This window comes from Xenopus tropicalis, chromosome 7 (genome assembly GCF_000004195.4).
Source record: "Xenopus tropicalis strain Nigerian chromosome 7, UCB_Xtro_10.0, whole genome shotgun sequence".
In the NCBI taxonomy this organism is placed as follows: domain Eukaryota; kingdom Metazoa; phylum Chordata; class Amphibia; order Anura; family Pipidae; genus Xenopus; species Xenopus tropicalis.
The window spans coordinates 30687762-30976119 of NC_030683.2; the positions used below are offsets into that span (position 1 = coordinate 30687762).

The 288358-nt window shown below is 39.0% G+C and overlaps 4 protein-coding genes across 7 annotated transcripts; 1 reads left to right on the top strand and 3 right to left on the bottom strand.

Annotated features, from left to right (window-relative positions):
* Nucleotides 1-41605: 41605 nt before the first annotated feature.
* On the bottom strand, nucleotides 41606-61735 carry LOC101731243. The gene is made up of 7 exons (XM_004915856.4): nucleotides 61437-61735; nucleotides 51902-55266; nucleotides 51021-51173; nucleotides 48960-49101; nucleotides 46744-46880; nucleotides 44160-44264; nucleotides 41606-43322 (listed from the first exon to the last, which is right to left on the bottom strand). Exons 2-7 carry the CDS (start codon nucleotides 55229-55231, stop codon nucleotides 43161-43163), a joined length of 4029 nt encoding a protein of 1342 aa, XP_004915913.3. The 5' UTR covers nucleotides 55232-55266; nucleotides 61437-61735; the 3' UTR covers nucleotides 41606-43160.
* A 14488-nt stretch (nucleotides 61736-76223) lies between these two features.
* poll (polymerase (DNA) lambda) lies at nucleotides 76224-93737 on the bottom strand. 2 transcript variants are annotated; one of them, NM_001100246.1, is given in 11 exon segments: nucleotides 76224-77674; nucleotides 77825-78347; nucleotides 78827-78995; nucleotides 81101-81229; nucleotides 81664-81837; nucleotides 82529-82840; nucleotides 85612-85792; nucleotides 87849-88146; nucleotides 89962-90081; nucleotides 91809-91916; nucleotides 93708-93737. In NM_001100246.1, coding segments are annotated over 8 exon segments (1734 nt in total). In that variant the 5' UTR covers nucleotides 90071-90081; nucleotides 91809-91916; nucleotides 93708-93737; the 3' UTR covers nucleotides 76224-77674; nucleotides 77825-77985.
* A 79-nt stretch (nucleotides 93738-93816) lies between these two features.
* On the top strand, nucleotides 93817-105406 carry dpcd (deleted in a mouse model of primary ciliary dyskinesia). Its single transcript, NM_001102805.1, is given in 6 exon segments — nucleotides 93817-94083; nucleotides 98703-98783; nucleotides 98886-99010; nucleotides 99830-99963; nucleotides 104826-104928; nucleotides 105194-105406. Coding segments are annotated over 6 exon segments (612 nt in total). The 5' UTR covers nucleotides 93817-94019; the 3' UTR covers nucleotides 105299-105406.
* A 4523-nt stretch (nucleotides 105407-109929) lies between these two features.
* On the bottom strand, nucleotides 109930-235847 carry fbxw4 (F-box and WD repeat domain containing 4). 3 transcript variants are annotated; one of them, XM_002936770.5, is made up of 9 exons: nucleotides 235121-235847; nucleotides 212852-212947; nucleotides 212168-212353; nucleotides 205823-205955; nucleotides 201804-201898; nucleotides 156504-156569; nucleotides 121583-121723; nucleotides 113945-114086; nucleotides 109930-112514 (listed from the first exon to the last, which is right to left on the bottom strand). In XM_002936770.5, exons 1-9 carry the CDS (start codon nucleotides 235309-235311, stop codon nucleotides 112377-112379), a joined length of 1188 nt encoding a protein of 395 aa, XP_002936816.1. In that variant the 5' UTR covers nucleotides 235312-235847; the 3' UTR covers nucleotides 109930-112376. The 3 variants fall into 3 exon arrangements, with proteins under 3 accessions (XP_002936816.1, XP_031761869.1, XP_004915914.1); XM_031906009.1 differs by lacking the exon at nucleotides 235121-235847 and adding an exon at nucleotides 213432-213573; XM_004915857.4 differs by lacking the exon at nucleotides 156504-156569.
* Between the last annotated feature and the right edge of the window lie 52511 nt (nucleotides 235848-288358).

Genomic DNA, 288358 nt, shown 5'->3' on the forward strand with positions numbered 1-288358 from the left:
ATCCTAAGGAAATAAAGGCCAAAGAATACATGGGATAACACGTGGGACTCCAACCAAGGCAACATTTGGCACATAGAATAAGTGCGGGGATATTCTATAAAGAAACTTCAGTACTTTGAAGAGCTCAATTCTTAACTGAGAACCACAACAAAATGCATTGAACCAAAACTGACTTTATTGCAGACTTCTCTGAACTCAGAGCAGGACAGACTGGAACCCAACCAGGAAACTCTCTTAGTTTCACAAGCAGTTACACGCACACGTCTCACAGTGTATATCTCTTGAAGACTTTAGAGCCCCTGTCTTCTTACAGTGTCCAAGCTTTACACACCTGTCTCTCTACAGCTTTCCTACAAGGTTGCTACCCTAATCCTACACACTCATAATCCCTATCCGGTGTACAATCACCACTGGGGCTCTACCTTAAATACTGACTCCTTGTGGGAACCCAAGCTGCCCTTACTAACTAACCAGTCTAACTCTCATTCCTAGAACATGCTAGTTGTCACCCTCTACCTTTTCTATCTACCCTAGTAAGGTACGGGTGGCTCACCTGGTTTAACTGGCATCTGTCTGCAGATCTTGTCAGGCTGAAAGGGGAGGTGCATAGCTTATACACTGCCTTATATAGGCTCTGTGGGTGGATTTGGTCCTGCACACTGCTAACTATTTACATTGATAAAATAATTATTTATTTTACCTCCTTACATGCTATTCCTAGTTCCAATCTTGCTCCAGGCTTGTCACTTACCAGAAGTCATCTCTTCTTTCTGCCACCACTTGATAAGTTAAGTTGGCAACCACAGGGGCCGCTAGTCCAGGCCCCCTACAGATCCAGTTACCTGATTAAAAGGTTCATTTGGAAATGTATGCAATGTAATTTTGAATAGTTATGCAATTGGATAGAGTCACCTGCATAAGTATTCAAAATTACATTTCATACATTTCCAAATATACCTTTTCATTAGTTAAGTGTTTTTCATTGTTTAAACCTATTTAATAAAAACAGCAAAATAAAAAAAAAAATTATTTTCCCAATGTTGCTTCCATTTTAGCACACCACACTCATGCTAAAATGCACACAATGGTTGATGTATTTGTCTGCAGCAATGTACCCTTTCAAGAAGAGGAGGGACTGCCCAGATACATATGAGAGTAGCCTGGATTACACAGGGAGCCATGGACTAACACAAATTTTGTTTTAAAATCCTGGGACTCCCAAATTGCTAGCTTGGGTGACAGATAGGTACAAATGCCCTTGGGTCAAGATTTCTATGTCTTGGTGTAAAAGAGAAGTGGATTCTGGGCAGAGGGGAAATATTCAGATTGCCTCTGTATAAGCACTCTCATAACACAATTTTCTTGGAGTGACTAAGGAAAGCTGACACCCTGGCCAACTACATAACTACTAGGGAAATACTTTGACCAAGATAGGGAAACAGCACCCCCACCTAAAACAGCAAAACTTGATCAGCCCCAGTTGGTTCAACCCCCATGAGGACGGCCTGAAGCAAAAGTGAGCAAAACCTTTACCCTCCTACACATGGTGTCCACGTGTCCCAAGGCAGTTTACTTCTGCTCACAGATTTATGAAATAATTCATTTTGTTTTTTTAGAAAACCCCTTAAGAAGTGTTCTAGTGGAGACGCTAATAGGCAGCATTATTCACATTTACGTTCTTGGTAGATAAGCAGGCTATTTCAAAATCCTAGGATATGGGCAATATCAGTTTGGGCAGTATAGAGATATCTGATCTCTGTGGTTTTAGTATAACAGTTAGCCAAGCACTTCTTACCTCTGAGCTTTGACTCAAAGCCATCTGGTGGCTGTAGGGGGCAAGACAGTTTATCCATCTGTTTTTTTCATTTACTTCTATTTTTTTTATACTTGAAGTGGGAAATTCTTCTGTACGTTATTTCTACAGAGTCTTTTATTAATAACAAAATAGTATTATGCCTTTATGTGTTTTTATGATCTTCCAGGCTGTCAATATTGAAATGCTTCATAAAAACATTGATATTAAAAAAATATATATATATTTTCTAAATACCAAAATGCTTGCTTAAGTTTTTGAAAAAGAGCATTGTCGAGCCTGGAGTCACAGAATACAAAGCAAGTGAGTTGCTCCCGCATAACTAAAGTCATTCCTCTTGCTGATTTATTATCACATCTTTTTATTTTTTAGAAAGGCGTTGAAGCGTTTAGAAGCAGATTATGACATCACAGAGGCTTTTACAGGTGCAATAAATCACCAGCTGTCTTTCCTAAACTAGCTTTCTACACCATTAAAAATCCCCTGCAGCATATCACTAATCAGATCACACAACCCACCTGTTATCTCCTGTGCAGTTGTTTCTTTGCTCAGACGAATGGCAATCAGATTGTTCCACTCTGTGAGGCATGTGAGATTCACTGTTTTAACTTCATTAAAATGGAAAGCAAAGTGATTATCAAACACCTGTTTGTCTGAAATGAGTAGATGTTCAATAGGCATTCTCCATCGATCTGCGCTCGTGCCAAGTCTTCTTGCATTTCTTTACAAACCCATCATCATTTTATAGCAGTTTTGCACCAAACGCGGTATAAGGTGAGTTATTTTTCTTTTTGGGATATGATTAAATAATTTCAGATACACAGTTCATCATTTTCATTCACATGTACTAGGTGATACACCACACGGAAATCAAATGGTTTTCTTGAGGTTATGGAAGAGGCGTGTTAACTAAATGTTGACTTGACTTGTTATCTATAGCCTCTCAGAATGATATGCCTGGTGCATGGAGTTCTGGGGAGATGGTATTCCCCTAAACTGAATATGCAACAAATAGAAGAAACCAGCACTCAAGGCAGATGTAACAGGGAACTGGTCCTTAGTGTTTCCGACGAAGGGGCTCACCCCTGAAATGTTGTTTGATACTGTAAGATACGATAAACACCTGGGACCAGTTCCCTGTTGTATCTGCCATGAGTGCCGGTTTCTTCAGTTTGGTGTTTCAATCATCCACCATTGGGCACCAGGCCATATCTTTATCCCAGCCATTGGATTTCAGATTGTTCATTGTGTACTAGGTAAAAGCAAGGCTCCTTTTGAATAGGAAAAGCACTGAGAGCCACTGAACATTTCCATCTTGTTGCTTGCAGGGCCACCAAAAAAAAAGCATTGGATTTGGTACACATGAATTCCAGTCATGTCTACTATGTCTCACCTCAGTCAAGCCCTTCATAAAAACACAGGCTGTGAATTTAAAAACTGTATATGTTCTGGCCATAGAACCCATGGCTCAATTGACCAGTTCTAAGAGAATAAGAGCTTTATGTTGACAATATGGCACTGTTAGCAGCAAATCCTACTCAAGCACCAGCTATGATATTTTATAGAATTCGGATTTGATTCTGGATTTGGACAAATCTTTTACAAAGATTCGGGATTCAGCCAAATCAGTGCATCCCTATAAATACATGACATCACAAATGTAAAAATAAAACGTAAACCTCCATCATCAAATGGTTTATGCTGTTTGGACCAAGCACATGGTGATTTTCCTTTTAAAAGACTAAGGAAAGCTGGCACCCCTTGACAACTACAGAACTACCAGTGAAATGCTTTGACCTGGATAGGAAAACAGCTCCTCCCTCCCAAAACTGGACCAGCCCCCGGTTAGGACTGCCTGAGGCAAGGGTAAGCAAAATCTTTACCCTCCCACATGTGTTGTGGACCTATTGCAAGGCAGTTCACTTCTGATATTAGATTTATGGAATAATACATTTTGTTTTTTCACAGAAACCCCTAAACAGAGTTCTGGCAGAGGCCCTATAGTTAGGAAGCATTAATTATTATTCCACGTTCTTAAATAGCAGTCTATTCACTACTAGTATTTCTAATAAGCAAGTTTATAACGACCTGAGAAAACATCACTGGTTATTAGGGATGCACCGAATCCAGGATTTAGTTCGGGATTTGGCCAGGATTCTACTGTCTTTAGCAGAATTAAGATTCAGCCGAATCCAAGTGCCTGGCCCAATCAAATCCTTAAAATTAAGTGAATTTTCGTCACATGACGTTGAACATTTTTTTACTATGGATTTGGATTTGGTTCAGGATTTAGCTAAATCATTACCAAAGGATTCGTCTGAATCACAGAATGGTAGATTTGGTACATCCCTATAAACACATGGCATTACAAAAATGAAAAATTACATTTAAACCCCCATATGTAATAAAAGGCACAAAGAGTGTCTAGTTGCAGTAACCCATAGCAACCAATAAGATGTTTTCTTTTAAATGTGTGATTTTAAAATAATTTGCGCTGGTTGGTTGCTATGGGAGATTAGACCAGTAGCAAACTTTGTGCTGTTTATTACATTGCCCCATATTTATATGTGCAATACCTAGCACAACAAATCAATTAGCCTACTTTATAGTCTTCTAACAGGGGACTTAAAAGAAACCAAAATGTCGTCCCATCTCCAGTGGGAAAACACATAATTTTACATTGACATCACAAAATTGGGAAAAGAGAAGAGAGAATAACTGATAAAGCCACAATATCAGTGGTGCTGTCAACCACATTGTATCCATGCAGTATACACAGCTACCTGATAAATGTTGGCAATGCCACAGGGGAGGTTAATGCACATTTGGCAAAACACTGATAAATCAACCCCCAATGTACTAATCAGTAAACCTTACTTTCTGCTCTGTATTGTATTTATTAATCTGTTCCATTGTATTTTGACTATTATTGCTTTTTGAAATATACTACAGCAAGAATGGTTTAAAATTGTTTCTTCAAGATCAACACAACACAGCCTCCCTGGCAAGTCATATCCCTGCCTTAAAATGGGATTTGCATGTTGAGCCACCTTTCATAAATGATTCTTCAACCTTTTATTGCCCTAAGACACTGGACGATGTATAGGGTCGGACTGGGCCACTGGGGCACCAGTGAAAAACCCAGTGGTGTCCCTCCCCTAATGCGTTTCACTCAGGGGAGGACGTCAGGTGGGTGGCTCAGGGGGGGTTAGGAGGATGCGCCAGGGGCCTCTCTGGAGGGGGGGATGCAGCTGGCAGGGGCACCTTTGTTGGGCCCCCAGTCCGACCCTGACAGTGTCACTGTGATGGGATAGGGGAAGATTTGGGTTGGATTTCTACGTTGGCTCTGCTTCTTGACCTTGGGCAAGTTTTCTACTGGTGTAGGTACAGGTATGGAATGCCTTTTTCTGGAAACCCGTTATCCAGAAAGCTCCGAATTACGGAAAGCCCGTCTCCCATAGACTCCATTTTAATCAAATAATTCAGAATTTTAAAACTGATTTCCTTTTTCTCTGTAATAATAAAACAGTACCTGTACTTGATCCCAACTAAGATATAATTAATCCTTATTGGGGGCAAAACAATCCTATTGGGTTTAATTAATGTTTTATTGATTTTTTTAGTAGACTTAAGGTATTGAGATCCAAATTACAGAAAGACCCCTTATCCAGAATGCCCTTGGTCCCGAGCATTCTGGATAACGGGTCCTATATCTGTACTATAAATGTTGTTATCCAATTTTTTTAAAGGGGTTGGCTGAGCGGAGGCATGGTTACATTGTATATGACCTGGAATTCAGACTCATATTTACAGGTATGGAACCTATTATCCAGATTGCTTGGGACCTGGGGTTTTCTGGATAAGGGGTCTTTCCATAATTTGGATCACCATACCTAAAGTTTACCAAACTATCATTTAAACATTAAATAAACCCAATAGGATTGTTTTGCTTCCAATAGTATTAATAGTATTAATTATATCTTAGTGGCTTTATTATTACAGAGAAAAAGAAAATTATTTTCACATTTTTGAATTATTAGATTAAAATGGAGTCTATGGGAGATGCACTTCGAATAATTCTGAGCTTTCTCGATAATGGGTTTCCAGATAACAGGTCCTATACCTGTAAAAAAAAAGTATATACGATTTCATGCATGTTTTTTTATATTTGTGTTATTTTATGTGTGATTATCAGACATACAAAATTTACTTTGAGAAGTAAGTGGTTTCTAAAAGTATAGTATTATAACAGGTGTATTTATCATGGCAGATAACAATTCCTAAAAGTGAAATGAAACAATTTACATATACTCCAGTGCTTATGTGTGCTGGGCGTCACAAGGAATTAACATCACTCAGAGTTTAGATATTGAATTATATCTGTCACTCACATTAGATTTTGTGTAACAATCATATAGTTAGCAAAGTGTAACTGCCAGACTGCTACTAAAATATAATGCTCGTTAATAGCAGCTATTAAGAAATAGATTTAGTAGTATTGACAATTTATTGGATGCATACTAAAAAAACAATTTGATCACAGACTCATGATACCACTAATGCTGCATATTTAGAAGACAAACACTCATGGCAATGTTTGCCGCACAAAATACATTGGAGCTAGGACAAAAAGAATAAAATATGTATGTACTAACATATAACTGTGAGGTATTTACTTAGATACCACTAAGATGTTCTGTTTCTAACAACTTTACAACTGGTCTTCATTATTTATTTTTTATAGTTTTTGAATTATTTGCCTTCCTCTTATACATCTTTCCAGCTTTCAAATAGGGGTCACTGACCCCCAGCAGCTAAAAAACTATTTCCTCTGTGAGGATACAATTGTATTGATATTTGTACTTATTATTATTTCTATTATATTATTACTTATCTTTCTATTTAAGCCCTCTCCTATTCATATTCCAATTTCCGATTCAAACTGCTGCCTGGTTGCTAAGGTAGACAAGACTCTAGCAACCAGATAGCTGCTAAAATTCCAAACTGGAGAGCTGCTGAACAAAAAGCTAAATAACTGAAAAACCACAAATAATAAAATATAAAAACCTAATGCAAATTGTCTCATGATATCATTGTCTACATCATACTAAACGTTTGAAGTTGAGCTACTTGTTTAAATGTCTGTAGTAAGGTGCATGCAAGCTGATTTTTGGTGAGACTGTCAGTTGCATCATGTAACATTTTAATCTGATTTGATCAGATTTCAAAGACTGAAAAATGTATTGAAATTTGTGTGAATAACATGTGAATAAGGGGGATGGCTTTATGACTGGATGGATTCTAGCATATGGCTGAGGGGCTGCTGTAAGATGCCATAGACAGTCACTATTTATTGGGCTGGGGGGGCTGTTTGGGCCTCTGTGTAAATGAAATGCCAGGGCCTATTTTGAACCTAGTTACTGCCCACAAGGAAATTTTCCCATTGTTGATAAATGACCTCCAGTGAGTGTCGTGGACATTCACCAACCACAAAGTCAGAAGGGCCCAGAACAGTCAAGTGGCTCCCTCTGTAAATAGGGTATGTAATCCATATTTACTATTTTCTAAACCCAAAGCTGTAAAGAGCACACCAGATTTTTTCACCAGGTACGGTGGCACTAGACGCCATTTCTTGATGCTGCTGATTCTTCATTTTTGAATGGTAAGTTGTCAGGGCGGCCATCAGGGGTGACAGGGAGAACAGTCATTCCAGTTCTCAACAAAGTGAACGAGTGAAACATACTCTGGGAGATGGCAAATTGATTAAGGTGTGCTACACAATGGACAAACCGGCTAGTTGTAGCCCCAGGTGCAAGCTGAACCCTCAGCCAGGGTAAAACAATATCCAGAATAAAATGAAAAAACAGCAGCACTCCAGAAATGTTGTAGAAAAAAGTGACTTTACTCAAGTGCACATCATGTGCACTTGAGTAAAGTCACTTTTTTCTACAACATTTCCGGAGTGCTGCTGTTTTTTCATTTTATACTCTGGGAGATGGAATCCCTGGTGAAGGTGGAGCTGATGTGCTAGAACTTACAGAAAAAGTTATGGCCTTTGTGCAGCAGGTTTACATGTTGTTAAAGGGCCATTGCTCCCTCATGGTAGGTACCTGTGCTACATCAAATAGCATGGTGTTATCACTGGCTGGCTTACATGCAGGCCTACATACTTGCTCCAGCCAGGTGGAACTTTGAAACGAGAAGCCGGGAACGATGTTACTCTCCCCTGATGTTGCTTCATCCTCCTGGGGTTCGAGGAATGACAGCTTCTCAGTACATGGCTGGAACAGATCGGGTGATGGCTGCATTAAAAGGGAAAAAATATTTTTTGAACAAGAGAATGCTACAATGCCCCTAGTGGGCATAAATGCTAAGAGCTTTTTCTTTTGTATGGAAAACTCCATTCTCTTTTTGTGACATTGTGGGGCTGATTTTTTACAGATTAAACTGAGGAATCAAGAAGGTTCGGTGATTTAATCATCTCATTACCTGCCCCCCCCCCCCCATAGAGCATCCCTTCTGCCTTATGTGTATAGGTTTTCCATGGGCTGCCATGGCTGTGTGAGTGTGGGGACTTGTGATTTTAATACTTAAATATAAGTTCCATAAACTAAACCCACTGCTTTCTGATTCACCTATTTCACTAGTCAGTGCTATTCACCCAGGGTATAATCATTTGTGATTTGTATTCCCCAATCATATACTTAATGTTCTCGGCTGGTAGGGGGGTTGTAACTCTCCCTCTTCCAGTGCCACCCAATCGATGCCTTTGTAGAATGGGTGGCTCCTGATGTCTCCCCGAACACCAAGGCGCTGCTTCCGATCCTTTTGTAGTAGCTAAAGGATCAAAGGACAATAATTTGAATCCCAGTAACTGAGCGGAAATGGCACATAAATATATTTGTAAATGTAGCAATGCTTCTATCCCACGGTTGTACCCACCTTGCCCAGAAGATGCATTAGATCTTGATCCAGCCAATGGTAGCTAGGTATCGCTGGCTCATGGATTTGATGATACTAATAAGCAGTTTGCGGTCAGTGCTGTAAAAGGGCGACTGTCCGGTGGCGATTTCACAGATGGTGACACCAAATGACCACCAGTCTACTGCTGCGTTATAGGCTTTTTCATGTAGAATCTAGAAAAAAAAATACCAACAGTAACATTTACCAGAACCCAATAATCTGTATGGGCAGAACTCAGGCACAGGTAAAAGAAACTGTATCAGCAAATATAGGTGATGCCTGGTACAATGTAGGTGGCACTAAAGCTCTGTAAGGCTGAGCTAGTAATGGAAATGTTTATCATATAAGTAAAGTCATTTGATACAGTTCAGCTGCTTTTCTTCGCAGGCCAATTATGTACCAGTACCTACAGTGTATTTACTCTTGGTATTTTGATGTACGATTTAGCGGCTATTTAATAGTCTATAATAAAAAAAACCTGTGACGGTGAATGCTAACATGTAGGTATATTCACAGATACAAAATCAGTACCCATATAAACATGAACATGGCTGTTAAAGGACAAGGAAAGTGTAATACACAGAGGAGATTCCATATTTTAGCCCCCCCCCAGTGTATCCAATTGCTAACTTTCTTACCCCAGACTGGTGCTCCTATTTTCCTTTTAATATTAAGTGTCCCACCACCAACTTTTTAGTACTTCCTGAGCCTCTCTTGCATATGTACACTTTGGTAAAATCAGGAAATGTAACTACTGTGTGTATGCACAAGTCTAGGGGTCTGAAGATGCCACAAAGGAGCCTTAGCTCTGCAATTTTTTTAAAACAGGAGCACTGGTCTGGTGAAAAAAGTTTTATTCCACACTTTTGTCCTCCTGTACTTCTTTCTTTTATCTGAAATAAACTGAAATTGCATGTCTCACCTCCGGGGCCATATATCCCAGGGTTCCGGCCCAGCCAGTCGTGGTATTGCCCTTAAACATGCCCTGCTTTGCCACGCCAAAATCCGAGATTTTCACATGTTCTTGATGGTCCAATAGGACATTCATGGGTTTAATGTCTCTGTAATATAGAGATTAAAGGAGTTACAGAAAAGTAGGGCTGCTGATTTGCAGAGCAACCTGTGTGAGGCCTCTGCTGTAGAATGTTACAGACATAAATCTATACTGACCGATGGATGATCCCAAGGCCATGGAGGTATTGCAGGCCGCAGATCATCTCCGCGGAATGGAACCTTTTAGACAGGGAAATAATGGTTAACGCCATGAAGATTCTCCTGTAATACATTAGCTTTCTTTTAAGAAAATGAGATAAAAATTGTCTACTAAATTTTAATCTATTGCTCCCTAGTGCCAAAATGTACATATTATATTATCCCTCCCTCTTATAGGTGCAATTGATATAAAGCTATGTATTAGTGATATTGTACTAGCACCATGTAATACTTACCGTACTCTGTCCATGGGTAGCATCCTGTGCCACTTCAGCTGATCCTCAAGGCTGCCCCCACTCAGGAACTCCATCACATAGAAGGCGTGCCGCTGGTTACACAGACAAATGGAAAGAGTCAAAGGGGGGAAGAAATGGCAGAACACTTACACAACATAGGGTAGTACCCACTCCTGTACATGCTGCACAAAAAGAATAAAATGATATACAGGTATAGGACCCATTATCCAGAATGCTCGGGACCAAGGGTATTCCGGATAAGGGGTCTTTCCGTAATTTGGATCTCAATACCTTAAGTCTACTAAAAAATCAATAAAACATTAATTAAACCCAATAGGATTGTTTTGCATCCAATAAGGATTAATTATATCTTAGTTGGAATCAATTACAAGGTTCTGTTTTATTTCTACAGAAAAAAAGGAAATCAGTTTTAAAATTCTGAATTATTTGATTAAAATGGAGTCTATGGGAGACGGGCATTCCGTAATTCGGAGCTTTCTGGATAATGGGTTTCCGGATAAGGGGTCCGATACCTGTAATAGGAATATATGGAATCAGCTTGATAATATTGCGGGCAGTTGATGGGTTCCCTGCATGTTGTTATTAATCTCTGCAGGCAGAATGCAGTACTGGATATATAAATCCTGCATGAACATGTATGGGGAGTGCAAGGCAAGCAGGCCGTATATAATGTGTATAATGGCATTAGGAAGGGTTTTGGGATTGTACTCCTAGAGGAGAACAGAGATTTTATTTACAGCTCATGGAATAATAATAGTTAATATAGCTCTGCCATAGTTAATAGTTCAGTAGTTAATAATTCAATAATTAATAATAGTAGTTATTTATATGCCCCCCCCCAAATGAACCCCAGAGCAAACTTACTAACATTTTGCCTATGCCCCATAATAAGCAGTTCATTTAAAGAGTTCTGTTAATGAATGTGCTAGTTGATTTCATTGGGGGTCAGTGGAGTTTGCCCTAAGTTTAACCCCTTCCCACCTACCTGCCCCTGTTCTGCATTGTCATTGCATGATATGGAAGTAACATACGTTTTGTTTTATGTGGAAGTAGCATAACTTGTATTAATTTCTGGGCCCTAAACAGTGATTGCCCTAGTAAGTTAGGGGCAGTTGGCAATCATGTCGGCCATTTCTTTTCGCAGTTTAGCCATTTTTGAGTGATTTCTTACCTTCATCAGTCTCCTTTCTTCTCCGTTTCTCCTCCCTGCAGCATTCATCTGGCAGTTGTTCCTCTGAACTTCTCTCTCTCTTCTTCTTTAACTTTTCTTTTTCCTCATCTTCACTTTCTTGTCTTCTTTTCTTCACGTTTAAGGGTTCAGGGTCCAGGTCTCCAAAATCAGAAGGTCTTTTCCTCCTCTTCAAATTTTCCCCTTCATTTTCTTGATGTTCTCCACTGCTTTTTTTCTCTTTTGGGGACTGGGGGTCTGAATTGCCAAAATCAGAAGGTATCCTCCTTTTCTTCAACTTCTCCTCTTCGTCTTCTTGATGTTCTCCTTCTCTTTTCTTCTCTTTTAAAGGCCGGGGGTCCAAATCGCCGAAATCAGACCGGATTCTCTTCATTTTCTTGTGTGGCGCTGTCTCCTGCTTCTTCTCTCTCTGAATGACATCATCACCTGGGCACAGGCTGTTAGATACCATTGCAGCCAAGAGCCGGGTACATATCCCAACCTGGGCACAGGCTGTTAGATACCATTGCAGCACAGAGCCAGATACATATCCCAACCTGGGCACAGGCTGTTAGATACCATTGCAGCACAGAGCCAGGTACATATCCCAACCTGGGCACAGGCTGTTAGATACCATTGTAGCACAGAGCCAGGTACATATCCCAACCTGGGCACAGGCTATAAGATACCATTGCAGCACAGAGCCGGGTACATATCCCAACCTGGGCACAGGCTGTTAGATACCATTGCAGCACAGAGCCGAGTACATATCCCAACCTGGGCACAGGCTGTTAGATACCATTGCAGCACAGAGCCGGGTACATATCCCAACCTGGGCACAGGCTGTTAGATACCATTGCAGCACAGAGCCAGGTACATATCCCAACCTGGGCACAGGCTGTAAGATACCATTGTAGCACAGAGCCGGGTACATATCCCAACCTGGGCACAGGCTGTTAGATACCATTGTAGCACAGAGCCGGGTACATATCCCAACCTGGGCACAGGCTTTTAGATACCATTGTAGCACAGAGCCGGGTACATATCCCAACCTGGGCACAGGCTGTTAGATACCATTGCAGCCAAGAGCCAGGTACATATCCCAACCTGGGCACAGGCTGTTAAATACCATTGTAGCCAAGAGCCGGGTACATATCCCAACCTGGGCACAGGCTGTAAGATACCATTGTAGCCAAGAGCCGGGTACATATCCCAACCTGGGCACAGGCTGTAAGATACCATTGCAGCCGAGAGCCGGGTACATATCCCAATCTGGGCACAGGCTGTTAGATACCATTGCAGCACAGAGCCAGGTACATATCCCAACCTGGGCACAGGCTGTTAGATACCATTGCAGCACAGAGCAGAGTACATATCCCAACCTGGGCACAGGCTGTTAGATACCATTGCAGCACAAAGCCGGGTACATATCCCAACCTGGGCACAGGCTGTTAGATACCATTGTAGCCAAGAGCCGGGTACATATCCCAACCTGGGCACAGGCTGTTAGATACCATTGCAGCACAGAGCCAGGTACATATCCCAACCTGGGCACAGGCTGTTAGATACCATTGTAGCCAAGAGCCGGGTACATATCCCAACCTGGGCACAGGCTGTTAGATACCATTGCAGCACAAAGCCGGGTACATATCCCAACCTGGGCACAGGCTGTTAGATACCATTGCAGCACAGAGCCAGGTACATATCCCAACCTGGGCACAGGCTGTTAGATACCATTGTAGCCAAGAGCCGGGTACATATCCCAACCTGGGCACAGGCTGTTAGATACCATTGCAGCACAGAGCCTGGTACATATCCCAACCCCTGGGCACAGGCTGTTAGATACCATTGCAGCACAGAGCCGGGTACATATCCCAACCTGGGCACAGGCTGTTAGATACCATTGCAGCACAGAGCCTGGTACATATCCCAACCCCTGGGCACAGGCTGTTAGATACCATTGCAGCACAGAGCCAGGTACATATCCCAACCCCTGGGCACAGGCTGTTAGATACCATTGCAGCACAGAGCCAGGTACATATCCCAACCTGGGCACAGGCTGTTAGATACCATTGCAGCACAGAGCCAGGTACATATCCCAACCCCTGGGCACAGGCTGTTAGATACCATTGCAGCACAGAGCCAGGTACATATCCCAACCTGGGCACAGGCTGTTAGATACCATTGCAGCACAGAGCCTGGTACATATCCCAACCCCTGGGCACAGGCTGACAGATACCATTGCAGCACAGAGCCGGGTACATATCCCAACCTGGGCACAGGCTGTTAGATACCATTGCAGCACAGAGCAGAGTACATATCCCAACCTGGGCACAGGCTGTTAGATACCATTGCAGCACAGAGCCAGGTACATATCGCAACATGGGCACAGGCTGTTAGATACCATTCAAACTTCACCCATCCAATCCCTGTGCTGCTCTACTGGGACGGTGACCAGCAGTACAGAAAGCTGTGTGGGAAAAGAACATGGAGGCACCTGAGCTCCTCTCCTTCCTTCCCAAGTCTGTAGCTCACTGACAGCAAAGTGGCCGGATTATCCAAGTAAGTGCAGCACGGCCAGTCCCCCCCTTAAGTTATTCTTAAAGGGGAAGTAAAGTAAACAACAGAGAGCCCTAATGATCACGGGTTCTCCATTAAAAAGGTAAAACTGTTACTAATAAACATTTATTAAAAAAATAATGTTGCAATCCCTTGCCTACTGCATTTCACTCCACTAAATCTGATATCTGATCGCACAAATCCTTTGGAGACCACCGGCTGGACTACAGTGAAAGTATTGGGGATGCAGCACACGGGGTTGTTTCATGCCTTTGCTTTTCACTAACCTTGGTCACAAACAACCCTTTCCATTGCTTTCCTGCAGGTCAGTAATGCAACCAGCACCACCAAAGGATTTGTACAATCAATAATCAGAGCTAAGGGAGAGAAGGGGGGAGCTACGTGCAAGGGATTGTGTTATTTAATAAATGTATATTAAAAGTAGCCTTCTTCTTGAATGTAGAACCCGGGACCATAAGGGCCACCAATGCATGTTTTGGTTTTTAACCACTAGGCTCCTAAATTTTGTTACACTGGGCCCCATGATTTCTGATGGCAGCCCTGTTGGAAGGTACTTTGGTTAGCAGGAGATAAACTATTTACCAGAAATGGAAAACAAAGTTTTTTTTATACTCATGATAGTAAAAGGTCATATTTCCAAAGAGAGACTCTTTGGAAATAAAAGTGCTGTAACCGCCTATTATCAACATATTTTATTTTGTACCGGTGTTAATCTCTTTAGCCAAGGTTCTGCTATGAGGTGCTGGGCCCTGACCATGGTGCACAGGGAGCACACATGTACATTATGTAGGTCCCTGATAAGTGTCAGGTTATATTGGCCAGTCATCCACAGTAATTTATCCTTTTATTCCCCGTGAGAATGAATTTGCCACAGGTAGAAAATCTGGCAGCCTTCCCTAGTACAGAAATACCTTACAGAATGTCCTTACTAATATGTGTGTCCTTTTTGCCTTCATGTTTGGTGTCCATTCCAATTACCGTCAACAGCATCCTTGCTCTGTGGATTTCATAGCATTAAATATCATAGAACAGAGAGGATGCAGCTTATGGAACGTGGCAGGGCCGCACAATGAAAGCATCACGTTACGGAACACACAGAACCCTTCCCAAGCACATACAAGCATGGATATGGAACACACTAACATTTTAATTAATGACAAGACATTCTTTTCTTTTTTTTTTCATAAGTGCTTTAATGTGTGTTCATTGCAGCACTAGTCCCCATAGCCATGGAAATATTATGTTGACGGATGTGCTCTGTCGCCAGTGTTCCCTCAACGGGGCCAGCTGTCAGCTCGAGATGATGACATTAACACGGAGAGAAAGTGATGACAAATGCCCGTTATCAGCGAACGAGGCCAGTGACAAATCGAATGGAGGCTCCTGAGCAGCCCCATTACGCTGTAATAAAAAAAGATGGATGGCTCTCTCTGGCGGGGCCCTGCGTTAATGCGATTTTGGCTGGTCTCTCTGGGTTCCAATTAAGGAAGAAAACAGAGAGAGAACAGGAGAAAGTAAAAAAAAAAAAGAAAAAAATCCAGCCATGCAAGCTGCACTAATTGAGTCTGAACAGCCAACGGCAATCCCATACCTATAAACTGCAGTCAAGTTGCGCTTCTAGCACCATATTCCTACTCAAAATCCACCCACCTCTAGCTCTTTCATGTGCATGTGTGCGTAGCCTCTCTATTTACTCACCTAAAAGGAAATTATATGTGTGTGTCCGTGTGTGTGTGTGTGTAGTGTGTGTGTGTGTATTTGTGTTTTCATAATACTGTGGGAAGCAGTGATTAGTAAGAGGAGCAGAATAGCCCATAAGCAGGAATTAATCAAGCAAAGTGTCAATTAATTACAATACATGACACAGTAGGGAGAAGGTCCCTGCCCCAAGAGCTTACAATTTATGAGGACATGAAGATGCACAGAAGAAAAATTACTGTTTTAGAAATGTATTTGTGTGTGTGTGTTTTGCATGTATATGTACTGTATATGCATGCGTGTGTAAAGGTAAGGCCACTCGGGCTTACATACAGGCTGAGACAACCTCTCTGCTCCTATTTGAAGCTTCCTGTATCTGCTCCCAGAGTCACTGCAAGAGTATGCATTTCAGTGCTGAAATCCACTTGTGTGTTTGCACCTGGTCTGGTACAAAGACTCCGGGTGCAATAAAGGTGCCCATACACGGTAAGATCTGCTTGTTTGGTAAGGTCGCCAAACTAGCAGATCTTCTTCTAATATCCTCACCTAAGGTGGGCGATATTGGGCAAATTAAACCGGCAGGCATAGGCACAGTTGGACCACATCAACAAGCTGATATGGTCCCAGATCCAACTGAAAATCAAACCTGCCCGATCGAAATCTGGGCAATTTTAGGCCATATCTCAGTTGAGTAGGCCCGTTGGAGGTGCCCATATGTGGGCAAATAAGCTGCCGAATCGGTCTGAAGGACCCGAATCGGCAGCTAAAATCTGCCCGTGTATGGCCACCTTTTGTGGATGCCTGTAGATCAGCCCTGTGTGGCATTAGCCTAAGAATGTGCAAAAGTGTTGCAGAAGTTACCATAGCTACTAATCACCAGTTCCCTTTAAACAAGCTAGCCATATACATTCTGATAAAATATGTTTTATATGGTTTTTGGTACATGTGTACCTGCTGCTTAAATTAGAACAATAGAATGTTTACCATACTGTGGGCCACTTGTGGTATCTGCCCTTTTGTCCAAGCCTGATAGGTCAGATATCAATGAGTATTGGCCAGTCTTTGGCCACCTTTAGTCGAAAGCAATCCGAATTATAAACACAAAGATTTGATAATTGTGACTAATGTCTTCATCAAGCGTAGGTTGCATAGGAGAATTCAAAAGTAATTGGACAGATATATTATATGCAAAAGTTATAACCATCTTTAAATGATATCCTTATGAAATGCTTATTCCACGAACGTCCGAAAAGCGTCCGAATGCGTTTTTTTTCGTTATGATTGGTATTTTTGCGATTTTTTCGTCGCCGTCGCGACTTTTTCGGCAATTGTCGTGACTTTTTCGTCGCCGACACAATTCGCGAAAAAGTCATAATGACGATGAAAAAGTCGAGACAATTCGCGAAAAAGTCACAACGGTGACGAAAAAAACGCAAAAAATATGAAAAAGTCACAAAACGTTTGTTTCCAATCCGTTTTTTTCCCATTTGTGGGTTAGTAAATCTCCCCCTAAGTTGTATTCTGTGCCAGGTAATGAACCTTTGGTCAAATCAATTAAAAATGTATAATGTACAAAATAATGTAGTAATGTTATAATAAGTCACCCAGACATGTCAACTCCCTGTATTATTCTCCCAGATTTAATACCTCTCCCCCTGATCTCACAGATTATCAGGTCCATCTTCGCTCTCAGTAATTTCCCCCAGAAATGTAACAGCCTCTCCACTGAAATGTGGTGCAGCAGAGAGCATGGCTTCAGGTTGGCATCTCAGGTCATCTCAGATTTCATAATCAATTGCACTCAACCTACAAATTCATGCCCTTTTATTGTCTACTGAGCTTCAACGAGACTTCCTAATATTATAGAAAAAGATTTAAAGAGATGTCTAATGTAGAGTCTTGCAGTGGGTTGGGAAGTCATGGAATACGCACAAAGCGGTTGGGGCTCGGACAGAATATCTTGTGTCCCAACAATGCAGGTGGTCTGCAGGCACCCCTTAGTTGCAGGTGGGTAGTTGTCGGCAGCCATTATAGGAGGAAATTGTACTTTATCCTGATCTCCCATATGAAGTAATTTCTGGTTTACATGACATTACTTCTGGTATACCTAATGCTCACGGTGGGGATGGGTTGGGTATAGCAGGTGTGGGTTAGGTAGGGGTTAATCAGGTACGAGTTAAGTGCAGGTCTGCAGAAACACACCCATGCAAGTTTTTATTCTAATGTCCAAGTATTATAGAATAACATTTACATTATTATTTGTATACCCAAACATGTCCATACACGTTACCATCAATGATTCAAATAGACCTTTTCTCATTGTTTATAATGTGAAGGACTCAACATGGTACCTTTTCCCAAACTCAAATACAATGTTATCTCCAATACCATTGTTAGCAACCAAAGCTATGATATCTCAAACACAGCTACTGTATTCTAAAGCTGGCACGTACCGATAAAACTAGGTTGCATACAATTTTCAAACCGTGTGTGGGCTCTGAATTATCCCTCCTGATAATTTTAGTATCATGGTGACCAGTCATTTAGTTGTTCGGCAGGTTAGAAAATTTTGGTCTGCCAACTATTTCATGTTCAGAACATCCTCTGATTTGTATTTTAGGGCTTTATTCTACAATTTCAGTCTGAATGTTAGTTTCAGTTCGTTACATTCATATGTACAACCAAGATCTAAATGTTGGTTGGAAGAAGACTAAAATCTGAACATGTATGGCCAGCTTAGCACAAATGCAGGCTGCCTTTTTATTAACAGCAGGGTGACTACATGCAGCCTCCATGTCTTGATGTTTAATGCAGGCTATCATGGACACATAGCTTGCAATTTTAAAGCAGGTGGAAATAAAAGTCTCCCCTAATTCATCATGAGTGAAAAGTCACTGTTGTGATATACCTTTATATTAGTTACCAGTGGATTCTCCCAATGAGCCAGGCTGTGCAGTGTTAATATCATAGAATGCATTAGCCAGAGACCTGCTGGGGCATTTCCTTGGATATAAGGAATAAGCATCCAGAGATCTGTGGGAATGTCAGTGAACGTGGCTATGATCAGATTTTGTAAAGAATAAATTGCTTTGGGAATTTAAGCCCCAAAGTGACATTCTTTGTTGTCTAGTGAAATTCATGAGCGGTCTTTGTAGAATGCCCCTTGTAAGATTATTGCTTTTGATGCTAAGAAGCCTCCTTTGGCTACATCTGTTATCTGAACAAGCTTTTGTGATGTCAAGGCAACATGTTTTTTATTGATTGCAGATTTCAGCATATTGTGCTTTTTGGTTATCTAAATGACAACATGATTGCCTGCTGAGAAATAGGGGGGTTTGGATTCCTGATGAGCTCTAATTTTAGCAAGGTAATGTGACCAAACATGTAATATGGATTATTGGAATGCTAATAAATGAGACAGGCTAAGCTGCAAGCTTTACCATATTATTTAGTAGCAACAATGAAGAACCCATACTGTTCTCAGTAAGTGGGAGAGGGTGCCGTTGGATTCTTTTAGCCTTTGGCAAATTGACATTTTGGTTATTTATTAATAATTTAGCTCACCTGCACTAACCAATTACAATCAACAATAACACCAGAAATGTAATTTAAAGGAAAAAGGAAATAATTAGTCAATGATTATAATCACTGACCTTAGACCCCGAGCCAGTGTTTCTCTTCATTAAAAACTGACCTGCCCAGGTATTATCCTAGGAACATCACACTGCCATATTGCCATCTTTCCTAGTGCCCTTGTGGCTTCCCTAGGCCATGCACATACGCAGTGGAGAAGACAGTAAATGCTGTGGGGTTTTTTAGCGGAGAGGTGCTCTCGCCCAGAGTCTGAGGTTAGTGATTTAAATCAATGGGGATGCCTAACAAATTTGCACCCTCCATGACTAAAAATGTTTCTGTCTTTTACAGAAGGATCAAAAATCATCTATCTATTTATGGAATCTATCTATCTATCTATCTATCTATCTATCTATCTATCTATCTATATATATATACTGTATATCTGTCTATTATCTATCTACCATCTATGGAATCCATCTATCTATATGTCTATTATCTATCTATCTATCTATCTATCTATCTATCTATCATCTGTCTATTATCTATCATCTAGATCCTAACATGTCACCAATTTGCAATGCGCTACTAACACACAGCATGCTTAAGTTGTTGCAGTAGGTAAGGTTGAGAAAGCAAACAAATTATTTATATTTTGAACATTATAAGGAAAAAAAGAATTAAAAAATCTATTTAAAAAATAGTTTAGGTGCTTGCTTATATCAATTTAATTCCCTTTATAACATTTGCCCAAGTAAATCCTTCCTAACATCAAGCTTATCCAGAAGATGGCTAAAACTCCAATGTGATACCATCTTTAATTTGCCTCAGAATGGGAAAAAATCCTTCCTGATACCTAAAAGGCAATGGGACCAGACCCTGTATCATCACTGTACTAAGGGCATACACTGTAACACTGTATTTTCTAAAGGCATCCAAATCTTTTTAGAAACTATATAATATGTATGAAAAAAGATTTAACAGGTCTGTTGTGTCTACCTCCTTGTAAGGGAATAGCCCTCCAAAATTGTCAACTTTTACTGTTTGCATGCACCCTGTAACATTTCTGCAGTCATTTTTTAACTATAATTTTGAGTTTTCTCTTGGCACTTGTCTATAAAGGGAACTATAAAGGGAAAGATAAATATTGCCCTATTTAGCTATTGCTTAAAAGTAATGTAATAACAGGTACAATGCAACCAATTAGCAAGCAGCATCTGTTTGGACACTGTGGTTTACTAGACATTACTCCATATTTCATTAGTCTATGCATGAGGTGTGGTCATGGAAGACCTTGAGTAATGGCAGAGAGCAAGCCATGAGAGACAGTAACAAGCCCCAGGCCCTGACTGGTAATCTGTGGAATTTGGCAAATGCCAGAGGGGCTGCTGTAAGATGCCATAGACAGTCACTATTCATTGGGCTGCTGGGGGCTGTTTGGGCCTCTGTGTACTTTAAATGCCAGTGCCTGTCTTAAATCCTAGTCCAGGCCTGACAACCCCTAAGGTTGCTATTAGCCTGTGCAGATGCAGAACATAAAACCTTCTAAAGTGTTTTTTGTAGCATTTTCAGGTTTGCATCTTCATAGCCTTGTCCTGAAACCTACACTTTCCTGGCATGGACTTTCTATGCATCTAGCATGGCTCTCCTAGAGATTACCACAGGAGACTTAAAAATTGGTGGGGCAGGATTAGCCTAATGGGGCAAGACCAAAACTTTCTGATTGCTTTAACTGGAATGGTAGATATGCCAGTGGGCTACTTAGGGCCGTAACAGACGGGGAGATTAGTCACTAATCTCCCCAATATGCCATCCCACTGGCTAAAATGTAAATTGCTGGTGGGATGGCATACGTGGCGCGGCGATTTGCGGAAATCACTGAAGTTGCCTCTTGAGGCAACTTCAGCGATTGCGCCGCCGCATATGCCATCCCACCGGTGATTTACATTTTCGCCAGTGGGATGGCATTTCGGGGAGATTAGTCGCCCGCGAACAGGGAGATTTGTTGCTCGATGACTAATCTCCCCGTGTGCCACAGCCCTTATAAGTCACTGTCCACTATCAGGGGAGGGAATGAAAGCATTAGTGATAAGTTGAATATGTTTTACTAGTTATCCATTAAAACTGCATGTTTAAAGCTTCATTTTTTACAAAAACTTTGTTTTAGTTTGAGTATGAAACATAAGTCAGCATTCATTCCCTGCAGAAAAAAAAAATTGTCATTGGCGCATAAGTGCAGAGAGCATTGGCACATGCATCAGTTGTGTTAAAAAATAGATTGCAGCTCTCCATCCAGCACAGGTCAGTGTGTATTGCTGACACACACCAGGGAGGAAATCTATAGCTATTACATTGTGGATGAAGCACTTTAATTTAAGATGTGAATTGCTCAAATCAGAGGGCAAACTGGTCCATTTCTCTGTGGGAAATTATTAATGTGGAGCTCCTTTATCTGAAATCATTTAAGGAGTCCGGGTGCCTGTGTTTCTGAGGGACATTTGAGTGCTTTTGACTCCTAACAGACAGAAATTATGTCTAACAGCTACTGACATTACCATAGGCTATTCTCACCTTTTGGGTAATCGTGTACTGTATACACTGCATTTCAATTAAGCCAGATTAGTAGTGCTCTATGGTAATGGTATTGTCTATATATCATACTATATATCATAACCCCAAAGCTTGTGCCCTAGCCTTGCCACCAAACACATCACCCAACCTGTGAGCGAGTAATCTCATTGGCCTGGGGGAAGAACAATAGAAAGGAGGATACTGGGAGGTCTCAAGAGATTTTTAGGAAGAAAGAAGATGCCTGGCCTCATATTGTGGACAACCAGAAACTCTAAATGTCCCTAACCCACTCCAAAGGCTACTTGTAGATAGACAGACTGTCCAGGGAAACAGTGAGGGTGCTTCTCCTGCTGAGATTGTTCAGGAGGTAAGATCTGGAATCCCACCACTTCTCAGAGCGACCAACCCACTACCTGACAACAAACAATAAGATGCCTAGCAGGTAAGTGAAAATGACAGCACTGCAGAGCTGCCTGTGAACCCCAATGTGCCAGCCCTGAGAGCATACCTATGAGTAGACCATAATTACAAGTGTGTAACCTCTGTTTAAGGACAGATCTTACTATGCAGGAACAGCTGCTTTCGTGCAGGAGGTAGTTAGTAGTATCTGAGGTATAAGAGATAGTGCTACTTGGGGTATAAGAGCACTTGTGAATGGACGCTGGACTAAAAAAATTAACTGTGCCTTTATATATCCCACCGGCAGTTAAGGTCCCCATACACGGTAAGATCCGCTCGCTTGGAGAGATCACCAAGCAGCAGATCTTCCCCTGATATCCCCACCTACGGGTGGGCGATATCAGGGAGCTTGAAGTTAAAAAAAATAATAATCCGATCGTTTGGCCCTGGGGCCAAACGACCGGATTATGTGGGCGGCAATGGGGCAGTCGGTTCGGGGACCCCATCAACGAGCCGATGTGGCCACCGATCAGACTGAATCTTTTAACCCAGGGCCAATTTCAGGCCAGATATCGGTCGGCCAGCCCGCTCGTTTCTGCCCCTACACAGGCAGATAAGCTGCCGAGTCGGTCCAAGGGACCGATATCGGCAGCTTCTATCGGCCCATGTATGGGGGCCTTTAATTGTGGTCACAAGAGATTGTGTTAAGGTGGCCACACATTTCAAGATCTGCTCATTTGGCGAAGTCGCTAAACGAGCAGATCTTCTCCCAATATTTATCAGCAAGTAGGTGTCCTTCTGTTCTAGAAGGTTGTAATGGGGGACGGTACCATTGAGACAAAGGCAAAAATCTTATTAGTGAGCCATATATCCGCCCCAAGAAACATGCGTGCTTTCCTTAAACAGATGAACTTGAATACAGTCTGTTCTTAATGAAGTAGATGCACCTCGCTAAACCATAAACCAACTGCCATGGGAGCAAACAAACCATAATCCAAAAATAGGAACACCACCAGAAAAAAGTAACCATTTAAGATACCAACTTTCTAGTAGAAAGATCCCTTAGGAACATTTGTTCTAATAAATATTGATGCATGTTGTAGAGTTCTTCCAGTTTACTCAAATGAGGTGTCTACCATTCAGGGGAAATATTTAGTTAAAAGTTATAGCAGAAGGTGCCTCTTTTCTAGTGGGGCAAGGGCAAAACTACTTTAGGGTATTGAAAACTACTTCAGGATTTATTGAAAATAATAATTATAGCCATTCTAGTGTCTTACCATTTCATTATTTTCTTCTTCTGTAAAGGCTCAGAAACTGTAGACACATGGAGCTACTTAGTAGCAGCTACTTTTTCATGGCTACTAAATGCCAGAAAATATCCTGCCATAGACAATACAGTAAATGATCAGCTATGTCTATTTTAGTAGCTGTGACAAGTAGCTGCTTCTAGTAGCTCTGTGTGTCTTTACCCTTAAGGGATAAATGACCCAAGGGCAGAGGTTCCCTAACTGTGAAACTGGCCTCCTGGATTGGGAGGGGTGGAAAGGGGGCTCTGCATAAAGAACAATTATGGCGCGATTTGGTAATAATGCTTATTTTCTGTCCTAGCTGTCTCCTGGCATCAGATTCAGCTATAAAAATAGGTCTGTGGCCTTGATCAGTAGGGTAACACTTAATGAAGTATTTCTTAAAAATGGGGAAAAAAACGATGCTCCTTACATCTCTGAGATACCGTTCTTCACTAGTTCTTCACTAGTCCTGAGTCAAGTCGAGGGAACCTGTAAGTCCCAAGTAATATGTTTAGCAAGGCTGCCTGTTAATCAAAGTATAACTTACAAAATCCTTTTGCTAACAAAAATCTCTTTAAGAAAAAACTCACATTCTACCTTCTGGAGCACTAAAACATGATGTTGTCTATTCCTGTGTTAAAGGGCCAATGCCCATACTTTGTGCACTCTTGCCTGTATGTTACCCAACCACTTAGACTGTAAGCTCTACGGAGCAGGGACCTCCTTCCTACTGTGTCTCATACCACCTGGCACTTTATCTCTGTGTATTTATACTTATTTATTGTATTAATTATAATACGTCCTTGTGACTCCCTGTGTGTAATTTTGTATTCTGTAAGATTGTTCAGCACTGCATATCCTTGTAGTGCTTTATAAATAAAGTTATACTTACATACATACATATTAGCACACCTTTTATCTTGGATAACTTGCCAGACCCTTCATTTTAATCATCTGGATGAGGTCCACAGGTATTGTTATTTTAATTTCTTTAACTTTTTACTTGTAGCATCACCATTTTGTCATGTATCTGCTCCCAGGGTTGTTGGTCAAGGGCGGCACACCTGGGCATCATGTCTACTTCAGTAAGTAGACATTTTTTCACTGCCTGCCAGACTATATTGAACTTCACAGATTTCTTGGGGCAGTGGGGGGCCCACCAATGAAATTTTCCACATATCCTGCTGGTACCTTATAGCAGTCCAGGCAACATTAATGAACTTTCTTCCCCCGTCACTACTGTAAAAATATCGATAAATAGGAACCCTGTTCCCGGGAACTGAGACTGAATTTAGTATTGTCTTTATTTGTGTAACTTTATAACCCATGCACAGCAACCACATTCTTCAAGGGAAGCTGCAAAGGAGCCAGGCAGATATGAATTCAAGTCAGTTTGTAGAAGCAGTGCCTCAATTAATTGCCACCTAGCTACCCATAGCAACAGGGCTTGTGTACCCCTTACTGTGCATCTATATTATGTTCCCCAGTAGGCATCATTGTGAAGCTTCTTGATGCAAGTATAGACTATACGTACCAGTAGATATTCCCCCAGAATATATTGATTGCTATGTGCCAATCAGCTACTGTCAAAACTGTACGTAAATAATCAGCACTACTCTACTCAGTATCTCATAAACTTTTTATAGAGTTAAAATGTTACCCATTTATGAAACAGACAGCTTAAGCATCTGGCTCATGAAACGATTGAATGCATTTTGCCCATGGCAATTTTTCCTTCACTTAAATAAAGGGTCAAAAGCCTTAAAATTGCCCCTACTGGCGGTAAGTGGAATTAAAGGAAAATGTCAGCATGGATTATTTCACATAGTAACATAGTAACATAGTAAGTTGGGTTGAAAAAAGACATACGTCCATCAAGTTCAACCATAATGCCTATACCTAACCTGCCTAACTACAAGTTGATCCAGAGGAAGGCAAAAAACCCCATCTGAAGCCTCTCTAATTTGCCTCAGAGGGGAAAAAATTCCTTCCTGACTCCAAGATGGCAATCGGACCAGTCCCTGTATCAACTTGTACTAAGAGCTATCTCCCATAACCGTGTATTCCCTCACTTGCTAAGAATCCATCCAGCCCCTTCTTAAAGCTATATAATGTATCAGCCAGTACGACTGATTCGGGGAGGGAATTCCACAACTTCACAGCTCTCACTGTAAAAAATCCTTTCCGAATATTTAAATGGAACCTCCCTTCTTCTAAACGGAGTGGGTGCCCTCGTGTCCGTTGGAAGGTTATTATATGATCCCCTTATATATTTATACATAGTTATCATGTCACCTCTTAAGCGCCTCTTCTCCAGTGTAAACAGACCCAACTTGGCCAGTCTTTCTTCATAACCGAGACTTTCCATACCCTTTACCAGCTTAGTTGCCCTTCTCTGGACCCTCTCTAGCTCAATAATGTCCCGTTTGAGCACTGGAGACCAAAACTGAACAGCATATTCTAGATGGGGCCTTACCAGTGCTCTGTAAAGGGGAAGAATAACCCCCTCCTCCCGTGAATCTATACCCCTTTTAATACAGCTCAGAACCTTGTTTGCCCTTGCAGCTGCTGCCTGGCATTGCTTGCTACAGCCAAGTTTATTATCTACAAGGACTCCAAGATCCTTCTCCATTATGGATTTGCCTAGTGCAGTCCCATTAAGGTTATACGGGGCTTGCATATTTTTACATCCCAGGTGCATGACCTTACATTTATCCACATTAAATCTCATCTGCCACTTAGCTGCCCAGATTGCCAGTTGGTCAAGATCCTGCTGCAGGGATGTCACATCCTGGATAGAATTGACTGGTCTGCAGAGTTTTGTGTCATCTGCAAACACTGATACATTACTCATAATACCCTCCCCTAAGTCATTTATGAACAAATTAAACAAAAGTGGACCCAGTACAGAACCCTGAGGGACCCCACTGAGAACCTTACTCCAAGTAGAGAATGTGCCATTAACAACCACCCTCTGTACCCGATCCTGTAGCCAGTTTTCTATCCATGTGCAAACGACTTCACTAAGACCAATAGACCTTAGCTTAGAAAGCAGTCGTTTGTGGGGAACGGTATCAAATGCTTTGGCAAAATCCAAATAGATTATATCTACTGCATCCCCACTGTCCAGCTTCTTACTTACCTCATCATAAAAAGCAATTAAATTGGTCTGACATGACCTGTCCTTCATAAAGCCATGCTGATTACTGCTCATAATGCCATTCTCCACTACATAATTTTGAATGTGATCCCTTAACAAGCCTTCAAATAACTTGCCCACCACGGATGTCAAACTTACAGGCCTATAATTGCCAGGCTGAGATCTTATTCCCTTTTTAAATATGGGAGTGACATTCGCCTTCTTCAGTGCACTTTTTAACTGGAATGCACATATGCATATGTTTTTAAGCAACTATTTTAGGCATTCCGAGCAGAGAGAATATTTGTCAAAATTCCCAAAATAAATACCATAGGCCTAATAACCTGCTTTTCCTTTAAATCGAACCAATAACTCAGGCTGATTTATGTAACTATAAAAGCCGATACATTATTCTTCACTGTCAGTAATTAAATGACTTACTGTTTACATATTCAGTGTTAGAACCTTATTCGCTTTGTGGCTCCCTGTATGAGAACAGTTGTTTCACATTGTACATTATGAATGCAACCATAAAACTGGCTTGATAGCCTTTGGAAAGCGGTTATTAAATTGCTTCTCTATTATACCTTGCTAAGCATTCCTGGTGCTCCAGCCTAAACGGTAACAATGAAGGCCGTTTTAATTCCGTATATATTTTTCCTCCCTTCCTCCATGTCCTTCATCCTGCAAACCCAGCCCCCACCCAGTTCACTTTTACAGTAGCTTTATTGACCTATCATTAGTTATAATGCCTGAGCTGGAGTGCAAGGTCAGAGCAGATTGGCCTAGCTATAAATCAACTCAATACTGGAGAACAGCAGGGAGGGGGGGATAGCAAAGGTGACAGAGACAAGGCCAAACTAGCATTGTTAAGATGTTAGCTGCCGGTACATTTATATTCTTTTAAACAAAAGACAAACAGTAAAGCAGTGATAATCCCTTCAGACGGTCTAAAATTGAGCCTGACAATCTCTGGCAGGTTATTTCCGGCCACAGAAATTTCCATTTGTACTGATCAGAACGTGTTATAGAGCTGTCAGCCTGACACATCTCAAGCGGGTGACAGCTATAGCAATTCTTCCGACTACTCTTTCATAAGCTACTTTCCTAAGCAGCAAATAAAGCTGTCTCCATCACAGAGCAACATAGCATTCAAATGAGAGTGGCTGAAGCTCTATACAGCTTGGAAACACTCAGAATTTGGGTAGAAATCAAGGTACAAACAAAAAGCCAGCATTTCTTTCCTGCACACTAGATGAGAAGAAGTGACCTATTTGAGGTATATATTGGAAAGCCAAATGCATAGAATCTTGCAGGATCCTAGCCCTCCTCACTACCCATGGCCAAGCTAATAATAAATCATGTGCAAAGACACTGGTGTCATTTTAGCAGTTTCATCATTAATCCCTTGGGCACCAAATAGGTCTTCATGGCTCAAGCTGCAGTTGTTCTAGATATTGTCGCCATTCACGTGGCTAAAGGGCATAACGTTTGGTTAATAAAGATGTGGCATGAGCCAATTAATGGAAAAAACACATTCACTTAGCAGTTTGTTTGTTTTTTTAATGAATTGCATTTATCAGTTGCTATGTACTACTGTAAAAGTACAATACTCTCCTCTATCATTATTACTCTTTATTTATATAATGCCGGCATATTCCATAGAGATTATACACATCATCATTCACATTTGTCCCAGTGAAACTTACAATCTAAGGTCTCTATCGCATTCACATCAGGGGTGTAACTCCCGGGGAACAGGGTGGTACCCGCGCCCCCTAGTGGCCTGCCAGAAACCACATTGCATCTTCCCGCAGAGTGAAAACATAAATTTGGGGGCCCAGTTGCACTTCCTGCACAGGAGGTCCTAGTTAAGTAAATGATTTATACATAGTTTTATTAAATGCCAATGAACCTGTCTGTATGTTTTTGGAGTTTGGAGGAAACTGTAATACTTGAAGGAAACTCACAGAACCAGAGGAAGGCAGTAGCGCTAACCATTGTACCACTGTGAGTTTAACTGCCCATGGCGTTCTACTCTCCTTCATCATAATATACAGCAACCTACTAAAAAATAGGCCCATATTTAGGTGGTGGCAGAGCCTGGATCTGAATCTAGGAATGTGGCCCAATGGAGAACCCATGAGAACAAATAATTATATCTTTAACCATGGAAGGAACAGAAAATATTTGTCTGAAGGGCATATTCACGCAACTTACATGAAGGCATTGTGGTGTATAAGTGATTGGAGGAAACTGGATGGAGAATTTAGTGGTCAATTGGGAAACAGTTTGGTAAGGGAAGCGGCCTGCTCCAAGGTTCCATAACCCTTTAGCTATGACTCTGATAATAGTTTTTGAATTGCTTGGTTCAGAGTTGCTTTGCAGATAAAATATTCATATGTAGTCATTTCAAAGTCATTAGACCTTTTTTGGAGTCAATGTAAACAGTCATTATTGAGTTAGAGAGGGTCCAGAGAAGGGCAACTAAGCTGGTAAAGGGTATGGAAAGTCTCAGTTATGAAGAAAGACTGGCCAAGTTGGGTCTGTTTACACTGGAGAAGAGGCGCTTAAGAGGTGACATGATAACTATGTATAAATATATAAGGGGATCATATAATAACCTCTCTAATGTTTTATTTACCAGTAGGTCCTTCCAACGGACACGAGGGCACCCACTCCGTTTAGAAGAAGGGAGGTTCCATTTAAATATTCGGAAAGGATTTTTTACAGTGAGAGCTGTGAAGTTGTGGAATTCCCTCCCCGAATCAGTCGTGCTGGCTGATACATTATATAGCTTTAAGAAGGGGCTGGATGGATTCTTAGCAAGTGAGGGAATACAGGGTTATGGGAGATAGCTCTCAGTACAAGTGAGGGAATACAGGGTTATGGGAGATAGCTCTTAGTACAAGTGAGGGCATACAGGGGTAGGGGGGATAGCTCTCAGTACAAGTGAGGGAATACAGGGTTATGGGAGATAGCTCTCAGTACAAGTGAGGGAATACAGGGGTAGGGGGGATAGCTCTCAGTACAAGTGAGGGAATACAGGGTTATGGGAGATAGCTCTCAGTACAAGTGAGGGAATACAGGGGTAGGGGAGATAGCTCTTAGTACAAGTGAGGGAATACAGGGTTATGGGAGATAGCTCTCAGTACAAGTGAGGGAATACAGGGTTATGGGAGATAGCTCTCAGTACAAGTGAGGGAATACAGGGTTATGGGAGATAGCTCTCAGTACAAGTGAGGGAATACAGGGTTATGGGAGATAGCTCTCAGTACAAGTGAGGGAATACAGGGGTATGGGAGATAGCTCTCAGTACAAGTGAGGGAATACAGGGTTATGGGAGATAGCTCTTAGTACAAGTGAGGGAATACAGGGTTATGGGAGATAGCTCTCAGTACAAGTGAGGGAATACAGGGTTATGGGAGATAGCTCTCAGTACAAGTGAGGGAATACAGGGTTATGGGAGATAGCTCTCAGTACAAGTGAGGGAATACAGGGGTATGGGAGATAGCTCTCAGTACAAGTGAGGGAATACAGGGTTATGGGAGATAGCTCTCAGTACAAGTGAGGGAATACAGGGGTATGGGAGATAGCTCTCAGTACAAGTGAGGGAATACAGGGGTAGGGGAGATAGCTCTCAGTACAAGTGAGGGAATACAGGGTTATGGGAGATAGCTCTCAGTACAAGTGAGGGAATACAGGGTTATGGGAGATAGCTCTCAGTACAAGTGAGGGAATACAGGGTTATGGGAGATAGCTCTCAGTACAAGTGAGGGAATACAGGGTTATGGGAGATAGCTCTTAGTACAAGTGAGGGAATACAGGGTTATGGGAGATAGCTCTCAGTACAAGTGAGGGAATACAGGGTTATGGGAGATAGCTCTCAGTACAAGTGAGGGAATACAGGGTTATGGGAGATAGCTCTCAGTACAAGTGAGGGAATACAGGGGTATGGGAGATAGCTCTCAGTACAAGTGAGGGAATACAGGGTTATGGGAGATAGCTCTCAGTACAAGTGAGGGAATACAGGGTTATGGGAGATAGCTCTCAGTACAAGTGAGGGAATACAGGGTTATGGGAGATAGCTCTCAGTACAAGTGAGGGAATACAGGGGTATGGGAGATAGCTCTCAGTACAAGTGAGGGAATACAGGGGTAGGGGAGATAGCTCTCAGTACAAGTGAGGGAATACAGGGTTATGGGAGATAGCTCTCAGTACAAGTGAGGGAATACAGGGTTATGGGAGATAGCTCTCAGTACAAGTGAGGGAATACAGGGTTATGGGAGATAGCTCTCAGTACAAGTGAGGGAATACAGGGGTATGGGAGATAGCTCTCAGTACAAGTGAGGGAATACAGGGTTATGGGAGATAGCTCTCAGTACAAGTGAGGGAATACAGGGTTATGGGAGATAGCTCTCAGTACAAGTGAGGGAATACAGGGTTATGGGAGATAGCTCTCAGTACAAGTGAGGGAATACAGGGTTATGGGAGATAGCTCTCAGTACAAGTGAGGGAATACAGGGTTATGGGAGATAGCTCTTAGTACAAGTGAGGGAATACAGGGTTATGGGAGATAGCTCTCAGTACAAGTGAGGGAATACAGGGTTATGGGAGATAGCTCTCAGTACAAGTGAGGGAATACAGGGTTATGGGAGATAGCTCTCAGTACAAGTGAGGGAATACAGGGGTATGGGAGATAGCTCTCAGTACAAGTGAGGGAATACAGGGTTATGGGAGATAGCTCTCAGTACAAGTGAGGGAATACAGGGTTATGGGAGATAGCTCTCAGTACAAGTGAGGGAATACAGGGTTATGGGAGATAGCTCTCAGTACAAGTGAGGGAATACAGGGGTATGGGAGATAGCTCTCAGTACAAGTGAGGGAATACAGGGGTAGGGGAGATAGCTCTCAGTACAAGTGAGGGAATACAGGGTTATGGGAGATAGCTCTCAGTACAAGTGAGGGAATACAGGGTTATGGGAGATAGCTCTCAGTACAAGTGAGGGAATACAGGGTTATGGGAGATAGCTCTCAGTACAAGTGAGGGAATACAGGGGTATGGGAGATAGCTCTCAGTACAAGTGAGGGAATACAGGGGTAGGGGAGATAGCTCTCAGTACAAGTGAGGGAATACAGGGTTATGGGAGATAGCTCTCAGTACAAGTGAGGGAATACAGGGTTATGGGAGATAGCTCTCAGTACAAGTGAGGGAATACAGGGTTATGGGAGATAGCTCTCAGTACAAGTGAGGGAATACAGGGGTATGGGAGATAGCTCTCAGTACAAGTGAGGGAATACAGGGGTAGGGGAGATAGCTCTCAGTACAAGTGAGGGAATACAGGGGTAGGGGAGATAGCTCTCAGTACAAGTGAGGGAATACAGGGTTATGGGAGATAGCTCTCAGTACAAGTGAGGGAATACAGGGTTATGGGAGATAGCTCTTAGTACAAGTTGATCCAGGGACTGGTCCGATTGCCATCTTGGAGTCAGGAAGGAATTTTTTCCCCTCTGAGGCAAATTAGAGAGGTTTCAGATGGGGTTTTTTGCCTTCCTCTGGATCAACTTGTAGTTAGGCAGGTTAGGTATAGGCATTATGGTTGAACTTGATGGACGTATGTTTTTTTTCAACCCAACTTACTATGTTACTATGTTACTATGAGCTTGCAATATTAGGCATATTCGATGATTCAAACTGAAGGCAGCACAAAGAAAAAAAGGCAGGCCCATATTATTTTTCTTTGATACAGATAGAGCATTATACTAGCTAATCCAACACTTATTGGATACCCCTGCCTAATGCTTTTTGCTTCCATTTCTTCTTCCACATTGTACTAAAATCCTGCTACCTAAAGTTTCCCAATACTCCTACTTCAAGGAAACACCCCCAATGTTCCTTAAACAAGGAAACCGTTATTGCATGCAACAGGTTCTTACTAACCCTATTCTGTAACTGCAAGGAACTGTATGGATGTCTCCTTACATGCGGTTTGGCTCTTGATGGGCTGGAACCAAATGACATCAATACAAAACAGGTTAGGAATGTCAAATACTTTAAAAATAAATTGGCTAACTATACTCCTGGCATTGCTGCCCTTGAACACTCTGGCTCTTATAGTACATACCGGACACTAGTCCATGCTCACTGACCAGTGATAACTCAAGTGCCTTATAAAACCCAATTACCAAGGAAACATACACTCAACCTTCTGCTGATGGGCCTGTAGAGACCCATAGGGTTTAGCTCCCTTATGGATTTAAATCCTACCTCTTAATTTATTCTACTGTTACTAGGCAGAGTCCTATGTATCTAGTTTGCACTTTACTTTATATCCCATTGGTTTAGTCTGGTTGACCACTCCCCTTGCAGACTGATATACTGTCCAGCAAGGAGGAGTGGCTTCCTCTTTGGCTGCCTGTCTGCTATCTGAGAACAGCTCCACTGAGCCTGGGTGCAGCAACAGGCCCCAGTACAGCCAAGATTACCCCAGATACCAATATCTTATCTGGAGAAGTCGGCCCCATGAACGAGGTTTATATAAATTAGCAGGTTTGTTATAGCACCGTCTAGGAGGAGTGAGAACAAGATAGTAAGGGCAGCTGAAGCCCCAACTAGAAGACAGCTGGAAGTATTTCTTCCACTAGGCAATGTTGCCTTAGCTCAGGGCCACAGACTAGTGACAGGATACAGGTTAGTATAAACCCTGATCTATGCCCAGCTGTAGGACCCACAAGAGTTAAAGGTTATCAACCTGAGGATTGACTTCACTATCCACTCTGCCTTCCAAAGTGGTGCCCAGCTGACAGGTACTTTACCCTGCCCATACTCCAATAGAGGTGGGATAAACCGGTGGTACCCTCCTTTGTTATCCTAAGTGGGTCCTGCAATTTATATCTTGTTCATGTGAGTATTTATCTACCTCGGCACTTATAACATCTGTCTTGGAAAATAAAGTCTGTATCATAGTTCAACTACAGAACCTTCTGGCGTCCTATTTAATATACCTGCATTACACAGCCTGAGCGAGTTGTAGTTCAACCACATCCTCCGCTCTACCCAGGTATCTTCCACCTAAGCGAAGGCCCATCCTGTTGCATGAGAGTCACATGTACCCCATGTTCTACCAATAGCCTGGTATTTAGTGCTTTTTAGCCAAAAAGCCTTATTTTTCAAAGAAGAGGCTGACCCAGATATGTCACTGGCTACTAATGAGGTTCATGAAATACCCACTGAAGACCTTGACTTCAACTAATAACAGGAAAATATAAGTAAATTAAGCAGCCCTTTTGTTTAATCACACTTTTCGGTACTTACTGACATACAATGTATCTCTTTAAGGAAATGTCTACTGTTTTAGAGAAAATTAGCTCATTACCCATTTCTTTATAGGGCAGGAGTCAGTGGAGGTACCAGGGGAGGGGGTCGATGACCCCTCACCGCACAAGCCTGTGTCAGCCTGTTGAAGCTCTGTGTAACCCTGAGTACTGCCAGTAGGGGCTTCTAAAGCTACAGTGCATGTCTGCTTCCTGTCTCTTTCTTCCTGCCTCTCCTCTGATTGGCTGCTGAAGTTACAGGCACATAACATGATCCAGTGTTGCTGCAGTCTCCTGCTATGAGTGTTCAGCAGGGTCGCCAGGTTGGCGGTTTTACTGCCAAATTGGGCTACTAATTTAAAGCCCAGGCGGGTTTCCAAAGTACAAACCCGCCAAGGTACAGATTTGGGCTATTTTTTGGAGCCTTGGCAGGTCTGTAGTTTGGAAACCAGATGTGTCTGTCCCACTGCATGCTGGTTAATGTAGTTTGTCTCTAACAATTAGCCTACAGCTAGAATTAATATAAAACTACAATACCCAGCATGCAATTAGACAGTATAGACAGAGGCTCCCATTTCTATTCTATTCAGACTTAACCTGTCTGCTCTACAACCTGCTCCCTGCTCTGTATGGTGTGAGATTGTACCATTATTTTCTACTGGGATGTGGAGGGGCTGCCATTTGTTACTTTCTGCAGTTGATCCTTAAGGTATAATTCTCAGGATCTCTTGGGGCTTCTGAGAGTTGTAGTTCAACGCACCCATATGTATATCATGTCTGGGGTTAATGCAACATTCTGAATCCATTTCTGAACCAGCGCTGCGGAATATGTTGGCGCTTTATAAATAAATGTTAATAATAATAATAATAGTGACTTCCCAGCTGGACTGGACACAGAGGGTCATTATCAGTCATCCCTGTAACTGGAGAGGGGGCACAGGGCATGGGTAGTGAGTATATGCTTTAAAAAAGTTGTGTTTTCCCATATATACTTTTATTTTTTAGAATTTCTTTTCTTTGCGCACATTGGGCTATTTTTTGGGCTACTTTCGAAGTGGCTTTTGGCTAGTTTTGGGCTGGTTTTAAAACTGACTTTGGTTTGGAAAAATAAATCTGGCAACCCTGGTGTTCAGGGAGGGAGGGGGAGGAGCTCCCAGAAGAAACACTCCTCCTCCCTGAAAAGGTTTTCTGATTTCTCAGTGTGAACTGCAGCTATTACAGTAAGTTTTAAACAGCTTATTCAGACACATACTGTAGATACACAGTCACATGACACATATTATCATACTCGTTTTTTTTGGGCAGCACTGAGAAAAGGTGGGCAACCCCTTTAAATGCCTACAGGTTCAGTTCCCTTAGTTGCTGGGGGAAGGGAATGTATCTAAGTGAGTTCATTAACATGTGTGCTATTGGCTAGCAGGGATGGTGACCACTTCCTGCCTGTTTTACCGACTAGGTTGGTCACATACCGGCCAGGTGGTAACCCTACTTCTAGGCCATAACACTGGGTCTTTGGCACCCATTACTTATATGAGGGGATCACAAACCCTTAAGGGTGTTAAATCCAAATGTTGCATGACTGCAACCTTACTGCATACCAAATGTTCATATATATATATATATATAAAACCATATTTATATGCATATATATGTATACCCAAGGGAGCACTCTGATCATAGAGGCCTAGTGAGAATGCCCTCCCAGCCCTAACCTTAATCCCCTTGTAACTGCCACCACTGTATATGAATGATGAATCCATATCTATCATGTATTCTTAGTCACTTTACTGTGAGGTCAGTAGATCATGTGAAATTCTGGGGGCACATCAAGAGGATCCATCTGGAGGCCCTGCACTTATTTTTGTGACTGGGTAACCTTAATCCGCCATGTAATTTGTTCCAATTGCCAATACATGTGCAAGAGAAAATAGTGACAGAAAATCATTGTGTGAGTAAAAGGCCCGAGAGGTATTTAAGGAGAAGGGGTCGCCAACTGGAAAAGGCGTCTTCCTCTAAGTCTAACTAAACCAAGTTAAAAGAAACCCTTAGGGGCTGATTTACTTACCCACGAACGGGTCGAATGGAGTCCGATTGCGTTTTTTTCGTAATGATCGGTATTTTGCGATTTTTTCGTATGTTTTGCGATTTTTTCGGATTCTTTACGAATTTTTCGTTACCAATACGATTTTTGCGTAAAAACGCGAGTTTTCCTATCCATTACGAAAGTTGCGTAAAAAGTTGCGCATTTTTCGTAGCGTTAAAACTTACGCGAAAAATGCGCAACTTTTCGCGTAAGTTTTAACGCTACGAAAAATGCGCAACTTTTTACGCAACTTTCGTAATGGATACGAAAAACTCGCGTTTTTACGCAAAAATCGTATTGGTAACGAAAAATTCGTACAGAATCCGAAAAAATCGCAAAACATACGAAAAAGTCGCAAAATGTTCGTTTTCAAGTCAGAACTTTTCCAATTCGGGTCGGATTCGTGGGTTAGTAAATCAGCCCCTTAGACTCAGCATCAATATGATACTGGATTCCTGTAAGGCCTGCCAAGGAACAACACTCCCGCGGAGTCCAAATTGCTGTTCTTGAGCAATTACAATGAAATGGTTCAGCCAAGGAGGGAAATTGGCAGGAATATAAGGCAGGGATCGCCAGTCCACAGCCCAGCATTTGGATGATAGAGCAGGCTGGGAATTGTAGTACAGGTATAGGATCCATTATCCAGAAGGTTCCAAATTATGGGAAGACCATCTCCAATAGACTCCATTATACAATTCATAATTTTAAAATGATTTCCTTATTCTTTGTAATAATACAGTGTCTTGTACTTGATCCCAACTAAGGTATAATGAATCCTTATTGGAGGCAAAACAATCCTATTGGGTTTAATCCATGCTTAAATGATTTTTCTGTAGACTTAAGGTATGGAGACTAGGGATGCATCAAATCCAGGATTCGGTTCAGGATTCAGACAAGATTCAGCCTTTTTCAGCAAGTTTCGGATTTGTTTGAATCCATGGTCCTGGCTGAACCGAATCCAAATCCTTAAAATCTGCCTATACAAATTAAGATTCAGTTCAGTATTTGCCCAAATCTTTCACAATGGATTTGGGGTTTGGCTGAATCCTAAAATAGTAGATTTGGTGCATCCCTAATGGATATCCAAATTACCCCTTATTCGGAAACCCTTAGTCCCAAGCATTCTGGATAATAGGTTCCATACTTATACATAACCAGAACCAGGGACACCCCTGCTATAGGTATATTTTTCTTTTAATAATGTAAAATTATATTTATTAATATTATTCTGCTATTATTATTCTTCTAACATTCTTCTATATTATATATTCTTCTATATATATATAGTTTTCGTAATATTTTTATGGCCATATTGCTTTGATAAGAAGAGTCAGTTTGTGGTGCTGAACTGGTCACTTCATTATGATCATTACAGGGGTTGCTTGGGCGAAACAGTTGTCTTTAGACATAACTATGGGGCATATCTGCACGTAGGCAATAATTGTCATACCTGAGAAGATGCCAAACTACCCCCAGCCCAAGGTGCTACTAAATGCCAATAAATTAAACATGTGCCTCCTTAAAGCAACATAATATTGCAGCCCAGAACCTTGGCCCCACAGGAATACCCCATACAGCACGGGATAAATGAGACTGTGCAGTAGGATGGGCTACATACCAGTGGGGCAGGAAAGGTAAGTGTAACTATAAACCTCACCCCCCAATGGCAACCCAACTGAATGGCAACTGCAGCCTGATTCCCACTGGCTCTATAGTGGCAGTAATCCCCCTCCCCAGCCAATGGGCGGGGATGCTGTCAGGGGGAGTGGGTGCAGAGCCCCAGGTAGTAATCAGCCCTCTGAAAATGTTTCGCTTGGGGCCCAGAGCCATTGAGTTGCGCTACTGCTGCTACCTTTTTCTTATGGCGGGGGGGTCTCCCATCAATGCTGTGGTCAATGACAATGGTCAGCGCATGTCTATATTTAAGGGGGCTCTTGCCCACTGTTTAACAATGATTATACAGGATCTGCAATGTTTACATTGTGGCTGGAAAACTGTCATTGGATCAGCCAATAGACAAACTTAAAACTCTTCCCAAACTGGGGAACCTCTCCTAGTGCCTCTTTGCTGTGTTATATTCTCAAACTCCATATTTGCTCCCAGCTGAACTCTGGGTCAAGTTGCCTAATCTATTCTTGGCCACAATTCCAAAAACGTGGTATGCATGTGCTATAGCAAATACCCTTGGTAGGAAACATTTGAAAATTATTAAATTATATTTAAAGAGCTAAATGTCTTTTTATGCAAGTTTGGCCTGGGTTGTTTGGAAACATCAGTTGCTCTGTTCAGTCTTAGCATTACTAGGGGCTTATTCCCCCCCTCCTTTGTATTGAGCCATTGGGGCCCTTGCATTACTGCAAAGAACAAGTGCAAAGAAACAAATTATGCAGCAGAAAACATACAATTCCTCCTTCTAAACTTACTAACAGAAAAAGAAAGCAAAAAAGGATGCAATCTTGAGTCCATACAAAAATATCTATGTTCCCCTTGTAGTCATGCCTTGCCCCAGCCATACTGACTAGGCTACAATGGGCAAGCATATAATTTATCCAAACATGTTATATGGCTTTAGATGGTAATGATTGATTTCCTCATATTTAATACACAGATTCACAGTACTGATCTAAAAAGTTGTTTCCCAGTAGTTCTTATTTTGCAATTAGCTTGTGCTTTGGTGCCCTCTGCTGGCCATTTATTAAAACTCACACACAGATAGCAGTAATACTGAGTAAGAAACTGTTGCATATTTGGGCAAGTATTTTGGCTGACTAAACCCAAACCAGATACCCGCTAGGAGAATAATAGCAGCTGCACAGTGTCCTGTTTGAAATTAAACATTTATGGAAGGTTACCTATCAGCAAAAAAGCAAAGTTTGTACAATGAGCCTGAAAACAACATGTGATGTTTGTGCGATGTTATGTGAAATAATATGGGTAGAATGATTTCTTTTAATTTTGGGGGAAACTTTGTATTTATATTTGAATCTTTTTCATGCACATTCAGGTATTCAGATACCCCCTCGCTCAGATACCCCCTTGCTCAGATATGCCCTCGCTCAGATACGCCCTCGCTCAGATCCGCCCTCGCTCAGATCCACCCTCGCTCAGATACGCCCTCGCTCAGATCCCCCCTCGCTCAGATCCCCCCTCGCTCAGATCCCCCCTCGCTCAGATACGCCCTCGCTCAGATCCCCCCTCGCTCAGATACGCCCTCGCTCAGATACGCCCTCGCTCAGATACAGCCTCGCTCAGATACGCCCTCGCTCAGATACGCCCTCGCTCAGATACGCCCTCGCTCAGATACAGCCTCGCTCAGATACGCCCTCGCTCAGATACGCCCTCGCTCAGATACGCCCTTGCTCAGATACAGCCTCGCTCAGATACCCCCTCACTCTGATACCCCCTCGCTCAGATACTCCCTCGCTCAGATACCCCCTCGCTCTGATACCCCCTCGCTCTGATACCCCCTCGCTCAGATACGCACTCGCTCAGATACGCCCTCTTTCAGATACGCCCTCGCTCTGATACGCCCTCGCTCAGATACGCCCTCGCTCAGATACGCCCTCGCTCAGATACGCCCTCGCTCAGATACGCCCTCGCTCAGATACACCCTCGCTCAGATACCCCCTCGCTCAGATACGCCCTCGCTCAGATACGCCCTCGCTCAGATACACCCTCGCTCAGATACACCCTCACTCTGATAAACATTCACTCATTTCTTAAGTCTCAGTCTTGGCAAATCCAGGGGGGTTCCATTAATCCTGCAAGAGCCGTACTGAAACTCCAGCCAACAGTGTATCTCAGAAATGTATTTCAATGCCTTAAAAATCTGGTAAATATTCTTAAAGGCCAATAAATGACCCAAGAAAATATATAAAATTCACGTTGTTGGTATAAAGGCAGCTTATGTTTAACCCCTTTGTTTATGTTTATGTTCCTGCAGGTACAGCCCTTTTTCATATCTTTGCCTTGGGCTACATTCATTGCACTTTAGGGTAGTACACAGTGCCAAACATCTGTAGTTGCCCTTTAAGCCTGCTTGTGGCATTAGAAAGTAAGACTAGTGGGAAGTCTGTGGGGTCTGTGACTTATTTCTAAGGCACCATGACAATAAGGATCACAGACATATTGCCAAGCTGCAGCTGCAATGCCAACCTAGTTCATATACATGGAGCCCAGGGCTATAGATCCCTAAGCTAGTTTTTTCCCTTTGTATGCTTTAGAAACACACTATTGCAGGATAAAGTACATTCACAAACATTTCACTGGCCATAAGGTCCCTGTTACTCCGCTAACAGACAGGAACTGTATGCAGAATTGATTGAATTTATACAGTATCAATCTTGTCCCACAAGATCATATATATATATATATGTGACAACCATACAACAGACTGTGTACTAATACCTTCCATTCAGGTGTATTCTGCAAAGGAACATTCACTTACCTTCCCAGTTGTTGTATTAACAGAAGTGTTAAGTAAAGATAATTGTTAATATGGTGTTAGACACCATGATTTTGTCTTTGCATTATCCATTTAGCATTATCCAGCTTGTTACAGTGATTTATGGTTTAGCCATTTCCTGCATTGGAAACTAGGAAAACAGTCAGAAAGGCGCTTTGAGATGTTACTTGTGTCAAATGCCCCACTTAAATTGGAGTATTATAAGAAATAATAACAAAGTATAAAGACAAGGCCCAGACTGGCAATCTGTGGGTTCTGGCAAATGCCAGAGGGGCTGCTGTCAATATTTCAATATAGTCAATATTTATTGGGCTGGTGGGGGCTGTTTGGGCCTCTGTGTAAATGAAATGCCAGGGCCTATTTTGAATCCCAATCGGTACATGTAGAAGTCACTGGCCAAGCCAGTCGAGTGCCCTAAGCAACCCAGCCAGCCTGAAACCGCCACCCCCCCATGCGCATGTGAGCGTGCAAGTGCCACACTGAAAATGGGGGTGGGGGACAAGGGCCCAGACTAGGGTAGGGGAGGCAAAAAAGGTAGATGTCTAGCACCCCCCACTATTAGGTATGTGCCTCTTCTCCCTACTCCTAGTTCCAGCCCTGTACCTGCTATCTGTATTTTCATGCCGCCATCTGGAGTGAGTTGTTGAGCAATGGATGGGGCTACAAATGCAAAGAGTATACACATTTATTACACATGCATTATACACATTTATTTACAGAGATGGAAAAAATATAATGTGGATTGGTTTTTTGACTCGAGCAGCCAAGTTGAAATGAAATGATGCTTTTCAGGTTAATAAACCAGTTTATATGCTGTCAGTGTGCTTAAGAGGACAAACATGTGGTAGATACTGCGGCTGATTTATCATTCACAGTATATCAATCTGGGGACATTGACACAAACCTGATGCGGTGTCCCCCACTCTGACTGAAGGGAGTTATAGTTCCCAGCACCCCAAGTGCCTGTCTGAATCCTGATCCCGGATGCTAACCCTGAACCTCCCTCTGCACCCCAGTGAGTGTATGATAAGGCTAACTGTAAACTGTCCTGGGGAAGAGAAGAAAACAAACATTCACACAGTTTAATTTCATTAGCAGTTTTTTTATTATAGTCCCCAAAAATCATAAATGCAGATCCAGAAAGAAATGACTGATTAGTTCATTTTAGCAGTTGGTAAAACAATACAATGGGATGCAGTTAGAAGTCAGTGCTACTCTGTGAGATAATGAGAGATTTTCACCTGAAGGTCTTGAGAAAATAGGCCTTTGCCGCTGTCCTGCTAGAAACCTGGGGAGACCTTAACAGCAGGTCACTATTTATAAACACATTCTAGCCACTGATTCTATCTGTATAAGGAGCTCATTTACTATTAGCCTGGGTGCAAGAGCGCTTTAGTGCCCATATACATAACACTTGCACCCAGGCCAATACTTGTGCCCAGTCTGTGCAGCCTACTATCTGCACTTTGCACCACCAGGTCACTGTTGCCCACAAGGCAGCCCTATACTTAAGACCCTCACCCTGCTACCCCTGGCACTTCCTAGATTGCATGTCTAAATAACACCCAAGCTAGGGGGTATTTTAGGGGATGCACACTGCCCACCACCAGTCTCCTCAAAATAATTGCAGATCCAGGCAATGCTGTATTCAGAACAATGCACAGCTCTTTTATTCTAGTGCACAAAAAGTTGTGCTAATGGCAGAACGGGCCCCCTCCAGCAAAAACAATCTCACGCACAATCTGGTTGGCTGACGCCCCGCAACTCACTTACTTGTGGTGAGCGAACTTTAGTTCACAGATAAGGGGGGCTACCATACTGCAGACCCTTTGTCCTAGCCCCCCTGTCCCCCATGCTCCAGCCACAGGGCCTGCTGCTTGGTAGTTACACCACTGAGCTGTGCCTCTGGGCAAGGTGCTAAGTACTAAAAACAGGGGTCTTTGGGCTCCTTTTTTTCACCTTGCCCACTGTTTTGTCAAAGCTTCTCTTTCTTCTAACACCAAAGACGCCATTTGAACAAACAATTTGTAGTCATGTTCTATATCCTGGGGCAGGCAGAATGAAAGAATTTTGGTTATCATTATTAATGCATAGTTAAAGTGACAGTATAAAAATCCAGTTGAACCCGTTGTCCACTATAGAGCAAGAAACATTAAGAACATTATTTTACAGACATAAATCCACCAGCCAAAGATTGATCTGAATAGCTAAGTTGCTAGCTAGTTTGCCCCACACAATAATCGTTTTAAGGCCCCCTTAACTTTGGGAATAAGACATATATATTGAACTGTGTATCAGTTATTGCCCTCCCTAGGGCCCAACAAGCAGTCCCAGGAGCTGCTGCCTCTACTGTTAGGCCTCTGGTTACTTTGTAAACAGTCCAGATATGTCAAACTCTTGCAGCCCACATGATAGAAAGCGACACCCTGGCACCCCTATAAAAGCTTTATAAAAATAATAGAGTTTTAATTTCAATATTAACAGTTTGAGTAGCAAAGTCAGATTTAAAAAGATTATTTGCAATCAAAGAACTATTTGAGCAATTAATTCAATGTTTTATATGCTGATTGTAGATTGTAGGAATTCAGGGTATAGTATAGGAAAACCAAGGACTCTTATTCCGAATGTCTATCTATTCAGTTTCCTGCTGAAAAACAAGGAAATGAAAAGGGTATAGGGCCGGCTCTCTGTAGGGAAAGGCCAGTGTCTGGGACCAGCTGCTCTGGCCACCCCATGTCGTCCTCCAAGCACTGGTATGCTCTCTCAAGCAAGAGTTCCGACTCTCGATCCAAGTGTTCCTAGAACATAGACCACATATATTCAAATGTATTTATAGTCATTTGCCAATAAAAGTTTTTCGTATTCATAAGTCCTGTGAGTGCGGGATATTTTTTCATAATGTCTATGCTTCTGACATTCTGCACCCAGGCATCTGTGACCCATTTATGAGACGTGAGTGCCTGATTTTCTGTGTCTGCAAATGTATTTATATATACATATATACTTCTAGAGTCGCTACAAACCCAAGGCTGGTGTAGTGAGTAATGATAGGGCTCCAAATAAGAGCAGTTACTTTTTCAAATCCTGAGGGAACTTAAACATGCAGCATGTCTGTGGCATTTATTTACAGCTCGTGAAATAGTCTGCCCACAATTGGATGTAGTACCCAATTATACCTACAGGGTACCCGCCAGAAGATAGGATATACAGGGCTCCTTTTGCATAGAAATAGGTACAAGTGAGCTACCACCTGATCAACCCACAGTCTGCCCCCCTTTGTCACCAGATTCCATTGCACCTCCATTTTTCTCATTAGCAGAAGGAGCCAAAAGGCTACAGAATGCCCTGAGAAGAATGTAATTATAGGAGAAAAACACAGGACAATGCACTGAAAATCTCTCTCTTGCCAAAATTCAGCCCTTTTGAAAAATAAACCCCTAGTAAAAGTAGAAATGCACCCGAAGTATTCCAGAGTAACTATGTATCCAAGTATTCCAATGTAACTCAGGGGATGTGCTTATTTAGAATTATATTGTTGTTTTGTATTATGTGTACACATTCATTAAAAACTATGGAGGATGCATTTAGGGGTGAGGAGCATGAATAGTAACAGAAAGCAAAATGGCTGAGCATACCTGATGTTCACTGCCCAAGAAAAGTAATAAAACACTTTTAATACTTTTCTTTAAAATGCAGGGATCTTCAGAATTACAGAGCCCGCTGGGATCAAAACAAACTCCCTTAAAGAAAAAAAAAACATTTGAATCAGTTTGCATAAAAGTGGTGCAAATTCAATAACACGTGTATGAGTTCTGTGTAAGCAAGGTACACTATATGGCCAAAAGCTCCTGGATACCTGGCAGTCCAACATCTGATTCCAGAACCAAGAGTATAAATATGGTTAGTTTTCTCTTTGCTGTGCATACTGCTTTTACCATCTATTCTTCTAGGAAGGTTTCCTCTAGATATTGGAATATTGTTGGCTTATTTGCTTTTATTCATACTGTATGTAGAAGGTTGGGCACTAATGTTGGGATTCAGGCCTGGCTTAAATCAGTGTTGCAGTTCCCCCCACAGGTGTTCAGTTGGGTTGAGGTCAGGTCTCAGTGTAGGCCAGTCAAGTTCTTCCAGTTCCATCCCAGCAAACCCATTCTATATGGACCTGACTTTGTGCACTGTGGCATCGTTGTGCTGAAATTGGAAAGAACTAGGGAGAAACCAAATCCGAGCCATTTTTACCAGAATATGGATTCGGACAAATCCAAAAGCCCGACCGTACCAGTTTAGAATTCTATGTAATGTAAAAAATATTTTTCCTCCAACATTTTCCACTTTATTTACCACACTTCTGGCTTCCTCTTCCAGGTCTGGATTCAGTTCGGTATTCAGCTCAATCCATATCCAAGGATTCGGGGATTCCACCAATACTGAAATGGAGGGTTTAGTGCATCCCTAGAAAGGACATTCCCCAAACTGTTGCCACAAAGTAAGAAGCATGGAATTCCCAAGAATGTGATTGTATGATGTAGTGGCACCGGTGTTGGCAATGACAGGTGTGACTTTAATAGAGAAGGTGTACATATACTTTTGCCCATATTGTGTACCTACTACTGTAACTCAACTGCATCATCTGAAAAGGAATAGCATTATATAACAAACCAAACTCCATTTAATTTAACCTAAATCTCCACAAAATGAGGGGTCAGCAGACAATACTTTATTTTGATCTGTGCATGAGGTAATGAATAATGAATATTTAGGGAGACTTAAGGTGGCCACACACGTGGCGAATTGCGATCGTTCGTGCAACCAAAAGATCATTAAATCACACGAAAGATCATTAAATCCGCCACTAACCTTCAGGACTGAAACGGCAGATAAGGAGGTAGAAACAATAGGATTTCTACCTCCTTCTGCCGATTCAGCCCTGACGGCAGATTTCGCTCAGGTGCCTTCTATGGCGCCCGATCAAAATCTTTTAACCTGCCCGATCGGCGAGTCGTCCGATATCAGCAGACTCCTGCGATATCGGTCGACTCGCCGACTTGCCATACACGCACCAAATATCGTGCGAAACTGCTATAAAATCACAAGTAAGTAAAAATTCACTTGGGTCTATGAATAACCGTAACTTACTTTATCTCATGTATATTTGTATCCAGGGTTGGACTGGCCAGACCCATTCCCTGCCGACACTCCCCTTCTGATCTCCTTCCCCCCAGTCGTGCCGAAGATAAGTATAATGTATGTACACTGGGGGTGGGTTACTCGGGCCATGAGAGCCCTGGTAGGGTTTGAGGGCCTCCCAGGGCTCTGTGTATATATATAATGCATACCAAACTTTCTCTAAAAAAATGTTGCTGTTCTGGCCTTGGTTATAGGGCCTTAGCCTACACTATATTTGCACAATACAATTGAAATAAAAACAAAGCAGTAAGTGCTAATAACTTTACAGATGAATGAGATGCTTACCTGAACACCCCGGCCGGTGCTTCTTTCAGGAAAAAACTGCACCAGCTGGAGTGTACGTGAGTGAGTGCTCCTCTTCATCCTTCGGTCTTCACGCATGCGCAGTGGAGTTTAATAAAACTTTAATAAAAAATTAGGCTTATTCACTCAACTGTGGATGCGCGGGCCCCGGGAATGCTGCAAAAGGAGAAGGCAGGAAGAGGATCGCTTGCCTGCATTTCTCCTAATAGGAGCACTGCCCGGGGGTCTACAGGTAAGCGATAACAATCATTGGGGGGTGACATTTGGCACCCCTTAGTGATTTAGCCTTTCCTTCTGCTTTAAGTTATAAAGAATTGGGTAACAATCACTGGTGGAGATAGAGAGAAGTAGATTAAGGAGTTAATGTCAGCTAAAGGCTCTATGAGAACATGCGGGGAGACAAGTTTTTAAAAGAAACAGGTGATTATTCCTAATTATTGATCTAATTATCATATATTTTGTCAAGGTCTTTCTCATCTAAGGGCTGTCAGAGTAAAAGGGTGGAACCCTGGTGGTTTCCCAGTAGTCTGAATCACAGGTACGCATATTCAAGTCAATTTCAAGTCAAATTTATGAAAAACTTTCCTGTCTTTTTTTAAATGTGTCAGTAGGTCAGAAATTCTGTTTTTTTTTCTATGGGGTGTTAAAGTTTAGTAATATGAGGAAAAGTGCATGCTTCTGGAATTGATTTTTCTTTATAAATGATTAAAATATCAGCAAAAGAGTTACCTGTTCTGTGTACAGTATTATTTCTTGAATGTTGGGAGGAAACAGACCATTTTGTTTGCAATAACTCAAAAACGCCACCACCTCCCAAAACGACTTTTCCTTATCAAATTGGCGTCCTGGTGGGGGTCTCCCCATTGCTGTAAACACAAGATTTATGGAAAGATACCTGTAAAAATGACTTTGTATTTTGTGTCTGCAATAAAATTCTTTTCATTTGCCTGAATAGGATAGAAATGAAGTCTAGGCAGCTTTAGCAGCACAAATTAACCCAGTACTAATTAGATGCACATAAAAATAATTTGTAGATATTAAAAAGATAGAAAATTAAGGGCTGATGGTATAAACATATCCTCATAGCCCATTGTGTGCCTTTGTTTCATTGAAAAGATATGGGATTGCAAAACTGCTTTTCTGTTGCTGAGCTAGAACCTGGATCCACAGCTTGCCTTTGGATCACCTAGAACACTGACCCCACACCCCAACTAATGGCTTAGTTTTCTACTTTCAAGCTGACAGTGTTTAGCTCCTAAGGGCACAGCGGCAATATATTTTGCTGCGATACACACATTTTAAAGACAAAAATAGTGTTTAGCCAGTTAAGAGAAAATTTTCTAGGTTATTGGTCCACATGGATCTAACCAACAGCCAACAAAAAGCCAGAAATGCAACATTTTGTATATTGAGCTTCTGTACAAGTTTAAATCCACCACATCAATTTAACAGGTAAGGCTAATGCCACACGAGGCGTAGGGCTGAAATTTTCGGCAAGCGGAAAAGTGCTTGCTGAAAATTCAGCCCTACGCCTTCTACTTGTGCCTGCACCCGAATGAATGAGATACGCTCGGGTGCTAGCACATGTAGCCGATATACGCATGAAAACGCGAGACTTTGCATTCTCTCACGTTTCCATGCGTATATCGGCTACATGTGCCTGCACCCGAGCGTATTCCATTCATTCCAGTGCAGGCACAAGTAGCAGGCGTAGGGCTGAATTTCAGCCCTACGCCTCGTGTGGCATTAGCCTAAGATCTTATAAAACTGATTAGCAATTAATTCAAATTTGTATTACCTGGCAGCACAAAAATGAGCAAATTGTCAATTGTAACTTCAGTCCTGCAGCACCAGCCTCTGACAGATGTAACCTTACTTTTTGCTAACGTGTTAATGATTTCCCACAGCAGCCCAGAGAACACTGAGCATGTACAGTGTCAGTGACACAGAAAATATGGTCTAACAGGATCAGAAATGGTGAGCTCCTGTGTATATTTTTGAAGGCATCCTTACTAAGGTGGCTGAACCTGCAAGTTTACTATATAAAATGCATGCAGAAAATACAGCATTTCTGGCTCTTTTAGTTCTACACAACATGATGAAATATTGTACAAGCTGTTGCCACTTACTGTAGGTTCAGATAGTATGGATTTTAAATATTTTAAAAATGTATGCCTATTCTGGCCTGAAACGAAATGGTTTTAAGAAGGACACATTTTGCAAGGATCTGAAAGCAGAGGGCAGTTCAATAGAAAACTTTTGGTAGGGAGTGAAAAGAGAATTGTTTAAAGGGTAAAATGCTGTCTTACAGGTATTGTTGCCACCTGTCCATTTTTGGTTGCCACCTGTCCAGGCAGGCAGTTTTGAGCCAGACAGCGCTTCCGAAAACTAGGTTGGCTGGGTCAAAACTGCCTGCCCAGTTACCCCAATAAGGAAATCCGGACAGGACTATCCTTGACTGACACTACGATTGGCCAATCCCTAATTGCCACATGATTCCCCCACCTCTTTATGTCACAGTCCTGCCCCTGTGACATCACATTCTTGCCCCATGACATCACTGCCTGCCCACCTGCCTGGAGTTTCAGCAAATGAAAGCTGCCAACCATACTTACATACTTAAACTTTAAACAGCAACAGAAAGAGACTGAAGACAAAAGAGTGAGTTTTAGGGGCAAAACAAAAGCAACAAAAAGCCAATCGTCTGCAAGGGCCATAAGAAGGAAGAGTGAGGCAGAGGAAAAAATGAAAGTGATGGAAGGGAAGAACAAGGACAAAAAGTAAAAAGGTGGAACAGTAAAAACCAAAAGCAAAGTAAGGAAAGAAAAAACAAAAATGTGAATATGGTTCCATGTGAGGGATCCATTTTAAAAGACATTAGTTTGTTGATGATATTCATTACTAAATCAACATTCTAACATAGTTTTTACTTTCATGAATCTCACCCAAGACGTGCTTGTATTCCATGAGATAGTGAATGGATCCATTTCTGTCATACAGCACAGCATATGGGACCAGGAGCCGGGGGTGATGCAGGAGGGACAGGAAATTATTCAGTGGTTTTCCCCAGCTGGAGGTAACTGGGACCTGGAAATAATCACACAAATTTTAATTACAATGGCCACCTTGAATAGGAGCACTGGTCATTTATCTACAAATCACGGGTTTAATGTTGGAAACACTTCACACAAGCCTTGTTTTGAATCAAGGAATACATAAAATGACGGATAAAACAATAAAATGTATACCTAATTAGCGTGTGGTTTAGTGCCAGGTTTGGATTGATAGGTAACTGATACATGAGGAACGATACCCTCACATCTGTGTGCCCACTAGACGCTTCATGTAGAGCACACAATGGCACAAGAGAATCGAGAGGATCCGTGTCCTCGTTGCCAACATGGAGGAAAAGAGAACTAAACTGGTTCTCAACTTTGCACAGCATTAACTGCTAAAAACTCCCTCCGCTAATGAAAATTACAAGACATATTTCACTCCCCGTAATCCATACAAAGTACCGTAATGTCTGCTTTTAATCAGCATTAAAAAAGGGACAACTATAGCCACCAGATAATCTGAGAATCTCAAATTTTAATTACAAATGCTCCCTCCCTCTCAACCTGCCACACTCCCGTCGGGCACGAGAATATCCAGAAGTGATGGTCTCCATTAGCGCCGAATCTGTCAGCAGGTTTGCTTGTTAATAGCGGTGCTTAATATTCATGAGTAAATATTTTAAAGAAATAATCACGGCAAACAGCCAAATGGTTGCTGAGATGAGCAAGCGATAACAGAACTTCTCTTTCCGAGCTCTGGTGCCAGGGATGGGGAGAGAATATGAATATGAATTTATCATGATTAGGGAAATGCAGTGGGAGATGTCGTTATGGAGGAGGAGGGGAAAAAAGATGAATTTAAGCAATAATTTTAAATAAAGGAAGCCAAATGGAGTTGTTTCTCCCGTAGATATTCCATTTGCTGAATGTTCTCCTTCTTACAATTTATGATGCTAATTATGAGATAAACTTCTGCGAAAGTTCCAGTCTGTTCTGGGAGTTCTACACAAAGTAGCATCACCTTTTTATTTGCTCAAAAGTGAATTTTGGACTGCTTTTCATTGACTAAGTGGGTGGGCTACCTTTTAAAATTCAATTGGAAGGGTGCAAATGATTTCCCATCATGCTGAGTGGTTTAACTGGCTTGCCTGGGAGTTGCCATCCCCTGTCCCCACCATAAGCGCCAGGGGTTTGGCTGAGGTTTGAACCAATTTCCCCTCTGCCTTATTATTAAGCCCAGAGCCATCACAGGGGACATCATTAACTCTCTTTCTGCACTTTCCAGGCAAGTTGCCAAGCAGCTAACTACAGGGTTACAGATTTTAACAACTTACCTGGACTCGTTTTGCTTACCGCCTTTAATAAATCTGCCCTAGCAGTTTTAAGATATATGGCATATGATGTAGTGCAATTTTGCACTGAAAGTAATGATCTGGGAGCTACTGTACAATTTCTCATATCTTTAGGACACACAAGCATTTTAAAATATGTTCCCGTGCAGTGGTATTTAATGGCTTCCACTGAATAGGAACATATGTGTAAATGGAGCCAATTCTTTTTTTGTATTCACAGGACCGTGCCAAACCACTGAATGCAGGTGAGACGCTACATGTGGCAGTTCAGCGCAACTCTGTGAGTACAAGAATGGCTCCATTAACATGTGCAGTGTCGGACTGGCCCACAGGGATACCAGGAAAACTCCAGGTGGGCCCAGGTGTCAGTGGGACCTACTGCTTCTAGCCATTTGGCCTAATTCATGGTCATTTCTATTTCTTTATGGGGATAAAACAACTAAATATACAGAAGAATAGATTATAGTATATAAAGATAAAAAACTAGGAAAATATAGAGACTGAGTAAGATGAGGATGAAAAATACTTATTAATTCTTTCTTTGGAAATAAAACCACAAAAATATATGTGATGGTATAAATATACTGAATCATTGTACCTTTTTCATGAGCATCCTTTCTTGGGTTATTCTGTCTTTTACACAATACCAGTCCTCGTTCAGCTGTTCAGTAATATAAAAATGGAGTCCCAAGTTGTAATAGAGGAAAAGACCAGATATGGGAATTGCCATTGCCAGTTTTAATCCATTTCTCTATTATATGGAAAAATAAATAATTATAATAGTATTATGTCTTCATTAATTAATATTATAAAGAATATATCATATAGCTTATAGAATATAGAAGAACATATAACAGGAGCTGTAAAAGTTGCACCTTATTTATTCTCTATATGTAAAGTTGGTATAGAGATTGAACTTATTATTATTTAATTATATTTATAATTATATATTAATCATATTATCATCTGCCAGAGCCTAAAGATCCCTAGAGATGAATGAACATGCTGCGTTTGGGTTTGCCAATATATTTGTTTCAGAAACTCCAAATGTACAGTTTTGGCACAATAGAGGAATAACATGACAGCCCTGTTTATTTCTGCACAGTAGCTGTTTTATGAGCTCTCCGATGGGCAAGCAACTAATTCTACCCTACAAGCCTAGACAACAACCTGAAGAAGCTTGGACTTAGGCTCAGTGAGGTAGTAGTTCAGGGCTAGTTGCTACATTTTCTTTGTGAAACATTTAAGGCAATGGCATCCAGGGTAATTTGGGGTTGACTGCCGCATTTTCAAGTGCCAATTGCTATGAGTACACCCATGGGTCCAGGCAATTGCCATGGTTGAAAGGGGAAAAGGAGAGCAAATATCCTGAATTGCCCCATGTGCTGTTGTTCTTACATTTGGTTCATTTGTCTGTGACTTTTGTAAAGTCTGGAAATACTATAGATTCATAAATACCTCATAAGAATAACAACCTACCAGTGCAACAAAAGCAATATTTTGCTCTCTCTGATTGTCCTCTCCAGTTAAAACCATTCCAGAATCTAACAGGATGAACCCATGACCTTCAGAGTCTAAATATTTTCTCCTTAAATCTTCTAAAAGGGAAAGTCCTCTTTCCCGAATGATCTTTCCATATGTATCTTGTGTTGGTGTCTTGATAAAAACATGAGGAGTTGCCATTTCTTCATCTTTTTTATCTGTCTTAGATGTTGATTGATCTTCAGCTTGGACTGTGCACCGGCTAGCTGAACCACAATCAATAACCGACAACTGAGCACTTGTAATAATATTGCTTTCTTCCAGGGATTTAACTTTATCATCTTCAGTACCTGGGCCTAGTTCAACAGGACATTCGGTGAAGGTACTATGTGTGTCATTCTGCCCTGTGTCATTCTGCCAAGGGGTAGGTTGGTCTTTCACAAGTTCTTTTCCTATTTCTATGTCCTTCAACTGGTCACTTTTATCAGTGGTATTATCCTTTGTGTATATGTTCTCATGTTCTCCACTTTGAGTCTCTTTGAGCATTTCACTTTTGATAGCATGATGATTTGTTCTGTGTAAGTTCTTAGCTTCCACTTGGCCTTTATTCTCACCTTCTATGTCACCTTTATTTACAGAATGTTCCTTCCTATGTATGTTTTTTTGTTCTTCATCGTGAGCCCCCTCATACATGTCATTTTTACTGATATCATTAGGAGCTTTTCTCTGTACAGTCTCTACTTGCCCCCCTTGAGTCTCTTCAAACTGAATACTCTTATCTTTTCCACAGTTTTCCTTTCCATTAATCTTTTCTTTAATGTGAATTTCTTCACATTTGACACTTATATTACCAGTGTAAATATAATTTCTGTGTACATTATTATCTTCAACATCTGGGTGTTGGTTATCAGGACTTTCATTAAAGGTACTATGTGTGCCATTCTGCCCTGTGTCTTCAAGCCAAGGGATGGGTTGGTCTTTCACAGAATCCTCTACATCTTTCATCTCTTGCAATTGGTCGCTTTTATCAGTAGAGTTATACATTGTGTGTATATTCTCATTTTCTCCATCCTGATCTTCTTGAAACACTTCACTTTTGAAAGCATGATGATTTGTTCTGATTAAACTCTCAGCCTCTTGGTCTTTTATATCTTCCGTCTTGCATTTGTTTACAGAATGACCCTTTCTCTGTATGTTTTTTTCTTCTACATCCTGAGCCCCGTCATACATGTCATTATTACTGATAACATAATTATCCTTTCCCTCAACATTCTCCATTTGCGCCCCTTGAGTCTTTTTGAGCTGAATACTTGTATTCATTCCACACTCATCCATTTTACAAACCTTTTCCTTAACTTGAGTTTCTTTATCTATGGCACTTAGATTAAAAGTATAAATATCAATTTTGTGTATATTATCATCTTCAACATCTGATTCTACTTTAACAGACCTTTCAGTGAAGGTACTATGTGTGCCCTTCTGCCCGGAGTCTTTGAGCCAAGGGATGAATTGGTCTTTCACAGGATCCTCTTCAACTTCCATCTCATCCAATTGGTCACTTTTGTCAACAAAATTATTCTTTTTGTGTCTATTCTCATCTTTTCCACCTTGAGTCTCTTTGAGCATTTCATTTTTGCTAGGATGATGATTTGTTCTGTGTGAATTCTTAGTTTCAACTTGGTCTTTATTGTTATCTTCCACATCACCTTTATTTACAGAATGCTCTTTCTTTTGTATGTTCTTACCTTCTCCAACCTGAGCCTTGCCATTTATTTTATTTTTACTGAGATTATCATGATGTTTTTCCTGTACATACTCCACTTTTCTCCAATTAGCCACTTCAAACTTGGCTTTTTTATTAACAGCATTAATATAATTTCTGTGTTTATTAACATCTTCAACATCCAGGTCTAGTTCAACAGGACAGGTACTATGTGTGCCCTTCTGCCCCGTGTCTTTAAGCCAAGGGATGGGTTGATCTTTCACAGAATTCTCTCCAACTTCCATCTCTTCCAGTTGGTCACTTTTATCAACAGTATTATACTGTGTGTCAATATTTTCCACTTGTCCCCCTTTAGTCTCTTCAAACTGCATGCTTTTATTCATTCCACATTGATCCTTTCTATAAATGTTGTCCTTAACTTGGGTTTTTTCACATATGGCTCTTGTGTTAACAGCATAATTATCATTTGTCTGTATAACGTCATCTTCTTGAACATCAGGCTCTTCACTCTGAACACTTTTGTTTTTACTACCGTGTAGCTTTTGGTAATTATTTCCATTTTCTTCAATTTTAGTCTCTTCAAATACTGTCCTTTTATTAATACCGTAATGATCATTTTTGGGTGCTTTTTCATTAACTTCAATGTGAGTTGCTTCATACAGATTATTGTTGTCATTCTCTTGGGGTATGCTACCATACACGCTGTTAGGCAAGAAATGTATTTGCATGGATTGTTCTTGTGGATTCAGTCTATTTGTTTCAAATTTATATTTGGTGTCTGAGTCACTGGTTATTACTTGATCTTTTAATAAATCAACACATTTTTCTCCCTTTACAAACTGTTCTGGTATTGTAGCAGTTTGGTTTTGTTCATCAGAGACTGTCTCTTCTCTTTTAAGTGTTTGATCCTGATAGTTTACATAGGTTGGGGGTTTCATAATTCCCCCATTATTATCATGTTCACCGCAGTACAGGTCAGGACATTCTGTCTTGTCAATGGGTATTATTTTAGGACCTTCAGATGTCATAAAGGTTCTACATTCTCTCTGAAGACTTGTCTTATCAGTATTCTGCAGCACGGAAAGGATATCTTGTGGATTTTTTTCTGCCTTAATATGTAAATCTGAATAATAAAAACCAAGCTCTTCAGATATCATATGCTCTGGTTTACCCAAAGATTCAGCATGTTCCTCACATACACCTGGTTTCTTTGTCTGCTTCTCTTCAAGAAATTTCTCTAGTGGGACGCCTTCCATAACTAGTGAACCCAAGTGTGTTCCAAGACTAAATGGTAGAGTTGAACTGCCATTGGTGTCTTTCATAGCAGGCTGCATTTTCAGAAGTAATCTAGGCTTGTCTTGATGGGAATTGATTGGTGGTAAGGCAAAAGCAGGAGGCTGTGTCTCACTGACTGCGGTCCTCATGGCATGATGATGGCTTTGAATACCTCCAGATGGCAATAATACAGCAGTAATATCAATATCTGTCTCAGTAGTGATGGGATACATTACACTAAGTTCATCCACTGAGCTTTCAGCTCTGGAAAAACCTGAAGCAGAAGGTGCTATATCTGTTCCTTGATTTTTTAAGCCGCTCGGATGCATGTTGCAACCTGCTCTCACTGGATTCTAATATACACCTGTAAAGAAACATAAGAAAAACATATTTTAAGATCTTGGTACCAAAAATAACCACATGCTTTTAAAATCTATGCTAAGTCAGGTGATCACACAAGCTTAAATTCAGCAGCTTATCAGCCCGTGTAGGGGCACAAATGACGAGCCTGCCAGACTGACATCTGGCCTGAAATCGCCCACATATCGATCAGGCAGGTCAAAAAATTTAACAAAATATTTGCCAAGGTGATTAAACATTTAGCAATAAAAGATTCATTTATTCCAACTCGTTGCTTTACATTCTAGGAATATGAAAGGTTGCCCTCAGGGTGTAACATTCTACACAAGATTAAAAGTGTAAAAAACAGGGCACCATTGCCCTCATAAATGAGGCTCAGAGTCCTTGGTACCATTTTGTATCTAGCACAATGCTAATAAGTGAATTTTCCTGGCTTTGTGAGCAACGTAAAGTTTTAGCTGAGCAACCAGACATTACAGCACAAAGAGAACACAAGAGAAAAACAAGCTGATGAATTTCACCGTCAGCTCTCCTGGGTCTCGGTCTGTGCTGAAGTCTCTCTTTGCAAGTCCATCAACCAAACAAACTAATATCAGGTTACTTACAAATTATATAAAGAACAATTAAAAACAGATCTGTAGGCAGCAGAAGCAAATACAGACCTACAGAGTGTCAGCAAACTATCCAGTAGCACTTTGATTTAAACCCAGATCAATGCCTTCAGGTGACGTTGCCTTGTCTTATTCCATGGAGAAATCCTACACAGTCAACTACCATTACTGCAATGCACAGAACCTGTTGATAATACTCTGTCTCTTACTCGCTTTGCCTCCTTTCTTAAAGCAGAACTGTCACGTATAAAATATGCACCCAAACTGCACTGGATACTTATTATTTGTCACAAATACATTTTATTATACTGATTAGACCATTTCATAAAAAACGTTGTAACCTGTAACCTGAACTGTAAGTAGTGCTTTGGAGTCAGAGTCCTGCACAACCAATATTCTTCAAATAAGTGTATAAAAGCACTGAGCTGGGTGCAAGACAACCAGGCCGGGACTGTAATTAAAAATAGGCCCTTGTATTTTAGGTACACAGAGGCCCAAACTGCCCCCAACCAGCCCAATAAATAGTGACTGTCTATGGCAATGTTCCCTAACCAGTAGCCTGTGAGCAACACGTTGCTCCCCAACACCTTGGATGTTGCTCCCCCTCAAAGTAGGGCTTATTTTTGAATTCCTGGCTTAAAGGCAAGTATTGGTTGCATAAAAGCCAAGTATAATGCCAAACAGAGCCTTCTGTAGGCTGAAAGTCCACATAGGGGCTACCAAATAGCCAATCATAGCCCTTATTGCTACCGGCAGGAACCTTTTTCATGCGTGTGTTGCTCCCCAACACTTTTTCCATTTAAATGTGGCTCACGGGTATAAAAGGTTGGGGATTACAGCAGCCCCTCTGGCATTTGCCAGAATTCACAAATTGCAAAATCCACAAATCTGGGCCATTATTATAATACAAGTATTATATTGTTCCACACCAGACTTTACTTGAATAACATATTTGTTCTCAAGTCAACAATTTATTCTTGCACTTAGTGGAGACTGGAGAAAATGGTCTGACCTGTAAATGCTGTTGGCTTAATGAAAAGAGCAGGGATAGATAAAAGGAGATGCGCAGTATAGTAATATATCATGCACGGGCACTCACATGATAAGTGGCCCACCTTAAGCAACTGAGGGTCCAATCTATACTATTTAATCTCAACCAAATGCCTTAACATCCCACAGACTATTTTCATGGACAGCTGGAGCAAGAATTAAATAACAAAATACCAAATATATATTAGTTATTAGATTAAATCATAATGCCAATCCAAGGTGTATGAAGAGAGATGGCAACTATGTAATTCCCAATCCAAAGAGACAGCACCCCATCTGTATTTTAAACTGGGGACATTGTTCCACCCAATCCACAGCCTTTTTACCCACTGACATGCCCCCTACATCTAGTCTATGCCCCTGACCATGTTTCCAGCTCTCCCTGTTTTGGAGGATTTCAGAGCTTTAGGTGCATGTCAATGGCAGGGGGTAAGTAAAATTTGTGTGAACATTCTGAGAGCAGGTGGGGTACAAATCAGGGTGACTCCCAATAAATAAGAATAAGCTGACATTTGGGCTTACTTTAATTGCCTGCAGGCAGAATGTAAATAACTATGAGCATGGCCAGCTCCCTCTCATTTCCGCTCAGATTTGCTCATTCGGGATATCAAACAGATCAGTGCTATATATAAATGCAGACAGATCTCCAAATCATTCAGCATTCAGCCTTTAGCCTAATGATGTGAGGGACAGATATCTTCTCATTATGAACCCAGCCTAACTCATCCCAGCCCCTCCAGAGACAGAAGGGTAACTGTTCTAGCTCAGAGTCCCTGTTCCATTCATTGATCATTACCCCAGCCTGCAGACAAATATGGTAAATAGTGGTGAACGAATCTGAAAAATTTGAAATGGTGAAAAATTTGTGAACTGCAAAAAATAGCATGTGTCAAAAAAATGAGGTGTGCTGCTAAAAAATGACACGCACGCCTTTTTTAGTCGCTTGCCAAATTTTTTTCATAGTGAATTTTTGCACCCACTTTGCAGAAAAATTGGCCAATGGCAAAATGTGGAGATTCACCACAAATCTATGCCTGCCAAACTTATTTCGCTCAATACTAATGGTAAGTGTTCTGGGGCCAAAAAACTAGTTTTTAGTTAATGGTCTGCCCCCAGCATTACCCAGCCCACTCTCTCTCCAGATCATCTTGTAAAGGGGTTTGTGGTAGATGCAACCTTGTCCCAACCAGTGATCCCCAACCAGTGGCTCGTGAGCAACATGTTGCTCCCCAACCCCTTGGATGTTGCTCCCCGTGGCCTCAAAGCAGATTCTCATTTTTAAATTCTTGGATTGGGGCAAGTTTTAGTTGCATAAAGACCAAGTATAATGCCAAACAGAGCCTCCTGTAGGCTTCCAGTCCACATAGGGGTCATTAAGTAGCCAATCATAGTTCTCATTGCTACCCCCAGGAACCATTTTCATGCTTGTGTTGCTCCCCAACACTTTTTCCATTTAAATGTGGCTCATGGGTATAAAAGGCTGGGGATCCCTGTCCTAGACAATGAATTATTAAAGCTACAAGAAACCAAAAAACATGGCAGCTGCCTTCCACAGAGAGACCATTTTATCTTACTGTAGTAGTAAATGGATATTCTTAACAGTTAAAGTTTGCTGTCCCTTTAAACCTGAGCCTTGACTGCATGATGCAATAAAAATAAAGTGTTTACTTCCTGGATATATTTACATATATCCTCGTTGCATCTCTGCCTGTGTATTAATGAGGCCTGACAGAGATTCCTTCTCGCCGGTTTCTCCACTGTTTGACGTATAACTTATTTTTAATACATACTCAAGAACCTGTTACCTCTACCTGAACCACAGGAATTACTGCAACAATTAATTTCAGGGTAATTAAAATCGCCCATAATTAAAGTGCGAGCAAGATGTGCAGTAATGGAAATATTCCAGCCATAGTAGGGTGATGTCAGGCAGGCTCATCTGCTCTCTAAGGACAAATTAAACATGGTGGTGATCATAAATTCTACAGCAAAGTCGGGGCTCAAATATCTTTCATTCAGAGCAAACGAGCCTTTTAACATTCTAACATTAGTAAACATAAGCAGCTTGGCTCCTATCTAGCAGCTAAATACCCCCGACAAGGCTGTATTTTGGTCCAGTGCTACAAAAAAAGAAAATCTATTATAAATCTATTATCTGTTATATATAAATATACCCCAACCTCCGACATGAGTGCCAAAGCACTGAGGGACCCACATTGCCCCTGTTTTTTGCACTTAGCAACCTGCGCTTGCTATATATTAACTAACCCCCCCATTGATCTTCCATACTCACTTCCCAGCTGCTGTCTGGTTGCTAGGGTAATTACAGACTAGCAACCAGATAGCAGTCTAAATCCCAATCCTGACGGTGGCAGAACAAAAAAATGTAAACAATTTAAAAATCACAAAAAAAAGAGCACTGACTGATAATTATCTTAAAATACTATGATTTATGAGTCACTAAGTTCATTTTAAGGGGAAGTGCCCTATAAAAATACAAATAGTTTTTTTCTTCTAATGACAGTATTCCTTTAAATCCTGCTTACTACCTTCCCTCCCTCCTGCAGAACTGCACTACTCCGGCCCCCATAACCTGTCCCAATCACTGTAGCTGGCTCTAAATAAAGCAGTAATAGGCACAATAGGGCCAGGCCATGTAATAATGGTGCTCAAAGCAATACTACTTTCCCCAGTGCCTTGCCCACTGCCCCACACCCTGCTGCTTTGTCTGCACCCCACTCCCGCTCTCCTCTAGCTCCCTTTTCCCCTGCCAACCCACCACTCCCAATTGCACCCACAAGCCTACGTTGCCTTCCCTAGTGCCAGCACTGGGCACCAACTTCAGCTGCTTCAGGTCCTTTTCTCTGTGATTTTCCATAGGAGCGGGCAGAGTTTAAGCCAATCAGAAGCTGTCTACAACCGAATATGATCCTGGTTGGGGCAAGATGGCGTCCACCACCAACCCTGATGTGTTTTTGTGCCCTACTGCTGTAGAAACACATCAGTAGTTGTGTATTTTGTACTGTACCTATGCTGACAGCTTTAATATTTAATATATATATATGTAAAATAAAGGAACTTTGGATGTTTAATATAAGGAATAAAAAGTGACAATAATAATTAAATGGTAACCTCACAAAGCAATAGACTTTTGGCTTCTGGGGTCAGTGACTCCCATTTGAAAGCTGGAAATATGTAAAAGAGAGAAATTACTCAAAAACTTTAAAAAAAGAAACAAACGAAGACCAGTTGCAAAGTTTCCAGGAATAAGGTATTATAAAACATACTAAAAGTTAGAGCCCTGCGCCCCCAAGAACATTTAACGCCTAAACTTTGGGAACAAGACATTTTCCATAAGCATTTATTCACTCACAGTACCGTTGGGCCCCTTTTAGTTCCTAGGCACCCGGCAGTCACAGGGTCTGTTTCCTCTATTGTGGGCCCAAAATGTGGGTACTACATGCTTGTGTTCATGGGGGGCCCCAGACAAATAACTAGTATAGGCCCTGATGATTTTCTCCCCTGTGACATCACGGCCCTGCCTCTTCCCCGCCCCCATGACTCCACCCCCTGCCTGGCAAAGAAAGCCGGCAGTGGTAGCAACCCTAATTATCCGTATTACATGAGGCAAGTTGAGAATCTTCCCTGGGGGCGGCAGGTTACTAATGTTGGCAAAAAGCTGCTCTGATTAGTTTAAAAAATAAAATCTGGTTTTTAGATTGGAATTTTGGCTCTTCTAGTTCAGAGAGGGCAATTGGAAAAGCCACTTTGGGGCGGCACAGAGGCAAGAATTACCCCGATTACATCTGTCTTGGAACATGCGCAGGCACAATACAGACAACTACTGTACTGGGCAGGTTCACATTCCCGGACAGCCTAAGGGGCCATTGGGAAGCAGCCAAAGATGGCGGTGCAGCACTGTTAGGCGTATACCCAGGCGCGGTGCATTTACCTGCAAAGAGGAGCACTGGCCTGGGCAACAGGGTCAGCAATTGAAATCACTGGAGGTGCCTGACAAATAGCCCCCCCCCCCACTGATTTTCTCTTTAACTGTCCTTAAATAAACAGCACATTAATAAGTACTTTGGACATTTAGTCACACAAAAGCCGCAGGAGCCGAGAGTTAACTACAGTTGTATTTATAGAATAACCCACTCTACATAACCCACTCTAAGTACAAAAATAAAAAATGATTGGTGAACTTTGTATAAAATACTTGCGAACAAAAGCTTTAGCTCCTAGTTGTTGCTCTGTGCTGCAACCAAATACAATTGTAGAAATCCAAAAAAAAAGAAAAAAGCTTCAGCAGGTTTACTGCAAAACATTTATTGTGGGTAGTGGGAACTAATAAATGTTTTGCACTAAACCTGCTGAAGCTTTTTTCTTTTTTTTTGGATTTCTACAAACCCACTCTAAGTAGTTGATGTTTAGGTCCCGACATACAGGTTAATAATCCCTGTTGCAGCACAAATGGCTCCAGGCGAATAAGTGACGGGCCCAGGGCTCGGCTTACCTTGCTGCCGTCCCATCTCACACAGGAGCAGATCCAGGCCTGTAGAAACAATGCACATTCTCTGGATAAGGAAGTGATTGCATTCACTGTGCTGTTTATGGCATTTCCTCCATGTAGTTGTGGAAAACACAAAGGAATTTTCGTGAAATTGTTGCTAGTAAATCCTGCGGGAGCATACGGGTACAGTCAAATTAAAGGTTTCTGTATAAAGTGACGTGAGAAATCACTGTAACATCTCCATGCAAGAGATCTACAGGAAAATGAAAGTAGTTTCGCTTTACTGGGCATGAGCAATAGACCTTCCCTATGTTCTTTGGCTGCCGGCCCACTTAGCCCTGCAACACAACCACCCCACACACACACACACACACACACACACATATACAGTACATGGCATTCCTCAATGAACAAACAACAAGGGTGAGACCTTCCAGGGCTGTCACTCACGCTGCCCTCTAGTATCTATTTAACTACAACTCCCAGCATGCCTGGCTACTGACAGCTAAGCAGCTATAAAGTCTCTGTGAAATTTCCAACTACCGTTAGGGCTCTGGTACATGGGGAGATAAGTTGCCTGCGACAAATCTCCCTTGTTGCGGGCGACCAATCTCCCCGATATGACATCCCACCGGCGAAAATGTAAATCACCGGTGGGATGGCATACGCAGCGACGTGATCGCCGAAGTTGCCTCTCCGCAAATCGCGCTGACGCTTATCCCATCCCACCGCCACGTATGCCATTCCCATCATATCCGGGAGTAAACTCCCTCGTGTGGCAGAGCCCTTACACCACAAACAAAAAAAAATAAAATCTAAAAATGAAAGATATGAGACCAATTGTTTTCTTAAGATATCAAATGATTTACTTAGAGCTGTCTCCTCTCCAAGAGGAAATGATAATATGGCATTACAAGTGATAAAACAAATACTAATTGTGAAATGAGATCTAATAACTTCAGGAAAAAGATGAGGAGGTGTCGGTCCACATTCACCAAAGGGTGTTATTTAAATGTAATATTCTTTGACAATAGGGAGATAGCACTCTTGGTTAGTAAATATGGACACTTGATAAGTGCCCATAAAGAGAGAATCTCTGTCACACTGGGCCGTATTGGTCCCTGGCTGTAAATAATGATAATGTGTATAGTAAGGCAAGGTGGTGCTGTTTCACATGCAGCTTTAAATTGTTGTTGAACTACAACTCCCAGAATCAACTGACAGGCTTCTGCAGGTTGCAGGATAAGTAATGAGGCTCCACAAACAGTATGTTGCCCCAGACCTGGTGACTAATAATATAACTACTTCCTTAATAATATTAGTGCTTATATTGTAATTTAACATAATGACCTACATAATAATAATAATAACATTCTACATGAAAACTGGTCACATGTTACAGTAGCCATACAGTTTGGTGCAGTGCCGGTATATTGGTAACTGGCTGGCTGGTAAACACACACACTTAGGGCTGTGACACACGGGGAGATTAATCGCGCCACGAAAAATCCAGCAATCAGTTTCCTTCTGTTAATAATGATTCTATTCACAATTAGTGCATTTTTTATAAATGAATGTTAGAAAAAAATATTGATAAATATAATTATTCATTAATTATTATAGATTTTAGTGGCACAGTAGGTGAGATGTTGCTTGTCTAATCTTATTCACCCGTTGCAGACACAAACAGAACAGTGCATACCACCATTGATCCCTAGATAACAGTTCTACTGGGGCTATTATGGCCTGTACTGGCACAAGTGCATTTAAGCGCCAAGCGCAGGTGAAAAGCAACACAATGTGCCCCTGAGTTCAGTACAGTAACCAGTACAGTCAGTAACCAGTGGGTCTGTATCCATGGATGCATTCCTTTAGAAAACTTCATTTAATATTTTTACTGGTTTTAAAGCAACTTTACATTGTTTATAACTGTTATTGAAACCAGCATCCGTCACTTTATATTGTTTAATACTCTTTATATTCTTTGAACTGCTGCTTCTGACTGTATTGACATTGTTTCAATAGTCAGAACCAAAGAAAATAAAGGAATAAACTGCTTTCAGTCACAATTACATTTACAAAGAATTTGAAAGAAACTTTGAACATACAACTGTTTCCTGTGCATAACGCCTGATTCACACCACTTACAGATAAGTGACCCCTGTGCCCAGACTGGCACCATAGCCCAGCGCTGTACAACTTGGCACAGCGTTCATTTCAATAGGAACATGTGCTAATGAGGGGCATGAGGGGAAATTGTGAGCAAAGGAACCTAAATGGCCAATTATTGGGTATCGAAAGCCACCCATAGATTTACTGCATTTAAAAGTAACGCAACACTGAAAAATATGAATCCATAACATTGCAGATTATTATTCTTTATTTATATACAGATATTATACATTATTCTGGTCAGTCCCTGCCCCGTGGAGCATGTAAGGTCCCCTATCACATTCATACATAGTATGAATGGGTACCCAGGTCAAGTTTTTTTCCCTTACCCTTCTGATTGGCTGCAAGGTGCCAATGCCAACCACAGAGACACATAAGGGTTGATTCACTAAAGTGCGATAAAACGAGTGCTATTTATAGCATGCGTTAAAAATTTTATTGCGTCTTATTTTTCATGTCTTAACACACAATTCACTAAAAGAATACTTGCGTTAATTTAGACGCGATGCTGTTTGCGTTATTTAAGTCGCGAAGACTATTTTCGTGCGGTATTTGACTCAACGCGCGCTAACTAACACAGCATGCACAAACTATCGCCGCTTGCGAAAAACCGCGCGCCATATTAGCCATACATGCCAATACTTTCGGAAAATTACTGTACTGAAAATGACCATTTCCCTGAAAACTGGCGGCTGCATCACTCTAGGGCCAACACAGACTTGAATAAATCCCACTGCAAAGTCCATATTTTATTGCCAAAAGCTCATGAACTGTACTTTTCTATAATTACCGCCTGCCCCAAGTAGGTGTTCATTTTCTAACAGACTCAGGGCCGGATTTGTAAGCCGGTCGCCCCCTGTCCGTCAACCTCTCCCCGCACCCCCCTGCGTGCATGTGCGAACGCCGCGCACACCCCCACGCATGTGCGAACTCGCGATCGCGCAGGTCTTTTCAATCGCATGCGGAGCAGTGTGGGAGAGGTCCCCATTGCTCCGTACACGGGAAAAACGTAAATATTTTGGTGCGGCGGGGCATGCCGCCCCCAAATTGTGCTGCCCTAGGCCCGGGCCTTTGTGGCCTTTCCACAAATCTGGGCCTGCATAGACTAATGCGAAATTTAGCGCATCTAAGTGTTTGTGAATCATGCGTTAGTATTATTTCTGCGTGAGAATTAATGCAATGCGGTAAAATTAACGCATTCAGTTGCACGCTATTCTACGCACGTGATATGTGACAACACATGTGTTAATACTTTAGCAAATCACGTGTTTTTTTTTTTGCGTCAATTTTACCGCAAAAAAAGCATGCAATAACGCTTATCGACCTTTAGTGAATCAACCCTTATGTTTCCACCATAAGCCTTTATAACCTTGATCCCATTTGGCGCTGTCCCTACCTCGGAGACCCAGTTGACAATGATCAATCCCCTTTCTCTGAGAGAATCCTTTAGGTATTAAAGTATGAGATTAAGAAGAAAAGCACTTGACATAAGCAATAATGTTATTTAATTTAGTGTAACCAGCCTAGAGACAGACACACTGGGAAAGCCACACTGTCTATAGATCCTTTTGGTCCTTGGTCTTCTTCACTGTCCTCTCACATAATCACTATCCCCAGGTTCCATTATTATATAGGATTGCTGAAGGATCATAACCACAGGGGCCGGCAGGCTCAAATTTAGAAGGTAATGAAATAATAAGAGCAAAGTTTGCTCCAGGTTTGGTAACCCACAGCCACCAACCACCATTTTATTTGTAATGGTCTACTTTTTAAAAGGCAAGATCGGATTGGCTGCTATAGATTCCTGGACCAAGGGCAAGCTGAGCCTGTTATATTACCTATGCTGGTAACCTATGATAGTGTCATTTGCTTTTGAGGTGTGGATTCCATTAAGTTTCCTAATGACTTCATTGAAGTGGAACAGTAACGAGCAGGATGAGAATTTCAGTGGAACAGAGGAGGAGGATGATGATGAGCCAGCATGTTGGAGGGTGAAGCCTTCATAGCCACCTGTCAAAACTGCAAAGGAAATGAACTGCTGTTTAGCTTGTGATATTGCCGCACTGTACTCATTAATCAATAGTCTTTGTACAGCACATTTATCACTGTTAATGTTCTGCTCGGTTACTTCTTTCTATGTTTTTTTCACATTAGCAGAGTCATTAGGAAAAAGAGTGCATATGTTTGCTGTTTATGGGGAGTAAAAAACACAATATTTTAGTCCAATAAAGGTTTATATGCACCAAAACTTGCTGACAACTCACACTGCTTTATATCATTTGCTAATGACACTGTGCTTGTTGTGTACCTTAATTCAGTTTGACAGTAGCAGGGTTGGAGTAGCGGGGCTCCGGGTAGAAACCCAGTGGGCTCCATAGCCCCCGCTGACCCAACCTGCATCTCACCCCCCCAAGGAACTGCGTGAAACAGTGCTCCAGAGTATGGAGTGTGGTGGGGCCTGGTGTAAAGGGAGGGAGAGCAGGAATTTAAGACTATGGGGGGGGGGGGCAGGCCAGTGGGCCCCTGACACCCTAGTCCGACAATGGACAGTAGTAGATTGGAGGGAGGTTTGGGGAACGGTACCCAGGTGCACTTGTGAGCACTGTGTGTTTGTAGGGAGCGAGTGGCGTAACAATAGAGGAAGGGGGGCACCTGCGGGCACAGTAGGGTTTGCGCAACTCAATTTGACTTGTATTTACCCATACTAAATTTTAAAGGATGCACCCAATACAGAGCCTAGCAATAGTATTCAAGCTCTGTAATTGTTGCCTTTGTCAATACTGAGATTACTGTGGCCCCAGTCCCAGCCTATCATTAAGGAGCATTCACACAGCTCAGATAATAAATAAAGCGGCTGCTACAGCCCAGATACATTCCTCATTAATCAGATAACACTTTACATTTGAAGGATTTTCTGGCGAGCCCCCCCCCCCCCAATACAACAGTCACATCTGAAATTGTCCTTACAGCAAAGAGCTGAGCAATGCTTATTCTATCACTTGTTCTCTTTCTTGGGAGCACTAGCGCCATCTGGTGTTGCAGCAGGCACAGCAGACATAGGGGTCTATTTACTGTTATGTGATACACTAAAATACTTAGTTCTGTCCAACTTATTACATGCAGCCTGCAGGTTATCTCTCATATTGAATGTTCGAGGGTCGGATTGTATTAAATTAATGATGTCACACAATGAAGTTCATGAAGCCCTTGTGGAGACTGGGGGCCATAACAACTCTTTAGGGAGGTCACATCTGGCCCATGGGCCTCCAGTTGGACAACCCTGTACTAAAACATTCTGCAAATGAAAAAACTAATTTTGTACAAAAAATTTTTAGGGGAAAGATGCAAAAAAAAATATTATCCAGCAGAAATATCACATCAGGCAAAAAAAAAAAAATCAGGAAACTTCCAAAAAAATCCAACCAGAAGGCCTGTGCCAATTGCATTTCATTTAAATGTGACTTTATGATTGGTGCAGCCCAGCGGCTTGCATCCCTGATTATTGGAAGCCTTCCTCTAGTACAGTGGTGCCTCTTTTAGTCCAAGCCCCCACTGAAGTCCAACCTTTGTTCAGGGCCCCCCTTAGTTCATAGCAAGGTTACAGTATAGGTATTAGCCATTCAGCCATAGTAAATAATATCAATAGCTGCTCACCCTAAATGATCGTCTAGTTGGGTTCCTGGGTATCTAGGAAAGCAAATAAGCATGATCCCTAAATCTCACCCCAAATGATCTTCTAGTTGGACTTGGGGTATGTAGGAAAGCCCCTGCCGCTGCCCAATGCACCACAATATGGGGAGCTGCTTTACTGCTGTAACTTTGTCCCCAGTAGTGCTAAACCTGCCGCTGGCGTATTCACCTCCCTACAATCCTTCCTGCATCCAACATATTAAACTTACACCTTAGGCAAGTTTATAGCCTAACCCTCATTAAAAGAGACTCTTACCATAACTTGAGCATTAGGGCTGTTAAACTTTTTGCAGAGCTCTTTTTTAATATGCCTTGGGCATTAAGTATTACTTTTATTGGCTTGGCTCACAGAGTTACATAGTTACATAGTTACATAGTTACATAGGGTTGAAAAAAGACCTGTGTCCATCAAGTTCAACCCATCCAAGTAAACCCAGCACACCTAACCCACACCTACCAATCTATACTCACATACATAAACTATAAATACAACCACTAGTACTAACTGTAGATATTAGTATCACAATAGCCTTGGATATTCTGATTGATCAAGAACTCATCCAGGCCCCTCTTAAAGGCATTAACAGAATCTGCCATTACCACATCACTAGGAAGGGCATTCCATAACCTCACTGCCCTCACCGTGAAAAACCACCTACGCTGCTTCAAATGGAAGCTCCGTTCCTCTAATCTAAAGGGGTGACCTCTGGTGCGTTGATTGTTTTTATGGGAAAAAAGAACATCCCCCAACTGCCTATAATCCCCTCTAATGTACTTGTACAGAGTAATCATGTCCCCTCGCAAGCGCCTCTTTTCCAGAGAAAACAACCCCAACCTCGACAGTCTAACCTCATAGTTTAAATCTTCCATCCCCTTAACCAGTTTAGTTGCACGTCTCTGCACTCTCTCCAGCTCATTAATATCCTTCTTAAGGACTGGAGCCCAAAACTGCACTGCATACTCAAGGTGAGGCCTTACCAGGGACCTATAAAGGGGCAAAATTATGTTCTCATCCCTTGAGTCAATGCCCTTTTTTATACAAGACAGCACTTTATTTGCTTTAGTAGCCACAGAATGACACTGCCTGGAATTGGACAACTTGTTATCAACAAAAACCCCTAGATCCTTCTCCATTAAGGATACCCCCAACACACTACCATTCAGTAGATAGTTTGCGTTTATATTATTTCTACCAAAGTGCATAACTTTGCACTTATCAACATTGAACCTCATTTTCCAGTTTGCTGCCCAGTTATCTAATTTTGTCAAATCGCTCTGCAAAGCGGCAGCATCCTGCATGGAACTTATAGTTTTGCACAATTTAGTGTCATCAGCAAAAATAGAAACAATACTGTCTATGCCCACCTCCAGGTCATTAATAAACAAGTTAAACAGCAAAGGCCCAAGGACTGACCCCTGCGGTACTCCACTAACCACACTGGCCCAATTAGAAAATGTTCCATTTACAACCACTCTTTGTACTCTATCCTTCAGCCAGTTCTCTATCCAATTACAAATATTATGTTCTAGGCCAATATTCCTTAATTTGATCATTAACCTTCTGTGAGGTACTGTATCAAACGCTTTAGCAAAGTCCAAGTAGATGACATCAACTGCCATTCCAGCATCAAGGTTCCTACTCACCTCCTCATAAAAGGCAACTAAATTAGTCTGGCAAGATCTGTTACGCATAAAACCATGCTGGCACAAACTAATAGTATTGTGAACTGCAATGTATTCAAGTACCCTATCCCTTATTACCCCTTCCAAAAGTTTTCCTACTACTGATGTCAGACTAACAGGCCTATAGTTTTCAGGCTGAGAACGGGATCCCTTTTTAAATAACGGCACCACATTAGCAATCCGCCAGTCTCTTGGCACCATGCCAGACCTCAATGAATCCTGAAAAATTAAGTGAAGAGGTTTGGCAATCACAGCGCTCAGCTCATTTAATACCCTGGGATGAATCCCATCCGGCCCTGGACCTTTGTTTACCTTTACATGTTCAAGTCTCTTTTGAATTTCCTCCCGAGTGACCCATGCGTCAGTAGCTAAACTACTAGAACTGGGCATATTACAAGGGAAGCCTTCATTATCTGGCTCCTCAGATGTATAGACAGATGAAAAATAAGAGTTCAAAATTTCAGCTTTTTCCCCGTTTTCATCAACCAACGTACCCCCCCGTGATAATAAAGTTCCCACCCCTTCTTGCTTCATTTTTTTACTATTCACATAATTAAAAAATAATTTTGGATTCTTTTTACTCCTAGCAGCAATATCCCTTTCCATCTCTATTTTAGCTTGCCTGATAGCTTTTTTGCATGCTTTATTTGCTTCCTTGTACCTGATGAAAGTTTCCGCTGTCCCAGCTAACTTGAATGCCCTAAAAGCACGTTTTTTCTTACCAACCTCGACAATAACACTTTTATTCAGCCATAAAGGTTTTGCTTTGCGATGCCTCTCCTTGCTTACTAGGGGGATATACTGTTGCGTATACCTACAAAGCAATGTTTTAAAGATGTTCCATTTTCCTTCTGTGTCTAACCCCATGAAAAGCCTTTCCCAGTTGACACATTGCAGAGATGCCCTTATACTGGCAAAGTCTGCACGTCTAAAATTGAGTGTTTTAGTTACTCCCTTATAGCGCTGTCTCTGCAGCATTATCTCAAAGGAGACCATGTTGTGATCACTGTTCCCCAAATGCTCACCCACACAAATGTTAGAGATAAGTTCAGTATTATTAGAAATCACCAGGTCCAAAATAGCGTCATTCCTAGTGGGTTCTTGAACTGCCTGAAATAAAAAGTTGTCATTTAGCATATTTACAAACCTACTAGCTTTTTCTGACTTAGCCACCCCATTACTCCAGTCAATGTCCGGATAATTAAAGTCCCCCATAACAACAACTTGACCCAGTTTTGAAGCCTCCTCCATTTGCAACAATAGCTGGGCCTCATCCCCCTCATCTATACGGGGGGGTTTATAGCAGACACCAATGATCATTTTCTTTGTGACCTTCAGCCCTACTGAAATTTCTACCCAAAGAGATTCGACGTTTTCATTGGTAATGTCTTTATTACATGGCTTTAAGTCTGACTTTACGTAAAGACAAACCCCTCCACCCTTTTTAATCTCTCTGTCCCTCCCAGAGTAACAGACAGGTGACAGCCCCTGGAATAAAAACAAAACTAATTTGTTCTTTCCCCTTATAATCTCTTATAGGGAAACAGAGAAGCAGTAAGAACAGTTGCACATGGAGCAATTCCAATTATTTTGTCCCTACAGCAATTAGTAGCTTTGTGGGCAGGGGTACAAATCATATGTAAATCCCCCTCCCCCAATCACTTGAAACACTTTGTAAATATTAACTGCAGCAAGTAGCTTCTCTCATAGCAGGGAACAGTTGTAAATTTATGGTTCATACTGTCGATAAAACATCAGCACAGAATCAGTGCAAAACACAAAGCTGACACCATAAATACCGAGTACTATAAACACCATTGCAGTGAAGTCTATAAAATATCCACCAGAGGGCGCCAGATACCCACAAATCACTCAAACCTCTGGAATCGCTAACCTATAAGAAGACCAGTTAATGAAGTTGGGACGTGCAATATCGACCATATTTAAATTGTTTTCGAAGTTTTGAGGAATTTAAAAAATTGGAAGCCTTGTGGGGGAAAAAGTTGCATTAAGTGAGCTGTGAGTTTAAAGTGAGAGGAGTTTCAAAACTACATTCCACTAAATCCCTAACCTCTAAATATAAAATAGTGGCGCCATGATTGCGGTTTCTAGCAAAACGATTGTGCTTTCCTTAGATGTAAAGGGAAAAAAACTTTTGGGGGTGGGAATGGAAGCGTCGCTATACAAATAGGCTTGCCACCTCGCCCCTCAAGTACCGGCCATGTATTAAATCCTCATCCTGCATGGCTAGTAAGCAATTCATTTAGATTCATGCTGCAGACTGAATGGCTTTATGTACAGCCATGTAACATGCATTTAAATTAACTGCTAATTAGCCATGCAGGATGTGGGTTCAATTTGTGGCTGGTACTAAATGGGTGAGGTGGCAACTCTATGTGCAAAACAGGGACAGGGGAGGGCTGACAAGGGTTGGATGGAAGGGGTATATTTTTCTCCTGGCATCGCTGTCTAGTTTCAGATAGGGCCACTTCACCATTAGGGGGGTGAGTCAATAAACTATTTATAAAGCAAGTTTGTCAGGCATATTGAATGTAACTAATCTTATATGGTGTGAATCTGAGTGGACCATGGAAGGGGTTAGCACTAAAGGGCTTTTTCTTTTAAACCTTGCCCTAAAGACAAAAGTTTCCAGCCCACCCCTAAGAAGGAAACAGTTTAAGGGGATTTTTCAACTACAGTGATGTCTGTGTGTAAAGATCTCATGACTGTAGACTGCTTGTGTTCATACTATGAAAGAATTCATTGATTTGGCGAGGTACCAAAGTAGCAGATCTTTACCTGATTTGGCCACCAACTAGGGTTGCCACCTCTCTTGCACAGAACTCCAGGCAGGGAGGCACCATCACTGGGTGGGACCGTGATGTCACAGGGTGGGTCATTGATATCACAAAGGCTATGACGCAACAATCTTGATTGGCCAATTGTCGCATTAATCTTGAAGAAACCTGCCCCGTTTTTTTTAAATTGGGAAGACCAGACAGGCAGTTTTTGGGTAGGGCTGTCTGTGTCAAAACCAGACATGTGGCAACCAACATGCTGGGCCAAATTGGGATTTCCCTATTGTTTGTCCCCTCCTGGCCATTGGGAAAGGACTGTATCAGCAGTGGAATTTTATAAGCTCCCTGTTGGGCAGGCCGTTGGGTATGTATGTATGTATGTATGTATAACTTTATTTATAAAGCGCCACAAGGGTACGCAGCGCTGTACAGTCTTACAGAATACAAAATTACACACAGGGAGGATGAGTGATATAATAAATAAATACAATAAATACATATATGTATATATATATATAAGTGCCATGAGGTATGAGACACAGTAGGAAGGAGGTCCCTGCACCGTAGAGCTTACAATCTGAGTGGTTGGGTAGGCCTTTTACACAGAGTAATAAGCTGCAGCTTGGTCAGGAGGGGCTTTTACTGGCCCATGTATGGCCGCCTTAACATTGCTACTCGAAAGATGTGAAGGTGCTACAGGCAGCTAGGATCTGGTAATGTGCTGCAAGCCAGACCTGAGTGAATGTATTTGAGGCAAGGTATCTGCCAAGTAATAGCAGCAATTCATTCCAAATCCAGGCTATAATATAAAAATGCTAATTCACTTCCATTCTAAACCAGAAAGTCAAATATTCCCATTTGTACATGACACTGCTTCGCAATCGGAACATTTTCCACATATTTAAGAGGTGATTTTTTTCCCTTAACTTTCTATTTTCAAATAAAATCTGATATTGCTAATTAGTACACAGAATTACTTCCACAATGACTGCCTCCAAATTCCTTTGATTGGAGCTAATGTGGCGGGGGAAAGTCATGTTTTCTGCATCAGAATATAACAGAAACGGGGAGAGGAACTGGAAAAGCAATTACCCACGTTTTGTTAGAACATTAAGTAAATAGAATCGGGACTTTAGTTTAGGTTGTCTTTTATAAAAATGTTAAGTCAATTAGCATTAAGCCAAGGAAACTTCTCTAGACGGTCTCTTGACATTATTTTATTTAATTCTTGCTAAGTGCAAACCTATTCCGCAGCCGTGCAGCTGGTTGAACAGAAAGACATCACGGCTGAAAGTCTACATGTCCAAACCAATTCAGAGGACTGGTGTTAGTAGCATATATTGCAGGAGATATCATGGGGAGTTGGGCCAACCAGAGAACCTGACATCAAGGGCCCATTCATAACCAGGCCAGGCGATATATGTGTTTGAGCAGGCAGCCAACAGAAGGCTTCCCATTGGAGAATTATACAGTATATAAATGTATAGCAGTTGATCCACTTTTAAGGTGGCTAAGCCAAGTATCCATGTACTGTGGATGTCGGCCGGTTTAACAGTCTGGCATGTTTGGAAATCTTATCTGCAATGGCAATAGCAAGCACCATGCTGTGTATGGCCCCTTGTACAGTATCCGTTGGCCCCCATGCCTGGTTAGCAAGCTTATTGTTGACTTAAATCTTCATTAGTTTTCACCTATTCTTGCAACAATTAGGTACAGACAGCTAATGTTATAGGTGCCACATAGACCAATGGTGGAAATAAAGAAGGAAGGTTGGTCAGATAGTTGGATGCCCATTGATCTCTATGGGCTTTAAACCCCTATGGGTATGCACCCTAAGAATTAAGCTCATTCTTAAAACTAGTGATGTCAGCTCCTGTATGAGAAGTGCGGTTTAGAGTCCTGAAGAAGAACCTCTCCAAGCCAAGGTATGAGGAGCGCGCTTGCCCAGTCTCTGTATAAGGAAAGTGTGTCTCAAATATTGCAGCACAGTCCTGCTCCCTGTAGGTTTTAGCATTTATTTTGCCACTATTATATTTGAAACTATATAAGGGGGGCTGCATTGGTAACACCCCTCTCTTTTTTAAGCCAAAATAATGCATATTGGAGAGGCCTGTTAGGGAAAATATTAATTTATTGCCCAGGCTAATTGCTGCAACATATGCTATGATAGATTCAATCCAAAAACACAACTGCATGTTTCTCAGGACTTTTTTCCTGAACCTCTCACATTCATGCCATAGTGACTTAATGGCCACCCACAACACCAGCTTATCATACACTGGCTACCTAGACCCAAAATGAACATTTATTATTGAAATTCTGGTCATGCATTAGGAGGCCATCGCTCCTAATATATTTATGGTTTAGATCTTCAACAATGCCAACAGGGACCTTAGGTATTAACAGCAGTGTGAGATTTTGTGCTGGGTGTAGGCGCATTCATAGTTTGTAGTGCAGTACAAAGGTGGCAGAGTCCTTCATACTCTACTGGCTGGAATTTATTAATGCAAATCAGACAGCCTGGCTAAACAGCAACAACTGCACCTTTTATGCAGGATCCATTACAAAAGACAGAGCAGACTCTTTGGGAGGCAAAAAACCTCCATAAAATATGCACTTTTTATTGGCCTATCACGTGAATGGGCTGAGTGAGATCCTAACCTCTGCCATGATCCTCTAAAAAGCATTAAAGAGCTGCCACCTAGTTGCCAATTTATGCACCTGGATCTGAACTTTTTGTTACGCACAAATAAAAGCTTTAGTTACATTCCCTTGATCTTTGATGAGCTATTGTTTGCTCGGCTAACACAGGCTTGCAAATGACATTTTTTGACACTCTAATGACCTGGACAATAGAAACCAAGGGCCTCTTAGTCAGAGAAGTTCATCTTCCCACCAGAGCTATTTGCCTGACTTACTGAAATGTCTCTACTTGGGTTTTAATGAGCTAATAGGGAACTAAAGAGCATAGCTTCCCTCTAGCCCCCATACTGAGCTGCAACTTCCAACTTAAACCATTAACTCAACCACTTCTGCTTAGATCAGCACTAAGATATATGTTCGCTGTTACCTTTTATAGATTTTGTTGCCTAATAACAGCAATAGTTTAGATAATATCTAGGCAAGCAAGTATGTTTTTGCCCCATATGCCACCCTAACTACCTGGCTGGGCTGGGTGGGCCTAGTGTCTGGGCTAAGTCCCGGGGCCACAGCTCAGGTTCCCCAGGGAATAGTCCAAACAGTATGTATGTAAACCTGTGCTTCCAGAACATATACAGATATATAATACACAAGAGCCAGGAAAATTCTGTAAATTATATACTTATAATTATAAATGGTGCTTAGTCACATTACTGGCTGAAACTTGTGTATTATAATAAATATCTTACCACCCTGTTGTAAACTATGAGGATATTAGAAGTCTGCTTGGATTTCCATTACCTGCATAAAAGCACTAGGCCCTTTACCTTGTGCATGTATATGGTCATGGAACTCCTCTGTGACTATATCATTATATGTTACAATAGGGGCCACTTAATTCATTTTATATTATATTAAACATTATCAAACATACCCTATTTATAGAGCTATTCTCAAATGTATATCCCATAAATAAGCAGAGGATTGGGTCATTGCCTATATCTGTATTCATGAAAGATGCAGCTGATATTTTGTCTCAATAGACATTTAGTCTGAAACTCTACAATAGCAAGCACTGTCCCCTAAAGGCCACCAGGGGCACTGTTGCTTAGGTTATGGCTGCCTCTGTGTTGTGTAGAGTTTGATAACTCTAAAGTGATTGTGTGACTGGACACTTTCTTCATGACTTTCTCCAGAGCTGTATTTTTGAATTAGATACTGAATGGAATTAAAAATGAACGAAACCCTATAAAATGAATATGGCTAGCAATGCTGTATTTTATATACTGAACTTACTGCACCAGCCTAAAGGTTCTGCATTTCTAAAACAGTAATAATCCAGACCTTTAAAGTTGTGAGCAAAAGCTGCCCACATTGGATTCTGTTAGAAGTGTCAGTGGCACCACACATGCTCAGTGGGCTCTGAGCAGCTGTAGAGAAGCTAAGTTTAGAGGTCGTTGCAAATTCTCAAGCAGAAAATGAGGTTGTCATATAAGTTGATGATACAAGGGCTGATTATTTCATTCTGATGTTAATTGTTAATATTCTTTATATACAGTATATTGTGAGTGGGTCCCTAAGCTCAGGTAAGTGACAGCAGCACAGAGCATGTGCAGGGAATCAGCAGAAAAGAAGATGGGGGGCTACTGGGGCATCTTTGGGGGCACAGATCTTCCCTGCTAAAGGGCTGGGGTTGAATTGGGCTGGTACAGAACTCAAACACAATGTACAACAGTTCTGCCTTATTTCATTAGGCTTTAGTTCTCCTTTAAGTAGTACAAAGAAATAAATACATAGCACAATACAGTCCAGATGTGACCATCTTTATTGAGGCATTAAAAAACATTCTTTGTGTAATGATCCTTCATTTGTAATATACTTGTAGTCCGTGCCTCACTGGGAGGTCTCAATGGGTGCCTGTACCCCCCGGGGGCAGCTTTAAATTGGCAGAACAACTCCAGGACCCATATTCATCCAAATACACAGAATAGGAGTAACTGGGGGTAAGTACAGCCTGTACAGGTGGCGCCATGGGTGCACTGCTCGGCACTATAATGTATAATGGGCAGTACTACTGGGGCCTTTCCCTCCTGCAACACAACCCTTGCTGTTGCTGAAATTTAACTCCCAGCATCCTCTGCACTTATAACTCCATTGCTCTAGAGTAAATGTACTTACCCTAATTAAATATGCAATAAATATAGTAGAATAATGTATGAATAATATATTTGTCACGTTTGACACAATTTGTTCGTAGTCATGATTTTATGCACATATTACATTCTTCGTTATAATTTAAAGGTATCATTAAAAAAGCTAATGATGTCACACTTAATGGGATTGTACATCATTAGAACTACAGAAACATCTCTCAGAGACCAAATACGTACATTCAATAATGAGCAAGTGTGAGTATTTTAAAAGCAAATTATACCATGTTTATAAATGACATTTTCTTTCACTTAAAGGGGTGGTTCACCTTCAGGTTAACTTCAAGTTTTAACTTTAAGAATGGACTATCCTTAGCAACAGTTTAATTGGTCTTCATTTTTGTTTTTATAGCTGTTGCATTATTTGCCTTCCTCTTCTGAATCTTTCCAGCTTTCAAATGGGGGTCACTGACCAGGCAGCCAAAAGCTACTGTACTGCGAGGCTACAGTTTTATTGTTACTGTTACTTTTTATTACTTATGTTTCTATTTAGGCCCTCCTCTACTCATGATGTCTTTCTTTTAAACCACTGGCTGGTTGCTAGCAACAAAAACAGGAGAAGTGCTGAACAAAAAGCTGAAAGGTGAACAACACCTTTAAAAGAGAAGGAAAGGTAAAAACTAAGAAAGCTTTATCAGAAAGGTCTATGTAAATAAAGCCAAAAGCGTTCACAGAAACACTGCACTGAGTCCTCTGTCAAAAGCTTTGTTGTGTCTGTTTTCCTGTGTCAGAGACATGCAGCTCTCTCCTCTCTCCTGCTCCCCCTCCCTCAAGAACCCCTTCCCTTCCATTGGTTGGCTGAAAGGAAGAGAAGAGGGGCCATACGCATATAGGCCCTTGTGCGGTATCTGCCAGTACAGCCTGCAGGCTGATCAGTTGGGGTGCTATAAGAGTTGCCCAGTGTATGACCAACTTGAGTACTGTATACTGTTGAGGCAATTTATACTAATTCATATATACAGATACTCCATCACTGGCATCACATAAACTGGAGATGAATTTGATTCTCTTGGTGCCCCAAGGTTTATACCATGTATCTTTGCAAAGGGGAAGAAGCACACCAGTGTGTCGGCAATGCCTTTAAATCATTTATTTGCAGAAATGAACAAACAGCACTGTGCTGCAAAAAAAAGATTTAAAGGCATTGCCGACACACTGGTGTGCTTCTTCCCCTTTGCAAAGATACATGGAAAAAAGGCTTGGGAGCGGCTGTGGAAGTGAAGCACCCTTTGAGAACATGTATGTAAGTGGTGTGCTGAAGATTTTTCTTTATGTTGATTGAACCAAGGTTTATACCAACATTAATACTGGATTAACACAGCATGAATATGATTCTTTTGCAACTCATTCGCTAATGGCTCACCAGTCTCTCTCATGCGGTTCTCTAAATGGAAGCCCAAGTATCTCAAAAATCTCCTTCTCAGTTGGTGTAGGGAGCGGGCAACCTGCGCTGACCTTTACGCTCCTATTGCGCACAACATTCTTGTTAAGAGAGTGTTCTGATAGGCTCATGCCCTTGGTTTTGGCCAGTGCACGCATGGAGCGGTTAAAATGCGCCGAACCAGTGAAGTACATAATCGCACAGGCAAACTCGCCATAAGGCACGACTATAATATCCAGCCTCCGGTGCCTTTGACCTTCTCCCGGGAGACTACAAACCCCCAAATATTTCTTCTGATTCCCGTTCACTTCTTGATTCACCAAATCATCAGTCAGAAACCCTGCAAAGTTCATAGAAAAGCAATAAGAGAATCAGATTGGGTCAAAGAGATGAGAGGAAGAGGAACATTGCAGTTTGACTGATGAAATAATTCAGATTTCTTTCTGAGCGGCGCATTAATTGGCAGACTCTAGAGTGGCCGCTCGTTAATCACTCCCTGCTTCTGAGCGTCTAAGTACCGTCATTGATTACAACTGTTGAGGAAGAAACTGCAAATCATGACAGAACGTTGGAGCGAGTGTGCTTTATCATTACACGCGGCTAAATTACAGATCCTTCTGTGGCGGCTAATGCAATGACATAAGTGGTTTGTAGCCTGTGATTAATCATGGAGGAAGAAGCCGTCCCCATCAGAGGGTTCTGCCGTAGCTTTTGAGAAGATTTGTGGTCACTTCCAGCCTCTGAAAGTTATTTCATGAACGTCTTTATTTAAATGATTACAAGTTGTTCTGAAGGGATGAGTAAGTGCATATTTCTTACCTTGCGCCTTCAGCCCATCGATAAGTTTGCTAAAAACTCCTCTGTGCGACTTTCCATCGGGGTGGGTTACTAGCACATCGACATCACCACAAGTTGCTTTGCCACGGCGGAACGAGCCACACGCTACACAAATCAGCTCAGGGTTAACAGCATGGGCCGCCTCTCTTACCTTGGAAAAGTGGATACAAATAAATAATTAGAATTATTTATCATATCAGGTAAATTAAGTTTAAGAGCACTAAATTCCTGATTTCTGACTAAAAAGGTCTGTACATGGACACTCTTCAGTCGTTCTCGATTTCAGTACTTAAAAGAGAACTCCAGTTTCTGGAACAAAATTTTTAGTATTATATATAAATATATAATTCAATTTTGAATTTCAAAATGAACATTTGGGGGCCCAGAACAGAAACTGTATGAAAAAAAACACTCTGCCAATCAAATTAGTTTGCGTGCTAGCAGCTTTAGTGCAGGCAGCATCCAGCCACTGAGTGTCTATCACTTAGGAATTATTATCCACAAATAATGTAACAGACTGTAATACACAAGGAATAAAATGTGTGTATAGCTATAGATATATATAATGTGTTTCTGCTCTCATGTGCTGATTAAAAGCATAAAGCTATTAGGTGGAATTATTAGAGATATATGGGCAAGAATTTATTATCTCCCTGCTTTATACTGATGTTGGAATTTGGTCTCCAGGCTGTGAAGGGGCAAGTGCAATTGAGAAGTGTTTTATATAGTTCATTCCATTTTAATTAATGTTGTTTGGAAAAGTGGCTGTATGAGAAAGTATATGCTGAACGCATGCTGTGTGAATGCAGAAGGGACCTGTATGCAATATACCCAGCATACACTTCAAATGCCATTGCAGCAGCAGTAAGGTAGTTAACTGCTCTTCTAAAATATATATAATGTCAATGAAGTTGTAGCTTCAAAGTATTACTTTTCCTTATCTCACTTTATCTGATTAGGACTGAGGATCATCTTTCATTAGGAGCATAAACCTATTAATTCTATCTTGTATTCCCATGACATGCTTAAAGAGGTCACGACTCTTTTTCTAATGCATATTTTGTCTCTTTTTAATGAAGATTTCTGAAGACCTGCTACATTGCAATTGAGTGCAAAAGCCCTTAGATCTTGATGTGACATACAGCAAGGACAGTGGCTAATCCCTTAATCCCCTTCTTTCTCCTTGAGACCCAGGACGAGTAATCCAATCAACAACAATAGGCAGTGACTCCTCCTCCTGCAGCCGCCACAACAACCTGGTTGACTTTTGAAAGGATGGGGAGGGGGAAAAAGAAAAAAAAAGAGGGTCCTTGGAATAGGGAAAGTCATTCTCGAAAATCTTTAACGTGACAACCGTATTTGAACAAAAAGGGAGGAGGTGGCTGTGCTGATGGTGGGGGGGAGGAATGAGTCTTTCGTCTTTAATCATACGCATGGGAACAAGTTTCCCAGTGAGGTCCTGAGTGGTGCGCATTCTTTGAGGTCAGGCTCTGTGGCTGAGTGACAGCGTCGCAATGACCGATGCTTCCACGGTGATGGGGTATGCAGGTGTAACATAAAGCAACTTCTTCCAACCCACCCCAAGGGATCCTGTCACTCAACAGCAACATTCTAACTCCGCTGCCTTTCATTTGCTCCAACAGACTGTCTTTGAAATATTGTTTCCTGATGATCATTACAAAGAGCGGTGCTCTTACAGAAGCTTGTGGGAGAGAAGCCCTTTCTGAGCGGAATATATTAAATGTTGTGACTGAATAATAGCAGAGAAAGAAATTCGAAAGCAAAGGCACAAAATACCCAGAAAACAAAGGCAGGAGCAAAGCAGAGTTTATCTGCACAGCTTGATCATGTCTTCTAGTTCAATTCCCAGTGGCAAAAGATCTCAAATGTAGCTGAACAATCCTTGAGTTTGGGAAGAAAAAGCACATAAATGTTCTCTGCCAGTTGCCAACTATTTATTAACAAAGCAGACAATCTATTGTGTTACAGCTGCACTGCGCTTTGTATCAAACAACCCTGTTACAAATTGCTGCGCCATGCAATGAATTGCACTGTATGCAGAGTCGCCAGATGGGGGCTCCTAACTTGCTTATTAACTCCTAGTATGGCCACCTTAGCAGCGAGCACATGTTTTAGTGTAAAGAGTGGCTTCCAGATGCTATATAGTTATGGAGCTAAAACCTCTAAAGTTCTTTACTCAGGAAGTATAATATCTAATACATGGAACTGCCATTTACAATGGATCAGAATACTCACAGTTTGTTCAATCTTCCCAGCCTCGTCCCTGGGCATGCGATCCAAGAAATCATCATAATGTTTTAGACCAATAGCTTGTTGCGTGGTCAGATTCCCTTTCGTGCGGATGTCATCCAAAGTCCGAAAGCCCTAAAAGAAAATAAATGTGTATGGCAAGTTAACCCTCTTTTTATATGAATATGAGAGTTATTCAGCTTTAGGTTTGCTTTGCCGTGAATAATTACAAACTAATTGAATTGCTAAGCAAATGTCTACAACAAATATCAACCTTTAGAGGGGCATCTTCTAGGTATATGACCTGCATGTATCCAATCGCAGGACTGACTGCAATGAGATGCATGCTTATGGAAAGCAATCGTCACTGCAGCTTGGCACCCAGGTTAAAGCATCATGTAATGCACAAAGATTCATATGACACACAGTGGTTAGCATTGGTGCTTTGCTGAACTGGTGGCTAGAGTTTGAAACCAACCAGGGCACTATCTGCAAGGATCTCTTTGTACGTTTTTCCTCCAGGAGCATTGTCTTTACTGGGCCATGACCAGAAAAGATTTGGGACCAACCTGTTGATACCAGCTTTGTGCCGTTTTCACTCCAGCTCCCCATATATTGGAAAAGATCTCCAGCACAGCCACACTGTCACTGATATGATCTAGTTTGCGCAAATGTCCACTATCAAGAATTTCTTCAATTTTTTCAGCCATTTTCTTTCCAATGCCTGGGATGCTAGCTGCTTCCTAAAAAAAGAATGAATAATATGAAGATGAAGATGGAGGAAGAATCTATATATAGATATATAGAATATATATATACTCTCCCTATATGAATGAGAGAAAGTACTGCACTCACAGGAACTTCTCATACAGAAAAGTAATTTATTTTCTAAAATTTCCAATGTTTCGAGCACCAAATGTGCTCTTTCTCAGGGTTTGTCCCAGAAGAAGAGCACAGCTGGTGCTCAAAAACGTTTCAATATCACCTGACGAAGGGGCATGCGCCCGAGACGCTGTGTGGTTTTGGCAAATTTAAAAATATAGAGGCTGGTCAGCTTTGCATACCAGTAGTCTTTCTTCTAATTAAGACACCATGTCCAAACACATAAAGATCAAATCAACAAAACTAACACCAATAATACAAAGAAAGGGGCAAAGTTTCCCCTTTATATCTTAAGTATTCATATAGGCCTGGTGTTTAAATTACTTTAGGGAGATGAATGTGAGCAAGTGTGCCAAAGACTTCTCAAGGGGATTATTTCACGGGTGTGAAAAAGTTGTGGGGATAAACCTCCACATATAACAAAAGTCACAGAACTTCCAACCTGTGGCCCTTCAGCTGTTCATGGACTACAATAGCAGTTCAGCAGCTGGAGGGAATTCAGCTGGACATCACTGCAATAGAAAGCAAACACTGCCATTGTAATGCATTTACCTCACAGGAGGTGACAGGCTTGTGGTAGCTTTTGAGAGCATTTATGGCTTTTGAGTATCCCAGAGATCTCCAGCGGTCTCCTTGAACAGAATATGCCTTGGCAAGAACCTCCAGCTTGTCTGTGATGAACTGGTTGTAATTCGTCTTCTTGCTTTCAGATGAGTGAGCACAGACCCACTTTCCAGTGACAGTATTTGGGACTCTGTGGCTTTTTACAGTTGTTGGGTCAGGACGCTGGCCAGATATCAAAGCATCCAGGTCTCCTTGTGTAACACCGGTATCTTCTGTGTCGCTAACATCATCATCTGAATTCTTAGCAAAGAATGAGAAAAAACATTAATAAAAATTCTATTAATAAGCAGCTAATGTACAGAAAATTTTAGAGGTTCAAGGCACCCCTTTTGCCACCCAGCTTTCACTCTTCACCCTTTAGCTCAAGCCAAAGTTTCAGATACATGGAAATGTTAGCAACACCTTGATTGGGTGCCGCATTCACTGTCTTGGGCTCTATTAGTAACAGAAGGTTTAGGAACATCTGACCTAGGGTTTAAGGTGACAAATTATGACAAAATACATTCCATCAATAATTTTTAAACAAAAAGAATAACATTTTTATATTTTTTGTTGAGAATTCAATGATTGTGCTTCTATACCATTTTTTAATTTTCTCATAGAATCTATTTATTGAAATTATTAGGAAGAGAATATTTGTTTAGCCTTAGATGGCCTATAAAGGTGTAACTGGCACAGCTTGCATACTGCTTCCATTATTCCTCCCATAGTCCTTTTTGAGTTCTTTAATAGTCTTACAAGAAACCAGTAGGGCATGTGGAGTGACAACAAAGGGTGAATAACAGCAGGAGGAACAATCCCCTAAATTTCCATATAGCATGTACAAAGATTGCCATGAATTAGATCAGACTTACTCTCTTTCACTAAGCACAGTATAGGGGAAACCTTAGACTAATCTTTAAAACAGTATAAAATGACACAAATTACACAAGGCATGCGTTACCCATTTTCCTATGAGCTAGAACCTGCAGCCTCACCAAAGAACTAGACCCTCTCTGCTAATAGGTAGACCATAAGACATGCTGACCAAGATTGTGAATGTCTGGGTCTGGCCACTTAGACTAATGGTTGAAGTGCTTTTGAGTTTTGCACATACTTAGCACAGGCTGCACAAATCTGATTAAATTCATCATATCCCAGGAAATCTATTCCACGGCATTGGGTGCCACTTTTCAGTTATCTGCCCTCACACCAAAGAAGCACCCGCAGTAATGGGTATTACCCAGACTGCAACAGGAGGAAGCCATAGGGACATCTGTAAATTAGGACATGATTAGTAGCTCTGCTTACACAGCATCAGCCCCTGGAACTCTTCTGCTGGAAACCAGCCCAGCGGTTGCATCAGTGCCTGCTACAATCTGCTCCTCCCACAATCTTGCAGGTGGGGAAGAGACTGCATTGCTATTCTGAGTGAGATATTGGCAATAGATGCATGTCTACATCAAAAGGGAAGGTGAATAGGGTTATGTACAGCTATAAATGGGCAAATGCTTGCCGTGGTCCAGTAACCCACGGCAACCTGTGGGCTTTTCTAACTACACTAAACCAGTGAAAGCAGATAAGCTGTTATTAGAAATGTTTGTCCAAGTGCCATTGCTTTATAAACACTGAAAAGGAAATGCTGGTACAGACTAGAATACTATAAATACAGTATTAGAAAAAAACATAAATGATCTGACAAACTGTAAGCTATAAGAGTCAAAGTACAAAGACACCAATGAAAGTGATATTGTAAATAAAGTACAAGATGACCTAGTAGAAAGATGCAGCAGGTTCTTTACCAGACGAGAGAGTTAAACGTGGCTGTTATGTCAGGCTCCTAAAATAGTCCTATGACTGCATGCTTGCGCAGTATGTGTAATGCTTCAGGGCACTGCTAGAATTATTGACAGGCAGTACAAAGTGAATTCAATTATCCTTCTTGAACTGCATCTCTGACATCAACTCGGTGCCAAAAAATAAAAACTAAACTCAGACGCCACAAACAATGACAGAAAGCTACCGCTTTTTAGAATGCTAATTAATAGCTTGGCAAGGTAACAAAAAAAAATTAAAAAAAGGTTTTATACAGTAAACAGGAAGCAGTTGCCCTCCCCAAGCATCCATGGACACACCGGGGATCAGTTATTAACCCTGCTCAGCTGTCTATTGCATATATTCTTACATTCTGCTGGATGCCCTGGTCCACCCTGAAAAAAATTTACCATGGACACAATTTCTCAACTTGCCAGATATTTTATGTGGTTACTTCAAAGCTGGAGTATTCTGGGACTAAATGGAACAAAGTGAGAGAAATTCTGGCAGCATCATTTATCAGTCTGCACTTATATCATGGCTTCCTTGCTTAATAGTGGGCCCTAATGCATTTACTTAATGGCAATGTCCCAAAGTGAACCATGAAGGCAGTGAAAAATTCTGGATGGCAAAGATGCTTTTGATTCTAAGACGTTTTTTTCCCTATATCTGAATGTGTTTATGGTTCGGGCATTTGGTTTTTAGCCATGGATAGCCTAATCTTGGCAGTCATTGGCCCCAGTCATTAGTAGAATTACAGCTCCTTATACTCCAAGGCAATACCATCTAATAAATAAGGCTTAACGCATTCCAGTGGGATGTTACAACCAGCTGCAAAGGCCAAACCTGTTACCAGATGGAAGCATTAAAGGGGTGGTTCACCTTTAAATTAACTTTTAATATAATGTTGAGGGAAAGGTGTGAGAAGCAACTGAATGCAGATTATTATGCCAACTGTATATGCATTATGGTAAGGAAATTTTCATTGTACAAATTAGGGGTCACTGACTAACTTGTGTGCCCCAACAGTTACAGATGTGTAACAGACACATAATTCATAGCATTCAAGATTCCCAGTGAGGATAAACACTATAATACATGACTCGTTACTTGAAATTATAAAGAAATGAGAGAGAATGTGAGTTTATGAAAAAGGAGCATTTTACCTTTAAAAGCTACAGCTTTGAAGCTAACATTTGTTTTGCCATAAATATTACCTGTGTTTTTGATGTGTTGCTATAATTCAGTAGTGGCAAATCAGACACATGTTGCGTTTGAGGGTTGCCGGCTTGATTCAGTTTATCCGGGGCATGGGGTAGTTCATCATGCTGTTTCCTGTCATTCCGCTTAGTCTCACAGCTTTGTTCTTTTTCTGCCTGGTCCTTCAAATCCAGGTACCTGTCACAGAATTATAGTTATTTTGCGTTTCATCATTGCCTGTGGTTTGCCTTGATGTCTACTTGAGACCTACTTTTATACCCACAGGGCGAATACCTGGGAACATGTTAAGTGGGATAACCAGCACCTTACTGTTAAGGACACAGCTTCCAGGAAGCATACATGATTAGAAAGTGTGGTTTTCTCAGATTTAGGAATTATTTACCGACAGACTTGAAACATAAGGCTTCCCAAAAAACAAGTGACATGTATTGCCCTTAGGAGACAGAAGTGACACCATGCAGACATTCTTGTACCCTAGTGCTAATAGTAACCATTATTTCATTTATAACTGAATATCAGCTATATCTACTGCTATGAGAGTATACAAAAGGCTGCAGCTTTAACCAAGTGTTTTTACTGACACAGTGTGGCTGCGGACTATAGGGGTCAGTCAATTATATATATATATATATATATATATATACATACATAATATTCAGTCTGTATTTTGTCAGCATTAGTAGTAACCAATTGGTTAGAAAGAGTTTTTTATTAGATACACAGAGAGAAACCTAGCATTGCGTGATTAGTCTGAACTTAAATATACACCGTACATAAAATAACAGGGCCATCCCATGATTTTCATTCCTCCTGTAATGGCAGCAGGGGCATTTTGAACACTACACTGGGCACTTGTCAGTTAGCAGCCACTTCTCTTGCCACTGTCTATGGCTGTGGGTGTGAGCAGAACAGAACATTCCCACAGGCAAAGCTTTTCCCACTTATGTGCATGGGAAGCACCTGGTTTGAGGCTAGTTAAAGAAAAGGCAAGAAACAAGGGAATTTAAGCTGTTTATTATCAGTTTAAAACCCCTTAAAAAGGTTGTTCACCTCCAAGTTAACTTTTAGTATGTTATAAAATGGCTGACTCAACTTTTCAGTTGGGCTTTATTTTTTCAACCTTTCAAATTATTTGGCCTTTTTTTATTATTTTTTCCAGCTTTAAAAAGGGGGTCACTGACCCCAGCAGCCAAAAACTATTGCTCTGTGAGACTACAACTTTATTGTTATTGCTACTTTTAATTACTTATCTTTCTATTCAGCCCCTCTCCTATTCATATTCCAGTTTCTCATTCAACCCACTGCCTGGTTGCTAGGGTCATTTAAATCCTAGTAACTAGATACCTGCTGGAATGCCAAACTGAAAAGCTGCTGAACAAAAAGCTAAATAATTCAAAAACCACAGAAAAAAGAGTGAAGATCAACTGAAAAGTGTCTCAGAATATTAAGCTCTACATCAGGGGTGCCCAGACTTTTTCCCCCTGCGGTTGACTTTTGGCCCCTCCCCATGTACATACGCATACCCAATAAAAACACGGAACCGCTGCACTTCCGCATTTCCCAGCTTCGACGCGGTCAACCAGAAATCCACGGGGGAACGAATGGTTGACCAGGATCGGCGTTTTGGCCACCCCTGCTCTACATCACACTAAAAGTTAATTTTAAGGTGAACAACCGCTTTAAAAAGCCCCCCAGAAGCCAACTGCTAATCAGCAGAAGGAAAGGCAACTGTTAGAGCTCCCTATGCTGCAGGGCTAGCACAATTGATATTAAGATATTAGGAAATATGGTACCGTTTCATCTGATAAAGCTCGACTATTCTTTGGGTCTTGAAGCTCATATCACCGATTTAAAATGACATTAATAAACATTAATCTGCACCTAGTCCTGCTCTGTCTCCTAGTTGTCCTGTAAAGTGCCAAGCTTTGGTGGAATGGAGCCATTTGCCCCAGCAAAGCTCTATGTAAAACTCTACAAGTGAGCAAGCCAGTCAGTAAACTGTTCTATTACAGAGGCAGATTTATCTTGCAAGATTCCCAGAAATTCAAACTGTTTTTGAGTCTATTTAGCCGAATACTGGGCTTTAGGTGGAAGATCTCAAAGAGCAACTGGCAATAGCAGCAAGTCCTACAGAAGGACAGCGTGGGATATGAAGGGAATTGTGCTGTATAAATGCAGGATTTTGAAATCTAAAGTCAACAGGATTAAATCTGGAAACATGTAAGGCATTTACCTGTCTGGAATAAAGATTCTGTAGCCAGCAGTGTTAACCATTTGTTTTTCTTTAATACAAAGACTTAGCCAGGCTGACTTTACAAGTTGAACGTGGTGAGAAATTTTTTCCAGTTTTAGTACCCGGAAAGCACGATCACAGTCCATTTTCTCATCTACTATGATGTGCGTCACCTCTGAGGAAAACTGGGAAGCAACCTGACCTCCATTTTGTATAATCTGCTTTTGAAATATTTCAGATCGGGCCAGGCCTATTCCAGCCTGAAGAATATGCGCATGGACTCCTTCAAAGAATATACCTAAATAAAATATAGGAAAAAATGTTTAACTCATTGACAGCAATTTTTTAAAATCCAAAATGTCTAATCACATACGCTGTCTGGGGCAAAACCATTTGCTGGAGAATCTGAAGCTATGCACTATACACACAGACCCAAAATACATGTGGCAGTTGATACTGTATACTGCTGGACATGGGAGAATATACTAAAATGCACTTACTCCAAAGATGCAAGAACAGGCAACTGGTTTACATATATACTAGTATATTATAGATTTAGGGTATCCTTTAGTTTCACCTGGGTTGTTTAAGGTGAGAGGGCTTTAGAAAAGGGAATTATGGGATTGTAATTTAACCTGCAGTTAGGGTTGTCAGAGCATATTGCGTCATCATTTTGACCCATTTTTTTGACCCACCTGAATGTTCCCCAGTCTTTTTTTTTTTTTTTTTGCAACTGATGCAATTTTTTGGTTCCCCAGTCTTTTTTTAGCAATTGATGCAATTTTTACAGGAAAAACACAGATTTTATGTATGACCATTTTATGTTTTCCCATGCAAAATTAGGGTTTGGCTGTAAGTTAGAAGATGTGGCAGCCTTAAAGAGAACAAAAGGTAGAATCACTAGGAGTGCTGACAAGTTGTTAGCCTCCCCCCCAGTGATTCATTCCCTTTGTCCCCTCCCAGGACCAGGGCTACTCTTCTTCTTCAAAAAAAATCATCAACCCATGGTATTTTTTCTCTGAGCCCCAACATATTATTCCAGCCAAGGTTTCCTCTGTGTTGCACGGGGTGAGCTCAGGCTCACACCAGAACTTTCCTCTGCAAAAAGTACCCCACACCTGGGCCAAGAAAGTAAGCAATTAGAATCACGGTGGTGTGCCTAGCAACTTGGCACCAGTGACTAATTTCTATTTCTTTTAACTTGTAAAAACATGGTAGCAGTCAAATCATTTTGAATGGTAGGTCTCCCTTTTTCATGGATATGGTTTCACCATACAAATATTATTCTCATGCTTTCTAATGCCATTAGAAATCCTTTGGATTAACCCACAGGAAGGAAAGATTGAGCTGAACTGCTGTCAGCAGTTAAAGAACAGCTCTTTATATATAAATAAGCAACTACATTGCTACTTAAACTTCTCTTCCCCCACATCATGCCACCTAGATTAAGGACAAACTAAATGCCCCAGAATTCCTTTTCCTAAAGCTCTTCCTGCCCAATGGCACAACCTGTGTAACTGAAGCTCAACACAAAAGGTAAAATAAAATTACAGAAGCCAAAAACAAACCATGGAATGGTACAAAATGATTACAAAATCACATTTATTTTATTATATCCACATATTTTTCTTTACTCTCAGCACATACAAAACACCATAATTCACAATCTGGAAGTGATACTTATGGGAAGATTTACTAATCCATGAATCCGAATCCCGAAAGGGAAAAAATAGTATTGGAAACGAAAATTTTGTGACTTTTTTTGTCGCCGTCGCAATTTTTAGTATTTGTCGCGACTTTTTCGTCGGCGTTGCGTCTTTATCGTATTTTGCGCAACTATTTTGTCGCCGTCTCGATTTTTTCGTATTGAGCGATTGTAAATCAGATTTTTTCGCGATGGCGACGAGAAAGTCGCAAAAATACCGATCATTACGAAAAAAAACGCATTCGGACGCCTTCGGACCGTTCGTGGATTAGTAAATCTCCCCCTTAGTTTTACTCAGTGGCCCTCCTAAGCTTATAAACTCCCAGCATACCTTTACATCACGCCTTGTTCTCCCTGCTTAAATAATCACATAGCATTTGTTATTTCATTTTAAAATATTTACAGTACCATGAATGTCTGGGTCAGTTTTAATTTTCTTCCCATCCTCTTCTAAGGTAGCATTTTCTCTCAGTCTCTTTACTTTAGGGAATGCTTTAACAATGCCTCTGGGTTCCATGCACAAGCACCCTGGGAAGGATTAAAGAACAGAAAATGTCACTTTGTTTTGCACGGGTATTCAAATGATAAGTGCAAATGTACAGAGGCAATATGTTTATATATCCAATTGTTCTGTTAAAAGTGTCAAACACAATCAAGAAATACACACTTTGGACAGTTTATTACAAGATGCATAAATGTCCCAGCACGTAAACCCACCGCAACCAAATTTACATTCATTATTATGTGGTACACTAAACAAAGCTGATTCTGGCTGATTCTTATGGGTTATTGCACTAGAACAATTTTGCCACTCACCTTTTATTTTTACATTCAAACAAAAACCGGGTTGCTACAGTCACTAAGCCTAACCAGATACACAAAAATATGTTCAGTAGCTTTCCAATATATATATATATTGGAATAAGACTGTCCACCCTGTGGCTGTAGATGAACAATAGCACCCCGCATCCTTAATGCTACCACAACTAGAGGGTGATGTCACGGTGCGCTAGGACATGTAGTGAAACCACAGCTAAAAGGCAACAGATATTTAAAGGGGTGGTTCACCTTTTAAATTAAAAATATGATTTAGACAGTTAAATTCTGAGACAATTTGCAACTGGTGTTCATTTTTACTTTGTAGTTTTCATTTATTTATAGTTTTTTTTTTGGCCAGCTCTCTGATTTGGTATTTCAGAAGCTATCTGGTTGCTAGGGTCTTGTCTACCCTAACAACCAGGAAGTGATTTGAACAAGAGACTAAAATATGAATAGGTGAACGACTGAATAAAAACATAAGTACTAAAAAGTACAAATAATAATAAAAATGTAGCTTCACAGGGAAATAGTTTTTTAGTAACTGATCCTCATCCAATAGCTGGAAAAAGGTATAAAAAGGGAGGCAAATTATTAAAATACTATAAAAACCACAGCATGCTAAAAGTTAATCCATTTTCTCCCATTACACAAAAGAACACATACTGCTAGTAGGAGGAAGAAACTGCTATTTCATTTAGTAAAAGCAACCTATCATTTGCCCCTGAAATTCCCACACAATTAAATCTCAGTTTAGCATTTTCCTGCTTGTCAATGAGCCCAAAGAGACCAATATGCCCCCTGGAATAGTAACAGTTCATTTTGGATATGAAAAATATCATAAAGTCTTGTTTTATTAAAGGAAAACTAAAGCTTAACTAAAGAGGTAGGCTAGAAATGTTGTACATTATGTTTTTTGCTTCTGTACCAGCCCAAGGCACCCACAGCCCTTTAGCAAAGAAGATATGTGCCACTGAAGATGCCCCAGTAGCCCCCAATCTTCTGCTGATTCCCTGCACATGCTCTGTGCTGCTGTCACCTACCTGAGCTTAGGGACCGATTGACATTATACTGTATATACTATATATATATATATATGATATAAATGTCACAATATAAGGCTGATTAGTAATTAACACAGATGATCTGAAACTCTGAAACCATCAGCCCATTAATTTTGGACGACCCCTAAGCTTAGCTTCTCAACAGCTGCCCAGAGTGCACTGAGCATGTGCAGTGTCGCAGACACTTCTAACAGAAGTGTCCAGTATGGCCACCCCCTGTGACAACTTTAAAGGACTGGATTATTACTACTACAGAGATGTTGAACATTTAGGCTGGTTCAATACGTTCTTTATATAAAATATGGCATGTCTGGCCATATTCATTTTTAGGGTTTAGTTCTTTTTTAAAAGCAATACTGTATGAGTAGTACTTACAAGGAAAACCTCTTGCAAAGTTAGTGTCTCCTCAGTGTCTCCTTCAGACTAGCGTTTAAGCAAAATTAAGGGCAATTTGGCAAGAGTGCAGTCAAGTAGCTTCAATTCCTATGGTAAAACAAAAACATTATTTTGGTTATATATTCATTATTATATTTATTACCTGTCATTCATATGAAGAGTTGGGTGTAACCTACAATTTTACCAGATCCAACTAACATTTTATCATCTGAATTTACATTCACTAAAGCAAGAACTGCCAACTCTTCTTTTAAAAGTGGATATGGAATAGAAATCCTGTATGGTTTTCTAATAATTACAGCAGCAGACTGAACTACTTATAGTGCAACCAGGCAATCTGCATGTAAATTTACTCTGAAACATGTGTTATATTAAATTTGTGTTGCGGGTTCCCAGTCTGTACACTATGGGGCTGATTTACTAATCCACGAACGTCCGAAAAGCGTCTGAATGTGTTTTTTTCGTAATGATCTGTATTTTGCGACTTTTTCGATCGCTCAATACGAAAAAGTTGCGACAATTCGCAAAAGTCGTAAAGGCTATGAAAAAGTCACGACAATTCACTAAAGTCATAATGGCTATGAAAAAGTCGCGACAATTCACGAAAGTCATAATGGCTATGAAAAAGTCGCGACAATTCACGAAAGTCATAATGGCTATGAAAAAGTCACGACAATTCACGAAAGTCATAATGGCTATGAAAAAGTTGCGACAATTCACAAAAGTCATAATGGCTATGAAAAAGACGCGACAATTCACGAAATTTGTAATGGCTATAATAAAGTCGCGACAATTCGCGCAAGTCATAACGGTTACGAAAAAGTCGCGACAATTTACGAAAAAAATCACAAAAAATACGAAAAAGTCGCAAAATGTTAGTTTTCCAATCCGAATTTTTCTCATTCGGATTCGTGGATTAGTAAATCAGCCCCTATATGTGGCTTTAACTCGCAGACTGGGGTTACCTGATGATGGGATTTCCAGCCAAAACTATCAACCCGGGCAGAGTCATTAAGAAAGGACTGTGTTTCTATGTAGCATCTGCCTGATGGGAGTTTCCTGCCAGAAATATCATTACCTGGCCAAACCCTGAGTAGATACAGGTAGGGAGATCATCGCTTTTGCCCTGTGCATCGGCCATTAGGCTGCAGACTGCCAAGAGAGGCAGAGTTGGCTTACAATATCAACCCACATATGGCCAGCTTACTGGCAATGGCACAGAGAGACTGGCAGTGGGGAGGCAGTAAAACTCACAATTGCCCTCTACTTTTTTTTATGGTATCGTCTGGACTGGTGATTACTGTTAACCCCAATGGGAGGCATTTCTTGACCTCCCATTGACCAATAAAGTCAATGGAGCTTTTTCCACCAAAGGGAATCTCCCCATTGCCCTCAGAGTCAGTGGGCTTATATATAGGAACCAGTGGCTAGGGTTACCACAAAATGAACCCAGGGCTGCTAAATCAATCTTTTCGTCCTTCTAGTAAAATTGGCATTATTCCCCCACCCTACCCTACCCCACCCCACCCCACCCCAAGCAATAAACAGTAGCAAATAATATAAGTACACTTAATAACAGACCATTGTGATTGCCTAATGTTCTGCTATACAAACAGCTACACTAAGGAAGGTAATCAATACTTTCTCTTATGGAACCCAAACCCTAAGTAACAGTACGGTTTAATGTGTGATTATGTGTTATTTTCTTTCCCCAGCAGCTCTCCAGCCATCTCGGAGGGAGATGTAGTTCCACGATTCTATATATCACTGCTATAGATCACTGCGCCCAAATAGTTACATGGAAAATACACACACAGCGCCCCAAACAGAGAAACAAACAGTAACTTATCGCTTTGTCCCCCCCTCACATTCACTTACTAGAGTTCAACACCACATCTATAAACATACACGGACATTTAATTAGGTCACTTCCGTATCCGGATGACTCGGAAGTGGTCACCGGAGTCCATTGCTTAATGAGCCCGATAATAAGAGAATATATAATATCCCGTTACAGCAGTAGCTTTGTAGAGACGTTTTATATTTTGGGATAGGTATGTTGATAGGTTTTGTGTACACGTTACAAGGCAGTCCGCTGCGTTACTATGGCAACTCAGGTCGGTTTGCCTAAGAGGCCGGCAAGCTTTGGGTTGCTATAGTAACTCGGCCCCGCGTGTGACAGGTTCCAAGATGGCGCTTCCAAGCTGGCTGGAGAGTCTGAAGGCTGCGCAGAAAACGTGCATTTTACAGGATGGTGAGTGTTCTTGTGGGAACGCAGTCACATCGGCTTGGGCTTTAATGCTGTGAGAAAGATATAGAGCTAACGTTAACCATATTCATTCATTCAACCTCCTCAATAACCAAATCCCATGCTTTATTTGTATAGCGCCTACACAGATTATATTCAATACACTGCCCTGGTGGAGTTTAAAATCTTAGGCCATAAACATGTAAACTATGTCCAGCCAGTAGCCTGGTAAAGCTGAACAAACTCGCAGGGGAACTGCTGAACTGATAACTGAGGATACATAAGCAGAAATTCAGGAGGGCTGTGATTGGCTATTTGGTAGCCCCTATGTGGGCTGGCAGCCAAGAGAAGGCTCTGTGTGGCTTTACACTGGGTTTTTATGCAACCAAAACTTGCCTCCAAGTCAATAATTCAAAAATAAGCCCCTGCTTTGAGGCCACTGGGAGTAACACCCATGTTGCTCACAGGACACTGGCTGGGGATAAGGTTTTAGACCAAATTGTTAGGTTCTGTCAGTTAATAGTCCCATAACCAAAGATGATTTACAACAGGACCTGCAGGTTTAGTTCAATAAAGGACAACTAATCCCATGCATAATAACAAGCATATAACAAACAAGTCTCATATTTGATCTCCCCCCAATCAAATCCTTCTATTCTTACCTAGGGGCTTAATGTCTCATTTTTTTTTTTTAGTTTAGGGCGAGGTCACACAAAGCGCATACCCACTTCTCTCAATCCTGCGTTTTTTCGGCCAGGCTGAGAGAAGCGGATCTGCTTTCTTGTGCTTCTCTGTGTGCCTGCATTAAAGGTTATGGCAACTGCCTGAGTGTGGGCACACGGGAAAAAAACCCAAAAGCATAGGGAAGCAGATCTGCTTCTCTCAGCCTGTTTGAAAAACGTAGGGTTGAGAGAAGGATATATACACTTAGGGGCTGATTTACTAACCCACGAATCCGACCCGAATTGGAAAAGTTCCGACTTGAAAACGAACATTTTGCGACTTTTTCCTATGTTTTGCGATTTTTTCGGATTCTGTACGAATTTTTCGTTACCAATACGATTTTTGCGTAAAAACGCGAGTTTTCCGTATCCATTACGAAAGTTGCGTAAAAAGTTGCGCATTTTGCGTAGCGTTAAAACTTACGCGAAAAGTTGCGCATTTTTCGTAGCGTTAAAACTTAACGCTACGAAAAATGCGCAACTTTTCGCGTAAGTTTTAACGCTACGCAAAAATCGCAAAATACCGATCATTACGAAAAAAACGCAATCGGACTCCATTCGACCCGTTCGTGGGTAAGTAAATCAGCCCCTAAGTGTGACCTCGCCCATAGGTAGATAAGTGTGTATCCAGAGTTTATGTGTATGTGTGCAACTCCCATATGTGTGTGTGTGTCACCTTTGCCTGTGGTCACAAGGCAATGTAAGAGCTTATGGAAGAATGTAAATGCCAGCCACAGCACAGTGAGAGTGGGTGCTAGGAAGTGTTACCAGCCACAGCACAGTGAGAGTGGGTGCTAGGAAGTGTTACCAGCCACAGCACAGTGAGGGTGGGTGCTAGGAAGTGTTACCAGCCACAGCACAGTGAGAGTGGGTGTTAGGAACTGTTTGTATATATATATGCTCAGTTACAGTATATACACACACACACACACACACACAGGTATGGGATCTATTATCCAGAAACCTTGCAGAAAGCTAAGTTATGGGAAGGCCATTTTCTATAGTGTCCATTTTAATCAAATAATTCTCATTTTTAAAATTCTTTTTATTTTTTCTGTAATAAAAAACAGTACCTTAACTGTCTTGCTGGGTTTAATTAATTGGTAGTAGACTTTAAGAATGGTGAAAAAAATAAATTATTGGGAAAACCCCAGGTCCCAAGCATTCAGGATTATAGATTCTATACTTAGTGGTGCAACTATAAAGGAAACACAAACTGCGGTCACAGGGGGCCTGGACCACGGGGTTTGGTTCCTCTATAGCTCTATAAAATTGAGTTGGCAGCTGGGGAGAGGGGGGTATTGAGTTGGCGGCTGGGGAGAGGGGGGTATTGAGTTGGCGGCTGGGGAGAGGGGGGTATTGAGTTGGCGGCTGGGGAGAGGCTGATAGAGGTTGCAGTGCGCACCAGGCCCCAAATCTGACAGGCTGTTGGCCTGTGACAACCAGTGCCACTTTGCCCATAGGCAAGCTATTAACAACTCATATTGTCATGAAAGCAGAGTCTAAGTATAGTTAACCAGAAATGAAGAATGAAGTCTGTTATTTTTCCATCCCAGAGTATCACTATGTAAATGTGAGATCTGAGCATACTCGCAATCTGGCCAGAGTATGGGCATAAGCACAAGTGCCATCACCAAGGCATCCCATAAATAGGCATCCCCATTCCACCATCAATGTGGCCCACACACAGCCATCGTTGTTTTGAGCTGCAACATTAGTGGTGGCATCAACCCCTCCATACTGTCCCCTGTGACAATGGGCAAGTTTGCACTAGTGCAGAAACTAAAGGCAACCAGTAACATTCTAGTACTTCATGCAGATGTGTGAACAAACCTGCTGGTTGCCGTGGGTTACTGCCCAGTTGCAGATTTTAAAAATAAGAACTTTGGCTTCATCAATATGCGTAATGTAAATTCAATATTTATGCACACTTTGAGTTCTCTGGGCTGTCTTAGACCTGTCCTAGACCTATTGAAGCTACTGATTCATGTGGCTGGTAAGTGTGCATCTGTACTTAAATAAATACATTTCTGTGGCACTGCTACACTTGTTTGCTTGTGTCTGGCTGCTGCCAGCTAAGCATGCTTAGGGAATACAGAATGTAGAACCCAGACAGATAACCCCTGGACAAAGGTAACAGTACCCTGGGTAATACAGCATTGCAGCTGTATTTATAGAAAGCAAGAGACTAATTATAAGTAATAGCTATACTCAATCATTAAGCTCGTTTTAAGGTTTATTCTCAGCATCAGCTTACACATATGGGTATTTTTAGTATCAGGGCATAGTGCAGTAAGTGGCTCATAAAAGTACAGGTTTAGTAGTCCTGCCCCATCAATCACATTGTATTTTCATTATCATGAGCATATTGGGCTGAATAAATACTGAGAGCACTTATTTCCATACAGTACAGACAAGATATATATATATATATTGATTGCTAGTAATGCAGCATGCCAATATTCCTCTTGAGCAGGCAGTGCCGGCTACATTGCAGACACTAACAAAATCCCCACCCTAATGAATCTCTTGCCTGAGCAGGAGGAGTTCAGCCAGGGATTGTTCCAGAAGGGTCGTTAAAATGACAGTTAACCTAATAATTAAATTAGGGTATTTTTTTTTTTTTTTTGTATTTATATAGAAAGTTATTGGAGGGTGATGGAAGTTGCAGCTTTACAAAAGCTTGAGGGACACATATAAAATGCCAGACTAGCCTGGGGGTATAGTAGCCCAAAGCCAGGGACAATAACATCCTCACTACCTGTAACCCCCTGATACTTGCTTCCTTAGGCTTTAGGCCACTCTGGCACCTCTGTGGGCATGTGCACTGGGCACAACTCTGTAGAAGCTTCACACAATGTATATATCAGGCAGTGATGTACAGAATATTGCAATGTAGTTTATGTCTAATTCCGTATATCCACCCACTAAGAAGCCCTCAAATCCAACACTGCTGCTTTCAATTATTTTGAATGAGAAAAGTGTGGCTGCCCTGGCACTTGCACTTCTCTGCCTATAGCCCTATGGTTTGCAGCTTTAAGTAAAAGTAAGTCTCACGCCTATACACAAATACCTATAATAAAAGCACAGTGTTGCCTTAGCAACACGAAATATTCACATTCACCAGATGGTACATTAGCCACCTATGAATTCAGGGCTGGGTGTAGTGCAGTAAGCCTTCACCTTAGTAAATTTGCCCCCCCCCCCCCCCATACTAGTCTTTTCTAAACCCATCTGAACCACTGTTAGTCTGTAATCCATGTACACCTAGGGGACTGTGAGAAATCCTTCCCCGGAACCCTTACAGACGCTGCGACCAATCCTTCCCCGGAACCCTTACAGCCGCTGCGACCAATCCTTCCCCGGAACCCTTACAGACGCTGCGACCAATCCTTCCCCGGAACCCTTACAGACAAAACCAAATGACAGTTATTTGCTAAGAGTATCTGTTCTGATGAACACATTTGTCTGATATACACATGTAACCATTGTGCTCCCCTTAGCTGCTCGTGCCAATGATGGTAATGAATCACAGCTAGAGGCAAACGCTGGGTGGGGCAAGGTTCAACGGGAAGCCATTAATAACAAATAAGGTTGCTTCCTAGCCTCTGTTGGTTACTTCCATGCTCTTGTCATCCCATGCTTTATGGAGAATGAGAGGCAGTTATACTGACTGATATTGGCACTTTATAAATAAATGTTAATAATCATAGGGCGGCTGTCCATGTATTGAGGGAGACCGTGTCACTTTGGTTTGTTGTAGTTTTGTTTTCTCTTATATATGGTTTAGACTCTATTTATTTATTTTATCCCAATAATGCATCAAGTTTATATTGTAAATGCATTATGCCACTAATCCTCCTTCTTTGACACATTTATACAAAATCATTATTTTTGTTGTAGGAAGAAGAAAAGTTCATTATTTGTTTTCTGATGGCAAAGAAATGGCAGAGGAGTATGATGCAAAGTCCCACGAACTACTGGGTACCCTGCTTTCCTTCTAAGGCTAATTATTAGCTTGGTTTTGTTGCTTAAAATAACTGCATGCAGTTGTGCTCACAATTCATGATTGTGTTTCCCTTCAAGTTAGGAAATGGAGACAGAAGTCTGCCTTGGGAGCATATGGTCAGTGGCAGATTGAGGTCGGTGATCCACCACTGCCAGTTGCTGGAACTATTCAGTCTGATTTTCTAAAGGAGAGCAGCTCAAATGTAAGTCTCAATAAATGGCTCTCACATTCATGGAGATGTGTGTACCTACTGACTGAAAATTCAAGATATATAATGGCACATATAGAAATGATTAAAAACATCAGAGGGCTGGTATTTCACTGGCCCAAAGAGTTCATCGCTAGCCAAGGCTGGGGCCAGTATTACAAATTTGCCTGCACTTTACTTGTAGTTAAATATGTAATTCCTTGTCTATCCCCCCTCCCTGCATTATTATTCTCTCCTTACAATTTCCTAGCAGCTTTTCAATTGGTCTTCAAGATTTGGTTTTTTTTTTTATAGATTTTTAATAATTTGCCGCCTTCTTTTGACTCTTTCCAGCTTTCAAATAACCCAAATCGGTTTTCAAACTGACCCCAGTAGCCCAAAAACTGTTGCTCTGTGAGGCTACAATTGTACTGCTATTGTTATTTTTTATTCTCTTTCTATTCGAGCCCTCTCCCATTCATATAGCAGTTACTCATCCAAACCACTGCCTGGTTGCTAGGGTAATTAAAACCCTAGCAACCAGATAGCTGCTAAAATATCTAACTCACACAATATCAACATTTTGGACCCACCTCTAATCTGCCCAGTCCCCATGGCGAACACCATCCCACCAGTAATATATTCCAGCAAAGGTGGCATCCCTGATAGTACTGTAGTCAACAAATTGATCATATTACCATGATTTATTTATACCAAGCCAGCAGGTTACACAGCACTTCACGGTTGTGGTTTGACAGTAAATGAACAAACATGAACTGTGATGAGATGAATTATGTTTCAGATTGCATCATGGGATATTTCTTTTAATCGTAGCCCACTTTCACAAGGAAAGACACAAAGAGCAGCTTCCAATGGAGAATCCGTAACCTGCCCTATGCAAAAGAAGTGTATAGTGTTACTGTGGATAAAAAGGACCGCTGCTGTATTATACGGACTACAAACAAAAAGTAAGCAAAATGCTAAGCCCATGAAAGTCTCTCTCTGATTTGTACTTAGATAAGGCTCGGGTGACTGACTTCCTTGTTATGTCTCCATCATTGCATAAGAGTCACTCAAACTGAGACAAGCACTCTCCTGTGGGAACCGACTTCAGAGTGAATGTCAGCTAAAGCACTCACTTGCCATCAATTAGCCTGTACATTTCCAGCAATACTCACCTGATGCTGCAAACATGCTAGTACATCAGTCCCATTTCCAGCTATGGATCACTTAGTGATCACTTACCAGATAAAATCACCACCAAAGTGAGCATAGACCAAACCAGTAAAAAGATGTGAGGAAGACTAAAAACATAGAAGGGATTCATCATATATTCCTTTTAAATTAATTATTTCTTTTTCCACACTGGAATGAAGCTGCCCATACGCCAAGCGAGCGGATCTTCATCCGATATCCCCACCTACGGGTGGGTGATATCGGGTAACATGAAGGCGAATTCGATCGTTTGGTCCTGGGGCAATGGGGCAGTCGGTTCGGGGACCACATCAACGAGCCGATGCGTTCTCCGATCCGACTGAATTTTCTAACCTGGCCGATCAATATCTGGCCCCTTCGTCGGCCAGGCCCCTCGTTTCTGCCCCTACACGGGCCGATAAGCTGCCGAATCGCTCCAAGGGACCGATATCGGCAGCTACAATCGGCCTGTGTATGTGGACCTTTAATCCCTGCATGCAATTTGTATCAGGGATTAATGATTTAGATGGGTGTTAGTGCTCAGTGCTGCTTGAAAATGAATGTGTTCAACTGCTCAAAGCAGTCAAACACATTCAGAAAAATTAACACATTCATCCAGTTAGGTAAATGTGTCACCGGGTAATTTTGGGAATTCTTTCTGTATTGCCCAGTCCAACCTTTCTTAAATGTGCCTCTTAGTCTGCTTTTATTGCCACTTTCACGTCATGGCTGTCACCCTTTTTTTAAATGTGCTTACATTACTTGGGAAAGTATTCCAAGTACTTGGTAGTATTCCAATGAGTTGTGACTCTGAATGGATTAGAAGGTCCATTGGTTAGAAGATGGTGTATGATCCACAGGAGTATATATATCAAAATGTAAAACTAGCTCATCAAATGAGCGGATCTTTCCCCAGATATGCCCTGCTAAGGTGGGAGATATCGAAATAATCTGATCAGGCCAATCATTTGGGAATACCAGCCATCAGATGTGGTCCTTGATTAGACAGGACAACCTATCCAATTGGCACGTGGACAATTTTTGGCCAGATATCTGTTGAGTAGGTCCGTTTGGGTCCCCATACAGAAGCACATAAGCTGCTGAATTGGTCTCAAATCTGCCCTTGTATGGCCACCTTAAGCCAGAATGACTGTTACTCTCTAGTAATTTCTATGGGATGTTTAGTGGCATATTTTTAAAATGGTGAACTTTCACCCACTGATAAATAGACTCCCAAAAGTCCTATAGCAACAAAAAGCCCCAGTGAGTGATGTTTCATGCACAACAACCATGTTTAGTGTATGATCATCTGAAATGAATAGGTAATCATACTCATAGTGGCTCAAAGGGCATCACTGCTGCCTTGCACTGCTGGGTGCGGAGTTTGGGTACCTCCCACACCCCAAAAACTTACAAGCAGATTATTTGACTCCCGCAGGGACTGATGTCAGTAATGAATAATATCTCTCTAAATTGCTGTGGAAAAATCCCAGGAAAGAAATCATACCACCCCTGCTAGAAAGGCAAAGCAATAGAATTTTCTTCTAGCTTCTTAATTATTCGTTACATTTTGTTTCATTTCTCATTTTTCAACTGGTATTTCTAAATGTGATTCATTGTGAAGCTGGGCTACATGCGTTTGCTACAGTTGCCGTCACTGATCAAAGCAAGCCAATAGAGGGTGCTGTTATAAAGGTACTATGTGAATATTCCCCTCTCACTGCTACTGGCAGTATAGCAGGCAAGGTAACTGAGCACTTATTACAGCAGAACTGCATCTTGGCGCAGAAGGGGAGTTCTATAAGAATACTTATCTGTAGTAATGTTTGAAACCTGAAATACATTTTTGACTTTTTATTAGTTTCACTGAAATTCTAAACCACTTACTTTAACCTCAAATATTTCAACTAAATTCTCAAGTGCAGTTGGCTCCCTGTGGAACGCGGATATGAAATGACCATTATGCAGCATATTTGTCACTAGGTAGTTTGATACAGGTTTGTGCTCCTCTTATTAACCACTTGGATCACTGTGTGCACATAAATGCAGACATCAAGTGGTTAAAGGGACACTGTCCCCCAAACCATAAGGAATATAAAGTTGCCATAGAGCATATAAAGCACGTGGCTGGAGGATATGCTAAGCAACAGTATTAAAACATTTCCAGCCTTTTTGTTCTGTTTAATTTAAATTGCAATGTGAGCATTAATACATAGCTAAGCATTGGGGCTGCCCCATCTGGGCTTCAGTGATCCATCTGTGTGTCTGTGAGACCTCTGGCCAATTGTCCATGTTACAACTGTAGTACAGCACGTACATATTAAAGCAGATTTATTCCAAATTTGTTTATAGCAGTTATCTTTTATCTTCATTGTATTGTCATTAGACTGTTCCTTCACAACACAATACAATAAATGGCCAAAAGTACCTGGTGAACATATGAAGCTTTCCCACTAGGAACATTGGTGGCTTTCAGCACGGATATTAGCTGGCCCCAAAACCAAGTAGGAAGCACAGTGTAGAGCAGGGGTTCTCAACCTTTCCTCATGTTGTGGTGACCCCCAACCATAAAATTATTCTTAAGACCATTGGAAATATGTATTTTCTGATGGTCTTAGGTGACCCCTGTGAAAGGGTCATTCGACCCCCAAAGGGGTCCCGACCTACAGGTTGAGAACCGCTGGTGTAGAAGCTCCTGTGACGGCAGTTATAGAAGTGACTTAAATAGACAGTTTTAATAATTAGAGGGGGTGTGGGCATTCCTGCACAGTATTTACAGCACATGAGGCAGGCAACTCGTACATCTTCTGTATCTTAGTGTCCCCCACAACTACTTGTGGCACACACAGATATGCTCCTGGGTCTGTACAGGCAAATGCATTAAGAGCCCTGACTGTCAGCGGGGCACCAGGATAGGATTCTGGGATGCTAGCACATACACAACTGCAACATTCTTTTGCTAGCGGCAAGCCAAGTCAGCCCTTAGTAAATCTCAGTCTGTAGGAGTAATTGCTCTTCAGACTTCTGTATAATCCATTGTCTCTGAATAAACATATTCATTTTAATTCACCGTCATTAATGGACCTTTTAGGCTTTCTGGTATACACAGCAGAGTAGAAAAGCATACCCAAAACCTGCGAGCCAAGCAGAAGCCGTAGGAGACAAACATATGCTATATAGATAGGAGTCAGCCAGGAAACTTTAGCCGCTTGGGCTACCGCACTTCTGGGAATGTTCCATCTCTACAATACAGTATGGATTCCAGTCTCCTCCCCAGCAGATCAGCTGCATTGGTTCTTACACGGATAGCCACATCACAGCCTGTATACTTAACTTATACTCTGTTTGCTAAAGTGAGATTTAGTCTGTAAATCCTAATGAGACACAACGTTATATCTGCCTAAACTCTCATTGCCTAACATTGCGTTGGCTTGTAACCCCGGCCTGGAGCACTTGTACCATCCATTTGCACAAGGTATGTAATAGTCATTGAGGGAATACTCATGCGTGGGATTACTCTCTCAGGCCCTCCCCGCACTGGGCAAAGCTCTCTTCTCTCTCTTGCCTTTTTATCTGTCGCTGAGGAGTTAACACTTCTTGAACGTGTCTTTGTGTACATCTAATCTCTGCTATTTAACCTTTGACATCTCCCTTATTATCCATGTCTGCCACCTTTATGGAATACCAAAAGCAGCTACATCACAGAAGGCTTTAATCTCTGTTGGACAGGCACATTCTACCCATCCACTGCCTCTGCGCTCAACACTTTTCTGTCTTTTGTTAGGAAAGCAAATGTAGTTGTTGTGTGTAGAACTGCTGAAGAACTCTCCGCAACATGGAAATGGGTTTGCTATAGGGTGCATCAAGCATGTTTCTTTAGGCCGTAGCAGGATTTCTCAACTGCACCAATACAAACCAATGGTCACGGCATATTCCTTGTACTCGCCCTATAATCGTTCTTTGGTCTTTGCTAGGGCCATACAGTATCCCAGCTTGGCCATAGATCTAGCTTTATTGAGCATTGCTGTTACATTTGAGCTGCCGAGGGTGGCTTGCCATGGGGCCCACTAAGATGTTTCAGCTGCCATCCTGGCCAGGCTACATGCAAAGCTTTAAAATACATATACCATCCTATCATAGTGATCTGAACAGAGGGCTCGGCGTTCCTCTGCTAATGGGTTGTAGCTACAGAGTTCATGGGTTCCATTGGTGGCAACTTGTAGTGCCACTGCTGGATGTGGTTGTGGCCCCTGCAGTGCATTTTTAGCTACTTTATTGACTGTGTTTACTTCCACCAATAAGCAGCCTTTTTTGGTTTTGACAGCTTTACACTTAGATGGGATTACAATTGCTTCTAGGGCAGTGCTGGCCAACTTTTTACATGTACAGGACCAATGTCTGTTCATAACACACAAATGAGGGCCATGTTATGCCCATGTAATGTCAGTTGCAAATAATTCTTATGTTGGGCGAAGTAAGGGTTGATAATAGGCTTTTGTATGTCACAGCTACCAAGTGGCTCTACCCTTGTTCTAATTAGCAGCCATAGCCCTTAGTCTTTCTTTTATTTTTTAGACAAAGTACAATGTAACCCCTTAAAACTTCAAATAAATTCATTGGTCTCTTCTATTTACAGGTACTATAAAAAGTTTTCAATTCCTGACCTGGACAGATGCCAGCTTGACCTGAATGAAAATGCCCTAAGTTTTGCCCATGCAAATAACACATTAATTGTAACAGTAAGTACTGCCCCTTGGTGTGTTTATCTAATAGAGGGATGCAATATATGTGTATTCCAGCCAGGGACCCTCCAGCTGTCTTGTGGGCAAAGGATCATACCAATATATCCAATATCTGAACTCAATAGACATCTAGAATGTATTTTTCCCCATCCCAAATTAAAGGAGAAGATAATTGTAGTTATGAATCAATATGGATTTTGGGATGCCCAGTTTGTGCCCATATGTATGTGATAGTAACTTGCAGTCTCTCCCTTGTCCATAGTATCAGAAGCCCAAGGAAATCTTGTCTCTAGAAGAAGAGCTACAAAGAGAACTGAAATCTCTGAAGACAACTAATGAAGGGGATGTAGAGTGTAAAACTCAGTGACTGTACAGAACTCTATGCTGTTTATGTAGGATTGTAAATGGAGAAGATATATATATATATATATGTGTGTGTGTGATGTATTGAATAAAACCACATCCTTTCTATTGGCATACTGGTCACTGTTATTATATATGATCTAAATACCCATTTATGGGTGTCTGCTCCAATCATTGATCTCTTCTGTAGCCATTCCTTATCAGTTAGTAGATACAGCTATAAACGTGCATCCATGTAATAAGGGCAATGACATATGGAGCTACTTGCCACAGCTACAAAATAGTCAATACTGATAACTGTCTCTAGATGTGTTTTAGCAAAGGCAATTCTCAGTATTGTCCATGGCAGGGTATTTTCTGGTGTTTTGTATCCACGACCATGTGACCAAGTAACACCATGTGTCACAACCCTAAAGCTGCTGCTTGTGGTGGGACTGGCAGGGTAGAAGCATTACTGGGTAAGTAAGACAAGGGACATGGATTTGGATAGCATACGGGGAGCCAATAGGAATTAATTTATCTGAAATTATAATGGTCTCTTGGGCCAAAATCAGTCAGTTCTATTATTTTGAGGGTTGCTCCATATAATGGGAAGAAAGCTGTGTTCTATAAGAATTTTGATTAATTTGGTTCAGTATTTAGCCATGTACAAAAATTAGAGGGGTCATTTCCCTGGGGGCGCAAGTGCAAAAGCACAGCCGTCAGTGCAACCCCTCTACATTGCATTCTGTATCTGGCGTTCAGTAAAGAACAGTCGGGACACACAGCAAGCCATGCCCATAAGGGCCCTGATGACACCTAGATAATGCTTCTATCTGCCGTTTGCAGGTCTCTGCGTTCCAAAATGGAGGCTGCACTGAATGCTAAAATGCAGCATGCAAAATAAATGGGCAATTACACCTTTTTTTGCAATTTGTATGCTGCACCTCTATTGGCAAATGAGCCCTTAGGGCTTTAGTGCATCTGCCGTGCACCCCAAGTTGAGAGATCCTTTCCAAATGTTGCTTCCCATTAACACCTGGGCTCACAAAGTTGGATGTTGCACATAAAAGGCATATGCCGGCAACAAGCCCTCACATACTGGGTGGCACAGCGTCCATGTTGCTGAAAACCAGGTGAAGATAAATGCCAAGAATTCCCAACCTGCCATTTGTATCTTTTCCAGACACATTGTTCAAAATGAAGCAGTTTAGTGTTTAGCGCTGCATTCTTTTCCCACTGGCCAAACCCTATGCACTCCTTTGATCTCCTTTCATGGCTGCCCCAACAGCACAGACTTTATTCTTCCTTTGTTTTGTACGTGTCCATAAAGGACTACTAGTGAGCAGCAGAGCATTAAGCAATGCATCTCCAATCCCAAGCAACAGGATCCCTGCCCACAATATGGCAAGTCAGACTGGCACATTGGAGATTGGCATGAGTTCAGCCAGTCAGGAGGGTGCAGGTAACGCTGCACTATTCTTACAGAAACATAGAAAAACTGCTGCTGACCCAAGAGATTTATTTCATTTTTTGCAAAGTGGATAGAACACGTCTGAAGCGGAATATCCCATTTGGAGGCTCCCATTCCACTCAGTGGAGATAAAGAGAAGGCACAACATGTGTCAGACCTCTGCCTCCTTTCATTCAGAGATCAGATCAGCTCCGGTTTCAGGTGGCCACTGTTCCTTTACCTCTGACCTCTGTGACAAAAGCACACAATGTTTCGGACAAAGGTGAGCTTCCTACAAAGGGATACCAGTGACAGGGCCGGAACGTCTGAACATCCGGAACAACTAGCATCAAATCCATGTCTGGGTTGGGGAGTCACATGAATCTCTGTACTTAATAGTGGGCTACAATCATTCTAAGGGGTAAATTATTTAGCAAAATCATAAAATTACAATTGTGGTAAAAACAATTGGGACTAGGGATGTCTCCCACCACTTTGAGGATATTTATGAAAAATTCAGACTGGGCAAATCATGATTGGGTTATTTCACATCAGCAAATTCTAAAAGAAAAACTGCTAATAAAATGGGACTCTATTGGGACACTAGTGCCACATGGGGCTGATTCTCGGCCTACGGAAATACGCAGCCCATACACCTACACCCAGACTCATGGTCTCCCCTGGGCACAGGCAGACCCAGTGGATATTGGCTGAAAATGTGAAGTCTTAAGCTGATATCTGCCTGGTCTGCCTGCACTAGGAGGAGACAGCGGGTGTAGGCAAGGTAGCAGGCTGGGGCCAGTGTAAGGGCTGCATGTTTCCCGCAGGCCGAGACTCGCTAGCCTAGCGGCACTAGCCTTAGTGAGTGAGCCACATGGGAGCCCACGCGGGGCAGTAATAGCGTTGACTAAACTATCGCTGAACAATTTTATTGTTTATTTATAAATGGCTTCCTAGACACCTCAAACATTCAACATATTAACAGGACACAAAAACAATAGACATGGAAATGAATTTGCCTTCATTAAGTTTGGAAGTTCTTATGAGAAAAAAACACAGAAGCACAACAGAAAAAAAATCAAATCAACCAATGAACCTAGCAATTATATCAGTTATTTCACATTTTATCTATTTTACTCTTGTATCATATAATGACTATTTAAACCTATAAAATTAAAAAATAAAACAGTAGAAACAGAAAATTCTATTCAACAGAAAAATTCAAGTTGTCTATTGGGAAGCAAAAGGCAAATCACTCTCATGGGCATTATGCTGTGTAGTAGAAGTAGTGAATGCAGTGTAGTAGAGGCAGTGTATGTAGCGTAGTAGAGGCAGTGTATGTAGTGTAGCAGAGGCAGTGTATGTAGCGTTGTAGAGGCAGTGTATGTAGCATAGTAGAGGCAGTGTATGTAGCATAGTAGAGGCAGTGTATGTAGCGTAGTAGAGGCAGTGTATGTAGCGTAGCAGAGGCAGTGTATGTAGTGTAGTAGAGGCAGTGTATGTAGCGTAGGTGAGGTTGTGTATGTAGCGTAGCAGAGGCAGTGTATGTAGCGTAGTAGAGGCAGTGTATGTAGCATAGTAGAGGCAGTGTATGTAGCGTAGTAGAGGCAGTGTATGTAGCATAGTAGAGGCAGTGTATGTAGTGTAGTAGAGGCAGTGTATGTAGCGTAGCAGAGGCAGTGTATGTAGCGTAGCAGAGGCAGTGTATGTAGCGTAGCAGAGGCAGTGTATGTAGTGTAGTAGAGGCAGTGTATGTAGCGTAGGTGAGGTTGTGTATGTAGCGTAGCAGAGGCAGTGTATGTAGCGTAGTAGAGGCAGTGTATGTAGCATAGTAGAGGCAGTGTATGTAGCGTAGTAGAGGCAGTGTATGTAGCATAGTAGAGGCAGTGTATGTAGCGTAGTAGAGGCAGTGTATGTAGCGTAGCAGAGGCAGTGTATGTAGTGTAGTAGAGGCAGTGTATGTAGTGTAGGTGAGGTTGTGTATGTAGCGTAGCAGAGGCAGTGTATGTAGCGTAGCAGAGGCAGTGTATGTAGCGTAGTAGAGGCAGTGTATGTAGCGTAGGTGAGGTTGTGTATGTAGTGTAGTAGAGGCAGTGTATGTAGCGTAGGTGAGGTTGTGTATGTAGTGTAGTAGAGGCAGTGTATGTAGCGTAGGTGAGGTTGTGTATGTAGTGTAGTAGAGGCAGTGTATGTAGCGTAGGTGAGGTTGTGTATGTAGTGTAGTAGAGGCAGTGTATGTAGCATAGGTGAGGTTGTGTATGTAGTGTAGTAGAGGCAGTGTATGTAGCGTAGGTGAGGTTGTGTATGTAGCGTAGTAGAGGCAGTGTATGTAGCGTAGTAGAGGCAGTGTATGTAGTGTAGTAGAGGCAGTGTATGTAGTGTAGTAGAGGCAGTGTATGTAGCGTAGTAGAGGCAGTGTATGTAGCGTAGTAGAGGCAGTGTATGTAGCGTAGTAGAGGCAGTGTATGTAGCGTAGTAGAGGCAGTGTATGTAGCGTAGTAGAGGCAGTGTATGTAGCGTAGTAGAGGCAGTGTATGTAGCGTAGTAGAGGCAGTGTATGTAGCGTAGTAGAGGCAGTGTATGTAGCGTAGTAGAGGCAGTGTATGTAGTGTAGTAGAGGCAGTGTATGTAGCGTAGGTGAGGTTGTGTATGTAGTGTAGTAGAGGCAGTGTATGTAGCGTAGTAGAGGCAGTGTATGTAGCGTAGTAGAGGCAGTGTATGTAGCGTAGGTGAGGTTGTGTATGTAGCGTAGGTGAGGTTGTGTATGTAGTGTAGTAGAGCCAGTGTATGTAGCGTAGGTGAGGTTGTGTATGTAGTGTAGTAGAGGCAGTGTATGTAGCGTAGCGTAGGTCACTCCTTCTATTCAGTAGGCCACACCCACTGTCCTGCAGGAGCCAATGAGAAACAAAAGGTTTATATGCATAAATGAGAATAAGTGCGTACTGGATGTTGTGTGCACGGTACCTTCTGCTTGTGTGTGGTGTTAGTAGGGTAAGGGAACCTACACAGGAGCCACCCTACTCCAGCCCATATGGGCAGTTCTACGTAAGGCTGTAACATCATTTGGCAATGGGCAAATAGGGACTAACTGTGCCTTGTGATGGCGCAGACTCACTTTCCTTCATGCAGAAATCACAGTGCCTGGACTGAATACAAATAAAAAATGATGTAAAAATGGGTAAATATGTCAGAACAACAATTGCTTCATTTTACTTCTTTATTCATTATCATTGAAACATTTACACCATGTGATATTCTAATCTGAGGAGCGGATAGAAAAATAGCAGTGCAGGAAATGCCTCCCCCCACTAATCTCTGAAAATAAAAGCAGCCCTTTTTGTTTCTAGGTCTCCAACTGCAGCAGAACCAAAGGGTTCTATAGTAACAGATCTGCAGATTTCACAGCATATTTCTGAATAAGATTCTTCTCAAGCACATTTAGGCCTTATAGGATTAAAACTGGCCATACAAGAGAACCTATACCTGATTTTGGCACCGACAGTGAAGCTAATTAGGATGATCAGACCATTTGGCTCCGAGGCCAACGAGCGGATCATAATGGGGGCCTATGGAGACCCAGCAGAAGAGGACCACATCTCTTTAAGAGATTTTCAAACCTCTCCCACTATGGTCAATCTTCACCCAGATATCAGTCAAACAGGACCTCTCAATGGCCCAATAAGCTGTCGACTCAGTTTGGACGGGCCAAGATGGCAGCTTTTATCAGCACATGTATGGCCAGCTTTAGTTAGTTCTAATGTTGGGCCCAATGCATACACAGTGGGTCCCACCAATCTCTCTTACTAAAGTAAGTTTCCTACACACAACAGACTAAACTATACAGTTTACAGATTTATTTGGAAATTGGTCAACCAACATCTTCTGCTCTAAAAACACTTTACAAATATAGAAGAAAATAGTTTATATAAGAAAAAGAATCATTCAGCATCCACTGCAGTTTAGGAGATTGTTCATTAATGTGGCAGTTCCATAACTTACCCTAGTTCTTGGGTTGGGAAACTGACCCACAGAATGAATAAACCTGAGATAATGGCTAGGAAAACTGATTTGTAATAAAAGTTAACTCAAGCACACTCTGATAATCATTAGTACATTTCAATAAATGGGAGATTCCCCCAATAGTAACAGCAACATAAAGCAGATGTATTTAGTTCTCCACTTTGCAGCTAAAGATCTTCCTTCTCATATACATTGCTATTTATTGTTCTATATAGCCGTAAATCCATTTCAATTCTTGCTAAAATTTGAAACTGAATTACTTCCAGTATATCTCACAAACCCCAAACAGAAAAGCTCATCTAGTGTATACACTTTCCACGCAGGAGCACTTTGATCTTACTGTGCCACACAGGATAAAGACCTGCAGGGTCCAGTTGGGCAGATCCATGGCCAACCCAGACCAGCAACTTGACACGCACCCACCATGCCCCTACCCAGACCCACTACCAGCGGAGTAACAAGAGAGTGCCAGGCCCTCTGCAAAAAAACTTCTGGGACCTGGAGCACCCAACCTGCCTCCCCCCTCCCCTCATACGCGCAGGCAGCGTTGCTATAGAGGAAGCTGACCCTGTGGTCTGGGACCCCCCTGTCCCCAAGGCTTGCAGCAGCAGGCTCTGATTCCTCTATAGTTACGCTACAGCCCCCTACTCAACCCTACCCACAAAGAGTTTCAACCCAGAGACCGGTAAAACCAGAAGTGACATTACTCTGAAGGTGAATCAACATGGTAAGGGGAAAAATAGCATCACTTTCGTGTATGGGAAAGAGGGAACACATCTGTACTCTAGCCGGGTACCCATGGACTGCCCACACGGTCAGGGAATCAGGGACTTTCTGCCCAAAACCCAACCTCTAAGTGTGTATACCCACCCCGATGCAGGACTCTGCGGCTCCATGTGCACACGAACTGACACTGTGCCTGCTATTGCACTTACACTACCAAATACATGGAAGAGTGCTAGCCTTTGTGCGCTGGCACACTGCTACTTTCATACCCACCCTGTCAGTGACCCCTGCCACTTGTTAATATCAATGGTCACCGATTTAAAAAGAAATAAAATAAGATAAAGAAACTTGTCTAAATAACATAATACACATTTTTTCTCTCTCTTTGATGATACAGGTATTGGGATCCATTACACAGAAACCCAATATCCAGAAAGCTCTAAATTACGGGAAGGCTCCCATAGACTCCATAATAAGCAAATAATTCTAATTTTTAAAAATGATTTCCCTTTTCTCTGTAATAATAAAACAGTACCTCATACTTGATCCCAACTAAGATATAACTTGTCTTATTGGGTTTATTTAATGTAAATTATGTAGTGGGTAATGTAAATTAAGTATGGGATCCAAATTACAGAAAGACCCAGAAAACCCAGGCCCCGAGCATTCTGGATAACAGGTAATATACCTGTATAATATAAAGAATAAACTGGAGATAAATCCTTGTGCTGTGTATCACCCTAAATTATCAAGATCACCCTTTTTAGGGTGGGGAACAGTGAAGATTTAGATCTAAAAATGTAGAAATAGTAACCACTATCTGATAATATTTATTGAACAGCAGCTCAAAACCCAGAGGTGCCGAGTTGTGTAATTCCCCATTGTATAAAACGCCTTCCAGGGGCTACAAGGCCTTGAACAGAGAATCGCCAGTAGTGAAGTCGAGGACATGGAGAGCTGAAGCCAGCGCTGCGTAGAGGTGCCGTGTATTGAACTGGAGGCAGTACACCGGGCTGCTAGTTGGAGACGATAAGGAGAATGACTGAAAAGAAAACAGGAGATTTATGGAATTTCTGCCTAAATGACATGTTTATTATTAATTCATTTAATACAAGTAAGTAATTAAAATATAATGTACTGTTTCCCTGCACTGGTACAACTGGTGCTTTTGCTTCAAAAACCCTACTAAAGTTTATATTAACAAGCTGCTGTGCAGCTATGGGGGCAGCCATTCAACCTGGGAAATGGAGAAAAGGCATGGGCACTGACCCTTGGTATATTGTAATCTATTATAATACACAAGAGCCATGAATATCCTGTAAATTATATCCTTATACATGGTGCTTAGTGATGTCACCAGTTATTATCGGTGCTTAGTGATGTCACATGACTCACTGAAACTTGTGTATTATAATTAATAATGAACCCTCTGTTGTAAAATATAAGGATAGTATAAGTCACCTCGGAGATCCATGACCTTAGGCCTTGTGCTTTTATATGGTCATAGAGCTCCTCACTGACTTATACTATCCTTACATTTTACAATAGGGGGTACATTATTCACTAAAAAATCACTGAGTGGTGCCTTTAATTAATTTAAACTTGGAATTTTTTACTTTAAACTAATGGCATTTCAAGAGAATATGTTAAGGTATGGGATCTGATATCTGGAAACCCATTATCCAGAAAGTTTTGAATTACAGGAAGGCCATCTCCCATACACTCCATTATAAGCAAATAATTAAAATTTTTAAAAATGATTCCCTTTTCTCTGTAATAATAAAACAGTACCTGTACTTGATCCCAACTAAGATATAATTAACCCTTATTGGAGGCAGAACATTATTGGGTTTAATTAATGTTTAAATGATTTTTTAGCAGACTTAAGGTATGGTGATCCAAATTTCAGAAGGACCCATTATGCAGAAAACCCCTGGTCCCAAGCATTCTGGATAACAGATCCCATACCTGTACTGCAAATCTAAAAACCTATGTAGAATATAAAAAAAATATAGCTTTATTTTCAATGAGTCTAAGCCAAATTTTGAATCAATCTTAAAATTTGTAAATTGGATTATAAAAATACAGCACCCTTTGATTACTGAACACATTGGATTTTAGATACTGAAATGTTTTCATCCACGTTCTCACGTGTTTTTGCGTAATAATATCTTAAAAATGTGAGATTCGAATTCATGATTTTTTATGCAAAAAAACTCAAATTTGAATTTTGATAAAAAAGCTCTGTCTCATACATATATCCAGTGAATCATTAGAAGGAACCAGGTCTGGACTGGGATTCAAAATAGGCCCTGGCATTTCAATTACACAGAGGCCCAAACAGCCCCCCACCAGCCCAATTAATAGTGACTGTCTATGGCATCTGGCATTTGCCGGAACCCACAGATTGCCAGTCCAGGCTAGGAAGAAATAATTCAGAAAAAGAGCCGCAGTTAGAAATGGCTGACTTACATGTAAACACTGGTTCATGCGCTTATCCCACAGTCGGACAACACCATAATATGCAGAGCCGCTCGCTATCATGTGGTTCCCATCGCTCTGCATGCAGTACAGTGCGCTGTCGTGTGGTTCCTCCCATTCTTTCACACACCTTCTAAAATAGGAAAGAAATACCCACTATTAGGTTTTTCAGCTTGCAGGCCAAATCATATCTGTGCCCATTTCTATATTCCACCAACACCACTGCCCTCAATTTCCTCCTTCTGTTCACTCTCTGTTCCTTTTCCAGTGGCTCACTATGTCTCTTCTTACCTGCTGTTCCCTATAATTTCCTTACTTGGCAGAATGCCAGCCTATTTGCCACCTGCAGTTTGCTGGGAACTGCCACCAAATATATGCACTAACAAATCAATGATAATAGTCTAGTTTTCACATTTCAGATGTGTGAGTATATTCCACAATGTTACCATATTCCAAAATGGTCACATAATAAGCATTATAATGATCTATTACAGGTATTACAGCTATTGACCCTCACATTTAAAGCAGTCCATAACTCTGCCCCACCCTACATCTCTGAACTCATCTCTAGGTACCATCCAACCCGCTTGTTACGCTCCTCTACTGACCTGCTCCTCAACTCCTCTCTCATTCCCTCCTCACACAATCGCATTCAAGACTTTGCAAGGGCTGCCCCCCTTCTCTGGAATTCGCTCCCACAAACTGTCAGACTTTCTCCCAATCTCTCTGCCTTCAAGAAATCTCTAAAAACACATTTATTTAGAGAGGCTTACCCTAATCTAGTTTAGCAATACCCTGTGCCCCACCTCTCACAACTCTGGTCATGCCCATTCCCACACCTTGTGTCTCAACCCTTTCTCCCAGTAGATTGTAAGCTCTTTTGGGCAGGGCCCTCTTCACCTCTTGTATCGGTTATTGATTGCTTTATATGTTACTCTGTATGTCCAATGTATGTAACCCACTTATTGTACAGCGCTGCGGAATATGTTGGCGCTTTATAAATAAATGTTAATGTAATGTAATGTAATGTATTGGGCTCATTATCCGGAAACCCATTATCCAGAAAGCTCTGAATTATGGGAAGGTCATCCCCCACAGAGTCCATTTTAATCAAATAATTAAATTTTTTAAGAATAGGTTCCTTTTTCTCTGTAATAATAAAACAACACCTTGTACTTGGTCCCAACAAAGATATAATTAAAGGGGACCTGTCACCCTACAAAATAATTGCAAATTGTTTTCTATTGTGTTTGTCAAGCAAAATAAACTTCACCTACACTGCAGAAATTATTTTACTCTTATTTTCTTCAGCCTTGGAATTCACAATTGCAGCAAGCAGGCAGGCTCCATTTTGTGGACACTGTTATTAAGGCAAGTTTTGAATCCTGACAAAATCTTGTTTCTGTGCCAGTATGGGGGACCTGATACCCATTTCCATGCTCTGGTTACGAAATTACATGGTGCGGAGGGAGGGGGAATGTAAGGGGCACAGCAACATCTAATAAGTTTTGAATTGAAAGTGAAAGTAACTGTCTGCCCCACCCCTAAGGCATAGAGGCGGGTCAGGCAAAATACAATTGACAGCTGGGATTTTTAAATGCTTTTATAATGGGCATGGATGTGTTAATAAAAAAATGGCTTTTGGTTGCATATTTAATTTGAAAAGGGCTTTTATTATACAGCTTTTTATGCCTGGGTGACAGGTTCACTTTAATCCTTATTGGAGGCAAAACAATCCTAATGGGTTAAATCAATGTTTAGGTCCTGAGCATTTTGGATAATGGGTCTCATACTGGTATAAGAAAAGTATTCTGCAGCAATAGCAGATTCTGTTCCTTAGTGCCACGTGCATAAAGAAAAATACACATATAGATTTTAAAATGTGGGGTGAAATGTACTTTTTTTTATTCTGCCTCTTTTCAACAAGGAATTTGGAATTCTTGGTTGCTAGGGTCACTAACTGCAGCAACCACAAATATGAATATAAATTTCTAAAATAGACTATTCTGAAACTTACTGTGTCTCTTCTCTTACCCAAGTGACATAGCAATAAATAAGGCTGTCTGACATCATGAACTATTTTGTTTTTTTAAATATTTTTATATATATGTGAAGGGCTAGAGTAATCGGAATGGACAACTTTTCAGCAGACAGCCAATCACAAGGTCAAATGTGGCTGAAAAACATAATCATAATAATCAACCCCCTCCAAAAAAGCCCATGTTCACATACACAGAGCAGGTTCCCCATGACATGAGGAATATACATCCCAGAGAAAGATGCCTTACTTTATTTATGCAGTTCTATCCTACGCTTTAGGTCAAGCACAGCTAAGCAACAGGAAATCCCTAAATGCCCCTTTACATACAGATCAATATCAATTTAAGTAAGCTCTCATTGCTCAATTAGAGGGCTCCCAAGATGTTTCTCTGGTTTATATTCAGCTCTTAACCATTTCTCCACAATCATACAGCACCAGTTGTGCATTTGTATGAAATAACCATGTAATAGACAACAGGCATTTTCCCTGTAACGCATGGGGGGGATTTTTTTTTTTGCAAATATTTTATGATGGATTTATGCTTAAATAAATTACTGTAATTTTCTGGTTCGTAACTTTTCCATTTGCCATGAACATGAATGTTTTTGCATTGCTGACATACCTCGCTGCACAACGGGCTTGTGTAGTAACCCTGCACCAATTAGAAGCTTGGTTTTATTATATTTATTGTGCCGGGTTGATGAGATATTAATGCTGATTGGTTGCTGTGGTTGTGGCTCTGTCTCTTCCTTACATTAAACCATTTAGTGTCAGAGCAGGATCAAAGACCACAAAACCTGACTGTAAATATTTTTTTTTACAGAGCATGTTGCTATAATTCACACATCTGTGAGGCAGTAAACGGTCTCTTCTCCCCCCCCCCAAAAAAAGGATAACAAAACAGTCAAGATGTTAAGTCTCATTTTTACAAGACCACACGAGTTTTCCTGATACAATATATGTGGCAAGCGAGCCGGTGGAAAAGGGGATTCCTTTTAATGGACATACTGGAAATAAAAAAGAATAAATACAAACAGTGCTTTCATGGCTTCCCAGACAGTAAGTTCCACTTCAGCTATTTACCCAAAGAAGCAGACTATAACTCAGAACATTAGTGTACATTCCTTTAATACATTCCTGTAATACTTTCCTAAAGCTGCAAAAAATACCTGTGTTTGATTGATAAAAATGAGATTCTCAGCCATAGAGTTTATAGTCTAGGAAGCGCGCCACACCTTCCTATGACTCCCAGTACCCCAATCACATATTGCTAAATTCCATTATAAGTTTACTTTCTTTCTAAATAGAGAAGCATACCTCCACGTAAGTAGATAGTCAGAATTTACCAAGAGAAGTTTCCCTGAATGTTTCTGGTAAGTGTAGGATACCTTTGTCAGCTCTTCCAGAACTGACGCCTCTCTATTCCTCTAGCAAAGCTGTAGAACCAACATTTGGCTTTCCCGTGTCTCTCACAGAAAGATCCAGACTAGGTACACAGGGTACAAAGATCCTAAACAATCCTAAATAATTTGGCCTCCAGAAAAACAATCAGATAATAAGAGGAGCCTATGCAGCCCTGTTGGGAGCTGGCCACATCACCAGTTTAATGAGGACCACCCAATGCTAAAGCTGCTCAATAAATGGGCAGATATGCATCATTCAGGCCATTATTTTAGCTCTATAATAGGCCAATGAGCTGCCAGCTAGGTCTTTGAATAAAGTTGACATTTTACAAAACACATTTATTAAAAAAAAGTGATTGAACAAACCCATGTAAAAAAAAAATTATTACCTCAAATATGTATTTTACACAATATTTTTAATTGGTCTACAAGCTCAAAAAAAATTCAATTGAATAATTAGTTTAAATATTGTTGAGGACAGCTCCCATTGACTTCTACATGACCTCGCAGGCTTTCAGATGGTGAAGTTTTGCATTCAAGCTTTTTGCATTTTTTTCCGCTTACTACTGACAATTTGAGTTTTTTAAACCATGATTCACATCCATGATTTGAAGGGCAAAAAAATTTGAATTGCTGAAAAAAATCAAATATGAATGTTGATAGATAACCCACTTAGTGTTGCCGCTGACAATCTTACCTTCAGAGAGAGCTGCTGAGCTAAAAGCATGTTATTAGCAGTCTGAAAAAATAAAAATAAAAAAAATGTAAATTGCAAGCTCAGTAGTGATGTGCAGGCCAACCCTAACCCGCCAACTCCTGACCGAGCAATTCCCCTCTATTTTTAGACCTGTGCCTGCCCTGCCTCATGTCTGACATCACAAAGTGGGTGGGGTGAAGCAGGTACACGCCCATAAACAGAGGGTGCCAGGGCATAGTAAGATCACGGAGGGTGGAAGAAGGAGAACCTGTATAAGGAGAAACTGTCCCTGACCCGTGGGTTTGGGACTGTCTTGCACATAACTAGAGCTCAGAGGACCATTCTGAGTTCGTGTTTTGGCTTTTTTGTTTTACTTCTTTATGCGATTATGCCTGTAAAAAAGGATAAACCCTTATGTAATTGTGGACTACTGCTTAGTGGCATCACCATGTTCAACAAAGGGCCAATTCATGTTAATATTCATGTTAATCTACATCTCAGCTTTAGAATATTTAGCAAAGAAGCCCTACTATAACTAGTTGTGAATTAGCTGCTAGTTAAAGCGGCAGTTTTACTCTAATATCATCTATTATATCAACTCATAATGGTTTAGTGTCCTACTGGGATAGGCATTAATAAATTATAATAGGATAACATCACTTGCAACAGTCTGACATCTTGTCTATCTTAATAAGGGAGAAACAGGAAGACCATTTAGTATTTGGTAGAAAAGTCCCATGACTGAAAGAAAATCGATTCTATGGAGACTTGACCTGTCCTTCTACCATTAACAAAAGACATAGACAGTAAACAGTGTTCCCCTTGACCTTATTTGCAGTCACGCTGACTCTGTGCTAAGTGGAAATGTACCCGATCAATATATCTGAGACACTAACAGAACAGTAATTCCATCTATATATTGAGGGCAACCTTGTGCAATGCAGAGGCAGCCTTTTTACAAATAAAATCTGTGCGATGTTAAAAACAAAAGACCATGTAAACAAACAGGAAAAAAATTGTTTCTAAAGAGCTGCTTATGCTTTGAAAGGTATTTCTTGATTTAGCATTCAAATTGCCAAATTATTGCAAGCATACATGTTCCTGCTAAACCATGCTAGGTACAGGAAATACCGATGAAGCTTTGATGGTGTTTTGCTGTAAAGGCACTGACCAAACCTAGGGGAGCTGTCCTGCTTTCATGCCTGAAATTTTCCAGCATATCTGTTTAATGTCCAAATCTCTATGATATCAGGACACTCCCCTACCCATAAAGGCTAAAAAAGTGCAGGAGAATTAAGGGAGAAAACTGGACTTTTATGTGAAGCTCTGCTAGCTAAGTGGCATACATGTGCACAGAAATACTCTGTGCCATCAGCATTGATGTCATGAGGTCTCACATTCCCAGCCCACCCTGAGTAATGTGTTGCGGAACTTAGAGAGCTAGCTCTAGTCACCTTCATGGCCACAATCTAAACTGTGGCTCTCCCTCTGATGGTCATTGCTGAAATTTGTCTTCCATCATCTTTAGAGACTTCAGCCTGCCCTGGATCTCAATTATAGGGGATATATTGCTAAAATGAAAATTTAACAGAAGCTTCATCTGATTGAAATAAGAAACTTTCTAAATATAATCAATTAAAAACTCTGTCTCTTCTCATTCTCTCGTCATGCAGTAGGTAAAGTCTTTAAAAATAACTGGTTTTGGCAGAAATACTATTCTCTACATGCAGGAATTGTGTTGGAGTCAGTTATTTTGTTTGAGCTGAAGTCGGTAATTTAAGTTGGCTCCAACACATTTCCTAGAAAAGCAGATTAGTATTAGACCTACCTTTGAATCAAAATCTGACCCTGGAGACAGAGAAGAGTAAAGGTCCCTTGGACCGATTCGGTAGCTAATCGCCCCGTGTATGGGCACTCCCGACGGGCCTGCCCGACCGATATCTGCCCTGAAATCGGCCAGATCTTGATCAGGCAGGTTAGAAAATCTAGTCGGTTCGGGGACTGCATCGGCTAGTTGATGAGGTCCCCAGGCCGACTTTTCCTATACCTGCCGTTATAATTCGATCGTTTGGCCCCAGGGGAATTATCCTGGATTCTCCCGATATCGCCCACCCGTAGGTGGGGGATATCGGGAGAAGATCTGCTTGCTTGGCGACATCGTTGTATGGTGTATGGGGACCTTAACTTGATTATCTTAGAAACTGTACAGAATTTTTAAATGATTATATTTAAAAACTTTAATATTTCCAGGAGACAAAACTTTTATTACATTTTAGATTTTGCAATAGTTCCCCTTTAAAATGTGCTATTGTACAAAGGATGTAAACATTTACATTATATACATTTATGTTGCCTAAGGAAGGAAGATAATACTATTGTTGGTGAGGGCTTTATTTCTTCATTCTAGTGTTTTAACTCAATAGGATGTTTAACTATATTTATTACTGAATATGAAGATTTTCATTCATCCAGGTCATGGTATATCTAGTAAAAATAAATCTAAAGCAACTGGACTTGTTAAGTAATCACTGAAGACTGAAGCAGCTTCTTCCTTGAACTGAAGAAGCTGCTCGGATGAGTAGTGAAACATCTTCAATGATTACTTAACAAGTCCAGTTGCTTTAGATTTATTTATACTAAATATATTTATGAGTATTAATAAAGCCTATGACATCATAAATATGATGGGCTTGTGCAACATAATTGAAAAGTAGGTCTACGTGTAGAACGTGCAGCTGTTCCCTCAGTGGCAAGATGTGGTTTCAGAGCATTGTAGCCTAATTGAAAGCAGCACCACTGGGCATGGCAAACAATACGGAACCGGAATGTGAAAGAGTAAGATTTTTTAGTGAAGCTCAAAGAAATGCTGTTCCAGCCCATGCTTATACACTTGAATGGTCATCATTCTACAGTTTCTAAAAAAAGCTAAGACTTTACATGCCAATCAGTAATGTAAAACTGTGCATTAAAAGAACAAATGTTCCCATTGGTAATAGCTTTCAAACTACTGTCAGCCATGCTTAGGCACTAACAAAGGAGATGCCCCCTGGAGCACTGCCAATGCCCATAATTAAGAGTTATTAAAATATTATTTTGTAATTGCATTAGGGAGTGATTTCTCATTCATGCAATGTGTTGGAAATGGTCACTCCTCACATATCCCCAATGGTGTGATAAAATACACATTTCTTTACCTAGTGCTTGTCCTGTTATGTCATAGAGATAAAAGACACACAGGGCTATTTTCTACTTCTTACTAAGGGAATAAACCCACGCTTCATCTGCTCAGGTCCACAAAGAGAAGAAACGCCTAATTCATTAACATAGGTGTTTTTCAAAAATGTTTTTATAATTTTATTTTTAAAACAAAAAGTTTGGAAAATTTTAAAATTAAAATGAGTTGATCAAGTTTTGCTTTTGAATAAAAAGAGGAAAAAGCTCAAATCAAATGAATATTATGCCGTGACATTTACTTTGTTGTTTAATACCTTGTGCTTGTTCTTAGGTCCCAGTATCTTATGAAAGTATCATATCCACAGGAGAGTAAAGTATATGGTGTTTCATAGCGGACATCCAGCACCCCAGCTCCTCTTTTGAAATCAGTTCCAAGGCAAGTCATAAGCGCTCCACTGTGGAACAAAGGAAGTTCTATAGTTAGTGCATTCCGCAGTTGCAGCAGCAAATTGTTGATCAAGTCTATAGTAGCATAGAGTCTCTCTGTATCATACATAGTGCCTGGAAACATTTGGTAGAGCTAACGCTGCTAGTAAGAATAGGACAGATCCACCCCACCCCTCATTTTTCTTATGCTTATTTCAATGAAAAATATGATTTGAACTACTATAACTCAACAGTTTTTAACCTTACACAGAAGGACAAATTCTTCCTATTTTCATTAATTTATTCACACCTAGGGAACCTGCGCTGTGTTCCAATTGCACAGTTCTAGCCACAGGGGGTAAAAACCACCAGAACGACTACCATTTGTGCTATCTTCTCACACCCACTCTATCCCCAATGCACTCAAAATTCTCAAGAAAAGAATTAACTAAGCTCCAATACTGTACTAGAGAAAAATGATGGAGAGCAACATAAGGAACACTGAGGAAGGTTCAGCCCTTCTCCAATGAGACACTGCCAAATGCGCTAGGAGTGGCTAATGCATACTGTCTAAAGAATCAACTAAGGCCAAATTGCCTCCACACCACAATATTCAAATTCCTCCTAACTATAGTCTATACAGCTATATATCAATATATTCTGATATCAATAAACATTGTCTATAGTTCAGCTCTTCACTTTGTTCTATCTCAGCAATTACATTACCACACAAAATTAAGCTCTACAATTCATCACATTAAATATAATTTGGCATTCATTTACTGGTAAGAATATGCACTACAGTTTTGGCCTCTAGCACTCCAAAGGGTTGGTGAACTCATTAACTGAGTTGAACTCAGTAACTAATTGGGAATCACTAATATAGGATATTAAAGATCATGTCTCAGAATGCTTAACATTGAAGAAGAGGAAATTTATGGGGAAATATGATCACTATGTATATTTAATAAAGATTTTTCAAGTAAGGTTACTGGTGCACAACAAGATTAGCCACCCACGATAAATCTTTGCCACTACTGGTGACTAAGCTCCTGCAAATGCTTTCCCACCAGCAATATTGTAAATTGCCGGTGGCAAAACATATGTGGCACTTTGTTTTCCCAAAGTCACCTCTCAAGGAAACTTGGGGTGACTTCAGAAAAACAAAGCCCTGCATATGTTTTACCACCAGTAATTTACATTATTTTGGTGAGAAAGCATTTGCAGGAGATTAGTTGCCCCAGGTAGAGAAGGGTTATCAGTGGGCAACTAATCTCCCCATGCGCCTGTTATTAAAGAGGCAGATTTATCAAAATGTAATATTACAGCTCACCACAGAAAAATTCACCCACTTTCTATTTATTTCTACTGGATTTTTAGAAGCATATTTATCAAATGGTGAACTCTATTACCCATTAATAAATATCCTTCTAAAATCCCATAGGAATGAAGGGAAAGTGGGTGAGTTTTCCTTCAATGAGCTCTAATCTCCCACTTTGATTAATCTGTCCATAAGAGTTAGAAAGTTGTGGATTTTTCTTCCTGAAGTGGTTGAACTGGCAGATTAATTTAGTTTCAAGAAAGGGTTGGACATCTTTCTAAAAAGTGAGGAGATACAAGGTTACTGAAATTAATGTGGATTCAGAGACTTAAAGCCCTTTTGAAATTAGAAACTTTAAAATTTCAAGAAATTAGATTTTTTGTCTCTGTCTGAAGGACTTAGATGGGTTTATTATAGCCTTCATCTTTATAAGCTATAAAATTGCCAGTATCGCTAAACAATGGAGCTTAATAGACATGTGCCTTTTTTTTAGCCTTGTCTACTATGTACGTAACTTTGCAAGTAACAATGTCAGGGGTTTAAGACAAAAATGACAGAACAGTATTATAAACAGTATTATTATATTTGTATTAAACCATTTAGAATAGATAATCTTGGTAATCCAAATTGTATACAAGAGGTAATAGAAAGACTTCCTAATTGGATCAGAGGATGACTAATAAAGCCATTTAGTCACAAAGAACAATGCAATTAGCTCCATAATTACATAATCCTTACAGTTTAAATCATTTTATTCACTTGCCATATTAGAAAAGATTAGTACTGTAAATACTCATAGGAGTTCTGAAATCAGATCTGAGAAAATCCATATTGTTAAAAGAACCCTTAGTAGGGATGCATTCCTATTATAAAGAATCCACTAAACTGTAGTTGATGCTTAATAAATCTGTTATAAGAATAATTTCTTAAAAGTGATTTATACATTAAATGTGTTTTGGAAGTTCTTCACCAAATTTTTTTTCCAGCTGCTGACAGTTTTCCCCTGGCTACCTGTCTAGTAAGCAATTTAAAGGACATGTAAAGCCTACATTTTCCTACCATAGCATCATTTGTACTGCCAGAACCCACTGATAGCCAGTTCAGGCCTGTTTGAGCCTACCTTACACTATTACCTATTCCTGGTCCTTAAGCTTGGTGTGATCCAGCCTGCCTGGAATTTTCTTTAGTTTCTCTGTTTTCTGAACCCCTGCATGTTCCTGGATCTGAAGTCCCTATCTATTCTAGAGTAACATCAGTAGATTTCCAAGTTCCAATTCCTGCCTGTATATTGGACTCTGTCTGCAGACTGCCCCGGTGTCCACCTGATTATTAGACTCTGCTGCTGCTTACAGCCTGCCCAGACCTCTGGCTCGTGTTCTAGACTATCCCTGCAGCCGTCCCTGACATCTGGACTATTTTCTGGACTAAGGCTCAGTCTGCCATCTGTTCACCATAAGTGTGCTCTTCTCTTTTCCACTTCACTAGACTTCTTGTGGGCCTATTTATGTGTGTTACCTAGCATATGGGCTCCAGCATGTCTATACACAGCCAGTTACTCTGACAACTACTGACAAACAGCATAATTGAGCTGTGTACAACATGAAAAGGGTTATGTTGATGAAACACACTTATAAACCATTAATATGTCAATATCACCCTACAAGTCTCTTCCAGGCTAAATTTACCTTCCACTGCTTTGGACAGTTCAAAAGTATGGGAACCATTTTTCTGGGCAAGCAAGCTAACTGGAACAGGCAGGCCATTGGTTCCAGACCCACTGTTTGCAGTGCTTCAATGTTCAATCTGTCAGTAGCGGGTAAAGTGAATCATCTCTTCTTACTCTGATTTAACCACTCCACTGAAAAGAATTGTTTCTTGATGGAAAATAAAACAAAATAATCTATTGCTTTTCTTGGTGATATAAATCTTTCCTTTGTATACAAGAAAAGGGAACGTAAGCACCTGCACTTTAAATAAAGTCAGAAACAGTATATTTAAGATAGAAGAAAGGACTCTAGCATTAGATTTATTGTTAGAGCTCCATTATATTTCCATTCTCTGGTCCTTGATCCGATGTCACACATCTGAGACACCATTGGGAAAATGCCTTAACTCCATCTGTAATCTGGGCTAAAACCTTGTTGGGGATAAAGACCACACAAAAGGCAAATAGAGTCCTGGGAGATGTTAAAATAAGTAAACACCTTTGTGTCAGAGAAATAGCTGATAAAGCAGATTAGAATCTTGAGCGCTGGTGTTCCCAGATCAGAAGGCGAAGCCCTGTATGATCTTTGTAGCCAGCACGCTTCTGTGATCACAGTCTTGGCTGCATGCTGGGGCCGGCCCGTTTCCCCCAGTAGTTCTCCAAAGAGCAGATTATGTAGAATAACAATTTCATTGTCACTGTGTAATTCCCTCCGTGACCGTGACTGTGGGCAACTACATCAGCCCTTGATGCCAAGTCCTTAGAAACCATTTAGACTTGCTAGCCTGCCCTAGCAACTGCCCCCCATGCAAGCATCATGGACAAGGTTTAACATCAAGTGTAAGAGCTAATCTCTGAAACCTGAACACAGGGGTGCTGGTTATTGGACTTTGCATTTCTCAAGACATGGGATGCTTGGATTGGATTCCAAGAAGAAATTTGTCTTTATATTCACTTTTTAAGCAGACTTTTAACTGTCAAAAATGACAATGAATAAAACGGATGTCCTGTATTTTATATAAGGCAACATTTTTAATACAGGTTTTGCTTGAAATCTTAACAAAACTCAGGGTCTTAACATTACAGATCAATAAAATGATGAAATTAAATTTTGAATGAAAATTCTAAATTATAATAGAGATGGCTCGATGTTGCCATGATTGGGAAAATGTTTCTACTCACACTTAAAAACTGTAATGCCACTGACAATATGTTTGTTAAGAGGAAACAATACTAATAATAATAAAGAGAAACTTTCTAGTCTCGACTACATAAAGAAAAAAAGCACTGCATAATATAGAAAGACACTGAAATACCCAAGAGCTTAACAGCTAAATCTGTTTTTCAACTAAAGTTCTAAATCCAAAGAGCTTAACTCATTGGGTGCCACACTAAAGGGCTAAAGCACTCGTAGGATTAAAACTATTTGAAGCATTGAACAAGAAGTTATTCAGCTGTATGGTCATAGCAATTATATTGGAAAGAAAAAACAGATAAGCTTTGTAATTCTCACCCCCGTAATTGTTACAAAACAATCATACAAAGTTAAGTAGAAAAAATAATGATATAATATATCAGCCTCTCAGTGTAAGCCACCCTGAACAGACTGCTAAGTAAGTCAGTTGATGGGAAGCCATTTAAAGCAGTTTGATTCTCACATAGATTGGAGAGGGTTAGAAGAGTTGTCCTCGAACAAAGCTTGCACCCTTATCTTTTTTTCACCTTCCTGCTCCATATAGGGTGGCAGATGAAACATGATAGGAGATTAAAAGCCAAATTTGTCATGTGTTTAACTTCAAAAGAAGGCCCCCTTACCATCATTCCTAGCTTTAGACATCTCCTGAAGGTAACCGACCACCACAAAGAACAATGAGAATGTGCTGCCTCCAGTTACGCTACAATAACATTGCTGTCATTCCTTCTCCAAGCTCACACCAGACCAGAAAAATGTGTTTAATCTGAAAATCTACCTGTGATCCTCTACCTACGTGTTGAGAAAGAGTCTTAAGTGACTTGTAGTATTACATGGTCACAACTAAAATAACCCAACAAAAAGATCAGTCATTCTTCTGTTTTTTTTCAAGCACCAGACAGCATCTACAATCAATCCTATAATTATATATTTCTGACATTAAGGGGTATATGTCCATAAGCATATGCTCCTTCTGAGTGACCTCTATGGCATCTCTTCATGTTTTATGTGTAATTCTGTATTTTAACTTTTGCATTTTTAGCAGCAATTGTGATTCTTTTTTGGCTGTGATTTTTCCCTAAGCGCAGCAAACTAAGAATACGAATAAATCTGCCCCTAATTTAAAGTTTAAAATTTGAGGTGTGAAGTTAAATAATGTACCAATAGATCCTTAATATAGGACAGTAAAAAGGTTAGGGTTAAGAATAATATTGATCATAGGGATAGTGACAGGTTCCAGGTTTTAACAGGAAACTATGCCTACATAAACCCTATGCTAAAATATATAATGTATATGCCATGCAAAATAGAATTCCCCAGCTCTTACTGTAAACAAATAAAAAAAATTTCCTCTGAAATTTTCTTAAGAAATGACTTTGTGTCCTCTGGCAGGATCTACTGGTGAACAAGGCATTTGAGACATTATTTTACGGTCCTCGTATATTTATTCCACTATTGATCACCTCTTCTTCATTCTGAACAAGAGCTCCTTGGCCAGATTTTCATCATATCTGAGATCTTTTAATACTTTATCTTTAATACTTTTTAATACCAAATGGGCCTTATGAGTGCTATAAAATAAAGAATACTCTCTCTCCTCTTTAATGAATCTATACACCTTTAAATAAAAGACAAAATTAGATTGGCTATTGTTGCCATTGGCATTGCTTGATTCAACTGCATGAATTATCAAAAAGTACTCCTGTTATTTTTCTAGTCAGTTTCAAGTATGGGCATTTTAAAATTGTTTAGCTTCACTATATTAAAACACCAGAGCCTACCATAACTAAATAAGAATAGCTAATTGTTATTTAGTAATATATATATATATATATATATATATATATATATATATATATTTTTTTTTTTTTTTTTTTTAATATAAATTGCCTTCTGAATTATAAAACTTTGAAACTACATAGGTTATAAACCTTTTACAGGTATTTTCAAGTGATTGGTTCTAAGATTTGCATGTTGAAAAATTAACTTGATGGTTTGTTAAAAAAAAAAAAAAAAAACTCTGTGAAGCTATTCTTGCTTAAAGTGTTAAAAGGTGTACCTCCCATCAGATGAAATGTTGATTGGATTTGTTAGCAAAATATTCTTCTCTAAAAGCTTAAAAGCTGTGTGGAAATGAGAGAATGAGTTTGGTCAAAAGACAGTTCTTGACATTTGTTGAATACTCTGGGAACACTTCAGCATGAATAGTCTGTGCAGTTTATTAATGAGTTAGTGAGACGGAAAAAAAAATATTTTTGAAGGAGCATAAATAGAAGCACATGGACCTCCTGTATGTCCTCCATTCTATTGATTTGTGCAATAAAGTACTTTTACAGCCATATATGTTTCTTTGCATTATTTGTACAATATCATCCTTTATACTAAGCAAATATGAGCAAAGTATGAGTATAACAAATAACAAAAACTGAAGAACAAAAAAGAGTAGGCTTTTTGGCGGTAGTGCTAGGCCCACTGAGAGCTTGCTTACTTTTGATCCAGAAGTCAGAGCTAGGTGTCCTGCTTGGGTGTATCGTGAGGCCATCTGGGGTGTCCGGCCCAAGTAATTGAGGCTATGCATGTAGTGGTTATCAAATAGTATTCCCAATTGTCCCACATATTTTTATGTTGTTGCACAGTGTTCATTTCTTCAAATTTTTTATTGTTTTCGAGTCTGGAAATGACCTCCTGTATAGTAGGGATGGCTATGGATTTCCACTTAGAGGTTATTGCCAGCAATTTGACTGACCAGCTTTTGGGCTGGGTTGTTGAGTTTTGGGAGAGGGAGAGCCAGCAATAGGTTGGACATTTCTATAGTTAAAGGTATTTTTAGGACTGTAATTTTGAGGTTAATAACCTCTTACCAAAAATTTGTAATTTTAGGGCAGGCCCATAGTACTGTATATGATGCAGTGTGTCTTTATGTTGGCAGCCTCTCCAGCACATGGGACTGCTCTGTGGGTACATTTTATAAAGTCTATTCAGAGTCAGGTACCACTTCATCGATACTTTCTAAGCACTCTCTTTTTGTTGGGTGCATACTCTTCCGTAATTTCCAGTTTTGAGTGAAAACTGGGATAAGTATAGGAGGGGCACTGAATAGCAAAAAGTAACCATAACAATAAAACTGTAAGCTCACAGAGCAATAGTTTTTTGGCTGTTGGGGTCAGTGACGCTCATTTGAAAGGTGGAGAGATGTACAAGAAAAAAGAAAATAACTCAAAAACTATGGATATTATAATGGTAGGAGGTAACAAGTCTTAAACAATGGCTGTTTAGGCAAGAAAAAAAAACGAAAAAATAAAGCTAGGGGTAAAAAACAAAAGGAAAAAAATTATAATTTAACCTCACTTTTTTGTGATATGCTGAAAATACACCTCAATGACTTCTACAGACGTGCATTTTCATTTGAATTTTTTAAATTGAAAAATCCTGAAAATTCAAGTTTCAAAAATTTTAAATAGTTGTTTTTTTTTTTTTTAAAACTGTGATATTGAATATTAATAAATAAGTTCCCTAGATTATAGATGACCAAAAGTCTGTTCCTACAGGGGCAATGTAATATCTTATTCATTCCCATCTAAAAAGAATGAAGATTGAGCCATGTCAATGCAAGTGGGGGCACGGCACAGCGCTGAGACTGAATGACTGACGATTTCTCCTGCTAATGATATACCAAAAAGTTTCCATCAAGCTGTGTCCTCCCATGGAAATCTGCAAGCCATGATGGGGGCAGGAAAGTGGCACAATACAGAGATCAAAGAAAATTTAACTGTGCAAACCTATATTCTGCTAGATCAGTCTTTTTTTAAGGAATAATGGCATAAAACCAAGGTTTCACCTCAATAGGGATATAGTCTGAAAACACTTCTTTCAAAAAATACAACTGCAATCCTTTAAGGAATGTTTCTACTTAACTGCTTTGAAAAGTTCATCATATAATATGCCACTTGCAGAGGAGAAACTGGAGGGGGGGAACTGGGTCACATTGCTCCCATTGCTGTATGAACAAGGTTCTCTAATCTGATCAGTTAAAAGTTCATTTACCCCTTCTGAAAGGCACCCTCCCTTCATGCAACAAATGGCCATTGTTAAGAAGGGCCAAGCCTTGTGGGGAGCTCTGCAACACTCAGGACACTTTAAAGCAGAATATTCATGATTGAAATAATAAAAAGGAACACATAACTGTTTTTAGTGTACCATTACATTCAGCATCTGCTCATCTCCCCCAATAATAAGAGATCTAAGGTTAGCACTTTAGTGGTCTTTCATATTCTACAACTAACCAGAGTTTTAAGTATGTGGCCAAAAATCACACAAATACACACTCTAGCATTTAATCTGAAGAGTCCATTTTAGTTGTGTTTTATTTGTATAAATATGGGTTGGAGAAAGGAAGTTCTTGGCATTTGTGGGGTGTAGATATGGCAGCAGCTGTCTAGAGGTGGTATAAGTGCGCAATTCAGAAGCCCTCCAAGGCTAGTTTAAAATTTCATGTATATATTTATGGAAAACAAAATGTGGCCCTATTGTGAGAGCAGACAGAAAATAACATGAGATTTTTCTATGCCAGCCACTACATGCGTTATCACCCTATTCATATAATATCTAAATCTGCATTGTACGTCAAGGAAAAGCAAACACTACAATCAGCTTTCCTACATTTAACAGCAAAAAAGCATAATAAACCCAGTTTATGAATGATGTTGATTATGACTTTGTAACAGACTATGGTGTGGACATGCCATCTCTGCATGATGGGAAAACCTGGCCTTGTGTTCATAAAATGTTCACCCAACCAGACAGCCAAAATGACACCCTTGTTTACCTCAAACCATACCCTCTTTGGGAGAGCTGCACCTCAAATCAGAGACCCTACCAAAATAAAGCTCACTGGGAGGACTGCTAAGGTACTCAGTAGGGGAGCTCACAGTTTTTAGATTTTTCAAAGTACTTGCTATATTCTAACTTGATCCAATAAGATTTAGAGCTGAGCAAACCTTAGCCTGATGGTAGCTGGATAGCATCATGGACTGAACCTGACAAAGACGTACAAAGTCTGCGGTGGGAATGACGCATGACAGTAAAATGCAAATACTGTGTGCCGAGAACGTGAGTCTGTAACCTGTTTATCAACAGCTGTTGCTTATTTACAACTTTGAGCACTGTACATCAGTTTAAGAGGCAGATTAATTAAAACTCAAATTTGTTTCTCATTTTGTAAAAGTTGAATAAACTCATTTCCACAAATGTCTGACATTTACTAAAAAATCTTAACTGAAAAAGCACATGCGGGAAAAAGTCGCAGAAAACTGTAACTTTTTCATATTGTTACACAAAAGCATCAAAAATCCAAAATCTTACAGTTAGGGGCTGATTTACTAACCCACGAATCCGACCCGAATTGGAAAAGTTCCGACTTGAAAACGAACATTTTGCGACTTTTTCGTATGTTTTGCGATTTTTTCGGATTCTGTACGAATTTTTCGTTACCAATACGATTTTTGCGTAAAAACGCGAGTTTTTCGTATCCATTACGAAAGTTGCGTAAAAAGTTGCGCATTTTGCGTAGCGTTAAAACTTACGCGAAAAGTTGCGCATTTTTCGTAGCGTTAAAACTTAACGCTATGAAAAATGCGCAACTTTTCGCGTAAGTTTTAACACTACGCAAAATGCGCAACTTTTTACGCAACTTTCGTAATGGATAGGAAAACTCGCGTTTTTACGCAAAAATCGTATTGGATCCGAAAAATTCGTAAAGAATCCGAAAAAATCGCAAAACATACGAAAAAAATCGCAAAGTACCGATCATTACGAAAAAAACGCAATCGGACTCCATTCGACCCGTTCGTGGGTAAGTCAATCAGCCCCTTAGTAAATGGCTCCCTTAAGATGTCATGGGATGCTTTTTTTTTTTTAAATTAGGAAATAAGTGCCAATTTTCTGCTACATAGCTGAACATCCATACTGTGGTTATGAATGGATAAAGTGCTGCCATTTTCCTGAAGTTTTTCTAAGTCCCCAAAATACCTGTGATTTTGTTTTGCTGTCAATTCATAAAACAGTATTAAAGAAAAACTCGATCTCGAATGTATTTACGATTTCTTTTTGCACACAAATATTTTATCGTTTATTGAATTGAAAAATGTAAAACACCGCGCCACCTAAAGCTTGCTGAGATGGCATAGATATAAGTCAGTTGGAAATGCATCTTTAACATTCCAGCTAGTATATGTTTACATTTTTTAGACACTGAAGGGAGTACAGCAGCATTACAAATAATGATTGGTACAGGTATGGGATATCCCTTATCCGGAAAGCCATTATCCAGAAAGTTCCAAATTACGGAAGGGTCATCTCCCATAGACTTTTTCTCTGTAATAATAAAACAGTACCATGTACTTGATCCCAACTAAGATATAATTAATCCTTATTGGAGGCAAAACAAGCCTATTGGGTTTATTCAATGTTTAAATGATTTTTAGCAGACTTATGTTACGGAGATTCAAATTACAGAAAGATCCCTTATCCGGAAAACCCCAGGTCCCAAGCATTCTGGATAACAGGTTCCATACCTGTACAATAAGATTTTTTTTGCTTGTAACTGACCTTCATCCCCCCCATGAATTATTGTGATTGCAGTTAAACCATGAGCTTTTTCCTGAAATATGCTAGTTATTGGATAAAGAAATGCATGATTTGGGGTTTTTATTTTGATTGCTAAAATTTGTATTTGTGCCTGTTTTTATTTTCCAGTACTATCCTACAATTACTTATTTTGAGCCCTAGTACTTGCATTCAATGAACTAAGGATTATGAATTTGTTTCAATCTATTTTGTGGGCTTTTTTAATTGAATGTATCTTGACATTTATAACTGGTATGACTAATTCTTGGTTGCAGTCTTATTTTTGCATGATCTACAACCTGCTGCTTTTTTTTTTTTAATTATGTGTTATTTATAAACATTTATGAATTTGAATTCATTTAATATGGAAGCTCATACATGTAATAATAGTGGGCTGGCATGCAGGTAAAAAAATTTTTTTGTAATTAATGAACATCTTGTTTTTGACCCCACAGATTATCCTTTTTTTTGGAAATAAATTTAAAATATGTGTGTTGTGACTGGGTTATAGCCCTTTTCGACAGTTGCATTATTATTTATTGCTGGGGTCCCTTATGTCTGTACATCATGTTCTTTGCACTTTGAGGGCAAATCATGAAGGCATGCTGAATTAGTTTGTGTACCACTGTGAATTGTGTTTAATTGCATGCAACTTTGCACTTGTTATTATAAGTGTGCCCTAATATCTCGCCCCCCCCCCCACCTCTTCCTTCTCTGATGTGTCCATTTCAGCTCTGCATTCTTGTTATATCTATTATGCTCTCTAAATGGTGAAGCCTGGTGATTTTTTAATCATTGCATAATAAATCTGCCCCCAAGAATGGCTTAAAGGGTCTGTTCACATTTAAATTATCTTTTAGTACAGGTATAGGACCCATTATCCAGAAAGCTCTGGACCAAGTGTATTCTATATAAGGGGTCTTTCTGTAATTGGGATCTTCATACCGTAAGCCTACTATAAAATCAATAAAACATTAATTAAACCCAACAGGATTGTTTTGTATCCAGTAAGGATTATTTATTTCTTAGTTGGGATCAAGTACAGGTACTGTTTTATTAATACAGAGAAAAAGGAAATCAATTTTAAAAATCTGAATTATTTGATTAAAATGGAGTCTATGGGTGACTGGCTTTCTGTAATTCGGAGCTTTCTGGATAACAGGTTTCCGGATAACGGATCCCATACCTGTACATAGATTTGCAATAGGATTTTGATTTGTTTGTAGTTTTTTACCTGTAGTTTTAACCTTTTACCTTTTTGTTCAGCAGCTTTCCAAATTGGAATTTCAGCAGCTGTCTGGTTGCTAGGGTCTTGTTTACCTAAGCAATCAGTCACTGGTTTAAATCAGTGGTCCCCAACCTTTTTTGCACCATGGACCGGTTTCAAGTAAGACAATTTTTCTAAGGACCAGGGTTGGGGGGCGTGCAACTAGTGCATAGTATATAATTTAATTATTACATATATCATGTAAATGTAATTATTACATTTCATATTATGCACTTTATTTTTATTGTTATGACTCTTATTACTTTTTAAACATAATACAGCTCACCATAATACAAAATTAAAAGGAGACCTGAGCTTGTTTCCCTGCAACTAGATGCACCCAGGTTCAGCAAAAGCAGTCCTGATTCAGCACAGCCCGCGGCCTGACACCAGTCCACAGCCCAGTGGTTGGGGACCCCTGGTTTAAATGGACTAAATAGAAAGATAAGGAATAAAAAAGTAACAATAACAATAAAATCGTAAGCTCCAGGAACAATAGTTCTGCAAATAATGCAAAACTACAAAAAAACAGATAATGAAGAACCAATTGCAAAGTTGCCAGGAATAGGACTTTTTATGACACAATAAAAGTTAAATTAAAGGTAAAGCACTAATTTCATAGTGATGAGCGAAACTGCCCTGTTTAGTTTCGCTGAAAAAATTGCTGTATTTCACTGAATTCGGAGTCAATGTGAAGGCGAAATTACATTGTGGTGGAGATGATTTTTGGTGCAGGCTTCTCCCTCCCCATGATTGAGACTTTAAAGATGTATTACCTCTCATATGTGATATCAGATGCATCAGTCATGACACAATGGCGAAGGTGGAACTGGTAGGGCCTGATTTATGATTGCCCAAGCTTTCGGCTCAGGCAATTATAAAGGAAATCCCATGTGAGTTTACTGATTCACGCTAGGTTTCAGGCTGAAAAAGCATGAAACTGTGGGATAATTTTTAAAACTGTGTTTTTTTCCTGGTTGATAAGAACTGCAGCATATTCTCCTCCTGTAAAATACACACCGCTGACATACTTAGAACCAATAGTTCTACCAACTTAGAGTTCTGAAAACCTCTTAGTGCTTAGAAGCTTTTTTTGTTTCACTGATGGCTGAGATATGACACCACCATCAAGTTTTTAAGAGGATTTTGCAGTGCTTTCCTTATTGATGACTGGCAAAGTGCCTGATTGCTTTCAGAATAGCTCTTATTTCTAGAATGTTATTGGGAAGTTTTAGTAGCTCACTGACCTTAAATGGCTTAATCACTTTGTTGCTCTGTAGTCTTTGAGAATGCCATAAACGAGCCGGTCAAATGGAATTTTCACTTTTTTTGTTACAAGCTGGACATTTTCTTATTTAGTGCCTCATACGTATTGCCATATATAATTTGCTCTTTATGTATTATTATTATACATGCTGAATATGACAGCATTTCCTTTTACTGTGATGGTCTTAAGACCATCAGAAATATGTGTTCCGATGGTCTTAGGCGACCCCTGTGAAATGGTCGTTCAACCCCCAAAGGGGTCCCGACCCACAGATTGAGAACCACTAATATAGAGCCTACATATTTCGCAGAGCTTTACAGAGATTCTTTATCATTGATATCAGTCCCTGTCCCAGCAGAGCTTACAATGTAAAGTTCTTGTCACATACACAAACTACTGTCAATTTTATTAGGAGCCAATTAACATTCCTGTATGGTTTTATACTGAAGGAAATCGGTGTGCCTGGAGATAACTCACATTTGCAAAAAGTTAGAAAATTAAAAACACCCACAACCCCACAAAAAGCACATTCTGAAGTCTTGCTCTCACAAACAAATAGCTTCCCACCTCACTTCTGTCAAGTCCATTCATCTAAATAAACAAAACCCTGCAACATATCCCATGCTCCAGTCACTATAACAGTTCTTAAATCAACACATAAAAGTAACTTTATAAAAATGTGAAAATATTGCTTTTATTTTCCAGTGTCTCTCACATGTGAGAAATATTGCTATTTTTATTCTCGGTGTTTATAATTTGTGGCTTGAATTTTCTTGGCAAAGATGATCTTTTTCACATTGTAGAAGGTTCCCATAGACCACTGGTGCACCAGTGGACTGTAAAGGTGCAACCTTTGGTCAAGGCACCACTTTAGTTAATAACAAGGTTACAGATACAGGAAAACATTGATGTATAAGCCATTCTACCATAGTTCTTGGATTACAGTTGTATCTAGGAAAGCAAATAGTATTTATCCCCAAATATTGTCCTTTTAGTGGCTTAGCTTAGCATCGTTGCCACTGCCCCACCCCCCAGAGGGACCAGCGATACCAGCAGGCTGAGAAACAGCCACACCTGACCGTCGCCTAATAACTCAAGTATGACCGTATGTTTTATCAACATTGAGCCCCGACAGTGTTTGTGCAAATCATATGTATTATTGTACGTGAGAATGTCCTTAGACATCACAGGGGAACCTCCTCAAACTATTGTCTTAAAATTTCATTAGTGGTAGCTATATCAAGAGTATTAAAAGACTGTTAAAAGATAATGTAGAGATTTATTTTACATTTTTACAGAGACAGAAGCAGTCACGATACTAAAAACAGAGTGAGTGCATAACACCCCTAAATATATCATACCATGAGAGGGGGCTTGGATTTATTAGTCACTATCCAAAAGGCTAAAGGGTAGTAGGTTTTTTAGAAAAAATGTATTCATAATTTAAAAGTCATTATTTTTGCATTCATAGCACCTGGTATTTAAAGGCTGATAAGTATAGAGGTTTATTACCAAACCTTTTACCATAAAGGCTTAATGCCTTAAACCTTTATGCAGAAACCTGTTATCAATAAAGCTCTGAATTATGGGAATGCCATCTCTCCAAGACCATTAAGCAAATAATTCTATTTTTTAATGATTTCTTTTTTGTCTTAAAGAAAACAGTAGCTTGTACTTGATGGTAACTAAGCTGCATAAATCCATATTGGTGGCAAAACAATCCTTTTGGGTTTATTTCATGTTAAAATGTTCCTTTGTAGACTTAAGGTATGGAGATCCAAGTTACAGAAAGACTCCTTATCCAACAAACCCTGGTCCCAAGCATTCTAATTAAAAGAACTAATGATTGAAATTAGCTCCCAACAAGATACAGATATAACTCAAATTAAAAGACTGAATGATTGTCCATGTGTTAAAATGCCTTACAACACATTACTGGAAATGTAGTATCAATGTATGTTTAGTGCAACTTTCTCATGGTTCTAACTTTATGCCCACAGTTTACAAACCATGGTTTCCAGTTGTTGATGAACTGAATAATTCACATTTTAACAACTCCAAGGATTTAAACAAAAACAACACACAAAAAAATAATTCTTTATTTAACAATATTTAACTGGGTACAAGAAACAAAACAAATGAAAACATTTTTCTTTAAAGATTGTTGGGTCACTTAATGGGCGCTTACCTTCTTTCACTGAATTAGCCCACACACATTTTAAATGGCCCAATAAAAAAAAGATACAATTTGCTAAGAGACCCTGACACATTTTGTTGTTGTAGTTCCCGTAAGGTTAAGTTCAGAGAATAAATGGCCATGCTGGGCTATGGGAAAAGGCAGCTTCTTCAAATAAAGCCAGGATGGTGCAAGAGGGCCCCCACAGGGCCTTTTATTTAGGAAAACAAACAGAAATGGCACCGAGCCCCTCTGCTTGTGGACTAATTTAATGATAGGCCAATGTTCTCTCTCGCTCATGGGGGGACATAACAATTGCCCAAAACTTTTGAGACAGAGGACATAAAAATAAAAACCACAAGGAAAAAAAAACAAAAACCAAGCTGTCTGTCTCCTTTTCTTCTCTCCCGCTCCTTTTCTTATCACACGTGTGTTCTTGTAAAAACAATTAGATTGCAATTTGTATAACACGGTGACCCCCAAATTCAGCCATTTAACTCTTTTATGTGTAAAGAATGCCAAGAATTTTCCTCCTTTGTAATGGGCCGTTCTATCAAACTGTGATTTCCAGAAGGAAATAGTGGAGGTGGTAGTTAATACAGAACCCAAAGACTGTACCACTTGTGTGGGAATAGAGCGCAATTGAGTTCTAAAAGAGAAAAAGCATCTGCAGGCATCCTCAGTGGGCAAACAGATACCAAATGGCGATGAATTAAACTCAACAAAAAAGACAAATGATGAATCACAAGAAACGATTATAAAAGCCTTTCTTTCATTATTAGAGTGAACAAAATTTACCATTTTATGCTTTAGTCTAAGAATGTGTAATAGACAACCTGCTATTTTATATTTATATATTGGAAAAAAAGAATACTGCTTTGGAGAAAGCATATCTGGGTGGTCAGACCCTTAGTGCTTTTTTTATTTAAGGGAAATTACACAAGGGTCTATTAAAAAGTATAATTCTATGTTACTGACATTGTCTAGTAATAGTCCCATTTTTATGTGTTCGGATATTTCTCTAAAATGACTGCAAGTGTTTAGACCAAAAATTAAAAATCCAAAGTTAAACCCAAAGTAATTTCTTTTGTTTAATTTTCACAGGCAACAGACATAAATAAAAGCATTGTTATGTCATCCTTTGTTCCCCCACTCAACATATATGTATGCTATGTGACACATTACATGCATATATAGGTCATCCCTTGTATTAATTCAAATGCTGGAACAGACAAGAAGCCTAACAATTCATTTAAACAAACTTTTAGTTGAAAGAAGTTGAAGACAGAAATCAGATTCTAGCTTTCAGAAAAACGTGACACACAAATCATATAATTTATTATATCACAAGGTGTTTGGAATACAGAAATAGTTTGTCAGGACAATACTTGTTAATTATATATTTAGGTTTGTAGTATTCCCAAAACAGCTAAGGCCTATGGCACATGTAAAGTTTTTTTCGCCAGAAAAACACTCTTACCCCTCACTGATAGAAGTGGAAGATGCCACTTGACAGAGGGCTTTCAGATACAAAAAGAAAAGTATAGTTTTTTTAAAATACATTTTATATAATCTCAATATAAGGTGGCCAAGAAACCCTGTGTGCCATTTGCCTAAATGGTTATATTAAAGTACCAAAGAATCAAACAAGTAAAAGGTCATCAATCATTTTTAATACACCGGAACATACTTACATATTATATCAGGGCAGTCTTTAAGCATTACTGAATTTATCCATACTTTGATTAGGATAATATATTCAGAAGATAATTTATATATATATATATATATATATATATATATTATTTTATGAGCAAAATCTGACAAACACCTGTCTTTTCAACCTCAAAAACTTATTATTGGTATCCAGAAATCTCTCATCCAAGCTCTGAAATATAGTAATATTATTTCTATTATTTCTGTACTATTTAAACAGACTGGCTTATTGCTATACCAATAACCCAGTCCATACCATACAATAATGTGTTTTTATTTTTTAAAAAGACAACAAAGCTGGTTACATAGCCAGTGATACATTCCCTTGAAAGCTTAGTCAACATTTCCAGCTGAAATTGAAGGGAAACTAAAGTCAGAAACAAAGTGTGCTTATTTTGCTATAAAGCTGAAAAGTCTGCAAGTTGCCCTGTAGCAAGAAGATTAGAGCAACTTGCTTATTTTGGACCAGAAGCAGAGAACGGACTCTTCCACTTTAAAACTTCTATAGAGGGACCTCATTAGTTCACCACATTAATAATATAGTCCTGCATTAGCTACACAGTCCAACCCTTCCAAATAAACCCCAGTGCATACATATACATACATACATATACAGACCTATTTATACACCCACATACATAAACTATATAGTAATTAATCATAATTCCAAGAATATCTTTGACACCTGTTCACCCCAAATCTCACTTTAATTTGCCCCTCCCTTCCCCACAAGCACTGCACCAGCCCTCATAGAACCACTGCTTTAGACTGTATCTACAGGAGTTGATGCTGCTAGAAAACAATCAGTTTTTATTCATATATTGTACACTTATTTGGTTTGAAGTGGTTCAGATTTATGGCATAACTGTAATCTGTAAAAGATGTAAAAGCAAAAGAAGTATTTTGCCATTCCAAATTGTGTAAACATCAAGTCCTTTAGGTATTTGTGGCAAAGAAAGACACTGGTATATGGTAAGCATTCCATAATCGTCATCATGGTGTCTAGTTTATACTATCTTTTACAGACAATCATTTTTCGTCTAATTATTCGTGTAACCCAACTAGCCTCAAAACATTACTACCAGGCACTACTTTATATATTACTAGCAGACAACAGAAGTCAACTGATAAAGTAAAGGAAAACATGCTTCCACCTTCTTGCTCTGTCTTGTGTAATCACTGTTACAAAATAATCTGTTTAACTCACAGTTGGCTTAAGAAACCTATCAAAACATACAAAAATAACCAATATTTCAGACAAGACTTTTAACCCTTTTACTGCCAGCCATTTTGGTCAAAGCGGAACTTGTATTGCCAGACAGTTTTTGAACATTTTGCACTGTTTCACTTTAGGGGCCTTTCCTCGGGGGGACTTTTAGTTTACCAAGGAAAACAATATATCGTTTTTTTCAGAACAACCTAAGCTTTCAAAATATGGTAGAATTTTTGTGTAATTCCAATTCTGTAACAAGATATAGGCTTCTAAATGTCTAAAAATGCAAAAAAAATCAAATTTTCCATAATATAATCACACATACTAGAAACAAAAATTATTTTATGCACGAATATACAACTGATTTGGAAAGTCCCATGTCTCCTGAACGTGCCAATACCAAATATATATAGTTTTATGGAGATTTCTCACTTGTATAGGTCAAAAACTCCCAGCAGTACACTACCAAATTCCCAAAGCACTGCTCCAAAAAAACTGCATACTTTGGATTTCAAGGCCAAAATTCCACTAACAGAAGGTTTATCCCAGAAAATTGTACATTTTTGGAAAGAACAGATTCTGGGGAATACAGAATAGGCACAACTGTCTGTCTACTCCAAACTATCAAGTCGCAATGCTTTCCTAAAGTTATTGGTTTTTATCAAAATTTGTGATTTTTTTTAAAAATCGCTTCAAAGCTTCTAGTCTATAGTATCTTATCTCCTACAGGTCATAAAGTAACCAAATAAAACACCCTAAATATGAATGCCTGGGGTCCACTGAACAGTTTGATGCCCAATATGTATAGGTTTACCTAAGTATGTGGCATGTAGGGGCCCCAATGTGAACATACCCCATATGAACTGTCATTTCTGTCATTTCAGCTTCTGCAAAATCAACACATTTACATCATTATATGTGGGATGAAGCTAGTAAAAAGTACGCTCACCCCAGAAAGTCATATATTTTTGGAAAGTACACATTCCCCCGAATCTAAAATGGGTACCCATGTCTTTCTACTCCAAAGTACCAAGCCGCACAGCTTTTCTAAAGTTAGCAATTTTGATGACATTTCCAAAAATCCCCTCAAAGCTTCCACTTTGAAGCATCTTATCTCCCACATAGCATTAGGTACCAAGATAAAACACCCTGAATTTGAACGCCAGGGGTCCACTGAACAGTTTGATGCCCAATATGTATAGGTTTACCTAAATATGTGGCATGTAGGGGCCCCAATGTGAACATACCCCCATATGAACTGTCATTTCTGTCATTTCAGCTCCTGCAAAATCAACACATTTACATTATTATATGTGGGATAAAGCTACAAAAAAGTACGCTCACCCCAGAAAGTCATATATTTTTGGAAAGTACACATTCCCCCGAATCTAAAATGGGTACCCATGTCTTTCTACTCCAAAGTACCAAGCCGCACAGCTTTTCTAAAGTTAGCAATTTTGATGACATTTCCAAAAATCCCCTCAAAGCTTCCAATTTGAAGCATCTTATCTCCCACATAGCATTAGGTACCAAGATAAAACACCCTGAATTTGAACACCAGGGGTCCACTGAACAGTTTGATGCCCAATATGTATAGGTTTACCCAAGTATGTGGCATGTAGGGGCCCGAATGTGAACATACCCCCATATATACTGTCATTTCTGTCATTTCAGCTTCTGCAAAATCAACACATTTACATCATTATATGTGGGATAAAGCTAGTAAAAAGTATGCTCACCCCAGAAAGTCATATATTTTTGGAAAGTACACATTCCCCCGAATCTAAAATGGGTACCTATGTCTTTCTACTCCAAAGTACCAAGCCGCACAGCTTTTCTAAAGTTAGCAATTTTGATGACATTTCCAAAAATCCCCTCAAAGCTTCCACTTTGAAGCATCTTATCTCCCACATAGCATTAGGTACCAAGATAAAACACCCTGAATTTGAACGCCAGGGGTCCACTAAACAGTTTGATGCCCAATATGTATAGGTTTACCTAAGTATGTGGCATGTAGGGGCCCCAATGTGAACATACCCCCATATGAACTGTCATTTCTGTCATTTCAGCTCCTGCAAAATCAACACATTTACATTATTATATGTGGGATAAAGCTACAAAAAAGTACGCTCACCCCAGAAAGTCATATATTTTTGGAAAGTACACATTCCCCCGAATCTAAAATGGGTACCCATGTCTTTCTACTCCAAAGTACCAAGCCGCACAGCTTTTCTAAAGTTAGCAATTTTGATGACATTTCCAAAAATCCCCTCAAAGCTTCCACTTTGAAGCATCTTATCTCCCACATAGCATTAGGTACCAAGATAAAACACCCTGAATTTGAACACCAGGGGTCCACTGAACAGTTTGATGCCCAATATGTATAGGTTTACCCAAGTATGTGGCATGTAGGGGCCCGAATGTGAACATACCCCCATATATACTGTCATTTCTGTCATTTCAGCTCCTGCAAAATCAACACATTTACATCATTATATGTGAGATAAAGCTACAAAAAAGTACGCTCACCCCAGAAAGCCATATATTTTTGGAAAGTACACATTCCCCCGAATCTAAAATGGGTACCCATGTCTTTCTACTCCAAAGTACCAAGCCGCACAGCTTTTCTAAAGTTAGCAATTTTGATGACATTTCCAAAAATCCCCTCAAAGCTTCCATTTTGAAGCATCTTATCTCCCACATAGCATTAGGTACCAAGATAAAACACCCTGAATTTGAACGCCAGGGGTCCACTGAACAGTTTGATGCCCAATATGTATAGGTTTACCTAAGTATGTGGCATGTAGGGGCCCCAATGTGAACATACCCCCATATATACTGTCATTTCTGTCATTTCAGCTCCTGCAAAATCAACACATTTACATCATTATATGTGGGATAAAGCTACAAAAAAGTACGCTCACCCCAGAAAGTCATATATTTTTGGAAAGTACACATTCCCCCGAATCTAAAATGGGTACCCATGTCTTTCTACTCCAAAGTACCAAGCCGCACAGCTTTTCTAAAGTTAGCAATTTTGATGACATTTCCAAAAATCCCCTCAAAGCTTCCACTTTGCAGCATCTTATCTCCCACATAGCATTAGGTACCAAGATAAAACACCCTGAATTTGAACACCAGGGGTCCACTGAACAGTTTGATGCCCAATATGTATAGGTTTACCCAAGTATGTGGCATGTAGGGGCCCCAATGTGAACATACCCCCATATATACTGTCATTTCTGTCATTTCAGCTCCTGCAAAATCAACACATTTACATCATTATATGTGAGATAAAGCTACAAAAAAGTACGCTCACCCCAGAAAGCCATATATTTTTGGAAAGTACACATTCCCCCGAATCTAAAATGGGTACCCATGTCTTTCTACTCCAAAGTACCAAGCCGCACAGCTTTTCTAAAGTTAGCAATTTTGATGACATTTCCAAAAATCCCCTCAAAGCTTCCATTTTGAAGCATCTTATCTCCCACATAGCATTAGGTACCAAGATAAAACACCCTGAATTTGAACGCCAGGGGTCCACTGAACAGTTTGATGCCCAATATGTATAGGTTTACCTAAGTATGTGGCATGTAGGGGCCCCAATGTGAACATACCCCCATATATACTGTCATTTCTGTCATTTCAGCTCATGCAAAATCAACACATTTACATCATTATATGTGGGATAAAGCTACAAAAAAGTACGCTCACCCCAGAAAGTCATATATTTTTGGAAAGTACACATTCCCCCGAATCTAAAATGGGTACCCATGTCTTTCTACTCCAAAGAACCAAGCCGCACAGCTTTTCTAAAGTTAGCAATTTTGATGACATTTCCAAAAATCCCCTCAAAGCTTCCACTTTGCAGCATCTTATCTCCCACATAGTGTTAGGTACCAAGATAAAACACCCTAAATTTGAACGCCAGGGGTCCACTGAACAGTTTGATGCCCAATATGTATAGGTTTACCTAAGTATGTGGCATGTAGGGGCCCCAATGGGAACATACCCCCATATGATCTATCATTTCAGCTCCTGCAAAATCAACACATTTACATCCTTTATGTGGGATAATGCTACAAAAAAAGTACATTCACCCCAGAAAGCCATATATTTTTGGAAAATACACATCCCCCCGAATCTATAATGGGTAAATATTTCTTATTGCTACAAAGTACCAAGCTGTAAAGCTTTCCTAAGTTTGCAGATTTATATGACATTTTCGAAAATCGCATAAAAATGTTGCAATTTGCCGCATTTATCTCTCACAATTTCTTGATAAAGATCAGATAAAGACAAATCACCCCAAAAAGGAACACCGGAGGTCTACTGAACAGTTTGATGCCCAATATGCATAGATATACCAAAGTCTGCGGTATGTACTGAACCCAAAATGAAAATAGCGCATAAGGATTTCTCGCCTGCCAGCTCAGCTTTTGCACACAGAGCCCCCTGTCAGTGTATTATGTGCCAAAACTTCCCCTAACCATACAGTGACCCCCACAAAACCATATATTTTTGGAAAGTACACATTCTGACAAATCCAACAAGGGTAAAGAGTCCTTTCTACACCAAAGTACCAATCTGCAGAGCTTTCCTAAAGTTATTGGTTTTTATGACATTTCAGAAAATCGCCTAAAAATGTTGCAATTTGTCGCATTTATCTCACACAATTTCTTGCGTACAAAGGCAAGTCACCCCAAATAGGAACACCAGAGGCCTACTGAACAGTTTGATGCCCAATATGCATAGATATACCAAAGTCTGCAGTATGTACTGAACCCTAAATGAAAATAGCGCATAAGGATTTCTCGCCTGCCAGCTCAGCTTTTGCACACAGAGCCCCCTGTCAGTGTATTATGTGCCAAAACTTCCCCTAACTATACAGAGACCCCCACAAAACCATATATTTTTGGAAAGTACACATTCTGACAAATCCAACAAAGGTAAAGAGTCCTTTCTACACCAAAGTACCAAGCCGCAAAGCTTTCCTAAAGTTATCGGTTTTTATGACATTTCAGAAAATCGCCTAAAAATGTTGCAATTTGCCGCATTTATCTCACACAATTTCTTGCGTACAAAGGCAAGTCACCCCAAATAGGAACACCAGAGGCCTACTGAACAGTTTGATGCCCAATATGCATAGATATACCAAAGTCTGCGGTATGTACTGAACCCTAAATGAAAATAGCGCATAAGGATTTCTCGCCTGCCAGCTCAGCTTTTGCACACAGAGCCCCCTGTCAGTGTATTATGTGCCAAAACTTCCCCTAACTATACAGATCCCCCACAAAACCATATATTTTTGGAAAGTACACATTCTGACAAATCCAACAAGGGTAAAGAGTCCTTTCTACACCAAAGTACCAATCTGCAGAGCTTTCCTAAAGTTATTGGTTTTTATGACATTTCAGAAAATTGCCTAAAAATGTTGCAATTTGTCACATTTATCTCACACAATTTCTTGCGTACAAAGGCAAATCACCCCCAATAGGAACACCAGAGGCCTACTGAACAGTTTGATGCCCAATATGCATAGATATACCAAAGTCTGCGGTATGTACTGAACCCTAAATGAAAATAGCGCATAAGGATTTCTCGCCTGCCAGCTCAGCTTTTGCACACAGAGCCCCCTGTCAGTGTATTATGTGCCAAAACTTCCCCTAACTATACAAATCCCCCACAAAACCATATATTTTTGGAAAGTACACATTCTGACAAATCCAACAAGGGTAAAGAGTCCTTTCTACACCAAAGTACCAATCTGCAGAGCTTTCCTAAAGTTATTGGTTTTTATGACATTTCAGAAAATTGCCTAAAAATGTTGCAATTTGTCGTATTTATCTCACACAATTTCTTGCGTACAAAGGCAAGTCACCCCAAATAGGAACACCAGAGGCCTACTGAACAGTTTGATGCCCAATATGCATAGATATACCAAAGTCTGCAGTATGTACTGAACCCTAAATGAAAATAGCGCATAAGGATTTCTCGCCTGCCAGCTCAGCTTTTGCACACAGAGCCCCCTGTCAGTGTATTATGTGCCAAAACTTCCCCTAACTATACAGAGACCCCCACAAAACCATATATTTTTGGAAAGTACACATTCTGACAAATCCAACAAGGGTAAAGAGTCCTTTCTACACCAAAGTACCAAGCCGCAAAGCTTTCCTAAAGTTATCGGTTTTTATGACATTTCAGAAAATCGCCTAAAAATGTTGCAATTTGCCGCATTTATCTCACACAATTTCTTGCGTACAAAGGCAAGTCACCCCAAATAGGAACACCAGAGGCCTACTGAACAGTTTGATGCCCAATATGCATAGATATACCAAAGTCTGCGGTATGTACTGAACCCTAAATGAAAATAGCGCATAAGGATTTCTCGCCTGCCAGCTCAGCTTTTGCACACAGAGCCCCGTCAGTGTATTATGTGCAGTAACCCCCCCCTAACTATACAGTGACCCCCAGAAAACCATATATTTTTGGAAAGTACACATTCTGATGAATTCAAAATAGGTAAAGTTATTTTTGTACACCAAAGTTACACCTGGCAAAGCTACGCTAAAAACAGATCAGGAACACTTATATAGGGATAAAATGTGATAAAACCACAAAAATTGTGCAAATCAGTGAAACAACAAAATAAGTTACATGACAGTGTAATTAGTGGCCAGAATATCTGATCCAATAGTTACGCTGTCAAAATAAACAGTTTTTAGGTAAAAGAAAATAAAAACAAAGTGGTAATATGAAAAAAAAAAAAAAAAAAAAGCAAAACAAAAAAAAACCAAAGTGTTTGTGTATACATGTGTGTACATGTGTAAAAGTTGTGTGATAGTGTGTAAGTGTGTATATGAGTGTAAATAAGTGTATAAAAGTGTGAAAAATGAAAAAAAAAATAAAAAAATAAAAAAATAAAAAAATGCTAAAATGTGTGCTGTAAGTGTGTGTAAATGTATGTAAGTGTGTATAAATGTATGTAAATGTGTGTATAAGTGTGTAAAAGTGTGTAAATGCAATAAAAAAAAAAAGTCCTTACCTGTTCCTGAAGACCGATCGCCTCCTTCGTCATTTGGGCCGGCGCTGGGGGAGAGGGAGGAAGCAGGAAGCAGCAGATGCGATGCGATCGCATCTGCTGCTTCCTGGAGGGTCCTGCGAGCGATCGGTTCGCAGGACCCTGATGACAGCCCCCCTGGCACATTGCCCAGGGGGGCTGTCATTGTTAGAAGCCCTCTGCAGCGGCGGCACATGCCGCCGCTGCAGAGGGCAGCGCTTAAACGCCAACGACGTATGAGACACGTCGTTGGCGTTTAAGCCCTTTTACTGCCAGCACGTATGCCATACGTGCTTGGCAGTAAAAGAGTTAAAGAATGGGCCTGGTCTGTCTGTATTTATTTAGCCGATGGAGAGAGAAGTGCAACACATATTGCAGAACTCCCTGATAATGAATTAGTCATTGACCCCTGTGAGCCAGGGCTTTGCTTTTGGAGCTACTCACAGATCTGGGACAGCACTAGAATTCTAAGTATAGTATTACATTGTAGCATGTAACTTTTCAGTGAATTCCTCTAATGAAACACTCCAGTTAAATAGCCAAATCCTTTAAATAAGAACTGAAATGGAGCTGAAGGGGGAAAAAAAACTGTTGTGATCCTACAATCTGCTGAAGAGGCACTTCAGTAATTGTGCTTGTTTTCTGCACAAAACGCTCACAGTCCGACCAGCAGCCATTGCTCAAAGTGAATAATAGGACGCTTGGCTTTATTTGTTGCCTGGTGATCAGCATTTATAGCTGATTGTTTTACTAATAAAAACTAAAACTGAAACTGCATTAGCCTAAGAGCATTAGAAGAAAAAGAAAAATGAGATTGTCATTTTACATGCTTGGAAATATAGCCATTTAATAAAATCCATCATGTGTAAATTAGATGAACACATTATGAATATTACCTAATAAAGAATACATGTCCTGCAAGTGGAAGTAAAAGAGAAATTGAGTATAACTGCTGTACTCTGCTACGGACATCCCTCCAAGGTTAAGAGAGTATCCTATTCTTCACAAAGGTGGCTCCCATTTTATAAAGACATCAAGACATAGCATTTCTTCCACAAAATGTGGTACGGGTATGGGGATCTATTATCTGCAACCCTGTTATCCAGAAAGGTCCGAATTATGGAAACGCAATATCCCATAGACACAATTTTAATTGAATAATTCAAAATTTTAAAGCATATTTGATTTTTCTCTGTAATAATGACACAGTACCTTGTACCTGATCCCAACTAAGATATAATTAGTCCTTAGGCTCATGCTACACAATGCATATAGCGTTTATTTTCGGCAAGCCAAAAAACACTTGCCGAGAATATGCGCCATACGCTCCTACATGCTACGCTCGGGTGCATCTTGTTTGAGAATCAGATGATGTTTTAGATCACATTAATAAGAAATATATAGAAAAAAGATGCTGATGGTACTGATGCCTTTTTCATTGTGTCATGTAAGATTTGGGAGAGACTCCTATTTGGATGGAGTCTAGGGGTTGAACCCATGTCACTATCTCAGCCTTTCTTCAGCTTTCTCCTGGATATTTTATTCACTTGGAAGTGTAGGAAGTCGGTAGTGCGATTCTATTACTAGCCCAGGTTGTTTGAAGAAGCGGTATATTTTTGGTTTGTACTGGTTTGTACTGAGGTTTTCTTGATAGAACCAAAACGTTGACTGAAAATATTTTTTGCTCCTCTTTTCCTGTAATGATATTTATGTGTTTACTTGTGTTATCTTGAGAGTGGGAATTATTTACATTTTCCAATACAAAGCAGTAAACTGTACTTTTATACTGACTGTGTTCATTAGGAATGCAAGTGCATGATTATAAAATAAACACCAAATGCCCGTAATTAGATTTTGACGAAGAAATAAAAATGAGATTAGTGGAACTGGGAATATCACTGTGTTAATGTTTTTGTTGCTTTGATAAATTGTATTAGTTTTTTTGTTATTTAACTGCATTCTGCATTGTTTATGCCTATGTTTCTAGTAGAAAGAAATAGTTACCCATTTTAAATTTGGTAGAATGTGTACATTTCAAACATATACATTTTTTTTTGGGGGGGGGGGGGGGGGGGGCAGGCAACTGTTTGGGGCCTTTTTGTCCATGCAGTAAAATATGTAATAATTTGTAGTGTGATGATTTGAGAATCTAGTGTTGTACTGCCGTGTGTTACTGATCAGTCAGAAATCTCCACAAACCACATTTGGTACTGGCATGCTTTTTCACATTCACAATTTAAAAAATGAATACATTATGAAAAATATATATTTTTCTATATTTAGGTATGAGAACTAAAGGATCAAAAGTAAAGCTGGATAAACCTAATACTCAAAGCAGGTCTTGAAGACGAACACTGATTTCCAATTGAGAAACAACTTATAAATGCTTAGCAATGAGACAAGTATTTGTACGGCGCTTTTAGCAGTGCTGAAGGACTTTTTAAGTGTTTGCACACCGGATCAGGAACAGCAGGCGATGCAGTAAATCAGGTGTCTGAGTGAATTAATCATTATGCAACCGTGCACTAGTGTTTGCTCTCACAAGTAAACAGTTTGATCTCTTTAACTCTAGTTGTATTAGCACAGTTTAACTTGAGTGTTTCCATTTGTCATGTTTAGCAACCTATGCTCAGTAACTAAGTTTCACTTCTCTATGACCAGACAGGTATTTTTGGTTGCTGTGTGGTACACTAAAGGTAACTTTACAAGCAATTATACTAAAAATGTACACATAAGTGCTCACTTATCTAGCACCTCCGTGCCGCCCCCTTACTGCTCTTTACCAATACAGAGCTAACTAAATTAGTGAAAGCTGTATTCAAGCAGCAGGTCTCTGGGCTCCAAAACATGAAGACCATTTAATCTTAAAAGCATTTTATATTTAGGGTTCATTTATAAAAGGTAGAGGGTGAAAAAACCCACCACCCATGTGAAGAGATCCCAGAAACGAGGGAGCAGCTATATTTTGAATGGCAGCTATCACCCAGCTAACACTCCAAAGCAAAGATAAAACATTCCTGTTACTACTCTTAGCTAAAAGAATAACATTAAGTAACCTATAGTGACCGGCACCTTCCTCAGGAATAGGAAAAAACTATTTATCTTTGACAACATAACTAAAGGCAATTAAAAAAATGAAGCTGACTTATTGGCACTGCAAAAGTTAATTATAGGTCTGACCTGCAACTCATTCCTGCCTCATTAAGGGATCTTGTGCTTTCAATGGTCAACTGCAGTGATCTCTTCACTTAAAAAGCACACTGGGCCTCCCCCAGTGTGGTTTCTAACAAATTGATACCCAAAGTAAATTGGCACCCCGCAGCAACACATGATGACCAAACATCAGGCAACTGTTACTTGTTTAGTGCAGTTAAAATAATGAATGCACACACAAGATTGGTTATAGCATAATCCCCTATTGGGTTATTTAAAATAAATTAGGAAGAGATAGATTATCAGGCAAAAAGTTTTAGGCTGAAATAACTGAAACAACTGTAATGACAACATTTTTAAGACATTACATCTTCAGACAGAATAATAGGAATTTAAATGGACCACAACTGGGCTATTTAGCATGGATATTTTGGATCTTTCAGAAATATTAGTTATTCCACCTAATTAGAGGATATATGTAATTATTTGACAAGCAATACATATGGAAAAAAGCTTATTTTTCTTAATGTTTCCTTAATTAATACATAAAAGCCAAAATGTACATTGCCCACACTTGTTCAGTTCTTAAACAGTTGTTTGCTTTATGCAGGAACATGTTTCAAAAGGCATAATCTAATTTAAAAGGGCCTATAGCATATTGGCATAGTTAAAAACTATATGGCAAAGCATATGTATTTTTGAATCACCTTTTGTTTTCCTTTTCTTTCTTTACCTTCAGCAGCATCATTAAAGGATTACTGTACCTATGACCTATGGTATGCCAACAAAACCTTACCGTTTAGTCTTTCTAGACAAAGGGTGATCAGAATAAGGCCCATATAATATTTCTTCATGGCCAGTCCCCTATGTTTCTTTACATTGTCTCCTAGTGTATGTGTTAGTCTGCAGTAATAAGGAACTTGTCTGTAAGCTCCACTGGGACAGGGACTGTTGAGAATGATTATAGGTCTCTGATCAGCACTGTGCAATATGAAGGTGCTGTATACATATATATGGGATAATTATGGCAAAATCCTGTTTGTGAAGCCAATTATTAATGTATGATTATGGTGCCACGTCACTTATGGAAAACTTTTCTTGTAATTTCCTCTGGAATGTGTTTATTTCTTAAACCTAAACAAGTTATGGCATTCCTGCCCTTTCAGTTTTAAAATCTGCATCATTATTTCCAGGGCTAAACGCAGACTGAATGCTGGATAGGCTCTATACCTAAAAAAATCAGCACTTTTTATCTGACAGTAAAGTTGTAAAGAAAAACTCTATCAGGAATTTAAGCCAACAGCATCAAGCCCTGCGTTGACTGCATTGTTTCTCCTTCATGATTCGCCCTTCAAATCAGGCTTTGCCATTATTGAAAGATCAGACTAAATCCTGCCTGTTCAATACCTTAATCCTATTTACTACAGCTTTATTATCTGCTTCAGCTTCTCTGGGAAAAGCAGTTAGAGATGGCACGTTCTGCGTATTTTTTTCTTGCCCCTCTAGAAACTAAGCATTCATTCACTAGAAAAGGAAAATTGAATAATAATATATATAATAATTTGGCAAATAAACAATAAATATCACTTCCAACTTCCCTTTTTTCATTTAGCCAAATAAACACTTTTCTGTGGCTTTGAACAAGTGGTAAAAGGAAATATTTTCTGTTTTTCTCCCTAAGAAGCATTACCAAGTGTTTATGACACGGGACAATTCTCTGAAGCTTAAATGAAAACTATACCCTCAGAATAAATACTTAACCAACAGACAGTTTATAGCCTTTTAAGTGTCCTTTTAAAGAATCTCACCAAACTGGAATATACAGTGGTGTGAAAAACTATTTGCCCCCTTCCTGATTTCTTATTCTTTTGCATGTTTGTCACACTTAAATGTTTCTGCTCATCAAACACATTTAACTATTAGTCAAAGATAACACAAGTAAACACAAAATGCAGTTTTTAAATGAGGGTTTTTATTATTAAGGGAGAAAAAAAATCCAAACCTACATGGCCCTGTGTGAAAAAGTAATTGCCCCCTGAACCTAATAACTGGTTGGGCCACCCTTAGCAGCAATAACTGCAATCAAGCGTTTGCGATAACTTGCAACGAGTCTTTTACAGCGCTCTGGAGGAATTTTGGCCCACTCATCTTTGCAGAATTGTTGTAATTCAGCTTTATTTGTGGGTTTTCTAGCATGAACCGTCTTTTTAAGGTCATGCCACAACATCTCAATAGGATTCAGGTCAGGACTTTGACTAGGCCACTCCAAAGTCTTCATTTTGTTTTTCTTCAGCCATTCAGAGGTGGATTTGCTGGTGTGTTTTGGGTCATTGTCCTGCTGCAGCACCCAAGATCGCTTCAGCTTGAGTTGACGAACAGATGGCCGGACATTCTCCTTCAGGATTTTTTGGTAGACAGTAGAATTCATGGTTCCATCTATCACAGCAAGCCTTCCAGGTCCTGAACCAGCAAAACAACCCCAGACCATCACACTACCACCACCATATTTTACTGTTGGTATGATGTTCTTTTTCTGAAATGCTGTGTTACTTTTACGCCAGATGTAACGGGACACGCACCTTCCAAAAAGTTCAACTTTTGTCTCGTCGGTCCACAAGGTATTTTCCCAAAAGTCTTGGCAATCATTGAGATGTTTTTTAGCAAAATTGAGACGAGCCTTAATGTTCTTTTTGCTTAAAAGTGGTTTGAGCCTTGGAAATCTGCCATGCAGGCCGTTTTTGCCCAGTCTCTTTCTTATGGTGGAGTCGTGAACACTGACCTTAATTGAGGCAAGTGAGGCCTGCAGTTCTTTAGATGTTGTCCTGGGGTCTTTTGTGGCCTCTCGGATGAGTTGTCTCTGCGCTCTTGGGGTAATTTTGGTCGGCCGGCCACTCCTGGGAAGGTTCACCACTGTTCCATGTTTTTGCCATTTGTGGATAATGGCTCTCACTGTGGTTCGCTGGAGTCCCAAAGCTTTAGAAATGGCTTTATAACCTTTACCAGACTGATAGATCTCAATTATTTTTGTTCTCATTTGTTCCTCAATTTCTTTGGATCTTGGCATGATGTCTAGCTTTTGAGGTGCTTTTGGTCTACTTCTCTGTGTCAGGTAGCTCCTATTTAAGTGATTTCTTGATTGAAACAGGTGTGGCAGTAATCAGGCCTGGGGGTGACTACAGAAACTGAACTCAGGTGTGATAAACCACAGTTAAGTTATTTTTTAATCACTTTTTCACACAGGGCCATGTAGATTTGGAGTTTTTTTTCTCCCTTAATAACGTAAACCTTCATTTAAAAACTGCATTTTGTGTTCAATTATGTTATCTTTGACTAATAGTTAACGGTTTTTGATGAGCAGAAACGTTTAAGCGTGACAAACATGCAAAAGAATAAGAAATCAGGAAATAGTTTTTCACACCACTGTATATCAGTAAATATTGCCCCTTCTGCGTCTTTTCCCTAGAGCTACCATTTTTTGATGGTCTGTAGTATCTTTTATCTGGTCTCCATACATTTGCCTCCTGCCAGAAGCCATAAGGTGGGATTAGAAGACCTTGAGAAGTTCGAGTGGGTTTGTCTAGCATTCCTAGGTGTAAAGGAATCTAATAGCAAGGAAGTCCATTGATGCAAAATCGGAGAGATTCACCAAAAATGTAAAGAAATACCTTACACCAGTTTCAAATGCATATTACTCACTCATATTATATTAATGAAAGTGCAACTCCTTCCTTTACAATAACTAAATTAAAGGCGAAAGAAAAGTAAAAACTAAGTAAGCTTTGTAAGAAAATACAGCCATAAAAACTTACAGAACTCAGTGAAAAGAAACACCATTTTTTTTCCTTCTATTTTGTGTACACAATCTTGTGTGTCAGATTTCCTTGTCTCGGAAAAATCCTTCAGGGCACGGCACGAGCCTGCTCAGTTTGCTCCTCCTCCCTTCTGCTCTTTCCCCCTCCCCTCTCTGATGTAATCTGAGCTGAGAGCTGTTCCCTGCCTGCACACACTGCTGCCTGGAAGTGAAGTTAGACCAAGCTAAAATAACTGCTTTCTTAAACAGAGCTCCTATAGCTGATTACTCAGGTATGGTAAAGCATTCTGCAGAATAATTATAGTGTTCTAGGGTGCACTATTGCGACTAATCTACTGGCAATATAATGCCCGGTTAGCTTTCCTTCTCCCTTAGAAAACAGCCAAGATTATACATTATCCATATCAGTTGCTGCCCCAAAGGAGATTAAAAATTAAGGTAATGACACAAAGAATGTTTTAATTTTTTTCTGTTCTTGAAATACTTGCATTGTCTTGACTGACAGAACATTTTTCATACAATGACTGAGGCTCCCATAGTCAAGGGGCAGATCAAAAGTTTCATCATTTGATATATATGCTTCTAAAAATCCCACAAGAATGAATGTGAGTGGGTGAATTTTTCTGTTGTGAGCTCTAATATCATATTTTAATAAATCTGCCTCTAATGGTAATGCAATTCAAGAATTCCCGATCAACAAAAAATTAATATTTTTCATGAAAAAAAAATAAATATAAACTCATTCTTTGATAAATGAACCCTGTTAGTGTTGGTTCCATCGTATTCTCTTTTGAATTCAATACTATTTTTTTAAACCTTTTTTTAAACTTGATCCTTATTTACAAATTCAGTTCTATTAGAAGGATTTACACATGTTCAAAACTAATGATAAAAATCATGAAATTCCATTATCGTTTAAACATTTTTAATTTACTGTATCTATTAAAAAAATTTAGATGCTAAACACTGCCATTTGAAAAGCTTGCAAGATTCTAGGCAAAATTTGCACTATATTTGTTGGGCTTGTCGACCCATTAAAAAATGAGTAAAATATGAATTTGAGGTTTTTACGTTGTTTTACACGGTTTTAGTCAATCAACATTTTTTAATCAGATTTTTTTTAATAAATATGGTGACATTCCCTGTTTTTTATTTCGTTTTTATTCGAAGTAGAATATCGGTCGGCCAGGCCCCTCGTTCCTGCCCCTACACGGGCCGATAAGCTCCCGAATCGGTCCAAAGGACCGATATTGGCAGCTACAATCGGCTCGTGTATGGCCACCTTTACTCTAAAGGTGAACAACCCCTTAAAGTCTCAAAAGATTAAGAAGTCCTAGAGAGCTTTTGTAGTCGATACTAAAAAATTTACTAATTTTATTATAACCAAAATGTTAAATATAGATAAAAAATTTACATTAAAAAATGTATAACCCAGTATTGGTTGAATCACAATGGTACTTTTAAGCTAAAAAGTAAGGTTTACCGTATTTTTCGGACCATAAGACGCACCGGACCATAAGACGCACCAGTTTTTAGAGAAGGGAAATGAAGAAAAAAAGATTCTGAAACAAATACTGTCCTAAAATATTTTATGTGCATTAAAAGCGAACCTGTACCAGCAGCACCCAACATATTGCCTCCCACCTGTACCAGCAGCACCCAACATATTGCCCCCCACCTGTACCAGCAGCACCCAACATATTGCCCCCACCTGTACCAGCATATAGCCTACAGATATACTTTAAAAAAATGTTTTTACTTGCCCGTGTGGTCTCCGTGCAGGGCCCTCCTCTATTTACCGGCGCTTAGCTCTGGCGCTGTGCGCATGCACAATGACGCGCATGCGTATGGGCATGCGCGTCATTGTGCATGCGCACAGCGCCAGAGCTAAGCGCCGGTAAATAGAGGAGGGCCCTGCACGGAGACCACACGGGCAAGTAAAAACATTTTTTTAAAGTATATCTGTAGGCTATATTCGGACCATAAGACGCAGGGACTTTTTACCCCCACTTCTGGGGGAAAAAAAGTGCATCTTATGGTCCGAAAAATACGGTACTTTCACCTGAATACAAACTTATACCCACTTGCCTACCTAATGCCATAACACCCTTCTAGATACAAATGTGAAAATGCTACTGTATATTCATTTCAAAAATTCATGTAGGTTTGGACTGTATCACCCAATATATACATTTATTCACTATCTGTTTCATTTACAATATTTGCCTGAAATAAAACCGTTTTGGTGACTTCTTTACTATAGAATTTTAGTGCAAAAAAGATAAGCGGACATGTAGTTATTACCTTTGAAGATCCCAAATCCTCAGAGGTGATGTATGGCCACAACACGCTGTCCCGGTAATAAATGAACTAAAGGAAAAAATGAAATTGGGTACACTTTATGTCATTATGTCTGTAAAAAATAAAATGGACCTTACATGTCTAAATGGATGATTTTAAGGAGTATGCTGTACGGTTTGTATTTATAACAGGTTCACTATACATATGCATATATGTATGCATTATGTAATGGACACACAAGGTGACCCTAAATATGTAAAAATTGTGCATATTCTATGCTTGTTACTCCACTTAGCAGTTAATATTCTCCATGCACTAGACCCAAGTTGCAGTTTATTTCTGTAGAGAGAACAACACAGTGTGCACTTTGCACACTGGGGCTCATTTATAAACATTGGGCAAATTTGTACCTGGACAGTAACCCATAGCAACCAATCATATGTTTGCTTTTGTTGTTCTACCTGCAGTGGGCACTATAAAAAAGCTAATTACTGATTGGTTATTATGGATTACTGCCCAGGTGCAAATTTGCCCAGTGTTTATAAATGAGCCCTACTGTGTCTGTGGGAAGTAAATGACACCTACAGTATAATGAGGAACATACATCAAATACCTACTTTAAATAAACATTAATGGTTAATAAAAGTCATTGGTGAAAATGTTATGACTTTTATTAAAGTCCTGCCCCCTTTGGAAGATCCAGGATTCCCAGATTTTTTTTTTGTTATTTGATGCACTTTGCATTAAGGCCAGGGGGGCACACGGTGGATTTTCTCTACACCAAAAGCGGAAGCGCTTCATGTCCTCTTGGCTAAAGCTATTAAAAACACTATATATATGTAATATAATACAATATTACAAAAAAAGCAAATCAGTCTACAACATGAATAGACAATAATGGAAATGGCAGTGCCACAAATTGAAGTAACTGGAAAATAGATACAATATCTGTGCAAAATCAATTATCATGCTAAAATATTAGATATTAAAATCTATAAACTAATACAGGATAATCTATTATCCAGAAACCAGTTATCCAAAAAGCTCAGAATTAAGACCATCTCCCATAGACTCCATTTTAAGCAAATAATTCAAAATTGAAAAAATATTTCCCTATTTCTCTGTAATAATAAAACAATACCTTGATCCCAACTAAGATATAATTAATGCTCATTAAAGGCAAAACAATCCTATTATGCTTTTGATTTTGTAGTAGACTTAGGGCTCTGGCACACGGGGAGATTAGTCGCCCCATGTGCCAGAGCCCTTAAGGTATGGAGATTCAAATTATGGAAAGACCCCTTATCCAGAAAACCCCAGGCCCTGAGCATTCTGTAAAACAGATCCCATATCTGTAGTAAAAATGCTTTTATAATGCAGACAATATACAGGTATGGGGCCCGTTATCTGAAAACCCATTATCCAGAAAGCTCAGAATTACGGCCATCTCCCATAGACTCACTTGTTATCAAATCATTCAAATCTTTTCAAAATGATTTCTTTTTTCTCTGTAATAATAAAACAGTACCTTGTACTTGATCCCAACTAAGATATAATTCATCCGCATTGGAAGCAAAACAATCCTATTGGGTTTACTTCATATTTATATTATTTCTTAGCAGACTTAAGGTATGGTGATCTAAATTATGGAAAGACCCCTTATCTGGAAATCCGAGCATTCTGGATAACAGGTCCCATACCTGTACAAAGTTTATATTGATGGTACTGCAGTGTATCACAGTATTTTGTAATTATAATTAGAATAATTATAAGTTATCATATAATGTTCCAATTGCAAAGTACTGCAGCACGGCTATAAAAACCTCATACAGAATGCAGAGAAAGTGCGAATATGGGAAAAAAAGATACTGTCGGTAGCAGTTGACCTTCCACTTGGTTAACCTTATTGTCAATGCAGCAGTAAACTACAAAGTAATATATTATTTTACTCCTTTTTTTCCTTCTTTCTCTAATCCATTAATAACCAGCAAAGCCAATTACTGTGGCAAGTAACATACCAGTCTCTCAGAAACAATTCTAGCAGGCAATTTCTTTAGGCTTTAAAAAAAAAAAAGATGAAAACAAAGGCGAGAAATAAAGAGCTTTGAAGAAGGTATGCAAGATCACTCTTTGATTGTTACCACAGGTCTAAATTAGAGTCAAGGTAAGTCATTAGTGAAGAGAGATGGGAGGGAACCAACTCTCTAATCCCTGCCACTCTGCCAAATCTGACCTCCCAGTAGGCCTGCGGTAGGGATTAATGCCTCTACCCACCAATAGCCCAATCATCCCCAAGCCCCCCTTTTCTCACCTCTTCTAACTTGATCCAGTCTGTTCTGTTAGAAGTAGGCTACAAAAATGAGTTCCCCTCCCTATATTGTTTTAGCTCTTTTCCCCAGGTGCATACTGAGCCGCTGGTTTAGTAAAGGCGTTCTGTCCCACCAAGATACCTGTGGTTTTCCCAGCACCTTGATCTTTCCACTTCACTGCTTTTCTTCTTCACTACAACAGCCTTGTTTCTTTATTCTTTTATAAGATTGCCCTTGCATCAGTTTGTGTGACAGATTTTCTTTGAAAATAAAATACTTTATTTCCTATATTCATATAGTTTCTTTAACATTTCAGAATAATATGCTAAGCATTATAAAATTCTTTTAAATGAACACACCTTAAACAGTTTCCCTCAAAGACAGGAAACAGTTTGACAAGTTGGAGCCATATTAAAGCTGTTATGTTAAAAATGTATAGTTAAAAACTACATACATAAATGTTCTCATTACCATTTATGCAGATGAATACAGGCATTTTTATTAATCATAAAGCTCTAAAAATGGCAGTTAAATTTCCCATAGAGTTTAAACACAAAATAATGTGTTTTCTCCTTAATAATTAAGCAGTACTTTGTATTTGATCCCAGCAAAGCTGCATAAATCCATGCTGATGGCAAAACAATCCTAATTTTTCTTCATGTTTAAATGTTTTAGTAGCATTAAAGCATGCTTATTCAAATTATGAAATGGACCTTTATCCAGAAAATTACAAGCACAATTTCCATAAATGTACTAGGTATTAGGTTTTCTTGAACCATTATAAATCCCTGTTGCAGAAACAGAAAAGTATATAACTTCTTATAGCTACAATTATATGGCAGATATTTGTAACCAATTTTTGAAACTGTTTTTTTTATCTGGCCAAAAGTTTTTAAAGAAATAGTGTGTGGAGGGAAATACAGGTATGGGACCTGTTGTCCAGAAGGCTTGGGACCTGGGGTTTTCTGGACTATAGGTATTTCCATAATTTGGATCTCAATACATTAAATACACCAAAAAATAATTAAAATATTAATGAAACCCAATAAGACTGTTTTGCCTCCAGTAAGAATTAATTATATCTTTATATATCTATATATAGTTGGGAGCAAGTACGAGGTGCTGTATTATTATTATAGAGAAAAAGGAAATAACTTTTTTTTAAAATGTGAATTATTTGCTAAAAATGGAGTCTATATGAGATGGCCTTCCGGTAATTAAGAGTTTTCTAGATAATGGGTTTCTGTATAAAGGATGTTTACAGGGTAACCCTTTTGAAATAAAAAATAACAAAAGTGGTATAACTATAACTAAGATAATCATAGCAAGCTTTCAGAACATTTTAGTTCCTTTTTCAAGCTGCTATGGTTATCTTAGTTAGCCAATAAAGGTATCACCTTTATACCACTTTTGTTATTTTTTATTTCAAAAGGGTTACCCAGTAAACACTTTGACTGCCTAGCACGGTACATCACCTTTCCTGTATAAAGGATCTCATACCTGTTTTTGAATTAATAGTACTGTTTGTTTTGCATACATATTAAGGGGGTCGTTCACTTTCACAAAACAATCACCCAGTTATTATTTCAAGAATTCTAGCATAACTGCAGGAACTGTACAAATGCAGATGTACATTTGTATATGTAATGGCAAACTGTGCTTAATTTGGACATACATTTTTTTGCTTCAATGGAGGTGCGAATTGGATCATTTTATTACCGCAACATTTGTAGCTTCAGAAACAGCATTAGTGCATTCAGTTCATTAGTTATAGGTCAGTAACCCTGGAACTAACACTAAAGTAAGTGTGTGTGTGTGTAGACACTTGTTTGTTCATTTAAAAATATTCTGACACCCCAACACCCTGTATCACATAATCCTTCTTTTAGACTGTAAGCTCTGATGACAATATCCATCTTTACTTCCAGCATTGTTCTTCGAAAATAAAGTTGTACAATAATAATAATTACTATCATAATTATATTTATATTATTAGTAGTAGTATTATATTTAGAATACAATGTCTCCTTAGGCAATAATATAAAGTATCAACTAGGCATAGCAAGAAAACCTGTAATATAAACCATTTTCAAAACTTATCTAGGGCTTTATCCAATGAGTATTCCTTAGGAATATTACCCATAAAAAGTGCTTATACATACTACTGATGATGAACAAGAAAAATTAAGATTTATGGAAATGTGAAATTACAGTTTACCTCATAAAAATTCACACACTTTCTATTCATTCCTACATGATTTTTTAGAAGTGTATTTATCAAATGGTAAACTCTAACTTTTTTTTTAACCCACTAAAAATCCCATAGGAATGAACAGAAATTGGGTGACTTTTTCTGGTGAGCTCCAATTACCATTCCCACGAGAGGAGAAAATGTGGCCCTTCTCACTGAAGTGTAAAGCCTTTACATCAATGCGGCAATAACTTGATGATTCTTCTGGTGGTCATGTGTTAGCTTACTTTTCTATTAGTGAGTCTTTAGGTTATAAATAACTCCTTGTGTATTAACTTAACAATCCAAACTACAGAATGAATATAAGGACTTTATTTAATTTAATGAAAATGCTATGAGTGTACAAAGGCTAAAGAAACAGTGTAATATATACATGTCAAAAGAAAGACAAAAATGCCTGAAGAAGAACAGAAAAAAAGAAATGTTTGCTTAGATCGAAAAAGAATGGCATGACCTCAAGGCCGCTCACCATATAAGTTTGTGGTTTGTGTATCCTTCGATTCAGCAGTGACACGCTCTGGCAAAGAAGGCCACCAGAGCTGTCAAGTCCTTTATCGTTGTGCCCATCAAGTGCTTTCAGCTCTTCCCGACCCGTACTGGCATTTTAATTACTGTTGGGTAAACTAATTTGTCCAAATGAAGGCAACTAATAGAATATGCAAGCTCTCTGACCTCTGACAAGCAGTGACACAAGATACAAAGGAGGCTAAGGAAAGCTTTTTATCTGAGCCTTATTACTCTCTATTACTACAATTAGTCATACTCCAATGGCCCACATAGGGGGAGAAAAATTGCAATTAAATACATTTTTGATGGTCTGAAAGTGGGTTAGAGAACCAGCCTGCCTGTGAAAAAGTGATATTATAGCAGCAAAGGTCACAGCCTTTGACAGCACCTGTATTCCCTATTTTGTTCATTATCCCGCAAGCTGTTATGGTGAATCATCATAACAAGCTACATTCCAACTGCAAGTGTTACAATTCTGGTGACCTAATCAGCTGCCATAATTAAAGAATGGTACCACACAGCATGCCAAACGTCCCATGACAGTCGACATCCACGTACAATTTACTATTAATATAAGCACATGAAGTATTAATACAGCAATGACTTATCATGAATGGAGACCTATGCAAAAAGTTATAATTTATATAAAAATAGTTTTAGTTTTTATTAAAGTAAAATAAATATTTAAAATCAAGCTATACAATGCCAGTTTTTTTTATTTCTGCATCTGTATAGCTCAGGGGTGGGCAAAACGTTGAACGCGGGTACACCAGTCGATCCCCCCCTGGACTTCTGGTTGACTGCGTCTAAGCTGGCAAATGCGGAAGTGCTGCGCTTTTATTGGGTATGCGTACGTACGTGGGGAGGAGCCAAAGTCGATCGCCATGTGAAAAAGTCTGGGCACCCCTGGTATAGCTTTTCTGAAGCAACACCTTGGAGCCACATTCATAAAGATAAAAACTGGAAAATCCTGCTCACCTCCACTACTAAGAACATTAGGTTAAAAAATACTACAGATTTAAATGTACATAGGACCAATTGATTGTTCTTAAATTTACAGTCCAAATGTGCATGTAGAAAAGGGGGTGCCCTGTGACATCCCTCTGCAGGTTAAGCAGCCCATGCATCTATTGCATCATTTCTTTAGGGATCCTTCCAAATGAAATGACTGAATGAGAATGCCAAATTCTCTTGGCTGGACCTGTAAGACAGAAAGTAACTGTGCAGGATGATCATGTCCAACCATTAAATAAGAAAATCAGCGGGAGCGAGGACAACATGATGTTCAGCAAACACTTGCTGGCAAACTCTCAGGGGAGATAACTACAAAGACAGGATAACCTCCAAGATCTGCATGGGAACTTTTCACGCTTACAATTGCAAGGAAATGTGAGGTATGCTATAAAAAAAATTAAAACAAATTGCAAATGATAAAAATGTCCACTCATTCTAAATCTAAAATGTATGGAATGAATATGGTAGTGGAAAGATGGTGGCACTTGACTTTCCTGTGAATAAGGTAGTCCATGCAAATATAGCATGCCTTGCTAAACTATTTAGACCCTTTACCAATTTGCTCAGTTTTTAAGATGCTCATGCAAGCTTAAAGAGATACTGACACCAGAAATTAGACACCTATCATAAAATTGTCAATGCATGCTGTTTATTATTTTGCCTTAAAAGTATTTTCCTGATGTTTTACATTCCCTATCTGATCCCCCATGTTGCTCTATGCGGGGGCTACCATATTTGTGCAGCAGGAGTCTGTTAGAAGTAAAAGCTATAACTGACAGGTTGAAAAGGGACAGTCAGGTTGGCAAAACAGGAATTTCAAGTAACAATTACTTACGAAAGCAGCCCTATAAGCAAAAAATAATCAACATGACCTATAGGTAACTTTTAATGTACAGGTATGGGACCCGCTATCCAGAATGTTCTGGTCCTGGGGTTTTCCGGATAAGGGGTCTTTCCGTAGTTCGGATCTCCTACTTTTAGTTTGATAAAAAAAAATATTTAAACAGTAATTAAACCCAATAGGATTGTTTTGGCTCCAATAAGGATTAATTATATCTTAGTTGGGATCAATTACAAGGTACTGTTTTATTATTACAGAGAAAAAGGAAATCATTTTTAAAAATGTGAATTATTTTATTAAAATGGAGTCTATAGGAGATGGCACTTCCGTAATTCTGACCTTTCTGGATAATGGGTCTCCGGATAAGGGGTCCAATACCTGTACATTCATATTTTGAAGAGTAGTCTTCTGGTGTCAGTATCACTTTAAAATGTGTACCCAAAAAATTATTTTTGTGCACATAGCTGAGAAGGAATGAGATTGCAAGAGTCGGAATATTCTTGAAAGGCAGAATATATGAAATAAGAGAATAAGAGTTACATTAACCACGTGCCCATCTAGTAACCCACAGGTAAATTTTACCATTTGCTTTAACTAGAAGATAGCTTGGTGATTTTATAGATGTTGTACAGAGAAAGTCATTCTAGGAGGCAGCATGTCACTACAGGATACCTTATCTTACCACCCTGAAAATCTTAAGAGCCTGCTCGTGTCACTGAAATCCATTTATAAGAAGTGACACTCTGCAATGCACAAGAAAAAAATGGTGAGCTCATTGCTTCATTTATATGCTTGGTGCGTTCATGAGCTGGAATTTGAGGACACGGTGTCACTAAATGCGTGGAGGTACTTTCCTAAATGGACTTTGCTGAAACATGCTGAATCACATAACGGTAGCAAAGTAAATGTACAGCATACATTAGTAGTAGTTGGCTTTTACAATTCACTTCAGCACAAAGAAAGAAAATATTAGGACACTATAGGACACTATTAGGATATTAAAGGAGACATATCATATAAAAGTTAAGAATGTACCAGTGAATTATACTCTCTAAATATAGAAGGATTGTGCTTAAAAAAGTTCTGGTCCAGACTGATTTATTGAGAAATTCCACCAAAACCCCACTAGTCTCTCCCATCTGTTCCACTTCCTGCTGGCTGAATTATCTGGATGTGCAGGGGAGCCAGTGGCTCTCAGTACCCTGCACTGTAAGATAGGAACCAATCAGCAGCTAGGCTGACCTGATAGGGAACTGAAGCCTGGCTTTTCTTGTGTGAGTGCAAGGCTGTGATTGGCTCTCCCCCTCCTGCTGTGCTTCTGGCAGGGACTGTTAGGATACGCTCACCCCTCACTTGAAACAGAGACAGAGAACTGATAGGATCTATAGGGAGCTCCAATAAAGGGGCCATTTTTACATATAAGTTTTTAGCCCAAAGTAAAACCAGTACCATATATTATTCATAATTGCCTGCAAACTTAGGGTTTTTATCATTTATTCAATATGTCTCCTTTAAAGGACCTATTCTTAAAGCATCAAAGCTTTGCCAGTTTTCACAAATTTGCCTGTTTTTTAAAGTTTGGTGGAAATTCAACATTCCACAGTGGCCTATGGAAAAGGCTGATCATCTTAAATGTATCAAAAGGAATTTTAGACTAACTTCAATCTATTTTGAGTTTTATGAATTTTTCTCTTCTGACTCTCTCTGACCTAAAATTTAAATGTGTTTTCTAGGGACAGTAATGTCAAAAAACAGAAAGTGCACTTATTCAGACGTTACTACATATAACTATCATTACTTCTGTTCCAGTTCAGGTCCACTGCTAGTCAGATTTCAGTCTAACACTAAAAACACTGCCTGGTTGCTTTGATAAGTAAGACCTTAGCAACAGGTTAACAGTAGAAATCCCAAATTAAAGAACAGCAGAATAAATCAATAATCCGTCTGGAGTGAAGATAATCAACTATTATAGAGTTTTCAAAATTTGGCTTTGGTTGACTGGTTGTTTTCAAGAGCAACCAGATGGCACCAATCCTATGCCCATCAGCTTAAGAAATTACCATGCGTTGCATTTCTTTAAATAAACTTTTAGTATGTTATACTAAAGGCAATTATAACTGTTCTACTGTACACCATAGGTATTATTTACAAAGACACTGGGACACCAGAAAGTGTTTTACTGGGAAAGTTAGGAAAGTTAAGGATAGGTAGGGGGCGCTAACGTGTCTCTGCCTTCACTGCCAAAAACAGACAGTACTGTATTCAAGTTTATGAAAGACAAAGGGTGCAAAGTGCAAAGGAAAATGAAATGGTGTGTATCCGTTTTTGCACTTTGCACACAGCCTTCCACTTTTGGAAGGGCCACTTTTAGCTTGTGGACCTCCAGTTGCACAGCCCTGAAATAGAGCATCGCCAGGCTTTTGTATTCTACATGCATACAAGCTTTAGACATTTTCTTTAATAATTTTTAATAATGTTTAGTAAACAGTATTACATTTGAACAGTGCTAAACATTTACAAAAACACCATTTTACACAGCGCTTCCGATTTTTATTAAAATCCCCCTAAAGCCTTTTTTAAGTAGTTCTAAAATATGTGCATCATCTACCTATACTTGCTTTGCTTAGCTGGCTCCGCTATTTCCTCACTGTCAGACAGAGCTGTACAGTTCCATGATAAATCCCAGTTGTTACTAGTTGTCAGGCGGTTAGTCAGAGCACTAGGCAGGTTACAGTAGCAAGTATGTATGACTGGGGACACAGAGGCAGACAGCAGTATTACTAACAAACATTTAAAAAAAAAAATTCAAAGAATTGAAAACAGAATTACTCCACAATTTTTTAATACTGATCAACTTTTTCTTATTTATAAATTGATTTTAAAAGACACGACACGATATTGTTTTCAAAAAGAATAAATTAAACCTTTTTGGAGTGCATTTATCAATACCTGATTTTTTTTTGCCACGATTTATGTTTTTTTCTGCCAAACTATAACTATATTTTTTTTCCTTTGTCCTTTTTAAATTCGGATCTTTTCATAAATTAATGACATTTGTGTAAATGAGTTTAGTTGTGGTTTTAACAAACTTTTAAACCACGAAAATCTGAATGTTAATAAATGCCGCCCTAAGTGTTAGCCTCCTCGGAAGAGGTGCTTTGAGCCACCTCCTCATTTGCAGCATTACAACCGCGTACCAGGTTCTCACAAGCAGAGCTGCACAGGGGCGTTTGCAGGCACTATGTTTGGCCATGCCAAATCCAGAGTCAATTTCTCTGCAAGTCATAACTAAATAACAGCATGTGGATATGAAACCAGGATCCAATTGATTTCAGTGTGCATGCCTCTGATTGGTGAGGGAGCCTGACACCTGATTTGATGCTACCAACCCTACCAACCTAGGCAGCTGTGCATTTCCACTGGTAAAAAGGACCAGCAGAGTTTTTCTCAGTAGCAGTGATGTGGTTGTGAAAGGGGAAGGGGGCAGTGAGGAGGGTAAACATTTAAAAATGATGGGTGTGGTTTTAGCTCCCCTTTAATCCATGTTATTTTACTTACCATAAGAAAAGATCCTCAGGGGTCCAAAGGCCCCTAAGGGTTACAGAGGTAACCTAAGTCCTACACCATCTTATTGCCATAATAAAGTAGATGATGCATGACAACCAAACAGATTGCTGGAATAACTTTCAAACCCCAATCTATTATCCACCACACAGTGTGTGCTATTGAGCATAGGAACTCCAGTCAGATTATCAAATGCTTAAATTTAGGGGATTACGGTACATAAATCAAAAATGCTTTACAATACTTTGTGGAAACAAAAGAAATTATTGATTTCTGCAGCAAGTGATCAGTACAGAGACTAACAAAGTACTATCATCAAATGTTCAAAAACAAATGGTTTGTTGTGTTATTTGTAAGGGGATACTGCATGCAAACACATTGAACAGATGTAACACCTTAAAATTTGCAGGAAACTTACTAAATAATGTTATCAATCAGGTAGAGTTTAGTGATTAGTGTATAATGCACTGTAGACTCCATTTGATTTAATTTATTTTCATTTTTAAAAATTATTTCCTTTATCTCTGTAATGATAAAACTTTGCCTTGTACTTGGTCCCAAGATATAATTAATCCTTATTAGAGGCAAAACAATCCTATTAGGTTTAATTAATGTTTAAATTATTATTTTTAAGGTATGGTGACCCAAATCATGGGAAGACCCCCTTACTCAGATTACTGAGTAATACTAAGTAAGACATATATAGGTATAATATACTGTATTTGGAACCAGTTAACATCCCTATATATGTGCTTAAGTAGATTGTTTGCTGTATTAGACATGTGAAATACCTGAGAAATTAGCTATACTGTTGCATAAAAAAATGAAATAATATAAATATTGTAATGCACAATCATGAATTTCATGATAATTATATCCTTTGTTTAGTGACATCATCAGTTACAATTGGGCTTGGTGATGTAATTCGTGTCACATGGCTCATTGACATCATATAAGAGGTCTAGTGTCTTTATTTGGTCATGGAGCTTCTCCATCACTTATAACACCTATATAGTGTACAACAGGGGGTGCAACTATTCCCTATACAAACAATTTAATAAGGGCTGTTCCTCATGTTCCATCTGATTGGCTGTCACAATATAAATAAATAAAAGATGCCTACGTGCAGCTGCATTACAACAAGCCTGTGCAGAAAGCCATTTGATTGCAACAGTTGCAAACCAATTTATCTGAATCGATTCTCCAATGGATCGTTTGAGATGGGATCATTTATTAACCTTCTGCTAACCTGGATTCCTAGCTCAAGTCAGTATTTTGTGCCATAAAACCCAATGCATACATTAGAACTGGTAGAGGAATGGTTCATTAGTTAAACTGCTGGGCTCTGTCACAAAAGTTTGGGTTCAACTCCTTTAAAAACTCACAAGTGACATCCCTGCGACCCTATCATATCACTAAATCTTCCTGTCCAACAGGCACTGGAATCTTAGGGAAGCCCCAGAAGGGAACAGAATGCCTAATCTATCTGGATTCTACCTATTTGTGAACCCAGACTGAGCCAACTTTCCAACTGTAATCTGATCAGAATCATTCAAATTCTATTCAAATCTGCCCTTAGAAGTGTGCAATAAAGGCATTTTAAATAAGAATACAAGTGGTACTGTTCCATCATTTGTACTGCAAAACTGGGCGATCTGCTCAGCTACTAGGTGGAATGGGTGAAACTGTCATCAGGTGGCTGGTTTAGGATTATTAGATCCATGGAACAGAACCTCCTTATTCCTGAATAATCCTCCCCATATTGCACTGTGTAAGACTATGATCTATCAAGTTTTCCAATTCGGGTTATGGCAATCAATTGCAGAACCTGCAAACAAGTTCTCAAACTCACAATTTTTGCAACTAATTATTTTAAAAGCAGTATTTTACACCAATTTTAGGAAACAAGGGTCTATACTTTACTATATTTAGTATAATTTACAAAGCAAGGGTTACAAAATAAAAATTGGTTCAGAGTTCCCTGTTCACAAGATGGACACAATAGGTTGCACAATAGACACTGTGTGCAAAGTGCAATTTCCAGTACAATCGACATTTTTTCCCCAACAATGTGCCATCCACATACCAATTACGGCGTCAATGCAGATTGCAATGGGTGACTGTCTGGACACAATTGCACTGCACCTACCGAACTTTGGATTATGCATCTGTTTTTGTGCATTCAGCACTACACCTACAACATTTTAATACATTGATTTCTAAGTGATGATTTCCAGTTAAAAGTAAAGTTCAATTAGAACTAGAAACCACAGAAGAATTTCTCATTTTGTAATGAGAATGACGCCATTCTTAGAATGTTTCTATTAGATGGCTAAATTACTCCCTATACATTCTTTAACTAGAAACTATATAACATTGTCAAGGGGGCTTGTGAAGATGATAAGTCTGCGATTTAGGTATAAGCTCCTAATTGCTAAGACATGACTCTGTGTTAGGAGTAGAGAGGATTAAGTTTGGTACAAAGATTTCACTTCTTAAGTCTCAATCCCACCTTCAGCTGAAAGACTTTGTTAAGGACAATTATTTCCGAAAGAGCAGTCTGCTAAGTTTGCCTCTAAAATTTACTTGCAAATGTCCTGCCCGACTTCATGATTGTAGTATACTTAGTAGACAACCTACAGAGCTTTATCAGACAAAAACAGTATTTGTCAGAATAACGAGAATCCAATTTATTTTAGTTATTATTTTCCTTCCACCACCCATTTTCAACAAATGTCTAATTTGTTTATAGAGGTTTAAAATGGCTTTCACCTGGACAAGCTGGTAATTACCTTCTTTATCCTAATCATGTACCTGTAGATTTACATGAGGGGCTTGTGCCAACGGGAGGCCTTTGTTTGTCCAAATACAATACAAACACAAATGTTTCCCTGCGGGAGGGAAAAAGCATGATTTGATGGCAAGTAGTAATTTTAAGACGATGCAATTAGTGAGGGTTCTTTCATAGGCAATTTGTTAATGACAAGAAAACCTGGAAGGATGATTCCAACTTGTGAGAGCAGATGACAGTGGACCTGCGCTCAGCAGGAAAAAACAAATGGGTTAGTGACTTTGTCAAAGGGGTAGCATGAGATGAATGTGGGGGGATGGCTGTCCAAATAAGTAAGTGCAGAGAAGTGTGTTATTACACACCAGGTGAATGTCTGCTCACTAATCTAACCCTCTCGCTGATACAAAAGAAATCTCCAGAAAGAAGTCCCTTGCTAGATACTTTACAATTTCTGCTGTGTATTCTCAGTTTGGGTTAGGTTTTTGGAATTTCAAAAACAACATAAAACATTCCCTATAAAGTTTAACAAAGAACCTACAAATGTGTCTATAAAGCTACTGTGTGCTCTTATCATGCCGAACAGTTGCTTTGTAATAATGCTAGATGATTCAGTCTGTTCCTTTCCATTACAAAGGAAATACCTTTTGTAAATTATTCTAAGCGAAACCCAATATGCCATGTACACAATGCTACTAACACAAGAAAAACAGATTTGTCTAATGCTTTTCATTAAAAGGTCATCAATACCCTTGAAGTGTGCAAGCACGTTACTTGTTAAACAATTAAAAGACCTATTTTCAAAGACACGATTAACCCTTTCATGGAAAAAAGCATATAACGAATTAGCATTGATTTACAAGCATAAAGGCTATCTGTTATAAAGGTTCTGTTGATCCACTTTGTTCATATTTGCATCTTTTTTTCATGTTTGATAAACAGTAGTTCTATAAGAATTAATACAATATGGCTCATTGCAGGAATGAGCGTTGGATTGCAAAGTGGAATAAAAAATGCCCAGAAATGTGAGCTGCCAGATTAAAAATTGGGTAGCAAGGTATTTGAGGTGCAAGACCGTCCTGTACTTCAGCGTTTTTCAACCGCTGTTCCGCGGCACACTAGTGTGCCGCGAGATGTTGCCTGGTGTGCCGTAGGCAGGGCCACAATTTTTACTTTCAAAAAAAAATCCGGGCCCTGTCATTGGTTGCGCCCCGTGTGTACGGGTGACGTCAGTACGCACGGGGCGCAACGTTATAAAAGGGCCTGTGTGCGGTCGCGTGTAGGCAGAAGTGCAGAGGCGGCGCGCGTGAGGGGAAGATGCTGCTGAAGCCGCCGAAGAGTAAAATGCTGCTGGGCACCAATGTATTAGGGGGGGCCACGGGGCACACTGACTTATGGGGGCACTGCTGCTGGGCACCAATGTACTAGGGGGGCTGGCTCTTGGCACCAATGTACTGGGGGGCACTGCTGCTGGGCACCAATGTACTAGGGGGGCACTGCTGCTGGGCACCAATGTACTAGGGGGGCACTGCTCTTGGCACCAATGTACTAGGGGGGCACTGCTGCTGGGCACCAGTGTACTAGGGGGGCACTGCTCTTGGCACCAATGTACTAGGGGGGCACTGCTGCTGGGCACCAATGTACTAGGGGGGCACTGCTCTTGGCACCAATGTACTAGGGGGGCACTGCTGCTGGGCACCAATGTACTAGGGGGGCACTGCTCTTGGCACCAATGTACTAGGGGGGCACTGCTGCTGGGCACCAATGTACTAGGGGGCACTGCTCTTGGCACCAATGTACTAGGGGGGCACTGCTGCTGGGCACCAGTGTACTAGGGGGGCACTGCTCTTGGCACCAGTGTACTAGGGGGGCACTGCTGCTGGGCACAGAGTTAAATTTTTTAACATTTTCTAATGGTGGTGTGCCTCGTGATTTTTTTCATGAAACAAGTGTGCCTTTGCCCAAAAAAGGTTGAAAAACACTGCTGTACTTAATGCGTGCCAGTGGTGTAACTACAGAGGAAGCAGACCTGGGGGTCAGGGGATTTAGGGCCGGGAAGGTGTATGCCAGACCCCTCCGATGATTTTTTTGAAGGGGAGTCTGGCGTGGCGTTGTTACGCCACTGATACCTGCCTTTGGCTCTCTAAAATCTATAGTTCAATGGCACTCCTGCATTGCACATCATAAGGTTGGCATGATATCCATGGCCTGCCCCATATTTTTGCACTTTGCACCTTGACCCACAATTGCAAATGAGCTTTACTATCTTGTTTTTTGTTTTATGTCGATTCATTCATGGATATTTTTTCAGAAAAGTACAAGACAAAAAATACGTTTCTTTCACTGCGCATATATTTTCTTCTACTTCAATCCCCTTTATAATTATTGTTTGCAAAAATTTGAATAAGAGCTATAATTTTACTCACCAACAGAAACTAGTCATAAAATTTTGTCCAAACAGTTCTAATAAGTATTTCTGCTTAAGGGCAATGACACATGAGTAGATCAGTTGCCCATGAAAAATCTCCTCTACCACTGGCAACTAATTTTTGCAAATGTTTTCTGTGCAATGTGTATGTTTTCACACCAGCATTTAATTTCCTTGCGAGGCAACCTCGACCAACTTCGGAAAAACAAAGCACTGCCCTAACACTCACTACCTAATTATGTGTTATTGTGACCACCCCAGTGACGAATTAAAAAGTGCAAAGTGCAAAGTATCAAGAAATTGTCTTAAAAATAATTAATCTTAAAATTAAAATTACCATATGCATTTGTGAAGGCCAAAGAACATTCACCCATGGACCAATCAATATCTGACTGGATTCTAGCTGAAGGTTCAAAATATAAAATCCCATATACGAAAGTAAAAGAAGCCACATTTTTCATGCAAACAACTTAAGGTCTTAATGGCTGGTTCAGTACAATCTGGCGAACCCCATGTATGAACAAATAGCAATGATCCAATTTACTTTCGATTTTAAGCTCTAATGAGCTTTTAGCATGTTATAGAATTCTTAGCAACTTTTCATTTGGTCTTCATTTTTTTTTAGTTAGTTTCGTGTTATTTACTTCCCCCTCTGACTGAACTTGTGACTTTGAGGCTACAATTTTATTGTTTTTATTATTTTTATTCCTTATCTTACCAATTAGGCCTCTACTATCCATATTCCAGTTTCTCATTCCAACCTCTGCATAGCTGCTTTGGTAATTTGGACCCTAGCAAACAAATAACTGCTAAAATACAAACCAGAGAGCTGCTGGAAAAAAAGCTAAAAATTAACAAAGACCAATAGCAAATTATCTCAGAATAGCACTCTCTACACCAAATTAATTGGCTTATTTATCAATTGTCGAGTTTGTGAATAGCTTTAGTAATACTGGTGATTTCTACATTATAACTGTAACAAATCCTTGCAACAGCTTGAGATTAAGTCAGAAAAAAACTAAATGGTGATCCATTTTATGATGGCCAACCATACTGCAAAAATTGCAAGTTATACATGTTTTTGAAAAAAAATTAAAATTTAAAATAGAGAGAGAACAGGCATTTTATAAAGAATGGAGGACATTGACGTGGTTTTGTGTGGCACTGCCTCACATTCAGCTGAACTGACAGAGCTAAAAGTTACATTGCATGTGATTGTTTTATGTACAAAAGGTCACATATGATCTCCTTCTGATGTTCATAAATTTTACAGTACACATTGGGAACAACCTGGGCAACCCTCAGACCAACCGCTCTGCTAATTGCTTCCTCTGATCATCAAACATCTCACTTTTGTTTTATTTGATGGAGGTAAGCAGCTGTTATTTTACCACACTAATAAATCTTCAGATTCATCCGTCACACTGGGATAGATCCCTCTATTGAAAGGAAATAAGTTCCTTCTTCATTAATAGTCTGGGTCTGCCAACCATAGCGGAATTTAAACTTTAGTGAGAGCTTTATAGACAGAGCTGCTTTAAAATAAAAAGCAAGCTTGATTAAACACAATCTAAACTTACAATCTCTTATTATTAATATTAAAAAAGGCAAGAAATTCTCAGTGCATTTCTCATATGCGAGATTTGGTTAAAAAAAAACAAGAAGGATTTTTGAATTTTGATAAATCTCCCATTCAGGTACAAATACAGGTATGGGACCTGTTATCCAAAATGCTGGGAACCTGGGGTTTTCCAGATAAGGGACTTGTCATACTTTAAATCTTCATGCCTTAAGTCTATTAAAAATCATTGAAAAATTAATTAAACCCAATAGGACTGTTTTGACTCCAATAAGGATTAATTATATCTTATTTGGGATCAAGTACAGGTACTGTATTATTATTAAATGAACAAAGGAAATCATTATAATTAAATGATTCACATTTATAAAAATGGAGTCTATGGGAGCAGGCCTTCCTGTAATTTGAAGCTTACTGGGTAAGGGGTATCTAGGTAACATATCTCATACTGTAAACAACATGAAAAGGGAAAAAATAGAAGAATTTTAAAATATAATAAAATGTACTACTATGCCTTGGAAGAGAATATGACATGCAAAGTAAAGCTGTCTTGCTAATCAATATTATAGAACTGACACTTTTCTATCAAGAATATGTTAGGGTTTGATACTGTAGTTTTACATTGTCGTTATCGGATACAAAGATGGGGCTCCTACTGAAGCAATATGGGACGGTAGCAGTATGTTTAGTATGTATGTAATCAGTCACACATTTTTTGCAAATATGGTTTAAGCCTAAGCATAAGTTTAACGATTTTCAAACTGTTTGGCGCCTAAATTGGTAATAGTAATGGTGCGATAAAAATGCCCTTCACTGCCAACAATTTCTTACCATTCTGTTGAAAGGGGAATAAGTGGTCTATGGCACACTGCATTTCAGCAAGCCTGTACTGATGGGGAACACTGATGATACAATATTTGTGCTTATGGACAAATCAAAAGATAACTTTTTGTTAATATGCTTTAGTTTATGTTAATGCAGCACCAATACAAGGGGCAGATAAAAATGTCCCATCTTCCAAAATTTTCTCATGTTTATAAAACGTTTCAGTGAATTCTCTTTCAACTTTTCACGGAAAGAAGTTAATGTCACATTTTTACTTAATTTTTTTTTATCAATCTGGTTCATTTATTACAGCTTTATTTCACACTTCTCACAAACAGCCGCCAGCTTTAAGCAGGTAAAAGGTTTTATCCCACTGGCCGAAAGTCTGCTCCAGATCAGTCAACTGAGATGAAAAGTCATGAAAAGAATTTTTTACATTGCGGGAAAACTTTTAACATTGCATATGTCTATGGGAAATTCCAACAACTCAATTTTTTCACAGCTTTTCCCTCTGGAGACAATTATAGAAAACATGGTAAAATAATTCTTTTTTCCACTGACAACTCAAATATTTTTTCACTAGCGAAAGAAGGGAATTTTATTTCTTGACCCTCATTGTCAACCTATACCAGACTGCACAAAAAATAAAGATAACTTTTTGTTATCTTTCGGCAGATTAAAATAGGTCATATAAAAGATGTGCAGATTTTAACAACACTGGAAAAATGGATTTTAATACACGTTACAATTTTCCATTTTTTTTTTTATAAAAAGCAATTTTGCAATAACAAAGTACAACACAGTATAAAGAGGCTAAATGGCATTAAAACTAGATTCATAATTTTTTGTAATGAAATATATGAACTTAAGTCTCCACAAAACAATTCAGCTGAACTATGTTCCAATTAGTTTTTCTTGTTCAGCACCCCCAATAGTTGCTTCTAATTTATTTTAAAGCTTTTCTCTCTCCTTCATCACAATTTCATCTAAAAGGTTATGATCTCTTTGTGTCTGTCATGTCACATCTTGACCCAACACCGCTAAGGGAAAGCTACACGCCCTTGCAACCTTCCTAACCCTGACCTTAAAAAAAAGAAAACAAAGAAAATCCTTTTGCGTGCCCTGCAAATATGGGTTAATAACGCAAACATATACTGAATGATCTTGAAATATATCTCCTCATAGTGTTAGTATACTCTCTATATGCACAAACAATCACATTATATACATGTTCTTTTGTATGTTTTGACTCTCATTTACACAGCTGCTTGTTTGGAAATAAAAAGTAGCAGTATTCTGTTTACTAAAATCCCAGTATCAGAGCATAAAAACACCTGTCTATGTATCAACATATATAGAGGCAAATGTAGTTACGTTACTCAAATTTATTTGATCTCCACATTTTAAAATTTTGAATCTGATATTCAAAATTTTTCAGTCATCACTAACAAACAGAGCACTTAAAATAGTAGACAGATTTAACAATTGCATAACTATAGATCAGTGACAACAGATGGTCAAGTTTGCTTACATTCACATAGAATGATAACTGGATGGAGTAGGTGCTTATAATGACAGACAGACTACGTAATAAATTATAGCAATAGATTTGAATTGTGGAATTGCCTTCTCCATCAAAATTACTAAATAGATAAAATATTGCCTAGAACAGTTCCAAGTGATTTTTACATGACCTTATAAGCTTTTAAATGCAGAAGTTTTACATTCACTTTTACATTTTTTGCTTAATCAATATTGAAAATTAATGTTTTTTAACCATTATTAAAATTCATGATTTCTAAAGGTGGCCATATACTGCCAAAGCAGCGGATCTTCTTGCGATATTCCCACCTAAGGTGGACGATAGCGGGCTAATTTGGTCATCTGGTCCTAGGGCCAAATGATCAAATTAAACCAGTGGGTACAGTCACCGTCAAGAGGACTGCATCAAAAATCCGATGTGGTCCCTGATCTGATGGAAAATCAAACCTGCCCAATTGAGATCTGGCCAATTTTAGGCCAGATCTAAGTCGGGTAGACCAGTCAGAAGTGCCCATACACAGTAGACAAGCTGCCGCATTAATCTAAATGACGCAAATCGACAGCTAGTATCGGCTTGTGTATGGCCACTTTAACACAAAAAAACTTCAATCATCGAAAAAACACTGATAAATAACCCCCTTAGTGTGGGCAACAAAATGTCCTGTGTGCCATTACCATTAAAGCACAAATAAACTCAATTAATTAAACGTTCTGCATGGTTATTTCTACTTTTGTATATATTATATATTGCTAAGGGTGTACTCCTCACTCACAATGATTTTAAACAGCACTTCAGTGAGATGTTTATGACTGCTACTGTCAAAAAAGTTTTTTTCTGAAAGATTTATGGTGATGGGTGCTCCCAAATATGATTCCACTTAGTTTTGGATTCCTGAACCATATGCATGCAGCTTCTGCACACATGGTATTAATCTGTGGAGTCAAACCCAACCACTTGCTTAAGGTATACCATTAAAATACTATATACCTTAACATTTCAAAAATGGTATACAGAAATTGTTTAATTTTCAAAAGTAAAAGCATAGATAATAAGTGTTAATCTTTAAGCCTTTTTAGAGTTACATACAAAATATATTACACATGCATAGTTTTGCATTCAGTGTAAACTGAATATCTGTGTACTCTTTTCCAATACTATAGATATAGGATTAGAAACAGGAATGCAAATGCCAGTTTAGAATTTTCCTGGCGCAAATTTTACGTATTAGAAAAAATTAGCATTAGAAAGAAAGTAATTCTTAGAATACTGAATATTTCATAATGTTGCTAGAGATAACATTTGCTACCATTTAACAGTAATTTGTATATTTGAGATTCCAGTCCCAGATGATTCATCAAAATGCAAACTTGTACTTGCTTATAATTGAAAAGAATCTTGTCTTGTGAATTGAGGATACATGAGAATCAGCATCCACAGTTCATTTTCAAGAGCACTGTGTCTGATACATTCTATGACTATCTACTAAAGGCTAAAGGCATAGTGCATTGCAGAATCTGGGAACCTTCCCAAAAACATATGTACATTGCTTCATAACAGTGAAATATATGGCAATTTTATTTTTTTAAAATATTTACATTAATGTTGCCTTGTTAAATCTTTATAATATTTATATTTAACAATACAATACATGGCATATTTATTATTTATCCATTATTCTAGATGCCAGATAATCAATGCCAGTATAAAAGTTGTTTTTTTTTCATGTTCAGTTTCTTTTAATAACCTGGGTTTTTTTTTTTTTTTTTTTTTTTAAATAAATAAATAAATGAAAAGTTCAACAGGGTTTAGGTACCATGTTTCTTTAACTCGATCCTGCAAAAAAAAAAAAAAAGCAATTGCTGCCAGAAAACGTGAGCAAGTACAAGAACTCTTAATAAATGTGCCTTTCACTAGGTTCTAAGGTTCTATTATCTTCAGCACTATCACTTTGGCGGAAAAACATTATGCCAGAAATTGTAGTTGCAGAGGACCCCCCACCTCTACTTTTCCCTGCATGAAACATTGTCAAAATCTGGCACTATAAAAAGGGCAGTTTTAAAAAAAAAAAAAAGTGACGAATTTACTAAACTGGTACAGTTTAATGCACATGTAAAAATCATTTATATGACAGAAAAAAGGGGAGCCAGAATAAAGGGGTAGTGCCACATCTCTATCTGTAATGGCTATTGGCAAATGTACAGACTTGTTCCTGTTTGTTTTACCTGGTCTTTGTCATGTTTGGCCACTTTTATCTCATCAAATTCCCAATTATGTCAACACATGCCCCCTTTGTTACAAGGCCATGGATTAGAACAACGAAGGTCTTGTGCAAGGCAGGGTTTACAAGCAGAGTCAGTTAGCTCATTTGTAGAAATTAGGAAGACAACATAAGCAAAAAGTTTCCATCTTGGCAATTGTGTTAGTAATAAATAAATGAAAACCACCAGGCTACTCACTGGGGGGGGGGGAATAGAGATAAACACAATATAAGTAACACTGAAGGCTTTAGTTTGTCTGATTTTGTTATTTTTTTTTGCCACTCACTTTATAATGGGAATTTAAAGGGGTTGTTCACCTTTACATTAACTTTTAGTATGACATAGATATTGATACTATGAGACAATTTGCACTTAGTTTTCATATTTTATCATTATTATTATTTTATTTACATTTTTAAGTTATTTAGCTTTTTGTTCAGCAAGTTTGGAATTGCTGCCGATATTTGGTTGCTTGGTCCTTGTTTACCTTAGCAACCAGGCAGTGATCTGAATGAGAGACTGAATAGGAATGGGACTGAATAGAACCATAAGGAATAAAAAGTAATAATAATAAAATTGTAAGTTAACAGAGCAATAGTTTTTTGGCTGCAGAGGTCAGTGACCCCTATTTGCAGGCGAGCCACCCCTTTAACTGCTGGTTATTAGGGAATGCAAACTGATTCCAGGGCTATATTAGTAAAAATATTTGTATGTATGTATAATGTATGTATAACTTTATTTATAAAGCGCCACAAGGGTACGCAGTGCTGTACAATCTTAAAAAATTACACACAGGGAGGACAAGTGATATAATAAATAAATACAATAAATATATATATGTGGTATGAGACACAGTAGGAAGGAGGTCCCTGCCCCATAGAGCTTACAATCTAAGTGGTTGCACCAGGTATGGGCATTTGTCCTTAAGCGCAGGACTAGGCAAAATAATGTTTTAGTGCTCCAGAAGGTAAATTATATGCTTACAGATATCTAGTTAGGTTTTTTTTACCTTTGCCCTTCCAGGCTGCCATTAAAACCACTCCCTGGTTGTGTCTACATTATATGAAATTGTTATTTAGTTTGAACATTCCATGTTTTGCTTTCGATTAAACAAACTTTTGAAAAATGTAAAACATACAGGATTTATGTGCAACATTGGATACTTGCATGGGATATTTACAGTTAATCAAGTATAATATATATATATATATATATATTTGACCTGTAAGCTACTTAATAGAATAGCAAAAAACACAACTTCCAGGCTGTTTAAAAGGCTCACTGTCAAGATAATAAGAAAACTATTCCAGGTAAGGAACTTGTTATACAGAATGCTGTGGAGCTGGGGTTTTCTGGACAAGGGATATTTCTGTAATTTGGATCACCATACTTTAATTTCACTTAATAATCATTTAAATCCAATAAGATTTTTTTGCCTCCATTAAGGAATAAATATATCTTAGTTGTAACCAAATACAAGGTATGGTTTTATAATTACAGAGAAAAAGGAAATCATTAAACATGTAAATTATTTGATTAAAATTGAGTCTATGGGAGATGGCCTTCTGATAATTCAGAGCTTTCTAGATAAAGGGTTTCTGGATAACGGATGCCATGTCGTTGTCTGTATAATAGTACAAGGTTAAGTGGGCCTGACTTCAAGAGCTTTCAATCTAAAAGGTAGAAGAACCAAGATGATCTCTCTATGGCTTAATTATCTATTGTTGGATCTGTTATTCGGAAATTGGTTATCCAGAAAATCTCCAAATACAGCACTGCAATTTCTCATAGTTCTATTTAATCAAGCATCCTTCATTTATATTATGGATTTGCTTTTTCTTAGTAATAACTGGATAACACCTTCTACTTGATAACTGAGCTAGAATAAATCCATATAGATGTCAAATGAATATTTTTGTTCACATTTAAATGTTTTTTTAGTTTTACTGCTCCAAACTAACAAAATAACTCCATATCCAGAAAACCCCAGGTCCTAAGAATTTCAAAATCTATTACCCAGAAACCCATTATCCAGTAAGCTCCGAATTACTGTAGTTCATCTTCCATAGACTCCACTTTAACCAAATAATTAAACATAATTTATTTTTCTCTGTAATATAAAAGGTAAAACAATCCTATTGGGTTTATTTAATGGTTAAATTATATTTTTAGCCAACTTAAGGTATAGAGATCCAAGTTATGGAAAGACCCATTAATTGGGATACCCCAGGTCTTAAGCATTCTGGATAACAGGTCCCATACTTGTACTAGACTGCAAACCTGTATAGTATTAAAAGAAAACAAATATCATTATTGAAATGTAGGTAATTAGCAGGATGTTAATATATGATTGACAATATTATTATTATTACAGATTTCATTAAATTGCTCTATATTGTTTTATGTGGAGAACTCTTGATATTTATGCAAAGAATAAAGCACATAAAAAACATGCTGCAAGTGAGCAAATGTTGTGCATGCCATTTGCAATTTTGCATTAAATGGAGAAGTAATTCTGCATTATTAATATGCATATATGACAGTGAAGAATGTGAAAACATACTAGTACCAATTAAAACAATCTAAAACCTGTAGAAATGGCACCAAGGACAGTTGTACAATCACATCTTGTGTTCTAAATACTTGGGGAATTATAACAGTGCCAAACAGCAGAGTGAAAATGAAAAGAAAGAAGGCAAGGGACAGAAAGAATGAGAAAAGAATGCATGGAGAAGGAGGGCTAGCTAAATATGGTATACAAGAGATGCATTTCAAAGTTTCTACAGCAATTTAAGGCATAAAGAAAAGACGGCCTGATGTGAAATCATACTAAGGTCAAAGGGAAGTCTCTCTCCCTTGTGAGAAAGTGGTGAATCAGGACGGTTTATCAAACGATCATTTTCTTTTGAAACTTTGAGGCAGCAACTGGGACAATTCTGCAGATGTGCTTGATGGGTTTTAAACAAAAATGTCTCTCTTTTTAAGACTCTCATCGGGGGTTGCTTCTCCCTCCACTGCCTCCCTGATCCTCCCCTCCCTTCTTTAGTGGTCAGCTGAGACCCCCACCCACTGATAGCTTTTGTATGCTTGCCCTTTGGACATAGTGACAGGACCCTTTATGAGACCCCAATCAAGACCCCCATGTTACAGGTACCTAGTACAGATACCAGACCCTTTTCAAATGAGAAACAACAAGAAAAATCTGCTTTCTATTGTTCCTGTGCAGTACTAAGTGAGATGAAAGGGAGAGGCCGCGTTCCCTCAAATGACAGCCTGCCAATCACAGCAAGTAAGCAAAGGTCACAATGTGTACATTCTTTTGACCTGCACTTAGGTTTCACTATAACTAAAAAGCATATTACAAGGATATTTATCAAAAATTACATTGTATTAACCTGATATATGTCTAGACTGCAAGAGCAAAGTAATATAAACCTAAAATGACTGAAAAAACATGGGCAATAAGTAATAATTATGCAACAGGTTCAAGCTGATCTTTGGTGACAATAATGGTCAAAATCCATTTATATTATATTAAATTTAATATTATGTTGTGTAAAAGAGAAACATTCAACACAGTCTTATTTGGTTTTATTGATCATATTGTATAAAGTAACAATCTCATGCAAATTGAAGTGTAAGGAAACTGAAGATTTAGAATTCAAATAAAATGAAGACTAACAGATTCTAGTTCACCACCTATGCAACACTGATGGTTACTGAATATTGTTTTTTAATAGTTTTTAATGAAATTTTGCTCGGGGTGCTGATTTGCAGCTTGGTAGTGCTGTCAGCCAAGTGCTTATGTGAAAATATTTTTTTCATTACCTTTTTAAATGTACAGGTATGGGACTGGTTATCCAGAATACTCAGGACTTGGCATTTTCTGGATACAGGGTCTTAATGTAATTTGGAACTCCATATCTTAAGTCTACTAGAGATCATTTAAACATTATTTAAACACAATAGAATTTTTATACCTGCAATAAGGATTAATTATATCGTAGTTGGGATCAAATACAATAAACTGTTATATTACTACAGCAAAAAAGGGAATCATCTTTAAAAATGTGAATTGTTTGATTCAAATGGAGTCTATGGGATATGCCCTCCCATAATTCTGAACTTAATGGATAAACGTTTTCCAGATTTCCGGATGCCATACTTGTACCAATAGTAGCGAAGATTTCAAAAAGGCACTCCACCCTTGAAAAACCGCATCCTACTTCTACATGACAGAGAGGAAGGCAAAAGCGCAAGCAAAGTTGCCCAGAATTTGCCACAAATGAGGAATTTCAAACTCTGTCAAAAGCTGCTTTAAAACATCATGGTTTTAATGTCTGGAGCTCTTTTGGAACACTTGGAGGAACACAGAACACGGAATGTTTGGAGGAACACACTTAGGGTATATTTATCATGCTGTGTAAAAAGTGGAGTGAAATCTAATTGCTGATTATTTGCCCTGGGCAACATCACTGGTAATGCTTTACTCCACTTTTTACACAGCATGATAAATATACCCCTTACTCTTGTATATCAACACGGAGAAAGGATGTGGCTAAATACTTCTGTGCAGTTACACCAAACTGCACAGTACAGCAAGTCAAATGTTGGCCCATGTATGGCAAGATTATCTGCTTTTGACTGAAATAAAATAATTAACAGACCTGAGCCATACACATCCGCTTGTTTGGTAAGGTCAGCCTAATTCGATGTTTTGCTCCCTATAACTTGTGAGCCCCTCAGCAATTACAAAATCTGGTACCTCAGCACTCATTTAAAAGATTATATAAATAGAAAAAACATGAAATGAAAAGGTTATATAGCCCCCAGTTCATCATCTTCCAGGCCTCTGTCTGACTTACGTGCAAATTATTAATTAAAAAACAGAAAAATAGTGTAAGAGCCAACATGAGAGAATTTAGGCTAGCTGATAACAACAAAGCATATTATCTAGTACCAAAAGCAACCCTACATATTAAAACCTAGTCTGTGACATTTCAAAATCTTTGCACATCATAACTTTACCAGTTAATGATACTCCCTATGGGTCATAAATTTTGAAGCCTTAAAAATGGACCATCTGTGCTTTCCTAGGATTATGTATATGCTTAAGTGATTAACCTGATGAAAAAAATGCACTTGCTACCAGGTTTAACCCCAATGAAGTCCCACCACTTAATCTCAAGCTGGCATTCTTGGCCACAGACATATGATAAGAATTCCCACGTTTTTATTTAAAGATGATTAAACAGCCTTTGCTTTATTCTGAATGGGCATTGTGGTTTGCGCTCGGGCAACAATTAACCTTTAAAACAAAATGAAACAATTCAACCATTTTTTGATGGATCCTCCTAAACAGCTTTTATCCTGCTTGTATTCAGATTACACTTAAAAGCATGTAATACAAAAATAAATCAGTCTGGAGCGATAAAAAAGCTCTATGCCAGGTTACCAAAGCAGCACTCAATTTCCTAACCCACTCGTCCCTTGTCAGATAAAGTCTTTTTAATTGTATGCTCCAAACCATCCTTCACCAACACCTGCAGAAGGCGAGCACTCATAACTCACCAGCATTCAGCGTACTAAGAAGTATTATAAGTTGTGGAACACAAACCTGGTAACCTGCTTAAATTCCGTCTGTTATACAGCCAGACCTAATAAATACTTAATTTTAAAATGCAATAATTCTCTGAAAAGTCTTGCAGTATTAGAATTTCCCAAGGAGTAAACATTCTCAGATGATCTGGAAACACATACTAAAATGTAATCCAATGGCCTATTTTTTTTTTTTATATCAGTCTGTAGGTACTAAAATGAATATAGCTTTCAGAACTCCTAGCCATATGGATCTGCTATTACATTTTCAAAATCATTTTTTAACAATATGGGACAAACTCACTTCTAAAAGGCATAACAGTCTCTGTAGGAGGAAGTGGCAAATTTGGAAAATCTGCCCACAGCTTTATAAGTATTATAAGTCATAAGTATTTCAACAGTGGTCAAATTCAATGGGTCAGCTCAAATAGAATTACAATGTAAATATACAAACTTCTACTTTTATACAAAATAATCAAGCCATTTATTACACTGATTAAGCATTTAGTCCATTTGTTACATACAGAAAACAAAAACTGTAGTACTGCTTAAGTACTGGGTTAGACAGTAGCAAAAATAATAAATACAAACAAAAAAGTAATGCAGAAATGATACCTTTATTGTCTAACAATAAAAATACATTGCAAGCTTTCAGAGCTCTAAGGCCCCTTCATCAGGCAAAACACAAATGAACGCTGCAATGGCACAACATATATACTGTTCCAGCTTTTATTTGTATTTTGCCTAATGAAGGGGCCTTAGAGCTACGAAAGCTTGCAATGTATTTTTATTGTTATACAGACAACAGCAAACATCTTTTTCCTATCCGAGTTGCCTTTACATGCTGCTTATACAGTGGAGGAAATAATTATTTGACCCCTCACTGATTTTGTAAGTTTGTCCAATGACAAAGAAATGAAAAGTCTCAGAACAGTATCATTTCAATGGTAGGTTTATTTTAACAGTGGCAGATAGCACATCAAAAGGAAAATCGAAAAAATAACTTTAAATAAAAGATAGCAACTGATTTGCTTTTCACTGAGTGAAATAAGTTTTTGAACCCCTACCAACCATTAAGAGTTCTGGCTCCCACAGAGTGGTTAGACACTTCTACTCAATTAGTCAACCTCATTAAGGACACCTGTCTTAACTAGTCACCTGTATAAAAGACACCTGTCCACAGAATCAATCAATCAAGCAGACTCCAAACTCTCCAACATGGGAAAGACCAAAGAGCTGTCCAAGGATGTCAGAGACAAAATTGTAGACCTGCACAAGGCTGGAATGGGCTACAAAACCATTAGCAAGAAGCTGGGAGAGAAGGTGACAACTGTTGGTGCGATTGTTCAAAAATGGAAGGAGCACAAAATGACCATCAATCAACCTCGCTCTGGGGCTCCACGCAAGATCTCACCTCGTGAGGTGTCAATGATTCTGAGAAAGGTGAAAAAGCATCCTAGAACTACACGGGAGGAGATAGTTAATGACCTCAAATTAGCAGGGACCACAGTCACCAAGAAAACCATTGGAAACACATTACACCGCAATGGATTAAAATCCTGCAGGGCTCGCAAGGTCCCCCTGCTCAAGAAGGCACATGTGCAGGCCCGTCTGAAGTTTGCCAATGAACACCTGAATGATTCTGTGAGTGACTGGGAGAAAGTGCTGTGGTCTGATGAGACCAAAATAGAGCTCTTTGGCATTAACTCAACTCGCTGTGTTTGGAGGAAGAAAAATGCTGCCTATGACCCCCAAAAAACCGTCCCCACCGTCAAGCATGGGGGTGGAAACATTTTGCTTTGGGGGTGTTTTTCTGCTAAGGGCACAGGACAACTTATTCGCATTAACGGGAAAATGGACGGAGTCATGTATCGTGAAATCCTGAACGACAACCTCCTTCCCTCTGCCAGGAAACTGAAAATGGGTCGTGGATGGGTGTTCCAGCACGACAATGACCCAAAACATACAGCAAAGGCAACAAAGGAGTGGCTCAAGAAGAAGCACATTAAGGTCATGGAGTGGCCTAGTCAGTCTCCGGACCTTAATCCAATAGAAAACCTATGGAGGGAGCTCAAGCTCAGAGTTGCACAGAGACAGCCTCAAAACCTTAGGGATTTAGAGATGATCTGCAAAGAGGAGTGGACCAACATTCCTCCTAAAATGTGCGCAAACTTGGTCATCAATTACAAGAAACGTTTGACCTCTGTGCTTGCAAACAAGGGTTTTTCCAGTAAGTATTAAGTCTTTTTTTGTTAGAGGGTTCAAAAACTTATTTCACTCAATGAAATGCAAATCAGTTGCTATCTTTTATTTAAAGTTATTTTTTCGATTTTCCTTTTGATGTGCTATCTGCCACTGTTAAAATAAACCTACCATTGAAATGATACTGTTCTGAGACTTTTCATTTCTTTGTCATTGGACAAACTTACAAAATCAGTGAGGGGTCAAATAATTATTTCCTCCACTGTAAGTTATGCTATTAGTTTTATTACTGCTGTGAAGCCTCATTTACGACCGCCGTTAAGTATGTGCAAAGAGAAATTTTCAAGTGCAAGTCACTGTTTTTCTTACAGAATTCCATGGTAGTTGTGGGCCTGCTACAAGTTGTGCACACACACACACACAATGTGGCCAATTTTATCAGAAACCAATTACCCTGTCTGTATGTTTTGGAAGTGTTTGAGGAAACCTGAGTACTTAGAAGAAACCCACTCAAGCCCAAGGAGAACAAGATGATACTTATCAGATGTTGTAGGATGTATTTCATCAGTAACAATGTATGTCTTTGACCATGGGAAGACAATGGACCAACATAATGAAAGCATAATAAAAAATATCAGGTAGACAGTGCCCTGTATGCCAACTGGGACACCGTGCAACATATTGCATTTTAGTTGCTGCTAAACTACAGTTACTCTTCAGTAAGAATGGGTGAAGTGTGGCACCGTGGATAAAGAAGTTGCCCTTATGGCTCATGGGGGAGGGGGGCAAAGATCCTGGTGGTTTTTCTGTTGCACTGGGTTGTGCAGTAGTGTATCCATAAGATTTTTATGAATAGAATAACTGCCAAGCACAGCAGTATTACAGAGACCACACACAGGACTGCTTTTGGGCTGGCAAATGTGAGCACACAACACATCTGATAAAGAAATGAGTACAGGTATGGGATCTGTTTTGCAGAAACCCATTATCCAGGAAGCTCTGAAATACAGTAGGTCATCTCCCACAGACCCCATTTTAATCAAATAATTTTAAAAATGAATCTTGGTGGCAAAACAATCATACTGAGTTAATGAATGTTTAAATGATTTTTAAAATACGGAGATCCAAATTAGACCCCTTATCTGGAAAACCCCAGGCCCCAAGAATTCCAGATAACAGGTCACATACCTAATGCCATGTCAGAACTACATAAAAGATAATCATTTTATGCAATTTGAGCACAATTATATAGCAAAACTGCACTAAAGAGTTTCATATGAATTTATATATTTGGAGTGGATCCTATGTATGTCCAGCTTAAAGCCTAACAGGGCTGGATGCCTTCTGCCTGCCTGGTACACACACCCTCCATTCTCAATGTGCTGCAGTGTTGCTGACATACCCCCAGCCTCCCCTCCCAGTAGTCCAGCTTATGGACAACAAAAATTTAAAATGAAAATGGAAAGAGGACGGAGAGGGAGAGCAAAAAAGAGAGATAAAAGAGAGAGTTCGGATCTCAAGGGGGCATTCAATAAACAACTGATCTAATCCCTATATCTGTACACCTGTAAACCACACTTATATAGCTCCTGAAAAAAAATTGTAAGCTAAACCCAAAGTCCATTTAATATTAGGCATGACACAAATACTAAACAGCACTAGAACATTAAACTGCATACTCAGCAGACCTCCTGTCTGCATCAGTGTTATTCAGCAACATGGTTTATGCGGTCTATAAATATCCTTTTCTCCATCGTGATGCTTGTTTAAGAGTACCATATCTAGGCAGATAATGCATGCACATATAGCTTAAAAAAATCCCTAGAAGCAGGGAAAAAATTGTGTTTGTGAATGAAACTGGAGCACGTGCCAGGACTATTCTGTTTATGTTACACACACATCACATTATGTAAAGCACACCAACCATCTTTCTTTCCACCAACCAACTTTAACAACAGCAATATAAATAAATATATATATATATTCTATTGGAAACAAACAAGGGATCGGATGACTTCTTCAGGGCTAAACTACACAGGATATTTTGTAGGATGGAGTCGGATCAACTGCTCACATCCTACAAGTTGAATGTAGTCGTATGGGTCATAAAATAGGTGATATCAAAATCTTGTGTCAACTGCAAGAAAGATTTGCTGCCTGACAGAACACATGTGTCAGAAAGGAACTCTGCATGCTGTTTGTGCATTTGACAAGTCTGATAGAGTCTGAAAGTGTCCATTTGGAGTCTTTTGGAGCTTTCTGGATAACAGGTTTCCAGATAATGTATCCTATACCTGTATACCTTCCTAGTAGTATGTGTCATTGGATAATCCCATATAGAAAAAAGTCATTTTAAGTAGCAAATAGTATGGGCAAATTTGATTTCACCAGGAATGGATTTACAGAAAAATTACACATTTCTCCATCTGCAAATCTTTTGTGAAACCACTTCAAAAATTTGCTTTAATGTAACACAGCAGGAAAAATTGCCCACTGGCTTCAATGCATTGAAATGAGAAAACCATTGACTTCAGTGCATATGGATTGACTTCAATGCATAGTCCCTTCCAGGCCCAGCCTGCCCTGAAACATCACCACCCAAGTCCCCAAACTTACTACTCTGTCCCCTCTGTTCTTCCCATGCCCCGTTGTCCATGGCCAGTAAGGTCTAAGGAACCTATGTACCCTACCCTATGTACGAGGCACTGTGCTCACACACAACTGAAGGGCATACATATATATTAGATTATATCGAAGAATTGACAAAGCACTTTATTTTCACTCCTGCGGTTCTTCCAGTTACAAGAAGAACCTGCATAATTTCCTGTCGGGTGATCAGTGACAGAACATCACAAAATGGCAACTGAAGGCAAAAGATGTAACAGAGAAATATGTAATTATAAGTATATGCCAATGTGGTAAGATTTTTTTAATAGGTCCCCTATGGTATAAATGATCCACTGGTAAAATATTCATTATAAATAGTTTTCCTTTAACAATTTATTTGTGGATTCCTCAACCTAACTTTTCTCTATTTGCAAACAACAAGTTTATGCAGCAAGTCACTGACAGATTTCCCTTGTTTTGACTGGCTCATTCCAGCACAAATGAGTAATTTGCAATGCACCACTAACAAATGGTACGGCTCAACTGGTTGCAGAAGAAAAAAAATGTCAGAAGAAGAAAGCTAATTAACAATGTATTACTTAAAAACTATAAGAAAACAAAAAAACCCAATAAAAACTATTTGTGAAAAAACAGGTGTCCACTACAGTGTGGGTGCTTGTTAATATGAATGACAGTTAAACCTTTAAATCGTGTTTGAGTAGCAGTGGCCAGACATATTCTCAAATATAAAATAACCCTTTAAACTTAGATGTGCCAGACTTCCTTGCAGTGGAGATTGTCTTTACAAAATGATTTATTGTCTTTGTCTATTCCCCTTGCTCTGCTTCATCACCCACTGAAGTAATCTTAACATTAACTACACACTTCCATTGTGGGATGTTACAGTCGTATTATCTAACAGCATGGCACTGATCAAAGATGAATAAACAAAGGCATACGGCTCTTCACAGCAAAGGTAAGCACATGTAACTGGTGAACCTTAGGAAAAGAAACATTTACCAAAAAGGACATGAAATATGGCACAGACTCATTCCCTTACAAAAGACTTGGCAGATACTAAACAAATCAATTTGTGGACAAAATAAAACAAAAAGTTTTTGTCCCTTTCTGTTTCTGCAAAAGAATGATCGTTTTACTGGCCGATTCAACCCATGACTGTCCAGTGTATGTATTAACTGCAATGAATGAGGCCATTCTGCCACGGGTCAAAATTAAGAAAGAAAACCCTTATTTTCTTACTTATTCCTGTCACAATTTCAAATACTTCATTGCATTTTTACTGTAAATACTTGTACCTTTATTGCACACTTTTATTATATTTAATATTTGCATTTTTTTTGTCTATGTAAAGTTGGGGGGAACACGAGTCAAAACAATTTAATTACGGCAACGATGCTTCATTGTTATTGTGTGCCATTAGCATTACTCTTATAAATTCCTAGGATATCCAAGGAAGTAACGCAGCAGCAACGAGGGGGATATGGGTGCAGTGTGGGGACAAGGGCCCATACTAGGGTTAGGCAAAAGAAAGAGGTACGTGCCTGGAGCCCCCTCACCATTGCGCCATAGACACATGCCTCTTCTTCCTACTCCTAGTTCTGGCCACTTCCAGATATCTGCTAGAAACAGCTCTTTTTACATATCACTATGTTGTCATAAAACATAACTAGATTCACAACAAAGCATATCTCTGTAAAAGCTGAAACATGACAGGAATGCATAATATTTTTTCTTTCTAAATAACAGCAGTCACAAATTGAGTCTTGGGGAGGGGAGATATCACTCCAACTTAAGTCACACAGTTAAGTGTGACTGAAGTTTATCAGAGCACAGGTCACATGGCTGTGGCACCCTGGGAAATGAAGAATTTGGCTATCCCCATGTGAAATTGCAAAATAAAATATAAAAAAAATCTGTTTGCACTTTTGAAAGACAGATTTCAATGCAGGGTTCTGCTGGAGAAGCTCTATTAACAAATGCGTTTTGAAAAAAAATATTTTCTCATGACAGTATTCCTTTAAGGAACTGGTGACATTCAGATATACAGCCACCGTGAATCCTGCTGGGGAGGCATGCTGCATGGACATTGTAGGCAGGATTTGTTTTGGAAATAATAAAAGGGGACATATTGTGTTAAAAACATATGGTGCCAATGAATTGTACTCATCTAAATATAGTAGGAATGTGCTTTAAAAAGTAGAGATTGTGATTTATTGAATTTTTTTTCAAAAACCCCAATAGTCATACCCATCTGTTCCACTTCCTGCTGCCTCCTTGCCCAGGCTGTGCAGGGGGGCCTGCGGCATTTAGCACACTGCACTGTAGTATAGGAACCAATCAGCAACTTGGCTGACCTGATAGGAAACTGAAGCCTGTCTTTGCTTGTGTGACTGCAGGGCTGTGATTGGCTACTCCCCTCCTACCATGCTTTTAGAAGGGGCCATTAGGATGCGCCCTCATTTGAAGCACAGGGACCTGACAGGATATATAAGGAGCTCCAATAAGGGGGCCATTTTTACAGATTTAAAGTGAAACCAGCACCCTATATTATTCAAAATTGCCTACAAGATTAGAGCTTTTTCATGTATCCTATATGTCTCCTTTAAGACAGAGATATGTTGAGATGCCATAGAGGTCAGTTGTAAGTGTATCTTAAGCATTCAAGCTTTTTGAAAATCACAGGTCTGTTTTAAAAAATGCAAGGAAAATTGCAAATTAAACGTTTTGTGATTAAGGGAAAAAACACAGTCACTATTATGCATAATTTTTGCAACTTTGCTTTTGCTTTTGATTTAAGTAGATATGAGGAAGACCCTGTATATCCAGCCAACTACTCTAAGAGAAGAAAAAACAACAGACTACAGATTGGCAAACAGTGGTATTGCAGAACTATAGCAACCAATTCCCTACTAACTAGGTTTGTGAAAGTTAGCAATAATCTTCCGACTTTGGTTATGCAACTTGTGTTAACAACTGGACTAATTAAAAAACAGATGTTACTGTGGTATGAACTGCTCCGCACACATGCATTAGTTTATGTTTTGAAATTCCATTTTACGCACAGGAATGTACAAATATAATGTACAAATATCTGCATGGATGCATAAAAAATAAGTTAAGAAAAAGATGAATCTTACTAGGTGGTAGCCCCAAGGTTTCCTCAGCATCCTATGTTATTAGGTGCAGCACACTTGTGCTGAAAGACTTGAGACACACGTTACTCACACACCAAACACCAGACGGACTTTGAAAATAAACTGTGCAATTGCATAAAGAAAATCGTTTGTTTGCATCCACAATGATGCTGGAATTGTGGGGGGAAATTGGAAGCTGCACTCTTTGCACACTGCATGACAATAATTGATTGCACCCTTTTGTATATTACAGGTATGGGATCAATTATCTGGCAACCCTTTATCCAGAAAGCTCTGAATTATAATAAGGCCATCTCCCATACAGTCCATTATGAGCAAATAATTAAAAACAAATTATTGATTTCTGTTTTCTCTGTAACAATAAAACAGTAAATTGTACTTGATGTTAACTAAGCTACAGGGATCCATATTGACAAAACAATCCTATTGGGTTTAATAAATGTTTAAAATATTTTTAGCAGACTTAAGGTATGGGGATCCTAATTACAGATATATATACGGATAATAGATTCATGCAAATACTGTGATCCTCTGAGCTGTTTGCAATTTACATTGATTTTCCATTTTAAGTGCTTTCTAAGCTATAAGCCATTTCAGACTGCGAATCCCAGTCTCTCTCTCTGAATGTCAGCAATCCAAGGGTTAACAGTCTATAAAGGAAAAGTTAGAGTCGCTGACACTTTGACCTTAAAAGAGGGCTATTGAGCACTAAGCTATACAATTTTGGAGGAACAATACAAAATACCCCCGTTTAAACTAGTTGATGGAGTTATGATTACATGATTAGCTGTTCCTATGCCAATAATTAGAAAAAAAAGTGTTTCTATTTACATAGGATGGTATGATCTACATTAATAAAATGGGGCCAATAATTACTTCAAAATGAAAAATAAACCAATACTGGAATTAAGGTTCTCAAGTTTACACAGCCATTAATGCCCGACAATTTATAAGCAGGGCATATGGCTTTTTAAGTGAAAAATAGATATGTCTGAAAGAGGCAATATGTTGGTACAGGCCTGCAATAGGATATTGAGCAATTTGGCTGTACTATTCTTGTAATAACTTTCTGATCACTCTTTCTTTCTTCTTTCCTTGCTTTTTCTACTCCATGACTGAGTTGAGCTGTGGAGCGACAGGTTTATGGGTTAGCCGACACCTTTACTCCCAGGAATTTTAATTAACTTCTTTCATCATCAATATGTTAAGAAGCGGGTTTTCATTATCTGAAGTCAGCAGTGTGTTGCGGGCACTGCTGTATCAGTCATCAAATTGGAGAATTAATGATGTGGATAATCGTCTGTAATTCAGAAAAGTATATTCAGCCTGAATGGGGACTTTTAGCAGAAGGAGAAACTTGTGGTCTCACATAAAATGGGTGAGTGATTCAAACCTATCCATCGAAGACAACAACCCTAGTTTATCATCCAGTGCAAAAAAACAAAACATACTGGGTAAATATTGTGACAGTCAGTGTGTCCAAGTCTGGCGTGTGCTGCTTTAAATTTGACCAAAGAGAAAGTCGACACTGTCCAGACAAGAGACAAGCTCAAAAGGTCATCACTTAAGCATGCCCTGGTTTTCAGCAATAGTCAAAAGCAACACTCCCACCTGCTTAAAAACATAGATCTTAGGGAATTTAATACAGACAGGTTCAATTCTATTGCTACTATGACCAACTTTCTTGATGTACAGATACTAATAGAACAATACTGTAAACTTTAATAAGTTGATAATCAAGTATTTATTTTTTATCCTGTAAAAAGGTGGCCATACATGTTGAGATTTTAATCTTCTTCCAAAGACTAATAATTACAGTTTGAAATTATAGGATAAAGTCAGACAACAATTGGCAGACAACAATTGTATGAAAGTGTCATTCCAGAAATGAATTGTAGGACACTCAAGGATATCGCCAGATACACATGCATAGATTTTATTGCTACCCAACTGAAATTTTTTAACCTGTCTGATTGACTAAATGACTGATGGAACAAAAATTATCAGGATGATCATTTGGAGCCCACACTTGGCCCAAAAATCATAGTAGAATCGGTGCGTGTATGGCCAAGCCTTACCCAATAAATCATACCTCAAAGACTCCTTAATAAGTTCTTTATTTGCATTTAATGACTTCAGTATTTATTTCTCCCTTCGTGCGGATGGATGAATTCTTAACTTAAAATCAGCAGTGTTACACTTCTAAGTAGAAATAAATTTTGCATCATACATAAAAGAAGTTTGGCTTATATTTTCTTTTTGCTGTTCCAGACTGTGCACTATTTTGATCCTGAAAAATTCTTTGCAAGTTATAAGAGCCTTGATTTTAAAGAGGGGCACCCCCGGCGATCAAAGAAAACTCATTATTAGGGTCACTGCCAGTCACTGATCAATTTCACCTCCTTCTCCATGTCAGAGCTCAAAGCAGATCCATGTCCACAAAATATATTACTTTATTCGCAGAGGACTAGTGTGTCACGAGAAAGAGAAAAATAGTTTTAAAAACCAGTGCAGAAGTTCCAAAAAAATTATTTTTCCATAAACTCATCAATTCCATTAGACTGTAGACAAAAATCAATCCTGTCTTATGGTAGTGTAACGGCATACAGTAAAAATAACAGATTAAATGGAAACAGAGCTGAAGGTAGTTGTAAAAGAGCATTTCAGAACTTTCTGGAGATCAAAGGTCTAATATTGGCACCAACTTCAACAGTAAACTAATAACGTAAAGTGCAAATAACACAGTAGAAGCGTTGCAGTGGCAACATGAGAGAGAAAACAAAAAATCTCTTAAAATAGACTAAATGCAAGTCATCTTTAAAATTAAACTAGCCACACGTGGCTCTCAAACGTAAAGAGAGTATGAAGAGTTTATAAGCTCTAAAACTTTAGGGGCATTTTCTCAGGGGGATTTCTTTAAAAAAAAAAAAAAAATACCAGTTTTTCATATGCCTCTGTTACTATGTTATTCTACTTCTGTAAGACGATAGATAGCTCTTAAAAGAGACATATTGAGTGAAAAAAAAATATTGTGCCAATGAACTGTACTCATCTAAATATAGAAGGAATGTGCTTTAAAAAGTTGTGTTTTGGGCTGATTTTTTGAAAGTTTCTCCAAAAACCCCACTAGTCCCGCCCATCTGTGCCACTTCCTGCTGCCTCCTTTCCCATATTGTGCAGGGGGGCCTGCGGCACTCCCCCCACTGCACTGTAGGACAGGAACCAATCAGTAGCTTGGCTGATCTCATAGGGAGCTGAAGCATGTTTTGCTTGTGTGACTGCAGGGCTGTGACTGGCCGGCTGTGGCTGTGACTTCTCCTACTAAGAATCTGACAAGGATTGCTAGGACATGGCCACCCTCATGTGAAACATGGACAGGGAACTGAGAGGATCTATAGGGAGCTCCAATAAAAGGGCCATTTTAGTACCAGCACTATATATTATTCATAATTGCCTACACAATTAGAGCTTTTTTTGTTTATCCTATATGTCTCCTTTAATACATGCAAAATAGTTTCATAGTAAAGAGAAATAAATTAAAGATATTTTTTGTAAGCATAAAAATACAACAGGTTTGCAAATTCCCATATTCCTAAGCATGCCAATACAAATAACACTTAGCTTTATGGAGATTTCAGATATATATATATAAAGATTTAATTTTTAAAGCACAGGACAGAGCTAAGCATAAGACTACAGAGCCCCCTAAAAGTAAGTTGCCCGTATATACAGTATTTTGCACACTTTTAAACCATTTCAAAACAGTCTTCTTACTCTTGACTATTAAAATGCAAAGCCTTGCTAAAATTACAATTTAAAAATCAACACAAAATTTGCCGTTCACAGTACATTATTCCTTACATGTTCTTGGGTACTAATCAAAAAATCATCATAAAACTAAATGACAGAAGTCTACTGAACAGTTTGAAACCCAATATGCAAAATATGGGTATGCAGAATATGAGGTATGCACAGACACTACACTATGGTAATTTTGGTTAATAATTTTGCATGTGCAAAAACATCACATATTGGGGCCTATTTATCAAAGTACGATTGCCTCCGAATACAAAAAAAAACCTTGCGTATTTTCGCAGATTATTTCACTAATTTGCACGACTTTTTCGTACTGTGCGTCAAAAATAACACAACAAAATCGTATTGTCGCGCCAAGTGCAAAAGTTTTGGATTCATTCAAGCTTTGGTATCGTGACTTTCTTTGGGCCAGGTTGGAGCTGCAGAGTGCCATTGAGCCCTATGGGAGGCTTTCCTTGGGCCGGGTTGGAGCTGCAGAGTGCCATTGAGCCCTATGGGAGACTTTCCTTGGGCCAGGTTGGAGCTGCAGAGTGCCATTGAGCCCTATGGGAGACTTTCCTTGGGCCAGGTTGGAGCTGCAGAGTGCCATTGAGCCCTATGGGAGACTTTCTTTGGGCCAGGTTGGAGCTGCAGAGTGCCTTTGAGTCCTATGGGAAGCTTCCAAATACATGCACAGAAGGATCAAAGTCAGAAAGGTTTTTCCACCGTTTACGATCGTTCGGATACGAACATTTTTTGACTTTCGGATCGCCAATTAGATATTATCGTGACTAATACAATTTTTTCGTAAGCATTTTTGTGACATTTGCGATCTAATCTGAATTTTACCCATTTCGGGATTCAAACTCGTACTTTGATGATTCAGCCCCTTTGTGTGTCATAACAACCCCTATTTTAGATGAGTAAATATGATCTTTTCCAAACTGCAAATCTCTGCTAATGTTAACACTTTTTATAACATTTCCAAAATCCACACATAACTTTACATTATATTAGTTCCAGAATGTTCTTGGGTACAAAGACAAAACATAATAATTATGAATGTTTTCTGAGTAGCTTGATACTCAGTTGGAATTAGATTACCCAAGTAATGTCGCATGTGGAGAACCAAAATAAAAGTAGTGGATAGGAATTTTTAATGGCTGACACCAGCAAACCTACTGCCTGTGTCATAAAAGCCTACAAACAGCAAGATGCTCCCAAACATATACTTTTTTTACAAACTGTCCAAAAAAATGACCCACACTATCCCACTAGCGCTTGGGTAAAAGGATAAAATATTCTAAATTTGAACTTCACAATGATCCTGAGCTAATAATCAATCCAAAGTAATGGCCACCTAAATATGTAGCTCCTGGAGACCATAAAATATAAATAGTAGATGTGTAAAAAAAAAAAACATGCCAGTGCCTTTAAGTTTAAGTTAAGCCCCCTTTTAGCACATATATTTGAAAACAGATATCCTGAAGTACTCAAAAATGAGTAAATATAGAAATATTTGCAAAGCAGAAATTCTTAACTCAAAATGGATAAATATGTTTTTGTATGTGTGAACAAGCAAACATACATTTCGGACTAGCTTTTAAATAATTTCCATAAATATCCTCCCACCAATTCTTGCATACAACAGTTCTGACAAAGCTTCTAAATGAAATGAGTGGCTTTAACATTATTTCTTAAAATCAACTTTAAACATACACTATAGAGAATCTTATCTCCCACATGTATTGGGGTACAATCTGTGGCTATACACAGATTTTATGAATTTTTATTGAGGCTGTATTATGGGGAAATTGTGGATATAAAAGTTTCCAATGCAAACCTAAACATTTCAATTAAAATAACTTTAAAGCAATGAAATAAAGCAGCAAATGATAACACAAAATAATTGTATTTCAAAATACGTGACAGGCTATTCACATTGTAAACCAACATAATTGGTCACACAGAATAATTAACATGACAAAGAGTTGCATGCGTGTAAAAAAAACCTGAAAACATTTAGCACAAGATGTGTGCAAACAAGTGTGTAAATTACAGCAGGCACCCAAGACAGATTTGTGCAGCAGGAAGTGTGGGGGTAGCGGTAGGTGCTACAGGAAATACCCAAAGAGGAGATCACTCTTTTTAGGATCGCTCCTGGGATGATCGGGTTACAGGGATGATGTGACAGCCTCTGCCAAACTGGCAGTGCAGTAAAAGTGTAGTGGTACCAGCAAAATCTATGTTGATGGAACGTCAACTTGCCAGGATATAGGATCTATGGGCTTGGCAGGCAAAGGGTTATTTATATAATATTTGGCAAACAAACAAATGGGCAATATCATTTTAACTTATAATTCATAAGATCTGGTAGGCTAATGTTGGCTAAAGGATTATGGAAAACTGAAACTAAGGGGCCCATTTACTTACTCACGAACTGGCCGAATGCGTCCGATTGCGTTTTTTTCGTAATGATCGGTATTTGGCGATTTTTTCGGAAAATTATCGCGACTTTTTCGTTGCCATCCGAATGTTGCGTAAAATCTTGCGATTTTTTCGTAGCGTTAAAACTTGCGCGAAAAGTCGCGCCTTTTTCGTAGCCATTCCGAAAGTTGCGCGTAGCGTTCGGATTCATTCAAGCTTCAGTATGGTGACTTTTCTTGGGCCAGGTTGGAGCTGCAGGGTGCCATTGAGTCCTATGGGAGGCTTCCAAAATCATGCTAAGTCTGAAAGTTTCGCCCGCCGCTTACGAGCGCTCAATACGAAAAAGTCGCGACAAGATACGAGCGAATCGTAATGGCTACGAAAAACTCTCGTTTTTTCGCGAAAATCGTATTGGTAACGAAAAAGTCGCGACAATTTCCGAAAAGTCGTAAAGGCGCCGAAAAAAATCACAAAAATACGAAAAAGACGCAAAATGTTCGTTTTCCAATCGGAATTTTTCCAATTCGGATTCGAATTCGTGTCTTAGTAAATCAGCCCCTTAGTTTCAAGCATAACAAAGAATCATAACACAACTACTATATTTAATGCACAGCAGGGATAAACCAACTAACGAAACAACAAGAAAAAATGGTATAAAAAATAAACTGACAGAGCTTTGACAACTATGTCTATCCTTTGGCAGCAGGATGCTTGGCATCAAGCTATGCTGCAAGGGTTCTAAATCTGCATTCAGAATAAATTACATTACAATACGCTAAAGTGGAAAACATTATCAACTGGAAATCTGAAATAAAAATGATGCATAAAGTCACTTGAAATTTAATTAGAACATTAGAAGATTTAACAAAAGAATATAGTTTACAAGTTCACATCTTTAAAGGAGACATTTCATATCACCTTCATATTCAGTTATATGATTCATCTTTTCTCAACCTATGGAATCTTGCAGAAAAAAATGATCTGAATGCATTTTACCTGCTAAAATCGTTTTTATATCAGAGCTGCAGAGAGATCTTCACTCCTCTGAAGCTAAACTGAAATGAGAGGTGGGAGTGTCTCTTCATTCTCCCACAGGAAATGGTCACAGCACTGACTGACAGGCTGAACTGTGCTGTAGCAGGGAAACCCCTCCCACCTCCCTGCCTGTGTATCTGTTACCAGTTACACATTTAGTTAGCATTAGGTACAGTATATTGCTTTTACTAAGTATTAGAAAAAGATTTGACTCTTTTATAAAGAGATTGGCAGTTATAGCAGCATTTATGAGTCACAGAGGCTAAGAATCTGGCAGAATGTGTACTGCAATGTAAGTGGGGAGGCTGGGCGGGGCCAGGAGCAGCAGAGGAGAGCAGGACCCAAGTGTGACTGACGTGCCTGCCGAAATGACGTCATCAAAATCGTCGCCCATGTCTCCACCCCCAGGCTTTCTCCTAGTGGATGCAACTCCTCTATAGAAAGAAGCCAGAGCCGGCGACCCCAGCTACAGTCAGCCTGTTTCTGCTAGCCGGAAGCCCTGGAAACAGGAGGGGCTTCAGCAGTTTCACAACAATTGCACAGTGTTCTTGAATAATAGGTGAGAAATAAAAGTTGTTTTATTCAATTTCATAGTACTAGCTACAATTTAGAATAAAGTTAAAAACAATGGTATATGTCTCCTTTAAGACCGATAAACAATGGATTCACATGGAACAACTTATATACAGGAGGCAATCAAACTGATGGATCAGTTAGACCATTTTACATGGGGCAATGGATGTATTTTTCCTTTTACTCACTTACTACCTTGTTTTTTAGCTAGTTTTAACTGCTTGAATCAGAACTCTTCTGTGTCTGCATCCGGAGACATTGCATTGGCCCAGGGGCAGGAAACTAGAACGGATTTCAGTGCAAGTTGCATATTCCGGGTGCAAATACAGAAGGGTGCATCCATGCAGGTACAATAAACACAATTCAAAATGCAACACTATAGCTTCTTATAAATGCAATATGGGTAATTACATCACTACATCAGTTCAACACTATACATTTAACCCATTATTATCTCACAAGTTCAAAAGTACTTCAATTCTATCATACCCTGCCCCCCACATGTATATATAATAATAAAACAAAGGAAATAGCCCAAAATCAAAAAACAGTTGAACCACAAAAGTATTTACAAAAATATGTATAAATCATAATATTCAGATCATTAGGCAAAAGTGAAAGGAGACATATCCTATAAAAATGATGAATGTACCAGGGAATTATACTCCTCTAGATATAGAAGGATTGTGCTTAAAAAGTTGTGTTTCTGACTGATTTATTGAGAAATTCCACAAAACCCCCACTAGCCCCGCCCATCTGTGCCACTTCCTGCTGGCTGAATTCTCTGGATGAGCTGGGGAGCCGGCGGCCCTCCATACCCTGCACTGTAGGATAGGAACCAATCAGCAGCTAGGCTGACCTGATAGGGAACTGAAGCCTCTCTGTGCTTGTGTGAGTGCAGGGCTGTGATTGGCTCTCCCCCTCCTACTGTGCTTCTGGCAGGGACCGTTAGGACACGCCCACTCTCCATTTCACACTGGAGGGAGAAGTGAGAGGATCTATAGGGAGCTCCAATAAAGGGGCCATTTTTACAGAGAGAATTTATTTTTAGCACAAAGTGAAACCAGCACCGGATATTATTCATAATTGCCTACAAAATTAGCGTTGCTCCCCATTTATCCAATATGTCTCCTTTAATTCAACTGATGAATACTTCCCTTTATTTCAATGCAAGTTCCCAATCACCTCCATATATGTCAAATCTGTCAGTGTGTCCAGTTTATACAAAATGTTTTGATGCTGGCAACTTAACATTACCCCTTCTGATGGTAGATCTATGTTGTGATATACGTGTTATCATTTGTAACATAGTCTCCCCAACATATATATATATGTTGATTATATAATATCAATATCATACCAATGTTATTTAAATCATATATGAGAACATGGTTTGCATACAGATAAGAAAAACAATTCATAAAGCTTCCACATTTGTTGAATGTTTTTGTGTTGCAGCTGGATAAAACAAATCCATACATTTTGATTTCTATTAAATTATTCAGAAAACCAAATCTAAAACCTAATTAGTAAATTCAAATTTGAGTACAGTCACCAAAATTGTAAAATTATAAAGTCTGTGTATGAAAATTTCACTACCATATTATTAGTTTTACAAGTAGGGCCCTTGATTTGCACAAAAAGTTATTTGTACAGGAAAGGAGTTCTTACAGAGGAATGGATATAAATTAAATATGTGCTTGAAAATAATAGAAAAAATGTTTTTGTTGAGTTTTTTTTCTGCAATAGATTTTTTTTCTTCTTCGAAAATAGATTCATCTGCCCCTTGAGGTGTGTAATACCCAAAGTTTTACTGCAGGGACTTCCTGAACCCCTCTTTCCTATTGAAAATCTGTTTTTAAAAAGTTGCATGATATATTGGTTTTCAACATGACTCCTATATTTCATAACAGCATCAGTGAAACTTTAATAACATAAATAACCAGAATAGAAACAGGTTTCCTGTGATAGCTTAAAATTTACCTTAAAATAGGATTTATAGCAACTGACCATACTCGGTCATCTGTCTGAATGGTATGGAGACAGTGTCCATCTCTGCTAGGGGTCAGGGACCACACCTACAAGGTAACAGGAATATAAAAATAAATGCAATAGTATAACAAAACACTTTAAACTGGAACATTCATCATGAGTACCCTACCCAAGAGGTCAACTATAACTTGTTACTAAAACTTGTTTCTTAGTTATATGATCACAGTCTGAAACATCTGTTGCATTAAATTGTAATTTGTTCCCATTTTAGCCTACAAAATCCATAAAATAATTCAAAAATGTAAATATAATGTATTTTATGGGTCTTTACGGCTTATTTATCAAAAATCAAATTTGAGTTTTTTTAACTTGAATAAAATCCAAAAAAGGTGTGTATTAAAAACACAAATTTCAAAAGCTTGATCGCTTAAAAACACATAAAAAAAAACTTGCTCAGTAAAATCATATTCTACCCATCATTTTTCCATGGGTAGAAATTTTGAATCAATCTTGAAAATTGTAATTGTAAAATAGTTTGTATTTTTTTAATTCAACTCCTATTGACTTTAACACACACTCACCAGCTTTTAGAAGGCAAATTTTTAAATTTCTTTGTAATTAAAAAAAGCTTTAAAAATTTAAGTTTCAAAAACTGGAATTGAAATAGATAATTTTTGCCACAAAAAAATATTTTTTATAAATCTGCTCCTTATAGATGTCCCTGCTGCAAAAACAATCTCTACAAATGATTTAAATGTAAACAGAATGTGAATACAAACAACAAGCATCAAACAATGCCACATTTTTAAAAATAATTACCGGTTTTATGTATTTTAATTAAAAATATCAAATATCACAAGCAATCAAACTGTCAATGTAGGATTTGTTTTTTCATATAATAAATGGCAACTATATTGTGCATGCTTACTAGAGCAAATATATAAAGTATCAGTTAAATAGTTATCTAATAAATTAAGCATAATGAAGGCTCTTGCAAATGTAGAACTATGGATATGTGTTGGTTTACTCAGAGGATAAAAAGAGGTCAACTATAACATTTAACCATTGGGTGAGTTAAGCCTTAGTAAACACCAAACTAAATAAAAGTATTGTGAATTCTACTCAGAAATAGAATATAGCTGTGATCAGCTGAACAGTACCAGCTAATTCATGCAACCCTAATCTTACGTAACAAACAAACACATAATGAATTTGTATGGATGTTAGAATTTATGTTGTGTAAATAAGCATTGCAAATAGCAAAACATGGTTAGGGTATTGAGAGCAGAGAGGAATTATGGTTTTACATTGGTAATGAAGTGGAAGCCTTCCATCTACTGAAAATCATACAGAAGCTTAAAGATCTTAAACGTTCTTTATTCTTTATATTGTAAAATTTCTTCTGACATTAAAAGCTTTTACTGTGGTTAAATTATCTATGACTCAGTGAACATGGGTTAAAGAACTATTATCGGCTCTACCTAACTTGCAGCAAATCACTAAATCTTCTTGTGCTTTAGGTGCCAAAACATAGATTGCAAGCATTATGGGGCAGAGATAATAATGCCATATAGAAACTAAAAGCAAAAACCAATTTAAGTAAATCAGTGATGCTGCACAATTCTATTTACACTCCTTAGTTCCTTACCATGTTAATAAATATATTTTTAAACATTACTTTGCATATGAAACAAGTATATTAGTGTTATTGAGCTTTTACACTTATATTATTAGTGCTACAATGAAAAAAACATCTACCTTAACTACCTTAGACTTGTTTAACAAGAAAAATACAAAACATTAAAAGAAATGTTTTTGAAAAAATACCGAAGACGTCACCTTTTGCTACAGCTTGACTTGCAGGTTAATTGTTTAACACTCTGAAACTGCTTTTTTATTGTTATAAAGATTTTTCTTAAAAAATCCAGTCCCGTTTTAAACATTTGTTGATAAGAATGGGGATTGTGTGCTTTACATGTCAACAGGAATTTAGCATAGCACCAAAAGTAACTAAATGAAGAAGACAAGCTTAACCCTACTAAGCTTCCCTATCTTCTACAGGTTAAAAATATTGCTGGAAGCAGCCTATCTCGTGCCTATCAGTGAGGAATGTACATTAGCAGCTTCTTCAGGCTTAACTGTAATCAACACTCAGCAGAGCCCCCAAGAGCATCCATGCTTTCTACATATAACCCATTAACTTGTAACTCATTCATTCTAACTAAAAAAAGATGACACATAAATATAACCATGTGCTGAACAACAAATATAGATTAATTTTATCTGCCCTTTTCAACATTAATTTACAATAGATATACTATTATAAATTCATTTTGAAAGGGTAGATTATATTAATCTATATTTTGTTAAACATAGGAATAAAATCCAAAACATTTAAAATGTATTAGCGACTTTAAGAGTAAAAGGCTGTACATAAGTTTATGAGCAATATCTCAGTGTGTTTTATGTTTAAGATACAAGCCCAACATATTTTGAAAAACAAAATTTTTGCACCTAAAAGACAAACTACATTAGAAATGTGTTAAAACTTGTTACTAAATCTTGTTTCTTAGTTACATAATCACATTCTGAAACATCTGCTTCATTATATTGTAATTTGTTCCCATTTTAGCCTACAAAATCCACGAGATAATTCAAAAATGTCTCGAGAAAAATGTAAATAATATAATGTATTTTATTTTATTGGTCTTTATGGCTTATTTATCAAAAATCCAATTTGAGTTTTTTTTACAACTATATTGTGTATGCTTACTAGAGCAAATATATTAAGGGGCACATTTATCAAAGTACGATTGAGTCCGAATACAAAAAAAATACAATACAAAAAATACAAATACAAAAAAATTCGAATTGTGAATTGTACTGTGCTTATTTTCTGCGACTTTTTCGTACAATTGCGACAAAATCGTATTGAGTACGAACGTTTCGGATTCATTCAAGCTTTGGTATTGTGACTTTCCTTGGGCCGGGTTGGAGCTGCAGAGTGTCATTGAGTCCTATGGGAGGCTTCCAAAATCATGCACAGAAGGATTAAAGTCGGAAAGGTTTTTCCCGCCGTTTACGAACGTTTGATATGAAAATTTTGTGACTTTCGGATCTCCAATATAATATTATCATGACTATTCCGATTTTTTCGTAAGCATTTTCGCAATATTTGCGCTCATCAGAAATGATTGTATCTAACCCGAATTTTTCCCATTTCAGGATTCAAATTCGTACTTTGATGAATATGCCCCTAGGTATCAATTAAATAATTATCTAATAAATTAAGCATAATGAAGGCTCTTGGAAATGTAGAACTATTGGATATGTGTTGGTTTACTCAGAGGATAAAAAGAGTGCTGTCTTTGAATTTTTTTGTATATGATACACCTGACAATTATATAATGTTTCATAACTTTTCTCCAAATGGTGTCCTTGCATTTCACATGGTTTACTTAAGGAATGGGTTGACTCCATGCATCTGATGATCAGAGTTTAGATTTGGTGCATTTCCACCAAAAAATGAAAAAAAAGCATTAGTAATTTACTAAGATGTGAGTACAATGAGTTTTGTCATAATTTTTTACCCATTCACCAGGTAAAATTTCACCAGTTTATCAAGAGTAATTTTGCACCATTAAAAATATACAGACACTTTTTAATCTCATGTCATCTATGTCATATCCCCCATCTAATATCACATGTGCATAATTGTCATAAATTCTTCAGCAAATTTTTCCCAGTATAATTTAATAGGAAGAATAAACTTGTGAATTTAACAGAGAATATACATAGCAAAATTTTTAACACACTGCACTCACAATTGTGTACTTCTGATTGTAAGTAAATAAGCAGGGATATTTGCACTTGCCTATATGCATATATATATATATTAATGTACACACACACACACACACATATACACATACATACAAATGTGAAAAAAATAAACACTCTAAAATAGCTATTCTTTTCAAGACAGCAGGATAATTTTTACTTTAGCTTACCTTTGCAGTTCGGTCCCTGGATCCACTGACTATTATTCCCCTGTGGCAGTCCACACAGTTTACATCCTGGTCATGGGCAGTAAAGTGAATACTAAAGGCGCTATGAACTTTATGGATGGCAATCCTTCCATCCCTGTAAAAGTAAGTTTGATTTAAAAAATTGATACATATTTACAGATAAAAAGTGACATCAATTACTTGGCATTTTTAGAAATAATAAATTTTTTTGTAATTATGACTACACCAATATGATCTTCTACTGTTTTTTAAAATGTTTTAATCTTCTTAATGATTTGATTTATGCCTATAAAACCCAAGCTCCCTTAATAATATTAACAACAAGTAATCAATTGTAAAATATTGATCTAACTAGGCTCTTAGAAAAAAACTATACAGTGTTCTTATTTCTAAGAACTAAAACTCCCTTTGATTTTTACACTGTTTTATATAAATGAAAGTATGGCACATACTGTAAAACATATTATAAAAGTTTTATTTTGCAAAATCCAAGTATTTTAGTTGGCAACAAGTTAAAAAGGTCAGGTTATCTGGCCAAATTTCTGCCATAAAAAAACTAAATCACAATTTTGGTTCACCAGTATACAAGGAAAGGACCATATTACCTAATTTTTTTATTAACTTTTTGTTTATTGATTATTTTCAAATGTTTATAAACAATATAAAGAAAAGATGGAAGAGAGAAAATAAAGTTGAAATCACGTACTAAAGCGGAGGGGGAGAGGGTAGGGTGGGGAGGGTGGATTCTCGCTTGATTTTGAACATTTGCAGATTCTTTATTTCCTAGGCATATTCTCTGGTTCTATCTGATATTGGTCGCAATTGTATTTTAATTTGTGCATTTCTTAAGTTGTGGGGTGGGTTGTCATCTGAGCATGTTGATTTTCAGTCCATAAGGTCCATGGGGACCAAATCTCCTCATATTTTTCCAATTTGTGATGTATCAGTGCTGACAGTTTTTCTATTGCGCATATTCAGCAGATTTTGGTTATAATTTTGCAAACTTGAGGAGGAGCCATTTTCTACTTTTTTACTCTTCTGCATCTGGTGGCTAGGCAAATTTGAGTGCATGGCTTAAATTTTGTTTTGGTTAGAAATTCTGGCTTAAAGAATAGTAGTGGGAGCCAGGGGTCTGGCTGAATTTCCTTTTGTAGTAATTGGCTCAAAAGTCTAAAGATATTCTTTCAAAGTCCAAATGTTAGGGGGCATGTGCACCATGTGTGTAGTACATCGTCTTCTTCTCCACAGCCTCTATAGCATTTTTAGTTTTGTTTTGTTGGTGTACCAGTCATATAATACCTTATAAGCGTTTTCCTTAATGATGGTATTACCATGACATGACATTTCTCTATTTACTGCCCTAACTAGGCACCAAAATGCACTGCATTTTCTATAATCTTACATTTATCAACTATGAATCTTATCTGCTACTTAGCAGCCCAGATCACCAGACTGAAAAGATCTCTATGCTATAATGTGACATCCTGGATATCTTAAATTGTTCTTCAAAGCTCTGTGTCATTGGCAAACAGACCAACAAACTTTAGAATAGAAAGCACATCAATGCTCTACTGCCTCAAAATCTATGGTAAATGTCGAAGTACACCACAGTTACTGCAATACCACTATTCAACTTCTTACTGCTTATGATACACTCCAAAACAACAAAAAAAAAATGAACATCCTAATTATAGATGTCTATACCTACCATAGTAAGTATAAACCTTTTAAAATATTCCTTTAGTTTATCTCTAATCTGCTGGTATCACACCAGATGAGAGGGAGTCCAAGTAAATCAAAAGTACTTGTGGGTGGAATCCCAAAAGCCTTAGTCACGTCAGCTTTGCTTCCATGTCTTGTTTCAGCACTGACCACATGAAAACCTTCTGTACTACTACAGAACAAGTCTTTTAAAACTACTCTATTGTATATACTGACTAAACATCAAAGGACCTGTCACCCACACATAAAAAGCGATATAATAAAAGTTCTTTTCAAATTATTATTTTTTTTTTTTATTAAAACATCCAAACATTTTATAAATGTATGTAAAAATCTCAGCAGTCAATCTTTTAATGTCAGCCCCACCTTTATACCTGAGGCATAGAAGCCTCCATTCAGCAATTTCTACATGTTACTGCACTATTCACATTCCCCATCTCGCCTCACCTTCTATAACTGCGTATTTGGTGCATGGACATTAGGTCACTATTTCTGGTGCATGCACAAAATTTTGGGGAGATACAAAACATGTCATTTTAACAGTGTCCACAAAATGGTGTCTGTCTGATTGCTGTAATTGTGAATTTGAAGGAAAAAAAAAATAGTGTATGTAAAGTTTATGTTGCACGATAGAGAAGGATCTGGAAGGATCTACCAGTTACCAGAAGGTCAAGTGTAACCTATTACCACAATATTTACATGTTTAAATGACCCATACTCTCAACCCATATAATTTTATATTTAATATACTTAAATTGTTGGGATTTTAAATCCAGTGTAGCATCATTTCTGGTTGGTTTTCAACAAGCTGTGACATGAAATTGTCATGCAATTTAAAACTCCGCCATTTAAATACTCACTGACATTTAGGGAGAGTTTACTCAATTTTTTCAGTTTGGGTTTTTTGAAGCCAAAATATGATTCTGCCCAAATAGCTTTAGTCACATTGCTAAAGCTTCTTTCTTTAAAATAATAGGGGAAATCCTCTATAATAGCCTAGGAAGGTGTTTTTTTAAGTAACAGGGTCCAAGAGGTGGTGTTAAAAAAAAGGTGGAGAGAAAAAACATCTAAAGAAAATGAAACAGCATGGAATGGGTGAAGATGATAGCACAAAATATGCAGGAACAGGATGGACCTGGTGCAGAAGCAAAAATAAACAGTAAAAATATGGAGTGAGTGTAGAAACAGTTTACAGGAAACAAGGACAATAGGCAATAAAGGCAGAATGCCTGTAAAGACTTACATATACATCCATACTTTTCCATTAACCCTGTCCCTTCGAAACATGGTATACCTTCAATATTTACTGCCCAGGAATTTGACTCACTCAACTACATATGATCATATTTGATGATATCATACTGCTCATCAAATGCCTGCAAGCTTGTATATTTTAACGGTCAAGCTTCTTTCATTGTGAGCATTTATGTACGAACATAAATGTATTGTTGTTATCAGCATATACTGTCTACATATGGAAGCACTTTCAAAGTTTATGCCATTCCTATCATCTGTGCACCATATCTGCACCTGCCTCCCTGTAATAGAGACACTGTCCCACCCAGTGCTCTGAAAGTCAGTTTGCTCAAAACATCCCAGATCAAAGCAGTCCTCCCAAAATCCTCCATCTAGCTGCAGACCAGCCACGCTATCCTTCCTTAGCTTTTTCCAGTAACCCTGCCTTTGTAAATGAGAGAATTAATCAAGAATTGTAATTCGTCTTTAAGGCAATATATATTGCATGTATTTGTTTGATGGGTAATTTTGTACCCTTTCTAATATTCAATATACCTTTGGTTTAAATAGACACATATAGAGCCTGCCAAAATAAATAAACAAAGCTTTGATGGTTCAATGAACACTACAAGATGCCTGAACAACTGAAACGGCACATCATATAAGTGTCTAAATCTTTTGTAATTAAACACCATCCTCTTTGAGAAATTCAGCTGTTGAGTATCCAGAAGAATCAACTGTCTTGTCTTGTGAATGAGGATAAAATTCAATACTGTAAAGTTTCTTTAATAGCATATAAAAATGCTTAGTGTCATCTCGTAGCATTTCATTTAATGAAGATTGTTCTGATAGCACCATAGGTAAATGATATAATATAAAAGAATGAATTTATATTAAAAAGCTTTTCTAATTAATCATTTGCCATTCATGTTTGTAGAGATAAGGAGTTTTTATGTGGATCTCTAAAACCACAAAAATCAGAATGTTGATAAATGGGCCTCCCAGGTGTAAAACCTTTTACTTTAAATGTACAAAAATATGAGCAAAAGTATCTCTTTCAGAAATTCTAATATGGGTCAACCCCGATGTTTGCATTCAACATATTCAGAGTTGCTAATCTGTTTTTCCTTGTATATTAATTCAAATAAAGATCATGGTCAAGGAGAACATTTTTCCTCACAAAAGATGCTAATGTACTTCCGTCACTTTTCTAAAAACCCCTTTTTGCTTTTTACGTCCCTGATAAGATGGTACCTCTTGCTTTTTCTCCTAGTGGGAATAGTACTGATCATTCTGATGTCTAGCAACAAAAGCGAAATGCCGATGCTTTCACATTCTCAGCAACAGCAGCTTTGGATATCTAGTATCCAAAAACATACCATTTCTGTAGTTTTTTTTAAGGAAAGAAATATGTGACTGATATGAATTAATAGGCTGCCATGAACTCAAAAGGGCCTTCATTTCTACAGAATGAATAGTTAAAGCTTATATGTAAAGGTGAAGATACGTATCCACATACTGCTGTAAAACCAGGTTTTCCAGCCCTCTTAGCATCATTTCTCACACTTTTTGGGATGTAAGCACTATTTAAGAAATGCAATTTATTATTTTAGAGAACTCATTTTGGCACTTTTGAACCTTCCTAAGGGAAATAATCAAATGTTGCAAAATGTTGATAGGGCTTTGCCATTACTGTTGCTGGGCTTTCTACTTGCCTCAGCAAGTTTGCCAGTTAAGCACACTTTAGCGCACTGCAAACTAATTTACCATAGAAAGAAACAAACCGTTTAACTCTTTTATGATGGGGATTAGCTTCTTACTCTCAAGTGCACATACTAACATTTTTAGTTGGAATCTTCAGTATAAACATGACCTCAGCCAAGGTTTAGGGTTCAGATACCCTGTAATGGCAAAGTCTTTTTTACATGTCAGGGCAAAAAATGTTTAGCCTTCTGAGACAAAAAGAAATATGCATTAAACAGGAACCAAATAACTCCAAAAAAGTTTATCTACCTTGTATTCGCACTTATTCTTCACACTTATTCTTCTACTACTTTACATCTCTATTCACTTTGTACTTTGTCCCATTTCCCCAGTTTACAAGGGCATGTACATAAGAATATATCTGGATGGTGCATTTGCTGTAAATCGAAAACATGGCAAACACATGGTATGCACTTAAATTATATAGCTTAAATTATATTTTATATATATATATATATATATATATATATATATACACTGTATATACTCGAGTATAAGCCTAGTTTTTCAGCACCCAAAATGTGCTGAAAAAGTCACCCTCGGCTTATACTCGAGTCGGGTGCCATGGGTCCCTGTAGACTAGCACCCTCTCTCCTTTGTGTGCAAATTAGGCCACCTGCAACCAGACCCTCCAGTGCCCTGGCCTAGGCTCCCACTAGCAATACTTATTTCCCCTTACATCTCCTCCGGGACTGGGTCTGCTGCCAGTTTGCCAATGTGCAATGAGCGTGGGGTAGTACTCATATTGTTTTTGTTGACCCTCTTCTCTGCTTACAGAGCTAGTTTACTCTTTTTTGTTTTTAAATAAATATTGAAAAACATATACCCCACTGATGCCTCAATTAATGTAATTTTATAGGTATTTATTTTGATTATTAAAACTTAGCAGTAGCTGCTGCATTTCCCACCCTAGGCTTATACTCGAGTCAATAAGTTTTTCCAGTTTTCTTAGGTAAAATTAGGTACCTCGGCTTATATTCAGATCGGCTTATTTGATACACAGATACAGGGTATCAGCGTAACATAACATTAAATGCATGTTCTTTTGCCAATAAATGACTGATTTTCTTACATGTTATTATACAAGGAAAGAACAAATAAATGTTATTTTGGTTAAAAGTTTGGGCAAGGGGTTAAATCAGTTATGATTTGAACAAATCTTGGTCACAAGTGTGATGTATTATAGGCTTAGTTTACCTTAAAACTATTATATATATATTTATATATATATTCTGGAGTATTTAACTTTGTTTATAGAATTTCTCCACTTTAGAATCTCATTGGCTTTCTGGCTTCTAGGGTCCCGATTGCCCCAGGAATCAAGCAATGGTTACTATTTGTTATTATTAGTAACCCTGAAATGAAATATTTTTTAACTGCAATCTACAATGAGACAGAATAAAAGGGCAAATAATTCAAAAACCATAAAAACAAACTGAAAAGTTGCTATGAATAGGCAAATCTGTAACATACAAAAACAATACAAACACAAACTTCCCTCTCAATAAGACAATTGACTAGCTGTTCCGCCTATGTCGATATCGCAAAATATTTTTTAACGAGTACATTCATTCAAATTTATTAATTTGAGCTTAAGAATCTTACCCCCCTCCACTGATGATATGGGAATTGTTGAGTACAAATCGACAAACATCTTCCCGGTGGTCCAAAAACACAGCAAAAGGTTGCCTGTGCACTCCATTGCTGTTAGAACACAGTTTGTATGCACTGATTTTTTCTGCTTGAGACAAGTACAATATATTTCCATCTAGGTGTATCCATGGCATTAAACTAAAAGGGAAAAAGGGATAAAATCAGCTAGTAGCCAAAATGTTATGGGTAAAATGTTGAATAAAAAATACTAAAGCCAAAAAGGAAAGAACACAGGGAGAAAAGTTTCAATAAATAATAATTCGTACAGAGTTTAAGATATTAGGGATTAAAGTAGGGATGAACCCAATCCCGGATTCGGTTTGGGATTTGGGCCGAATCTAGCCTTTTTTTGAAGGATTTGGTTTCAGCCAAATCCTAATTAGCGTAAATCAGCATCCTAATTAGCATATAGTAATTAGGATTCGGTTTGGAATTCGGCAGAATCCCTCAGGGTGGGTTCAGCCGAACCCAAAAAAGTGGGTTCGGTGCATGCCTAGGCATGGTCATTTTTTTAAAATTGTCATTTGTCTAATCATTTTTTTGCATGTCTACATACCTTTTGCAATGAATACCCAAAAATAACTCATTTACATTCTTGATTTATAAATGCTAATAACAGCTGCAAATGGCACTTACTTGCGTTTCCATTTGAGTAAGATATTGCGTCTGCAACGTCCATTTTTCCAGTTCTGAGAGACCCGCACTCTTTCCTTTACCGAAATCCAAGAAGCTCTAAGAAAATAAAATGATTTTTGTCAGATCAATAAAAAAAAATTATATATTATTATAATATATACATATTAAAAACACAAGAATCAGATTGACACATTGTATTAGAATACTCTGTCATAATATATCTGTCATAAAGTTGAAACCCAGACTGATCATTGAGTAGAAATGTATTTTTAATCTTTTATTCTGTAACAAGATTAATAATGATTAATTCAACCTTTCGAGATCTTTGCTCCTCCTCTTAACCAGTGGCATAGAGACTGTTCTTCTTATGCTAGAGCTTTGGATGAGATTTTTCTGTCCTCCTGTTTTTAACACCTCCGGTGTACTGCTCTGATACTTACATTTATGCCTGGGAGATATTAGGCCTTATTTGGAATACAACCTGGGGCCTCCTAAATTTATAGCAAGGCAACATAAATACCTGAAAGAATTGTTTTTAGATTTTACAGGTCATTAAATAAGTATTCATCCTAAATCTCACCTCATCTGCCCCTGAGATTGGCCTGTCTCCTTTGTCCCTCATGTTTGGAAAACTATGTTTAATAGAGTGGTCTTCTTCTTTAAGAAGACCACCAGGGTCCACCCCTCTGGGTCCAACTGGCAGACGCAAACCCTTGGGTCCAACTTCCTTTTACAAACTTGACACTGAAGACGTTTGTAGAAAGAAGTATTAGCAGAAAGAATACATCCATCAGTCAGTCTTCTATGTCAGCAAAAACTAAGACTAGTAAACTGTCAGTATCTTCTAGATTTGGTTAATGTATCTTGTGTATACTGTGCACTGTAGTACATTTTCACTATTTCTGCCTTCTTCCTAAGGCTCATAATATTGATTTAATCCATAGGGGTTTTTTTGCATATTAGGGGGAAAATGTTCACTTTTGTAACACACTATTGTCACTGTTTTAATAATTGCATCTGGCTTAGACCTCATACATTTGTGTTCCCAAATCACACAAGCAGTAATCTCAAAACATTTAACAATCCCACAGGTAATAAGTAATCTGGACTTTTAGACTAAGGCTTCAATTGTGGATGAGTGCGTAAAGCCAATATTTTTAACGACAGACATTCTTATATAGAATTGCATTGTACCCTTTAGTCCCAAAAGATGAAATCTGGGCCAAGTAAGGATAAAAACAATACTGAGCTGCAATACAATCCTTTAAATTGTGTTGCAGTATATGTTAACCCTTTCATTAACAGAATTGCCACTCTGTGAGAAGAGTTGCTTACAAAAGCTCAAAGGAAGCATTTATTTCAGTAAAGCAAAGTGTTGCTAACAGGCATGGGATCCATTATCCGGAAACCCGTTATCCATAAAGTTCTGAATTACGGGAATGTCTTCTCCCATAGATTCAATTTTAATCAAATAATTAATTTTTTTAAGAATGGTTTGCTTTTTCTCTATAATAATGAAACAGTAGCTTATAGTTGATCCCAACTAAGATATAATTAATCCTTATTGGATGCAATACAATCCTATTGGGTTTATTTCATGTTTAAATTATTTTTTAGTAGACATAAGGTATGGAGATCCAAATTACAGAAAGACCCCTTATCCAGAAATACCCAGGTCCCGAGCACTCTGGGTAACAGGTCCCATACCTGTATTATACACATGATGTCTTTCAATATGAGCTCATTAAATGCTATTTTCACAAATTCAGCATTAAAGGAAAGAGTATTATTAGCTTCAAGGAAATGGATATATATCAAAGGTGTAATTTAAAAGTTGTCATATTGATGCTGTGTGTTTAACTCCTGAGTATATGCTAATTATGTCTGTCACAGAAACCTTTAGTTTTTGGGAGGAAATTGTAAATCAACTGAAAATCAATGTAATTTTAGTGTATTGTTTTAAGATTCAAGATCACTTCAACAGTTTCTGTATCACAGCTGGGAAGCTAGTGGCAAAAAATATATATATCTATTTATCTATATCTATCTATCTAGATTATATATATATATATATATATATATATATATATATATACATACATACAGGTATAGGATCTGTTAGGGACCTGGGGTTTTCCAAAAAAGGGACCTTTCGATAATTTGGATAGACACAGGTATTAAGTACAAGGTATAGTTTTATTGTTACAGAGATAAAGGAGATGGCCTTCCTGTAATTTGCAACTTTCTTGATAAGGGAATTCTGGATAATGGATCCCATACCTGTAAAATCTACTGTTCGAAATTTTTTGCTTAAAATGCCTTTATAAAGTCTAATGGAAATGGTCTTTCTGTCAGTTGGAGCTTTCTGGATACCAGGTTTACAAATAAGGGATCCTTTACCTGTATAGGGTTAATTATATAAGCTATAGAATATAGGTTAATGGTGGAAGCAGTGTGAGAATTTTTCAAAAACTTTACATGCAGATTATATTTATGAGCAATTTCACAGCTTATATAATATACTTTAGCAAACAGAGTGTGATGTAGCAGTCTGTGAGATAATCAACCATCAAAATCAATGTCAGGTTATCAGACAAAATTAAAGCCGATACTTGGAATATCAAAGAATATTATATATAATGTTTGGTTTAAAACACAACATGATTCCAATTGTAGCCAATGTTTTGGTTTTTTTTTTTAAAACCACTCAAATGTTCAAGTTGCCATGGGTGTAGAAGATGGCTTAAGTCTATTATCACCAGAAAATGAATAAATAAATATTCCAAATAAATAAACAAAGGATTTTTTTTAACCACAGGAAGACATGGCATGCTTCCATGGCACTAAGGTAAACAGCACAATAAAGCTTATCAGTTATTGTTTTAAAATGACAAACCACAACAAAATCTATTAGCCTTGAGTAAATAAACATTGCAACTAGCTGTTAATACATTTAGGAATCTCTAACCTGGCCTCAGGGCCTGTCTAAATCTCCATTTTTCCCAGCCCTTTCTCAAAGCCTAGGGCTCTTTTTTCTTTCTCTCTTTTACATTTTCCGGCACTTAGTGACCATTATAATTTGACTGCATTCCTGGGCATCTGACCTGTTTTAAACAAAACAAAAAAGCAAGCTTTTCGATCATTTAAATCTTTTGCCGGCACTTGGCTTATGATCAGCAAAGCTAGACTAGAGAATCATTTAGCGGTCTTACAACTGCACTGCTGAGGAAGGATTCCAGAAATAAAGAAAAAAAAACCCTGAATAATTGCACTGGTTCCCAGCAGTGAGAGCTGTGGAGACTATTTCAGAGGCACACATATGACTTGACACTAAATTTATGTTATCTATTGCTATCGTTAGCTGATCGATAATTAAATCTGCAGTGCAAATGATCTGATTTAAACATATCAAATAAAAACTTTTAATAGGTAATGTCAGAGAAGCAGGAGGAATATTGTGATAGATTGCACATACAACTGTGTTGCTGCCATTGTGTCGCACGGTATAATGCTTCCAGAAACAAGCAGTGTGGAACTATATTCATGCCTCTCTCTCAAAGTAACAGTCTAGCTCTCTTGACACTTATTCCCCCAAATAAGCTCTATATAGGGGTTGTTGTATTTAAAGAAACAATAATGCTGCATTTGATTTAGTATTTCTCCTGTATTATAAGTCCAAAAATAAGTGAAAGATTCAAGGGTGCTGACTCAAATTAAATTTTTTGCCGTGATTTGGATTTTTTGCACAAAAACTTCCAAATTCAAATCACGGATCCAAAACTAGAATGTTTGATATTTAATAAGTGCAAAAAAAAAAAACCCTAAAAAAACGTAAATTAAAAACTTTGGTGTCTAAAAAATTGCAAGTCAAATTGTATGCGTTTTTTCAATGTGTTTTTAAATGTTTCACATTTTTTGAGATTTCGAGTTTGCAGACCCATTGACAATGATGAGAAGAAAATGAATTTGATGTATTTGTGTTTTTTTATGGTCAAACTCGATCAAATTTGTTATATTTAAATTTTTTAATAAGCAAACATTCGAGTTTGTGTTGGTTCAACATTAGGCCAAATCTTAGGGCAGTGACACATGGGAAGATTAGTCGTGGCAAATCTTCATTGTCGCGGGCGATTAATCTCCTCGCAATGCCATCCCACCGGCTAGAATGTAAATCGCTGGTGGGATGGCATGCGCGTTTGCTACTTTGTTGCACAGCGACTAATCTTCCCGTGTGCCACTGCCCTTAAGGTGAAGAAACACAGAGCTACTAGTAGCAGCTACTTGTCATGGCTACTAAAATAGACAATGCTGATCATTTACTGATAACTGTGTCTACGTGTGTTTAAGCAGAGGCAATTCTCAGTATTGTCTATGGCAGGGGATTTTCTGGCGTTTAGTAGCCATGAAAAAGTAGCTGCTACTAGTAGCTCTGTGTGTCTTCACCCTTAAACTTACTAAAGTGCACAAAAAAATCACAGTGGAATGTCCTATTCTTTTACCCAATACAAGAAAACTAAACCTCACTCTGGGATGTCATAGTAAATGAGCAACAGTTTGGCATGCAGAAAATATGAAGTTTGCAATAGCCAGAACACATTTTCAACACAAGTCCTAATTACTCAGCTTATAGAGAACATGGAGAAAGTTGGTGCTCAAAAGAAATGTTTATGTACTGTAATAGTATCCTTATAAATACAAAATAATAATTCTTGTGGCTTTTGTCTCCACTGTGTTGAGAACTAGACCATTTATAAGGTCACCATGGTGACTTGTCTGTTCTGGTGAAAATCTGTGACCACCCTACGCATGTAGTTAGGTTGTATAAAGGGGCAAGAAGTCTCCTAGGACGTAACAGTGGATGCCCCAGTTAAACTCAATATAAATTGAAGTATCAAAAATGAGTGTCAATAAATCAGATCATTTGTGTGACTAGCCAGAAAGGTAGACCAGGGTTCCTACAAATTTTTAAGATCAAGGGCCACATGACCCTAGAGTGCTTATTTAATAAATATATGACCACACTTCAGATGACTATATTTAGCTATTTCAACACTGCAAAAATGTGACCCAACTGATGGCAGCATTGAACATTTCTGTGATTTGAAATAGGGCTTCCAAAACTCAAATGTTTGATATTTTAAGAAAACTCGGAAGTAAAACGTTGGCATCTAAAAGCTTGCGAGTTCATGTAGAAGTCAATGGGAGTTGTCCTAGCAAAGGTTGAGCAATTTTATTTTATTAAATTGTTTTAATTTTTCCATTTTTTTTTTTTTTGGTTTGTAGACCTATTAAAATGATAAGTAAAATGTGAAGTCTCTGCATTCGAGTTTAATAAATAAGCATATTCCAATTTGTTAACTATTATTTAAAATGTTAATATATTTATTATTAAAATATTAAATTTATTTGAATTAGAAAAAGAATCCTAAAAATTTACAAATTTGAATTTGTGTATTTGCAAATATTCTATTTCTTTTAGGTACAGCATTACATACTGTTGTTTCCAAAAAATGTACACAATCTTTTCCTAATTCTAAATTAACCAAAATTCATTCAATTTCTTTTCCTGGATGATTCCCTGCAATTTATATCAGTTTCACCCTGGTCCCATGAATCGAAAATGACAGTTCTATTTCAGAGGTAAAACTTATTATAACTGGGTTTCAGTTACACATGCTCCATGACAAACACTGTATAAAAAGTGTAAAACACTGTGTAAAAATGACACATTTACAATCTAAACAATTTTGCAAATCCGTCACTGGGCACAGATGCCCTAGCAACACATGAGCTGAGGACTGAACTATTTTCTTCTTAAATGATCCATGAATTCATGCAAGCCCCTGCGTAGCTGCTACAGTCACTGTTCTGGTATACAGATAGCACTGTAAATGCCAAACCCAAGAGATGTAGGACAAAAAAAATGTTAATGCAAAAACCATACACAAATATATATTAATCTAAAGCATCAATAATTTCTTTTAAAGGCAAATTCACCCTTTAAGCATTAACAAATAATTAAGCGTCACTTGCTGGCATTAGCCACAGTGTACAAAGAATATAGTATCTGAAAATAGGTATACATTTTCCCTTGGTAGGCAACTTTCTTACATAAAAAAATATGAAACCAAACATGAGGGGAAAAAAAAGTTAAACGTTTTCTTCAAATTAAGGATTTCCTCTCTAACTTGGCCAGTATGCCAGAAGAAATGCAATATCCCTTGCGAGCTCTAGGCTACAGCTGCAGGAAAGAGCTATAATGAAGGGGCTGTCCCTGCAGCTTCACAACCACCATCTGACTTTGCACCACAGTTACTGTGTCTATCCCACGCAAAATTGGTTTTTCTCTTTGGAGACTACAGAAACATGCCAGACAGACAGGACTGTGCTCTGCAAAGTTTTATGAGAAGGGCTGGCTTGATAGGGAAAACGCATACAACAAATGAAAGTGATTTTTAAATTCATTAGTTTGGTTACATTATATTTAATTTCTTAGACCTTCAGTAATCAACTTGTGTCAGCCATTAATCTATTATCTTTAAAGGGCAACTATCACCTCAAAATTTCCCCTAGGTCCAGACTAACAAAGTCTGTACTCTGGATGGAAGAAATAATAATATTTTCTAATAAAAGTCCCCTATCTGTCTGGTGCACTTTAGCTTAGCATTTAAGTTAGAAAATCATATCTTATGTATGTTACATTGCCAAGCCCAGTGTTCCCAAAACAAATAATATCAGCAACCAATGTGGTCAAAAAACCCTATACATGTATGGGAACTTGTTATCCAGACTACTTGGGACCTGTTTTCCAGACAAGGGTCGCTGTTACTGTTTTATTGTTACAGAGAAAAAGGAAATAATTTTTTAAAATCTGAATCATCTGATTAAAATAGACTGAAATGGGACATTCAGGTAATTCAGAGTTTTCTAGATAACAGGCTTCCGGATAATGGATCCCATACCTGCAATACAGGATATTTATTTGTATGAATATATATAATATTATTATGATTATATTGTTATAATTAAGGCTGAACTAGAAGCTATGGCATATGAAACCATTAAAAGCTAATTTAAGCTACACAAATTTAACACATATGTGTTAATACACAATATGTGCGTTAACACATAAGGGTTGATTCACTAAAGGTCGATAAGTTTTATCGCACTTCTTTTGCGTTAAAATTGACGCGAAAAAAAACCGTGCAATTCGCTAAAGTATTATATTTACTTGCAACCGCATTGCGTTAATTAGCGCGCAGAAATAATACTAACGCATGATTCACAAACACTCAGATGCACTAAATATCGCATTTGCCTGTGCGAAAAAATAACACCTACTTGAGGCAGGCGGTAATTATAGAAAAGTACAGTTAATGAGCTTTGGGCAATAAAATATGGACTTTGCAGTGGGATTTATTAAAGTATGTGTTGGCCCTAGAGTGACGCAGCCTCCAGTTTGCAGGGAAATGGTCATTTTCATAAAAGTAGTTTTACGAAAGTAATGCCGTGTATAGCTAATATGGCCTACGTTTTTTCGCACGTGGCGACTATTTGTGCTCGATGTGCTGATTAGCGCGCATTCCGTCAAATACCGCACGAAAATAGTCTTTGTGTCTAAATTAACGCAAGTATGCTTTTGGTGAATCGTGCGTTAAGACACGAAAAATTAGACGCGATAAAATTTTTAATGCATGCAATAAATAGCGCACGTTTTAACACACTTTAGTGAATCGGCCCTATAATGTTAATACATTATTAACAGACATAACTATGCTATTTGAATGTTGGTTTCAAGCAGAATAAAGAAGTTGTTGCTGGGGTAGAAACATTTCGTTGGTCTACAGATGTGTTATTATGTGGTTGCAGTTTGAGAAATAAGTAAGTATGTGGTATGTTTGGCTTGACAATGGCAGCTGCCAATGAGAAATCTGACTTGAAGGTACCTGTCTATGACTAGCTAACAGCGCCGTTCCACATTTGTTCATTTAGTTTGGGTATTTCTCTTTGGCATTTATATTTATAAAATTGTTGTTTTTATTTTAACTTATTTTACTGAACAATATTTTTAAAATAACATTTATTTTGTAAATTTTATATATAAGGAATGTTACTGAACTTCCAACTCTCAAGCAGTTTACAAATTGACTTTTCAGTGAAGTGCCTGGCAATTGGCATAAATGAAAACAACTTTCTTTGGCAGCTTCTATTGAATGGGATCTAAACCTAAAGAAACAGATATATTTAATGTAATCCCAGAGAGCTTCTCTGACTACTACAGGTATGGGATCTGTTATTCAGAATGCTCAGGACCTGGGGTTTTCCGTATAAGGGATCTTTCCATAATTTGGATCTCCATACCTAAGTCTACTATAAAATCATTTAAACATTAATTAAACCCAATAGGATTGTTTTGCCTCCAATAAGGATGAATTATATCTTAGTTGGGATCAAGTACAATGTACTGTGTTACTACTAGAAAGAAAAAGAAAAACATTTTTAAAAATTTTAATTAATTGAAGTCTATGGGTGACAGATTTCCTGTAATTCGGAGCTTTCTGGATAATAGGTTTCTGGATAACAGATCCTATACCTGTACTGCAATTTACACTCATTTTCTAAATTTAGCAGGTTGATATACTAGCAGTTTTAGACTGCTAATACCAGGGTTTTAACTCCATTGCTCTCTGAAAGTCTAGGTTTAACAAGAAGTGCATAGAGAGGGTCACTGGCATTCTGACCTTCAGAGAGCTCTTGAGAAGAAAGCTTGGTATTAGCAGTCAAAAACTGTTAAAACTAGCACAACTGCATTCAGTTTATGAAGTGGAGGTCAACTGTACTAATTTTGACACACTGGTCGCAATTGTATCAGTCACAACCCCTGGAGAGCAGAACAGCACTTTGGAGAACATTCATTTAAGTACAACAGATCCAATTACAAAAAATTTGTATTTTTTCTAAAGTTTACAACTTTTGCGTATTTTCTGCGATATTTTTGTTAATTTGCGCAACTTTTTCGTACTTTGCGACAATTTGCGCAACAAATCGTATTTGTCGCAACAAGTATGATAGTTTCGGATTCATTCAAGCTTCGGTATCGGCCAGGTTAGCACTGCAGAGTGCTTCCAAAATCATGCATTGAAGTGTCAAAGTCAGAAAGGTTTTCCCGCCATTTACGATCGTTCGGATACGAAAATTTTGTGACTATGAGATCGCCATTCGCAAACGATCGTTTCAATACAAAAATTTCAGAACTTTGGGATTGTAAGAGCAAAATTAGTTATTGTTTTTTTTATAATTATTTCCTCATCCCTTATACAGGTATTTCACATATTTACTGTGCAGAAATTATTTTCCCTATCATTTTCTGCTTCCTAGCTATACGGACACATATGTAATGTTAATCAATACTGATACTAAGGGGCTGATTTACTAACCCACGAATCCGACCCGAATTGGAAAAGTTCTGACTTGAAAACGAACATTTTGCGACTTTTTCGTATGTTTTGCGATTTTTTCGGATTCTGTACGAATTTTTCGTTACCAATACGATTTTTGCGTAAAAACGCGAGTTTTCCTATCCATTACGAAAGTTGCGTAAAAAGTTGCGCATTTTGCGTAGCGTTAAAACTTACGCGAAAAATGCGCAACTTTTCGCGTAAGTTTTAACGCTACGCAAAATGCGCAACTTTTTACGCAACTTTCGTAATGGATAGGAAAACTCGCGTTTTTACGCAAAAATCGTATTGGATCCGAAAAATTCGTAAAGAATCCGAAAAAATCGCAAAACATACGAAAAAAATCGCAAAGTACCGATCATTACGAAAAAAACGCAATCGGACTCCATTCGACCCGTTCGTGGGTAAGTAAATCAGCCCCTAAGGCTTTGCTAAAAAAAATAAAAGTCATTAACTTTAACCACTAAAGTTAACGATAGAGAAAATAAATAAATAGACAAAGCAATGTTAACCCTGTCTTTATGCCATTAGCGCAGATGCAAGAGACAGCGTTGGAATCCCAACACAGCTGTTAAGGGATGCACTTTAGCCCTCCTGTTAACTTGCTAGCAGGACCTTCAATAATACTTTCAGATATAATGTAATATATGTAAGTAGTAGAAGAAAACTTTGTTTAAATAACTGCTACTCATATACATTAATTGCCAATTCTTCCATCACAATTGCAGTGCAGTGACAATTAAACTAAGTCAGCAATCAAAATGCTACATGTGCCCCTACCCCTAACACGGAACACAAATTGTGTATATGCCACACCTGTAATCTACCTGGACCTCCATACCTTAAGTCTACTAAAAGATCATTTAGAAATTAAATAAAATCAATTGGAGTGTTTTACCTCCAATAAGGATATATTATATATTATTTGGTATCAAATACAAGATACCTGTACTGTTTTATTATTACAGAGAAAAATCATTTCTAAAAAATTTAATTATTAAAATGGAGTCTAAGGGAGATGGCCTTTCTGTAATTCTGAGTTTACTGGGTAACGGGTTTCCAAATAGCGGATCCCAAACCCGTAATATTTCTTGTAACCAAAGTCACATTTTACCAAAAATGCAAAGGCCAGGACCTATCAAATAGGTATTGCTAAGGTCAAGACTAAAGTCAGACAAGGAAGAAAGCAGGACCAACAGTGATATTTACTCATTTTTAAGTTTGAGGGGAAAAAAAAGATTTTTGTGCCATGAATACTACCTTATTTAAAAAAGAGAGAAAAATAAGAACAATAAAAAAAAAACTGAACAGAATATTTGAAGTTGTATTTCTTGCACTGAAAAAACTTGCTCACAAAAATTGTTCCAGAATAATTGTTTCATTAATTTTTTAAGGAGAAGGAAATGTAAAAACTAAGTAAGCTTAATCAGAAAGGTATATGTAAATACACCAATAAACACTTACAGAACTGCCGCTCTGAGTCCTCAGTGAAAAGAAACATCACATTTCTATCTATTTTGCATACATGATCTTTTGTGTCAGATTTGTTTCTCTCGGAAAAATCCTTTAGGGCACAGCACGAGCCTGATCAGTTTGCTTCTCTCTCCCCCTCCCTTCTGCTCTCTTCCCCTGCCCTCTCTGCTGTAATCTGAGCTGAGAGCTGCATGCTGCTGCCTAGAAGTAGCAGCTGCTATGTGAAACAAACAGTGGGAGCTTCTACAGCTGTTTATGGTAAAGCATTCTGCAGAATCAATATAAAGTTCTAGCCAGCACTATTGTGACTAATCTATTGGCAATAAAGTGCCTAAGTAGCTTTCCTTCTCCCATTGACTTCTAACTTGAGAGCTTTTACTTGCAGAAAAAGCCTTTTCTTTAATAGATCCCAGGTAATCCAGGTTTCAGAAAATACTTATCTGCATGATTGCATTTTTTTTCAAATCGAGAAAAACAGGCAACATGATTTTTTTAAAAATCTCTTTCTTAGGCTTAAAGAGGTAGTTTAATTTACACATTTGTGAGATTGTGACTGCAAAACTTAATTGCAAGTAATCTTAGGTATGCTCAATCGTATCTATGCACATTAGCTTATAAAAGAAAAAAAACAAATGGGTTATCTGCAACCATTTTAAATCATTTTTTTATTGTATATGAGGCAGGAAATCCTGACCATTTTAATAAACTCAACTTTTACTTGCCTGAGGTTTTCATTTAAATTTTGGACATTTTTTGCGTCATAAATCTTCGTAATTTGAGCTTGCAAAAATATTCTCAGTTTTAAATAAATTAACACATAGGGACATATTTACTAAAATCCGATTTTTGGGGGGGCTTAAAACACGATATGGTAAAAATTCAGAGTAACCACGATTATTTCTGATGTTCTAAAATGTCTCGGAAATGCTTTTATCGGTCGTATGAAAATATTGCACTTGCGTTCCAAAAGTCATGGTATTTTCATAAAAGTTCGTTATGCCACAAAAACCTTTCTGGCTTTGATGCCTTCCATGTCTAGCTTTGGAAGCCTTCCATAGGACTCAATGGTACTTGACAGATCAAACCTGGCGAAAAGATAGTCAAGAGGAGATGTTTCGAAAGCGTTAATGAATTCCAAAGTACAATTTTTTCGTGGAAATTTAACGAACACCACGAAATGGAATTTTAACAAACTTTTTGCATACATTCCAAAATGTTCTATAAGTTAAAAAAAAAGTTAGAAAAATACAAAATGATCTCAAAATTGTTTAGTAAATGGGCCCCATAGTATGATGTAGACCAGGGGTCCCCAAACTTTCTTACTTGTGAGCCACAGTCGAATGTAAAAAGACTTGGAGAGCAAAACAAGCATCATAAAAGTTCATGGAGGTGCCGAATAAGGGCAGTGATTGGCTATTAGGTAGCCTCTATGTACACTATCAGCTTACAGGAGGCTTTATTTGGTAGTAAATCTTGTTTTTATTCAACTAAAACTTGCCACCAAGTCAGGAATTCAAAAATAACTACCTGGTTTGGGGGCACTGAGAGAAACATTCAAGGGGTTGGTGAGCAACATGTTGCCCCTGAGCCACTGTTTTTTAGTGTTTTGTTTTTGTTTGTTTAGCAGCTCTTCAGTTTGCAAATTCAGCAGCTATTTGGTAACTAGGCTCCAACATAGCCCTATCTGTGATTTGAATAATATTGAAAGATTGCTACTAATACTTCTCAATCTCTTTGCTGCTTTTGACACTGTGGATCACCCTCTTCTCCTTCAGACTCTCCGCTCTCTTGGCCTTTGTGACACTGCCTTATCCTGGTTTTCATCTTATCTCTCAGATCGATCCTTCAGTGTCTCTTACAGTGGGGAATCATCTTCTCCCTTGCCTCTTTCTGTCGGGGTTCCCCAGGGCTCTGTGCTGGGCCCCTTACTATTTTCTCTCTATACCTCCTCACTTGGCAAACTAATCAATTCTTTTGGCTTTCAGTACCACCTCTATGCTGACGATACTCAGATCTATCTTTCCTCTCCTGATCTCAACCCAGAGCTTCTAACTCGCGTCTCTTCCTGCCTGTCAGCTATCTCCACTTGGATGTCCCAACGTTACCTTAAATTAAACCTCTCTAAGACTTTCCCCCATCCAACGCCCACATTGTTCCCGAGGTATCTATAAAGGTTAACAATTCTACCATCACTCCATCTCCCCAGGCCCGGTGCCTTGGGGTTATCCTTGATTCTGCCCTGTCCGTCACTCCTCATATCCAATCGCTTATCAAATCATGTCACTTTCACCTAAGAAATATCTCCAAAATACGATCATTTATCACCCAAGATGCTGCCAAAATTCTTATTCACTCTCTTATAATATCTCACCTGGACTACTGTAACTCCCTATTAATAGGCCTTCCCCTCCAAAGACTGTCCCCTCTCCAGTCCATAATTAATACTGCTGCCCGGCTCATACACCTCTCCAACCGCTTCTCCTCTGCCGTGCCGCTCTGCCAATCCCTGCACTGGCTTCCCCTACCATCCAGGATAAAATTCAAACTAATGACTCTCACATTTAAAGCAGTTCATAACTCTGCCCCATCCTACATCTCTGAACTCATCTCTAGGTACCATCCAACCCGCTTGTTATGCCCCTCTACTGACCTGCTCCTCAACTCCTCTCTCATTCCCTCCTCACACAATCGCATTCAAGACTTTGCAAGGGCTGCCCCCCTTCAATGGAATTCGCTCCCACAAACTATCAGACTTTCTCCCAATCTCTCTGCCTTCAAGCGATCTCTAAAAACACATTTGTTTAGAGAGGCTTACCCTAATCTAGTTCAGCAATACCCTGTGCCACACCTCTCACAACTCTGGTCATGCCCATTCCCACACCTTGTGTCTCAACCCCTTCTTCCTTGTAGATTGTAAGCTCGTTTGGGCAGGGCCCTCTTCTCCTTTTGTATCGGTTATTGATTGCTTTATATGTTACTCTGTATGTCCAATGTATGAAACCCACTTATTGTACAGCACTGCGGAATATGTTGGCGCTTTATAAATAAATGATAATAATAATAATAATAATGAGAGGGGAAGCATAAGTAAGAATAACAATAAAGTTGTAGCCTCCCAGAGCAATAATTTTTTGGCTGCCAACAGTGTTCTCATACAATCTACTACAAATGACTAATTACAGACATTAAAAATGTACTACAATAAATCTAAAACACCCAGCATTTATAGTAACAGGGCTCTGTAATATGGGGGGGGTGTCTTAAAAAATATCTCCAGATTGAGGGGAAAGTTTCTACAGACTGGCCAATAAAAAGTTATGGTCTGCTTTTCCAGAAACTCTAAATTCATTCTGTTGGTAAAAGACTATGGGACTATCTTGATCATATCTATCTGACACAGTTAAACAGACCACAGCTCCCAATATGCAGACACCGACTTGACAAGACTCATTTGTCAACACCAGCAGATATGAGCTACAAGGGTAAGAGCATTGCCATCAACAGTGGGTTACAAACCCAAATGCTATGCATATACTTCAAAAGCTGCTTCCAACTACTCAATGGAGTAAGTAGTAATTACTGCAAGCATATGCCTTCTATCATTGCACTTGGTGTTCCCTTGCCACAATTTTGCAAAAGAACTGACACAGATTAACACTCTAGAAGTAGTGGAAATGAGCATAAAAGCATTCTAAATGTTCAACTAACAATTGTGTTCTATGACATACTCATACTAATTCTCTTTGATTATAATAAGCAATCAGTAACAAGTAGTGTTTTGAGTCCCAACATAAAAGGACACATGTGACATAAGCCTAAAAATATGTGAATGTATTTGTATTTCAAGATGCACGTCTGCAAAATATGTTTGTAGATTTTATGTGTGTGCGTGTAGTCTAAATATATGATAAGCTTTAGTTTGAGATGGGTAATAAAAATTACAGCATGAAAAATATTTACCATTATACGTTAAAAAAAGGATAATCATTGTTCAAATTTTCTGCCAAATACGTGTATTTCAGGCAAATGTTTTCTTCCACTTAACTTTTACTTTTTAAACCTTCCCTATAAATTGTGACTTAAACTGCACAGCATTCAAGAACCAGTCAAAATGTCATTTTTCTGCAATAGCATTATCAATTCAATAGTAATTACATCCATTAAGCCAATAGTGTGGTTTAGTGAATGAGCCTCTGGGGGTATTATCAAACAAAATCTGTGCCAGGCGATACGTCCTCTGGAGGATAATGAAGTTTTGCAGTTTGCAAAAGCAGACCAACAAGATCATTAAAACAACAAAATACAATAGCCTCCCTGCTCAACTGGAAAATAAAATGGATGATATAACCACTGGGGTGGTGGTTTTTATTAAGAACTGAAACATTAATACATATGAAATATAATGCATGCTAAATACCAGATTTCATAGATGTGCAAAAACAGAAGGGAAAATGCTACACTGAAAATATGTATTAGCAAAGTAAAAGAATGGGGTAGAATTACATGTAAATTCCCTTTCAAGAAGTTATAGCTGCAGTCTATTAGTAAAAACTATAAGCAACGCTACATTTTAATGACTTTGTGATGTTGTTTAAAAGCAAAATCTATCTTATTTAAATACACTATCTATCTGAAATCTATGTACCTTTAAACTAAAGCTCTTATAGCTATTAAACTACATTAGTGATGACTTAATAATTCTGTTTAATTTTGTTCTACAAGTGATTTTTCTGCAGGAATTTTTTTCCAACAGGTAACAATGTTAATTGTTTGGAGAAAAAAGAAGTCATTATTTTGAACAAAGGTTTTAGTTGATCCATCAAGCACCGCCCCCCCCCCCAGACCTCCACTGCGTTAAATTAGAAATAATCGCGTTCAACTGCTTTAACACTTTCTGACGTATTCTTCTTTTGGGAAAAGGAGAAAACTGTACAAGAGCCAGTTGTTAAAATGCTCCTGGCAAGATAGTGTTAATAAGTGAGAGGAAAATCTGATCTCTCGGGAATTCCCAAAGAATCTCCAGTTTGAATATATCTGGCCCTTACAGATTTCCTAATGATTATCCAAAAAGTTCACAGACTTTGACTTAAAGGGGTAGATCACCTTTAAATTAAAATTAAAATACTTTTAGTATGATATCGGCAGTGCTATTCTGCGACAGTTTGCAGTTGGTCTTCATTTTTTATTATTTGCAGTTTTTCAATTGTTTAGCTTTTTGTTCAGCGGCTCTCTGGCTTGGAATTTCAGCAGCTATTTGGTTGCTAGGGTCTTGTTTACCTTAACAATCAGGCAGTGGTTTGAAAGAGAGAAAGGATATAAATAGAATTTCCAAATTGAAAAATAATAAGCATAACAATAAAACTGTAGCCACACAGGGCAATAATTTTTTTTGGCTGCTGGGGTCACTGACCCCCCCCATTGAAAGCTGGAAAGAGTCAAAGGGGGAAGACAAATAATTCAAGAACTATAAAAAAAAATTTGAAAACCAATTGAAAAGTTGCTAAGAATAGGCCATTCTATAACAAACTAAAAGTTAACCTGACGGTGAACCACCCCTTTAAAGAAATACTTCTTAATATTTCATAGATTACCTTATTCTATGTATTTATAATTGTTAGTAATTAATGTTAGCAAAGCAAATTGACAAAGTCTTATACTAAAAAAAAAAAAAAAAAGTCAGAAATTAAGGCCACTAGCATCACAATACAAAATCCACTACCTCCAGAATCCAGTGATGTTAGGGAATGCTCAGAAGACATGGAAAAATATCCCTGGGGCTGCTCCACAAGCCTAGGTTGTTGAGTGGAGGCCTATGGAGAGTACAAATTACAGAGGGAAGGTATGTATGGGTAACATCATCCTAATCAGAGTTAGAAGATATGTAAAGGATCTTTGAGTTTATGGTATTAAAAAGGGAATCATGGAGAGCCACTCCAAACTGCATATGGAGCCATTTTGGGGTACTGACCCATAGAATAAAAATTCCTGTCTGTCCTAGAGAGAGCTACAGACAGAGTCTGTGGAACATGACCCGGTATGCAACCAAATACAAGTACAGTTAAGGTGGCCATCCAAGATTTTCTCCCGATATCCCCACCAACAGGTGGGCGATATAGGTCTAATTCAGTTGTTTGGCCCTGAGGCAAAATGATTGAATTAGACCGACTGGTAAAATCAGAACTGCCCGATCGAGATCTGCCCGGTTTTAGGCCAGATGTCTGTCGGACAGGCCTGTCATTCATGCCCATACACAGGCCGATAAGCTCTAAGGAACCGCCATTGGCGGCTAGAATCGTCCTGTGTTTGCCCACCTTTGTAGGTTCTGTTATCTGGAATACTTGGGACCTGGGGTTTTCCACATAAGGGGCTTATTCATAATTTGGATCACCAGACCATAAATTCCTAACAAACATTTAAACATGAAATAAACCCAATACTGCTTTGGGCAGCCATGTTGTGGCACTCACAGGCACATAATAACAAAGTGCCACAACTCACTCATTATTCGTATACGTGTGACGTAGGCAGGTAAGTCACATCAACCGTTCCTATGTCAGGGAGTGTGGGCTCTATTAACCCGCACCTCTAGTAGGGGAAGCAAATTTAGCGCGATAGGTGCCCTTTAAAATTAGTTCTATTGGAGATGGGCTTTCCCTAAATTGGACCATTCTGAATAATGGGTTTCCAGATAAGGTAACTGTCCCAATCTGTTACTGTATTTTATGTTGGCTTATCTATTTTAATTTAGGCAGATGGAACCACCAAGTAGTAACAAAAAGAGGAAAGAGTTACATTTGGAGAAATATATTATTATATTGTAAAAAATATTAAGCAACAAAGTAGTATCAAAAGGTATTGTAAAATAATGCTTCTATAGATTCTTGGGAAAAAAAGAATTCAAGAGCAAAAGAAGTATTGTATATTAATAAAGTTACAGGTTTTGCAGGACAAAAAAAACTCAAATTTTTCCTTTTCCATGACTGTTGCACTTGTGAACACGTTGAGCTGCCATTGAGTAATGTGTTCATAGTGTTTTTTTAAAACCCTTCCCTTGGATGTACCACCAACACATTCTAATCTACCTCTACTGGCGCTTAGTACCATACTGACCTCCCACTCCACTTTAATCATTGCAGACACACACAAAATACATTAACATTTCCGGCTGTAAGTGTAACTGTTCCCTAAACAATTGGAACTAAGATTCTCAAATAAAAGTTCCTTTTGCAGTCTGTTTAATTTTTGATATAAAATCCAGGAGATTTCTGCTTTACAGTTTTTAAGGAGAGAAAAGAAGGATTTGCACTTCACATTCTGGGGAAAGAGGATATAGACAAGTTCCCGGGCAGTAAACGTTTTTAAGTGCTTGCTAAGATGGGTCATTTCCTGTCATATAAGTCTCTTTTTTAAATATAAAATAAACCCATTTTTATTAACTCATGTGGAAAGTGTTATACCAGCTATCACGACAAGGCTACAAATAATAAAACAGCATTTGCTGTCAGGTCAGATATAAGGAGGAAAAGAAATTGTTTTTAGAACTTCAGAAACTTCTTTTTTTTTAAATTAAATATCACTTATCAAGAGATAAAGAAAAAAAAAAAGCTAATGATCTGGGATTTTTTTTACTTTCCTAGGCCTATGTTGTCTTTACTCCCTGCACAAAATGGCTGATATTGGTTAATGAAATTTCTAATTGGGTTTGATATCTAAAGTGCAACATAGAAATGCCGATTTATGAACATTCTCATTTTCAAGGTTTTTAAAACCACGATAAAACTCACTTTATTTAAAACCACCAATGCAAAGGGATTTATTTAAACAGCCTTTTTAAAAAAGCACAAACAAAAAACATGAAAACCACCAAAATAGAAATTTTAATGGGCCCCTCCTTGTCAACTGAAACTTCATAGAGAAAAGAATAAAATCACATAAAAGCTGGAGGTGCAACCAAGAAAATACAGTAGGGCTCATTTATGTCCACAAGCGCATTGGGTGCTTTTCCTCACAGTGAGCTGCAACTGAAACCACTTTCATTAAAGGTACTTGCTTCAAAACGCACTACTTGCACTTCCAAAAAAGGCGATACTGCTCCTATTGACGCAGGGGAAACTCTGGAGCTACCACTATGTCCTGCCCAGGCAGTAGCTCTAGGGTTCCCTCAGAGCCCTGCATCAACAGGCAAACCACACTTGCACTGAAAGAATAGGATGCACATGGCTCTCACATACTGAACACCAGAAATTATGTTAGGCAGACTTAGGTATGTTAGGCAGAAAATATCTGGCGCAACTGTGATGAGTGCACACATAATTGATTTGCATCCGCAGTGATGACAACATTTTAGGAAAAAATGCTGCATTGTGGAAAAAAACATGGCAGATGCAGTAGAAATTGCACTCTGAGCCAGAGTGTGTAACTTTCAGCATTACTCTTACTCTTTTAAAAAATCACATTTAGTTCTTCGTAACTGAGTGTATTTATGATTGAGATGCTTGGCATATAATTCATTTAAACATAAGAAGACTAAAGCTTTCTAAATATGCTATAACTTTTACATAGGAATTTATTTTAATAGGAAGGGCCCAGCAGAATAACATATGGATTTTGAATCAGTGAGGTATGCTTTGAATTTAGAGCAAGCATTTTGTTTCAGCTAATCCTGCAAGTCACTTTAGCTCTTGGTTACGTTGAGCAGCTAAATGCGGTTACATGCCCTGTTAGGCAACGTGGTACTCATACTAAGAATGCAACATACATTTCTGCATGAATTAATAGCAGCATCTTTTTCAAGGAGAGTCACGTGAAAGAGGTGTGCCCAGAGAGCGTCACTAATGACACACTAGTCAGTGGCTTCTATCACTCGAACATTGGAATGAGCGTCACAAACTGCAAAATAACTTGCTGTGCTATTGGCCTTGAAACTGTATAGGCTGGAATGACAAATCTGAAGGATGTGGGAAATGCAAGCAAACTCATTCTCCAAATGGTCTCACTTAAAAGGCATTTACTTGAACAGCCACTTGAGAGCACACTAATTTTAAAGACTTGATGCAATTGCAAAACTGCTGCAGAAAGAAAATGGATTTTTTTTTTAAAAAAAAGAGTCATGCATGGTGCTCTAAAACAGGAATGTCAAAAATGAAGAACGTGTGAACAATGTAGTAAGGTGGTGCTGATTTGTCCCAGTGTACACCCAGAAATGGCCTCAGACCTCAATAACAAAGTAAATTGCAGGAAACTTTGGGTGACTTTGGAAAACAAAGCTTTGTGTATGCTTTCCCACCAATGATTTGTCATTGCCATTAGCCTTATTTTACTGCAACAAACTTTCTGGAACTATCCTGAAGCAAATTTTATGTTTAACATGGCATTTAAAACACACAAGCTTATAATATTCTTACTATAGCTGCCAAATGTAGAAAGCTACAAATACATATGTGTGTATATAGTAGCATAATATTTCTTGCTAGATACATGTAACACTACTAAAAGAACCATGTTTTCCAAATTCCGGCGTAATTGTGTCCATGCTTTGAGTTGAATGTGACACAATTATAACTGATGTGCCAAAATGGATGAAATTGCATTTGTGTTTTGGTGCAATCAGGTGCAAGCTGTATCTACCAGTTTCACATGGTGGGTTGCATCACGTACAGTGCATCCAATTCCCTGGGCACTAGTAAAGATGTGCCTACTAATGCACCCACTGTGGGAACCCTGGAGCTACTACCAGCATCAAAAGGTGATGCTGAGAACCATTCTTGGGAGGGGGCAGGATGGATGAATTGGCAACTATGTGAAGTACAGGAGCTCATATATACAAACAGACTTTAATAAATTGCATCAACATGAACTCTCCTTTGCTGTAATTTTAAAAGCACTATCACCACTGCCGGACTTTGGGAACCACTGCCCCTATGAGAATAATCAGAAAACATGCACCACTGAGTTTTCAGGCATGAATCAGTTATCAAGCTCTTTTCATAGATGGCAATGAAAGGTGACTAAAAGTGTTTTAATTTAATCCTAAAAGCTCAGCAAGTAAAACTTCCGCAAATTACAATTAACTTCTAATTCCAGCTGAAGTAAAACAATATCTTTGTGTACAAAGCTTTTATATAAAAAAATGATGTTTCCAATAATAAGTACCATTCAATTATTATTGAAAGAAATTCTGCTCCCTCTGGCTCATAAGATCCACTGTACTCCCAAAAAAGGGGGACTTTCATACCACCTGCCATCTCTCCTACCAAAGGTTGCCACTTTTTTTAGAAAAAAATACCAGCCTTCCTATATTTGAATGCATTTTACCTTATAATAACTGTGGCATCCAGCGTCATTTTTACTTGCTAGGCCGGCAAGGTAGCAACCCTACTCCTACCCAACTGGTATGTGCACAGTTTGGATAGGAGGGGGTTATACCCTGTCACCCTCAGCTAAGAAAATGGATTCAAATGGCCCAGGCTTTCAAATGCCTGTATAAATAAAATAGACAGTATATGCCATTGGACTATGACAAAATGAATTGCTGCCATTTTACGAGCTTAAGACTGCCTTCTGAACTGGCCATACAAGCTTGCTTGCACAAATACTAGGCTGCATCAGCCAATGAATGGACAGAGGAGTCTTTTGCCAATTCATGAGGTCCTGTTATAATTTAGAACCAGCATATTTTACACTCATTCCTTGATTAGGGACCATACTATAGAATACCATGCTTTATTAAAGTGCATTTAATAATAAATAGGTTTTGCTGAAATATGTAATTTCTACACAAAAGTACAGGTATCGGACCCCTTATCCGGAAACCCGTTATCCAGAAAGCTCCGAATTACGGAATGCCCGTCTCCCATAGACTCCATTTTAATCAAATAATTCAGAATTTTAAAACTGATTTCCTTTTTCTATGTAGAAATAAAACAGAACCATGTAATTGATTCCAATTAAGATATAATTAATCCTTATTGGATGCAAAACAATCCTATTGGGTTTAATTAATGTTTTATTGATTTTTTAGTAGACTTAAGGTATTGAGATCCAAATTACGGGAAGACCCCTTATCCGGAATACCCTTGGTCCAGAGCATTCTGGATAATGGGTCCTATACCTGTACTGTATTTTCTCCAAGCACCTACACACATACCTAAACACTTACTCTTGGAAGTTACTAAAGGGGGCGCTTTACTAAACGCAAACAATATTACAGAATAGAGCACTTCGATTATGTCAACCTTAGAAAGACGTGGGTAGGCCTCTTAGCAACAACGCAAATTGCGTAAAGAGAGGCACTAGGCCAATAGCCCCACAGGCAGAAGCTTAGAGGTTGGGAACTCACACGTCTGTCCCTTGCTGCACGAATCCCGAGTTGAGGCACTTTTTGGCTATCTTCCGCCATACGGCATCCTTGCTGGTGAAGTGCTGAAGTTTCCTGCACACCTGAGCAAGACGCCCTAGCGCCTGAGTGTCCAGGTAGGAGAAGAGGAGCAGAAGGATTTCCTCGGGCAAGTGCAGCAAGTGGGGCCACATAGCGGAGCGGAGCTGCTCTCCCGGGGCCGGACGTTCCCAGTCTGGCAGTACTCTAGCCAGTGTCTGCTCTCTTCTTCCATGGTGGTAGCTGCTTCACAAGTAGCTTGTTGTAGGAGCCATGGCTGTGGGGAAGTCACGTGAGGGGACAGGAACTGGCGGGGTTTGTGCGGCTCAGGGACACAGTGCGGAAGTGGGAGCTGTGAGGAGTTACTGGGGATGGCTTGTCTCGGCGCACTACTTGCTTTTGTCGTTCCGGAGCTGCGGTGAATAAGTCGCCGTGAGCAGCCTCAGCAGCAGGAGACGTACCTATAGGCATACCGAATAAGGTTTTACTTGTCAAAATCAGCCTCCTGTTTTCTATTTAGATACTATATGCATCGTGCATACTCCATTGTAGCTGCTGTGCTTAGGGACATGATTAGTGTTGGACATTTGATGTCGGTCTCCAGCACCAGGAGTCCCCTGGGTAGGGCAACAAAGAACATTACAGTGTGTAAAAAGTGCTGTTAAGGGCTCTTACACAATTGTGCTTGTGTGTCTGTTGCCTTGGGTGTGGGACGCATCAAAATCCATAAATTCTGTTATATATATGTGTGTTTTGTTTTTTTTCAAGTGCAACTAAGTGGTTTCTGTGAATTCAACATGCGTTTCTTATCGGAAGGCTACAAATGCGGTATGTTCCATTTCAACCAGGGGTCCCCAACCTTTCTAAGGCTAATCCCAGACGAGGCGTAGGGCGGATATATTCGGCAAGCGGAAAAACGCTTGCTGAAAATTCCACCCTACGCCTCCTACATGTGCCTGCACTCGAATGAATGAAATACGCTCTGGTGCAGGCACATGTAGCGGAAATACGCATAAAAACGTGAGAGTTTGATGAAAGTCTTGCGTTTTTATGCGTATTTCAGCTACATGTGCCTGCACCCAAGCGTATTCCATTTATTCGGGTGCAGGCACATGTAGGAGGCGTAGGGCAGTATTTTCAGCAAGTGCTTTTCTGCTTGACGAAAATATCCACCCTACGCCTCGTGTGGCATTAGCCTTACTTGTGAGCCACAGTGAAATGTAAAAAGACTTGGAGAGAAACACAAGCATCATAAAAGTTCATGGAGGTGCCAAATAAGGGCTAAGATTGGCTATTATGCAGCCTCTATGCACACTATCAGCTTACAGGGGCTTTATTTGGTAGAAAAACTTGTTTTTATTCAACCAAAACTTACCACCAAATCAGGAATTCAAAAATAACTCCCTGGTTTGGGGACACTGAGAGCAACATCCAAGGGGTTGGAGAGCAACATCCAAGGGGTTGGTGAGCAACATGTTGCCCCCAAGCCACTGGTTGGGGATCACTGATTTAAAACAGTGGTACAACTAGGTGGAGTAAAATAAAACACAAAATTATGTTTTTCGGAGTGAACCCTTAGGGCTAAACTCCACCGGAGAGTTAGGTCTGATTTTATATGATCATGTCATGCAACACCACGCAACAGCGCAAGATTTTATAGGATCCAACAACATGTGATCTCCACAGGGTGTAATGTTGTCGGATCTGTCATATGGTGGGTTTTGTTCATGCATCCACACGCGACATTGGTATTTCAATGGGGAAAAAAAGTCTGTCAGACACCATCACATTTTATCTGATCGGATGAAATACAGCATGCTACATTCACTTCCCACAGACGTGTCGTGTTTGATGGCCAATCTTACATGTAGTTTACACATCGGATTTTTGTATCAGTTATATTATATTTTAACCCATGCAACTATTTGTTGGATGTGTTTTGTCAATCCAACACCATCCTACAAAATCTCCTGTGAAGTTTAGATCTTACACAGTGTATACGTAATTCAAAGACTGTCATGGGTATGAGTGGGGTTGTAGGTCAACAGCCGAAGAGCATCAGGAAAAATCAAACTAATGGTTAGAATAATGAAACTGAAGTAATCTATCATATCATAGATATATGTAGTCGCTGGTGTGTGAAAAAGTTGATAACATAATTGTGAACTAAAGTCTGAGTGGTCCCCAGAGTATCCAATTAAATTGGTCATAATATTGGAAAAAGGAATATGCAGCAATCAGCCAGGCATGGAAGTGGCTCCTGAGACCCAAAACATCCCAATTATATCAATAGAATATGGTCATGTTTGTCATTTATGGTAAGAGTGTCATAGAGTCATTGTTATATATATATATTGGTACCAAGGTTCTCCAAAAAATTGTATATTACAGGTCTCCAGATCTGATAGAATTTAACATATTTGTTAAATGAGGAATTAATATGTCCCAAGAAACCATCAGAACCAGGTGTCTTGGCCAGTTTAAGGAATCTGATTCCTCTGGCCACTTCATTAGTGGATATTTCTGTATATATCGCTTCTGTTTTTGAAGCAGTGAGTGACCGGGGAGTGGTCTGACCATGAAATTGCCAGAATCCAGGCTTGACAAGCATTTTGGGTCAAAGTTTAAGATATAATAACATAATTGATCCTGGAGTAAGTACTGAGGGGTTTAAGCATTATTTTCTTACATTACATAATTATTATTATAATATTATCTTGATACTTTCTATAAGAAGTGTGTACTTACTTTTTTTTCTAGATTTCTTCCATTAGCTATTTGTTTAGGGTGCTGCACCAAAACCACTACATTTTACTTGCATTCAGTCATAAGGTGAGATTATGGGTAAGAGCTTATTTGTTTCTTCAAGATAGATCCAAAAAGCCTGTAGAAAGGCATGCCCCTATCGCTATCACAGTATGTTGCAAGAGACTTACTTCTCTGGGTCAGCTGTTCTTTTCAATACCTGGGTGCCAGAGCAGGATAGCGACATAGAAATAAGCAGTGTCGGCACTCACAGGATTTCACAATAATATTCACGAAGGGACTCATGGATAGATGCAAACGGTGAGGTTTATTAATAATAAACCTCACCGTTTGCATCTATCCATGAGTCCCTTCGTGAATATTATTGTGAAATCCTGTGAGTGCCGACACTGCTTATTTCTATGTCGCTATCCTGCTCTGGCACCCAGGTATTGAAAAGAACATTTTGGTGTGCTCTCCCCTCTGTACTCTATATATATATATATATATATATATATATATATATATATATATATATATATATATATATATACATATAGAAACGAGTTGCTGGAAAGCTGCACACCATAAGAACAAGATAATACCTGGGTGCTCGTGCAGGAGGTATAGATACTCAGGGTGGGATTGACAGCACACGCAGGGTTTTCATATGAAAAATCACAAAGGTGTAGATGAATAAATGTGAGGCTTTATTCAGTCCGACGTTTCAGTTCCTATCTGGAACTTTCATCAGGGACAGCCAGTCGCTGTCCCTGATGAAAGTTCCAGATAGGAACTGAAACGTCGGACTGAATAAAGCCTCACATTTATTCATCTACACCTTTGTGATTTTTCATATGAAAACCCTGCGTGTGCTGTCAATCCCACCCTGAGTGTATATATATATATATATATACTACGGGTATGGGACCTGTTATCCAGAATGCTCGGGATCTTTCCGTAATTTGGATCTCCATAACTTAAGTCTGCTAAAAATAATTTAAATGTTAAATAGACCCAATAGGATTGTTTGCCTGCAATAAGGATTAATTATATCTTAGTTGGGATCAAGTACAAGGTACTGTTATGTAATTACAGAGAAAAAGGAAATCAATTTTAAAAATTAGAATTATTTGCTTATAATGGAGTCTACGGGAGATGACCTTTCCATAATTCCGTAAGGTTTCACTCTACTGCACATGCGCAGCCGGCGCAAAGAAAGAAGACGGAAGAGGATCTCTGACCTGCATGTACACTGGGCCGGTGCATTTTTTTTGCTAACAGGAGCACCTACCTGGGGTATCGGGTAAGTAAATACAATCACTGGTTAGGCACCCCCAGTGATTCTGCCTTTCCTTCTCCATTAATGAACTTGTTGTTGGACTTGCTAGTGTCTAGTGGATTTGGATTGATATGTCCAGCAATACAGCAAGAATAATCACAGCATAATATATGTGTGGTATTTAGATTAAAAAAGATTAAAGGGGTCCTCTGCCCAAAAAATATTTTTTGCATAATGAAAAAAAAATGTAATTCTAAGCAACTTTCCATTATGCAGTAATTAAACATTTTCAATGGTTTTAAAGTTATTTGTAAATGTAATTGCTATTGAAAGCAGTATCTGTCTAGCTGTTTATATTCTCTGCACTCCTGGCTCTGACTACTGAAACAACATTGCTAGCCAGCCAATTAAAACTGATTAAAAGACTGACTCCTATTACATTCTTTTAGGAGTCAGACCCAGAAAACAGAAAGGGAACAAACACTGCTTTCAGTTGCAATTACATTTACAAATAATTTTAAAAATCTGTGATAAATATATATTGGAAAGTTGCTTAGAATGCTGTTTTCTTTTGTTATGCAGAAAATAATTCTTGTATTTAGTATTTTCTTAAGTAATTATAAAAAGCAACAAATAACAAAAACCTGTTATAGTTCATACCATGTACTCATACACAAAGAGCAATACTTTATTCGTGTTTTTTTTTTTTTTTTGCACAAAAACTGTGATCTTTATCACCATTTCACAGTATATCCTTACATAACAGTTGACACAACCCACAATAACAAATATTGCTTTTGAATGTAGATATGGCATGGAATAGTCCCTAAAATGCCACAACTCATATCATGGCAAAGTCATTGTGTTAGGTATCTGCATCATTGGCAGTTAAAGAAAAAATGAAAATAAAAGTTTTTATTAAGACTTGTCGTAACAGCCAGCAGCCACATTTTATTGTATATCTGTGTGCTTTGGTTTATGTTAGGTGGTAGCATTTAACCTGTGAATGTAATAAGGATGTGCCAAATCTGGCAATAAGTCTTTTGGATGAATCCATGCACTTTTTGTAGAATTTGGATTCAGTTGAGTAGAATGTGATTTGGGGGGGCCCAGTTATCAACATTCTGATTTTAGTGGGTTTAGAGTTTTTTTGAAACTCACTTCCACTAAGGGCTCTGGCACATGGGGAGATTAGTTGCCCGCAACAAATCTCCATGTTCGCGCCGCATATGCCATCCCACCGGTGATTTACATTTTCGCCGGTGGGATGGCAATCCGGGGAGATTAGTCGCCCGCGAACAGGGAGATTTCTCGCGGGTGACTAATCTTCCCGTGTGCCAGAGCCCTAAAGCCACAAATGTTAAAAGATCTGATTATAAAAATCACAAACAAATTAAAATGCAGAATGAAAAGAAAACCTCAAATTTTTTTTTACATTTTAGTAAGAATTTTAATGCACAGACAAACAGGAAAATAAAGATTGTTACAATTTGCCTAGGACAGCTCTCAATGACGTCTATATGACTTTTTGATGGCAGAAAATTTTGCATTTCTAACAAGAAAATCGTGTTTTTAGCGCAAGAAACACAAATCACAGAAAAAACTACAACCATTGGTAAATCTGCCCCTAACACTCTAGATATCTCTGGACTGAACATGACAAATATTTGAGTTATCTCAAATTTAAATAAGCAAACAGTTCTATATTCTATCTGATATTTTTTGAATAATTCAGTATCAAGACATATTAAAAAAAATTATTAAATTTGGTGCATCCCTAAAAAGTAAGCACTGAATCTACCAAGATATAGGTGTGCTATAGAAAGGAATGTTGCATTCTAAATATATATGTAGTGTCTGCTGAGAAGGCACTTGAGGTGACCCAAGCACAAAGCAAGTAAGAGATATTCCCTTCAACCTAGCCAAGAAGAAATGAGACTATTTAAATACATCATTTGCAGAGATTGTGATCATTTCATAGCAGTGACATCATATGGAATGGGTTGTTTTCATTTTCTGGCTTTGATATGCAGAGCAGTGTGATGGCTATTATAATAAAAACTTTGGCAACATATTTTCAGCACTCAGAATTTATTATAGTTAGAATTCTCATATAAGAGCATTACTCTGTTCTTTCTCAAGCCTGGGTCTTATTTACAGTATGTGTGTGTCCTGTTTTAATAAGTCTGACAAGTTGTCTTGTTTTATTTTTTCTAGATTTTCTTTACTTTTACTGCTATATTTAGGGCTTTCGTGGCAGCATACCTGGAAAGCATCTACCTGGAAACACAGTGTTTAGTTCCAGGTCATTCTCCTTGGTATTTAAATCAGTAAAGTATCTTAAAGTCTCAGGCTTAAAATCTTTGGGATGGGGATAGAACAACCTAAAATATAAAACAGCAATGCAGAAAGAAAGAAACTGGATTGACATGTTGATCATATTTTGCAACACTGTATAAACTGCAAATTTGGGTTGCAGTAATCTTTCACTTCCCTATTTTGTATGGTAGCATATAGCAAAATTCCTGCCAGAACCTTAGTAAACATGTTACACTTTATCTTGGGAAGCTCATAGGACAAAAATGCAGTATTTATGAATAGGTATTACAATGCTGGAGTTCTAATGATTTTGGAACGCTAAAGCTTTGGTACAGAAGGTTCTTAGAATGTGTGCTTGATCTTTGAACAGGTTGACAGGCATTTCCAAAAGTCGCTTCATGATTGTGTTTGTTAATTTGTAAACATTTTAATTATATCTATTTTTATACATATTTAAAGAAGAACCCCAATTTCATGTCCCCAGACGTGATATAGAGCTACCATCCTTTTCTATATGGAGTCTATTCTAATGAACATTTGCTGCAGAATCTGCTGAAGAAAATTTGCTGGTGGGCAACATGAATAATGTCGCTGACCCTGCTTACTGAAGCTACTAATGTCCAGGTTTCTCCTGATAGACCAAAGGGAATTTGTATATTTTTGCTTGTGGTTCTGGTTATTATATTGTTCGTGACATTCCATATATTTAGTGGAAGCCCTCATCAGCTGAAATGGTGATAATTCATGCTTTACCTTTTCCGTATTGCTATTTATTTAGCAGATAGTGGAAGCAGAGACCATTGCCCTTCCACTGTGTGGGACCTGCCTTCAAATGACTTCCCTGCCCTTCCCTGAGCGAGTAGTGTAACTGGATCAGATGTATTCATAGTTAAGTGCAGTTAGGCACAAATGATAACTGTTTGTTTGGCCTTGATGTATCTGAAAACCTACTCCAGTAAAACTAGAATGGACGAGTGTTTGGATTTGTCTGGTAAAATACTTCCGATTTAATCAAATTTCAGGTGAAAAAGAATCATCTGATTTTTCTGTATCTCACCTGAAGGGAAAAATTGTTTCCCCCACCAGAGGAAGGGGTTAATTGTGGCTGCATTCCAGTTGGGAACAATACTGTTTTGTTTTGTTTTTTTAAAAGAAATGCTCAACCATCAGCACTATGCCACTCGTGGAGGGAGCTTCCAAGGTGGGTGGCCATGTTTCCTCACACATGATGTCTCAGTCCCATTCAGGCAAGGCATTTTTTCTTTTCCTAGAATTTACTCTTTTGACTTGGCTCCCTGCGAAAAGTAAAATTGGGGTTCTGCTGTATTATTGAACAGGTGATATAGAGCTTCCCTCCATCTATTTCTGTATGGAGTCAATTCTAATGAACATTTGATGCAGAATCTGTATGTTGCAGATTCTGGATTTAATTGAGCCCGCATTCCAGTTGGTAGAAACAATACTGTTTTTTTTTTAAAGAAATGCCCAACCACCAGCACTATGCCATCCACGGAGGGAACTCCCAATGTGGGTGGCTGTGTTTCCTTACCAGGCTCGGATTTGTGGAGAGGCCACAAAGGCCCAGGCCTCGGAGGGAGGGGGGTCTCAGGGCGCCCTGAAGACAAATCTGGCGCTGTTCCTCACACATGAGCCTCCCTGCACACTCGTTATGCGTTTGTGTGTGATGTCACATGCATGCATATTATTGGAAGTCTGGATACTAGGCTTAATTTGCATGCTAGTGATAGGGTTGCCACCTGTCCGGTTTTGACCCAGACAGCCCAGTGTTCGGAAGGGCTGGCCAGGTCAAAACCTCCTGCACAGTGTCCCAAATTAGGAAAAGCGGGCAGGACTCGGTAACATTCACGTGGTGATCGGCCAATCACTGATCACGGCAGGGCCCTCTTCGCCTCTTGTATCGGTTACTGATTGCTTTATATGTTACTCTGTATGTCCAATGTATGGAACCCACTTATTGTACAGCGCTGCGGAATATGTTGGCGCTTTATAAATAAATGTTAATGTAATGTAATCATAACCCCACCCTTGTGATGTCACTGCTATGCCTCCTTCTTGCCCCTCCCAGTTCCCTCACAATAGTCACTTTGCTGTAATGTTCCTAGAGTATCCAGAACAGAAGGTTACTAGTTATATCAAATGTCATTCTGTTTGATATTCAACCCTCTCTTCAGCTACTATGGCTCCCTCTAAAGAGGTGGCATTCCCACCATTTGTGAAACTAGTATAAATTACATTTTCTCTATATCTGTTTTCAGTGTCCTTGGAACATAGCATACAAACCTTTGCTATATTTCTTTCTTACAGATAGTATCCCAGTACATTTCTAAAGTAGAACCTGGATTTTATGTTTTCCTGAAATTTACAACATATCTTCTGGTCCCACACAGGTAAACTACATTGTTTTTCTTGTCTGGATTTAACATTTTTCAAGAATTTTCACCACAAGGTCCCCTGGAAAACATAAAGTTGGGGTTCTACTGTATATAAAATAATAGGCAAATGTGGTCTTGTTTACTGCAACAAATAAGATAATGATTTATTACTCACTGAAGGATATTTGAAGAATAAGTTATGAAAATGCAAAGCTTTCAGAACCGTTCTTCAGAGCTATCAGTTTAACACTGTTCCTTTTGAAGGAGACTAATTATTCTTGCCTTGTGTAAGCCTTCATGACATTCATCATAAATACATGCTCACTGAAAGACACATGTTCACTCAGGAAATGTTACTAATGTCTTTCATGGCTAGACAAATGAGAACTGTATTGAGACATCGGTATGCATAATTAATTCATGCTTGACACCTTAAACCTTTAAATGGCAATTAATACCTTCAATAAACAGCCATGAATATGCCTCTGTTATACAGATGTTATATAAGCCAGTAGGTAAAGCCCTATGACAATAAAGCTATGGGACATCATACCTGTCCATTTATCTATTTGTGTCTCCATATCTGGCCATACCTCTCCCTGGGCGGCTAGGACTTTTTCATTATTATTAACATGTATTTAATAACACCAACATAAGCTTAAATGAGTGTATACATTAAACATTCAGAAAACATACAAAACAACCAATACAAGAGGTATAGAGGGCTCTGTCCAAAAGAGCTTGCAATCTAGAAATTTTTATTGCTATATTTTTTTTTTTTTGCAAGAACACCCAATACCATTTTCGTACCCTCAGTATAACTGATAAAGTGTTTTTGTTACATTTTTATTTGTTACATTTTCATTAGTATGAATAAATACATAGGGATTCCTGTGTGCTATCTGCCTGCACTATTCTACTTTTCTCTAGACAGCTATTGGGGATTAATGTTCTGGTTTAGTACAATGGTAATACTTTATAGGCAAATGTAAAACATATGACTTGTTAATCATGCTATAAATTTTAGCGTTGCAAAACACTACAAAAACATAACAATAAAATAAAATTATCATCGGTACTTACTCGGACAAGCAGAGGCTACCCTTTTGTGTTTTACGGTTCCTTTAGGGTTGCCTCTTTAATTTAGGACACAACAGATGATAGCATTATCTTACAAGGACACATATATCACACCAACTAAATCCCAATAATAAAACACGCAAATTCCAATCTTCATAAAATCACTCCAGAAATCATATGCTGTTCTTTTATTGTTTATAAATTCACAGGGACCATTTTTTAAGAAATTTTAGAGATTTGGCATCATACTTCTCTGTCAGGCAAGGGATAAGTTTATTTGCAATAAAGCTTGCATTAAAATGATGTTGTACAAGCACTTGATGTAGCAAAAAATTATAGTTCATTATACAGCACTAACATACTTTGCTCTGAAGGTGCTTACAGTCTAATGTCCATAACACAGCCATGTCTCAGACGATTAATTCACTATAAAATAGTCCTGCAGTTATAGAAGCTGAATATCTTCATATGGCTTGACAAATTAGGGGTCCATTCATGAAACCACAAATTTTTTTTTCAGAAAAAATCTAATTTTTTCTAATTTATAGAACGTTATGTCCACGATATTTAAGTTAAAATTCCACTACTTTTTTGTGGTTTCTGTTAACGTCCACAAAAAAGTATTTTGTATATTTACGACCATTTTGAAATTCATTAAAGCTTTGGTATCGCGACTATCTTTTGGCCAGGTTGGATCTGTAGAGTGCCGTTGAGTCCTAAGGAAGGCTTCCAAAATCATACATTGAAGTTTCAAAGCCAGAAAGGTTTTTGTGCTGTTTATGATCGTTCGGATTGCAACCACAATATTTTCGTTCGAATTTTTTTTCCAATTGTGCTTTTAACCACACAAAATTCGTGGTTTCATGAATGGGCCCCATTAATGTGTACAAGTTTGCTGCACTAGAAATTTCACCGCTGTGTACAGAACTCCCTACCATATAGATTTCTGCAGACTTATGCATGAACTTGCAAGCTTTTAGGTGCTGAAGGTTTTCAATTTTTTCCACTTAATAAATATCAAAATTTGGAGTTTTAAAAGCCCTAATTCAAATTCATGAGTTTCAGCTCAAAAAAAATTAAACTGCTGCAAAAATTGAACATTGATAAATCAGCCTATTTTTTTATTGCTCTGCAGCTTTCCACTTTTTTTTTTCACCATTTTTATATTTATTATTCTTTCTTTATAATAATTCACATTAGTGATTACGTTCACTTCTTTGCTCTGTCTCTCGCTCTCTCTCTCACACTTTCATGAGAAGATTATTAAGTCTATTAAACCACTACTTGTTGCTAGCATCTCTGAATCAAGTACCAGGCAGTGGTTAGTTTGACAGACTGGAAAATGTGCAGAAGATGTCTTAAATTATACCAACATTAAAAATTGTGCCTGCAAAATAGAAAGCCAAATAGCTGTTAAAGTGCTTAGGTCTCTTTACAAGTTACTAAATGTTTTATGTAACCTTTAGTCTCCGACCACCCCAAAGAACAAAGAAGAACTGAGAAACATAGAATCTACTTCAATTGGCAGTCAGGTTCTTGACAGCCATTGCTTCGAACTATGGTAGTCAAGGGTTAAATGAAGCATGTCAAACTGGTGCTTACTATGTCTCTCCTCCTTTGAGACTTCCAGGCCTTTTCATAAATTAAAATAAATGTGGCCCCCAGCTTTTTACACTATTCTTTCTCGCCTTTTATGTTATTTAGGTTTTGACATACTTTGGTTATTAATTTCACATTTAATCTGAATCATTTGGAAGGTAAAGGGTTTTTTTGTTTTAAAGTATGCCTCATTTTAATATTTCAACTTCAATATTTTCAATATTGTACTTCATCATTTTAAAATAATTTCTACTTTAATGGAAAAAATCTTGTTAATCTTGTTATTTTGATACGAGACACAGTATCCACCAAGCATATTCATTTTATTAGCACTTTCCAGACTGCAAAATATTACTACTCCTGTAATTATAAAGGGTGGGGGACCTACAGCTTTTCAGCTGTGGTTAAACTACAACTCCCTCCAGGCAATAAGGCTGGGAAACGCAGATGGAGAGCTATTGCAAAACTCTACCATATATATTCATAGAATGTTTCTAATTTTGTTAAGTGAGTGCTTCAGACCTGTGGGTCATCCCGGCAAAATTTAGAGCAGCAATTTTCATGTTTACAAATTCTGAATAAGCAGCAGAAAGGTCTTACTTGCTTTTACTCACTTTCATTAGATAAGACATTTTCTTTCCTTCAAATTAGTCTTCAGAAAGCTGCAATACTGACCATAATTTTTATTCCAAGACTTTATAGCACATAATTAAAGAAGATGCCAAGAATTTAACTACTAGAACAGTATAGCAGGTCTGCTGCCCCCACAAGTTTATCTTAAAGAATTTTCATACCACCATGAGATAGATTGCAGCTTGCATGCCTAACATTCCATTTCCTATACTTTTACATCTGGGGGTCTTTTAAATGAAGTAATGTGTCTGTCCTGGTAGATTTTTTTCAGGTGTCTGCTTGAAAGATCATTTTTAACAAATAAGTACTCTCACAGCTGTTGCCATAGGCTGGCTGTGAAATTAAGAACTATTTCCTTTCTAAATGTTTTTAAACTGCAAGGCCTACAATGTAGCTACACCCTTAAAGTATTTTGTAATGTGAAGCCACATGAAAAAGAAATATACTTATTGATCAGTCACTTTTCTTTACCATCTGCCATGTTCTAGGAGAAAAATAGTTTGTTTAATTCTAATTATACATCATAATATTTTAATTAATGTTATTAATATTTAATATAAATATTTATTTACACCAACAGTTAAACTAAATTTCTACTGGAATGGAAAAAGTGTGTTAATTTTGATAATAGGAATCATATTCACCAAGCCCATTCATTTTATAAGCATTTTCCAGACTACTAAATATTGGCTTCAATTGTTATCGCTACACCAGGTGGTGTATAGCCTGAAACTGTGATAATGCACTTGTTCTGGTCAAACACTTCCTGTACTAGTGGTGTCAGGCAGTTTCCACTAAAGTTGGTGCAAGGCAGTATGGTTACATCAAATCATGGACTGACAATACGCAGAAAAGAAAACTGGCAAGCCATCAGCCTAAAAAACTTGCCATTCGGCTTCATGCCTTTATATGGTCTTGGAACTCCTCGGTGACATATAATATCCTTATATTTTTGTCAGCATCTTTTATTGCATATGGGGATTGTAACTAGGTTTGTTTTGGAGCAGTAACCTATAGCAACCAATAAGATGTTTGATTTTAAACAGGTGACTAGTATATGCTTTCTGTTGATTGCTTACTCTATTACAGCGTTTTTCAACCACTGTTCCGCGGCACACTAGTGTGCCGCGAGATGTTGCCTGGTGTGCCGTAGGCAGGGCCGCAATTTTTACTTTAAAAAAAAAATCCGGGCCCTGTCATTGGTTGCGCCCCGTGTGTACGCACGGGGCGCAACGTTATAAAAGGGCCTGTGTGCGGTCGCGTGTAGGCAGAAGTGCAGAGGCGGCGCGCGTGAGGGGAAGATGCTGCTGAAGCCGCCGAAGAGTAAAATGCTGCTGGGCACCAATGTATTAGGGGGGGCCACGGGGCACACTGACTTATGGGGGCACTGCTGCTGGGCACCAATGTACTAGGGGGGCTGGCTCTTGGCACCAATGTACTAGGGGGGCACTGCTGCTGGGCTCTTGGCACCAATGTACTGGGGGGCACTGCTGCTGGGCACCAATGTACTAGGGGGGCACTGCTCTTGGCACCAATGTACTAGGGGGGCACTGCTGCTGGGCACCAATGTACTAGGGGGGCACTGCTCTTGGCACTAATGTACTAGGGGGGCACTGCTGCTGGGCACCAGTGTACTAGGGGGGCACTGCTGCTGGGCACCAGTGTACTAGGGGGGCACTGCTCTTGGCACCAATGTACTAGGGGGGCACTGCTGCTGGGCACCAATGTACTAGGGGGGCACTGCTCTTGGCACCAGTGTACTAGGGGGGCACTGCTGCTGGGCACCAGCGTACTAGGGGGGCACTGCTGCTGGGCACAGAGTTAAATTTTTTAACAATTTCTAATGGTGGTGTGCCTCGTGATTTTTTTCATGAAACAAGTGTGCCTTTGCCCAAAAAAGGTTGAAAAACACTGCTCTATTAAATTACTGTTCCTGGGCAAACGTATTGCCTATTATTACATAACTCCCCACTGTTTGATATGGATTTTAAAATGTGTCCAAGCATTGATCAGAATTAGCATCCTCGAACCCCAGATATCTTGTGTTTCATAGATTAAAAAAATTATTAGGTTAGTTATTAGGTTAACAATTCATTAGGTTAAAACATTTTCTCAGTTTTAGCTCTAGCAAAAAATATCTCTTTAGAAATAGTCAATCAGATAATGATAGAACACTAGTGGTAAAGTATAGCTAGTCTTTTGACTGATCTATCATATGTTTGCAAGATAGCAGAACAGGTATTGAACCTGTTATCCAGAATGCTCGGGACCTGGGGTTTTCCGGATAAGGGATCTTTCTGTTATTTGGATCTCCATAACTTAAGTTTGCCAAAAATCATTTCAACATTAAATAAACCCAATAGTAATTTTATCTATGTTGGGATCAAGTACATGGTACTGTTCTATAATTATAAAGAAAAAGGAAATAATTATCAAAATTAGAATTATTTGCTTATAATGGAGTCTATGGGATATAACCTTTCTGTAATTTGGAACTTTTTGGATAACTGGTTTCCAGATAACAGATCCTATACCTGTATTACAACTCTGAAACACAGTAGGGCTATCAAATAAGCAGCCTTGTGTACCCAAAAGCCTTGGGACGCTTTACTCTACTTTAATTCATTTGATTTCAATTTTCATGTGTAACCACACCCTAATTTTGTACAATTTGCTTAGAAGAAAAATTAAAAAATGCATATTTTTTTAACATAAAAGTAACCAAAAGGTTTTGGAATGATAAGGATAAATAAATAAGCCACTCCCTGTAAAGTTTTGTGGTTTTGTCATTAGCATTTTTTGCTGTAATCCAATATTAAACATGTAAAAATATAATTCATGAGTGCACACACGTGCACAAACATATACATGCTTAGCAACATATACACACAATGACGTGAAAAGAACATATTCATGATCAAGATTTTGTCCCCTGGTGCTACACGTATCGAACAGAATACATACAAATTAAGAGCCCATAACTCTCATTAAAATGTTTTTCCAGTATAGATCAGCATAATTTAGACCTCTAACCATCCTTTGAGTAGTACAGTGAAGAAGCAATATACTTTGGCAAAAGCAAACCATCGGTGACATCATCCTATGAAAACATTACCCAAGAAGTCAGTTGTTAAACATATGTCATAATTACTGCAAGACATTTCCATACCCATAAATTGAATTTACCTGTATTATCTTGTGCTATATTCTTTCCCCCATTTGTAATAAAAGGCACTAAGTTTGCCCAGGAGCAGTAACCCATTGCAACCAATAAGATGTTTGCTTTAAAACAGGTGAACTGTAAATGCTACCTGCTGATTGGTTGGTCTGGGTTACTGCATATGGGCGAACCGGGAGGCTCATTTATCAACATTCAGATTTTAGTAGTTTAAGAGTTTTTTGAAACCACGACTAAACTTTTACGAATGTTAGTCATTTATCAAAAAATTCAAATTTAAAAAGGCTCGAAGGAAACAAGACATGGAAAAAAATGTGTGCGGCAATGCGAAAACCGCAACTTTTTCATATTGTGGTACAAAAGCCAGCGCCAGAAAAACCCAAAAACCTCTAAAACCACAAAGCAAAGAAAGATCTTCCAGTTGTAAAAAGAACATCTGCCATTGACTTCTACATGATCTTGAAAGGTGTATTTTTGTTTTCGGATTTGTCTCAGTTTTGTCGCAAAATAAATTGTGAAAAAAATTTGCTTTTTTTTTCGTGACAATCGGATTTTGGATGATATAATAAATATCTTTTATTACTTACCCTATTTGTCTGTTGTATTGTGGCCTTTTCTTGAGGGCTTAGTTAGAAGATTAAATATGACTTCAATTTTAACAGTTTTGTAAAAAGTATTTTTAGATTGTATAAAGATGTGCCTAATGTAGTCTATACCACAGTGTTGTAGGGAGGAAGATCAATAGAGAGAGAGAGACACTAAAGTTCTGTAAAGTTCTTGTGGGCAAGGAAATTGATTGCAAAGGTGGAACCAACCACAAATAGACCTATGTTTGCTTAAATTCATATCTATATCATGAAGTTTGTGTCCGTTAATTGTGAAATCTGACTTTCACGGTATCTATTCTGTCAGAAATGTTTGCTTTTACTTTATTACAAAATAGGAAAATCTATTCAGTTAAAAATCTGTTTGCGGCTATAGAATCTGTACAGATCATATAAACCAAGACTAAATTATCTGCAGCCGTAATATGATAAAAAATTTTTTCGTTAAGATAACAACCAAGCTAAAACATAAACAATACTTTGGGGCACATTTACTAATCCACGAGCATCCGAATGCGTTTTTTTCGTAATGATCGGTATTTTTGCGTTTTTTTTTGTCTTTTGCGCGACTTTTTCGGCGCTGTTACGACTTTATTGTATATTTTCCGCAATTTTTTCGTTGCCACCGTGAAAAATTAGGATTGGTTTTTCCACCGTTTACTATAGCGCAATACGAAAAAATTGTGATGGCGACGAAATAATCACGCAAAATACGATAGTCGCGATGGCACCGAAAAAGTTGCGACAAATATGAAACAATCACGACAGCAACGAAAAAAATCGCAAAATTTTCGTTTCCAATCCATTTTTTTCCCATTCGGGATTCGGATTCGAGGATTAGTAAATGTGCCCCTTAGTTTAATAAAGGAACACACATGCACTTGCAAATAAATTGGTTAATAAATTAATAAGTTAATCAGTTAATAAAGTGCAGCCCTTGAAAATATTGGGCGGACCATGAGGTCTGCATCATCTTGTACAGTCAAATAAACGTTTTGCTTTGGTGTACTGGATATTTATTTTCTTACGCTCCTTTTTCTCCCTGATGGACTCTGGATTGGATTACCAGGGGTTTTATTCAAATTTGTTCCTGGTCAAGAAACAAGAAGGAAAGTTCCAACTTGTTCGCAACTTTAAATTGTTAAATCCATTTTTAAAGAATTAGAGGTTTCAAATGGAAACACTGTGTTCAGTGATTGCAACCACGGAGTATCTATACTTCAATTTACAGGGGCAATATTTTTAGATCTGGATCTTACCATTCGGCCTCTATACCACCCCTCACATATTCACCAAGTGCTTTTCCCAAGGAGGTGCACTTCTGGCAGGTAGGAAATCATAATCATGCCTTATGTAGATGACATTCTAATCCAATCCCAGTCATATCTGCAGACTGAGAGGGAAACACAGACCTTTGGTAAATATGTGACAAACATTGACTCCCAGCCATGGCAATACACTTCCTTCGGTTCTCAGACAAGAAGTGGAACCCGGCTTCTACAGAAAGTGTACAAACTTGGTAATGCTATGATCCAAGTTTGGACCACTATGGAGGATTGCCTCAGGCTTTTGGGCTACACGTTGACCACCTTGAAGGCAATTCCACTTGCAATATTCTACATGCAACCTTCTCAGAGACAATTCCTAAGCTTATGAATCAAGAATCATGACAACATGATTTATAAGATACCTCTACTGCTCTCGGTAAGGGTCTCCCTACAGTTGTGGACTCGGAAGAAAAACTGCAACTCAGGCAGACTTTGGGACATTCCTGGAATGTCTTTACCACCATCTCTGGTTGTTGAGTAATGTTCCTGCCTATCATGTTTAAGGGATCTGGTCACAACAGAAATTCAAATATCAATTAACCATCTTATGATCAAAGCCATCAACAATGCCGTTCACTTGTGGGTCCATCTCCTGGTGGGCCTGCCACTTGGTATCCAATCTGTCAATGCTACAGTGGTAGCCTATCTCAAGAAGCAAAACTCCAAGTACCAGCACTAAGGGGAAGATTTACTAAAGGTTGTAAGAACAGTTAATGATGGTAATTAAAAATAAAAGCAAGCAGCGGTCATTTACTTATCATCTTTTATATATGAGGATATAAGATAAATTATTTTAAGTCCCATTTAAATTTTTGGCTGAAATGGGACAGATTTGCTCATCACTACCTATATATATATATATATATATATATATATATATATATATATATATATAATATATATTTTGATAATGGGTAAATGGAGGGGACCTTTTGTTTTTTGTATATATGAATTTTCTGTGGTCACAGCCTCATTGCTCCCCTACCCAGTGGTTTAAAATTAGTGATGAGCACACCTTTCCCTTTTATTTGCCTAAGCACTTTGGCTTACCCTTTACCCTTTCTTTGCTTTCGCCCTCCCTTGTCCATGCTACTACCCCAGTCATGTTCCCTTCCTTTTTCAGTCCTGCCTTGTTCCTTGTCTACCTTGGTCCTTTCACTGTACTGCCTTGGCGCTGCTTATTTGTTTTGCTCTAGTCTGTCCTGCTTCTCCATCTGCTTCGCCCCACTCAGGTTTGCCTGCTCCATACCACTACAGTTTATCCAGTTTCTCTGCCTTCTCTGCCCACTATCTCACTCTAACCTGCTTGCTCCCAAACAGCTCCTTTCCTGAAGGACTCACCACCCTCCTATCTGTGCATTGGGGATTTCACCTTAAATCCTTGACAGTTACTTTTTTACGGTAAATGGGGTGGCAGTATTCATGATATACTTAGCAATCTCAAACCTCTCACCTTATAGATTATAATGTATATGGATGTGCCTATGGAAGTGTGCAAGCAATGTGTGTATTTCCTGCAGTGCTCATCATAAGAATAGAGCTGATGGGAACTTGAGCAAATTAAAATTAATGCATTATGGAGTGGTTAGGGTTGAACAGCTATTTGATACAAGACAAAATTTAAATTGGTAATTTTGATTGATTTCCTTGCTTTTCATTACATTAAAATGTTGCAGACATATTGATCTGCATCTAAACACTAGCATTCCCTTAAATGTCTTAAGGCTGACATGAATGTATAATTAGCTGTATGTAGTGCCACTATAAACATAATCAATCAAGCCTATTAAAGATATAGTGGGTGTATTAGTTAAGAGGAAGGCGACTTCTCAACTAATTTTTTTTTCTTAAAATATCGGTTGCATGGTAACAAAGTACTTTGATTCAAAGTATGTTAATATGTTAAGTTTAAGTTTTGGAAACTCTGGCCACTTCCAAAATTATATTGCTATTACTGTGCAACCTTAATTGTTCATAGCATGAACCCAGATTAAATTGATTTATTTTTATATATATCCTTAACATGGATTTAATTTTGCATAGGTAAGTGCCGCTGTTGATGCTTTTAGGGTTTAACAGCATACTTTACCTTATTCCCAATTAAATTCACTCCTTTTTTAAAGCCACTGCTATGAAGAAACATTTAAGACTCATTTTGAGTTCATTTACAGCGGAGATGCCTTGTGCATGGCATTGTTTGCTAGTTCTGAAAATGAAGCAAGACCCCATGATGTAACAGAGTTAATTGTTATTGTAAAATAACACAAAACAATTTAGAGCAGGCCTCAAAATTAGTTTTAGGCATTACTTCAAACCAGTGGTAATGTGAGAAATGGTAAGTAAATAACCACTGCTTCTTGTTCTCATTTACAAGCATTAATTGTTCTTACCAACTTTGATAAATCTTCCCCTTAGGTTAATGACACAGTTTTCTTTGTTGGTGATAGTATGCTGGGGGTGAAAGTGCCAATTCACTGGTATCTGCCCTGTGTTCCAGCAGCACTGACTGGCACAGCACACTCACCACATGTGACAGTAGCCTTATGTTAATGTTATATCTGTTTTGTTAAGAGGAAATTTTGACCTCCAGCACAGACCGCCACTGGCATTAATGGCACAAACGATGTGCAGAGTCATAGGCGGTTACCTTTACTGTCTGTGTTAGTCTGTACTGGCGGTATTGGGCATTTCTCTGCCAGCAGAAATACACCAGTGGAGGAAACTCTGTGTGTGACATTGGCCTTAACCTCTGCACAGTTACAGGACTAATAGATTGACCGAACAGAAATTCCTCTTTATTCCAAAATGCAGATTGCTGTTATTATAGTTAAATTCAATGTTGCCAATACTGAAGAGGATTTAACAGTAAAATACATGCTGCTGTGCATTAATGTGCTTGTTATTACATTTACATATACCAATATATCAATACAAAATATGTTTTCAAATGTTTCCACAGAGTCATGCAAATTGGGAAATATGATATTGCCTTGAAATTGTTTTGCAAGCTTGGGGGATTTTCCTTCTGCCTTTCCTGCAGAGATTTTATTTGCCACAGAATTGGTCTCAGCCTCCTTAAAAGCACAAGCATTAATAGGGTGTAGAAAATAGTTACAGATCTCTTTAGATGATACAATGGGGCTTTTTGTATAGGAGCAATGTGATTTTGTCTGTTTATGTCCCATTTATTTTCTTTGTGTTGATGTATGCTGTGCTAATTAGGGTGATAACAGGTAAGTAAATTTATCAGGAATGGATGTGGGGTTGCTAAATGGATTTATATTAGTTAAGGAACATGTTTAAAATATTGTTTGTGTACTGAACAACATACAGTTGGGTTTTTGTAAATGGTTTTAAACTTTGAACAGATTGCTGGAGAGAAATATAAGAGTGGCACGTGGGTAGTGTAACAAAAAAGAACCAATGTAGCAGAAGCTTATGCCTGATTTTGACTGTGCAAGTTGGTTTATGATAAATTTTCTAAAAAAATCAAAGTTTACCCTTGCTCCCACCAATTATCATTCCTACTTCCTTTTGGCTCCAAACTAGTGGTGGGTTCCTCCCTGGATATTACCTATATCTGGTTGCATGGCTTTATCATGTTGTATATGCATTTACCCATCTGTAGATCAAGTTGAACTTGTTGGTTTCTGTTTTGTTGAACACATTGTAGCTTTATATTTTTTGTCACATAGTGTCCCGTGCTTTAATCTTGCATTCATTAGGACACCTGGGAGGCCCACTGAGTTGTACAGTAGATATGTGGTGGGCCATCTCTGTTAAGCTCTTGCTCTTCCATTATTGTACCCGAATCCTCCCCATCACGAATATTTTTTAAAAAACTCAACCAGCAGAAGATGTGTTATGGCTGAACAACATGAAAATAATAATTGTTGTTATCATTCAAAAGTTATTATAGAACCCCCTTACATTTTGCACATTCATGAGCAGAATAAGCCTTCTGAAGCAAGTTGTCGAGGCTCTTGTAGTGATACTGGAAATTATGAATTTAAGCATGCTCTGTTGCTATGGATAACTTCAAAGTAGATCCTTTTTTAGCCCCTACTTTCCATCCTTCCACTGTTATTTGCTACTAATTTTTGGGGCTTTTTTGTTTGTCTCTAACAACTTTGCTGTTCCATCTCTTTTATATTAAAGCTTGTTCTTCCAATTAGTTCTAAAAGTTTTAATTATATTTATATTGTGTATTCATTGTGATATATGGAAAATGTTTAAAACCATGCTTCCAAAGCATTATTTAGAAAACATATTCAATGTGTGCCCAGTGTATACAACATCAGCCACTGACCACATACTACAAAGCATCAGTCATACCTATATCTAATATGCCATCCTATATCTGAAATGTCACGTTTTAGATATTTCCCAAAAATACAAAATTTGAATGTATCCTAGGAATTGTGGGTATTGTTATATACTGGGCATCTTTATAGATCTGGCCTGATAATTCTCAGTCAAGAGAACAGCAGTTCTGTCACTTTGGATACAAACTGCAGTTATAAATGTCTACATCTCTCAATTCCTAGTAATTGAATGGTTAGCATGTTCTCTATAAGCTCCGAGCAAGTTTTTTCCTGTTATTTGGAGATAGATCTGATGGTCTGCCGTTGGCTGAGCATGTTCTAGTGCTATCAGGCCACATTATCTTGGCCACTTGACTTCTGCCCCTTTTATTATTTGTAGTAAAACTAGAAAAGTGACAGGTGGATTTACAGAAGAGATATCAAGGAGAAGAATTATAGATGATAACATATCTTATTCATCTTTCACAAACTTCTTGTCCTCTACATGAAAAGAAAGCATGAAAATAGGTTTGTAGGATTTAAAAATGTTTATGTATTGTTTATGTGTTTAAAAATATCTCTTCCAGTACTGTTAACAGAGGAGAGCTATCTTTAACTTTTAATTATGAACACCACCATTTTATTAAGAGGATTCCCCACTCACTCTTTTATACTACAGAACCCAAATGAATTTACTTCCCAGGCACTCTGTTAATTTTAGACATAATAGGGCTTTTTAACTAACACTAGCACAGAAGAACTAGAATGGATGCCAAATTGAGCCCACATTGATGCTATTCACATATGCACGTGACGAATTGCAGCATGTGCCAGTGGGCTTGTTCAATCTGCAGTGGCTTGTTCAATCTCATGAACTGATGGATGCTTGGGGACCCTAGAATTACCACCAGCCTCAATCTGGCAGTAAATCCAGGGTTACCTTAGCCCATTAGTTTGGGCTCAGTTGAATTGAATCAATTGAATGCTAATCCTATTAATGGTGGCATGCTCGTTGGTGTGGCAAAAGTTCCCGCGTTCCCACTATGGTAATGTGTGCCATGTCCCACTATGGAAACGTGATTCACAAAGAGTGTGTGTATTACAGTCAACTGGAGGCAAATCCCAAACCCTGCACAGCAAGACACTTTTTAAAAACACAGTCATGTAAATATATTAAGTATAAGGAGTACTGATGGGTTTATTCTAAAGGTTTCTCCCCACAGGCACAATGTGGGTCTTACATGCAGACCAAGGGGGCAAATTATTTCATTTTAGGATAGATTGTGGGGAAGGGGTACCAGTAGAATAGGCCATTGGGGTAGCCAGCCATCTCCCAAAGAGGGCCATTAGATAAGTTAAATTATATTGTTTCATTCTCATTGAAATGCTAGATGATGTGTCCTGTCAAAAAGAGCATTTTCATCAAAATTGATTTCCAATAAACAGAATACATCCAGTATTGATGAAGGGCATGTTTTGGGGATATAAAAGGGTTATTCGTCTGCCTTAAAGTTAACATACAAAATGATGTAGACAGCACAATTCTAAGACAATTTGCAAATTGTTTTCATTATTGTGGTATGTTAACTAATTTTTTGCTTTGCAGCTCTCAAACTTGGACAACCAAAACTGCATTTTTATCTGCTGGCTATAATAAAAAAGCCAGAAAAAGATGGCTATTAAAAAAAAAATCCATTAAAAATAAAGATGTTTAATATAAAGGTGACCTTCTGTAAAGATATAGCGCCCAAAATGAATGAAATTGGTTTGCATACTAAATATATTTAATTTATAATTAATTTGCTTTAATCTTTATTAGCTATGCTTTAAACTCTTTAAACACATATTTTGTTTGGATAAATATCATGTATATTTAATGCTACCAGCTCTTTAAATGTAACGAGAGTAGTATTTTAGCAATCCTAGCTATATCTTGTATTTTGAAATTAAACTGTTTATATTATTAACATATAAAGCCTTCAACAGAAGTTGTTGTGACAAAGTGAGAGCCCACTGCATGAGTCTCGGATTTCACAGACTCTGAATATATATGTTGGGGTGAAAGCATCTGCCCATGTGCGTGTTCCAGATGTATGCTGCCCAGAAAGGTGTGTACCTTCAGACTGACTCACGCTGATGATTAATATCCATGGGCAGGCACTTCTATCTCATGAGGTTTAGTTACGATCAGATCCCATGAAGTCAGAGTGGGCCTGACTAGAACATTCTCTTGCCAACTTTCATGGAGAAGGTCATCAGCAGTTCATAGTTAAAAAAAATTAATTCCAAAGAATTAGAAAAAATATCGAAGATTTGCTAATTCACTATCCTGTGTGCAATAAAATATAGGGCTTATTTTTCCATTAAAATAAAAGTTAACTAGACATGGAGGTTTCTTGGGAAAGTACTGATCGTTTCATAGAAATGTTAAAGTAGAATAAAAGAGGCATGCTCTGTTGGTGGAATATTTTGCCATCATCTTTTGATACGAATATGGTTTTATTGTAGGAGACAAAATTATTGATTAAGTTCTCTACATATTGAGGATACCTAGAAGGGTGAAAAATCTGTTCTGTTGGTTTCTTCCATTGGCCTGTGACAGAGATAATAAACTGGTATGCATAAGGGTGGTGGGTCTTTTGAGATCCTGCTTTTCGGTCTAAGAGCCTATCAACATAATCCATGGAATTTGGCCATCCAGATATGGCTAAATTCCACAGAATTGATTCATTGTGTGGGCCAGAATACACAACATTTTTGATGCAACCATCTTTTATATTGTGCAAAGAAGATTATAGAGTACTAGAGAATGTACAGTCTATGGAAAAAAGAGAATTTTGCAGTAGTGATGTGGGGGTCATGAAAAACTTACCCAACCCTTATCCACAAAACCTTAAAGGAACAGTAACACCAAAAAATGTATATATTTTAAAGAAATTAAACTATAATGTACTGCTGCCCTGCACTGGGAAAAGTTGTGTGTTTGCTTCAGAAACATTACTAGAGTTTATATAAACCCTGGTGTGTAGCCATGGGGGCAGCCATTCAAAAGAAGAAAAGGCACAGGTTATATAGCAGCTAACAGATAAACCCTGTAGAATACAATGGTGTCTTATCTGTTATCTGCTATGTTACCTGTGCCTTTTCTCCTTTTTCCCTGCTTGAATGGCTGCCCCCATGGCTACACAGCAGCGTATTTATATAAACTATTTTAGTGTTCCTGAAGCAAACACCCAAGTTTTACCAGAGCAGGGCAACAGTACATTATATTTCAATTACTTTAGAACACTTTCATTTTTTGGTGTTACTGTTCCTTTAACCTGCAACTGACCCTAATGTGCAAAATGTTTGCAATGTAGGACCCACACAACCCTTTCCCACATCTTTCTACTCTGCACGCAACTTCTGCATGTACCTTAGGTTCCAAGGGAAACTTCAGGAGCAGAGGAAGAGTGTATTACCCCAGTCTGACCCCTACACCAAACCCGCAATGGTAACCCAAATTTAAAACCTGACCTACGGGTAAACCTGCAAGTCCTGCCAGTTGTGAGTGAACCCACACATTATATTTTGCAGTATCCATTCTCCAGGACTTGATCAACAAATAAACACCCAGATGGCCACTAGTATCCACAATGAAAAGTACAGTGAGTGAACTTGGCATCACTGAGCAGATTTGTACAGGTCAATATATTTTGGGCCCTAAATGTTTAACCTATAATAAACTACATTATCATTAATTATTTGTATTTATAAAGCACCTACATACTCCATGGAATTGTACAATAGATGGGTGTATACATCAAACATGCAGATAATGTATAAAGTTGAGTGAAGCATTATGTTATAGATCTGAAAACAATAGTCACTGTATATGGCTACAACTTACAGTGGCTTGCAAAAGTATTTGGCCCCCTTGAACTTTTCCACATTTTGTCACATTACAGCCACAAACATGAATCAATTTTATTGGAATTCCACGTGAAAGACCAATACAAAGTGTACACGTGAGAAGTGGAACGAAAATCATACATGATTCCAAACATTTTTTACAAATAAATAACTGCAAAGTGGGGTGTGCGTAATTATTCAGCCCCCTTTGGTCTGAGTGCAGTCAGTTGCCCATAGACATTGCCTGATGAGTGCTAATGACTAAATAGAGTGCACCTGTGTGTAATCTAATGTCAGTACAAATACAGCTGCTCTGTGACGGCCTCAGAGGTTGTCTAAAAGAATATTGGGAGCAACAACACCATGAAGTCCAAAGAACACACCAGACAGGTCAGGGATAAAGTTATTGAGAAATTTAAAGCAGGCTTAGGCTACAAAAAGATTTCCAAAGCCTTGAACATCCCATGGAGCACTGTTCAAGCGATCATTCAGAAATGGAAGGAGTATGGCACAACTGTAAACCTACCAAGACAAGGCCGTCCACCTAAACTCACAGGCCGAACAAGGAGAGCGCTGATCAGAAATGCAGCCAAGAGGCCCATGGTGACTCTGGACGAGCTGCAGAGATCTACAGCTCAGGTGGGGGAATCTGTCCATAGGACAACTATTAGTCGTGCACTGCACAAAGTTGGCCTTTATGGAAGAGTGGCAAGAAGAAAACCATTGTTAGCAGAAAACCATAAGAAGTCCCGTTTGCAGTTTGCCACAAGCCATGTGGGGGACACAGCAAACATGTGGAAGAAGGTGCTCTGGTCAGATGAGACCAAAATGGAACTTTTTGGCCAAAATGCAAAACGCTATGTGTGGCGGAAAACTAACACTGCACATCACTCTGAACACACCATCCCCACTGTCAAATATGGTGGTGGCAGCATCATGCTCTGGGGGTGCTTCTCTTCAGCAGGGACAGGGAAGCTGGTCAGAGTTGATGGGAAGATGGATGGAGCCAAATACAGGGCAATCTTGGAAGAAAACCTCTTGGAGTCTGCAAAAGACTTCAGACTGGGGCGGAGGTTCACCTTCCAGCAGGACAACGACCCTAAACATAAAGCCAGGGCAACAATGGAATGGTTTAAAACAAAACATATCCATGTGTTAGAATGGCCCAGTCAAAGTCCAGATCTAAATCCAATCGAGAATCTGTGGCAAGATCTGAAAACTGCTGTTCCCAAATGCTGTCCATCTAATCTGACTGAGCTGGAGCTGTTTTGCAAAGAAGAATGGGCAAGAATTTCAGTCTCTAGATGTGCAAAGCTGGTAGAGACATACCCTAAAAGACTGGCAGCTGGAATTGCAGCAAAAGGTGGTTCTACAAAGTATTGACTCAGGGGGGTGAATAATTACGCACACCCCACTTTGCAGTTATTTATTTGTAAAAAATGTTTGGAATCATGTATGATTTTCCTTCCACTTCTCACGTGTACATTACTTTGTATTGGTCTTTCACGTGGAATTCCAATAAAATTGATTCATGTTTGTGGCTGTAATGTGACAAAATGTGGAAAAGTTAAAGGGGGCTGAATACTTTTGCAAGCCACTGTATGTGATGGAACTGATCCTAGTATGATATGTGTTTCTCTGCTGGCAGCAGGGATACTAGTTTGTTTTGCACATCAATAACTTCATATACTATAAAAAAAAAAGACCTAACAGGTATAAATAAAGACGCAGACCTATATAACTAGCCTGACATTGATTCAGAATCATCAATTATGTATGGTCCTTAAAAACTTTCTTTAGAGGCCAGCTCATTAGGGCACTTGCCCTTGGTCTCCTACATATAATATGTGAAATCACAATATCTTAACACCAATTTACACCTTGACTATGCAATCGGCATATTAGCACCTAGTAAGTATAACTGCCTCTGGAAAGGATCTGTGGCTGTGGGCTAGTAGATGTTAATGCCATTTTCACAAATCCAGCAAAGTTAACAACCGATAATGTGCTGACTATCTAAACACGTATAGCTTTCTATATCCAATATGGATTAATATAATGTCCCTTTAAGGGCTCTGGCACACGGGGAGATTAGTCGCCCGCGGCAAAACTCCCTGCTCGCGGGCGACTAATCTCCCCGAGTTGCCTTCCCCCTGCCATCCCACCGGCGAACATGTAAGTCGCCGGCGGGATGGCAGACGCGGCGGGGCGATTTCGGGAAATCGCCGAAAAAGATTCTCCTTTAGTGCCAGAGCCCTAAAGGAGAAGGAAAATCTCTGGGGCATGCTGAATGTTAGGCACCTCCTGTGACTGTAATCACCTGATAAACTGGGCCAGTGCTTTTTAGCCAAAAACTGTACCGACCCCAGTACCTTTCATTGAGCACCACAGGGGGATCCTCTTCTTTTGCTTCATCTTTCTTCAATAGCCCTGGGCTGATATGAGTGTCTGCGTAAAGGAAGAAGAAGCAGAAAGAGAATCACTTCATGGGGCTTGCTGAAAAGTATAAGGCAAGTGATTTCAATTACCAGAAAGTGCCTAACGTCCACCCCTATGCTTAAAAAAATCTGATTTTTGAGGCTGCATACGGAGCCATTGTGTTGGCCCGAGTGCAAATACACGGTGCCAAACTGCTCACATATGCAGTTTTGAGCCGAATTCCACTTAGTGTGCCTGCGCCTGGGCCAACACAGTGGCTGTAGGTGCAGACACAAAAATCAGATTTTTGAAGCATGTGGCATTAGCCTTAAGTATAAATAGGACTATAGAAGGGGTTAAATGTCACTCACACGTAATAGTAAGTATGTGGTCACTAAACAGAAGATACCTTTACCTTTAAGAGATAATATGCTAATTAGCGTCACAGAGGGGTATGTCATGGGGGGATCTGTACCGGATCACAAATAGCATCAAAGCTTTTTTTTCTTTTGCACTTGAGTGTAGTTTTCCATGCCAACCCTCTAACCACATTAAACCTACTTCAAGTTTACATAAGCAGTAATTCTTTTTTTCTTGAAAAGGTTGTTTCATAGATCAATAGGCACGCACTGCTGAGAGATGTCAAGGAAACTTACGTATTATGCACAGCACATTCTTTCGAAGTTGGTGCCTTAGGATAATTATTAGTTTTATGTTAACAGCATTTGCAGGCGTAGTCACAAGGAACATATTTTAACAGGAAAAGCAGCTGAGACCGATGCAGGTGGGTTATGCTACTGAACTGGATGCCATATAAAATGGAAAGGTCCATAATCTATGCCAAAGTGCACCAACTCAGTTATTCCTAGAAAAAGACAAATTTTGGATATATTACACTGTAACTAGTAGAAACCAGTGATTGTTTTAGCATCTGTCAAATAATGTATGGATAGCGCAATTGGCACTATGTGAAAAGTGCTTCATTATACATACTGAAAAAATATTATTAGCATTTTGCTTAGAATAGCATGTCTGACTGATTCAAAATCATCTATTATGGCCCTTCAAAACTGTCTTTAGGGGCGTCTCATTGGGGGCATTTGCCCATGGTCTGTCTAACACATAACCACAACATAGAATTTGTGAAATTCTATGTCTATTTCTTAACACAAATTTATACTTTGACTAGCTGGGAAATATCTGTGACTATGGAATAGTAGATATTGTAGAGGGAGATGGTGTGTAGCAATGAGGATTATATCCTCTAAAATGTGACTAAGGGGCCGATTCATTAAAACACGAGTTTGAATCCCGAATGGGAAAAATTCGGATTGGATACGATAATTTCTGAAGATCGCAAATATCACGAAAATGCTTCTGAAAAAATTGTATTAGGCGATCCGAAAGTCACGAAATTTTCGTACCAAGTGATTGTAAATAGTGGCAGCGTACGAAAAAGTCGCACAAGTGCGGAAAAATCAGCAAAAATACACTGTTGTGTTGGGTAACATATGCTGTATGAGGAAATAGTGTCTGTAAAAGTTGGAACAAAACTGAAAAGGGACTGTGGCTGACTGTAAGAGATGGTGTCTATAGTAGCAGTGGGATTATAGCCTCTGGGAAGAGACTGTGGCTGTGGGATAGCAGGTATAGTAGGGAGAGATGGTGCCTATAGTAGCAGTGGGGATAATAGCCTCTGGGAAGGGACTGTGGCTGTGGGATAGCAGGTATAGTGGGGAGAGATGGTGCCTATAGTAGCAGTGGGAATAATAGCCTCTGGTAATGGACTGTGGCTGTGGGATAGCAGGTATAGTAGGGAGAGATAGTGCCTATAGTAGCAGTGGGGGGATAATAGCCTCTGGGAAGGGACTGTGGCTGTGGGATAGCAGGTGTAGTAGGAAGAGATGGTGCCTATGGTAGCAGTGGGGATAATAGCCCCTGGGAAGGGACTGTGATGGGGATAGCAGGTGTAGTAGAGAGAGATGGTGCCTATAGTAGCAGTGGGGATAATAGCCTCTGGGAAGGGACTGTGGCTGTGGGATAGCAGGTGTAGTAGGAAGAGATGGTGCCTATGGTAGCAGTGGGGATAATAGCCCCTGGGAAGGGACTGTGATGGGGATAGCAGGTATAGTAGGCAGAGATGGTGCCTATAGTAGCAGTGGGGATAATAGCCTCTGGGAAGGGACTGTGGCTGTGGGATAGCAGGTGTAGTAGGAAGAGATGGTGCCTATGGTAGCAGTGGAGATAATAGCCCCTGGGAAGGGACTGTGATGGGGATAGCAGGTATAGTAGGGAGAGATGGTGCCTATAGTAGCAGTGGGGATAATAGTCTCTGGGAAGGGACTGAGGCTGTGGGATAGCAGGTGTAGTAGGAAGAGATGGTGCCTATGGTAGCAGTGGGGATAATAGCCCCTGGGAAGGGACTGTGATGGGGATAGCAGGTATAGTAGGAATAGATGGTGCCTATAGTAACAGTGGGGATAATAGCTTCTGGGAATGGACTGTGGCTGTGGGATAGCAGGTATAGTAGGGAGAGATGGTGCTTATAGTAGCAGTGGGGATAATAGCCTCTGGGAAGGGACTGTGGCTGTGGGATAGCAGGTATAGTAGGGAGAGATGGTGCCTATGGTAGCAGTGGGGATAATAGCCTCTGGGAAGGGACTGTGGCTGTGGGATAGCAGGTGTAGTAGGAAGAGATGGTGCCTATGGTAGCAGTGGGGATAATAGCCCCTGGGAAGGGACTGTGATGGGGATAGCAGGTATAGTAGGGAGAGATGGTGCCTATAGTAGCAGTGGGGATAATAGTCTCTGGGAAGGGACTGTGGCTGTGGGATAGCAGGTGTAGTAGGAAGAGATGGTGCCTATGGTAGCAGTGGAGATAATAGCCCCTGGGAAGGGACTGTGATGGGGATAGCAGGTATAGTAGGAATAGATGGTGCCTATAGTAGCAGTGGGGATAATAGCCTCTGGGAAGAGACTGTGGCTGTGGGATAGCAGGTATAGTAGGGAGAGATGGTGCCTATAGTAGCAGTGAAGATAATAGCCTCTGGGAAGGGACTGTGGAATAGTACCCGGGTACTAAGTCAAGCTAGAAACAGCAATGCTTTAGGTGCGCGTCTGAATGACGTGCAAGGTAGTGGACAGGGGAGTGGACACTTACGGGCATCGCAAATTAGCCCTTTTCTATTGGTGTTTTCAAAAGGATAGCACTATAGTTGTTGGAGGTTGGGGCCAGGATTTTTTTTTTATCAACATCCAAAACCCAATGCAATTTTGGTAGATCATCATTTATTAACGGGGTCCTGGAAAAGTATGGCTTGCCTTAGGCCCTGATGCCACTACAAACATTACTGCCCCTTCTTTATACTTTTTAGCACCCAAATGTACATTGCAAGCATTACAGGCTATGTAGCATCATTTAAACCACGTGCTTTACTCATTAAGCTACCTCTTACAAATAAGTCATTAGAAAAGTCACAATAAAAAGTAAAACATTTTTTAAAGCTTTTCTACTATGTGTTCTTATTTTATTCATGTTAAACCAACTGCAATTGCAAATATACTTTAGATAAAGAAAAAAAAATTATTCGACTGCTATAATTTGATGAAGACCTTTATACAAGATTTACATTCTTGCCAGCTGACTGTTATTCTAGTCCCAGTTTATTCATAAATCTTCACGGCAAATGCCATTACTTGCATGCTCTCTTTTATGTGTGTAAATGGTCCAGAGATTTTGCACTGAACAGTCGCCGTCTTGATCTTTGGCCTTTGGTGAATCATTTAATAAGCCCTTCGTATTTACCCAGTGTCCAGTGTTGGATGCAATACAGAGCAAGACCCGGAGCCATGTGTTAGTACCTGCTTGAGAACACATTCCCTTAATGTAAAAACAAGGTCTAAACTATTTTGAGAAGCTGGAAAACTTTATTGCAGGTCTGTTCCATGATCACAGCTATTTCATTGTTAACAACACAGTTTATGAATTCATTGCCATAAAAAAGTAAAACTAGCTGACGTGCGCAAACAAAAGACAAGAATTATAATTTTGCAAAAAATATTTTCAAATATTTAAAAGGTTCAATTTATTCTACTTATTTTCATGCTTGAATCGAAATATATTCAATATTTTGCCTTTGAAAGTCTTGCTCGAACTTTCATGAAAGTGTCCAATTTGGGCTTAAATGTAATTTTATACTAGCGTTTGTCAGAAAATTACTGTGAACCTGTTTAATGCGGAATTCCGAGAGGAACATCAAAGATCTTATTCTTGACAAAAAGAAACTGTTTGCCATTTTCTAAGCAAAGCCTTCCACTTGTATTGCTTTTCTTTCAATTTCTCCTGCAATCCCTCCCACTTTCGGCCTGGGAAAAACTTAAGAAAAAGACTTTGCCATCCAAAGAACTGTTTTGGTGCATTGTATTTTACAGCTAGACCTGAACGGACTAAAAGCAATTCAACTCGTCTCTCTTTTACCTAATGTTATTTTATTCCCTCTGCTAAATCTCCCCCCCCTAAAAAAAAAATCCTGTGATCTACTGTTTGTAGACATGTAAAGCAAGCCATCCGCGTGAGCAACTAACGTAATTTACCTTTTCAGTGATAATCATCCGGCATATTTGCACTAAAAGGGCTAATATTTTAAAATATATGTTTGTGCCCTTATAAAGAGCCTGTTTTTTTATGCTAACTTATTTCCTCTATGGCATAGGAATATTTAACACTAACATGTTTCTATGACCATCTTTTAAAAAGCTTTAAAACCCCATGGCAAGTCTATTATTTCTTTTGGTTAATAAATATTTAGCCTTATTAGTTATGTTGTTCCATTATAATCAGAGACAGATTCCCCTTGTTTTTTGAAGTTTAGCAAATTTATTGTATAAAATAATCTCAATAAGTTATAAAAAAAAAATATATAAAAAATGTAGATTTGACTGGTTTCTGTGGACATAAATTAAGATTATAAAATATAGTTTTATGTTTTTGAACTTAATGTTTTCCTGGAGTTTTTTGGGTACCATACAGTCAAGCTGAGTCCCCCCCCCGCCCCCAATTTAAAATGTTCCTGGAATTGACATAGTTTTAAAGCCATCCTATGTGAAACAGATTCTGTTGTAATCACAATGGCCTGGATGAGTTCTTGAACAAGCATAATATGCAAGGCTACTGTGGTAATAATATCTACAGTGAGGGCCACATTTACTAATCCACACGTTCTGTGCGTATTTTCTGCAACTTTTTCGTACCTTGCATGACTTTTTCGTACTATGCGACAAAATTTGTGCAACAAAATTGTATTGTCGCCCCAAGTACGAAAGCCTTGGACTCATTTAAGCTTCATTATCGTGACTTTCCTTGGGCCAGGTTGGAGCTGCAGAGTGCCATTGAGCCCTATGGGAGACTTTCCTTGGGCCAGGTTGGAGCTGCAGAGTGCCATTGAGCTCTATGGGAGGCTTTCCTTGGGCCGGGTTGGAGCTGCAGAGTGCCATTGAGCCCTATGGGAGACTTTCCTTGGGCCGGGTTACATAGTTACATAGTTACATAGGGTTGAAAAAAGACCTGTGTCCATCAAGTTCAACCCATCCAAGTAAACCCAGCACACCTAACCCACACCTACCAATCTATACTCACATACATAAACTATAAATACAACCACTAGTACTAACTGTAGATATTAGTATCACAATAGCCTTGGATATTCTGATTGATCAAGAACTCATCCAGGCCCCTCTTAAAGGCATTAACAGAATCTGCCATTACCACATCACTAGGAAGGGCATTCCATAACCTCACTGCCCTCACCGTGAAAAACCACCTACGCTGCTTCAAATGGAAGCTCCGTTCCTCTAATCTAAAGGGGTGACCTCTGGTGCGTTGATTGTTTTTATGGGAAAAAAGAACATCCCCCAACTGCCTATAATCCCCTCTAATGTACTTGTACAGAGTAATCATGTCCCCTCGCAAGCGCCTCTTTTCCAGAGAAAACAACCCCAACCTCGACAGTCTAACCTCATAGTTTAAATCTTCCATCCCCTTAACCAGTTTAGTTGCACGTCTCTGCACTCTCTCCAGCTCATTAATATCCTTCTTAAGGACTGGAGCCCAAAACTGCACTGCATACTCAAGGTGAGGCCTTACCAGGGACCTATAAAGGGGCAAAATTATGTTCTCATCCCTTGAGTCAATGCCCTTTTTTATACAAGACAGCACTTTATTTGCTTTAGTAGCCACAGAATGACACTGCCTGGAATTAGACAACTTGTTATCAACAAAAACCCCTAGATCCTTCTCCATTAAGGAAACCCCCAACACACTACCATTCAGTAGATAGTTTGCGTTTATATTATTTCTACCAAAGTGCATAACTTTGCACTTATCAACATTGAACCTCATTTTCCAGTTTGCTGCCCAGTTATCTAATTTTGTCAAATCGCTCTGCAAAGCGGCAGCATCCTGCATGGAACTTATAGTTTTGCACAATTTAGTGTCATCAGCAAAAATAGAAACAATACTGTCTATGCCCACCTCCAGGTCATTAATAAACAAGTTAAACAGCAAAGGCCCAAGGACTGACCCCTGCGGTACTCCACTAACCACACTGGTCCAATTAGAAAATGTTCCATTTACAACCACTCTTTGTACTCTATCCTTCAGCCAGTTCTCTATCCAATTACAAATATTATGTTCTAGGCCAATATTCCTTAATTTGATCATTAACCTTCTGTGAGGTACTGTATCAAACGCTTTAGCAAAGTCCAAGTAGATGACATCAACTGCCATTCCAGCATCAAGGTTCCTACTCACCTCCTCATAAAAGGCAACTAAATTAGTCTGGCAAGATCTGTTACGCATAAAACCATGCTGGCACAAACTAATAGTATTGTGAACTGCAATGTATTCAAGTACCCTATCCCTTATTACCCCTTCCAAAAGTTTTCCTACTACTGATGTCAGACTAACAGGCCTATAGTTTTCAGGCTGAGAACGGGATCCCTTTTTAAATAACGGCACCACATTAGCATTAGCATTAGCGGGTTGGAGCTGCAGAGTGCCATTGAGCCCTATGGGAGACTTTCCTTGGGCCGGGTTGGAGCTGCAGAGTGCCATTGAGCCCTATGGGAGACTTTCCTTGGGCCAGGTAGGAGCTGCAGAGTGCCATTGAGCCCTATGGGAGGCTTTCCTTGGGCCGGGTTGGAGCTGCAGAGTGCCATTGAGCCCTATGGGAGACTTTCCTTGGGCCAGGTTGGAGCTGCAGAGTGCCATTGAGCCCTATGGGAGACTCTCCTTGGGCCGGGTTGGAGCTGCAGAGTGCCATTGAGCCCTATGAGAGACTTTCCTTGGGCCAGGTTGGAGCTGCAGAGTGCCATTGAGCCCTATGGGAGGCTTTCCTTGGGCCAGGTTGGAGCTGCAGGGTGCCATTGAGCCCTATGGGAGGCTTTCCTTGGGCCGGGTTGGAGCTGCAGAGTGCCATTGAGCCCTATGGGAGACTTTCCTTGGGCCGGGTTGGAGCTGCAGAGTGCCATTGAGTCCTATGGGAGACTTTCCTTGGGCCAGGTTGGAGCTACAGAGTGCCATTGATTCCTATGGGAAGCTTCCAAAATCATGCACAGAAGGATGAAAGTCGGAAAGGTTTTCTCGCTATTTTCAATCTTCAGTACGAAAATTTCGGATCGCCAATACAATATTATCGTGACTAATACAATTTTTTCGTAAGCATTTTCGTGATATGTACGATCTTAAGAAATTATCGTATCCAATCCAAATTTATCCCATTCGAGATTCAAACTTGTGATTTCATGAATCTGGCCCTTAGTATTAATGTTTGTATGTATAGTTTATGTTATATATATAGATATATATAATATATATATATATATATATATATATATATATATATAATATATGGTATAGATAGGTAAGTATAGGTTTGTGTGTGCTGGGTTTACTTGGAAGGGTTGAACTTGATGGACCCTATGTAACTATGTAACAATATACAAAAAATTACGTTTTGAATTTTTGTTATGTTGAGTTTAGGGTTGACTAGGTCCTTTAGCTTAATGTTAAACATGCAGATAGACATAAGGAGATGGATTGTTTGTGTATTCTAATAAATCATTTCTCAAATAAAATATATAAAAAAAATACAAATAATAAAAAAATAAAATCCCAGTGCCCTGTTTTACCAAATTGTCTTATTACACGTAACAGAGTTTTGCATCAATACTTCCTGTTTTATAGTATCTCAGATGCTTATAGTTTCAAAGACTGCACTCAAAAACGTTGAGGTGACACTGCACCTGTTTTCAATTTGTAGCTTTCTAAACCTTTAACTACTAAAAAAAAAATGAGAAAAAAAAACACTCTCGCAAATCAACATGTGATAGAGAACAAGTACACATACAGATGTCTTTCTAAGTATAGTACAGTCTCAGAGCAGCTGCATAAAACAGTATGCAAGATAAAATAGTGAATTTATGGGTTGGAAGGAGTTGGGTTAGCGACTAGGTTATGCCTCTGTCTATTTTGCTTTTTTCTCTTGCATGCACTTAAAATAATATGTGTGTTTGTGAGTTATCTCAATAACTGTAGAAAAGGGGAGTCAAAGGAGTCAATACAGAATTATTGTTGCAATGGCAGATTACTTATAAGTGTCCTATGAATGAATCTATTAATCTCATCAGCTGAATGCAGAACACATATGTTCATATTTACTTAGGTGTACTAGTCCATCTTTCAGTAACTGGGGGAAAAAAAATCTTATGGCTGACAGATATGTATTTCAATAGAATGGAATGTTTAAGTATCCTGTCTACACAGGGAGGGTGGCTGACTAATAAATAGGTTCTGGTTTACTTTACGGCCTTTTTCAGTTAATCAAGAAGGCCACCAGGCTTAAATGCATTATTTATGACAGTGTTTTACCTTTAGCAGGTTGAAAATAAAGATCATCACACACACACACACATACATACATATATACTGTATGTATATATATATATACTTATCTGTTATTAAGAGAATACTTTAGCTGGACACATACAGCCCCATCTATTACGAAAGAAGCACCTTATCAAACATTATCTTAGAGCAATATTTCAATTCATAAAGTACACTTAAGTTTGGGAATGAAGGTTCTTAGTAATCCTATAAATTAGAGTAGGATATGTTGATGCTTTATAATTACTAACCCCCAAGTGGATTATTAACTGGTATCCCCAGTGCACAGTACCACCCTTACCCCTTTCCAACTGCTTCACCCCCAATAAACCCAAGTGAACTGGTTCCCCATATCTGTGCCCAAACTTCACAGCTGGACAGTGGGGTCAGTAGCCACAATGATTGATCACATCACTTACTTTTACATGTTCCATGGAGGTGGGCCTTTTGTGGTAGGGCAGGGAGAGCACTGTGCCATGGGCCCAAGCAGAAAAGTGCTTCTTATAGGGGAATAGTGGCTTAATGGATAAAGAATGAATTTATATTGTGTAATAGTTGTTAGATATTTTATTATTTATACATCATTGATGTTCAACCTGGCAACAACAGCTAGAAGGCTGCAGAGTGAAAAACAGTAATTTTTGTATTATAAAGACCCAGTTTCCTTCATTCCTAGGGCCCCCTTCTTTACCTCTAGACCCTACCATCTGAATAAACTCTGGCACCAGTGACCTGCATGAAAATGAAAATTGATGAAACAGTGAAATATGTTTGGTTTGTATACGTGTCCCAGAGACAGAACTATGATGTAAGATAAATCAGATAAGATGCTCACCAAAATACTTGTCCTGCCAAGCAGTCTTTTCTTCTTTGAACACATGGTTGTTCTCAGATACCCTCAGATGTTTTTCTGTGTATAACAAGCCGCTTCTGATCTCTTCGGGAAGTAAACCAATGTTATTCTTCCAAATCATCATTGTATGACATGTTTTATATCAGTGTAACAAAAGAGCTATTTGATCAGGGGGTATGGTGTGTGATTGTAAGATATTCAGCAACTCTTGGACTACCATTGTCCCCCAAAGTGACTCTCTGACCTCAGGCTATTCACAAGGGAAGGAAACCTCAGAGAGGCCTCCATTCACTGAGTAACATTAATCCACATTCTCACTCCAGGAACATGTTCCTTTCAGAGGTAGGTTATAGATATTGTTGATTTATCCTTTTTCATTTTAATACTGTTACTTAATCACAGGTTAATTTCAGGTGTTACTTAAGTTAGGCTTATAAAACATTATAAAACACTTTTTTTTGTTTAAAGATGATTATTTTTTTTGCACGCAGCTGCTATGACAAATGACAAACTTGGTGTTGTCTCTTGGGATATATACTAGGTAAAATGTAATCCTTAGGAAGTTGCAGAAATTATGCGAATTCCGAAATGTTCCATGTATATTTTTGTAAATAATTTAACAAATTGGACAAACGTAAAAATGGTCATTTGTCATGACTTTTTAATTCAACACTTTTGACCAGTATGTGTTTGGATACAACATGTGCATAATTTATATACTGTATATCGGCTTTAGGGGAGCAGCCCACTTGTGCCTATATGAAAGAAAATGCAGGAAACACCTTCGCCACAGTAGCAAAATGTACTGTGTATTCACAAGATGCCAAAGGGAGTGGGGGACACAGTCAGAGGTCAGATGCCTAGGGTGGCACAAAACAGAAATACAGCCCTGTGTGGATCAGACATAATACTAATATAATTAAAACAAGGGGAAAGGTCACATGATAGAGCTTTCAATGCACAAACAGTTGAAAAAATGCTGGCAAAACTTACACATGCTGCTTAGGGGTGGTTCACCTTTAGGTTAACTTTAATTATGTTATGGAATGTCCTGTTCCTAGCAACTTTCCAATTGGTCTTCATTATATTTTTATAGTTTTTGAATTATTTGCCTACCTCTCATATGTCTTTTCAGCTTTAAAAAGGGGGTCACTGCCCCGGTAGTTCTGTTATTTTACAATTTCATTGTTGTTACTTTTTTTAAGACCCTCTCCTATTCTTTTTTCAGTCTCCCATTAAAACCACTGCCTGGTAAACATGACCCTAGCAACCAGATAACAGCTCCCATTCCAGGCTAAAGAGTTGCTGAACAAAAAGCTAAATAAAAAAAGACCAAAGAATAATAAAAATGAAAACCAATTGCAAATTTTCTCAGAATATCATTGTCAGCATCAGTGATCCCCAACCAGTGGCTCAAGATCTACATGTTGCTCACCAAACCCATCATCATCATCATCATTTATTTATTTAGCACCAGTAAATTATGCAGCGCTTCACAATAAATTTAAACAAACAGGGATCTTAAAAGTTTAACAAACAAAGGTATACAGAGTAACAATAGGATCAGAGGGCCCTGCTCGCAAAAACTTACAATATCTTTGGATGTTGCTCTCAGTGCCCACAAAGCAGGTAGTTATTATTGAATTCCTGACTTGGGGGCAAGTTTTGGTTGAATAAAAACAAGATTTACTACCAAATAAAGCCCCTGTAAGCTGATAGTGTGCATAGAGGCTGCCTAATAGCCAATCTTAGCCCTTATTTGGCACCTCCATGAACTTTTATGATGCTTGTGTGGCTCACGAGTATGAAAGGTTGGGGACCCCTGGTCTACATCATACTTAAAGTTAATTCAAAGACGAACAACCCCTTTAAAAAATTTTATTTGTTTGGGTTTTTTTTGTTTTTTTTAAGTTTTATTGCATATTAAACTATACCTGTTATTTCTAGCAGGTAGAGTTCCTGGGAGCAAATGTTTGGGAAAGCCAGTTTCTCCTCTAAGAATTGCAATATTGTAAATATTGTACACCAGAACCTCTGGATTACTGGGCAAGACCAGAAAACATGGAACAGAGATCCTAACTCATTCTGACATTTAGAACACAGGTCAGATATGTTGTTATAAATACAAAGTATTTACCTGGAGGTGTGGAGTCAAATACACCCTATTTAAAAAAAACTTTATTTGAATATATCTCTCATATAAACAGATAGCTGTGAGGTCCCCAACCTTTCTTACTCGTGAGCTACAGTCAAATGTAAAAAGACTTGGAGAGCAACACAAGCACCATAACAGTTCATGGAGGTGCCAAATAAAGGCTATTAGGGGCCTCTATGCACACTATCAGTAAATCTTGTTTTTATTCAACCAAAACTTGCCACCAAGTCAGGAACTCAAAAATAACTCCCTGGTTTGGGGGCACTGAGAGCAACATCCAAGGGGTTGGTGAGCAACATGTTGCCCCCGAGCCACTGGTTGGGGATCACTGTAGATAGTATAGTACAGTGGCGTAGCGAGGGGGGTGCCGAGGGGGCCATGGCCCCGGGCGGCGTATCAGAAGGGGCGGCGGCGGCTCCTTCTCTCTTACAGGCAACAGGCGCTTTTATAAGGTTGCGCCCGTGCGTATGACGTCACACGTCAGCGACGAGGCGCAACCTTATAGAAGCGCCTGTTGCCTGTAAGAGAGAAGGAGCCGTCGCTGATGGTCTGTTGGGGGTATGTACTATGGGGGAAATTGGGGGCTACTGTCTATGGGGAAATTGGGGCAATTTCCATGGGGGGGGGGCAGGTCTTTGTGGGGTATTGTGTATGGGGGCACTTCCTATTGGGGGCACTGTGTATGGGGCAATTGGGGCTCTGTGTATGAGGGCACTTTCTATTGGGGGGCAAGGTCTTTGGGGGGTATTGTCTATGGGGACACTGTGTATGGGGCAATTGGGGCACTGTGTATGGGGGCACTTCCTATTGGGGGCACTTTGTATGGGGCAATTGGGGGCACTGTGTATGGGGGCACTTTCTATTGGGGGAACTGTGTATGGGGCAATTGGGGCACTGTGTATGGGGGCACTTTCTGTGGGGGGGGCAAGGTCTTTGGGGGGTACTGTCTATGGGGGAACTGTGTATGGGGAAATTGGGGCACTGTGTATGGGGGCACTTCCTATTGGGGGCACTGTCTAAGGGCAATTGGGGGCACTGTGTGGAGGGGGCTGTCTATGGGGACACTGTGTATGGGGCAATTGGAGGCACTGTCTATGGGGAAATTGGGGCACTTTCTATGGGCAATTGGAGGCAATGTGTGTGGGGGGCACTGTGTATGGGGCAATTGGGGGCACTGTGTATGGGGGTACTGTCTATGGGGCAGTTGTATGGGGGGACCGTGGCCAGAATAGCGTTAGGGGGGCCTGGCCAGCATAGTGTTAGGGGGCACTGTGGTAGGGTGACCCTAATTCTTTTTATGTCTGTGTGTCCTGTACTGATGGGAGGGGCCCCGTGATTTCTGATGGCGGCCCTGCCACCATGGGCAGCCACGGACGCACAGCTGAATCCACTTTTGACAATTATGACATGCGCACCGCATTTCAAATTCAATCAAAAAAAAATAAAATTTAATGCTGCTTTTTTTATTTTGTCTATTTTTTAGAGGGGCGGCAAATTTCCGGTCGGCCCCAGGCGACGAAAGCCCACGCTACGCCACTGGTATAGTATAAAACCAAGACAGGGGTTTGACTATTTCCTGTCTTTGTAGATAGATTTCCAAGGTTGTTTAAGCTAGGTATATAGGTTTTGGTGGGAATTGTACAGGAAAAGCATGGCACTGCTGCAGATACTTAAAGAACATATCAAGGGGGGTCATTTTTTATTATATCATAGCTTTTGCTATTCCCACCATTTATAATAACCATTAATACCCAGCTGTGCCCATCTGGCGATGTTTGGCAGACCCCCACAATCTGGTCCAGGAGACCAGGTCTCATAGGGGCCCTGGGCCAGTTTCTGAGATTTTTGAAAGGCCATATAACTGTGGTCATAGGATAAGGTTCCTCGATAGGGAATCCTAGAAAGAGATTTTAAGGAGCTTGCAATGGTGGCCTTTAGAACCACTGCCAGATTATCTAGTTTGCCAACCAGCCACTTGAGCAGCTAAGAAATACAGTCTAAACCACCTCCAGTTGGTGGTGCCTGAAGCCCCCCAAAATTTTTGGGGTTCCCCTGCCCATAAATCCCTTGATTATTTTTTTTACTCTTACAGATACTCGTATATACACTGAGCCTGGGTGGGGGTAACAGAGGAGTTGTGCGAGACATAGAAAAACCTTGGGAGAAAGATCATTTTAAACATATTGCTTTAAACTTTGGTGTTTCAAGTTAATTGTTCAAACCTTTCTGGGTCAGTATTGGCCACTATGTCAGGATATCTAAATGAGTTTACTGGAGGGAAGAAGTATAAAGAGAATATAACTGACTTGTATGATGATATTTAATCCCAAATACTGGCCAAACTCAGAGGCCACCATAAAGAAGAGTTCTAAATCCTGATTTGGATTAGATAGATATAGTAGCATGTTGTGGACATAAAGTTTTATTTTTTTTAGCTAATCTGCCTATACAGATAGTCAGGGGCTTAATGTCCAGGGCAAAGGGCATGGGGGAGAGAGGACAAGATGAATGCCAGCAAATAATTTTCCGTTCACCAGAATCTTAATCTGTGGATGAACATGTAGTGCCCATATGAAATTGCTAAATTTGGGACCAAATCTATGTTAGGCCAAAACTTCCCATAGTATCTACCAATGGACTGTGTCAAAAGCCTTTGATGTCTAGGGAGACCAAAATTCTACTTTCTGAATTATGGTGGACAGCAACATTGGTAAATAATTGATATCAGTGGCTTAGGAGGACATAAAGCCTTTCTGGGCGAGGTTAATTAGCTCAGGTCCAACTAGCTTGAACTATTGAAGTCTAACACGTTTGGCAGCATTTTAATTTGGTCAAATAAAAGTTCTTCAGCTGAATCTGAACCTTTGTCATGTGACCACACAATGCAGATTTATTCTTCTCAAATTTAAATGTTAAAATTAGGGTTTGGAATCTTTTGTAGTGGATTTTGTACTTGCACAAATGCAGAAATTATGACATCAACGTATCCCTACTTTTCAAAGAGAAAGATGCAAGAGCATGATCAGATAATTATGGTGACATTAAATTCTGCCTTACATCTGTTTCCTCTTCCTTTGCAAACTGTAGGCACCCTGGAGATCCATATTTGGGAGGGTTGGAGTATTTTTGTTGATTGAAGACAACAGGATACAATGAAGAGTTACAAACAAATGAAGGTGTAAGGATATAAATGTTGGAACTGATACATGTATGCATGCCAGGCTACATGAGCCCCCAATCCATGTACTCCATCCCTGCACTGAGGTTAGCACTGGACTCCCATGGGGAGAAGGGTTTGCAGCATTAGTTAGCATGTAATAAACAATATGTATTTTCTGTGCTAATATGGTGCTGGGCACATTATCACCATCATCCTGCAATCTTTTTTCTACAGTTATAGTCCTCCCTTGATGTAGAACAGCAACCTAATGCCTACAAAAAAAAATATTTTTATATGGTGTATGAAAAATGTCTTGGTTGATAATATAATATTATAATAGTATAATCAATGTGGCAGCTCCAGTTGCCCGTAAAACTACTTTCATCAAAGGTCAAAATGGGCTCCTTGCACTTCACTTCTATATAGTTGCACTTGGTGCCAATCCCTAATTAGTGCTGCTGCACCAATAGACACAGAAGAACCCTGGAGCTACTGCCACCTCCTGACCAGGTGGTAGCTCCAGGGTTTCCTTCATGAATGCTGCATTGTGGGGAAAAACACAGTGATTGCCATGAATTCTCACTTTATTCACTGCGCATAAATGATCACTGACGTCCGGATTTTTAATTCATCCCAATTTTACATATCCAAATTAGGGTTGTGATTCGGTTCTTTATTCTGCCAATATGAACTGTACCGTATTGTACTGTTTTGTGGTAAAACTTTACTTTTAATTCCATAGCAATAGGTGTAGGCCAATATTGCTAATGTACAGTGCAAGGCTACCCTTTTCTAAAGTGACCAAAAACTGAAAAAATAATAATTACACAATTTCCTTTTTATAAACCCTGTGCCCTTTTCCCCTCTATCCAGTCATAACCCAAGCAGGAGTTTTATGAAACACAGTTTTTCAGAAAGCCACATAAGTTATATAAATTGCCCTTTTTTCCCCTTCCCTCCTTATTAACCTGTGCATCACGACAGAGCCTTCTCCCGGCCCCGTGTTGCTAAAATTAACTTGTTAGCATGTTCAGAAAGAATGAACTAGACTACAGACAGTTTGAAAGTGTAGTAGAATTCCAGTTTCTGTCTCCCTGCCCATTTTTTTTTTTCCTGCAAAAATGCAGACTGCTGCGAGGAAACACAAACAGAAGAATGTTGTGGCTATTTAAAAGTAACCCAACGCTGCTTTTTAAAAAAGAAAAAAAAAAAAACTTAAATGTTTACTGCTGGTGGATAGAAGGCAGAAAAAAAATCCTAATGCTGAAAATGATTAGTTGAGATGCTACTTGCTGCCCGCGAATTAATACTTCATTGGTTTTGCTATTTATTAAAGAAAAGAACTTCACCCAATATTTCCAACCTCAACTATGTGGCGGAGCAATGTTTGGTCAAGAAAGGCGTAAAACTTGGCTCGCGGGAAGTCACTGTTGAGAATGTAGCTCGCTCTCGCACAGGAAAGCACTGCAGGTGCACTAAATTACTACTTCAGGTTGTGGATGACTCAAAAAAATGTTAATAATGAAAGGGATTTTTTTTCCCCCTGTCATGTTTACATTGGTAGTTATCTTGTTTCCTGATATTTCCTGTTTTAATCAGGCCTGTGATTACACAATAGTACGAAAAATCTAGAGCACTTATTTTGGACAGCTGAGATTTGGGAGTGCGTTGGCAAAGATGTATTTTGTAACCTGAATGGAATCTATCATTAAAAATAGATTTGTCTAATTTACATTTAAACACAGCAATATGCCGTGCTGTGGAAATAAATCCGTGGGGTTCTGGCCAGGAGGGAAAAGGTAGAGACGTTTATCCTGAGCTCTCTGATCTTCCCCGGAGAAAGAGTTACTTGAAATGGTCGGCAGCGCTCTCGCACTTTACTGTGTGCAGACATAACACTCTACGTCATGCGTTTCCTAAGAGAATGGCATTTTCTGAATGCTCCCAGCGTTGGCTGGTGGAGCTGATTTGCAGCTTTTTTTGCAAATTGAGGCAACCCTGTGTATTTAAAGAGGGTGGGAAAGCAGAAGATCTTAAGCAGCGGTATGCTGCTTTAACTGGTTTTGATTAAAAGCAGAGATCTTCAACCTGTTACTCTCCAGCTGTGGCCGCCCTGCACCTCCCTGTGCCCCATAAGGAAATCAAGCCTACTGTAGGTGTGGGAGGTGTAGTTTAGCTGCGTCTGCAGAACCGCAGGTTGGCTGTCATCCCTGCTTAAAGGGGTAATCAGTACTCAAATATATGAAACTACAAGTTAGTTGTTAAGTGCAAGGAGAAAAAATGCATTTGAATTGCCATGTTTTCTACCCACAAAACTGGATCTTTTTTCCCAGTATTGAAGGTCAAGTAGGCCCCATACACCTTCTTGGACACACCCCCATTCCAGCCAGCTCCACCCCTAATCTACCCAACCCCTACCCATATTGCAGGAAGCACCACCGGACCCCTGACAGGTATCCCTCCTAATGGTAGCCCTTTCAGTGCTCATCTGTAAATGTAATTTTTAATTAGTGTTTATTTGGTCCTTGGTTGATGGGGTCACTGACCCCAGTAAAAATACAGATTAACTGAGAGGCCTATATATTGTTATTTTCAATATCTCATTTTCTCACTTTTTTTTTAAGGCTCTCTGCCTTTTTAATTTCTAAACAGCTCTTTGGCTGCTAGGTTAACCCACTGGCAGTGGCAACCAACTAACAGGTTAAATTAAAGGAGAACGCCACCCAAGCGCAACTTAAAGGGATACTGTCATGATTTTTATGGTGTACTTTTATTTTAAAATGATACTGGCTACATAGCAAATAATTCACTCTACCATATAAAATGTTATTCTTGAACCAACAAATGTATTTTTTTAGCTGTAATATTGGTGTGTAGGCGCCATCTCAGTGCATTGTGCCTGAGTCTGAGCTTTCAGAAGGAGCCAGCGCTACACAGTAGAACTGCTTTCAGGTAACCTATTGTTTCTCCTACTCCCATGTAACTGGAGGAGTCCCAAGACTTGGATTTCTTACTATTGAGTGCTATTCTGATACCTACTGGGAGCTGCTATCTTGCTCCCTTCCCATTGTTCTGCTGATCGGTTGCTGGGAGGGGGTTGATATCGCTCCATCTTGCAGTGCAGCAGTAAAGTGTGACTGAATTTTATCAGAACGCAAGTCACATGGCTGTGGCACCTTTGGAAATGAAGGATATGGCTAGCCCCATGTGAAATCTCAAAATTAAATTAAAAAGGTTTGTTTATGTTTTCCCATGACATTATTCCTTTTTTAAAAGTAAACATAATTTCAAGTAATTTTGCAATATACATCACTTGCCATGTTTTTATGATTTTTAATGTAATAATATGGTTTGGAACAGTTTCCTAAGCCCCGCCCCCTCTTCTCCTGCTGATCTAGCTGACTACTTTGAGACTCAAAAAAAAATGTAGCGCAATGCATTGTGGGTTGTTCCTGCATGATATCTGCAAGCTGTGGAGAAGTTGTTACAATATGTAACATCAATGTTTTAGTCTCTCCTCCCCTGCCAGGATTTCAAATGATGCAGAAAGAGAAGACTTGTTTTGCAGCTGGATTTCAGCATATAAAACGGTATTTATTCATACTTTTTAAAGGAACAGATTACAGTGATAGGTATATTGGGGTTTCTGTGTTGTGTGGGGCTCTTTAACTAATTTTGGTTCGGAACCTGGAATTCCCCTTTAAAGGGTACCTGTCACCCACACATAAAAAACTGTATTTAAAAAAAAAACCTTTGCAAATTAAACAAGACATATTCTTTTTTTTATAAAAACATCCATCTCTGTCATAAATGTTTTTAAGAATCTGAGCTGTCAATCATATATTGCCTGCCCCGCCTCTATGCTGCAGGCAATGTAGTGTAAGTAAAGTTTATTTTGTTCAACTAACATGATATAAAAGGATTTGGAATTATTTCTTAAGGTGACAGGTACCCTTTAAGGCCATTTGCAAGCTGATTTAGCATTCAACAGTCTACGATATACTGGAAGTTATACATTTTAAGGTGAACAACATACATTCATATCTATAGTATAAAACAAAAGTCTATTATGAAATATATGTAGCAGCCGTGGCAAGACTAGTTAAGGGCAGGGCAAATACCACACCAGTACTTTGCCATTTGTTAAACCCTTATTTACAAAGTGCAGGGCAGGGTGCAATGTGCAAATAGGGAGCAAATATATATATATATACTGTATATATATTTGCACCCTGTCCTGCACTTCACTGAACAGCCACAGGCCTTTGAGCTCCAAACTTGAGGGCACAGACATGTGTATGCCCTATGAATACAGCGGAGCCTGTGCTTAGCAGCGCTGTATTCATGAGGGGTGTAAGGGGACGTAGGCATCACCCAATACACCCTCATACTTCTTCCCTAACTTGCACGAAATTCATTCAGGGGCACCGTTACCACAAGACCTCAGACGGTAGCACCCCACACGCTATCAGGGATGGCAAAGGCTGAGAGAAGCGGATCCCCTTGCCTATGCTCCTCCTTGTGCCCACATTAAAAACTACGGCAACTGCCCAAGTGTGGGCTCACAGATGGGAGCAGCTCGGAGGTCGGCCTGGAAAACTTCCGCTTACGCGTTTTTTAGGCTGACATCCAATCTGCTCTGTGTGCCGCACTTGGGCACTTACTTCTCTCAGCCTAGCGGAAAAACGCGGGGCTCAGAGAAGTGGATATACACACTGTGTGCCCTCAGCTTAAGGGGTGAGAGTTTGTGTCCCTTATTCTGTAGCAGTTGTACCCTGGGTCATTATTAGTGATGAGCAATTTTTTTTGCAGGGAATTTCCGCATTTCGCCATTGGTGCAAAATAATTAGTTTTTACATGAATAAATAAAAAATAATATAAACCCTGATGTAAATGTATAGCCTTCCTGCCTTGGCCTTTTTCCTTGTGCCTTTTAATGGCTAAGGATTCCAATATCTTTATATTTTAGATTTGGGAGTACATTATTCCCTATATAGTTCAAGTAGTAAACACAGTGCAATAATATCTTCTGGCATTTTTGAGGCAGTGATCTCTAGAAACATGAGCACTGAGTACTGATGCACCTGGTAGTAATTTTCTGTTGCTATTGATCGATGTGAGTAGCCATTCACAAGGGTGTAGTTGGATACATAGAAACATGTAAGAGATTACTGCACTGTGATATTTTGTCATTTTGTTTGAGGCACGCCAAATGGAGTTCTTACACTTGGAAGGGAAGTACAAAGGTTTGTAAGGGTGTGAAGTGTTCTGTGTTCTGAGCAGTTTTGTCTTACAGCTATGAGATACTTGTTTCCGTGACCCTTTCTAAGCTTCCTTATTGTAATCACTAAATGCTCAGATTCATGCTGTAAACTATGGGTTTCTTAAAGGGCACCTGTTGCCCCAAGTTTTTTTCTACCACCAGTAGTGCAGGCTAGTAGAGCACACAGAAACCAATGTTATTCTTTTCTATTTTCTTTCAATAAAAATGTCCCTGTGAGCTCTAGGACACACGTAATGAGCGCTACTTGCACTGCACTTGGTATGCACATATGCCAGCAGATAATTTTCTGTGCTACAGCATGGCCACCTACACCAGGATTTCCCACCCAGTGCGGATGGCCTACCAGTGGGGGAGGCAATTTTTAAAGGAAAAACTACAGCTTCGATTTTGTATTTTCCAGGATATGGTGTCAAAATGGTGTAAATATCTGTAAAATGTAAAATCGGGGGGGAGAAAAATGCCACTTGGGTGTATGGGGCCACAAAAAACTGTCAATTACATGACAATGTAAAATTCAAGTGCTTGAAATTGGGGTTCTACTGTATTGTTTCCCCTAATCACCTTTGGAGAGGGAAACAATTTTAGGATGACAGGTGCCCTAGAAAATGACCAATAATAGTACATCGTCAGGATTTTCAGCCCCCCCCCCCCATACACACACACACTGATAATTGTACGAAACCTCTTTATCTGTGAAGGTATTAGAATGGTGAAATTTCCGATGTGCTTCATATTAGTGATTTGATTTGCTTTCCACAAATCACGCCTGTGCAACCCTGGACCTGCACATACACATTTATTAGCAAAAATGGTGGCACTGCCAGAAAGTACAAGGAGTGAGGGTGCACCTTGCTATGCCAGTGGCGTCGGTGTGTGTTCAGTTTGCGCTTGCCATTGTGAATGAGCCTGCCAGGGTCTGCTTCCTGTACACATACACCCCTGCTTACTTTTAAGCTTTACACATGGTTGATGAGTGTCCCTTTAAATAAAAGTCTGCTAAGATTTTATTACAGCATACAGCAGGGCTTTCCATGGTTCAAAGGGAGAAAGCACATCCCTTGTGGTCAACAGAGCCAACCTTTATGGAAACGTCATTTCATTTCCAGTACTCGAGCTCCCGATTCCAAATCGTTGCCTTCTGCAAAGGAGGCACCCGCAGCATCAGGACACAAATCTGTTCTTTTTAGAACCTCTCTGTGACATCAGAAAATGTTGGGAAGGGTGGGAATTTTTAATTCCATCCCTCTGAAATCCCCAAGCAATTTTGTGGTTAACATTTTCATTGGAGCAGAGTGCCCTCCTCCCACGTGCAGTCTCTAAAAACACTTTATGGGCTGGAATTCTGATTCCTGTGGCTCTAAGCAGCCCTGCATTTCAGTGGGTGCTCTGGGATGCACACAGGCTGCAAACAGGCTAGGTAGGGACCCAACAGGGATTTTCACTCACAATAAGCAGCCTTAATAGAGAATACTCCTTTGTATTCCTAATCAGTGGCCCAGAGATATGTCTGGCATCTAAGGGGTTAAGTCTTCCATGCCTTGTGGATAAGTGTAAAGGTTTACAACTCTCAACTATGTGAAAAATGCAGAAAAAAGCAAAGCTGTATATTCCTGCATGGTAGAGACAGGACATGTGGTACCCTCAGTGAATTCTCTAACCGTTTCTTTGCTTTCCTGCTTTGACTCGCATCCAAGATTTCAGTTCAGATCTTGTTCCATTTGAAATTAACACCTCAAACAAGTGCAGCCGTAGGAGTAATTCAAGGAGTCCTGAAATGTCTCGGTGCACTTTTTGAAAAAGAGAAGAGTCTCTAAAGAAAACTCACAGGCACTTAAACATGCTGAAGGAGTTTGTAAGTTGATAGTTCACTTCAGAATTATTATTTTAGGCAGTGGTGAATACAATGGCTGCTTGGTAGGGCACTTCAATCTATTTAGCGTGTGGTTTTAGCCCCTTTTAAGTGGCATATATCTGTTATCAAGCAACTCATCCGTACAGCAACCCCGGCACTCTCAGAAAACAAACCTTTTTCTTGGCACAGAGCATCAGCTGACTTATAGATAGGTGGGTGAATGCAAAACAAACAATGGGATTGCTCATATTCATGGATACGGTTAACAAGTGAATCAAAATATGTAACCTGAATGCAGATTTGCTTTTCTTTTTAGAAATCTGACAGTTTGGCCCTAATTTCCCTTGGCTACACTGACTTGAACCCATACTGATGTTCTGAATGCTAAATGTGGTCAAATGTAGCAATTTTCCTGATGTTCGTGGTTTCAGAGAAAGAGTAAAGTTAGATGAAAAGGTCACTGGTTTTCAGGATTTTTTCTGCATTAGCCAGCTTAGTAGCTTTCTAAATGTACAGCAGTTTGTTTGAAATGCTTCGGTCATGTAGGCCTGTTAGCATGTAGGAATCCCCAAAGCACCCCAGGGGCCACGGATTGTCACAAATTAGAGAACTGGCGGCAGTTCATACTGCAAAATGTGTGTCTAGGCTCAGATTCATGGAAATTCAGGGATTAGCTATCTTGAGCAAATTACACCTTTTTGGCTATGGGGTACATGTATCTCACTATAAGGCCCCATGGCCAGGGCTACTTTAAAGGCATAGTTCACCTTTATTTTTTTTATTTATTTATGGTTTTAGCGTTATTTAGCTTTTTTTCAGCAGCTCTCCAGTTTGGTATCTGGTTGCTGGAGTCTTATAAACCCAAGCAACCAGGCAGTGGGTTGACCAAAAAAATAAAAATGAATAGAAGATGGCCTGCATAAAAAGATAAGGAATAAAAATCTACAATAGCAATACAATTGTTGCCTCACAAAGCAATAGTTTTCAGCTGCTGGGGTCAGTGACCCCCATCCGAAAGCTGGAAAAAGTCAGAAGAGTAAGGCAGAACATTTAAAAAATATAAAATGTAATAATGAAAACCAATCGCAAAGTTGCTAGGAATAGTGCTTTTTATAACACCCCTTTAATAAATGTGCAAAATGGATATTTGCCCAGAGCCCACCAAGACCAGGGATGGGGATCAACATGCATAAAGCATCCGCCAAATAGAAGATCTCCACAACATAACAATATTTACATTACTTTCTATTGGAAGAAATGTTCCTAAAGGATCTTATAGTAGAGATGTTTTTTCCTTGCGGTGTCCCATGTAGAGGTGGGTTGGGAGGTTCTGCTTGTTTGTTTTCCAGCAAAGAGCACAACATTAGGGGATGTCTTGGTTGCTTCCTTTATTTTCTGCTTTATGTACCAAGACGTGTCCAAAGGTGAAGGTGGTGTAGAATATGATATGGTTTCCATACTATCCCATGATGTAGGGCTGATTGTAGTCACTCATTGTAGGGATGCTCCATAATTACCCAGTCCAACCTGGAGAACAAAACAGAATTTTCTTTCATCCTAAAATGATGCAGTGTTAAACTCCAGCAGTCTGTCAGTGAGTCAGTCAGTTTTTCTTTAAAAGTTTACCAAAAAGATAAATAATGGACAGAATTTGCCCTGCACCAAATTATATACTGCATACAAAAACCTTGGTTAGACTTCCCTTTGTCATAGTCTATATATCACAAACACATCATCATCCAGTGGGTGTCACCAGAATTGAAAGTTAATAGATGATGGGGTGTAATGTCATTTAAAGAAGCTAATATATTGTGGAAAAAGATCTATGTTAGGGCAGCATTCACTTCTTCTGGGGGTGTCTAGTGCACAAGTAAAATCTCCAATGTGACAAGTAAAACAATTTTTGCTGGGAATCTTCAGTTCATTCACAACCAGGAATGCTTCCATTTTCTTTCTTTGCATTCTTTCCCTGGGCCATATGGTTATAGTCAGGGTTGGAAATTTCCATTCGTTTACTCGTCTGTGACGAGTAGAAAAGCCCAGTGAACGCGCATGTAAAAATCAACATTTTCTTTAATGTTAAATGGGTCCTATTATCACCTAATTCCTTATTTTTAGAATCCTGCTTATTGGTGTATTAATATACACTTAGAGCTATATTGTATTGTTTTCTGTTGCAGAAGACATCGACTTTTCATAATATATTGTAAAAGCCCCATCGAATTCACAAATTTTATCTCTTCTGATGTACTAGGGGGAAATTTTCATTTTCAAGTCCTGGATCACCGTGTACTAAGAGCTATCTCATAAGTGCCAAGTGATATATTAAAACAGCATTTTACAAAAGCACAAACAGAAAAAATTGCAGAAAAATGTTTTGTTTTGTCGCACAAATGAAAGAATAAAAAACCTGGAAACCTCTAAAACCAGAAAGCAAAGAAAAAACTTCCAGTTGTAAAACACACCTGCCACTGACTTCTAAATGATCTTGAAAGCTTTTAGTTGGGGTATTTTTTTTGGATTTGTTGCCGTTTTGATGCATAATAAATGGCAAAACATCGAATTTTTCCCACAAAAAAATTGTATCCTTACATGAAAAAAATGAATCGTGAACAAGTACATAGTATTTGTCCTTTAAAGTGTTCGAAAATCTACTGAATAGAAAAGCAGAGGCTGTTATCACAGGATCAGTATTGTGCCTTTGGCTTGGGAATGAGAAGTTAGGCAGGAAGATGTGCAAAACATTAATATGTGTTTATAAAATGTCACCGTGAACTGATTACTCAATACCTTTGGGGTATGTCAGTTGTAGACCAATTACTTGTGGTGTTACAAGGTGTTTGTATTTTATGCAAGTTAAAGGGGTTGTTTGCCTATAAACACATTTTTGGTATGATGTAGACATTGATATTGTGAGACAATTTGCAATTGGTTTTCATTTTTTGTACTTTTTCAGCTTTTTGTTTAGCAACTCTCCAGTTTGGAATTTCAGCAGCTATCTGGTTGTTAGGGTCTTGTATACCTTAGCAACCAGTGGTTGAATTAAAGACTGGAATATAAATAGGAAAGGGCCTGCAAAGAAAGGTAAGGAATAATAATAAGGCAAGGAATGAAAATAAGAATAATAATAACTTACAGAGCAATCATTTTTTTTTTTTTTTGCTGCTGGGGTCAGTGACCCC

Excerpts from the sequence above, each read along its gene's own strand:
- LOC101731243 (XM_004915856.4), bottom strand. The coding sequence starts at position 55,231 with ATGCATCCGAGCGGCTTAAAAAATCAAGGAACAGATATAGCACCTTCT. Across the intron at positions 46,881-48,959 it reads GGAATACAAGCACGTCTTGG|CAATGGGGAGACCCCCACCA; the intron begins GTGAGATTCATG and ends TTGTGTTTACAG. Across the intron at positions 43,323-44,159 it reads TCTTGGGCAGTGAACATCAG|GAACACTTGGATCGAGAGTC; the intron begins GTATGCTCAGCC and ends TCTATGTTCTAG.
- poll (XM_031904738.1), bottom strand. The coding sequence starts at position 90,070 with ATGGAACCCAGAGGCATTGTTAAAGCATTCCCTAAAGTAAAGAGACTG. Across the intron at positions 81,230-81,663 it reads CACAAAGCTGGTATCAACAG|GGCTTTCGGACTTTGGATGA; the intron begins GTTGGTCCCAAA and ends ATTTTCTTTTAG. Across the intron at positions 78,996-81,100 it reads CTGGGAAGATTGAACAAACT|GTAAGAGAGGCGGCCCATGC; the intron begins GTGAGTATTCTG and ends CACTTTTCCAAG.
- fbxw4 (XM_002936770.5), bottom strand. The coding sequence starts at position 235,311 with ATGTGGCCCCACTTGCTGCACTTGCCCGAGGAAATCCTTCTGCTCCTC. Across the intron at positions 212,948-235,120 it reads GTGCAGCAAGGGACAGACGT|AGCTTCTTGGATTTCGGTAA; the intron begins GTGAGTTCCCAA and ends TTATTTTCTTAG. Across the intron at positions 114,087-121,582 it reads GACCTAAGAACAAGCACAAG|AAGGTGTGTGAAAGAATGGG; the intron begins GTATTAAACAAC and ends TTCCTATTTTAG.